This window comes from Vidua chalybeata, chromosome 2 (assembly GCF_026979565.1).
Source record: "Vidua chalybeata isolate OUT-0048 chromosome 2, bVidCha1 merged haplotype, whole genome shotgun sequence".
Lineage (NCBI taxonomy): Eukaryota > Metazoa > Chordata > Aves > Passeriformes > Viduidae > Vidua > Vidua chalybeata.
The window spans coordinates 111146931-111428724 of NC_071531.1; the positions used below are offsets into that span (position 1 = coordinate 111146931).

The 281794-nt window shown below is 45.9% G+C and overlaps 10 protein-coding genes across 19 annotated transcripts in view; 5 read left to right on the forward strand and 5 right to left on the reverse strand.

Annotated features, from left to right (window-relative positions):
- LOC128784121 (cell surface glycoprotein CD200 receptor 1-B-like) overlaps positions 1-439 on the reverse strand; it is a 12044-nt gene extending 11605 nt beyond the window's left edge. Inside the window, exon 1 of the mRNA XM_053935425.1 lies at positions 367-439. The gene's annotated coding sequence lies outside the window, so the exon portion shown is untranslated. The remainder of the gene's footprint in view (positions 1-366) is intronic.
- A 17362-nt stretch (positions 440-17801) lies between these two features.
- On the forward strand, positions 17802-24284 carry PDZK1 (PDZ domain containing 1). The gene is made up of 8 exons (XM_053935185.1): positions 17802-18011; positions 18305-18545; positions 19522-19658; positions 20836-21031; positions 21267-21463; positions 21968-22162; positions 22962-23255; positions 24207-24284. The coding sequence occupies exons 1-8, from the start codon at positions 17802-17804 to the stop codon at positions 24282-24284; spliced, it is 1548 nt and encodes a 515-aa protein (XP_053791160.1).
- Positions 23436-42109, reverse strand: GPR89B (G protein-coupled receptor 89B). Of its 3 annotated transcripts, XM_053935187.1 has the most exons (15): positions 41537-41809; positions 40348-40419; positions 39496-39555; positions 38657-38760; positions 37070-37176; positions 36151-36252; positions 33210-33330; positions 32902-32982; positions 29632-29741; positions 28573-28661; positions 28102-28194; positions 27669-27764; positions 27015-27104; positions 26300-26365; positions 23436-26148 (listed from the first exon to the last, which is right to left on the reverse strand). In XM_053935187.1, exons 3-15 carry the CDS (start codon positions 39520-39522, stop codon positions 25942-25944), a joined length of 1293 nt encoding a protein of 430 aa, XP_053791162.1. In that variant the 5' UTR covers positions 39523-39555; positions 40348-40419; positions 41537-41809; the 3' UTR covers positions 23436-25941. The 3 variants fall into 3 exon arrangements, with proteins under 3 accessions (XP_053791162.1, XP_053791161.1, XP_053791164.1); XM_053935186.1 differs by lacking the exons at positions 40348-40419; positions 41537-41809 and adding an exon at positions 42037-42109; XM_053935189.1 differs by lacking the exon at positions 40348-40419.
- An 8317-nt stretch (positions 42110-50426) lies between these two features.
- On the reverse strand, positions 50427-74228 carry GJA8 (gap junction protein alpha 8). The gene is made up of 4 exons (XM_053934931.1): positions 74163-74228; positions 73592-73685; positions 55971-56151; positions 50427-52144 (listed from the first exon to the last, which is right to left on the reverse strand). The coding sequence occupies exon 4, from the start codon at positions 52132-52134 to the stop codon at positions 50935-50937; it is 1200 nt and encodes a 399-aa protein (XP_053790906.1). The 5' UTR covers positions 52135-52144; positions 55971-56151; positions 73592-73685; positions 74163-74228; the 3' UTR covers positions 50427-50934.
- A 12875-nt stretch (positions 74229-87103) lies between these two features.
- On the reverse strand, positions 87104-189955 carry BCL9 (BCL9 transcription coactivator). 8 transcript variants are annotated; one of them, XR_008428551.1, is made up of 13 exons: positions 161936-161983; positions 146936-147018; positions 143652-143958; positions 141761-142077; positions 140654-140843; positions 140082-140181; positions 137395-139624; positions 135469-135729; positions 117193-117293; positions 100271-100384; positions 97474-97644; positions 93920-94004; positions 87104-87250 (listed from the first exon to the last, which is right to left on the reverse strand). XR_008428551.1 is itself a non-coding variant. In XM_053931906.1 (10 exons), the coding sequence occupies exons 3-10, from the start codon at positions 143702-143704 to the stop codon at positions 114158-114160; spliced, it is 3264 nt and encodes a 1087-aa protein (XP_053787881.1). In that variant the 5' UTR covers positions 143705-143958; positions 146936-147018; positions 161936-161983; the 3' UTR covers positions 113659-114157. The 8 variants fall into 8 exon arrangements, 7 of the variants coding, with proteins under 7 accessions (XP_053787881.1, XP_053787863.1, XP_053787847.1 ...); XM_053931906.1 differs by lacking the exons at positions 87104-87250; positions 93920-94004; positions 97474-97644; positions 100271-100384 and adding an exon at positions 113659-114169; XM_053931888.1 differs by lacking the exons at positions 87104-87250; positions 93920-94004; positions 97474-97644; positions 100271-100384; positions 117193-117293 and adding exons at positions 132645-134402; positions 142883-143054.
- Positions 92152-105337, forward strand: GJA5 (gap junction protein alpha 5). Its single transcript, XM_053931930.1, has 2 exons — positions 92152-92234; positions 102522-105337. The coding sequence occupies exon 2, from the start codon at positions 102571-102573 to the stop codon at positions 103681-103683; it is 1113 nt and encodes a 370-aa protein (XP_053787905.1). The 5' UTR covers positions 92152-92234; positions 102522-102570; the 3' UTR covers positions 103684-105337.
- ACP6 (acid phosphatase 6, lysophosphatidic) lies at positions 118531-126406 on the forward strand. Its single transcript, XM_053931921.1, has 10 exons — positions 118531-118790; positions 120219-120347; positions 120441-120571; positions 121206-121285; positions 121991-122078; positions 123490-123619; positions 124338-124438; positions 125650-125745; positions 125948-126113; positions 126228-126406. The coding sequence occupies exons 1-10, from the start codon at positions 118596-118598 to the stop codon at positions 126366-126368; spliced, it is 1257 nt and encodes a 418-aa protein (XP_053787896.1). The 5' UTR covers positions 118531-118595; the 3' UTR covers positions 126369-126406.
- A 33526-nt stretch (positions 189956-223481) lies between the features above and the next one.
- POGLUT1 (protein O-glucosyltransferase 1) lies at positions 223482-237520 on the forward strand. Its single transcript, XM_053935088.1, has 11 exons — positions 223482-223566; positions 223752-223842; positions 225583-225726; positions 226144-226279; positions 228900-229021; positions 230517-230576; positions 231550-231649; positions 232441-232499; positions 234306-234473; positions 234985-235041; positions 235651-237520. Exons 1-11 carry the CDS (start codon positions 223488-223490, stop codon positions 235805-235807), a joined length of 1173 nt encoding a protein of 390 aa, XP_053791063.1. The 5' UTR covers positions 223482-223487; the 3' UTR covers positions 235808-237520.
- Positions 237521-237620: 100 nt separating this feature from the next.
- TIMMDC1 (translocase of inner mitochondrial membrane domain containing 1) lies at positions 237621-245104 on the forward strand. The gene is made up of 7 exons (XM_053935089.1): positions 237621-238209; positions 238294-238459; positions 239688-239776; positions 241779-241846; positions 242719-242797; positions 243776-243886; positions 244281-245104. Exons 1-7 carry the CDS (start codon positions 237998-238000, stop codon positions 244378-244380), a joined length of 825 nt encoding a protein of 274 aa, XP_053791064.1. The 5' UTR covers positions 237621-237997; the 3' UTR covers positions 244381-245104.
- A 1558-nt stretch (positions 245105-246662) lies between these two features.
- On the reverse strand, positions 246663-269108 carry CD80 (CD80 molecule). Its single transcript, XM_053936390.1, has 6 exons — positions 269021-269108; positions 257309-257632; positions 255652-255933; positions 253462-253587; positions 250619-250742; positions 246663-249188 (listed from the first exon to the last, which is right to left on the reverse strand). Exons 1-5 carry the CDS (start codon positions 269106-269108, stop codon positions 250636-250638), a joined length of 927 nt encoding a protein of 308 aa, XP_053792365.1. The 3' UTR covers positions 246663-249188; positions 250619-250635.
- Between the last annotated feature and the right edge of the window lie 12686 nt (positions 269109-281794).

Genomic DNA, 281794 nt, shown 5'->3' on the forward strand with positions numbered 1-281794 from the left:
AAGGAGGAATAGTTTTCTTTCATTTCCCTTTCTGTGTGTGTTTTTTTTTTTTTTTTAAACAAGTGGAATAAATTGGTTGTATAACAAAATGTACCTAAAATAGAAACCCACATCTATATTGGAAAAAACTACACATCCCACCTCTCAAATACCAAGTAAAGTCATGACACCAGGGTCAGGATGCCATGTATCACTGCCTACACTCTTTTGGTGCAGCGTAATACACCAAAGGGGATGCTTGTCCTTTTTCCTTCCTCACCACATAGGTTTCTTTGCTGTCATAGACTCCCTTTCTCATGAGCTAGTTAGCTCTGTGTCAGTGGTGTAGAAAAACTTTCCCTGGTGGTTTCCAGTAAAACTTCTCACCTCATTTCTTTTCTGGTTACCAGCACTTCTAGCAGATTTTAAGCTCCGTTTGAGGCAGGATGATGCAGGAGAGTGGAGCAGCTGGGAGGAGTCCTACAATATATCCTTATTCAGGTTTTTGCTAAGCAAACTTCCCCCATATTTTGTAGTCCAGTGGTCTGCAGGTGAAAAGGACAGTATAAATTCAGGTAATCTCCCACAGATGCTAATGCTGTCACAGGACTGTGGGTATTGCTGATAAAAGATCTTCATTTTCTCATCTTCCCAGAGTGGCTTAAAGTACAGCCCAGAGGGGAAGCTCCTGAGGACAGGGTGGCAGAGCTTCTCCAGGCTGGGAGAACGTGCACATCATTGTCTCCTGATTCAATGCCCAAAGGCACTGTGTAAAAAGTCGAGGCACAGCACTATGACACAAATCAGAGAATGGGAAGTAAGATGCAAAAAACAAACATATAAAAAAATCAGCTAGCACACAGAATGCAGAAGTGTCAGACAGAGACTCAGGAAGCCTCTAGCTCTCCACCTCAAGGACTTGGCTGAATGCATTCATGCCACAGACCACAGCCTTTTTGTCACCCCTGCCCTCAGGTCTTTATAGGTTATGTACATACATGGGCTACAGCCTTAGCTAAGGGCTCACTTAAAATATATGAAAAAACATGTCTTAATCTGCTAAAAGTGTCTGTGCTGTGGCCATGTCTATGTGTATTGCTATATACATGAATATTTTTTTTAAATCATTATCTAGATGTACAACTTTATGCACACACTTGGAGCTGCTGCAATCACAGCCCTGTGATACAGCAGGAAAAGTTAACTGGCTTTTTTGCAATGTCTCCTCCACTAGAAACTTGAGTTTTGCACATTGCTTCCACATGGTTTGTTGTCAGAGCTAGTTTATGGCTTTTGTAATGAAAGTGTCTCTGGAAAAAAATTATTTTAAAATGCATCCAAAGGGATAAACTGGAGGCAACTTTGAAATATACAGGCTTCCAACAAACCTCTTTGAACAGGATGATCTTCCCCAAAGAAGATAATTCCTCATGTAAATGAAGAAGACCTGTGGACAACAGATGGCATTTTACATGGGGGATACCTGCAGCTGAACAATGAAGGAAACAACCTCACTCAAAGTCCAGGTTCAGCGAGTCCAGCACCTCTACTCCATCAGGGTAATGTACGTGTGCTGCAAAACTCCTCCAAAGTAGTTTTAATGCAGTTAACAAGGGCATAAGGAATATAAGGGGTGAGGAATCCTGGCTGAATGCATGCCTGGACAGTTAGCTTGAAAATCTGTTTTCACTGAAAACAACATTTGATCTGGAAGCTTTGGACTAACAGTCTCTATTTCTTTATAGGCTATAGAAACATGTATTGCACAAAGTACTCAAAGTTGTCTTTTGCTTGTTTACACAGGGCAGTTCTGAGATGGATAAAGAACTGTCATTCTTTCCTGTGAAACAGGGAGATGGCATTGCCCTGGCATGGGACAAGAAACCGGCACTATAGATTTCTGAGCAGGTCCTGAAAGAAAACCCAGCTCTGGCTCTACCGTTGTCAAGGACAAGGAGAGGTCATACTGACTTGTGCAAAAGATTTTTATTTGGGAAAATTTGTGTTTTCTTACTACTGAAGGACACTCACAGAACACCTTCCCCACGCTCCTTGTGCCACACAATGATTTTAAAATGCTCGTTAAGCCTTGGCCTTGATGAGCTGCATCTGGGCTGAGCTTCTCCTGAGCTTATCAGAAACTCTGTTCCTAGGAGCTAGTGCTGTCTAGCAAGCTTTTGGTTTTTAACAAGCAGCTTTGGAATCTTATTTTTCTTGCCCAAATAACAACCTGAGTTTAGGCCTAAGCCGTTGGCCAAGTCCAGGCCCAAGTTTGACAATGTAGACCTCTCTGAACTTCGGGAGGGCCTTCCTTATTCCTTTCTATATTATTTTTCCCTTTTTCCTTGCCTAGCATCAGTGTAGATCATTTGTGGGTGATTTTAGTTTCAGACTGATTGATTTTACATTTCAGCATTACTTTTCTCTGTGCTTTAACCATCTAGTAAGCAATAGAGTGAGCCTTGCCAATGCATTTTCTCACACTTTCACTTTAATATTAAACCTGCTTTTGCCAACTCCTTTGATTCTTTGAGCCACCTGAAATACTCATTTTTGACAAAAAATTAGCATTTTCTTGTTACTCAAGGCTACTCACGTCACAGAATTCCTAGTCTTGTTTATGGGTCTTCCATAACAGAATGTGCCTCTATAACAACTGATGTTCCCAATAGACAGAACGCACAGGTATTTGGAGCTGGGATTTCAGTAGGTGTGCTCATGTCTCCAGTTACCATGGATATACACTGATGCTCCCTCCCTCAATGTAAAACGTCTCTCTGGTGTCTTATTACTCACAGGCCTTCTGCAAGCACCTTGTTTTTATGACCCTTCATCTCAAGGACTCATATTCACAGTTCTTGCTTGCAAAGCACGATATTTGGAAGCAGCTCCTATGCTTATACACAGCATAGAATACTGAATGCCAAGGAGTTAAAAATCCCCCTGAGCTCAAGAGAGCTGCCTCTTCACAATTCCTACTTCATCATCTAGTGCCTTGCAAAAACAAACACAAAAAAATTCTCCTTAGTCTCTCCACAGCTATTCCTCGTAGTTGCCAGGAGGTGGAAACATAGCCCCACCAAGCTAGGGAGAAGCATGGGGTTGATGTGCATTTGTACAGCGTGCTGCCTGCTGAAGAATGGTGCTAAAAATATCTGCAGTCCAAACTGGCTCACAGGAGCCCAAAACATAGCATCATACAATGCTCCCTGAGCCCCTCCAAATCCCCTTCCCCCACCTAGCAGGACATCTCTACTGCTTGCTATGGGTGCCCTTCAGGCAGCTGGTTCTGTCAGATGTGACTTACACGTTTATTTCAACAGGAATCCAAAAATCAGGCTGCCTTGTGATTGAAAGGCTCCCACAGCAGCAGCCATTGCAGCCCTTCAGAATGGATAAACAATCGGATCTCTTGCAAAGTGACAAGGAGATAAATTTTCACTTGGTCTATGTGTCTGCTTTGACACTCAAAAACATTACACACATGTCCAAGTATGAAAAACATGGCAGAGATCAGCAGTGCTCATCAGACAAGCCTCAGTCACCACAGAAACAGCTACAGGTGTAACCACCTTCCCCTTGTCATTTGGTACCACATTTTAAGGCCTGAGAGAGATGTCCTTTCACAAAAGGCAAATGTACAATCAAAAAAGGGGAGAAGGACACAGCAGTGTTAAAAGGCTGCAGACAAAACAAGCTTTCAAAATATCACAGAGTTGGGTAAAACATCACATCTTATTTTGGTTTCTGCTTGTACAAGAGTGAGTTTGGCACTAACTTCATTTCTGCTTCCTGTGCATTCCCCACCTTGAGCTCATCCCACTGAGAGTGCTCTCGGCTTTCTCGGAGCAAGCTGAAGGGCACAGAGGATGGACTAGAAATGAGCCAGAAGATATTTCAGAGGAGAGAACAATACAGGAAATCCTTCTTTGCACAGAGAGTGGTAGAAGAAAGGAAAAAACCTCCCTGCATGGGAAGCAGGTCCCAGAAAGTGCAGCTGGAAAAAAAAAAAAGAATGGAGAAGGGGTGTCAATAAATATATAGACAATTCCAGAAATCCGCCCAAGAGACATGTGATTTTATAAAATCAATCATACCCCTTATTTTCAGGAAAAAAAATATTAAAATATATGTATATATCTTCTTACCTTTGACATAGACAATTATCCAGGATATCATGACCACAGCCCACATCTTTTCCAGCCCAGAATCCACTCTCACAGTTTTGTTCCATTCCAGGTAAACCTCTGTACTCTCTGTGGAATTGGCAATACCACACCTGTTATTACAATGACAAACATGCAAATAAAAGTCTGCAGAACTGTATCTTTCCTTACCTAAAAGCTGGTGTCAAAAAGGTGACTGAAGGCATAATTCTCATTTTATTTTTAGCCAAAATATTTTGGAGAAAACTTTAAGAAGGAGAAAGAAAGGTGAATATAAATCCCTATGTTTTAACAAAGCTGGGGAACAGCTTGGAAGGAGCGTGAGCTGGTTTCTCAGCCCACCACACATCAACCCAAAAATCAACAGAATCAACCCAAAAAGCTCTGGGAGCTCACCACCTTGGCTACTTAGGCCAAATAGATATTTCCTTTTGCTGGGGGTATGGAGCTGAAGTCACTGGTCACAAGTAAAGGACAGCACACCATGTAACCAGTTAAGTCACTTAGGGAAATGATTGCACAGGGGCACTGCCACTGTGTGTTTCAGCCTCCCCAGCCTTTCTGCACAATATTTTTTTTTTCTCTTCTAACCAACGAAGCAGGAAAATTAAAAAGGCACCTCAAAAAGAACAAGTAACTCCCAGCAGCGGCTGCCATACCTCAAGTCCCACTCCCCCTAAGCACCAATCCTCCTCGAGTTCTACTTGCACAAAAAATGAATTCCAGAGGTGATAAGGCCAGGCTGTTTGCACATACAAAGCTCTCAATTTAAGAAAATTCATAGATCTCCATTTTAGATAAAATAACTTTGCTGCCTGTGAATGCAGCTGTGGCTGTGAACCCAGAAGAGATGCTTGGTGAGCTGGGGTAGACCCACATCTAACCCGAGACTAACACACATTTTCCCGCCCTGCTTTTTTCACCCAAATTCTTTCAGCTCTGGTAACGGTGCTCAGAGCAGAAATCCCATGGGAAGCTATTTCCATCAGCTCAGAGAAATGCACAGCCAATCTAAAACAAATCCCTGACATTTTTCACGTGTCAGCCTTGCATTTAACATGCACAGATGAAGAGACAGAGGAGTATGAAACTTATTGCACATGTCACAGTGTGGCAGCAATCAATTCTAGTTTCACACCCTAGGAGGAGAGGATACGTCTTCAGGAACATGGCTTTTATCATGCAGAAATTTCTGCTGAGGCACCACCGTGTCACCTCCCACCTCCCTCTACAAGCAAGTCCCTGGACACACAGAGCTTACCTGTTACACTCACCATATTGAAGTGGCCCACAGCAGTCAGGAAAATACTCTTTATTTTGGCTCTGCACTAATAGCAGACACTGTCTGACTGCTTGACTTCCCATATTTTCAGAAGTTTTCAGTGAGGACGTGACTTTTGCCATGGGTTCTGAGTTTTGTGAGAGGTGCAAGCTTTCCATCTCCTTTCCAAACCCGGTCTCGTTGTCCTTATTGGCTCTTTTTTACCAGTGAGCCTCGATTTGTGATTTGTGATTCTGTTGGTGCCTGATGAGGCAGCTCCAATCCAGGTTCTTTCTTTCTTCCAGGTATTTTGTGGCAGATGCATAAATGATTTCCAGCATGCTGTGATCTGTGGTGGGAGAATGTAGACATCAACTGAGTTGACCTTTGTTCCCGGCCAATCCCCCTCCCTCCCCATTCTTCTCCACTTGTTTTATGCACTGTAAAAGGAGGGGTACCCTGAACCCAGGGTAACAGGCAACACAATAAAAACTGTACTTTTTCCTTGACATGAGAGGACATGAAATCTATTTCACAACATAGATCTGCAGCAAAGGCCTTATGCCAACAGAATGTTCTCTATAAGCTTTGCTGTTTTCATAAAAATGGAAAATGAGGAAAGCATCCTCTCTTCAAAAAATAAGCAAGTGAAAGCATCAGGGGAGAGGGATATTTGGGAGGGCTCTTTGTTCTTATTTCTTCAATTTGAAAGTTTTTTCCTTTTATCAAATGTTGAGCTGTTCCATTGAAAAATAACCTAAAAATACTGATTGGCTCAAAATAGTTCTCTTTTGGGATTGGGTTTCACCTCCCAGCTCTCTGGGCAAAAATGAGCATAGAGAAAACAAAAGACTGAAATACATCATGCCTCAAAAGAAGCTTACTGCAATAGATATTTTTTCTTTCCCATAACTCAGGCAGCACCTCCTGGCCACAACAAGTAACTCCTAAACTGGACTGAAAAAAAGCCAAAAGACAGCAAAATTCCTTTGTCATTATTTCTCCTCCTCAAGAGAGCACCTGTATCAAATTACCTGGTTAGCACAGGTAAGAATCTTACTCCCACCAATATGAATATATAAAACAACATGCTACTGGCATCTCTTTTTCAATGATGACAAAAAAAATCCTTATTGCTGTAATTTAAATAAATTCTTATTCTTTAAACAAATACTGTACTTTAAGCAGGAGAATTCTGATGTGAGTATCTCGAAAAAAATAGACAAATTCAGAAAGAAAAAAAGAGTAATGCTTACCACAACATCCTCCTGTTTCAGACTAGTATTAAGAGGCAGGAGAGCTTCCTTCTTTACTTCAAAATATAGATTTTTTTTTCCCTAGAAAAACAAAGCTGTCTTTTAAAAACATCTTTAAGTGCCAGACCAGCAAGTGGAACTTGGTACACCATTGGAAAGGAGAAAACAAGAGTGGTTTGTTTGGCCTCCATTTTCCAGATGGGTACACGGCTTGAGAGGTTCAGTGATTCAATAAGAAACTAAAAATCAAAAGAAAGTGTTTGTTTGCTTTGGGATCGATTTTTTTTCGCCTTCTCACCTTAGCCATGGAAGGATTTCTGATTGTTCCACATTGCCTGGTCCTTTTAAGCTGTGTGCTTATGTCCTGTGTGCTTGTGAGAGTTAAATGAGTTATTTTGGGTATGCCCTGATCTTGTTGGCAGGGGAGGACAGCAAATGGGATTAAAAATTACAAACATTTATCTGCACTTTTCTATACCGCATAGAAATTCCTGTGTAGGCTATACTTGGAAGAAGTTGAATGTCTGGTTGGTTTCTGTGTTATTTTAACTATTCTATGTATTTTTCACTTATCTTTCAGCTCTCTGTTGGTGTACTAAAAGGGTCCACATCGCACTCTCTGGTCAGCTACCCAGGACCAGGAGATTTTGTTGGCTTTTATTAACTAAGGCCAGCTTGGCTTAGACTTTCATGATGGCCTAATGATTTTCAGATTCTTAAGAGACGTTTCAATTTCAGACTGCAGGAAACAAGCACGAGTTCAGCTGCTCTTTTAACAGCTCCAGATGCACAGAGCCCGGTGGTTGATGGAAGGGGAACAGTGGGAGCTGCCAGCTCACAGCCTCTGCAAGTCATTGAAGCAACCAAAACCCTTACAGCTAAGAAAAAGCAGTTCAGTGTCCCAGACCTGCTTACTGAAAATGTAAACACTCTGGGCAGGCACACATTCGCTTCCAGAGCTGCTTCCAAACTTCCTTAAGGAGACATGAAAGGTTGAGACCTCAGACACAAGCAACAGCCATTCACAGAGCACGCACAACTCTGAGAGCAAAGCAAGGTGTTCTTTTCTCTTCTCCTTCCACTCTCTGATATCTCATGCCAATCCCAAAGCAATTCCTTCTCCTGCAGAGCAAGCAGTGGACTTCGAAGTCCATTCAGCACTGGGTCTCAGTGCAGTGTAATCCCAATTACTCAGCCTCCTCAGAGAAGCCTCTGGATTCACTTCAACAGCAAACAGAACTGGACAAGTCTCTGAGGTCGTTCCCTCAGAAACAGGGTAGTGAACAACCTTTTCATCTGAGAAAAGCCTTGGGAGGCTTGAAGCCAGCACTGTGAGCTGCACACACATCCTCAAGAGCATTGGAGCTGGGTAACACAGGAGGACAATGTGCTTAGGGCTTAAAAGAAGGGGAAAATCTCCTTTAAAAAAGTAAATTTCAATTACATAAATAAATAAATAGCAAAGTTTCAAATAAATAAATAAATAAATAAATAAATAAATAGCAAAGTTTCTCTTGATGAGCAAATCTAAACATGTGCCCATTTGTTTTCAGGCAAGCAAGACCTCCTCAGACTGCCCAGATTTGGTAAATCCATCAGCTTCAATACAACTGTTAACAAATTTCATTGCAGGACTGTAAGGCAATCAGGACTAGGAAAAACATAGATTACAGGATCAGACAGTGTACTCTCCACTGCCCTCCTGTATATTACATATGTCCTGCTTTAGAAACCCATCTCCTCTTGAAAGAGGAGGAAAAAAATATATATGGTTTGAGTTCTTGTCTGTGTTTATATTAAATCAAAATATTAAACAGTGATAAAATTTAGCTATTGAAATCCTGATATTTTTATCCTATTTTGTTTAAAAAAAAACATCATCATGGGAAAAATACATATCCAAACAACTCAGTGATGACAAAAGGCACATTCTTACCCTACTGCTTTACCTCAGTTTCAGACTTAGTTCTCTGGGTTTGCTTTTCTAGAGTACCACTTCATTATTACATATCTTATATATTGGGTTCTAGAAATGACAAATGGGCTGTCAATTTTACTTTCTTATATCAAGTTAGAAAAATAAAATTTAAAAATTGAATAATTAACATCAAAACCCAAGAGTTCTATATTGAATTAAAACAGGATACCAATTAGTGAAAAGATGCACCTCTTTTTTTTAATCAATATAACAAAATTAATTTTGTCAATCAAATAACAAGTATGCAAACCTTGAGAAATCAAGGCTGCACTGTTAGCTAAATGAATTAAATATAGAATTTCACAGAATTACAGTGGAACAGGGTAACACAGTCAAGTGATCAAGCCCTCAAACTAAAACAACGGATTACTGCCACTCACTAAAGGAACCCTAGGAGAGTTTAAGACAATGACAACAGCCTTCATTTTCAATTACCTTACTTAATATAAATGTACTTTGAGTGTGCACTAGGTTCTTTTTTCCTTTCATTACAGGAGGGTTCATCCTCTATCATTCTCTTTTTCAAAAGAACACAGTGAGCTTTAAAAAAAATGTCTAATAGTTAAGTCGTGCAACAGCTTAAAATGCAACCATTATTACAAGAAAATCTGACAGAGTGAGAAGTTGTGGTTTAAGTTTAGGAAATCATTAAAGAATTCTGCTGGGAATCTCTCATGTGCTCAGAAAAATGAAAACCAAGAGATAACAGTGTAACTGCCCCCTGCAAGGCAAAAAAACCCAAAGAAAACCAAACAACAAAAAAAAATAACATAAAATAGCATCATAAAAATAACATAAAACAAAATAAAATAAAATTAAACAAAACAAAATAAAATAAAAATCATAAGAGCAGAATAAATTATTTACTGCTTACCGTCTTGGGATCTTGTCACTGGCTATAAGGACTCAAACCCTGAACTTACTGCCACACAAAGGAGTCTCACTCAGGCTTATGCTGGCTTCCCCAGTGACAAAGATCTTTAAATTCTTCCTCTGCTGGATGACCTGCCAAGGAACCAACTTCAGTTGTGTCTGTGGATAACGGGACCTTTTGTTTTTCCTTCTCTGGTCTTTACTTCTTGAAAGGGCGTGTCCCACTCACTGCAGCTCTCAATCCAGTTCAGCATTTCAAGATCATTTTTTAGGCCCAGTTATAGTCATGTCAGGATGACCAGGGTGATTTTCAAGGCAGGCAGTAAGCTAAGATGTAGGTGGGTATTTTCTAGAACGTTTGTGTCATATTGCAGTTAAATCAGGGGCACAAGTTCTGCTGTAACCAAAACCAGTTTTATGTTTACAATCAAACCAACCTTAGTTTCAGGTATGCATTTTATTGAGATTTATCCTGTCCTTAGTACTTAGGGATGGTTTCCTGGTAGAATCTGTTGCTTATTTGGAGGGAATTTTAAAAGAATAAGCTCATACAAATTCTACTGGCTTTTACACTATATTAAAATAATTTAATTTTATACTATTTTTTTATTTATTAAGCTTGGGTTCAAATAGGGTCTAGATTTATATCCCTCCCAAAGCGTATAATAATGGTTTTCAATAGTTACACAGGAAAAGGGCTGCATTCTGCATTTCTGCACTGCCAAACATAGCAGAAGCCATTTCCTTTTTGTGATAACAGATAACAAGCCTTTCAAAGCCACAAAGTGACAAGAACTAATAAAGACCAGGCATTATCCACCCTCACGTTTCTATTAAAAGTTCTATAAGCATCACAAAAGCCTCATCAGAGCAGAACACAATAGTTCTCCCAACACAAAAGCCAATATACAGCAACCAAGAAGATGGAAACCTACAGGAAGTTTGTATTTCTCTTTGCCTTCAAGGCTACATTCAGATTTTTTCCATTATGTTCACTGATCTCAGATAGAAAGGTAAATGAATGCTAGTCAAACTTAAATCCTTCTTGCTGAAAGAATGAATGCATCCAATGAGAAATTTGAAGTTAGGTCCTAATTAGCTGAGGCTAAAGCACCCAAGCACTCCAAATATCAGTTCAGCCTGATCTTAGGGTAATGAAATTTCAGAATAGAGTCTTTACTGGCAAAGTGAAATTAAACACTGACTACTACAGGTTAATGCAGAAATGAGGGTCATTTCCTTGAAGGATTACAGACTTGAGGGGTGGTGTGGGACAAGATGGGACACAGGCAGCAGGAAGATGAATGGAAGAAGGGAAGAGGAAGAGAAATCGATGCCTTAGGCCTGGATACTTCGTGTCCCACTGAGCTGTATTTCTGGAGGAAGAGGATGTGCTTTCTCTGGTAATTGGATAAGCTCCTTTTCATCGTAATCCTTGAGGAAAATACTGAATTAGACGTAGTGGTTATTATTTATACATTTCAAAAGCTTAAAAGAAAAGGAACACAATCAACTGTCAAATTCAGAAATCCATCTCCAAAGGGCACATGCAACAGAGAGGCAAGTAACTTACACTTCTCATTCATAGGTCAAGAGAAAAGAAAAATTTATAGGGGTACATATTGTAGTAAATAGAAAAATGCATGAGCTGGATGGAAAAGCCAGACTTGTAAATTTATGACATTATTTTTTTATGTCTCAGCATCGTGCATGTCCAAAGAGTACCAAATGATAAAGCAAATGAAAGGCAAAACTGAAGAAATACACATCCAGAAAATGTCCAATGGGATGAGCTGGAATGAAAAGTCTTCTCAAGTTACCAGGGCCTGAGGTAAGAGAAGAATTCCAAAGGCATTTCCATTCAAGCAGCATTAATCACCCCAACATCAGCTCCAGTTACCCAAGCAGTGCTGCAGACAGCCTGACTGATGTGCACGCACGTGAATATACCCACGTGTGTACTGCCATTTACTACAACAAATCCACCAAAAAAGTCCACTCAGCTTGCATAAGTCCTCCTTTTTAAGACCTTTGAATTTTTGCTGCAACAGAAATTTCCAGGTTTTTAACACTGATTTCAGTCTGACACGCAAAGGAGGAACTCATAGTTAACTCAGTAGTAAATTCTGCACACAAAAGCCCAAAATCATGATCAATACAGAACATTCTAGAGAAGAAAGCATTGTTCAGAGTTTATATTCTCCAGTAAAAGGGGCACTAGGGAAGACAATTCAATATTTAAAGCATAAAGAGCAAAGCCTGGGGCAAGAGGACTGCCACTGTAGCTCCTTGCTGGCAGGTCCAGGGGATAGAAAACCTCTCTTTGCTGCAAACACAGGGACAGCAAATTAATTTTTTCCCTCTCCTACTTTTTAGGAAGATATTAAGCCCAAAATGCTCGAAGAAGGGATATTCCCCCCTTCCTCTAGGATCCTGCAAACCAGTAGGATTGCAACATTTTCTTCCCCTCCTTTTTTTTCCTCTGAGTACCTTTACCATGTCAGAAATATGTGGTCACCAGAAGAGAGAGAATTAATTACCACTTGGCTCTGTACAGGATGACTCAGGAGTATTCATTTGGTAGCTCAAATGCACTTTGCTTCATGATTACAGAGGACTTCAAGGAACCAAATATTTCTATTACCAAATCACACGGTGCTTTATACAACAATTGCCAAGCTAAAGTGGAAAAACCATCACTGGCAAAAGAAAGGGCAAAGGGAAAGGGCTGCAGTGATTCTGAAAGGCTTAAATACAGCCACAGATAAAGTATGCTTCCAAATATTTGACCATGAATTTTCATTAACTGTTTTGTTATGAATCCAAGAAAAGGATGGCACTGCAAGGAGAGAAGTGAGCCTGTGGTCAGCAAGTCTAGAGTAAGCAATAGGTGAACAAGCACTATTTAGAAACTCTCATCATATCAATTTTTAAGGGAGGTACATGCTCCCAGGCAAGAAAGTGAGTCACCATAACAAAGAAGGAGCATTTCTACACCAAAATAGCCACATAAACCTTTTGTCAAAAGAACAATGCTGGCAGTGTTACAGATCATTTGAGCACAACTTTATTTTCAGGGCCAAACATATGAAGTATCTTTATTTAATTTTAGGTCTAGACACCCTGTAAAATTGTATTAATAACAAAAAGGCACCTTTTAGTCAATTGAACTTTGTAAATTTACACTCATATTAAAGACATTAAAGATATACTTCACATGTGAATTTGCTAAAGTCAGAGATCCCAGCAAGTACCAAAATTAAGAACAAAAGTGCTTCCCTCCATTCACCCAACACACTGAGGAAACAATGTGAACACTTACAGCTACTAGAAAACGCTTATTTCTGACCATTTTTGCTAATACAAATGAGTTGCATAGAATTTTTTTAACCAAACATCAGGAAAGCTTTGGCAAAAAAGAATTAGAGAAAATATTTTGTAAATGTTATCCCACAGGATAATACCATGACACTAGAAACAAAGGTTCATGTATTACTACAACCAGGATACAGTTGGAAAGAGACATAATTTGGAGAAAGCAGACCCCCTAAGTCTACTCCCTGTGCTAATAGAACCACACCACCTAAGTCACTGTTGCCAACTCCTGCAATATAGGAATATTGTAAATTAAGAGAGGTTTTTTGATTTTGCCACTTTTCACAGTGTTAAAAAGATATCTTCTCTCTCTCTTTTTTTTTTAGTTATGTTCCTCATTTTTGTAGCTGTATGAATATGCTTGAGAAGAAAAGGAGACATTACAAGCTGCCTTTACTCTGATTAATTGTCAAATAATCGTCATTCTACTGATGGGAGGATAGGAAAATTTTTGAATTTCTGAGCTTCACTAACATTTTACATTCGTGTAGCACCTTTTTCTTGGAAAAATCCTCTCGGGACCCAAAATTACCTCACTTGACTATGGCAGTGGCACCACAATTAAAAAATAAATCTTGGATCAGGTGCTGTTTCCTTGTATGCTGACCTGACATGCTTGTAGAGTTCCCATCTTGGCTGATGAGGCACTCTGATGTCCTCCATCATCCAGTATGACTTGTGTGAAAGGTTGCAAGCAAAGGACAGGGCAGGTTTGACTTGTCTGGTTCTTACAACACCGGGGCTCGCTTCAAACCACTTTGTGGGTTTGAAGTTGTACCAAAAGGAGCAACTCCAAGCCACAACAGCTTGCAAATCCACTTAGGGTAAAGTGGATTTGTAAGGCACAGTAAGGCACACAACACCAATGACTGTCGTGTTGCAGCACATTTGGGTTATGATCACTTCTATTACCTGCCCTTGGAATTAGACAGTTGGAGCAGACAGCCAGGGAAAACACAGGTATTACTTCTAATAATCCAATTCCACAGTAAGTCAATAAGAGAAATAAGTAGATTTAAAGCTTTTTAAAATTGAATTCGATTTTTTAACAAGAAGTTCACACGGTCAGTTTAGTAATTACCTTGGTACCTCAAATTTAGAGGCTTCCACCTCTAAACACTAGAAACACCCTCAGGTCAGTCCATGTCCATAAGTATATCCTGCACATGCTCATGGATAAGATATGCCCTTTGACAGGCTGACCCCAACCAACAGCCAAACACCCAGCCTGACTCCCTCTCACTTCTCTCCTGCTGAATGGGGACAAAATAAAAGAGAGGCTAGACTTATGCATGAGATAAGGATAGCTTGATAGGGAAAGGAAAGGAAAGCTGCACATGCAAGAAAAATGGGAATTCATTCCCTGGTTCCCATCAGCAGGCAGATCTCTAGCTATCTTTGTGGGAAGCTACACCTCAACATGCACAACAGCTGCTTGGGAAGACCACCACAACCACAAACAGCTGCCCTTCCTCCTCCTTTTACCAAGCTTTGCATGCTGAATACTACATCAAATGGTGTGGAACATGGAATATCCCTTTAGACAGTTCAGGTCAGCTGTCACCACTCTGTCCCCTCCCTGTAGTCTGGGAGGAATGAAGGGGAGAAAAGCCATGAGAGGAAGCAAACAGTGTTCCTCAGCAGCCAAAAAAGTGGTGTAGCATCAACACTGTCTCAGCCACAGATGCAAAGCACAGCAGCATGAAGGCTGCCAGGGGAGAGTTAACTCCACCCCAGCCAGACACAATCATTCCCTCATTCCATACCATCCCTATCACGTGTGATCTGAGATATCAAAGTATACTCTGTGCCACTCATACATTGCTTCATTTCTATACCCTACTCAAACCTTTTCATTCCATCTGTTTATCTTTCCTGAAATTGCTTCTTACCAACACCTACAACTTCTACTACACACCTAAACCATCCTTACAGTCAGGTTTATACATCCTCTATAACCATTACACCTTGTCCCTTGATAAATATACAGATATTATTCCCCCATTCCACACCCTCCCTCCCCCAAATTTCCATAAGAACAGTCAATTGCTTTGGCCCTGTCTGTCAAGGGGGTCACTCAGGACAGCACCACGTTGGATTGTTAAGCAACAAGACCACTTGGGGTGGGTCAGCACTGCACTCACATGGTTCCTGGTGAGGCTCATTCTCTGTTGGTTCAGATGATTCCTGCTGTATTCCTTCCTATATCATACAACTCAAATAATGGATTCTTTTCTGCCAGGGGTAAATCTCCTTGAGGTAGACAGCAGATTTCCACTTTCTCCTGCACCAAGTGCACCTGGGTCCCTGAGCAAAGACAACCCCACAAATGCACTTTCCTTTTCCCAAGGCAGAGCAACCCACCCTGCCTTTCCCAGCACACCTACAGTGTAGCCAGTTTGCCGTGCCTCACCATATTGATATCACAGACGCCTCCCTCCACCTGCTCCAGGGAGATTTTACCTACATGGGTCGCTTGATTGCAGTGCATGTTTCACATGTGTTAAGGCCTCAACAGTCAGGGCCCACCCCTCAATCACAAACCCTTTTTTTTTCAATGCATCTCTCCCAGTCATGATCCTTATCTTGAATTCTACAAGCTTTTTCATCTTATTTTCTCCCTATGTCCTCATGTAGAGGAAAGTGGCTCAGTGGGCATCTGGCTGCTGGTCAAGGTTAACCTGACACAGCCTTTATTTTTTTTCATCCAACAACGGGCATACAGATTTTAACCAGTAACTTCCTAACCTGCAAGCAAATGCTGCTGGCCCAGGTCAATCCAGCACCACCTAAACCTGCTCCCTTTAAGACATTTCTCAGAGCAGGAAAAGGCTCTAACTCAGAGCAAAGGTCAGCCTTGCCTCAGATGACCTCCCTGAGTGAGTTTTTGAGTACAATATCAGTAGGACAAAATGCAAAGCTAATGAGAAATGCATGTGATTAGCACTTCTGCCCCCAGGGACAAGACAGCCTATCAAGGTACCACACATTCAGTGAAACTTGGTTAAATAAATCATCTTTTAAATCAACCTTTACCCAATCAAAGTCCAGTCTTACTTATACGTACATCTCAGGAGGAACAGCAAAAGAGAACTCCAGTGAAGGCTGCTCTACACTGATATACAGGTAAGAAATTCCTTTATTTCTAATCCCTTTTCCCTTTGAAAACTTCTTTTTGCAAGACAAATAATTTTGCGTGGATCAAAAGGTGTTGTACGCAGTGCATTGTAACCTTCTCTCCACTTCTAAATATGAAGAAATAATTTTTCCCATAGAAGCCCACTGTTTCTCCAGCTCTGTGTAATACTGGGTTTGCATCTTAATTTCTGGAAATATCACAGATTCCCAGTGTTTGTCAAGAAAAGCTGCTTTGAATGGTACTTGCAATTGATACAGTCTGATGTGCTCTAAACCAAATAACAGGGAAGTTCATCCCAATATTAGTTAATGTCAGTGCAATACACAGAGACTCAAAAATGCTCAAAGCACTGGACCATGGACTACAAGTGAACCATGATCTGCAGGCTGCATAGCCTTGCAAGCTGAAATTCCTGTATTCTCCAGCTCCAGAGACATCTGTGCCAAACTTACCCCACACATCCATGCTGCTCTATGTGCTGCCCAAGTAACATCAACAGTGCAGCTTCAGCTCCCACGGCAAAGAGTCTGCACCATGGGTAGCTACAGCAGTGGTTCTGCATTAAGCTGCTCCCACAGAAGGATTTGACTGCCAGCAGATCTAAAGAACTGACTTCTGTCAGTAAAGACAGAAAAAAAATCTTTCCAGTAAAATAATAACCAAGGTTGCTAATTATCTGGATTTTTACAACTGGAGGAATTTGTCTTCATTTGTCTCATTCCCCCATCTTCATGGATCTTTGGCAGGACAACGTCTTGGGAGATGTTCTCTGGTCCCATCTGTTATTTACCTTCCATATGTGGTATTCCTGCATGACAAACTTCACTGAAACCACAGTTTCTTTACATCCCAGAGCAGTTTAGGTAGGAAGGGACTTTCAGAGGTTGCCTGGTACAATGCCCCATAGAAAACAGGGCCAGCTTAGATCAGGTTGCTCAGGGCCCAATCCAGGTATCTCCAAGGTCAGAGATTTCACAGCCTCTCTGGACACTTCTAGTTGTATCTGACTGGCCCCAAGAGGAAAAGCTGTTCTTATGGATGTCTGGTTGGAATTTCCCTTGCTGTGCTGCAGCCTGTGTCTGTTCCCTCTCATCCTCCCACGGTTAATTTCCAAGAAGAGTCTGGCTGTGTTCTCCGCACAATCCAGTTATGCAGTGGGAAGATATCAATAAGATCTTCCCTTTACTTTCTCTTCCCAAGACTGAACAAATCCAGCTCTCTCAGCCTCCTTAAATAAGTGTTTCAGAACCAAAATTCCTTCTGCAAACTAGCTCAAATATGGCAATCACTTGGGGAGATCAAAACTGGGGACATGTGGTCCCCCAAGTGTCAAAGGGAGGGGAACAATCCCTTCACTCCATTCCCTTTTCCCAAAACTTCATTTCCTCTGTAAGACTTAATCCTGGTATTACACCCTTTCCACAATCCTTACCTTTCCACAATCCTTACTATGTTTTCAGGTAGACTTTTCTTATCTCAGTTCTGCACTTTGCTTAACTTCATGTGAGATACAGAGACAAAAAAAAGCAAGGAGGGTCAGAGAAAAGGGTTTGGCTTCTTCTGGCTAGCCTTGTTAACTAAACTCAGCTTTGCACAGCTGGATTTCCAAAAAAACAAAAAACAAAAAAAAACCAAAAACAGACAAACAAAAAAAAAAAAAAAAAATCCCAAGAATTCTGAAGCAAACCCTCTTGACATGCAGTTTGGGGGAATATACCCTAGGTAAGCTTCCTGTTCTTACTCACAGGTGTTTTCTCCATCCTGTCTGGTAGAGATGACTTCTGCTCTGCAGCCCCGAGAGTGCACAGTGACCAAGAAGCCCCAAAAGAAGTACGGCTTCTTCCTGCGGATTGAGCAGGACACCGCAGGGCACATCATCCGGAACGTGGAACGCAGCAGCCCAGCCGAGAGGGCTGGCCTTCAGGATGGAGACAGAGTGCTCAGGGTTAACGGCATCTTCGTGGACAAGGAGGAACATGCACGGGTACAAATCTGTTCAGTCTGGGATCCACACCGTGCCCCAGGCCCACAGCTGCTGGGTGAAGCTTTTTCTTCCAGTTTTTATGTCTAGGAAACCCAGGAGCAGAGTCAACTGCTCTGAGTATCCCCCTGCATCATTCATTATCCACCACGGGCATGGAATGTCTTTGGGATGCTTCCCTAGTGCATGAGCAGGGGGTGAGACAACAAAAGCAGTGGACAGTGCAGCTTTTCCTGGGTAAAGCTTTTAGCTCTATCACTCCAGTACCTTCTTCCTTTTCCCCTTATCCATTACAGGTGGTGGAGATGGTCAGAAACAGCGGGAATTCCGTCGTGCTCCTTGTTCTGGATGACGCATCCTATGAGAAGGCACAAAAGGAGGGAGTGAACTTGGAAGAGCTGGGTCAAAAGGCACCCACAGGACAACAGCAGGAGCAGCAGTGCCCACCATCCACGGCCACTGCAGCTCCACAGCCCCGGCTCTGCTACCTGGTGAAGGAGGAGACAGGCTATGGCTTCTCCCTGAAAAGCACAGAAGGTGAGAGCCTGAAGAGAAGAAACTGGAGATATAACAAATATGTATATATTTGGCTGCAGGGACAGAGGCAACCACAGTTAACACTTGGGGGCTAGTGGGGAGACACCAAATGCTCTTGCTAACAGAAAGAGAGAAGTAGCATGATGAGTTCAGATCCATATCCAATACACTTCTGTACAGCATATGCAGCACAAGGTTTTCTGAGGACCATGCTTCTCATGGCTTGGAAAACAGATGGAAAAAAAAGAGAGAGAAAAATAAGCTATTTTCTGCTTGTTATTTAAGCCCACTTAACAAAACCAAACACTAGATACGCACTCAATGTGCTATGTTAAGTCCTGTTCCATTCCTCAAAATCACCTCAGGAATCAGCACATGTGGTTCTAGACAGCTGTAAGAAATGCTTTCCCTTATTTGTAAGTTAATTCATCTAGAAAGAAAAGGATTTTGAACCTTTTCCATATATGCCTTTTTTCCAAGGCCAGTCAACGGAAGAGGGAGGTCTTCTGGAAAGCACCACCTCTAAAGAGCCCTCTAAAGGGTATTTTGGAATGAAATATAATTGAGAGACCAAACATAGAAGGCTTCCAAACACAGGAAATTATGAAATGTATAAAACAACAGTAAAAGCAGCTTCTCTCTTCAAAATAATGGGGGGAGAGGAGGGTGGGAGGGAGCAGGAATCAAATCCCTTTCAGCTATGTTAATCAGCCCTTTTGCACCCCTGGTAGGGAAATAAAAACCATTTTGAGCTGCAGATAGTGATTGAATATCCCCCTCCACCACTGAAGGGATTTTTCCAGGCCAGAGTAAGAGACAGAGGAGTGTTTGTGTGGAAGGTTTGTGGTGCTCCCACAATCTGTGTGCAAGCAGAGGCCAAGACTCTCTGAGGACATCAGTGCTGAGTTTCCTTAACCACTATATTCAGGCTTATTGCAGTGACTTGCCCTGTGTAATGAGTTTTCATTTATTTTAGGACAGAAGGGGTTGTTCATAGTAGAGCTTTCATCACAAGGAGCAGCTGCAAAGGCTGGTGTCCAAAATAACGATCGCCTGATTGAAATCAATGGAAAAAATGTGGAAAATGACACCCACGAGGAAGTGGTAGAAAAGGTATTGATTTATCTTCTGTTCTGGTCTACTTTTACAGCAACCTACCAGGGTTACTGAGGAGGCCAGGCTGGCTGATTTAAGCACTTCACAGTAAATCTTGGGAGCTGCTGTTCATGCACCACCAGCACAGCAGTGTAGCCCTGTGCGTTGGTTCTGTTATCAAGCAACCTCTTGAACTGCCTCTCAATGAACACTGCCATCAAGACAGGCCAAAGAACTTTAAATAACACAAGTATAATGCTGCCAGGAACCCTATTAAATCAATTCATTTCCTAGAAGTCCTGGAAATGCTGCTAATGGCAGAAGGGCAAGTGATCAAATGGGGTTTCCAGGGCAGGAAGAGGGAAGCCTCTGATGACAGTCAGCATGAAGCAGGGAAGATTTCATGATTTTAGACAGTAATCCCCTTTCTCCTGTGAAGAAGTCTGAAACTCATGAGATTTACTGCGCAAGTAATTTCACTAATTGGCTGCAAAGAACATTGCTAATGAGGCTTCCAGCTTTCCACTGTTGGCACTGCTAAAACGCAGCTGGAGCTGAAGAGGTTTCAGAGAGCCATGAGACTCCAGCATTCCAGCAGCATTCAGTGCACACGGCTAACTATGGAATCGTGCAACACCTGTGTTTCTTTGAGCTACTGCAACACCACCAGCAGAGTGACACTGGTTAAGATGAGCAAAAAGAGCACCCATTAGAGTAGAAAGGACTAAGAGAAAGACTTGGAGAGGTTGGACAGGAAAAAAAAAAACCTCACCTCAGAATCAGTAATACAGGGAGACAGAAGAGGATCATGAGTGACAGAAACTCGAAACTCCTGTCACTGTAATCTAAAACAGTGGTATAGGTAAGTCTGTATTGCAGAGTTCCACACCTAGAATAGCCAAACACCATCTACTCAGGCTCCCTGGATTCTATAGCCCCATGGCCCTCCACAGGTAATTTCCTACAGGTCAGGAACACAGTATGAAGCATGGAAAATTTCCTCATTCATTACATGCCCTTGATTTTGTCATGGTCCAGGTATCTGACAGGAAAAGAAAGATCAATTTATAGTAGCATGGCCTGGACTAACAGCACCCAGACTCCGCTATGTATCAGTGCACCAGTTACCAAATATCCCCAATTCCCATGTGCTGTTGAAGGGGTGACATCTGAGACTGTACATGTGCTGTCACAGGTAAAGAAGTCTGAAAATCATGTTATGTTTCTACTTTCAAATGAAGAAACAGACCGCTATTTCACAAGCCAGAGGATGGCACTGAGCAAAGAGAGCGCCAGCCTAAGGTTGCTTCCCCTCAAACCACGACTTATTGAGATCCAGAAAGGAAAAAGCGGGTATGGATTTTATCTACGGATGGAACAAAATACTGGTGGTAAGATCCAAGTTAACACACAGACCATGACATTTGCTGTGCCATTTCTTCCTATATGATGTTTGCAGCCCTCATTTTCTTTGGCTTCTTGTTGGCCATCTAGGAGAAATCCTCAGGGAAAACAGCTTCAACCTGAAGAGCAATTCTGACCATTTACATTTGCCATGCTTTTTAATGTTTTTAAAACTCACCAAGCTCTGCCTTCACAGCAATCTTTCTCCCCTTCTTATCTCAGACCACGTAATCAAAGATGTTAATTCTGGAAGCCCAGCAGCCATAGCAGGTCTAAAGGACAATGACATCTTAGTGGCTGTCAATGGCGAGCGAGTGGATGGGCTGGATCATGAAAGTGTAGTGGGAAAAATTAAGCAGTCTGAGGAAAGAACCTCCCTGTTGGTGGTGGATAAGGAAACTGACAGCATGTACAAGCTGGTAAGAAAATGCAAACTACTGCTAGGAATTGATAATTTATCACAATGAAACAGCCAATCTGCTCTGAAACTTTTCCAACTCACAGGAAATGTCTAAGAGACACCTGTATTCCAGCAACTCCACTTACACTGGTACAGGAAGTCACTTAACACCCAAATCTTCGCACTCTTCCTGATTTTTATAGACACTATTGGAACAATTCTGATACAGCACAAATACATCACAATTCAAATACATCACAAGAAGGTTAAGGTCTACTGTTAAGACATCAAATTCAGAGCTACATGACTGTGTAACCATTTATGAATAACAATCATAAATGATTGTTCCCTTCTCACATAGATCAACACCAGATTGCCACTCAGAAGAGGGAAGAATTCTTCACTGCAGCTAAAGTCTGACTCATTAACAAAGTTTCAAACAAAATATGTTGAGCATGAGAGCCTGAAACAGATTTGACAACAGAAATTTTTGTTTTAATGTAATTTTTTTCACTGCTTTCAGGCTCAAATTTCCCCTTTCTCATACTACTACAAAGCACAGGATTCAACCCCAGCTAAAATGGAGGAAAGAGTGGAGTTGCACACTGAGCAGAAAGTGAACCACAAGCCAAGGATCTGCAAGATGGTGAAAGGACCTAATGGATTTGGCTTCAATTTAAACATGATCAAGAGCCAACCTGGATTGTTCATCACTGAGGTATTAATGAAGAATGAGGAGCAAGGAGAAGCTCAAGTAGTCTGTTGGGCAGCTTCCTCCCCTCCATCCTGCAAAAAAAATGCAAGAAAAGCCACAAAAGTCTCTTTTCCAAAGTTCTCAGATCAGAGCTAGAATTGTTTAAGTCAGACTAACATTGTTGACCCAAGATAAAAAATGAGCACCAGAAAGCATTCCTCCTTCTGTTAGAAGGACTCTAACTACTCTAGAGAGTAGTCAGCTTTTGCATAATTTTTGCTTTTATTCATAAGTCTGGCCCACTAAAATTATTTTAGATAGATTTGGTTTTTACTGTAGAACAGCTTAATTATACAAGAGGTGCCTTTGCCCTACTTCTACCCACCTTCTCTGAATTCCACAGCTGGTGAAAGCCAAACTCCTCCTGTCCCAAATTACATCTGTAACTTCAGCTTTCTTGAGATAAAGGGTTCCACTCATTACTAAGGGATCTGTGAATTGTACTAAACGTCGAAGTTATTGGACAGAGACCTCCAAATAGTTAGAAAACTCTTTTTCTGTCTTCATGGTTCTACCATGCCACATTCCTATAATGTAAGTAAGTCTATCAAGATCAAGAAACATCTTAAAATCTCAAACTGATGGGCTCCATGTTATGTCTGGACCCACTGCCCATCCCAATTCCTTCCTGCCCCACAAACCTCCCCTTCCCCACGCTTATTTCACCATCCTCTAGGGAAAGCAGTAACACAGCTAACCCCCAGCTGTTCATGCATCTTTCCAAGCTTTATGCCAAGACCCTGCTTTGAACTCCCCTCTGCAGGTACAAAGCCAGGGACCAGCTGGCAGAGCAGGTGTGGAAAACGACGACTTCTTGGTGGAAGTGAACGGAGTGAATGTGACCAACGACTCCTATGACAAAGTGGTGTCGAGGATCCAAAGCACTGGGGACAGACTGACACTGCTGGTGTGCAGCAAAGATGCTTACAGGTACTTCCAAGGCCAAAACATTCCCATCACAGCCTCCATGGCAGATACAGACACTCCTGAGCCTCCTGCTCACACAGAAAATCATCCACCAGAGCCAGAGAGGAACTCACCTGAGCCAAGGGAAAGGGTGAGTAATCCTGCATTAGGCAGATGCTGAGGGATCACCCAGGGGATAGAAAAAACAATTTTTTTTTTCAGGTAGTAAGTTTTCCAGAGCTAGGATTGTTAACTTGAGCCTGAATTTTTGCAAGTTATTAAAAGGAAAGCTGTTAATTATCACAACATCTCTTCTCTTCCCCACACGTAATACAGGTGAGTATCTTTAATGCAGTATTAAATCACACGAAGAACACACATACAAGAGATTTTATGGAACAAGATAATCCAAATACAGTAATCCCAATGATGGGAAACAGGCAATACAATTGTGGAAGTGGAGGGGAAAGTGCTTAAATACACAAAAAACATAAACAACATTTGTGAAAACCACATGAAATATTTCAAAGTGGATCACTGGAGAAGGAATAGCAAGTGATAGGCTATGATGACATTTTCTATGCAATGTGCTGATTTGAAATTATTTTACTCACTTCATGCCACTAGAAAGAATCCAAACCATGACTAAAGTCAGAAAAGCAAGAAGTTGTTACTTCTTGAAACACTTTTAACCCTCTGTGGTCAGCCTTAAATATTAAAATGCTTATTTTCTGATCATGCAAAAGAGACAGACAAGGTAAGACCAATAGTGTTTCTCATTTATTTTTCATTAGCCTTGTCTGCAAGTTTTTTCAAGAATGTCTTAGTCCCCAAGCTGTATTTTGCAGAAGTTAGCACTACTTTTGAGTTCAAATTGAGCAGATATGGGGATTCAACAATAGAAACCCTCTATTGAACAAATTTCTCTCAAAATGTACTTAACCAAAAAACCCTTCAACAACAAAAATGGTATTTGTTGGTTCATTCTGCCATCTCAACAAGTGTGTGATTAGTGCAGATGAAAACAGGAGTCTGCAACAGTGCAGACTATCAAACATGTTTAGAAACTGAAAATAATCACATCTTTGTAACTCCTCTGCAGGCAGACTCATCCTCCTCCTCCCAATCAGCTGCCTCCACAAGAGCTGACAGTGACAACAGTGATGACACAAAGTTGTGAAGAGACAAAACTATACCAAGAACAACAAAAAAGAAACCTGCCAAATCTTTTCTTCAGTTCTTCTTTGCTATTCCACCTCTCAGAACTTGGCTGTTCCAAAGAGTACCAGAACCATAAAGGACTGCAGACTCCAGCTGCAATAAACACTTCAGTGTAACTTGCATCCATTTAGCACCCAGCTCCACTGGCACAATTTCTGCCTTGTGAAATAGGCATTCCATCACTCACTTCTGAAAAGGCTTAAAGAACTGCAACTTTATAATTAAGTGTCCTGCAGCAGAAGCTGGAAATGTTTTATAGATTCGTAAGCATCTCAGGCTGTTATGGATAAGCTCTTAATAAAGAGCAATTGATTTCTGCCCATCTCCCAGGAAAGGCAGCTCTCCCCCTAATCCAAGCCCATCACCTCAATCTCGGTGGCATCTCTGCTTACAGCAGTACAACTGCTCTGAAATGGCATAAACCCAGGTACTCTGTGCATTATGATCCTTTTTCCTGCTAACATTGCAGAAGCTTCCTTCAAACATTAAGCTAACTTTGTAATTCACAACTCAAGATGTTTAATCGCTATTTTGTCTGCTCTGCATACAGCTGTGGATTAGAACAGTGTATATAATTCAGTCTAACCCCAAGTCACCACCATGCTGTCCTGAATGTGACATAAATGGTTCTGTAATACTGCTGCTGTGCACTTTGCTTCCTTGCTGTACACCAAAGACAACACAGAAATAAATTGTTTAGAGTGGTTATTTTCCCCCCTCCAAGCCTTAGTCTCACCAGCTACAATTTATGTTCCAGAACAATTATAAAACAAAGCCTCAGAGAGTGGCCATGGGAACCTAAAAGTTTAAGTCACAAGAATAAAATTCCTAACATACAATGTAAACAAGGCATGGCAGTGGTCTTCAACTCAACACTGAATTCTACCAAAGAGGAACCCAAAACCTCAGTTCCACTTACGCAGAGAGAGAAAAGAAAGTTGACATTCAGTAAGAGAAAGCAAGTCTCCAGTTCCTAAGGATAGCAGTTACTAGTGATACACACTAGCACACACTACATACAGAAATGGAGCTCTCTCCACTCCACTCCTGCTGGACAGCAAATCCCAACCAACTTCTGGCTCAAATCCAGCCAAATCTTTGGGACTGACAAAAAACAACTGTGATACTTGCATATTACATAAGCTTATTTAATTCCACAGACCTAAACATTCAATTCCAGAATTGCTGTCCTCCAAATCCCAATTATAAGTTGCTTTTCAAAAGAAAAATCACATTTCTTGGTGCCTTCTGTGAAGATGATGTTCCAACAGTAGGAAGTGTTCCCTCAGCCAGCCTACCACACAAGCTCTGATGCCCCTGGATAGTGGTGTGTCCAGGATTGCTTTTATTGCTTGGCAATTAACTGTCTCAAGTTTAACACACACACCCCCATCCCTTCCAGCTGTGGCACTGAACAAAACGAGCCACAGAGCTTGATGATGACACGTGTGGAGGTTCAAGGAGCCAGAACACACAGAGCAGTCCTGTCTCTCCAAGTTTTGCAGTTACACTGCCAAACACACAGAGCAGTCCTGTCTCTCCAAGTTCTGCAATCCACAGGAGCTGCAGCAGTGCAGCTGACAGGACAGAGAGCAGTGCATGGCTGCAGTTCTGCCTCAGAGGGCCATATGCTTTTCTGGGGCTTGTTTGTGTGCTAAATAGAGGAAGAGGATACTGGACAGGGCACTGACTAGGAATATCACATCAAACCAACGGTGATAGAAGTTGAACTGGAGCTCTCCCAGGACCTCTGTAATAATGGTGCGGTATTCCGGAGGCATGCTCATGCGGATCAGGAGCACTGATGACACAAAGTACATTCCCTGGAAGTTAAAACAGGGACAGCAGTTACTGCCTCACCTCAGGCTCTGTGGCTAACAGGGCAGCACACAAAGATACTGTTATGTGTTCAAACACACACAAGGTATGCATGCAGAAATGCACGTGGGCGTGCCCAGGGTTCTCCATACTCACCATTATCTGGGCTAACAGCAGAACAATAACATTGGAGGACTTGCTGCTGGAAATGGCATAGAAGAACTAGGGAAAAAAAAAAAACAAAAACATTGGGAATAAGGAGTTAGGTAAGTCTGATGTCCCTTAGGACAGTGTGAAAATAAGATACCATTCAATACCTTTGCATTTCAAAATAAAAACCATACATTCTAGACCATACATCAAAACCATACATTCTAGAGGGCTACCTGTAAGCTACTTTCATAAACCCTAGTCTGCATCAGTCTTCCCCAGCCAGCTGCACCTTGTGTTAAAAATCACAAAACAATACAAAGAAGTTTAAGCATAGGTACCAAAGGCCAGGTCAAGTCAATGAGTCACATATCTGTTGAGTTAATGCCTTTCAGTCCTTACAGCAGCTTAAATTAAATAATGCAAATGCTTTTAATCACCATCTCATCACCCTTACTAAATAAGCCTTGGCTACAGCAGCATTTTGAACCCTTGCTTACATTTACCATCTTATTTAACATCTAGATCCCTTCCTGACAGAGAGTGGGGAAATATCATGCAAAAGGTATTCTTCTTACCTTCCTCTCTCTGCAAGAATTTATATTCAGATATTTAAACATAAATACATATTGAAAGTTTATACAGTACTTGTTCCATCAAAAGGTAAAGATCTGATAATTAATTTCTCTGTGTAAAACCACTTAACAGTCCTGGTTCTTACCTTTGTAAGTGTGATTAACAACCCTCTAATAGAGGTAACAATGATTATTCCAACAAGAATAAAGGAAATGTGCTGAGACCAGAATTTGACCTGTATCAACAAAAAGAACACAGTTAAAACTTTAATGCTAACTTAATTTACACCACATTGTAAAGCTGCCAATTCTTCAGGGTCTTTGTCTCTCCTAATTGTACAGATATCTATTGTATACGAGGTTTATATAACAGACATTTTCACAAATGTATTAGCAACTGTTTACTCCAAACACAAGAGAAGGAGATTTAGTTTATACCAATCACAAAGAACCCCGTTTTCATAGACTGTGTAAATGACAGAACAACTATTTGCATAAAGTATCAAAATTACTCTGGAGCTGAATGTATTAATCTAATCAGATTGCCCAAACTGCTTCTATTTCTCCAAAACAAAAAGAAAAAACAACAAATCACTGCCTCTCTGGCAAGACCACATCCCCATCTCAGCATAAAATCAGTGTGAAAGCAACATGCATGGTGCATTTTCCTTTTCTCCTCAATAAGTCAAAAGCCAAAGCCACATTCTTGGGGTCTATCACTTTCTCTCTAGCAGCAGGATGATTTTATTTAGATAAGATATGAATTGTTGAAATGGCTGCAAGAATTAATAAAGGCTCACATCAAACTGGATTCCCAGATAATTTACAGTGATCTCAATTCCTCTTGTGACTGGATCAGTCTTCCCCACACGGTCAAATACAATATTGATGGTTGCCTGCAAGAGAGATGGATTTACATTCAAGCAAAAAGGCAAAAGCATTTCTCACTCTCACAGGTGAGGCTCATGCATGAACCATATTGTACCACCAAGAAAAGGGCAGGGGGTGGTCAGATTGCTGAAGGCAGCACAAACACATCCATGCAAGAATTACTGGTAATGCTGTATAGAAAAAGCCAATCCAGAGCTTTATTTCAACCAAGGGCCAGTTTCTTTCAGAATTTCTGGACTTTAAAGAAATTACAGCATTACTTAATGAACTGCATGTGTAGCATAATCTATGCAGGGTATATTTGCATACATCCACAAAAAATGAAATAAAACATTTACATACCATGAAGATTTTCCAGACACAGTAGATGGAGAAAAAATAACCCAAAAAGTTAAAGTATTTCCCCTGAAAAGTTTTGGAATACTCTATTCTCTCCTGGAAATACAAAATAAGGGAGAGGGAGTAGAACATAAAAAAATATATAATTTTCAGAATCACCCACAAAACAAAATTGTAATGGAGCACAAACAGTAGCAAACACAGTCCTATCTTTCTACATCTTTTAATTCAAATGTTTCTGAACTCCTAAGTGTTAATTCATAAGCTTGTAAATAGTTACAGGGCCATGGGGCAGATTCAAGGATGGATCTGAACTGTCATCTAGCCCCGAAGTTAAAGGAACAGATCCTCACTCCACTGCATTACAACATCTCACCATTTACCTATTGAACAGGTTTCAATTTCTCATAACACATGTACTTTCAAACTACTCTGACCTCCCAACACCCATCTGGGCAGTTATTTGCTGTGTACCTTTGTTGCATGCAAGTCAGCAGTTTCCAGGAAAAGCTGCCGACTCAATTCTTCCAGGGCATCCACTTCTTGCTGGATAAGGGACAGATCTGGCAAACCAACATAGTCAAGGCTAGAACACATCTCATGAATTCTTAATTAAGAAAACATTCCCTACCTTCAGCTCAAGGGCCATACCTAATGGTTTGGTCTCCTCTTAGATGCAGAGCAGCTTTGTCATTCAGTCTTCATGCTCCTCATTAAAACAGCAACAAAGAAATCTCAAGGATGAACCTGATGCACACTACTCCAGTTTAAGGAGGTAGGCAGGACACAGTATTTAGGCAGTTGTGCAACAAACTCTTTATTTCTTTGCCTGGGAAACACATCACAGAATAGAACCAGAGCTCTCAAAAACTGCTGGTCCACTTTGACTAGTGTCCCTTGCCACTGAAGTGCATCTCACAATATGTCATCTCAGATCATCTTCATAAACAAAACTGCTGAGTAACTGCTGCAAGAGATTAGTGATTACTATGAATAGTCTGTCAAATAGCCAAATTCTGATTTTAGCAGCTAGTGTGAAAGGAGAGGAAGAAGAGTCCTCAGCCTCCAATATGCAAAATGCACACTTCAAGTGGTCTGCCAGAAATCAGTTGCTGGTAAGCAACTCTGTCAGAGAAGTACAGACCCTTGTTATTCCCAAGAGATTCCTTCTACAGGGAACTGGATGATCTTAAGGTCCCTTCTAACCCAAACCATTCTATGAATCTGTGGTAAGTGTGCACATCAAGTGTCCCCTGATCTGCTGTACACCTCACCCATGGTGATGCAACAGAGCATTTATAAAGCAGGACAGAAACATAAAACTTCTGCCTGTGTCACAGTAAAACCGTGTCCAAGTAAAACTGGGAAAAAGGTCAGACAGTGCCACAGAACAAACTTCCCAGGAGACATTAGGCTTGAAATGTGTTGAAACACAAACGCTTTGTGACTGTCCCAACTAACAATCTACCTCTCAAAACAAAGAGAGCTGGATCCACCTCCCAAGACAGGTGCCAGCATGCAGATGAAGGATACTTTCACTGCCAGGAACAGATGTTGTAACACTTTTTATCATTCCCCAGAAGCCAGTGGGTCTGTTATGCACTTCACCTCTCTGGAACATTGTCCTGTGAGCCACTGCTATCCTGAAAGAATAGAAAACACAAGTCCTTAGGAATATAATATTTTTATGAAAAATCAAAACAAGAAAAAAAAATACACCAGTTTCTTAGAAGATGCTGTTAAACTAAATTCACCAAAAAGAGATGACCCTTTTTTCTTCCCCTAAACACCAATTCCGCTACATAAAATTATCCTGATTAGGTCTGGAGTAGAGCCCAGATCGAATCAAGTGAGATTCAATGAGATATTTGCCAAGTCTTCCATTCAGGATCCTGTTTCAACCCTAAAGGGATTTAAACCCCGTTAAAAAGTCAGAATTCAAATGGATTTCTCAATCATATGATTAGTTGCTATCCTTTCCTCAAACACATGACTGTGTTATCTCAAGCTCAGGAATTAGAAGACTTCTCATGCTCCTCCCTCCCCTTGAACACCTCTTCTTTATCTCGGCACATCTGCCTTTTCCATGGAGCTATGAGTTCTGGATGGTGTGCAGAGCACTCTCTGATATGCTGTCACTCACTGCTGGGCTGCATGACAAGCTGCTATGAAGCACAAACACACAAATCCATTCTTGGACTGAACCACTGGATGCCTCAGGCGATCTGAACGTGACTCCTGAAGTGAATTCCAACACCCCAGCAGCTGCTGCGTATCGTCCCTCACACTTCCATGTGAACCACAGCATAATCCCCATGAGCAGTGTTGGCTTCTGGTCTTGTTCCCTCACATTTCTCCCCAATGAAATTTGTGAGCAAGGTATCCATTCCTAAGCTGAAAACTATTCACAGGATTCTCAGGATGATCCATGATTCTGTGGGGTTTGGTCCCTTTCTTGTAGCTGCAGCCAGCATTGCTGCATTTGGCACTGAGCCCTCTTCAAGGATGTTGATAAGCAGTGTAATTAAAAAAAAAATAAAAATCATTCCATCATTCCTTTCACATCAGCAAAATAAACACCCTTGGGGCACCCTACATACAGATAAAAGCACATATGGCCACAGACTACAAGTAACAGAGATCTTAGAATCTTGATAGCTGCCAAATGTAAGAAATGCATTTTTAATCCTTGCTTTCTTCACAGTACACAGATTCACATGGTCCATCCCAAATCATCCACAGCATTGCAGCAAAAATGCACCAATGTCCAGGTGAAACACAAGGTTATAGATACACAAAGGCAAATCTTCTCTTTTTAGATCTCTGTATCCACACAGCAGCAGTTCTGGAGATCTCACAGAAAGGATCCACAGACAAACCCCACACACTCTGTGTGTGTAGTCTGGTAATGATGTTATGTGATATTTGTGTCACATCAGCTGATCTGACTCCAACATGACACAAATGAAGCAATGCCATCAGAATGCTGGCATTTCAAACCTCAGGATTAGTTATGTCACACCTGCAAGAACGAGCATAAAGAATCTGACAGCCTGGGAGGTGAGTTTCCATAAGGCTTTATTTGATGGTGCTCAGGAAGGAGAGAAAAGTGATTCCTGTGCAAAAACCATCAGGGCAAACAACTTTCACCATCTCCTACTGACTAGGAAGCCAGCATGAATAAGGGTTGGCATGAGAAGAAATGTCAGGATCAGCAAAGAAAACAAAAGCGTTATGTTCTATTGCCTTACAACTCTTGTGTTCACTGATAAGTTCTGAACTATGAGTAGTACTGAGAATGTGGCCATCACATCAGTGACAATTTATGCAACTGCAGCATTTACCCAGAGCTGGAAAATACTGCTATTCCCACTTGTTCTGCCAATTACTTAGTTAGCATTTGGACTGATACATATCTAACCTTTTAAATTTGGCTTTACATGAGCAAATAGTCCAATCATGCAAGCCCACTGCTCCCTGTTAAAGCAAAAAAGAGAACAAGAATCTACAGAACTCAAGCTTCCGCTACTTCTTGCACAGTTCTGAGACTACTTAGTTTTGCACATTGTTTTGGGTTTTTGTTGGTTTTTTTTTTAACATATACATGAGTTTCATTATAATTCCCAAATGATTAATACATGGCTCTTCATAATAGTTAGGAATTTGCCATATTCAGATTTCCTGGCCATAGGAAGGCATGAATGTGCTAGTTAGTTACAAGCCTCTGGCATCCTGACTTTTACCCCAACATCACTCTCCCTGGACCAGAGACCTAAAATCACTGCACAAAACAAAAGAGCAGAGTCAGAAACAGCACTACACAGTATCTTTTAACTCCAAAGGCAGTCTTTTAGAGTGCTTCCAGTCAATTAAATCAATTAAACGTGAGTAATTAAATTCTCTCACTACTTACCATCTCACACATGACCACAAATACAGAGTTGTTCACTGCTTCACATTTTCAAAGGGGAAGGAGGTTATGCTTTAACTACACTTCCATCAGCTAATACTCATCAGCAGATACATACATGGTGATAAATTTGGCAAGGGTGAGCTATCTAAAAACTCCTCTGCACATGTTAACAGGCTGCATTGGAACATTAAAGCACCAAAAGTAAAGTCTGGGAGACTGTTGTGTCAGACAGTCAAACCTTTGAAGTGACTCCAGTAACTAGATTTATTCTGCACTACTAGCAAGACATGAAATATGTAATATTGATATGAAATATGCAGACAAAAATCTTTTCAGTGTAAATGAAACTACATTGTTTCTGAAAGTAGTTTTTTTTTAGCTTGGGGGACATGGAATAAGCTAAACCAATGCCAGCAGAGTTCTGATGGCACACTGGTGTACTATAGTATATCCACATTAGCAATGTTTTGCAATTCTGCAAAACTTAACCAACATAAACCTTGCTGTTTGCAAGAATATAGCTGTGTCCACACCAGCTTATTACCCTGCTTCAACTTTGGCCAGGATCCACCATATGTACAAACCACTTTCTGTCCTGAAACCACGAGTAAGAGCCAGCTGTAGTGGCCTAAGGCTCCCTGAGTCAGCAGGAGAGAAAGGTGCCCATCCTACATATTAGTTATGTTGCCAGCAGAAAGTTACAAATAGTCTTGGAAGCCTAATCTGTGCCACTGCAGCCAGAAAGGGCACTACTCAGTGTTGAAAACAGTCATGTATCAGGCCAGAACAAAACACCACACAGCTCAACCCAATTCAGATTTCAAGAACTATCTTATTGCTGATTGCAAATCCTTGAGATAAATAATTTCGTGCTACTGTTGTCCTCTCACCTTTTTTTCTTGCTAACAATCATGTCCATAGTCTGAAGGAGTCGTCGCTCCAGAGCCAAAATATCTGCATCTGTTACATTCCTGCAAAATAAAGACTCCAATTAGGCCTGCTACCCCATTTCAGAGGAGATGTGCACATGCCTATGAGGCAAAGAAAAGCCTGTATAATGTGCAGCAGCAGTGGAAATGGTTCTAGCATGCAGACATGACAACAGCTAGATTCAGAAAAAAAGTAACAAAAAAACTTGAAACAATGCCACAGGAAAAGCAAAAAATAATCTCAAAAAGCTGGACAAGGCTGCAGTTACCTGAGAAAGTAGGACATGTAAGTATATGGACAGTTGACAGCCCCAAATCCTGACAGTAAAGCCATGAGTGTCACCCCAATCACACCAACACGGCTGATGAGCTGTTCTATAGACAGGATTCCTGAGGGAAGGAAAAACATGGCATCAGCAACCTTGCTCTCTTCACTTTGCTCCACACTTGATGCCTCCCTAACATAAAACACAGCTGCTTAATTAATCTGACTGCCTTCCCACTGCAATGACCCCAGGTAACAGGAAGAACAGACAGGGACTAGGAGAAGAAAGGGGTAGAAAGTCTCCCTCAGAAATCACATTACCATGCTTAGAAACAGGGATGGGGAACTCCAGCGATGAAGAAACTTAAGACAGATATATGGATATGCAGAGAGAACTAAATATCAGTATTTTGGTTCCAAACTAATAAAATATGTTTGCCATTTGCTGAGATGGGAACCTAAATCTTCCACCAGGCACTTATAAAGGACTGTCATCCAAAAAAGCACTTTTGCAATTATCAGCAATTATTACCAAACCAGCTGGTCCTGGCAAACTGGCCTAAAAACCTGAACCCCCATCCCATTAGAAGCAACCCCTCCAGATCAGACACAAGCTGTGCTTGTAGGACAGTGGGCTTGGGAAGCTTAAGGTGCTCCTGGCTGTTCAGTGTTCATCTGGTTGACACAAACTCGTTGAGGTGACCACCAACAAGGTCTTCTACCTGAGCACCAAGTGGACTCTAAAACACGTAATTCAACGTGAACATCAAGCCTGTGCTGTAACCATCACCAAGCACTGAAGCTGCATTTTTTCTTACCATAGACCTCAACCTGCCTTCTTAGGACACAGTACCATGTGTATTAAACACCACTCACTTTTTAGGGAGCTGGTTATAGAGCAGCTGCCACACACAGCACATTTAGAGCTTACACGATTGCAAAGCTGAGATGGCTGAGCGCCAAACCACATTTCATGCTTCAGAGAAGTGGAATGAATGATGAAAACAAGGCAAAAAGACTTCACAAAGGGAAACCGAGACACCCAGTCATGTGCAGCTGCACAGAGATTTACAGGAGCTACAGAATGTGCTACAATACACTGGCCTTTTGCCCCACACACTGTCAGACTGCAGCACTTAAAACAGAGATGCCTTCAAAATGACATGACATGCCACTGGTTGGAGCAATGCTTCCCCATGAAACTCACACATAAAGTGAATTAATGTTCCATCAACTCAGACAATGGTAGGAGCTTTATTAGAATATTGGTGTGTCATTAGGCATAACCTTCCTTCCACGACAAGCTCCCAAACTCAGGTTTGTGAAATAAGTTCAAGGGAGCCTTTGCTCAGTGGTGCACTTTTCAGCTGCAGGACACTGCCATCCCCATCCCCACCTGACCACTCCCTGATGAAACCCACAGCAGCCTTGTCTGTACATGCAGGACAGCAGAACCCCAACAATACAGCAGGGAATAAACATGCAGAATCCTTTGCTCTAACCTCATGTCTACACCTGGTAGGATAAGGCATTGTAGAACTCTTAAGTGGAGGTAACACACCCTGTAAAGTACAATTAAAAACAGAAAACACCCTACGAGGCATTCTGGAATCTGCAGGTGTTACATAGCCTCCCAGAACCTTTTAGTGACCTAAAGAGGATTACCCAAACCCCATGGCTAAGTTTCCACTGGATTGTTACATTCTCCCAACTCAAGCACCTTCTGCAGCTCACAATGGATACAAGTTTTTCTTGGCAATGGAACACTGGGCAGAGGGACCTGCGCTATACATCAGCTGCTGGATTTCGGAGGCAAATGACACAATCACAAAACACAGACACACATTTTCTCTTAGGAAACTTTTAGGATCACAGATGAAAGGGTGAGTAGACCCTACAGCAGTTGGTATTCCTCAACTTCTCATGTGAGTACAGAGTCAAGCAGCTTCCCACAGCACAGAAAGACTAAGCTGAGCATTTTGCATGTAGACAGACATATTCACCAATTTCCGTGAAACAGCCTGAATTTCACCTGTTGGGAACAATATCCAAACAATTTTCCAGTGCAGGGGAAACAGAAGGGCAATGTAAGTTACACAGGTAACACCAGTGACAAACAGTCTGGTTCTAACAGCATTACAATCCTTCAGCACAGTCAGGTGCCTCAACGGTTCAGCACAGCCAGGCACACCCCTCACTCTGTTGGACCCAAGCTAGCCCAAGTGCACACAGTATCTTCACACTGAAAATACTCATGACCACAACAGAGACACCCAAGCTAATTCTGTAAACAAACAGCTCTGGCATCCAGCAGGACTCACCAACCCACACTCCAGTCCTGTGCAACTGCACAACCTCTGGGCTCTGGCACAGCAGGAATCTGTACCAAAGCCAGCACAACTGCCAGGCCCCATGCTGGCTACAGTCCGTGCAGCTCTGGAGTTCAGGCACACTGCTGTGTTTTGGACACAACTGGACAGCCACTCATGCTAAACTCATCTGATTTCAGCCACAAGAAAGAAAAACCTGACTGAAAAAAAGTCAGATGAAGGATTGGTTGTTGGTCTGCTTCTCAAATAAACTAGGTTTAGTCTCCACAGTAGAAAGAAGTAAGTAAATAAAAATTGTGATCAGCTTTTCGTGGAGATAAAGTTTCTGTGTCCTCAAAAGTACACCATGTCTAGGATCAGTTAGAACTTAATTCCTTCAGGTTTTCCTGTGGTCTTGAAAGAAAACTAATGAAAACAATCCAGATGTATCCACCCATTTTTGTCAGTCTGATAACCTTCATACTGCAGATTTCAAAGCAGAGCAGACCCTCAGTTGCCAGAACAACTTTCTACAGTCCCAGCTGCAGAGCTGGGATAATAATAGCTCCAAAATAAAAGTGAAATAACAAAGTCTATTTGCAGGAGGGAAGAAATCAGCAAGAAAATGAAACTCACCATGTTTTGGGCTCAGGATTGGAAACGGATCCCCCAACTTCCAGAAGAAATACATGAATGTCAACCAGACAACACATGCAAAAAGTAGTTTCTGTCTGTGCACTAATGGAGAGGAAAAAGGGAGTGTTTAAAATAGGTTCTTCCTTTAGGGCTTTTTATAGCTTGCAACATTTCTACACTGATCTAAATGCTACTTTGAGAACTGGTGGCCAAAGCAGGTGTCACCTGACAGAGCTACAGCTTGCAGTGTGCACCCCTTCACCTCACACAAGGCTCCACTGTCCACATGGGACCACTTCACAGCTTCTTTCTTGTGTGATCTTGAACGTGAATCTTAAATATTTCATCTTCATGGCAAAACTACACATTTAATATTCCCAACCTACATGCCTAAGCTTCACACAAAAGAGTGATGTGTATCACACATCAAGGTGTGATGTGCATCACAGCTCAAGGGTTAAGTGTCCATTAGCCTATGGAAGAGGCCTCATCCAGACAGCAGAAACAAAAAAAGCAAAAGTAATTTACTGAGCTTTTCTGCTTCAGAAGTGATTTACTGAGCTTCTCTGCCTCATTTCTTTTGCCCCCTAGCAGAAAAACAGAGCCCTGCCAAGGGTTGCAGTGTTTGGCTGCAAGCTTAAAATAGCAAAGGAACAAATCCCAGTAATATTACTCTGAAGTGCTCAACTTTGTTGAAACCTGTGAAGAAAAGCAGCATTTGCTGGAGTCACATAAAGCATTCATTTCCTGACTGTTCAATGAATGGTCTATGATGAAGTATGAAAGTCCAAAGAGAAGGTATTTAGCCAGAACAAAGCCAGAGCAAGGAGGGAGGTACGAGGACAGTGACCAAAATTATTTCTCATTTGTATTCCTACTCTCAAATTAGCAGCTCCCCTGCCACAAACCGAGTACTCACATAATCTGATATTGCTCACAACAAAGTAACCAATGTAGAAGGGCACCATGAAGACTAGGATGAGCAAAATGACACAGAGGTTCAGCTTCCAATGAAAATATCGAGAGCTGAAATAAAACCAAAACACTGATTTAGCACAAGACCATAATACAACAAATTTTTCAAAGAAAATTGCATGTCAGTGAAATCTTTTTAACTACATCAAGCAATGAATAATATTGGCTTAGCATATAGAATATTCTGGATTTTTTTTTTATTAGGGTAGAGGAGAGGGAGTTGTTCAGTTTGGGGTTTTATATGGTTTTATTTTTAAATACAGATATCAAGAATGTGTATTTAAAACTGAACAACTATCCAGAAAACCACGCTGGGTTATTTTATCAAGTACTGTATTTTCTATGGTAACTAGTGCCAGTTGCAGCATGATTCATGTGACTGATTGTTCACCCAGTTGAACAGTAAATCAAAACTAAGTAGAAGCAGTAATTAATTTTCTAATGAACAGCTGAGTCAAAAAAAAAAGAGCTAATTCATATTGAAAAGACTAAAAATATTTCATGTTAATAAGTCAGCATGTTTCACTTCAGAGTGAATTATCTCCTCTGAAAGATTTTGCAAAGCAAGGTTTTATAAATACATATATAGATCAACATGATGAATATTCCTCTGACCAAATCAGAGTAGTCAAATGCAGGTGAGATCATCTTGGCTGAACTGACCTTTCACTTTACTTGAACAGAAAACTACATGTCCCCATTCCCACCATTAACTCATATCCTTTTTATCCTCAGGGAAGAAGAAATGACAAGGATCCTTGTCACTTTTTCCTAACTAATTCAGAAGCAAACATTTTAATCTGTACTTAAGTCTAGTCCTTTACTGAAGCTTATAAAAGCATTCTCCTCAGCAATCTTTCTGGCTACCAGCCCCATGTATTAATAACATACAGAACTAACATTACCTTTCATCAGTTCTGTACTTCTTGCCTTTCAACCCCTTTGACTGCTCTCTTATACTTGTAGGATGAGATAGAACTGTAACATGTAGAGGCTAAGTTGGGTTTCTTCTTATTCTATCTTCTCTTTCGTATTGACTTCCAAAGAAGACAGTTTTTAACATCCCCTTTATGTAGAAGTTCTCACCCTGTTGTTAAGGGGGGATTCACCTTTGATTCACAAATCCTGCATTGTTACAGACTATTCACTCCTCTGACCACCAAAGAAAAACCAGAGCTTAAAGATTCTGTAGTCTTTAGCATCTGAAAAGTGCTGTTAGTACGATCTGAAGAGTTACAATACTTCCATAAAAGAAATAATTTATTTCAGCTTCACAAATGGAGAACATCAAAGGCAAAAGCCTTGCCCTAAGGACCTAGACCAATTGTTAATAGCAATTGCATGGGAAGTTGGAAGCTTATGGCTACTAGTCCCATGTTCTGTCAAATAAATAAATGTTGCTGCACAAACATCTTCCTTGAGCTGCTGACAGTTTTCTCCCGTGATTTTCCCAATCCATTAGTTTAGAAGTTAGACTGAAGATGCTGCAGGGCACAAGGCAGGCCAGTCCCCAGCAGGCTCCCAGACTCACCTGCTGTTCAGCACTCCCAAAATCTCAAAGATGATGAGTTCAAACATGGTACAAGAGAAGGCAAAAGTCACAGAGAAGATCACCTGGACCACATACTGTCGCACCTGCAATGCAGAGAACAATCCAGAGACATCAGGCACTTACATTTCTGGAATGGCATCCTGATATCCTCAGATAACAACACAAATCACAAGGCATGATGGCCCACAACTGAGTCTCTTGCTTAAAGGCACCAAGTCCTTTATCTGCTTAAGGAGAAAGCCAAAAGCCTCTTGGAAAACAGAGGGCAAAGTCATACACTAAGAGAGCTCTTTGCTATTAACCTTAGGTTTAAAAATAAAATCTACATCAGAAAAACTGTTGGGGTCTGAATTTGGCTTGCACTTAAACCACCTCTAACCTAGACTACAACCTCATACTCCACTATGGATAAGAAAATGGCATTTTTATCCCATCCAATCCTCACAACCAATTCAGCTGCAATTGACACATCTCACTGGATTTGATTTTGTCTCAACAATTTCACTTTATATAAGCTGAGCTTACCAGGGCAAAAGGCAAAACAGTTCCCTCAGTTTCCTATTACCCCTGCATCTCCTCCATATTTCTTTTTATTTAACAGTAGCCAGTATAGAAACTTTCAGTGGCCACAGAACCCATTTCCTCAGATATCTAGGAGTCTTTCAAACAGAAGCACAAGAGGAAATTAAAAAGAAAGGAACTGCAGACAAGATAAAAGGGATTAAAGAGAGGAACAAGGCTAAATGCAGTTTTAAAAATATTTCTATAATTGGGAGTACTTTTAAAGATACAGAATTGTAATGAAAGTTCCTTCTCACCTCATAATCCTTGAAGAGCTTTCGCATGAAGAAGAGCCACCCAAATCCAAAGAACAGCACCTGCAGAAGAGATGAAGCACTCGACATCTGCATCCTGCAACTTGCCAAACACCAACCCACTGCACTGCTGACTGTAAATTAAACAAATGGAAGGAAAAGAGCTAACCCAAAGTACTCAAGATCCACAAAAGATTAACACTTGCCAAGGTCCCATGGAAAAAATAACATTTTAAATATCTAAGTGTAGCAGACACAAAATGCTATGGCCTTAAGGAAGATCTAGTCAAGACAACAGAGTTTGGTGTTCCAAAATTCTCAGAATTCCTCAGTTCCTGGCCTGCCAGAATCCTTTGCACTCCTGATTCTTGTTTCACTCTTGTAATCTACAGAATTAAAGCCTATGGGTTTTTTTACAGGAAATACAGAAATGGAGGCAAAGCAAACACTTGAATGCCCACCACATCCACAGCTTCTAGGGATGAGTAAATGTTATAAAAACATCTGCTGTTTCTTGTAGACTAGAAGTGCATGTGAATTTTTTGTAGAAGTCTTTACTGGTTAGACACTGACACATTGTGGGTGAAAGATGCTACAGGGATCTCTAAGGTGGGGAAAAGGCAGTGCTGAATGCCTCAAACCACAATCTGGAGCTGCAGGAAGCCACATGGACAAGGCAGGTGAAGCAGAAAAAGCCAATAACACTTTGCATTTCAGTGGTCATGAAAGCACATTACAAAATTTGTTAAAGTTTCTTCACACTCCAGAAGGGATCAACTTAATATCACAGCTATTTTACAGATGACTCAAATGAAGTAAATACAAGGTGAACAAGGTGGCCAAAATTGCAATTACCTGTCTTCAGAGAGTTAAAGGGGACTGTGTTGTGAGGCCTCCTGTGGGTAGTCCCATCTACTCCTCATGAGACTGAAAGGGAGTGTAATGATTTAAAAGAACCCAAGCAAAAAGAGAATTCAGGAAATACTCAGTATTTTTTTACAGAAGTAGCTTTGGCCAAGGCAAAGACAAAATTCAGTATATGTCAGACATCACGGAATAAAGTCAGTTTATCTCCTCAGAGCACATGGAAAAGGCCAGAGCTTTCTGCCCACCCTGCCGTGGAGATGAGAAACATTCAAAGACAAAAACAAAGGAATTATTGTGCATTACTTCCCTGCACATCAGGAGTAACCACAGCAGCAAAGGTAACACGCTAACATGATTTACAGACAAGAAATACCTGGAATGCTGGGCAAGAAGATCAAACACAGCCTGCCTTGAAAGAACAACTGAAATAGGAACAAGGTCAAATGAGGGATTTGTAACAGCTGCCAAATCTTGTTTGAGGAGGACTTCAGACTTTAAAGTGGCTGCTAGCAAAAAGGAAAGATATTCCACAAGCCTCCTATCTGGGGCTCATAAGCTAAATAAGTATGATAAGCAAATGAGAGCTACATAAAATAATTCCACATCTAACTGTAGGAAGGAAGGAAAAGGTAGAGACAAACTCTTCAAAAAGAAGTAAAAGATGAAGAGATAAGTAGGTACAGTAATAACCAAAAACTGAACAAGAAGATTAGACTCCCCTTGTGTTAGGGACTGTACAAAAGCAAAGAAAGACATTTTGGTAGAAGTTCACACTCTGAGACACTGCAGGTGAATGTGACATGTAAACTCAGCAAAATCTCGAGTATTTGACAATTACATGCAGTGACTCAAACATCTAACTTGGTACTGTTAAAGATGAGGAAAGGCTTCAAAGCTGCCATCAGAAATGAAAGAAAAGCTATTAGCTAAGTTAGAGCTCAGAACTCAAAGCAAAAAAAGTGTGAGTTTTTGTTCTGGGTGAACTGTACCAAAGCTGTGCTCTAACCCTAACCCAAACCTTAACCTTCAAGCCACCAAGAGTGAAAAAGCACGCTGTAAGCAAAAATCAGAGCATTATCAAATGGGAGGGCATTGTTCTTCTAAGAAACAGCCAAAGCCTGTCCTGAAAATTGTCAGGAATTAGGGTTGTGCATCGAAGTCTACTTAAGACAACCACCTGCTGCTAAGAGGGGAAAGGTTCCTTTTCTTCAGCTCATCCCTCCTCACTACAGAACAAAACTTTCACACCAGCTCAGAAGATTAAAGATTAAATCAGATCCCTCTATGATCCACTAAAACGCATTTGCATCTGGCCCAAATGTCTAGGGTCAACACTGCCATCAAGGTCCAGCTTGTCTGCAGCCTTGCTGAGAAACATCAGAAATAAACCAAGCACTCGGTAGAGACCAGCACGGTGAACTTCTCTGCCTGTCCCAACTGGAGGAACTTAAATTTAAACTTAAGCGGAGCTCGGTTCTCCTGGGCCCCCCGTGAGGGTCCGCGCGCCCCTCGCGCGGAGCGCTGCGCACGCGCGCCCCCAGGCGCCGCCCTCGCGCTCCTCCCGCCCGGACAGGGCGCAGGGCGAGGGGAAGCCCGGTGACGGCGGCACCTCCCCGCTCCCTCGCCCTTCTCCCGGCCGGAGGCGCCGCGCCGCAGCGGCGGGGAAGGGGTGGGTACCTGCGAGGTGAACATGATGCTGGAGTCGATGAGGAAGCTCATGGCGGCGCCCAACGCTGCCCGCTCCGCCCCGCCCGCCGCGCTTCCGGCTCCGGGGGCGGCGGCGCGCAGGCGCGCGGGCGCGTGCCCCGGGCTCGGCGCCCCGCCCTCCTCGCGGGGAAGCTCCGCCCCCCCCCCCGCGGCGGGCCCGGCCCCGGGGCGGGGAACATGGCGGTGCCGGCGTGAGGGGATGGGGCGGGCACGGCCGCGAACCTGAGCCCTTCGCCTGCCCCTTCGAGCTCTGCTGCCCTCAAAAGCCGCGGGAAGGGCACCCGCTGCTGGCCTGGGGGCGGAAGGAGGTGTGCGAAGGGGAGGGTGAACACCGGCCTCTGGGGTCCCCAGCACGGGAGGGACACGGACCTGTTGGAGCAAGTCCTGAGGAAGCCACCGAGTTAATTGGAGGGATGGAGCACCACTCCTATGACAAAAGGCTGAGAAAATTGGGATTGTTCAGCCTGCAAAAGAGACGGCTTAGGGGTGACCTAATTGCAGCCTTGCAGGGTCTGAAGGGAGCCTGAAAGAAAGATGGAAAGAGGCTTTTTACAAGAGCGTGCAGTGACAGGACAAGGGGGAATGGATTCAAACTGAAAGAGGGCAGGTTTAGATTAAGCATTACAAAGAAATTCTTTACTGAGAGGGTGGTGAGGCACTGGAATAGGTTTCCCAGAGACATGGATGCCCCATCCCTGGAAGCATTTAAGGCCGGGTTGGGTGAAGCTCTGAGCAACCTGGTCTAGTGGGTGATGTCCCTGTCTATGACAGGGGTGTGGAACTGGATGATCTTTAAGGTTCTTAAAGACCCAAACAATTCTGTGATTCTGCCATTTTACTGTGACTCCTCTGCAGGAGTAGGGCAGCAGAGACACCACATCTGTTCCTGGCCCATCTTCCCCCCTAAGGGGAGATTGATCTGGAGTCCTCTCCATCCTCCTTCCAAACTGAGAACTGGGCTGTGGATGCCTTTCAGGACTTGCAATTACAATATATCAAGGAATGGGGCCAGAAGGGAAGCAAAAGTGCAGACAGGGAATTTCCTGATGGCTATCGGAGTGAGATTCAATCCTTCATGTCACAGTCATGTTCCCACTTGACCTTCAGGGCGTCTGAATCTTTCCTCTTAAAAACACACCTTGAGGAAATGGCCTCAAGTGACACCAGGGGACATTTTTTCCCCTAATGTTGAATTTAGATTAGACGTTAGGTGGAAAAAAATCACAGAAAAGATTGTAAATCATTGGAACAGACTGCGCAAGGAAGTGGTGGAGTCACCATCCCTGGAAATGTTTGAAAATCATGGACATGGCCCTTGAGGACATGGTTTGATGGTGGTGCTGGATTGGCAATGGGACTTGATGATCTTGGAGGCCTTTTCTTACCTTAATGATTCTGATTCTGTGATTCTAAGCATTGCCACTCAAAACTGTCTGTATTCAGAATAATAAGAAGAGAAGAACCAAGTTGTGAGTTTAACAAAGCACAAGAGCCCCTGCTGACTGAAAATCAGGCAACTTTATTCATTACAACTCATTTCACTAGGAAAACAAATCTATGTTTGGTTGTGCCGAGTTACCACATTAGTCCCACAGTCTCTGATTGTTTGGCTTTCTGTCTTGCTCTCAGACTTCTTGGTTTGAAATTTGTCTCCTTGTCTGCAGTATTGCAAAGAGAAGGAAACATTCAGTTTTCATGGAGAAATGAACCGAGGGAGCAGGTTATTGTATCTTATCTGACCTTTTATTTTACACCTTCTGGTACCACTACCAGTTAATGCAGAGCTGAGATCAGGCCTTGCTTGTTCTTTCCTTCTGTATCTGCTACTTAAAAACTGTTCTTTCCTAAAGTGATGAGATTCCTGAGTTTGGAGGGATTTGTGGTTGTTTAGTTCTGTGTTGGTAGGTTGTGGGGCAAGGTTAGCTGTTGGTTGCCTTTTAGAGACCAAGGTTAACAGGAAATCCTTTAAAAATAAGTTATACAGAGCCAAATTCTGGTCTTGTTTATGCCTTGGCAACTCAATTTCCACACAAGGGTAAAAAAACAAGGCAGAGTTTGGTCATAGGTCTTGAACTTTCTTCTTTGCATGTGTTTGGAAATAAGCTTGAAACATGCCTCTGCTTAGCTGTAAATTACTGATCCCTGGGCCTTGGGAGAAACACACAGGGAACAAGATAATTCCTACAGGAATAACCCAGCCCTGCACCCACCTCTCAGCCCCAGGACTTCTCCTTCAGGGAAGACAAAAAGCGTGGAAATAAAATAGAAAATTTATTTTGTGCTGTTCCTCCTTAGATAGTCACTGATGTGCACGTGTGGGGAGAAGGGTCCATGACCCTCCACAGGTACAAAGGCAGCTTCTCACTTGTAGTTATTCTTCCATATATTATAGTGAATGAGGCTATTTTGTGTTCAGTTTGTAGAGAGAACCACAATCAAGCCTTTAAGTAACACAGGAAGCTGCAGCATATTGAATTTAATCATGGGGTTTGGCCAAGAGTATATTTAGAAATCACACAGGTTTCCAGAAGGTGCTACGGGGCATATTTATGACAAATAGCCTTAGCTGGCAGCCAGCCACACATTTTCTTTTTTCTCCTATCCAGAGGTTTTCATAAACAAGAATTCTGAAGCTGGAAGCATTCCCACATCATTCTGATTTCTGCATTTCTTTTGAGTTTATTTTTGATGAGTTCAGGTGATGATGTTCACTGATGTTCATGGATTCCTTTAGAGGGTTGTCTATGACTCTTTTGTGAACTAACATGTATGTATTGAAAAACTTACCTGAGCATTTTTTTATCTAGCTTTTCCACCTTAGAAGCCAATAAATGGCTGGTTTGCTTTCACTGTACCAAGCTGGATCTAGCAAGGCGAAGGCCAACACTCTTTGTTTTTTTCAAAATGTTCTGTCAGTAGCTCTGTAATCACCATTTCTATTCAGTGCTGCTTCATCCCAGATCAGCAAGCTTTAAAACACACAGGTTTTTGTTGACAGAATGTTAAAATGCAGTCCTCTGCACTTTCAGATGGATTTAAAGGCACACTTGACGCTGAAGTTAAAATATGGAAATACCTAAGCTGCTATGTTTCCATGATTTTATCTGTTGAAAAACATACTCTCTTTTTTTTTCTTTTTTTTTTTTTTTTTTTTTTTTTTTTTTTATTTATAATGCTTTTTCCAAACCAGTTACACAACACGATTCTGGCCTCAAGCAGCTTTTGTAGCTACCAAACATCATTTCATAGAATCACAGAATCATAGAATAGTTTGGGTTGGAAGGCACCTTGGAGATCATCCAGTTCCAAGCCCCTCCCATGGGCAGAGACACTTTTCCATCAGACCAGGCTGCTCAGAGCTCCATCCAGCCTGGCCTTGAACACTTGCCCAGCTGACTGTGTGTGTGCACCAGCCTCTGCTGGTGCCTGGGGAGGTGCTGTGGCCTTTGGGACAGCCTAGACCAGCTCTACCAGAGCACCCCGAGAGGCAGGAAGCACCCTGCACGTGTCATTCCACCACGCAGTGGCTGCACTGGGCTTTCAACTTGGGATATCCCATGGGATAGATAGTTCAGGCTGGAAGGCATCACCTGGCCCAGCTTCAGCTCAATACAGTCAGCTTAGGATGTTCAATGCTTTCCACAGCCAAGCTTCATCCCCCAAGGATGAAGATCCCACCGTGTCTCTGGACACCTGCTTTAGTGCTGAACCACTCTCCATTTGAACTTTTTTTTTTTCCTTGTCAGAGTTTTTTTAGGCAAAATTTTCCTTTGCTCCTCATTGTGATTGTTGCCTCTGGTCTTTTGCTGTGCACCTCTGTCAAGAGTCTCCATCTTCCCTGGAATTCCTCCCCCTTAGGAACCTGAAGAAAGCTTTTAGGGCTTCCAATGCCCTCAGCCCCATCCTCTCCAGGCTGAACAAACCTCCTGTGTCTCTTTGTACAACAGGCTGCTGAGAGGAAAGCTTGAGTTGTTGACAGATATGTAAGTCTTGCCTCTTCTGCTGAAATAGGGTGGTGCCAAGCTAGTGGCAAGAAAAGGATTGTGTGCCAGGCTATATCTTGGCAAGCCAACACACATTCACTTGCCATGGTTACTGCTCAGCTGTGTGAGCACATTTGGTGTTGGCAAAAAGCCTTTCCTGAGCCATGTTAAAAGGTACAGCACACACAGAGCCCAAGGAGCCCAAGGAATGGCAATGTCAATTATTCCAACACTTTGACAAGTCCCCTGATTTTGGTACATTTATCCAGCCCTGGCTCTCAGGAAATCTGGCACTATATACTGTTTTATCACAGCTGCCTTGGGCTTACAGGAAGGCTTTAGTGTAGTACTCATGGATGTTCCTGTCTTTACTAAACAAAACTAAGCCTAGGCTAGGATTACTTTTGGTTGTCAGCCTGAAAAGCCATTTTCTATACAAAACAGCAAACTGCCACTTTTTCTTTTTCAGCATTGTGTGACACAGCTGCTCTTTAAATGTAAAACTGCACAGTCAGTGAGTTACTGAGCAGCAGGAGAGATAGGACTTCCCCCATCATTAAGTAGATTTGATGCCCACACAGACCTAGAGAGCAGAGATCCCCCAGATCTCTCCTCTTCTGCAGGAGGAGGAATCTGCCCCTCACTGAGTTTCAGCACTGAGAGGTTGTGGGTGTTGGTCTCTGTTGCTCTGAGTGGTTTAAAACAGAAGCCCAGCAATATCCTGTATGATATAACCCTCTCCCACATGCCTTGCAAGCACCTTAAAACTGTCAGAGCTCCACCAACCTGAACCAAGTGTTCCAGGGACTGCCTTATTTAAGCACAAATGCTGCCCCAGAGTGGGTGCTGGGGATGGAGAAGAGGGGTCCACATCACCACACTGTCACCACAGCTTCATACATGGCCTTGGCTAAGGTGGGAGACATGGGTGAGGGAATCAATAAAGTCTTTTTTTCCCATGGCAAATCCATGTTAATGTTGTCAGTGCAGTGTTCACATTTCCAAATTACTGCCCTTCTGGTCGAGGAGTCATATATTACCCAAGTTAGCAGTTCTGCCAAGAAATAACAGGATACCATGCATTTCAGCAGTGCTTTTCATCAGATCATTCCTACTTACTTTACAAACAGAATTAAGGAAGCCTCACAACATCCCTGTGAGGTAGGTGGAAATTCTTACACCCATTTTACAGGTGGAGAAAAAGGCACCGAGAGGTAAAGTGATTATCACAGCAAGTCAGAAGCAGAGCTGGAAATAAATCTAAGATTATCATCCTAGGTCCACTGCTCTAGACACTAGAGAACACCAACCCCCACATGCTATTGTAAGCTAAGAGACTACCTTGCTCTTCTACTTTCACCTCCTTTGGTGATTTTGACACTTGCATCTTATGCTCCTTGCAGAGAGCCATGTGATCAGTTAGGAATTTATTTGTACAGGGAGCCAAGGGGGTAAACACACCTTCAAACTATCCAGGCATGGCTCTAATTGTCCAGTGATTTCCCCCTTCCCAAGGAAATAATATTCCTCATTCATCATATATATCTTTTATGTTTTGCTAAGTTATTTTTTGAGTAGGATTATACACTGAATCCACAGCTCTCTGAGGCAGTTATGCAACTTCACTAGGAATTTCTTGAATAAACTATTAAGTTTATCTCATTGAGAGGGAATAAAGCACATTTATGTGCTATCACATCCAGAAATAGCAATAATCCTTTGCTCATCTGTAGGGCTTTCCATCCAAGGACCTCCCATTCCATAACTAGCACAACATGTCAGGCCTCACATCATCATTGTAAGGTAGGAAATGATTCCCAACTGCACAAGAAGGAAGAATGGCTTGCTGAGAGTCCCACAGAGATTATCTTGCAGAGATGAGGCTGAGTGCCAGAAGACCGGACTGTTCCCTGCCCCCTTTGCCGAGCAGCATTGTCCTGATGCCATGGCCTGTGCTTGATGGCTACAGTTTCACTGCCAGCCAGGCAGAGTACTTGAAAACTGGCTTTTAAAAAATTAAAAAAAAAAAAAAAAAAAATCAAGAAGCAGTTGAGTGGATGCAGGAGGAAAATGCCAGCTTCTTCTTGTGCTGTTGGGACCAGGAGCAAGAAAGGAGCATTCCTGTGGCAGCCGTGAGAGAACTACAGTGTCCGTGGAGTACACTGCACATGGTGCATTTTACTGAGGCTCTCCAGTGGAAAAGGACATAATTAACATGTGGTAATTAAAGACTGCCCTGCCTGACAGCCATGTGATGAACCATGTACTCCTGATGAACAAGCACTCATCTTTAAGTAGTCCTGTAGTCTAATGAATGCATGAATGTCAGAGATCAGGAGTGGAATTGTCAAGTCATTAGAAGTCAACAGGGGTGGATGTGATTCAACCAGTCCAGTACATTTGGTATCTGGAAGGGTCAGATGCTCTGATGCAGATACCTTGTATAAACTGTTACAAGGTTGTGGTTTTTACCTGCAGGAAAGTATGTTTCCAACCCCCTTCAAAAAGTGGGCTGGTTGATGCTTAGAATCCTTCAAACTCTTATCTCTTTCTGTGGAGAAAATAAAACTGATCCCATCTAGTGTTAAGTGTGATGATTGTGTTGTTCATCTAAATCTTAGCCCTTTCTTTAGTTCTAGTATCTTGAACTGGGTACAGTGGACTCTTCCTGCTGAAAAAAAAATTCTCTTCCCTCAGTGATAACAGTTCTCCTGTTTCTGTATTAAGAGAGTGGATAAATGGTAGCCTCCAGGCTCTCTCTCTGCATGTGTTGCTTTGTCATATTCCTTCCCAAAACTGAGGAGGGACCTTCCAGTCTTCCTTCACAAGGAAGGATACCCAATAGCCTTTGTCTAAGGAAAAAAAAAGGTTTTGACCTCAGGCTGCAAACCTTGGGAAAATACACAGGCCCAAGAGGAGCAAAAGGATGAATAGTGTAAAAAAAAAAAAAAAAAAAAAAAACCAAAAAAAAAAAAAAACCAAAAAAAAGAACCCCACAATACATGACACCTCTGTGGCACTGAAAAATCCCAATGCACCCTACAAACTTTCTACATATGTACAGCTTATTGTCACCAGGTAGTGAAGTCCAGCCACCTTCACAGCTATTGGCCAGGCAAGGAATTCCACCAAAGGGGTTGGATCAGGAGCCACAGGACTGACTGTTCTGGGGCTGGGACAGGGCCCAAGCCTACCCAGGGCTCTCACAGACACCCATTTGCCTTTCCTGGGCTTTGAGTCAGACCTGCTACAATGGGAGGCCAAAGGGGGTCTTTTCTAGCTAATGGCGAGATGAGTTTGATGCATTGTGCCAAAGACCTTTTTTTCCCTGACCCGGATTAGAGCCTGCCCTGGGAACAATGGGATGGGCTGCAGCCCAGCAGAAAGAATTTGCTGAGATGGCAGGGTCTGAGGTTTGCAGAGCAGAGCAGAGCGCATACCTGCACTTTTTTGGCATGGGGCTTAGTTTTGGGGGGACATAGCTGTTAACCTGAAGCTTTTAAAAGCATTGCTGCACTGTCCCAGCCAAGAGTTGCTGCTGTAGTCCTAAAATTAGAAATCTATATTAGACATCTAAACATTTGCAAGCACATCATTTTCTGCCTTCTGTAAAAAAATTGTTTCTGAGTCTCTGAGAGTTCTGTACAGACCTGTAGGCACAAAAGGTCTAAATCATCTTTTGAAAGGCATTGTCTTACTTGACCGAGACTTTGGCATTTAATGGAGAAGTAGCCCACTGAATGGCTCCTGTCTGTCAAATTAAAAACAAAGGCTGTCAAAAGACCTTTACCATATCAGTCTTTTCAAACTTGACCAACCAGTTTTGTGTTTAGAAGTTTAAAAAGTCACATAGTTACCCAGACCCCTGGTTTAGGTTCACAGGTGCCTTCAGGACTCTGTACCTGAGATTTGCTGAGTGCCTGGGAGCCTGGAAGCTCCAGGAACTGAACACTTGTCAGGATCATACCGTGAAGGCTTGTATTTGGTTTCATGCTCTGGGGGCTGTAGCTGTCCCCTCCTTTCTCAGAAGATTTTTCCCTCTTGCTTGGCTAAATCTAGTCTCAAATCTTTAAGTCACAAGGCTACAAGTAAAAAATATCACTTGAATTTATTCTTTCCAGTATTCTGAACTAGTCTCAGGGCTGGATGACCCTCTTGGGAACAAATAATGCATCTATGGGCATCTGCTAACTCCTAGTAGAGAGCTACTGTTAACCTTGCCCACTGTCAGTGTCACTTGAAGAGCAGAAATATTTTTGACCAGGGAAAATATATTTGCCTAACTCAGATATGCATTCACAGAGAAATTTGGAACATTTTTGCCTTTATTTTCTGAATAAAGAAGGAAAGTTTGGCTTAGTAGTTTACTGTGTTGATGCTAAGCATAGAATTCACTTTGTGAATTAAATAACTGCAATTCCATGCCAACAGCAAAGGGGAGATCTGCTCAGTGAGCCATAGGAGGAAACAGAAAGAGAAAGACTAGATACAGTTGTTGATCAGCCTTTCCCCTCACTGGCTGAAAGACAGATCCGCCCCACATTCCTAGAGAAATGTGGAACACAAGGCTTTCAGTAAATATGATCACAGTGGTGACATTTGGGTATCACTGCCATATTAGGCTTTAAAATACATCAGTTATCTGCACAGTGTAGATATTACTGTAAGGAGTGAGCTGGTATGTGGGAAATACAGGGACATACGGGGCAAATAAGGCACTGTTACCATGGTAGTACCTTTCCAGTTGAGAATCATAAAAGGAAATAATATTCAAGTGGCCATTTTAGCACTTTGCTTAAAAATATTTTTTGATTCTTTCTCTTTCTCTATCTCTCCTTTCCTCTTCAACCTTTTCCTTTCCATGTGCTCCCCGCATCCTGCACCTTCATACAGTCAAATCATCTGACCTGGCCCGGCTGCTGGCTTTACTTAGCCTGCTCAGGGGTCTCATATCAGCGGCAAGTTCAGCAGGTGCTGAAGGCCCTTCCACTTCATCTCTCACCACCTCCTCTTCTGCTTTCTTCACCCCTGGCTCTTCCTGAGGCCCTGGCTGCTCCTCCTCTCGTTCCTCCTCCTCTGCTCGTACCTTCTCCTCTTCTGGTTCCTTCGCTTGCGCATATGATGGTAACCTCTCATCGAATGCCCTGGAGAGATCTTCCAGTGGCCCCATTCCAATCTTCTCCTCAAACTCATTGTAGGCTGATGGAAGGGGGCTGGGCTCAACCCCTACTTCCGTGAGAGGGAAATAGTGGGACACCGGCTTCTCTTCTTCCAGCAGCTTGTAGCCTTTGGCCTTTGGGATGGAAGGGACTGTGATGGCATGGAGAGGCTTCTCTGGGACCTCTCCAAGCTGCTCCTCTGCCGGTCTCCTCAGAGCCCTCCGGATTCTTTTCAAGATCAAATGACTGATCTCCACCAGGTTGAGGAAGAGGGACACAGAAGCCACCACCAGCATGAACATAATGAAGATGGTCTTCTCCGTGGGCCTGGAGACAAAACAGTCCACAAGATTGGGACAGGGCCACCGCCCGCAGCGGTAAAGGGGGAGAATTCGGAAGCCATACAGGAAGTACTGACCTACTATGAATCCCACCTCAAAGAGGGTTTTGAAAATGATGTGGAAGATGTACGTTCTCAGGAGAGTACCTTCCAGGCGAAACTTCTTGGTTCCATCAGGGTTGTTGCCTTTGTTTTGGTTTGGAGCCAGGGGCAGCTTCTCTTCATCCACCTCAGCTTGCTGGCGCCTCTCAGCTTCCTCCCTCTCTTTCCTCTTCTCCTCCATGCGGACGTGGTGCACAGCATGCCCGAAGTACATTAGTGAAGGGGTGGATACAAAAATGATCTGCAGGACCCAGAGCCGGATGTGGGAGATGGGGAAGGCCTCATCGTAGCAGACGTTCTCACAACCAGGTTGCTGGGTGTTGCACACAAAGTCTGACTGCTCGTCTCCCCACACCAGCTCGGCAGCCGTGCCCAGGATCAGGATGCGGAAAATGAAGAGCACCGTAAGCCAAACTCTCCCGATGACAGTGGATTGCTCGTTCACCTGCTCTAAAATGTTCCCCAAGAAACTCCAGTCACCCATTTCTTATGGTCTAAGGGAAGAAAAAACAAAGAGAAAGACCACAAATTATGCTAAATTTTAAAGATTTCAGGTTTTCCTGCTGATGTCTTTTGTTGCATCGAGAACAGAAAGGCAGGCAGTTGCTTGCTTGCTGATTTGCCTGTTCACAATGATTTATTAGCAGGAGAAGGGCTGGGAAGCCAGAGCAAGCTGCCTGCTAAATTCTTCCTTCCATGGCTCTAAATGGGCAATTACTTTTCAGCCAGGGAGTATATTTATCTCCTTTTGCAGATGAGAGTCTTCTGTGGCACCTTATAGGCTCAGTTCTCTGAGTCTGCTTAGATTTTGTACACGTACAAACACTCACCAGCAATACAGTGGAACAGATTTATCAGCAGGCAACTGCAGTGGTTGGAAGAGAGGATGAAGCTTTTAAGCACACAAATACTTCTGCACCAGAACCCCGCATGGGTTGAACAGATCTCGAATCTGCGCCCATCTTGCACCTAAACAAACCTGAATTCTCTCTAGGTTGCAAATGTCAATTCTGCTTTAGCAATCACTGTTAGGTAAGAACAGCAATTACAACATCATTACTGTGGTAGTAATGCTGTATAAGCTTAACAACTACTATATAGATTAGTTTTGCTATATAGAATATGTTATATGCAATATAATTATTTGGTGCTATTGGGGCTATTCTTTGCATTCCCTTCTGAAGTCGGTTGCCACACTGACAGTGGAAACAACCTGGGGAAAACATCTGGGAAAACAACTCTTACTGAAACCTAAAATGCTATTTGCTGTCTCTAAAATGTCAGTGCCACTATCTCAAGCTAACATAGAGCTGGAAGCCAGCTGCAGGTACACTATTGGAAAGCTAAGGCAGTCAACCATTTTCAAGTAATGCAAGTCAAATATGAGATATGTCATTACTTTTGCATTATAAGAAATTATTCCTGGGTCAGGGCTTCATTCTGCATATCCTGAACTTCCCACTTTATAATTTCAGGCAAGGGAAGATTTATGAATGAGGAAAATAGAGATGAAAGTTGTTTTGTATGGGTTGATTTAACACATCACAGCAGTCTGAAGTCTCTGAGGAATGTGGAATATTACAGTGGCCCAGAAAGACCAACTTGTAGAGCATGACAAGTGAAACAGGGAACATTATTCATAAAATAGCTGTTCACAGGGATCTAGAATTTCATCTCTTAGATACTACCTCCATCTATAGTTCCCTAAATGCAGACACATACACAAGCACTCAGAAAAGGAAGGTACAGTCAACAGCATGAAAATCTGAGTCTCTAAACTTCCCTCCTCCTTCAGATACCACTGGGATATATTTGTAATGCCATATGTTATGACACACCAACGCATACCAGTCTGTTTCAACTACTCTGTGTACGTAGTCACACATAGACAAACACACAAAATATTGAGAATTCTATGTCTCAGGGGAATTTCACAAATTTTCAGTCAAAAAAAAAAAAAAAACCAACAAAAAAAAACCTAAAAAAAAACCCCCACAAACTTATGATGGCATTTGCTAAAGCAAGATGGACTCATATTCCTTGCATTCAAACCTCATAATGGTTTTACCCCGGACACGCATGTTAGAAAATGAAGAACAGAACACAGTTCCTTCAGCTTGCACAAACACCTCGCATACATAAGTGGCAAACATATAATTTAATCACCAAGGAAAATTGCTACTTTCTCAGTCATTAAAATCGTGTAAAGAAGTGTGTTAATGTCAGCGCTTACATTAACAAGTCTAGTGGAAGATTATGCTGTTTACATACATTATCTAAACTGATTTAAACATCCTCTTTCTGCAAATTCACAGAGCAAAGTACACCCGACAGTTACTAATCACGTGCAACTCTGTAAAAATCATGACTACACACAGTACCAGCTTTGTTGTCCCCCAGGCACCTCAGTTACCTCCATCCCTTTCTTTCCCTGTGAGTCACACTGATATCTACGCTACCATTTGAGCATTTCCACTGCAGCAAGCAAGAGCGACGTTCTAGGTGTGATAAACCTCATCACGCAGAAAACTCACTGTACAAGAGAAGGGAAAATGTTTCCTGTCTAACTCCATCACACGTCTTGCTCACAGCTTGCTACATTTGCCTAAGCCCTCCCTGAGATCACTTCCAGCTGGCCACGTTCTTCACAACTCTGCCATGCCCATCCCCTCTGTTTTCTGCAAGTGAAGTGGTTTGAGGTTGCTCAGTCAGTCCAACTGCGAGCAACAATATTGGGTGGATGGATGAGGAGTAGCACAACCAGTTCAAATATCTGGGATTCCACCTGCAAAGCAGTCGGCCCCTCCAGCTTCAAAAAAAGGGGTAAGCGAAGTATTTAGGGAGCCACCTTTCCCCTGAAATTGCCTGTCACGAGGAAAGAGCAGGACTCTGCCTAAGCCCTCTCAGAGTCAACAGATTGATGTTCTGAACTGTCCCGGGCTGGCTGCAGTCCCCCACCCTGCGCTCCCAGACGTCGCAACCTGCGCACGCTACCGGCGAAAGAGGCCGAACAGGTTAAGGATGTTGAGCAAGCAACTTGCCGCTGCGAGAGGCTCCACCGAAGAAATGTGTCCCCCTCCTCTCTTGGCACTCTGCAGGGAAGAGTGAACTTTTGTCTCTCTTCTTCCCTACCCTAAAAGCCCCAATCTTGTCGCACGACTGAGCAGATATGACTGAATTGGCTCTGATGGTGGGTTTTAGTTGCCCTGCAATATTTAAGCTCCGAGCCAGACGGCTTTATGAAGTGAGTGACAGTCAGTGACGTGGGGAACAATAGGGAGAAAAAAATAGAGAGAGAGGCAGAGACACAGAGAGGAGAGTCCACTGAACATGAAAAAGCAGAGGGGGGAGAGGAACAGGCAGCAGGCAGTGAAAACCTAATACATGCATAAATGGGAGTTTGCTCAGTTAAGCAGGGACCAAAGCATCTCTGCAATTCCACTGTGGTTCAGCACAGTGTGTGTCCACACTCGCTGGTTGTTAGGTGGTGTGGTGTGGCAGGTGAAAAGGGAACGCCAACATCTCTGATAGTGGCAGCATTAATTGAATTAATTTGTTACCCTACACCCAGCTCTGACAGACAAGTTGCATTACTGATTTTCAGGCAGATACTGAAGTATTGGGTTTATATTTGGCATTGTCAGATACTTTGGTCTGCTCTTTAACATCTTTTACCTGGAAAAAGCAGCAGAATGGGAAAGCAAGATTAACAGTCAATATTAATCAAAGCTGAGAAACACCAGTTTTACAACCTCACCTCTCAGTGTCTCAGCTCTGCTTAGTTTTTCCCCCAAATGCATCTTGCATGTGCACATGTATCAAGAATGTCTAAACCAAACTGTTTTGTTAAGGAGCATAGTTGAATTCCAGCAGCCCAGCACACAGGAATGTTACCCCAGGCACATTCGCCTACCACCAGCCACCTGCAAAAATGCTGGAGAGGCCAGAGAATAGAGGAACCACAGGGTCAGTAATGCATCCACAAGTACAACTAAATGCCCTGAGAGTTTTAATTAAAAGTCAAAGGCTATAACCTTACTCTGAGGTATGGTTTTTGTAGTCTTTCTGGAGGCATTGCTCAGAATGTGCTCTTGGTGCTCAGCTCTGAAGAAAAAGAGGATTACTGGAAGCAAGATTTGCTAAGCAGTGATACAGATGCCAGGTTCATAAAGTGATGAAGCAGCAACTACCTCTCCTCTCTCTTTATGCAAACTCAGCACTGAATTTAATTTCCCAGAATGGCACTGGGAGACATTCTGTCTCCAGAAATGTTGCCATTCGAATGAGATATTAAAACACGAGGGCTGCAAAATTTTGTACCTTCAGACCAACAGTTCCAGGCCACTCTTCTGTGTTTCTGGGCATTTGTGTCCATGTAAGTTCAGAGCTTCATCTCAGGAGTTGTCTTCCCAAACAGCTTTTAGGATGATTTGCAGAGCCCCAAGGTCCAAAGCACAACTGGATGCAGGGATGATGATTTTCAAAGTGGATTTCAAAAGAGCTAAGGCATAAGTGAGAGACAGAAAAGAGTCATATTTTGCAAGTCTGGAGACACAAAAGAAAAATCACCCTCAATGCAGGTAATTGGACTGAAAGTCATACTCTGAACACCTTAAGAAATCACTCTCCTAAACAGGGAAGCAGTAGCAGAACATTTTTTAGCCCAATGCTACATAAAGCATGGGAACAGTCTTCCTGGAGAGAGGACACCCAGTGGAGAATTCACAAGTTCTAAGAACACGACATGAATAAGAAAAGGCATGGTTGGATAAATGAGAGGAGCAAGGTGAGTAAGGAGGAAGAAACAACACCTTTGTTGATTTGTTTTGTTATATACTATTGAGATAAACTAGTATCAATGTATGAGTGAGTGGTCATCACTGCCACCCTCAACCCCTCTCTGGAAAGCAGTAAGAGAGGGAGGACTAAACAGTGCCACCAGCATCCAGCACTTTTAGAGAGTGTCTGCAGGCTGGTGCATCACAGAGGGCAGGTGGTTCAGATGTTAAACTGCCCATTCCTTTTCAAACCAAAACCATCTTTTTGGAAAGCTCTAGCTGAATGTGCACATCCCTTTCTAGGCTTTTTCTCTCTAATATAATGAGCCAAACCCCAAATCTGGTATGTAACTACATGGCTGTAGTCCATCTCTAAATTACATCCAGCTACTGTCAGAGACCTTTCCCATTAACCTTCTCTCTGCCTTTTGCTAACACTATCCAAATATCAAACATTGCCTGACAAGTTACAGAACAGCTTGCAATATGCAACTGATGCAGAAATTACATTGAAGACTGTGATTATTGGGTCTGTGTTACCTTCATCCAAATGATCAGAGCTGCCTTTCTTTGGTGTCACAGAGTGCAGAGCCTTTAGCATGGGGCACACCCAGTTTTGCAGGACATTTCTGGTTTGTGGAAAATCAGAGTCCCTTCATCTGGAGGCCTTTTATAAAGGCACCACTGAGCTCTGGGTCAGGTTCTCCAGCTCACTAGGGCCTCCTCCTTCTGTAGAAAAAGGGTCTAAATGAAAATGAAGCTGGGCAGTGAGGAATTACTGTTGTACTGGGGCTATGCAAAGAAGTGCAAGAAGGGCATGAAGAGGAGAAGGCAGAGCATGAGAAGAGCAAGAAGGAGACTTGATTCTCTTAGGCACCAGGGTGATGCTGGAAGTCAGGCTACCTTTGTAGCATGAAAGCAGTGGCTGTGAAAGGAAGGAGTAGAGACCATAAAAGCAAAGGTCGAGAAGACTGGACCTCACGTGCAGCATGTGACAGTCACTGAGTCTACAAAAGAACTGCAGCACTGACAGCACCAGACTGAGAAGGGCAAACACTTTCAACCTGTGTACCTTGGTATTTATGTTATCATTAGGCAACCTGTAGATGTGCTGAGTACTTTCATCCCCAAAAAACAGTGCTAAAAATAGTACCAGCTAGTGAAAGTTACCACTGTTAACTCACAGTGGCTTTTCCTTGCTTTTGGGACTTTTCTTGCCTTCAAAGAATCATGGGCATCTCCTGCACTTTTCAAATACTATTTTCTTTTGGAAAGAAGTTTGCTTCATTGCTGACTTCTCAACCTTTATCTGCTTTGAGGCTGGCGACTGAGCTTCTGTCCCTGGCACCACTGAGTCTGTGAAGTCTCCACTGCAACTCAGCCTTTTGCTCAGAGACTACGAGGTCACTTGGGGAATGTGGGATTTTTCATTCCAAACGGATTTCCAACACAGACATGATGTCAGGACAAGGCAGGGCCATGCTATTGAACAGCTCTGTTCATGCATGATAGCAGATTGTGCAATTATATAGAGCACAACCCTGGATAACGATACCCCTCCCTCAAACAAAGTTATCTTCTGGGGATCTGCTTAGCTAGGAAGTGGCACACGCTTCCTGTTCTTCTGCTGAGCACATGAACCTCTCACTCGTGGCTGAGGCTGAACACTGGGCACATTCAGCCTCCCTGCAAGAAGCTGGGACCTTCACCCAGCACTCTCCTCTGCCAGACACTCACCCAGCTCTCTAGTAACATGTGTCCTTGTCCATCCCAGAGCCAAAGTGATCTATCCTCTCATCACCAGGATCATTCTCCCAGATTTTATCATCTCTCTGCCACCTACTGGTCTCAGAAATCATGTAAAGTGTAGCCAGCCCCGCACAAGTCTCCAAGCAGACCCTACCATGTCCCTGCAAGCCTGGCAAATGTCACTGCCTGCATTTTTAGGGCCAGGCTCACAGATTTTTCCAGGACTCTCTCCAGGCACCGGTGGATATGAATTGCTGGGGAATATATCTTGCTAGGCAGCTGCAAGCAGACCATTAAGAAAAGAGAGGGAGGAAGATATAAAGCATCAAGGAGAAAGAAAATTGGGGAAGCATGTAACAGGAGGACAGGAACACAGGAGAGGTGAAGATAGGGCTGAGTTGTGCTGAGCCTCTAGAGAAGGATGAATACTAATGGGAAACATGTTTTTAATTTAAGGGATGGAACCAAACTAGACAATAAAGATAAGCAGGGCAAAAGTGGAATGTCTTTCAATATCTGTTAAATGCAGTTCTTCTCTGAAAATTACTGTTCTAGGAGGACCTGGGGAATTACAGGCCAGTCAGCCTAACTGTGATACCTAGAGAGATACTGGAACCAATTATGAAACAATCAATTTATAAGCAGCTAAAGAACAATAAGCTGATAAGAAACAATCAGCAGGGAATTTTGAAGAACAAATCATGTCAAACCAAGCTAATTTCCTTCTTTGACTAACAGGCCTGGTAGATGAGGAAGAAAGGGTAGATGTAAAATACTTTGATTTCAGTGAACACTTTGAAAATATCTAGATTACAGGCTCCCAGGGCAGCAAGCAGAGTCACCATGCAGAAGGCACACAGGTTGAAGTACCATAATCAAGGGTAATTATCAGGGTTTCACTTTTCCAGCTGGGAGAATTGTGTCCCTGAAGTTCTGCCTCCAAGGCTCTTCAGTATTTCCTTGAGTGTCTTGGACAACAGACTAGAGGACAAAAGGAGGAGGATGACAGCTGGGCTGGGGGTCAGCAGTCCCCAGGAGGCTGAAGTGATTGGAATCTGAGAGGAATGTGAGACACTGGGGAGCTGGGCTGCCTCTGCAGAGGTGACTGCACCAAGATCCAGCTCAGGAAAGGTGGCTGCACAGACACCAGGTGTGCTGCTCCAAACTCAGTTGTGACTAGTCCAGCAGAGAGAGCTGGGGTGGGACCCAATGTGTGTCTGTTAAGTGAGATCCCCACAGAAGAGGGCAAATCTCATTCTGAGGTGCTTTAATGCAGATTTTGTGTATAAGGCAACGGAAGCAATTATTTTGTGCATTTACTTGATACTGCTGAGCTCCCAGCAGGAACAGTGTGTCCACTCCCAGGCACTACATTTTACAGGAGATGCAGACAAGTTGGAGAAAGTCCAAAACAGAACAGCAGAATGATAAGAGAGGTGGAAAAAACCCCATGACTTATAAGGAATGGATAAAATAATTGAGTTTGTTTTCTCTAGGAAAAGAACAATGGGAGGGGAGGCATGATAACAGTCTTCCAGGACATAAACGTTTGTTATAATGGGTGGAGAGACTAAACAGTTGTCCCCTACATTCACCAAAAGTAGAAGAGGAAATAATCAGCTTAATTTGCAATAAAAATGATATAGCTAAACATTAGAAAAACACTTTGCAATGGCAAGAATAGCAAAGCACAGCAGCACACTGCTTGGGGAGGCTGTAGAATCACAGGAGGTTTTTATGAAGAGGTAAACAAACATCTGTTAAGGATGATCTTACCTCATAAGCAGAAAAACAAGCAGGGAGAGGGAGGCTTTCTGAGGTCTTTGGCTCTATGGTTTTGGGTAGGACCAAAGACCTGAAGAAGCCTCAGAGAAATATTTTCAGTTAAAAAAAAAAAACAACAAGAAATAGTATCTTGCCACTATTGTGGGTTTGTGAAAACCCAGCCTGGGGGGACACTCAGACCTGGGAGCAGGCTGGCTGTGCCAGCAAGGAATTCCACTCGAGTTAATGATCTCCTCCGGAGTGGGGTAATTAGCTGGGGCAGTGAGGAGCACAGTGGGGCTGTCCTGCTCAGCCCAGGTGTCCCCACGCCGCCCTGCGAGGACGGCTGTCCCCAGGGCACCTCCAGGGCAGTCCCAAACGCGTCCTTCGCCTCCAGCGACGGCTCTGAACGTGCTGCAGATTTAGAGGGGTTTCCTCACCATAACCCCATTTCAACCAATTTGCCGTGTTTTCTCGCCCAGCCCAGCCCTTCCCAGAGGTGCTGATTTTATCCCAGGGCCACGCACCGTGTCCCGGTGCGGCGGCGGCTCCCGCAGCCCGGGCCGCTAGCGGGCGGTGTCTTCTCATCCATGCGCCGGCACCCAGGGATGCTGTGCGGGACCAACAGCGCCACGGGCACGCTGTGCCTTCTGCGGGCTACACCCCACCTTCCGCTTCGCTCATTTCTTAAACTTCGTCTGCAGATACAAAGCCAAGCACGGCAAACGCAGGTGGTGCTGTAATGACTATTCTGAATACGATTTTTTTACTTTTACAATGGTTAAACGGAGTTAAACCGGCATGAAGATCATTTTGATGTCTCTAATTTTACCTATAGACTCAGTGTAAACTTTGTTGACAAAGCACCTTTTTGACTAGTAAATTCTGTGCTTTCACCTGAACCTGCTTCCCTTTCCCAGCAAATGCTTCACAGGTATACCAGCTGACCTGCATGATTTTCCCTTTAACAATAACATGGTTGATAATAGAAACTTCACTAAAATTATATCAGTAGTAAAAATTCATTAAAGGCACAAAGAACAAGTAAGGCAAAAAAGATTAATTCTCATGTGGGTGCTGTGCTACTGCAGCAGCACCAGGAAGAGAAGAGTACTCCTTTAGACACATTTCATGGATCAGCATAATTTCACTTAAAACCTGATCAGGCTAATTCTAGAAGCACAGACCTTTACAAGAGTGTGTTGGTTAGAAAGTCTAAGTTCTTAGAGCATCTGCAATGGCATTTCTGAAGAGCAGCGCTGGGACAGGGCCTGGAGCTCATAGGTAAATGGTTAAACATGCATTATACACAAAGTGCCTTTCCCTAGGTCCCCATATAACCTCCTCTTACCTGTACCTTTCTCTGCCTCTTGCCTAAAACTTTCCCCCTGGTCACAGAGGTGGAGCACATCATTGAGAAGATATAAAAATACAGGCACGCTGCATACTTAAGTGGTCCATGGACTCAGATTTCTCTCAGCATATATTCGAGGTTATGGCCCTTCCACCAGTGCTGAGATCCTCAGGAGAGGAGCAGAGGAGCTGCTATCAGGAGCTGTGAGGTATCAGGCCAGTCAGGGAACATGTTGCTTACAGCCAATCTGGGCTATGTGAAGTGGATCCAGGGAAAGCAGTGACAAGTACCTGATAATACTTCTGGTAATTAATTGCTCCAGGCCTGCCAGTAAAAGAGGAGCTAATAATATCTCCCAGCCTCTTGAGGGGATCTCCATATGTTTGTTTTATCAAGACTTTTTGTACAATCTCTTAACATTCCCAGGCAGAAGGAGCTAGAAGGGACACAGCTTCTGAAAGATGGGAACAAGTCTGTATGTTTGGAAGCATCCTGTTACCTCACTGTCCATGGGGTTTTTTGCCTTCCAGTTTTTGATGGGGGCTCATTCCCTACTCCTTTCTCTCTTCTTCTGGGCTCTTCTCACACCAGCAAGGCCTGCCTTGCTGAGTGGTAGGCTCAGGGCTCTCAGGAGCGTTGTCACCACCCACTCTCCACCTTTATCTCCCTGCCTTCATTTTCACACCACGGAACCACCCAGTGGAGGTGCACTCTGCACACGGGGTGTGAAGGTGGCCCAGGAGAGCTCACCAGCAGGCCAGGCCAGGGATGGGGATGGCAAAGCAGGCCATTATCTCTCCTTCCCATCCCAAGAGATGTGCATACCTGCTGTGCACTTGGGCTGACCTCAGCTTCCCATTTCCCACAGCAGAGCACGTTCCCAGCCTCTCTGGGGAGGACATCCGTGGGGATGGTTCCTGTTTCCCTGCCCTTTCAGTCTTCCTGAGCCTGATATGATTGTTTCTTTGGGCACAGTGTAAAAGATGCCAGCAAGGAACGGAAGCCTCTCATGCCTCAGCAATTCATTAAGTAAAGGAGGTTATTGAACTTGGAAGCTGTTGAGCCAGTCATTCTCATTTCCTGATCAAGAAGACAACCTGTCCATAGATACATCATTCATTCAGAGGTGTTCAGCATTCACTGAGACAATTTGGCTTCAAACTAATAAACAGCCAGATGGAGGGAGGCAAGGATTATCTATGTACAGACCTGCCAGAAAATATAGGTGGGAGAACCAAAGGGCTTCTCCGGTTTGGAGTGGCCTGGAGAGTTTTTTCTTCATTATTTCCAGCAAGCTTCAATCCCTTGCAGCCCTGTTACTGCTCAGTGAATATGATATTCTCAGGAGGAATATGGTTTAAAGCATGTTGGGATCCTTTTAAAAGAAGCATGAAGACTCTCTGGGGGTCCCCTGTCCTATGTGAAACCTGGCAGAATTTTAAGGAGCTGATTCTATGGCAAACTTCTAAATCTCATCTTGGCACAGCAACTGTAGAATACTCTTCCACATGCCCTGAATTATGAGGCCCCATTGTTGTCTGATTGATAAACACCATCCCAGTGAATGCAGCTGTTACAGGTATCTCCCCAGCAAAACGTAGGCATGCTTTTTAATGGGCTGTGTCTCTCCAGTCCCCAAAGCTCTGAAGCACGGACACAAGCTCTAATATTTCTTCTCTTTGCCCCCCTGCTTTGGCTCAGGGTGCAGCAGGTTTGGTGGGCTTCTACTCCCCCTGAGCAGTGCTGAGTTTATGCAGCTGCAGCCCTGACTGCAGTGCCCTCCTTTACAGGAACACAATATAGAAAGTCAAGTCCATTCCAGTACATCCTCTTTAGCTGCATACAATTGTGGTGTTCCTTTCCAGTTTATATTCATCAAGGCTTTGCCTTCCCAGGGGACTACAGCTGTAAGACATTGGAATAAATGCTGGCATGGCTTGTAAGACAATATTAAAATCAATAGGTATAGCCCTAAGACAGACTGAGTGGGGCAAAAATAAAAGTACTTGCTAGCTTGTTTGTGACTTTGAATCACAATTTCCTAGTTATCAGTATTCAATTTTTGTGAGTTGGTGTTCCAGTAACAGGATTGATGATTTGGATGGATAACCAAGAAATACTGGAATATGGCAGCACTGGTTACTCAAGCACTCACCAAAGAAAAAAAATTAAGTTACTGCTTAGCTTAACACATGACCATGTTGCTGACTCAATAAACAGCCTTGGGGGTTTTTAAATGTTCTTAACATCTTCCTCGTTTGGCAAACTTTAAATCCAAATTGAACAAAATTTATATTTCCCTTATCAGGGTGGCTGAAGTGATGGCAGAAATGAGAGGCTGGTAGCAAGTTCACTGATCCCCAGCTCGCTGCACTCTCATATGAAAGCAGAAGGAGGTCCAAACTGGTAATGCAATGCTTTAAAAAGATATGTTGCTTTAAAAAGTGCTGTTTCCCAGCCCTGAAGAGAATTCTGGGCTAAACAAACACAAAAAGTATTTAAATGCAAAAATATAAATAATCACTAGCAACTGCTTAAAAATCATTTATGAGGCACCAAAAATACACAACTCCCCAATAAAGAAAGAATAGTGCAACTTGAAAAACAGAACCTGATGTAAAATTGAAATGAGGCAGCTTAAAGTAAGTAAAGTATTACACATGTAACAAGCAGTATGAGAGAGCTGAATATAAATTAGAAGATAAGAAATATAAAAAAATATGATGGAGGTGAAAGGGGGGAAAAAAGACTGACAAAGGTCTTTTTTTAAAAAAGTCAATTAAGACCAGAATGAGTCTGACTCATAGTATTGATCTGTTATCAGATGGAAATCTTAGATTACTCAATAACAATGCAGAGAACACAACAGAAATCAATAAATGCTCCTATCCTACTGCTGAGAGGAAAGAAAGTAGTTGATGAAGACCTCGTTACTGACATGTCTATTCTTGCAGTACCTCAGAGGAGTTAAATACCACCTACTAAATCAGGCATTTTAAATCATCAGGACTAGGTACCAGCACTGAAAATTTCTAACTTTCTTTAGTTTTGGGTTTTTTTTTTTCATAAGCTGCATACATAATTCCATGATTATGTTGATCTTCTGTACTTCTTGGTGCAATGGGTAAGTCCTGGAGGAGAAGAAGAAATCCCATAGTCTGGCATTTTTAAAGACTTATGTAGAAGGGCATAAATATTTTATAATTATCTCATAATTACTCACAGGTAACTACAGACCTGTGATAGGATCTTAGACCTGAATTAAATAATGAAGTGGCTAACAAAGAACACAGGGAATAAAAAGAGGGAAATATAACTAGGGGCAACCAACATGGGGTTATAGAAAATTCACCCCTACTGAACTGTGCTCCTATTTTTCTCTGAGGAAATTGCATGTACAGTTGTTAAATATAACAAAGCTGGTACAATATACTTGAGATCCTGGAAGGCAGTTTTTCCCTTCTATCATGTGGCACTATGATTAAAGAACTTGCTTGGCATAAAAATAAGACAGCAGTCATTAAAACAGACTATAAGTGACCTATCAGACTTGTTCCAAAACACAATTGAGAACTAGAAGTGATTGGGGTTTTTTTTTTGTAGTGTGTTTGTACCAAGATCCTGGAGGGTGTCTGGCATCAGGATATTTTTAGTCAATAACCTGGAAGAAAACATCAAACATTTTACAAAAGTCACCAAGTCCTGGAGAGGGGTCAGGCAAAAGGAGACTGCAGATCTAGAGCACACCTGATGGCTCAGAGGGCTGGACAAACACAGACTGGGTTTGCTTTAGCACAGGGAAGGGAAGGGCAGTTCCTGCCCTTCTGCAGGGAGACCAGCTGTAGCTCTGTTGTGGAGAACTTTGTCCCAGGAAGCAGTGACTTCCTGCAGGGCTCTGAGCTGTGGGTAGCTGAGGACTGCATGAACTCCCACTGCACATCTTAGGGTTGACACATAGAGGCAAGGTGGGCACACCTCAGTCCTGCCTGGTTTACCCTCCACTGTTCATGGAAGCCCTCTGCTGTCAAAAGCTCCTGTTATGTGTTCTCCATGAGCCCTAATTCATCAAATTAGAAAAATAATGCTTATTTTCTGGTTCATAAGCCAGCTTATTTCAATGCCTACCTGCCAGATTAAATGAAGAAGGTGTCAAGGTACCCCCCCAGAATTGCCATCTTACCTTGTACTGATCACAGGAGACTGCAGATCTACACATGGGCTGCTGGTATGTCATTTTAAGGGCTCAAATTTGCTCATCTCCAGTCCACCTCCCAAAAATAATTTATGATCTGTGAGGTAGCCCAGAAAGCAGAATCACAAGTGGTGAGGTGCTGCATCATCCTGAGGATTCTTACTCAGCATGAGGGTGCCAGCAACCTCCTGTTTGGTACTGCACCATTTCAACTCCATTGGAGCACAAACACCAGTCCTGGAGGGCTGTTGATGAACCTACAAAGGCTTCTGAACCACCTGGAGACAGACACTTGCATATCCCTGATGCCAAAGACCAGTCAAGGATGAATCTCAGATGTCAAAGGCTGGAGCCACCCCATTTTTCTGCAAACTAGTCCAGTGCTGTTGCATTCTTTGGATGTCAAAGCATGGAAAACATGGGTGTCTTCGAAGCATCAGTCCTGGGAAAAACAAAGTCTGCCAAAGAATTTAAGGAAAGGTTCTTTGTTTAAGGAAAGGATGCCTGAGCTTGTCTGGGTAGAAAGGTCTCATTTGTGGAACAATAGAGCAAAATAAACAATATAGGGTTTCTTCCAGTGCAGGGAAGAGGGCCGGCTGAAGCTGGGACTTCTAGAGGCAGCATTTAATCTACAATGTGTCCTTAGAGAGAAGATAGAGACTGCCATGAGAGAAGATGTAGACTGTCCTTGGAGAGAAGATGTAGACTGCCATGAAAGGAGATCTGTGAAACTGCCAAGAGATCCTGATGATCCAGGCCCAACTCTCCCTTTTAGGCAAGGTATTTAACAGTGACAAAAGTAAAGATGGTTGGAGGCAGATCACTCACCCCTGACCCATGGAAACCACTGCCGTAGGCTGGGCCTGAGCCCTGAAGGACTGCATTTATTTACCCAAGAGGTTTCATTAGCTCTGTTTGCTACAGAGAGGGGAATGGGCTTCTTGGGAAGGACTTCCATCCAGGCAGCAAAGTCCCCATGCAGCAGGGACAGAGTGTTCTCAATGACTCATTAACTCAGCTGTTTAGCACAGCAATAAGCCCTGGATAAGGAAAGAGCCAAGAGCAGCCCTGATTGCCAGAGAGGGGTGGGGTAGAGCAGAGGTCCCTGCTTCAGGTCCTGACAAAACCTCTCACCTTTACTCCTCACAACCAGATCTCCACCTCGGTGGCACCTAGCACAAGCACAGCTAGCTCTGCTACCACTGGAAACAAAACCACAGAATGGGGCCGTGGCATGTTTCTGGCAAGAGCCATCGAAGCCAAAAGCTGCGAGGCCTGGAGAAAGTCTCCCGGGGCCCGTGTGCGAGCACAGCCGTCCTGACCGCGCGCTGGCCTGCAGCGATAACATTGTGTGCCGAGGTTGGCACACAGTCCAGGTGAAGTCACAGGAGGAAAAAGCTTCCCACCCCACACAGCCACATCCACAGATCCTCACACGCCCGCCCAGCCAGCCCTGCTGCCCTGCCTGGCTTTCCTCTGCTGCCCTGGGCTAGGGCTGGCTCGCAAGTGGCCATTGTGTTTCCTAGGAAGTTCTGTCACTGTTACAGCAAGGACCTGGCCATGCTGGCTGTGTGCAAAGGCTCAGAGCCTCTGCTGGCACCTCTTGATGCTGTCCCAGCCTCCACCCACATAGACACCCATTCTTCTCCTGCTCTCAGACCTCATTTCTAATGGCACATTGCACCTCTGATTCTTCCACAGGCACAGACTTGACCTCTGACAAAGTTTTAAGTCTTCAGGGAATAAGGTAAGAAATAAAGCAAATATATTCCCTGGCATCATGGGAATATAGCTTTTCCACCAAAAAAAAAAAATTATGATGTTCATTGAGGTAGCAGAAGGAAAAACTCATTCTAGTTTGGCTAAGAAATACAAGAGAGTAACAAGGTTTAAAGTTTGAAATGGATGACAGAGCCATAGATGATGGTATGTAAAAGGAATGTCTTGATTTGGCTAGAAGATAATTAAAGCACCATTGATAGATGACAATTAGTCATCACTGACCACTTCACTGGGCACTAATGAAGCTTCATTTACTTTGGGATATCAGTGCAACATTATCCAATAAAAAGGTGAAGCAAACACTGGTGAGGGTTTGCACAGGGCAAGGTGAAAAGGAGCAATGCCTGGGCTGAGAGGGGGAATGCCTTTGCCTCTTGCCCTGAGGTCCCAGGTCCCAGTTCTTAACCCCAGAGCTGCCAACAGCTGTGAGCCAACATCTGACTGTAATGCCAGGAAGAAGTGGCACGATGTGGCAAGAAGTGGCATGATGTCATCCAGACCCACATCTTCACAAACTTGCGTCAGAAACCTTGGCAGAAATCGTTCCTATCTCTACAGGGGTCCAGTTTGTGACAAAAATCCAGCCACAAACTTTAAAGCCTCGTGGGAAGGATCCTCCAAAGCCTCACTGAGTTTTTCTAGTGGTTAATTACAGATGATGTTAAAAAATAGTGCTTTTTCTCACATAATCTTTTGGGGTTTTTTTAATCCAGTTTCACATTCCTATTTTTGGGTCTTAATGCCCCTCAGTCTGCTAGACCACAGGAAGTTTCTTCTCCTTGTAGGTATACCTAGACACTGAAAAAGTTACCCTTCAGCTTTCCCTTTTCACTCCACCTCTTCAACCTCTTTTACTGGAAGGCACATTTCCAATTCTTTAACACCCTCAGGCATTGTCCCTGAAACCTCTTTCATCCAGGAATTACCAACAAAAGCACTAAGCAGAGTACATGGGAAGTGACATGTTAGTGCTAAATCACACACACACATACACTCAGCCCTTCCTAGAACCATTCAGTTTGAGGTTATTTACTGAAATCTGCATGAGTTTCCCCAGCTACAGCATCCTCCTGGAATTCTGTAGTCAGCCAGTGAGGTGCACCAGCCCCCACTCCTTCCTGAGACAAACTTGCCAACTGAAAAATGTAGCCTGTATTCCTAATTCTTTGACTTGTGACTTACAGCAGCTATTGTTATGCTTGGCCCCATCTTTCTGAGTCATCCAGATTATTGCAGTAATGTTTTTTTTGTTGTTGTTGGTTTTTTTTTGGTTTTTTTGTTTGTTTGTTTGTGGCTGGGATTTTTCTTTTTTTTTTTTTTTTTTTAGATCACTGATTTTTTAGGTCATTCCTACCGATCAATTGCTGTCTTGCTCAATAGCATTGAGCCACAAATGACCAACTTTCCAACGTTTACTCCTCCTTACAACTACACATCTCCACCCATTTGGAGCACTGATGGGTTTCCCCGTGAAGTCCTAACATCTGCACTGCAAAAAAACAGCAACGACAAAGCTCTCTAGAAGCGCTGTAGCAGCACCACCTATTCCTGGCTCAGCCTACCTCGTGTAATTTGACTCCCAGAGCTTTAAGCGAAGTCAACATTTGATGAGTGTTTCTGTAGAGCCTACCACAAACAGGACCCTAATGAGGAAAGTTTTCCCCTCTCTGTCTGGGACAAAAACAAGCACACTCTCAGCTCCATCCTGTGTCATTAAAAAACAGCCTCAATGCACACTGAAATATAGGATTTCCACAGGACTGGGCACCAGGGAGATGCATGACCTGCAACAGGGGAGGTGGATCAGGAGCTTAGACAGTCACAGTTTTCTTTATAATGCTGTATACCCAAATCTCTTCTCATATAATCTTTTCAGTTGTTAAATACACAAATATGGGATTACATTTCCATGCCTGGTTCCCTCAGAGGCAGTATACAAATTACAAATAAGCAAATATATGGATTCCTTGACTTCCAAGGGATTTTTTGAGATTAACTACTTAACCCCTAATTACACCAACACTAGCTGGCTAATGAATAAGGTGAGGCAACACCCTTGGCTGGTAAGATTCACAATGGAAAAAAAAAGGAATTTCATCCCATGGAGGAAAAAGGGCTCATGGATCTGGCAGTCTTACCATGCAGATTTCCTATCTGGGACAGGGTCACATAGTCTGTACCTACAGGAATATCTGAGTTTCACATTTTACTGTAGGATCACTGTACAAGAAGGTATTAAATCCCATGGTTTTGCTCTGTGTAAACAAAGGGTCCAGGTGAAACAGGTCCTACCTGGACAGGCACTTTTCCTCCACCTGTCATAGCTGATGAGTGTGAGAACAACCTACTTCCTAGGAAATTTTAGTTTAGCTATAAGGGACACTTCTGTTCCTGCATCACCCAAGTGGTTTGCATTTTAGTAACCTTCACTTCAGTCCCCTGTCTAGGACCAGGCAAAACAGAGCAATGCCTTACAAATAATTCCAAAGCACCAACACCCTGCGAACTCTGCACCCCAAGGAATGGCTGTGGCCTGTGGTGACAGACCCATGGAGATCTTTTATGCCAAAAGCCTACATGCTAAAACAGCTTCAGAGACTCAAGCTGCAGCACCAGTGTCTTCAAGCTAGCCAGAGGAGTAAGGATAAACACAGCATCCATAACTACTGCATGTGGCACTTGCCCTGTGATGCACAAAGTAAAATACCAAATGCATTCCCTTGCTCATATCAACCTACACACTACTTTGGGGAATACAGGCTTACTCAGAAATCTGATACAGAGGAGCCAGACCACGCTAGAGCCACAGCACCTCCCCCCAGATGAATTCAGGATCGTTATATAGGTGATAAATTCTACTTTCATTGAGAGAGCAGCAGGGCCTGGGGACACATCATTTGTGTACTTGCCCCCACAGAGGCCCTTAGCCTAGCTAGCTGAAAAAATACAGTGTTTATGGAGTGTATTTCATGGCTGAGCCACTTCTCCATTGTACAAAACAATGCTAATAGTTCTCCCACCTTTGCCTAATTATTTTCATCCTCTTTCCTGCTTTCTTTTTGTTTTGACTCCTTCCCCTTTCTGTCTGTCTGCTTAAGCTTGATGGGACTTTGATTTCCTCTTTGCCCCATGACTCTCTCTTCAATACCATCTTCTTGGATGATCTACACCAGTAGCACTGGGCACTTCTGTCCCCACAAGTGATGAGCTTCATCCTCCCCACAAAAGCATATCTCAGTTGTATTAGACCTGTTCAGAAAAGCAGACAACTCCTGAGTACTGTTAGGGTCCTTATTGTTCCATACAGGAAGAGCCTGTTTATAGCCTGGAGCTTGCAAGGAATTTGAAATGCCTTCTCCTTCCACTTGGAGGGCAAGCAGCTGAAGAGAGCAGGAATCCCGCCTCCCCTCACAAATATCTTGGCATTCCAGATATCAGCCTTACCTTTAGATCCTGCAGCCCAGCAAATATGCTATCACATATCCCAGTGTTTACCCAGCCTATGCAATCTGATAGGCCACCTATACTGAAGGGGGTGATTAACATCTAAGAAGGGATGGGAGGCAACCTTCCACACAGCCATGATATATTTTTGGGAAGGGCAAGGCAAAGTCAAAAGGTCTTCCTAAACCCTTTGATCCTTTAAGCTTCTGGTTACCAAATAACCACCAGTATCCTTTTCATAAAAGCATTTATTCTTAGCTGCATGAATTCCCATCCCCATTTCTGCAACATTAGTGTCTACTCCCAAGCTACATCTTTCCTCCCAGCTACCCCATCATCCCCCAGCAGCTCCAGTAACCCATTCCTGAAATGCTCTCCTTTTCCTGACTGAAAACATACTGTGCATCTTGCTTGCTGCACCCTTCTCTCACCTTCTATAACATCCCAATCACTTGACACAAGCAGCCAGCAGGACACACTTTGAAAACTTCCACTTCTAAGACCTCCACACAAAGAAAGTAAGAGAATCTGCTTAATTCATGGAGTTCTCATAGCTTCTGTCATTCCCCTGACAGTTGTACAGCTGCTACATCTGCTGCTGCTAACTAGACTTGTTTTTAGCAAAGCACAGCAGGAACTAAAGAAACCCAATTCTGGCAACACTATAATACCAGAAACGCTCCCTCACTTTCATTAACTTAATGCTCTGCTTTTTATTTTCTCTATTCCCTTTTTCTTCTCCTCCTCCTCCTCCTCTCTTTTTTTGCTGGCACGGTGAACTTTTTTCACCAGGTCAGCAGCAAACAGGAGCAGCTCAGCTGGTGGCTCACATCCCCTCACTGCTGCACAAAGAGTGGAGGTGGCTGGCATTGGGTGCCTCAGAGGAGCACCAGCAAATACCAGCACCTTTAGGGGATGCCAAATCAGATATCCATGGAAAAATAGTTGCTGAGGGCATGGTTTCATAAGGACATGAATATCTCACACCTACCTGTAGCACTTGTATCCACCTGAAAATGGGACCCACCACCCTGCTGTCTTTCCTGGTGTATGTACAAAATGCAGGGGAGGTGTCATAAAGCACTTGAGGGAAAAAAGTGATAAAATTATAGTAAGTCAGGCTGGTGGTGATGTGGCCCAATAGGCCACTAATTAGGACGTTTCACTAGAATGTAGGAAAAAAGAAGAAAAAAGTCAAGATCAACACTTTCTCCATTTGACCTCAAGTGTCTTGGACAAAAGGCTCTGCCCTTCAGGCTGGAGCACATTCTAGAATGAAATTGACTCAAATCTGAAGTGGAAGCTCCTTAAAATTTCAAAGAAAAACCTGAATGAGATCTAGGCCTGGCAGAGGGATCCCAGTGGAGAGAAGTAAGAGCTATATACCATCCTCAGGCTGTTACAAAATACAGACTTTGAGGGTATTACTGACAGAGACCAGAGACAAAGTGGCATCAGCAGCACTGGGAATCCAAGTGTTGCTCTCAAAGGGCTAACAGTGGGTGCCAGGTGGCACACTGGCATCAAACAGCTTAGTGTTCCCTTGCCCAACTCCTAGCTGGGCAGACAACCAGTATTCATGTCAAGGGGAATTAGTTACTCGCTGTTTTCAAGGTGTCATGGTCTGAATCCTGCCTAGTATGAACAGAGTTCAAAAAAATATATGAAAATTACCAACAGTATTGAAATGCAGTATAATAAATTTTGAAGCCTTGGAAAAGAGGCATAGAGGAGCTTTTCAATCAGACTGTATAGGCAGAAAGTCAGGTTTCAGAGGATGATGAGATTTCATAGGTTCATATGCAAGGCAGGGCTTAGATACAGTAAAAGGTGTGGGGATCTGAGTGTCACTGTCAGGGAGAAGAGCAGAAGTGCTGGGGGTGATGAAGAGTGCTGGTCTTGGGAAAAGGCCCAGGTTTCCCACACAGAGTTCCAGATGTTGGCGGGGGATGATGGAAGACTGGAGAAATGGTGAGGCTCTGAAATAAAGAGATGCTAGCACAAGATGTTGGGCAGAAACAAAAGAAAGCAGAAGAGAACACTTCAAAAGCACAGAAAATATCAAAGTTGATGGGAAAAAAGTAAGAGACTCCTAAAGGTGACTGGGGCAACACTAGATATTCCTGTGAGAAGAGCTTTGGGACAATGATTTTGAAAATAAACTTTGAGGTATCCAAGCAAGTATTGGAGAATAAGAACTTGGCAAAGCTCATGTCAATACAGGGAATATGGAAGGAGTTTGCTCCACTCTGCAAGTTTGCAGGATGTGGAAGTGATTACAGGGATGATTCCAACAGCAGTGCTATATAAGAGATCTTGGGTTAATAACATTCAGTGAATAACATAGTACAGAGTAGAGCTGTAGCCAAAGAAGAAAAAAAATACACCAAGAGCTGCATAAGCCTATTTTCTGAATAAGACATAAAAGAAGAACAGCAAGTCAAATTGAAACCTTTCATTGATTTCACTGCAAGTTTCTGTTGTTAACTGTAATTCCTTTCTCTAAAGAAGTCCCTTGTTTCATCTTTAATCATTTAGAATATTTGGATAAAAAGGTAAAGTCAAAACTTCAACCATGAAAAAAAGTAAAGGATTTTGACCCCATGTTCTGTGGTAAAAACTTTAGAGGTTTTTCTCAGCAAGGAACTCTGGCATCATAGATTTTTCTCTCCAGTTCAGGAAGAAGGACACTAAGTTTAAGACCATTTAAATTTCTTTTTTTAACAAAATAAAATTAAAATAAAGGAAAAAAAAATCTAAGTTTCACACTCAGAAGGAAAATTCTTCTTTTCAGCCAGTCAGGTTTCATTGTTCTCCTGTAGTGGCAAGATACTGTTCACCAGTTTGGCAGCAGTTACAGGTTTCAGAAATTACATACCTGCTCAGTAGATGCTCGGGGTTTTATATTCAGGGGCCCTCAGTTCAAACCCATCAAGAGGACTCTCCCAAGTGTATCACTGCAAGTTGCTCCCCTGTTAAAAAAAAAATTAATTAAAACTACCTTTAAAAATTGCTGTGCGCCCGCAGGTAGGCCTAGAGGTAAGGTAGCAGTAACATGTGGGAAAATAATACCCTTTTTTAGTGATAACTAAAAAAGCACCAGAAGTACTTAGGTGCTTAATATCTCAAGAGAAAGAAATGTTATTACTGGAGAAGAAAGAAAAAGAAGGGAAAAAAAAAAAAAAAAAAAAAAAAAAAAAGACCAAAAAAAACAAACCCTGGGAATTCCTTCCCAACTCTATTGTTTATAGAGAACTAACATTCTGCAATCACTTCACATGGCTTCCCCTTCCAACTCTGCCAGGTATGGGAAAGTCCCAGCGAGCCCAACTTTTGCAAACCCCTATTCTGACCCAAAATTCACTTGCTGCCGTGCCCGTCCCGTGGCGTACACCTTGGAGATCATCCCGCCCTCGCCTTGTCCCAGGTTCGGAGCGTTCCTTTGTTACCTTGCTGTGCCCTGGAGCCCCGGGCTGGTCTCTGGCAGCTCAGGCTCCCATGTTCTGCAAGGTTTTCTGCAGGGCTGCTCAGCAGATCACCCCGGCCGTGGCATTTTATCGGCGCCGCGCGAGGTGAGCACGGACACGATAAGGAAGCGCTAAAAGTCAACGAGGTGCCACTGACAAGGACTGGAGCTGGGCTCACGCTTCCCCACGGCCCACGTGTGTGGTGACACTGAGCAGCCCAGGCTCCTTCTCACCAGCTGCTGCCTTGGAAGGAGGCACCTTTCACCCTCTCCTCTCGCTGCGCAGCCTCCTGTCCATCCATCCATCCACCCCATCTCCACTGGCAGCTGTCACAACTCCAGCCCTGCAGAAAACAAATTTTTTCTTATGAAACACCCGCGGGCTCCTCGGTGAGGGCTTAAGAGATTTTTCGTTGCTCAAACACGCTGATGGACGTGTCTCCTGCTTGCTTCATGCCTGCCCACCATTCCCTTCCAGGGAGGAAAGATTTGCTGCCTGAAGTGACTTCTTTCCCAGGCAAGCACTCCCATATTCCTGGAGCAGAGCCCCCAGCAGCATGCCTGGCATACACACCACAGAAATTAGCCCCTTGCTCAGGCAAGCCCAAAGGCCTGGGAAACCTGCTGTGACTAGCAGCTTGATTAGGACTTAAGTCTTTTTCCACCAGATTTTCAGGGGAAGGTGAACAAGCTCATGAGAAATTTATTTCTGTTGTGCACCCACGGTCCCTGAGCTGAGTCCCACAAAAGAACAGGAGGTTTAACCAGCTCACAGGGCAATATATGCTGTTAGAGCAAAAATATCCCACATCCATCCTTGTCATGGTGACCATTAACTCCACATGGCAAGAGCAGAGACAGCCCAAGTGGCCACAGACTGACTGGAGTGTTTCAAAACAACCTGAAACTCAGAAATCTGGACCCAAACATGTACCAAGGACACCTCCTCTACCTGAGCTACCACAGGTGGGGCCTAGTGGCTCAAGCAATACTAATTTGGAGAGCAACCAACTCACCACAGCACTGCTACCAGGCAGAGGCACACAGCAAACCCCACACCCTCTGCAAAAAGCTAAAGGACTCCCTTGTATTCCCACGGGGCAGGTGGGGTTGGCTCAGCTGCTCCCTTTCCCAGCTGGTGCCAATGAAGCCATTATGAGCAGCCTCAGCACAGACAGCCAGGTTTGAAAAGAAATGTTCAGTTCACCTCCAGGGAGTCCCCACCTGTGCAAGGCTGAACTGCACTGAGCGTTTAACCAGCCCCGCTGTGTGATCCTCTGACACCTGAATTTACATTCATAGACAGAAGAGAGAGTCACTTTTTCTTGGTTTGTCCTTTTTGGAAAACACCTCCTGAGATACTCATGCCTTCTGTTTCCTAGTTTTCATAAAGACACCATGGGCAAAAGAAGTGTCTCCCTACTCCCTGTTTTCCAATACAAAAACACATCTCACCAATGCACCTTGCAGGCAGTAGCAGGACAGGCAGATCCTCCCGCTCGCTCCCGGGACAGCAGGCACGTAGGTTTAGGGGTGAGAGCTTGCTCTTGGGCCAGGCCAGCCCTCCCCATGCCACACCATGCTTGTGTTGGCAGGCTCCACTTCCCGTGCTGTGAAAAACACATCCGAGGCTCCCAGGAGATTGAAACATGCAGGGATATCACGGAAGGGAGATGATTTTTTCCCAGAAGAAACAGATTTCCTATGTGGGAACTCTGTCACACACTTAGAGGTGGATGCTGACCTGTTTATATTTGCACAGGGGGAAGAGGTTGTCACAGTGTCTCTAATGAGTATTGCTGTAGGGATATCTTTGAGCAACACTCAGAGACTACGTGCAGGAAAGGCCCTGCTCAAATATCTTGTAGATGCTGTTTCAGCCTAATTTGAGATAATTTCTCCATTGTCTGTAGTTTCTGTTTCTCTCTCCATTTCTACTCCTCTCTCTGGTTCCTGACAGGCATCCTCAGCTCCTGACTCCTCCGTGCTATCAGCCCTCGAGCGTTTTAGTTGAGAGCCTAGCAAGCTCTTCATGGACTCCATGGAGAGCGGCTGAAGGTCTGCTCCCAGCCCCAGACAGGAGCAGCAAGCTTGCCAGTCTGGCAGGCTTCCCCCCAGCATTTTCACAAGCACTTGCTTACCTTGTTTGAGCTTCAGAGAGTTCAGTTTGGGGTGAAGGGTAGGTCAGCTCTTATCTCACATCTACACGCGCAAATGTAACCCTTACCGGTTCCCCTTGCAGCTCCAACAGTTCCTGCCCGGTGGCACAGCCAGGACCACGCTCTCCCCCTCTGCTGAGGCCTTTCAGTGGGAGGCAAGCAGGGCCAAAGAGCCACAAAGATGTCCTAGGGACCCCCCCAGCCCTGAGGAAGATCCTGAAGGTCTCTGAGCTTTCTCCTCCACAGCCTTTGGTGCAGGTGAAGGAGCAGAGCCACAGTTTCCCCTGCCCCACTCCAGGCTGGCGAGAGAAGCTCTGGGAAGATGCTCAGGTATGACAGGAGCTGGGTGAAACCCCCAAAGAGGATCCTGCAAGATCCTGTGAGATTCAGAGATTTCAAAAAGCCTCGCTGGCCCCCTTCTCCTTCTGGAAAATATTTTTAGTGCATCTGAGGTGGATTCAAGAGCTTGAGCTACTGGATCTTGCAGTTTGTTTTAGCAAATATCACTTCTGTCAATTTTCCAAATGTCTGTTCACACACAGACTGTCTTAGCATCCTGCCAGGGCTCTAAACATTCATCTGTGGAGACATTTTCTGAAAACCTGTGCCTGCATCCCTGTCTTGCCTCCCGACCATTTAAAAACCAAACACATGAGCCCACATGGAAATGTGGGTGTGAAAAGGTGCATTATCTAAAGCCTTGCAGGTGTGTGTGACTCAGGGTGCTCTGCTCGGACCACAGTCACCTTGTCCTGACCACAGCTCATCACACTCAGCTCCAAGTCCAAACTAGCAAATCACATCCATATCCCTCAATGCTGGAGGCTACCACAGGACAAAGGCAGCAAAACTGAGTGGGGGTGGTGTGGGAAGGGAATGGTGGAGCAGGCAGAGACATTCGGTCCTGTGTGTTTTCTTTCCTTAAAGATAAAAATTTACCCCAGTCAAATGAGAAATCAGGAACAATGTAGGAATTTTAAAGAGGCCTGAGCTGCCACCTGACTCAGCGTCTAGGCAGGATATTGATTAGCAAAGCCATTCTTTATTCCTCCGCTATTGTTCGAGACCGGCCTCCCCCATGACAGCAACAGGCGTGGGAACACAGCAGCTTTGGTGTTAAAAAGTGCTTTTATCACTGAGCTGAGGACAGGGGTCTCTGGGAACCAGAGATGATTGTGTCTGATAGTCAAGGGAATGCATTTGAACTGAGAACCTTATTCTGGGATCTCTGAGGTCCTGGGGCACACCAACACCGTGCAGCACATCCCCTGTCCACACTTCTACTGAGCTGTGTTCAGGTTCTGGTGAGTTCCGAGAGCTGCAGGAAGAAAGCACCTCTGCCTGCTAAAAATTCTTGCATTTCTCCTTGAGCTGCAGTAGCTGCTGTGATGGCTGTTCCTACCAGACCTTGTTTTTAAACAAGCCAGGTTGAGTTCTGTAACTCGTGTGGCACAGCACTGAGAACAGGCTCACCACCAATGTCCTTATCCCTCCTGAGCAGGCTTTTTTGCCAGTTTTTTGCAGGGATTTATTTTCAGGATGGGCTCCAGCCTGCACTAGCTACCACAATGATGTCAGTAGGTGAGGGCATCTCCTCCTTGTTCAACAGACCAAACAACTGTGGAGTGTTGCACATCACTGCCACTTCAATTACCCAGCTGCCTGCAGCCAACCAACAAGCCAACACAAGTCCCAGCCAAGTGAACTGACAGACACTTACACAGCTTCCTGGAAGCTCCAGGCAGGAATAAAGAAAATCTTAGGTTTCTTGGTAATTCTCAGTGCATTAGAAAGAAACACAGTTCAGTACTTGAACACTTCTGATTTGGCTGAGTAGAGGCCAAGCAGTGACCAAGAACCAGGTTTTCAGCCAGCCAAAATATTTCTGGCTGTCCATAGAGCCATACAGTTGGGTCCTGATTTTATATTCTTTGTAGGTTTGCTCTTCATTTGCAAAAAAAATCTCATCTGTAACCACTTTATATATACACATGGTGGTCTTTATTTTCTCCTACCCTTAAGATAAAATTAAAAAATGAAAGCCCTTCAGGTGCTGTCTGGACAAACATCAATATACAAATTCATTTCAAAGACACCCCAACTGAAAGAGCACAGTGCAATAGGGAGTGGATCTCCACACACAGCATGTGTTCTCTGCAAACACAAGATATTTATTCCAACATCTAGAAATGCTCTGCAACAGTGTCTGTGTAAGAATGCACAGTTTGGTAATAGTGTGACTGCACCAACTTTTTCTGCTTTCATGCAGAAAAACATTTTCACGCACCAACTTTTTCTGGCTTTCATGCTCCAGTTTCATTCTTTCCATGAATCTTTCACCTTCCCAAAGTTGAAAAGCAGTCAGGAATCAGCCAAGATTCTCCTCCTCCAATCTGTGACAAGTGGACAACCAAGCTAAACTTAGAAGTTTAATAGCTGATGGCTTCCCTTGCACAAAAAGCAGAGTTAGTGCACAAATACTGTTTTTTTCAAAGCTGATGGATGTGTTGTCTCAGGACTGACTGCCTCCAAACCAGCTTGTACTCAGTGCCCAGCACAGAGCAAGCCATGCACAGCTTGGGAATCCTGAGGCCCAGAGCTTGGCTCATGGAGATACCACAGACACAAAAGGCTGGAGCCACTTGGCTCTGCAAAAGCCACCCCTCCTCCAGCACTGACCTGCACATCAGTCCAGAACTACACAAAGTAGCCACTGCATCAGCTCATCAGTTTAGCAAAGGTGTTGATCATGTCCTTATCCACTTATTTGAGCAGCTGGGAGTTGAGGAATCCGTCACCTTATCCACTACCAAAAAGCAGTCCAATAAATGCAGCATGTTGCAATTTAAGGGATTTAATTTCTCCTCTCCCCCTGAGCTCAGTGGCACGGTCATACTTCCATTGTTTACTTTGTGATCGTCCTCCTCTTCCAAACCCAGAGTGCTCTCAGACAGTGAAGGTCCATCTAAAACTCACAAACTAAAGGGACCAAGGCACAGGTTCCAGTCTGATCCCACTGTCATCAGTACTGTTGAACAGTCAGCGTGTTCCCTGACCATTTATTCACAGGCCAGTGATGCTCTCCCAGGATGATTCAGGAGGTTGGCTTGATGAATAACAGCCCCCACAAGACAGCATGGACAGAAACACGCAGCATGGGGTCTGAGGGAGGACAGGAGGCAGAGGAAAGCCAAATGGACATAAGCTGTGCCACATCAGTTGTTCTCAAGATGAGCAGAGCAGTCTCTCATCAATATTAAGACATTTTCTTTTCACCTCCAGCAATAAGCCCCGTGTTTGGGCAATCGTGCTTCTCTTGTCATGGAACTGCTCACAAGAATGCTTCCCACAACCTGTTCTGTGAGGAGTTAAGGTTACCCTGGAGCCTGGAGTACTTAAAGATCATTACACTTCCTCTGCCAGTGCAGCAGCTCATATTCCTGCCAGGGGTTTCTGCTGCTACCGCACTGATTTGTCTCCTGGTCATTTTAGATTATTCCATCACAGGAGTCCAGGCTACAGCCCCACAGGACTTGTGCCATGATGTCTCAGAGCAGGAGAGACGGCTCTTTGAGACAGCCTCAGAAACCCCCTGGCACATGAAAAGAAAGATGTCAATCTATGAGGCACCTCAGCAATTGTTCCCTAAATGGAACAGGAACTCGGAGGCAAGAATAGTCTCTGTGAAACCTGGGGCCAAAGCATCCTCTGCCAAAGGAGTCTCAGCCACAGAACAATGTTGCAGGGAAAGCAAACAAATCCAGAATGTCTGTATCTGTTTTTCAGGACTCCTTCTTACTGAGAAAAGCCAGCCATGAAAAAAAGTTGATACATTCATTTCTAACCAGGAAAACCCAAGCAACCAAAACAAAAAAAGCCACTCTGACAGATATGCACGTAGAAAAGTAAGTAAAATGTGTGTTATATAGGAATAACATAGAAGAGACATAGAAGAGACAACCTCAATGAGTAATCTAACCCCCAAATTAGAAATGTTATTGATGCCATGGGACATAAGTGCCTATGTATAACACTACTTACCAGATACATACATCAGTAGGTAGGTATATTTGCACAAGTTTGGTCATGTTCTTGTTCCTTTTCAGGTCACTACCATATATTTTAAAAGCATCTGTGCTTTGGGATATGTCCCTTTATTATTTTCCTTCTGTGTTACACTGGCAAACTACTTCATTAATTTCCTTCTTTTTACTTATTCATGATCTGCAGCAAAGCTTCCTTCTCAAACCAAGGCCACTTGGCCCCCTTAACAGCCTGATTTGAGGATTTTTTTTTTAATAACACAAATAATTTCTCCTTTTACTACTTTTCTTGAAATGCTGAAGAAATTCTGTACATTGATATGATTGACCTGTATAGAAGCTGCTGCATTGACCTTGACCTGCTGCAGACCATCTGCTCCCAACAATTTACAATCATAGCATAATTCAGGTGGGAAGGGACATCAAGAGATTTGAACTTCTTGTTCTTTAATTTTATCAGCTGAGACCAGCCTTCCTTTTTGACACCAGTTCTTCCAGCAGCCCATCTTTATTTCCAGACAGACAAGGAGTCTAGGCTGGATGGTGGCAAAGCTGAGGAAGGGTATAGCTCAGGGGACAAACTGTTATCAGATAGAGCTGCTTGGAGGCTGCTCTGGGTAAGACAAGAAGCCTCAAACAGGTCCAGAACTCTGAGGGCTTTAAGATGGCTTAAGGTACAGAAGTGATGGGTCTTCTCTGCTGTGTCTCCATTGTCCTTCACTGCACCTGACAACACAGTCCAGAATGAATTTCCCCATGTTATCCACACTGGCCATGTCACCACAGTCACCACAGTTCTGCTCCAACACCTGGAAATGCTGCAGGGCATTTCTGACCATCACCAGCTGGGTTCAGCCACTTGGACAGGACGTAACAGCAGAAGATTAAAGGAAGCAGAAGGCCCAGAAATTTCCATCTTTGGAGAACTCTGACCATTACCAAGGCCAGATAATATTAATGTTGGCATCACACTAAGTTTCTTCATCTCCATAATTTTTTTTTTTTTTTTCATAGCTGAACCATCTCACAGCTTTGTTGTGCTTGGAAACCAAATGTGAGCTCCCATGCAGGCCAGCACAGAGCAGATTGCCTGCACAAAGCAGGCCAGATACCAGTCCACAGATCACCACTGACCTCCGCATGGATTCCTCTAAGGCTGGTCTATTTGCTTACACAGCTGCAGGCTCCTAGTTCACACCACTTTGGTAGCTAAAAGATAATTTTCTGTCATTCCTGCACTGGAGTTTTCACACAGGCCCACTTTTCAGGGTGGAGAATAATTCTTTTTAAGCATATCAAGAAGTTTATCAAAGTAGCTTTTCTAATGCAAGAATGATCAGAGTTCTGAGAGGAGGAGGAGAAATTGAAAGGATTGCTCAGGTGGGAGGAAAAGTTGTGTGACCTGGATTAGAAAAAATTTGACTGGAAGACTGGCTTGGATTTGTCCAGACCTACCAGATAGAAATGGGAGAAAAGCTTCTCAGAAATATTTGGGAGAGAGTTGTAGGGAGTTCTGGAGAAAGCACCTCTTGGGGCCAGCATGGACAGCCACAGGAGCTTCAGGAGAAACATTTAAGTCAGATTTAGATTCCTGGATTGTGGTACTCTGAGAGTTCTCCAGCTCTTAGGAATCTGATGGCATTAAGGCAACAGCCTCTACTCTCAAGGCAGCATTTCTCATGTTTTCCAAACAATTTGGGAACTGAAAAATGGTGCCGATTTCTCAGCTCAGTAATTGTGGTGTTGCCTCAGCATTTTTCTATCAAGATTCTTCAAAGCCCTTTAGATTCTCTCCCCAAATGCAGCCATCCATCCATCCTCCTCCAAGAAATCCCAGACCTTACTGATTATTTCCAATAAAGTTATTGATGTTGGAAATGCTGATACAGGAAGATGAGGCTATTTAGGAACGTTTCACCAGATGCTGGTTGAGCAATACTGCATCATTTCATGCAGCACATCACAAAACCTCTTTCTTCCCTGCTGTGTTAAATTGTTACTTTCCCCTGAGGGAGAAACATGGTTCTTCACAAATCTGGCCTGAGAGGAAAGTGGGGAAAGAGTGTGGGAATAGCAGCCAACATCAAGGATTTCCCTATTCCTTGCTGCTTGTGAGCAGTCTTGCTTTTAACCACTGCCACTCATTTTCTGAAGTGCTCTTTCAGTGGCCACATCCTGTGCTGTCTCTGGTTTGGTGACAGCCCTCCAAAATACGGAGAGCATTGTCAGAAAAATCAGTCTTGGGTTCCTCTTGGGCTGAAAGAACCAATTTACTGCTCTCCTTCAATAGGCATAGGATAATTATAGGAAGTCCCTATGCCACATCACATGGGTATCACATGTAAAAACCATATATCCTACTGATGTGCACTGCTTAGGCATCACTGTTTCTCACACACAGAAAGATGAAACTGAACACCCCCAACCAGGAAAAAAATTACTTATTATTTTGATAGCTGTTTTTTCATATCCCATTTGAACCTGAGGGGTAGTTTTTAAGGAAAATAAATTTCACATTTCTCACCAAGAAGCCAAACAGAACTGCAAGATTCAGAACAAAACCAATTAATTTATAGGCACTTCAGCTTGTTTCAATCAAGTTTAAATATTTCTTCCTTTTCCACCATTTCAAGGAAAGCAATAAACACCAGCAAGCAAACACAATCCTGTCTGACATCACTTACTGGTCAGATTTTTTCCCCAGGTTTCTGCATGAGCTCATACAGGGGTTTTTCCACAGTGCAAGCCCATTTTAACAACATCTGTCAATCACTTATTTACAGAGATAAAAAACATTAACCCACAAATGAAACATTTCTGTACAGGTAGCAACTTTGGGGACAGTTTTCTGTTAGGTGTCCCGTGGTCATACTTCATCTTTGCCTCCACTTTAGCATTAGAAACAAGAAGCTCCAGCATGCAAAGGAACCAGTGAGAATGCAGTGCCTGGATTTATATGGAGCAGGGCATCACCAAGAGAGAATTCAAATTAAATTAAATGGGAAGCTAAGTGGGGAAAGCCCTATGTTAGGCCACTGGCAGGACTTTAGTCCTCAGAGAATTCCTCACTCCTTGTAGCTTTAAACATGAGCTTGTGGCCACCTGGAGAGCCAGCAGGGCTCCCTGTGTGGCTGTGGGGAGAAGGCAGGGCACCACTTCCTTGGCTTTTTTTTGGCTGCAGGTGACTCATGCACACACCTGTTTCCTCTGCAGCCTCTCACCTCTCTGGGTAGGGGGAGGGCTGGCAGACAGACAGGGTTTTACCAGGAAACCCAGGTGTCCAGAAAAACAATCCAGGAGATTCGAATTGTCCAAATCCTTCACCCTTCCAGAAAGCAAAACTGGGTACAAATCTTTTCCAAGATTTCCTCTGATAAATCCTCAGGACACCACGTGCCTGATGCATGCCTGTGAGAGGATTTGCCTGTATGCAGCCACACAGGAGTGCAGCATGAAGGAGCAGGGCTGCCTGCTTGTCTTACAGGGCTCATGGCACACTTGGGAAAGGAAAGCCCCTTAAAAGGCATTTTCCCTGCCCCACAGCACTGCTGGGCTTGTGAGCTCTTGCACATACAGGGATATTTGGTCTTTTAGTATAAATGCACCCTTCTAATCTGCTTGGGCCAGCAGTGTCCTCCTGCCCTCCCCCCCCCTCCCCTCCATTTGCTGTGATTTACTTTACAGAAGGCTTCAGAAACCAGCCAACACACATCACAAAATTGTGGGAAGAATCATGATTCATGAATTTTTTCAATTAATCAAGTTCTTAATTTTACCCAGGAGGTCATGCCTTGAGATCCTTTCAGACCATCACAAAAGAGAACAAGCTGGCTGGGAGCAATAAGCACCATCTGAGAATCCTCCCATAACTCAGGCTGTTTACTTTTCAGTTTCACTCACCATCATCCAAGCACATGTCTCTTTTCCCTCAAATCCTTTCAGCTGTTTCCTCCTCTGAAGCTGACTTCCAGGGAAAGCTCTAGAGAACCTTGTCTTCAGAGCCGATTTATGTCCTGATTTCTCTTCCCTCTGTGCACAAAGTATAGAGCAGGCTGAGGTCCTTTTACCCCACAGCTTGCTTTAGGAAGAGACATGTGCCTGTGATTCTTTCCACCTCTGCAGACTTTTCCTAAAGCCTCAAAATTTAGAGCTGGGATCTTGCAGCAGCACAACTTCAGGATGGGAGAGCGCATCCCAGGACCTCGGTGCCAGCACTGGCACCACATGGCAGCATGTCACAGCCTTCTGGGCTGAGAAGTCCCCCAGCAGCCATGTGTCCATCAGGCTAGGAACTGCTGTCATTCCAGAAGTTTCTGAGAAACCATCATGGGTCCTGGAAGAAAAAAACCAGGAGTTTCCACTCTGCAGCATTTTCCAGTCTATGACATTTGTATACGGAGGGGCCTTACCCACAGAGCTGGCCCCAGGCTGTAACTATATCAAGTCACTCACATGACCAAGACTGTGCAGGATCTCAGCCTCAGGGGCTACCAAGAGTCCAGCAGGCCTGAGAGACTGACAAAAAGACTCTCACAGCTCACATTCAGGATCAAAACACCACTTACTGGAACAAAGCACAGATTAAGTGATACCAGCCCAAATGACACAGACCCCAAATAAGGGCAAATAAAATATTTTTTTCTGCTGCCAGAACATCATCATGGGATTTGCACGTGGCATCTCTTCCTGCAGAGGCTATGGAGAAGTATATCCACTATCTGCTGTCTGCCTTGGAATTCCCCCAGGAAAGCTGGCCTGGCTGGCAGTGTAGGGTGCCTAACTTCCAGACTATTAAATTACACTGCAATCAATGCAACTCAAGAATGTACTTAATTTTAAGTAAACACTCACAGACTGTGATGAAGTAGGATGCTGCATTGCTCAGTGCACTTCTTTGGCTGATTTGTTCACCAAGGCAGTACCTCAGAGGGACAGAAATCACAGAAACCTTCTAAAAGCTGCAAGGATGCCTTAAATAAAGGGAAGACTGTTGCATTTAGATTAAAATTACCAAGTTTTTAAGACCCAGTTTCTTAGGCCCTTACAGAGATAATGTACTCAGTGTGACTCTGTTATAAACACTTAACCTGGATAAATTAAAAGGAACATACAAACCAAGATCTTCTATCACTTGCCAATACAAGATGCATTAATGCCCCAGGCCTCAGAGAAAACTGCAGCTTTGCATTCCTGCTTTTAGTTAAGCTAATGAGGAGAAGAAGGAAGAGAATTTTTGAGGTGGGCTCTTCTTCCTTTCATCTGAAAAGTGGTTACTGAGCTGTGCAAAGCCTGTGTGCATAGCTCTGCGAGCTCAGTACCTCAGCACCTCAGACCCCAGAGACTGCACTGCTGAAAGGAGAGGTGAGTTCTTCCTATATCCTCCCTGGAAGCTGGTTAAACACTCAGTTGGCAGAGGGCTCTCTGAACAAGTGGCTTTGCACTGGGTAGAGTTTGCAAATGCTTCTCAGTTATCTGTTTTATTCTCTTCTTGTTTCGTTGCAAACCACGAAGCTCCTCAGGAAGGCTCCAGCTCACAGATACTCTGTGACTCTCTGATGGTTTGGCTGCCTGTTCTTCTCACCAGCCCCAGTGACTTCATGGTGTGGCTGCTTTGGGGGAGCTGGATGGGGAAGCAGACTGCAGCTGCTTCTGAAGGATATAAATATTTTTTGCAGTCGAGGGGCTCCAGCAGTCCAACAGGGTCAGGGACACCTGGGCTCTATTCCTGGCTCTCCTGCAGACCTGCTGCATTGTTTCTCTCCTTTCAGTGGCTCTAAATGAAGACCTTTTCCTGCCAAATTTGTTTTCTTAGGTGTGAGGCTTCCACTTGAAAATTTGAGCCACAGTAAGGAATTTGGGGTGATGGGACTGGCCTGTGAATGCAAGTCCATTCATTTGATAACAAATCCCACAAAAGACATTGCACTGGTGAACACCACGAGTGGCTCACAGGCCAACCTTACACCATTTACCAGGTAGCCATCTGCTCCCTTCAGATATTATTTTATGGCTTTCCTTTGTTTTCACTGAGGCCCAAACAGGAATGAAATTGTAGGTCCCGTAGCTAGCCTTTTTAAATAAATAGTTCTGCCATCACTCTAATAAGTTTGACAAGTTGGTCACAGGCCCTGGGCAGGAAGCTAATAAACTTCAAGTTGCTTTTCTATTGTTTTCCTAAAACAATTTGACTTCCTTTCTGATAGCCTCAAATTCCTTCAATAAAAATAGAGTAGCTGGGAGCCAGAGGAAGAGCTGAACCTGAGCCAAGCTGTGCTTACAATGCCGCCTGCGTAAGATCACATTTTATCCTGGTCCACGAAGACCCTTTAAAAGAATAGCAGGCAGACAGCTGCCAGTGCATGTCAGGAACAGCTCAGGGGTGAGTCCCCCCCAGCATTGGTCCTCCAGGCTGGAGGGGATCTCCAGCCAGTGAGACAGTGTCAGACCACAGGCTGAGCTCCTGGGAGCTGACGGGGCTTCGCTCAGCCTGCCCGCAGTGTCCTCCCTCAGACACTTCAGGATCTCTTCTGGGAGCCCAACACTGGCACAGAGGTGGGCTCCAGCAAGACCAAAGGGCTGTGCTAAAGCTCACCCACCCTTCAGTCAACTTTACCTGCTCCTCTCTCTACCTGTGCAGGCTCAGCAAAAAAAAAGAGGTAAAGGTCTGTTCTTTCTTTTCTTCTTTTGGAAACTTATCTGTGGATATATGTATACACATATATTTCTGTCAAGCAGCAATTCATCCAGCTGGAAGTTTGCAGAACAAGATGAATGTCTGGTGGCTAGGTAGATGAGGACTCCTTGCTTTAAAATGACTTGCTGGTCCTTTGGACACATCCTTTATGCTCTCCATGGTCTGGTTCCTCCACCTGTAAAACAAGGAGAGTGTTTATAGGAGCTGCAATTTCATTATCATCTGCAAAGCACTTCTCAACTACTCAGAGATGCTGCAGAGTTGAGAAGTGGAGGCAGGAGGGGTGAGAGGGCCATACTTTGTTTCTAGTAACATAAAGCTGACAGCTGAGCATTTACTTTGGGATAGATGGCAATTTCTTCTCAGCGAGATGAAAACCTCTTCCAGTTTTTCTTGCTGAAAACTTTACTGGCAAATGAGTCTGACACAGAGTGATATTTCACAACTGGCTGTTTCTTGTTTCCTCTTTTCTCATTCTGTGCTGGTATGGAACTCTGGGTTGGGAAGATGAAAACAACCATCCATACTGTATAATTTGGGGGTTTTTACTAAATGAGGAACTGTGACTATAAAATGTTCTAATTCAGGAGCCTTTGCTACTCCTCTTCCCTTGGGCCCAGCCTGTCCTTGGGAATTTGCCTCCTGCTGGAGGATGCCTTCAAACTGTCTCCAGAGGTCTAATGTATAACAGAGAATTTCCCTCTCTGGCCTTCCCTTTCAGTCATATCCATGCATGAGGATTTGAGATAAAATGTTTCATCAGGAAGGTACCATCCTTTGGTGCTTTGGAGAAGGTTCTGAGGTGCTTTAGAGAGGTGCCTGTCCAGCATGGCACATTATGAAGAACCAGAATAAGTGCAGTGCTGTGGCCAGGCAGCAGAGATTAACTCAGCCACTGTTGGGTGGTGGTTTTTTTCTGAAATTTCCCAATGCAGTAAACCTGACATCCTCCTCAAGGACAAAAGTCCTTCAGACAATTTCTTTCAGTTTTCACATCTCAAGAGAGCATCCAGCTGCATTTGAAACAGCCTTCCAAGCAAAGCCAGGTGCTCTGGGAACACCTATTTTATGTGAAGAAACTCTTTCATATGTGAGCTCTCATCTATACTACTGCATATCTTCTCCATGCATCGTCTTGGCTTGCTCTTTTTGTTTGTTTAAATCTCAGGCACAGAGTGAATCCCTCCACTAAAAATCCTTGGGATCAATGCTGAAAAACTCATCACACAGACTCTGCTCCAGATTTACCTGGCTTTTGTATGCAAGGGTGCAGATCTGATAAGGCACTAAGCAAGTACAGGAAATAGAATGAAAAAGGGACCTCTTGGCTTATCAGGTTCAATCCCTTTGAATAACGGGCAAGTACAAACCAAATGGCCTTTTCTAAACTTACTAAACTCTGTCCTAAATCTCATTAGGCTCCCACCCTAACTTGTCCTGCTAAAATGCTGTTCCAGCACCTCCTTGCCTGCTCTGTTGCTTAGAAACCTTCTGATTTCCAACCTAAATTCATTCATGGCCAATTTATATCTATTTATTCTTGTGCTACATTGTCCTTTAGCTTATGTAGCTCTGCTCTCTCCTGAGCACTTACTTTCCCAACCCCCAATCCCTAAAAGTATTTATAGGCAGCAAATCTCTCCTCTCTTAACCTTTGTTCTGCCAGAATAAGTAACTAAGCTCCCTTATAGTATTCACCCTGCAGGCACATCACACCGTGGTTTAATTACTTTGTGTAGCTGCACTAGCATGAAATTCAGTGCAAAATAATTACTGCTGAAAAGCTCAAACTGGTAGCACATCTATTTTCAAATCAGCTCAAATATCTCTGTGCAGTCACTGCTGTGACTGATAAATAAGCATGCTGTTGGCTGAGACACCTTCCATCCCTCTGACCACCCCACTGCCTTCCTCTGCACCTGCTCCAGGCTGGATATCTTCCTTGCATGTGGGGAAGCAGCACTGCAGACACTATTTTGGAGAAGTCTCATCCTCTTGGATGACATTACTTCCACTCACTGCAACTGGAAATACTGCTACATCCTCAAAGTTTGCTTGCCTTCTTCACCCCACGTAGCTTCGCTGGTTCCTCCTCCTTTGAACCATGAACTTTCCCCATCAGTCTCCATCTCCTTCTCCTGGGAGATAGAGATTCCTGTTACTCTTCAAACGAGCTCCTAGTGTGTGACTTTGCACTCTCCCACTTAACCTCACCTTGATCACTCCAGTCACAAAGAGCTTTCAGCTCTGGCAGTGCTGGAATCCACCTCTGCCCTCATTGTACCTCCCAGCTTGGATTCACCAGCAGATTTCATTAGTATTCCTACGTTCCGTGCCAAGGTAATTAACAAAAATGTAAAAAAAAAAGATCAGTCCTAAGAGCAATCTTTAAGCAGCCTCACAGATAATTTCCCTTCAACCTATTAAGGAACTGGTGTATCAATTCTGTCAGTCTCTAACTCACTTGAGGATTTATTTAATAATCCCTGTCTTCTTCAGCTGAATCTTCTACATTAATTTGCTTCTTCTGGGACACCATATCATACGGTTTACTGAACTCCAGGTAGATAAGGGCTGCTCTGTTTCTTTTACCTAGAGGGTCAGGAATCCTAATCCAAGAAAGCTCTTAAGTTTTGATCAAAAGATAGTACATGTTGTTTTATTTTCCCTTTCCCTCCCGGTTTTATTTCTGCTTTCCTTCAAAATGAATTGCACAGCATCACAAACTGCTGTGATCTGCAAGCTGTCAGCTGTTCTCCTCATTCCCACTGTCTGGGGCAGCATTCTCTTCCACTTGCTCTCCTCACTCAAGTCAGACAAGTTTTGCATAACAGGTTCTTGGGGAGGGGAGTCAAAATCCTTCTTCCTTGCTAAAGATTGAGCAAACCAGCTATTTTTCTAGCTGACAGGCTGGAGAAGCTGCCAGGACTCCTCTGTTTTCCCTTGAAGAGGGTGCAGTAGAAAAGGGATGACACATTTAGGGGCTGGCTGAAGTATCTACACAACATCTCTACTCCCCTTTCTGTCTTTTGCCTCCCTGTCTGCCTTCTACCATTTCCTTTCCATGCATCAAAATCCAAATAGTTACCACTAGCACCAAAACAGAAAGAGCTCTCAACAGGTACCTCCTGTGCATCATGCATATGCTGGACAGAAACCTTCTCTCCTCCCTTCAGAACTGTATCTGCTGGGTTCAGGATTACCTCTGTATGACACTCAGGAACAACCCTTGGGCAGGAAACACAAAGGAGTGAGCAGGGAGAATCAGACCTGATCACCCTGAGTGTACAGCAAAGTGTCAGCCACGCAGGGAGGTGAGTGCATTTCAGACAGCTCTCTCACAGGACCTGTCTCTCTACAGCATGTGCAAAACACTTGACAAGCCTTATCCCTAGCCTATCCCAAAGCCATCTGTGAGCTGGACCTGTATTATTAACACCTTTTTTTTGGACACTTCTATGATGAATTCCTTGACAATCTCACTGGCATAAAATCAACATGAGTTTACATAATAATGCTTTATGAAATTACTCTACAAAGACAAAAAGATATTCTCCTTCCCATGAATTTCCATTGCAGATACACAACTGCCACACAGGAGAGGGAGAAACAGCTCCAGAAGCATTTCTATTTTCTTAAAACCCACAGAAGGGCTTTAAATAAGGTTAGAAATGAAGCAGCAGGTGACTATACATATCTCCATACCAGAAGGTTACTGAGCTGCTCTGGGAATTTACTGTGCACTCTTTGTCCTGCATCCTGCACTAACCCTCAGTGAGGATACAGCCCTCCTGGAAAGAGTTGCAGTCCTAACTTCAGAGTGACAGTGTCCACACAGGACATGCTTCCAGAGAGCCTCTGCACAGAACTGTCCCTTTGTAGACTGGCCTTCAATCTTGTGACTAAAGGAGATATTAAATTAGCTGGAGAAAAATTATTAGAAGAGTTGGGCAATGTTGTGTTTTAGTCCCTGGACTGCTTTTATTTCATGATCTACACTCACTGATGCATAGAGACCACCAGGCAGTGTTCTGGGTGGGAGATATCTAGCCTGGGAAGGATTGCTGGAGGGATAACCACCAAAGCTTGTGTGCAGCAAGTTGGTTCTCAGGTCAGCAGAGTCTTCTGTGCAAATCTTGCTCTCCTGCCACTGATTCTTTGAGACCTTTATCAAAGCCAGAAGGCATCTCTGATTCTGCCTCCTCACTGGGCCATTCCTGATGTACCAGGAATGGAATTGGAGGCTTAGCTTGACACACACATGAAATACAAGACTTTCAGACACTTGATAAGTCAAAAACATTTTTAAGAGAGGCCCAAATGCTCATGAGTCTGACTGTGTGTGCGGGGAAGTGGTGGTAGGGTGGTGTGACAAAAAACACCTCTCTTGACAGGCAGATTATTTTCTACTTATCAGTAAGGGGGCATGTAAAAAGTCTCTGGGAAGCATTTGGTGCCCTTTAGGACAAGGCTGCAGCCATGCTGGGCCCCTGGTTCAAGCCAGCAGAGCATGTTCTGTGTGATTTGAAGAGGTGGAAGACCCTGCTCCACATGAACTCTACTTTGACAGATTAAGCTTGAACAAGTCAGAAATATGTCCTTTGTTGGTTGAATTGTCTTTTGTCTCGTGTGGAAAAAGTTTTCCAGGGTCTGGCTGGAGTAACTGTGGGGCAAGGCTGTCTCTTTTCATTTGGGGAAAGCTTAGACCATAGAGTGTTATCTGTGGGAAGATGTGCAGAGGAGCAGGAGGAGCAGTGGCTGGAAGGAACTGCGCGAAGCCGGCAGCGAATGCATCCTGTCGGCATGAGGAGGGTGGCACAGGGAGAGGCTGAGAATGGAGAGGGAGGAATGAGATCCATGGTCTTTAAAGGAAAAACAACAAGAAACCAGGTTTGAAAATAGAAAGATTAGTCTGGAGGGGGTGGGAGAGACAAGAAAAGTAGGTGAAGAAAGAAGAGGGGGAAAGGCGGAGAGGCAGTGGGGAAGACAGAAAGTGACACAGAAAGGGGGTGGAGAAAAAGAGAGGAAGAGAGAGAGAGAGAACCATATTAAAGGAATAAAACGAAGCAACTGAGGAGAACAAGGAGTTCAACTTCACTGCAAAAAGGGAAACTGCTAAAGCAAGGAAAGGAGACTGGAGACAAGACACTGGGAATCAGGTAAGCAACCTGCTTACTGGCTGAGGGGGAAATAATAGAACTGCAGGAGTGCTGACGGTAGATCAAGTTATTACACTCAAGGGGAAAACTGCATGAGGGGAAATAGGGATTTGGAGAGGCAGGAAAAGAAGGCTGGCCAAAAAATAACTTAAGAAATTTACTTTTTCTTTCATTTTCTCTTCAAAACATTCCCACTAGTAACATGGTGGGCTTGGGACATTTTAAAAATTAAACTGTTTTGCCACAGGCAGCTACAGAATTAACAAGTAACTTCCCTGCGACGAACATAGATACCAATAGATTCCAATGTGTAGGAAAGCACAAGAGCCCCAAACATCCTCCCTCAGACAGTATAAAGTGCAAATTGCCATTTCTGTCAGATCCCATTTCAACATGCTGTCAAGCTGCTCGGGGGACAGTGGTGAAGGGAACTCTTACCTAGGAGAGGCTCTCGGGGTATAAATGCTTTATCAAGTGTCGGCATTAACCACCTATATTCTGAAGTGCACGGGATGCTTTCAAAATATTGCAGTTTCTTTTCCTTGAGAGTGCTGTGTCCTGGCTGCTGTGTGACATGGAGCCTGGGAATGTAACTCCAGTGTAGAGAAGTGCCTTGCTGGTATCTCACAGTCACACGTTCCTTGCGGCCGCCAGGGAACGAATGCCTTTCTCCTCCATCCCCACACTGCCCGTGGCAGCCTCAGCAAGGAGGCACGCAGACCTGAAGGGACAAATGTCCTCTCCCACACCAGCAGCTGCTGCTTCTTTTTATTTGCCTTCCTAACTTTCTCCCCTCTTTTTGTACTTGGAATAGTTATGCAATTACATTTCCACAATTCAACACTGCTTTTTCAAGGAATAGCCCGCCTCGAGAACATGGTACCCCTGGAATACACCCACCTGGAAAGAGGCAATCTCACTTGAGTGTAAAGGCTGCTAATTGCCACCTCAGATCTGTGGTGGCTCCTTTGATTTCCTGAAGGCTCATTTGGCTGTCCATTTGTCATGTCTAAGGAGCTTTGTGGCATTCTGGTTTTAACAACTCAGGTAAACTGAGGCAGTGCCCCTACCCCTCAAGTACCATAACAACCTTTAGAGGATAAGTGGCTTTTCTGGACAAACCTCACCTAAAAAAGCCCTGTGCTGAATGAGCCTCAAGCATTGAACTCTCCCTCCATGGTAATAAACCTATCAAAATTCCTTGGTGAAGCAGTGTGGATGAAAGTTTTCCCCTACTGCTGCCTATGTGTTCTTCTCTTTAAAGAACTTCATGCATGTAACATGTGTGTGCAAATGTGTGTGCAGCTAGGAGCAGCTGAAACAGTTATTCAGAAGCCTCACAGTATTCAGCATTTGTATCAGGAGCCAAAAAATTCTGCATTTGCTGCTATTTTCAAAATCTACTCTGAGAAGAGCACACATTTCTAACTTTGTTCCCCTTTTCCTTGGGAGCAGAGCAATACTTTAGGAGAATTCCAGAGGCTTCAGGGTTTAAAATACTCATCAGGCTCTGGTCACTTGGGAACTATGTTAAGTATTCCTGTTACTATAAGTATTTGGAGTTGGTTGTTGTTTAGTTTGTTTTTTTTTTTTTTCCCACTCAACAGTATATATTATCACAATATTTTTAGTAGTATATGGGCATTAAAAAATTAAGCTCTGACAGAAAATGCAGAACTTCATACCTTAGCCTGTCTTCTCTTTTTGACCTTCAGGCAGATTTCACACATTTTGCACACATTTGCCCACTTTCTGACTTATCTTGCAGCACTGAAAATAGACAAGGAGGAATTAGTAATTCAGCACTACCCTATGCCATTAGGGAGCACAGTCTGGAGACTGCTCCATACTTTGGGTGCTATTGTATGAGGCACGAGGATAGAAGCTTAAAATTAGAAATAATTCCCACAGGACAACAGAAAGATTTAAATATTTGGTGGTGGGGGGGGATCAAGTTTATTGCTATTGATAAGCAACAGAGAGATCTCTGTGAGCAGTACTCAGCATGCTAGCTCTTCCCTGAAACAAAGAAATATTCATGCCACACAGCATGCAATGAGCAGAGAGATGCACGCTCTTAAGTCTCTCTAGTGTATCTTTGAAGAGGGGTCAGGGGGTTTTAATGTAAGAACCACGGGGTTTACACTTAGACTTCTGCCTTTCTCCATTTTTTATGCCATTATGAACATGCTTTGAGAATGGCTGAGAATTTCCATATGAAACTGCTCGCCCTTAGAAGCAGGAAAGCTGACAGATGCCTTGGTCAGGGCACAGGGTGGCTTGGAAAGTGAAGCAGTCTGGCAAGGGTGATGCCTGCAGAGCTCCAGGGTCTTCTGCTGCACTCAGATGTCTGGTGAAGAAAGGAGGGAATAGTGGGATGGGAGAAAAACTGTCTCCAGTTTGTAATCAGATAAGGCTATCCAAGAGGTCTGGGGTTAATTCTCGCTTCTTAGTCCAATTTCCTCTGTCATGATGAGGCAAATCACTTAAGCCACATTTACCCACAAATGCCCATTTCTTGTCTTTTGGGTATCTGACTTCTACATGTGGTGCAACTGGTGGAAGTGATAAACTCTCCCACTCCAGCACAAACCAGACAGAGCTCTGCTTTGAATACACATTATACACTGCTAAGTACACTGAGAAAAAAAGCACCAACAGATTAACCACATCACCAAAGAGCTTCCAAAATTAATGAACAGTTTTTATCTTGATCTCTCACTGCCTTAGTCCCTCAGCTGCACAGCTGATCTAATACCATCTCCTCACCTCTGGGTGGTAATGAAAATAAGGAGATTTATAACTGTGAAGCGATCAGATACTGTTGTGATGAAAGCCATAGGAAAACCCATGAGGAAACTAATAATTCTGTCTTTAGAGCTGGACTTGAATAATGTACAGTAAATGAGGCACAGGCCACCCACTGAACAATGAGGAGAAAACAAAACATTGAATAGCTGCTGTTCAAGAAAGCCCCCGCCAGGCTGGCACAGAACAAGGCAGGCATCCTGTGCAAAGAATGAGGTGACAATGTGAGGATGTGGTTAAGGACTCTAAGAGGCACAGGCACAAAGAGATTGATTTAAGATTACTGAGAACAGTAACCCCAGCGTTTCCTAACTCCCTACTGCTGGGCTTTGCCAATTTAGTATTAGCTGGTTTCAAAGGGGGGTGTGTTTTTCTGCATATATATATATATATATATATATATATATATATATATATGGTGCATATGCTGAGTACAAAAAATAATCCACTCACATAGCCAGACTGAGGCAAGAATACAGCAATGAGGCTGGAGTGTGAAAAGAATCCTGCAGATTTTTGGAAAGAAAAAAGAAATGAGATTTGACAAGGTAATAATAAGTGGGAAATAGTGGCTGAAAATTTCCCCTTTCTAAGGCTGAAAGAATTAGCAGTTTGGGTGCTGTATAGAGTTAGCTGGTCAAAACTGCCAAAAAACTGAGGTAACGCTCTCTGGAGGTGCTTGACTCTTGGGAAACCACAGGGAACTGATAGGCAGGGAGATACTGGGGTGAGAGGAAGGAAAAAAGGATAAGAAAAGTCTGAATGAGAGCTATCTCCTTCTCCCATTACCTCTCCAGTCTGTTTTATTTCAGCACTATAACGAGTTGCATCTCATGCAGTCTGTGAACGAGCCTAAAATCACATGGGCAGGTTAAATTGCTGCTATACTGTGCCCAGTGTGAGGCCTGCCATCCCTGCACATCTCCTTACACCAGCCTTCCACACAGACTGAGCAGTGCTTGAGATCAGCTTCTCTCAGCAGAGCTCAGGGACAGCTTTTACCACAGCAGCCCCCAAATTTCTCAGCTTGTTTTTGTTTTCCAGAGCTCCCTGTGCCCTCTTTGGCTATCTCCTCACTTCTGTTTTGCCCATTTTAGTCTCATCTGCAATTTCATACAGGTCAGCTTCTCTCTGTAAAGAGAAATACTGGAAAGAGCATCAAGTTTCCAGCATTTACATTAGAGAGAGGATTTATGGTTCTTTTTTTCCGTAGAAAAAGCACAGTGAGCCTTCATTTAGTTTATCCCAAGTCCAGTTTTGTCACATCTGTTGTGGTCTCTGGGGATCCACATTTCTCTAAGGCCAAGAGAGAATCCCAAGAGAATTAGCAGATGCTCCCTGCATTTTAAATGTAAGCCTGGATACCACTATCATGTAACCATTTGATGCCAGCTTTTCAAATATAGTGGGATAAATTCATCCCTCAGCTTGACTCATCTGAGTTCAAGGTCTCTTCTGTTCTTGGTCTCCTGGGACTACATCAGGCAGAGCTTGGCCTTAATATTTGGATATATGAAAGCACAGGGGGAGGAATAGCATTAGATGTTCTGGACAGACAACCAATAAAAATTCAACTGACTGGGAGTCTGCACCTTCCACTATCACTTCAGATGAAAATATTCTACATATTGTTATCATCTGTGCATGTAACACATCCCTGATGTACACACTTGAAGGTGTTGAGTGATTCCCCTCTGTCTGTGTCCCTGTGTGCGCCAGGGTTGTGTGCCTGTGTGTGCAGGAGGTGACGGGTCATTCAACTCCCTTATCTTCTCACCCACTCTCTTTTTCTGAGATTTTCCACATTTGGAGAGCAGGGGAAAGCACACCTCGTCAAGGAATAACAAGCTGTCTGCAACTACAAGTAGGGCCAGTGGTCTGGATACCAGTATGACCCTTCCAGAAATTACAGTGAACTTGGGAGGAGCAGAAAGATAAGAAACATTGGATGTCTGTCTTCTAGGACAAGAGCTGTTAACACAGAGCTGTTCTTCTCCCATGAGATTTCAGCTCTAGAGTCAAAGTCACTCTGATACTGCCTCAACACAGGACTTGAACCAGAATGGAACCTATGCAAACATGTCAATTATTTTTCTTTAAAAGCATAAGTATGAGGCTATTTATTCCAGGTTCATGTGCAGATCAGAGTTACAAATTTGGCTAAAGAACTGGCCTGGTTCAGGCAGAAACTTATCATAAGCATATGCATCACATATGATTGCTCATCTGTTGTATAGCTACAGGAAGGAGCCAGTGCCAGAAAACTCTGAACAAAAAGATATCTGCTGAGGTGGGCTTTAGCATCACAAATCCTCTGTAATCCAAAGCACTGCACCCACTTTGCACAGTGCATTTCTAACTCTATCCATCATTTAATGTTGTAAGCCATGTGTCCCCACAATGCAAAACAAAACCAAATAAAACAAAACACCTCTGGTTCTGCCAGGTGTACCCTCTATAGAAGGGCAGCAGGACAGGATTTTCTTCTAGGTAACCAAGTCAGTGTTGTCTGAGGGCACAGGAGAGAAGGGCTGTGGTCTGTAGAAGCAGATGCGCTGTAGAAGCAGTGTTGTATTGCTGTCATGAGGTTTGAGAGGCAGTGCTGCGTAGAAAAAAGGACACAATCTTGTAAGTCACAACCTCTGAGCTCTGTCCCCAGACTGTCTCTAACACAGTGACCTCAAACAAGCAGTTTGTCCCTTCTGTATCCCAGTGACCACCATCTGCAAGACAGAGGTGACAACATCTGCACTTCATGGGATGCTGAGGCTACTAACAAGGGGCTGGAGATGCTAAAGTAAAGCAGCTTTAACCAACCTCCAGTGCAGAGCTTGAAGCGTCCTTCCCAAGTGTCTACAGCTGTGAGTGCAGAGTTTGGCAGTGTGGGCCCCACTCCTGTCTGAGTTCAGCCTAACAGGTGTCAGCACAGGGCACAGATCTCTGCCCACACACCCACCATGATCTGTTGTGCCACGTGCTGGCCTGGACCTGTATGAGAGAACACAGCTGGAGGGAGGAAAGCCACGAGCAATTCCTAGGCACTGACCATGCCCCAGCCAGCCTGGATGCCCCACTGCAATGTCACTGCTCACATGTCCAGTACCCAGAGGGGACAGCTGCCTCCTCACTCAGTAGCTTGGAGGGGATGCACTTCTTGCATGGCATCCACACACAGCCACGTGTCTGGAATGTGAGCTTCTTAAAACATCTTGGGCCTTCCACTTCGTTGTGAAATCTCATTAATTCCCAGAGATACACAGTTGTACCTGATTAAGCAAATCACAGAGACTGGGCAAAAATGCAATGGCTTTGAATCCAATACTTTCCCCCTCCCTGGGAACTGTGCTTGCCTCACACAAAGGAGCCCTCCTTGGAGAGCCTCTCCACATGCCCCTGGGATCTGCCATGGGGAAGAGGTGAGCCCAGCAAGGGAGAGCAGAAACAGTGTTATAATCAGACTCTCCACTCTATTTTAGAAACATCCCGCAGAGATGGCGACCTCCTGTCACCTTCCTTGTGGGAAAAGCTAGCTTGAAGTGTTGAGCTCAGCTATTTATATCACTGCTGATAGTCTGGAAGAGGGAAAAACTTTCTTCCTAGCGACCCCCAGGGAAATAAACTCATATAAAGTTGATTGCACAAGAACAGTCCTCCTGGCTCTCTGGTGTGGATTTGTTAGCTGTTCATCAGAGCCCTGGCTAGCTCCAACCAGAATGAGCGTGCTGACTGGAGCGAGCAGCACTGATGTGAAATGCTCGCCTGTCCTTCAGAGCACGTGGCATCACCAAAAGGATGGGAAAAACTGCTCAGAGGGCAGCAGACACTTCCCCTCCCGCAGATAAAGGTAGTGCAAAAAAGGAATGGCAGAGAGCAGCCCATGGCTGGCGAGCCAGCCTGGTGTACTAGCAGGTGCCCTCCCCGCTGGGGTATTTTTATCGTGGAATTTGGCAGTCACAAGGCAGCCCGGAGCTGAGCAGACTCCATGCTTGGCCTGTGGGGTGATGCTCAGTTTTCCTCAGCTTCAGTGGCGTTCCAGGTGATGATTGAGGCGGGCTGGCCACGCCGCTGGGTTTGTGCCAAGCTGCACTGCTCTGTGTCACACACGCTTCTCCCGGTGCCAGGGTCCCGTGACGGTGCCCAGCTCCGGTGTGGATCCAGCAGAAAGCTGCCAGGAGAAAGCATGGAAGGGCAGTGGCACAGCCCACAGCTGCTCATGAATATGCATGACCCTGCTGCCAAGACTGTCTTCTACTAGGTGCTGAGATCCTACAAAAATACCCAGAGGTGTTTTTTGCCCGGTCACACCAGAGTGAGATGAGATTTGTCCAATTGAGCCCAAACTAGGAATATAAAAGGCTGCAGATGCTCAGTCACTGAGAGGTCAAAGCATGTGAGGGCAACAGTAGTCTGGGACTGAGGAAAAGGAACTATATGGAAAATTCCCAAGAATAGTAAAGCTATGAGGAGAAAGGCTAGGTCAGGGGCAGCTCTGCATAGCCAGGAAAAGCTGTCAGGAGGTGACAGTCCTTCTTTTCTTGCTGGCAGCAGAGAACTAGCTGCTCTCAAAGACCCTTGGTCTGGCGCTGCAAAAATAGCTCACTAATAAGTATCAAATGTCTAAGCAAAAAAATGGTGCTCTAGGAGGGAAACTCCTTCTCTTGCCAAAATCTGTTCCCCTGTGGCCACCTACGCCCTTGCAGCAGCCACCTCAGCTCTCTATGAGGCTGTAGCAGGATGATCAGGAGGCACCTCCAGGCAGTCCCTTCTTTGAGACAGTCTGTGCAGGGGAGGACAGAAGAAATGTCCCTATTATTTAGCCTAAGACTAATGACTACCAGCCTCAGATCCTTCTGATTTACAACCTCTTGAAATATTCTGTGCATGTGTGAGACAGGTAAATTGCTGTTCTTCTTGCATCCGTTAACATTTTTTATTTCTGGATTCCTCTTGCGCTGATGTTTGCTTTACTTTGTGTCCTGCACATCCTGATTTTTACAATTTGCAAGTGTCTAGGCTTAGTAGCCATCCCTGGGGAAAGCAAGCTGTTGTAAAACCCCAAACAACCTGCACATAGTAGAATGGATGGGAAGAGGGCTCAGTTTGTGATTGTACTTCCCTGTGGCAGTAAGTAAAAACAGCCTGTGCACAGCCAGGGAGAACTGTGTTCATATTTACACCACCAAGGAAGGTAAAAGAAGAAAAGGCATGTGTAAACAACATAAACTCACCTGGAAAAGTGCTGCTTTGTAAGGAGTATTCCACACATGCAGCTGTGCTACAGCACAGTGATGTTGGACACACATAACACTGAGCTGTAGGTAGCTGGTTGCCTTCTCAAAACTCTGGGGGAAAAAAGCAAACACACTGATCTCAGTGCCACACTCTGTAAATATTTCCCATCATTGATTTATCTGCCTGTATTTAATCCCCTGGTGCTCCTGGAATGAAGCCAAATGCAAATTTCTCCAGAATGCAGTAACTGCACCAAAGCCATTTCAGAAGGTAAGGCAGACCCACACATTCACCAGTTTTCACCAGTGGCAGACGAGAGGAGTCAGAAAGACCAGCTGATTTTCTGTGTTACTGCTCCTCCAGCTCTGGGCTGGCAGCAGACCAAAGCTTCTGCATATGCCAAGCAGCCACCAGGATCTCCATCAGCATGATTGCAGCATGCTTGCCAGGGCAGGAAAGAGCCAAACCCCATCCTTTGCTTCCTGTATGTCTCTTCTCCCTGCTCACATGGCTTCTGACAGGTGGTGGGGTAGCAAGTGGCCACTGCCCTGTCTCCTTTCCTGGCCAATCCTCACCTTCCCCAGGGCAGCCCTCAGCAGCACCAGGAATTTGAAGATTCAACTTCTGATCTTTGTCCCATCCATCCTTGCAGCTGGACACAGCACAGGAACAAACGATGGGATGAATTATGGTGTGTGCTGCTACATTAAATTATATCACTCACATAACTAGAGGAGGGGATATTTTTCCCTCAACAAGTGTATCTGTTCTCCAGCTTTTGCTCACAGGAAATCTACACAATATTGCTACAGTAAATTTTCAGCTTTTAACAGTGTCTGCTCTCCACAAATGTTCTTTGCACTATAAAAATAATTGGCTCCTAAAGACAGGACAAGGAACAATAAAGGAGAGTTAACAATTTGGTCCCTGTGGCTTTGGGATTTACCTCGACTAGTGCTTTTAATATTCCATTATGATGATTATTTTTACACTTACTTATTAAAATGCTATTTTCCAAAAGAATGACTGTGGGAGGACATTAGCTCCAAGGTAATAATGCACACTTTATAGCACCCAGCCCTTAACTCTCACCAGGGAGAGCTTTGCAGTGCCCTGGGAAGATAAGTATGGTGAGCTTAACTGGATCAAATGATTGCTCAAGCACTCCCATAGAGCCCCACAACAAATGGACTAAACCCACGGCTCTCTTTTTATCCATCAGGTTAAGTGACGTGGCCAGAACCAGTCAGTCAGAGTCAGGAAAAAAAAAGTGAAGCAGGCTCTCCTTCATTTCCACTTCACAATCTTTCTCCCAGTCTAGCAAACCTTTCCTGTCATCGGACCACCTACCAACAGCACTTCCCAAGAGTTGCTGGTCCTTGGGAGGCACTTCAAGGAGACTTTTGTCTGTTTCATTTGAACTGTGAATTTTTCCTCATGATTTAAGAAAAGCAGAAAGAGCAAGACCCACCATTTAGATTTTGCAGCAGTTCCCTCTCAGAGAGGTATGACAGGGTGGCAGCAGATTAGGTTTCCAGAACTGGCACAGCCCACCAAAGTCTTTACATTCCCCTAAACATTTGCAGCTTGTAAATGAAACACTTGCAGCTGAAAACATTGCAAAACCAAAGCAAAACCTACGGATGGGGAGCAGGTGGGCAACAGAAAGGTTTTCTCTGCGCTTCAGTGGTGGCACTGAGCTCATAAAGGAAACCCAGAGCTGCACACACTTCATATTCCCGGTGTTGGTGCAGGTATTAAACAAAGGCAACATCTGAGTGCCACTGCTCAGGCCAGGCTGTAGATTCCACTCTTATCTCCCAGGGGATCAGCCCACTAAGGATTTCCCAGAGTGCAGTCTACAGACAGATGAATGCTGCTTTAACTATCCAGTCCACAGAGGATGCAATATGCAGATCACAGTGAAAGGACTTTCTGAACCAAAAATAAATCTGGCTCACCCTCAAGGTTTTGGGAACTCATTTAGCAGACTGTAGATGAATTATGTAAAAAAAAATCACGTTTTGTTTCAGTAGCTGAATTTAAAAAGAAAAAGAAATCCCAAACAAAACACAAGGTTTCCAGCGGATGTGAAGCAAAGTTTTCAGCAAATCAGACATCATTCATTTCAGGTCAAACAAAAACATTTCCTCTGACACAAAACAAAAAAATCCATTTCACTCCATCCATTACCAGCTGGGCATTTCCTAACCCTCCTTAGAACCACTCTCTGTTTTTTCCCAACAGAGGCTTGCGCTCAGCTCTCAAGAATTCTCACCCCTCCTGGTGAGCAGAAATGGGGGAGTGGAGTTTCCTGGGAGACTTCCTCGAGAAGGTCCACAAACACTCCACAGTGGTGGGGAAAGTCTGGCTGACCGTGCTCTTCATCTTCCGGATGCTGGTGCTGGGAACAGCCGCGGAGTCCTCCTGGGGGGACGAGCAGTCTGACTTCATGTGCGACACCCAGCAGCCCGGCTGCGAGAACGTCTGCTACGACAAGGCCTTCCCCATCTCCCATGTCCGCTTTTGGGTCCTCCAGATCATCTTTGTCTCCACCCCGTCCCTGGTGTACATGGGCCATGCCATGCACACGGTGCGCATGGAGGAGAAGAGGAAGATGAAGGAGGCAGAAATAGAGGCCCGAGAGAACAAAAACGGTGGTGACACATACTACCAGCAGAAGTGCTCCGTGGCAGAGAAGGAGACCAAGCTGTCTGGCTGGGATGAAGCAGGAGGCCAAATCATACTCAGGGGCAGCCTGCTGAACACCTACGTCTACAGCATTCTGATTCGAACTGCCATGGAAGTGGCCTTCATTGTGGGGCAGTACGTCCTGTACGGGATCTTCCTGGAGACCCTGTACATCTGCCAGCGGGCACCGTGCCCCCACCCTGTCAACTGCTACGTGTCCCGCCCCACGGAGAAGAACGTGTTCATCGTCTTCATGCTGGCTGTGGCAGTGCTCTCCCTCTTCCTCAGCCTGGCCGAGCTGTACCACCTGGGCTGGAAGAAAGCCAAGGAGAGGTGCTCCCGGTCTTACAAAGCCAGCCCTAGCACAGCCCCCGGCAGGCTGGAGTCTGCCCCGCAGGCGGAGAGGGCACAGATGTACACCCCGCCGCCGGATTTTAACCAGTGCTTGTCAAGTCCCAACGGGAAGTTCATCAGCCCCTTCAGCAACAAGGTGGCCTCCCAGCAGAACACCGCCAACTTCGCCACCGAGAGGGTCCACGGCCAGGAGGATGCTGCTGGGGAAGGGCCCTTCATTAAGTCCAGCTACGTGGAGAGTCCAGAGGTGGCCAGTGAATGTGCAGCACCTGCCTTCCCTGAGAACTACTTCAACGAGAAACGCCGGCTCAGCAAGGCCAGCCGTGCCAGCAGCAAGGCAAGGTCGGATGATTTGTCTGTGTGACCCGTCTCCAGCAGGGATGAAGAGAGGGAGCTGTCCCAGCACTCAGTAAAACTTCTACAAAGTGGACTCCAAACGCTCGCCCCTAACCTCCCTGTTTTAATACCCTCTCTCTATCCTGTCCAGACAGCACCTCTCACAGCTCACGGCAGGGGCAGCCACAGGCACTGAAGAGAGACACCAGTCTTGGGATATGAAGCCCTCAGCTGTATTTTCACCATGGGATCCACAGGGATTAGATACTCCCCACCCTTAGCCTGGTAGACAGGGGCCAGCAGACTCTTGCCCAGTGAGCATCCACTGTGATACTGTATTCAACAGACTGATTGGACCTCTGCATCCTCTGTGGTCTCTATTCAACACTTGCAACATCAGCTTGGCAGTTATACTGAGCTGAAGTTTCTCTCACCTGCAGGGAGCAGAAACACACCAGTCGGCTTTCTGAAAGAGAGATTTTCTCATCTGCTTCATTTTGGCTCTTTCTAATCCTCCTTTTCTCTACCCGAGCTCAGATATTTTATACCAGTTTACCTACACAATAAATCCTACTTGAATTTTTTGACACTGTGTATATAACGACTCCTCCCCATAAATAAGGACATCTGTGGTCCCCAGTGCACAGCTGCCTCATGTCTAACAGTGGAATCCCTTCCTCATTCCTAAGTCAGCACAGCAGACTGGCCCCAGGGAAATCACTTAGATGACCAGTTGATGAAGACTGGGGAATTTTCCCAAGATACTTATGTCATCAATCCTAAGCAAGACATCCATTAACAGAAATAGAGACTCTCCTGTGAGAACAGATATCTCACAAGTATAATGTAGAAACAAAGTGGTTTTCCCCTTTTTGAAACTCATCTTTCAAGCAACCTGGATTCTGCTGAAAGGGTGCTGCCAGCTGCCCACTTGAGAGAAAAGCATCCTCTGTTTATCTGCAGAAAAGGTACAGCCTGTGTCTTCTCACCAACCTACCAAAACACTCCAGCATCCTCTGCAAGCAGAAAGAGTCCTGCTCAGGTCCTGCACATCATTCTGTTCTTGCCTGCTCTCTCAAGCTTGCCAGCCAGCACAGGTCAAGCTTTTTGTCCCCACAGCAAGTCTCTGCTCTGCCTCCAGGCTATCCTCTCCACTCCATCCCTAGCACACACAGTGCTAGAAATCACCCATGGACAGGGTCTTTCCACCACTGTAGCTTCTCAGAGCAGCCCCTGGGGCCCGAGGCTGCACTGTGAGTCTGGTGGGTGAAGTCTGCAGGCAGCTCCCACTCCGGATACATTTCCTCAGTGCAGAGCTGACATACCTCTGTTAAAGATCTGCTAAACAGAGCCAAGCCCTGTTGTTTACCCTGCACTGCCCTTTCAGACACAGGCCACAGCTTCCCAACACTGGACTGCACAAGCAAATGGCCTGGGACCAGCTGATGAGGGGACTGAGCCATTCCCTCTCTTAGGGCCACTGAAAGTGAATCCCTGCTCCTGATACACAGCTTTGGTACAGCTCCCTGTACATTTAAATACACATTCACACTCTGATGGGGGAAACCATGTTTTTGTTTGTAAGTTTTTATATATTTGTATTTTTTAATCCTGAAAAGACCTGTGTGTTTTCCTTAACATGAGATTTTAGTCAGTCGTGTCTAGGTTTCTCCTAATAAAGTTCTAACTCCATCTCTCCTTGTGGATGTTTCTTCTCTCACATGGCTGAGAATGAGCTTCTAGCAGGGATCAGGCTCCCTGCCAGCCTCTGCTGCTCAGAGATCATGAAAATTCCCATTGCCCAGAGTGGCAGGAATGAGAGGAGGGTTTAGCCAGGGGGATAAATAATAAACATCGGGAAATGATTGATTGACTAGCTAACAGGAACCCCCCAGCTCCCCTGCCTGCCTCTGCATTACCAAGGAAGGAGGAGCTGGTCAGGGAGCAGAGCTTCCCTCCTCTTGCAAACACTTGCTCCCTGCATCTCCTTGCATATCCCAGCACGCCTCTGTACCCAGAGAGGACACCTGTGATGTGAAGCCAACTCAGCAGGAAGACGGAAGCAAGACCTGTCCCCCATGCATCTGATTGCTTGTCCATGCAGTAAATGAGCCCTGAAGTCTTTTTAAGAGACAAGGCCTTGAGAGAATGCACTGCTAACCATCTCTGCAGTGATCCTTTGGGTACTCAAATCTCTCAAGATGTGTTTGCCCAGCCCAAAGAAATTCCTTTTCTTCCCTCAGTTATGTCCTTCCTTTGAAATTTATCCTTTGCTCTCCCACTTTCCAACTTTCACAGGCTCCCTCCTTCTGGCCTTGGATCTCTCTGTCCACCCAAAGGAAGTGCCCTTCTTCACTTTCTCCACACAATCTCCCATCCTGTGGGACTCTGAAGGCTGGGGAGCTGGATACCAATAAAGTACTGGGTCCCAGCAAGGAGCCTGAGAGGGGACATAAAGAATGAATCCAGAATTCAACGAGGACACTGGGACAAGGACCTTTAACTGCATTAGAAACTACAGGGACCCTTTAAGATTAAGAAGCTGTGGTTTGGGGGTTTTCAGCTCGGGGTGAGGATGCCACCTGAGCAGCAAGAAGGCAGGACTGGTCCTGCAGAGGGTTTTTAACTGGCATGTGTACAGCCCTGAGCATGCCTGTCCCTTAGGGTGCCACCTTGCTGCGAGACAGGCAATGGGGAAGTCAGGAGCACTCCCCCTGGAACGCTTGGCTACGGAGTGACATTAATGTTTAGTAAAGCCACTCAAGCATGAACACAGACCTTGTTTAATAAAGTGTTCGTGGTTTAAAGCAAGCAATAGCCCAATCTTTAAAAACTCTGAGCTACAGTCTCTGCTGGAGGGCAAGGTAGACCTGAAAAAAAGAGGACAAGGATCTCCTCCGTGCTGTCTCAGAACCTCTGTGATCCAACCGCGTTCACAGGTGGGGTTTTGGTGATCTTTGAGACCAGAGGAGTACAACCATCCCAGCTCTCTCTCATCCTAGAGAGTGAATGTATCAACACAGATAATTTCCCTCTGCCACCCATTTCTTAATGCCTCCAGGCTTCTGTCTTCTAGGTATAACAAGTGGGGGATATTTGATGGATGGATGTTTGCACTAGCTGACAGATCATAAACTTGTGATTCTTGGAACCCGCTGTCAAGGCTGGCCAGGCTGTCACACTATGATAGGAGCACATTTACTACAGGCTGACCTGTCCTTTCAGACAGATTTAGTATATATTGCTTTGTACCAGATGGATGGGTAGACAATCTTCTAGTAGCAACTTGAATCATTACATATTAAATTCTACCCTTGGATAGGTACTCAATCTTTAAATGGCAGCATTACAAAGACAATGCTCTGAGAGGGAGAAAAGAGGAAACATGAGAGTTTTTCATTCTATTCTTGCCTCTCTTTTCTCCAATTCTACCTGCTGGGACTGCTCAGACTCTCAGAACTGTGAATTCTCCAGCAACAGCTGGAACCAACATTTGACAGAAATGCCAACCCCAGTTATTTCCTTGGTCAGTACACCTCAAACTATTTCCTCCTCTAGCTGATGTCTGAAGGAGCCAGAAGTCAGTTCTGATCTACAGTCTTGTGCTGATCAGCTGCTGAGCCTGAGATAGGAAGACAGAGAAACGTGTTTCAACAAGCCTTTAAAGCAGAAATACTTAATCCTATAAAAGGAAAACCTATATTTAAAAATACATAGAATGCCAAAACTAATAAAGTATTGAACTGAGACAAGGTCATGCCTCTGAGTTCTTCTCCATGAACAGCACAGTGGGACAGCTGAGCAGGCTAAGAGAAATTTGAGGGAGAAATTGAGGGAGAGGTTTAAAAGTAATGGCTGATCTAGAGGACGTGGATCAAGCAAGTTGTTTCCTCTTTCAGAATATGTGGGCAAGACAATACTCAAGCAAATTTCATGCTGATAAAGTTTCAGACTGTTAGAAGGGAAGAAGATGACAGACTGCACAATCTCCCTTCAAACACTTTTCCATGAGACATCACTGAGGCCAGTGAATTAGGAAGACCCAAACCCCAAAGAACAAAAGCACTGTGTGTTCACAAGAATGAGACCGTGCTTGACTGGACTGCAAATGGCCAAAGTACAAGGAAGGCAGAAATTCAGAACTCCAAAAGTCAGCGTAGCATAGCAGAGAGCCTGACACACAGCAATGGCAGGTACTCCAGAGCAGCTTCCCTGCTGGCATTGCTGCCTCCTGGGAAGCCTGGGACTAACACAGGCCAAGGGGAACTGCTGTTCCCAGGGAGCTCCCTTGGGAGGCTCACAGCAACCACGCAGCATGGCCCCTGAGGGAATCCAGCACCTCCTCCCAGCAGGGGTGACAGGAGGGGATCCTGTACAGGGCTGATGGGAGGTTCTGTACATAATTGTGAATAAAGAACATTTCAGTGATTCGGTTTATTGGGGCACCAGAGGTATGGATAGACTAAAAATGAGGATGGAGAGTGGCAGCTCTATAAGACACACTTCGTAGGGGGAAAAAACTGTGACTTTGAAGTGCAAAATTAATAGCTTTGCTTTTGCCTGAAGTGTTCGTTGCTTATATGGTCTAGATGATTAAAGATCTTTCTGGGGAGCTCGGGAATTGCAATACCATACATATATAACTTTGTCATGAAAATCTGATGACAGAAAAAGAAGGAGGATCAAATGAGCTTGTAAGACTCACTGCAGCCAAATAATGCAGAAATGCTTCATTTTTCCTCCAGTGAACATTGGTTCACATTTTAAAAAATGAATTTGCTGAGGCCACATTCACATACCACCACTGGTTTCCCACAGACCTTTGAGCAATTGAGTTTGACGGGCAACAGAGTTCTCAGAAAGTAAATGTCAGTCAAGGAAACCAAATTTTAAATTCATATGGGCCAATATCCACCCCAGAGGCAGCTCTGTGCTCCTCCAGCCCTCAGGAAGCACAAACAATATTGTGTAACCAATCCAGTGCTGTGTAGCCAATCACAAACCAAACAACACACCTCCACTGGAGACGTTATGCAATAAATACTTACCAAAAGACATTTTAAGGACAGTTAAATGCATTTAGATTAGTAATAGAAGACACCTAAGAGAAGTGTGATGTACTGCCTGGTGGAAATGGTGGTTACAACACCAAGCCAAGAGTTCAAGAAGTGTTTGGACAATGATGTGATTCTTGGGGTGTCCTGTGCAGGGCCAGGAGTTGGATTTGATGAGCCGAATGGGTCCCTTCCAACCCAACATATTCTGTGGTTCTGTGATTCTATGAACACACTGCAGCACCGGCATAAAACCCACTCCCCTGTCCTCTAACATGTCAGGCTTCATAGCCAACCCATTAACACAAACCCACTGGTCTCTGGGGGAATAAATGCAATCATTCCACGTACGTTGGAAGAAAGTATTCCCCCAGAGCAAGTCAGAAAGCAAAATGCAGAAAAGCTGCAATATTTACATATTCCTTTAAAATTATTCCCTGACTGAGGCCTGTAGGACTGCTACATTAAGTCACTCTCCTCCCTCGAGGTGGCTATATTTTATTAGAAGATTAGGCAGTTTTTTCTCTTTTTATTTCTGTATTAGAAACTCTGTTTGGCTGCCACATGACAGGCAAGAAAAACAACCTCTGCAGCGTTTGCAGGAGCAAGACCAAGTCTGCTGCAGACCCCTGCTATTTTTTGAGAGGACATCTCCTCCTCTTGGGGCTGGATCACAGCGGGGAGCTGCTCAGGGATTACTCAGAATCAGGGTTTGTGACTCACTATTCATATGCAAGGGCTCCTCTTTACTATAAAGTTGTTTTAGACAGGAAGGGGTACAGCATATGGGGCCAAGCAAGGGGTCAAAATGAACTGGTAGGGACCCACAAGAGAGTTAAATTTCAAGCTCTAATTGGACATGAACATAATCTTAGGAAGGCATCTCAGTGATGGTCAGCCATATGACAATATAAAGAATGCAAAAGACACATTGGAAGATTTTCCTAGAAACTGGATATGGGTGTGTGGCCGTGACATTTTTATCAACAGCCCCAGCAAAACCCAACACTCTCATATTCAGCTGCAAGCAGGGTTTCACTGGAAATCATGTTAACCACCCGCTCCTACCCTTAAAAGGAATCAGATTAGCAGCAAGAAGCAAGCCTGAGGTCAGAAACTTGCTGCTATTTGTTTGGGGTTTGGAGTAAATGTCGTGCCAGCTCTTCGGCCTGGGAACAAAGTTTGAGGTTGAAAAGTGCTTCTGACAGAACCAGTTTGATGTGTGCCAGGCTACAAGCAAGACTTTTCAGAAACAAGTGTCCTAAATTAGACATTGCAAAATCATGTAGTCCAGTGAAACCATGTTTTCTTTCCCACTTTGCTTTTCTTCCACTTCAGCCCAGACTCAAGAAGCACTTGGGTACACATACATAGCAGAAATTACCACCATCTTTGCTGTGTAATCACAGAAAAATGCACTTTCTTCCAATTCATATTAGTTTTTCACATTCAGTTCAATTCATTTTTTTCAGCCCTTGCAGATCATGAGAAATCTTTTCTCACCTGTTTTTTTCCTCTGAAATGAAGTTTTGGATTATTTTTTCCCTATGTGGCCTTGTATTTTCTTAGGATATAATTATACTTTGCTCTCCCTATCTCTAGCTTCACAAGATTCATCTCTGACATTTCCAGAGAAATGCCAAATTTGAGGACTTTCTGAAAAGTTCATTAAAGTACTCAGTCCTAAATCAACAACAAAGATATTAATTAAATGAAAGAGAACTCAGAATAATCCTCACTGATTCCTGATGGATATCTCTGACCACTCAAGCACACCACAGTGAGGTACCTGAGAGCTCCAGATCATCAAAGGAAAAAACATGAGATACTTTATCCCTTTTCCTGCCCTAGTGCACACCTGGCACACTCCAAAGCACTCCTCCCACACCCCAAATCAGGGCTGCCATCACACCAGGTGCATTTTTAAGCAAGCAGCGAGGCTGCAGAGCACATCCACCTCACAGCACCACACATCCACAGCATCTCAGACACACACACACAGACAGGCCTGGCTGCTCTGTACTTCCATGCAGTGTCACCTCCCATGTCAGCCCTGGCATCTCTGCACCACAGACTGGCCTGCAGTGGGAGTCTGCAGCTTGCTCTGTTTCACTTCCCAAGACAAAGGTGAGAAGGATTTCAATCCTGCTATCTTGCAAAAAGGAACAACATTTCTGACAGCTGACTGCTCTTCTATCAGAAGCACTCGTACAATGAGAAGTAATATTTTAATTAACAATTGGAAAGCACAGTCTAGGGATGAGCTAATTTCTAATTACTGTAATGGGATTTTAAAAGGTGTGCACTGGTACCAATAGAAGTTACTGACCCCATTGGAAATTACTGGGTAAAGTCCTCTCCCCTACACTAAGCAAACAGCCAGAGCAGTCACCCCAGCATTAAAACCTACAAATCTGTGAAAAATTCACTGTGGTTGATACACTGCAGCTCATAATGACTATTTTTTGTCCACACTGCTGCTGTTTGTTTCAAACCATTTAGCAATATTCATTAGCTCCCCACTTCAAATTAGGGTAATTGAGAGTAAGAGAACATGCAATCAAGTTTCTTTCTCAGGGAGACATGCCCCTTTCCCTTCTCTGACTCAGGTGTTGACTCTGTTGCCTTACAGTCAGGCTGTACCAGGAATCTTTCTTCAAAAATGCCAAATGATCATGAAAAATGTTGTGCTGCCTCTTTCTTAAAATCTCACCATCACTGGAAACTTTAAAACATATGTTTCTCCTCCCATTTATTATATTTTTTTACAAGAGAAGGATATTAAACTCTGATACCAGGACTATTGTGCCTCTGACCCTATTTTATGGCTGAAACCACAAACCCTGAAGCCCAAGAAAAATTCATGTGTGTCAACAATCCTTAAAATTAATACTAAAACATAGTCTTATGACAAAAACTATGTCAGCCATACCATTGTCTGGGATACTTCAAATTCTTCCTCTCCAGGAATCTCAGTCACCCGCATTAAATGACTCCCAATTGAGACATGAGAACTGGCAGCAGCATGAATACCCACGGAGCACTGGCTGGTACAGCTGACAGCCAGATGGGATCAGAACAGCAGCAAAAGATAACACTGAGTCTGGACAAGCAGCTCAGGCACCAGCCTGGAAATTTGGAGAGTGCCCTCAGGTTCCTAGTCCAAGAAGTTTTATGTCTGACAGCAGGCCAGTCATCTTTGGCTTTGCCTGCCTGAAATTCCCATCTGAAAAAATATAGTGGCCCCTGCCTCCCACTAAGGAGGTGCTGAGAGCCTACAGGAGTGCCATGGCCTGAGATAGGCAATAAATGTACAGGGGAACCAGAATAAAAAACCTTTGTGTCTTCAGAAAGATCAGTTGCTGGGGAAGACAAATCAAGATAAAAGAGTTTAAACTCTGTGTATTCAGCAACGCTGTGTGTGTAGCCATGCAACATGCACAAAAGCAACCCAACTATTTCCATTTTGTAAGAGCAGTGTTGTCACAAGCATAAGGGTCCGGAGCTGTCAGAAGAGACCTGAAGGAAAGGCTGTATCTGTCACTCAAACAGCTAATACAGTGTGAAAAAACAGCTGAGCTTTGCATATACAAAGCCTTCTGCATGTACTTTTGCTACCTCACAGCCTTCCTGCAGAGCCAGGGAATAAGTGTTATTCCCATCTGCCAAAAGATAATCTCAGTTTGAACGGCCTGCAGAATGCTGCATGAGAAATTACCCTGACTTTGATTTAGCTAAAGTTCCCAGTGCTCCCTCCACGCTCCTCACTGTGCACCAGGACACAGCTTCAAGTTCATTACCTTATTGTTTTGAATTAGTGCCTACTGCCTGCATACAAATGTACTGTTTGCAGCCAACATTCCAACAGCTTTCCAAACCTGGGGATACCCTCAGAAGAGATGCAGTTCACTCCTTCTAGCACTGTTGCATGAGTCAGGTTGCTGTTTGCTGTTGCCTGTTTTGCCATGGATTCTCAGCAGCATCAGGGCACTCTGTTAAATCTCCTCCCAAATCATCTCTTCTGGGTGGGCACCAGGAATCATCAGGCTGTGTGTAGGACTTCACCAGGGAATGGTGCAGATTAACAACTGCAACCTGCTTTGCACTGCATGGATAGGAGACACTTCCAAAATATGGACCATAAAATTAATAAGGGATAACTATGTATTTCTTAAAATTATCAATTGCTGCTTTGTACTGGATTTCTCTTGCTGATTGCACGAAACAGCAAAATGCATGTCCTTTATCTATGAATGTAAAAAAACATGGTATGTCTCATGTCTCTGCTAGTTCTTGGTAAGAGGAGCATTCACCCTGTGATTCTGCAACTGGTGTCACCCCAGATGTGGAGACTGCTCAACCTCTGCCATAATTCAGCTGGTTTTATGCTTCCTCAGAGCTGGTGGTGGGGAGCTAACTGCTGTTGGCTCCCTCACATTTTACACCATCCAGTGCCTGTATCAGTCTGATATGCAAAACAGCTTCTCCATTTGACTATATGAAACACATTAAAGAGACCTGCCACACATTTGCAATTAGGTGCTGAAAAATAAAGTGACAAGACTCAATGTCTGCTTCGAAAAAGCTCTTGTTTAGACCAACAAGTCTGATTTCCACAAACCTGCAGGGGAAAATGTAGGTTTTTAAAAGTTCATTGTTTTCTGTGTTTTCTTATTTTATTTTCTTTTTTCCAGGGCATGAGAGCTGCAGGACCAAGAATAGAAGGATGAGTATTAAAGCTTTCAAAGCAGAGATTTGGCATGGAAATTCTGACAACCATCAATGTGAGCAATGCCGCCAGGCACCATTCACAATCCACAGCATCTTTCAAACCTGTTGGGTTTTTTTAGAAAGGGCTAAAAATAAATGTAGAAATGCAGCAATATATATACACACACACACTCACATTATTGTTCAAAAAAAGAACAGGTGGTCCTGCCAGCAATGTAAACACAGATGACTCTTGCAAACAGCTAACAAACACCCAGCTGAGCAGCTTTTCCTAGCCATGCAAGCAGCACTTTGAGAACTCTCCTTGAGTTCTCCCAGCCAGAATCATCTGGGATCCAGACTCTCTGTCATGACAAGGCCTGGGTACTCCCAAGCGTCTTGATTTCCTCCACCCAATATATTCACACAATTCCACCCTCTTGACCTCCTGTGGATTACTGCCCTTCTGAAAATAATACACATGGAACAGCTGGTGGGGCCAGAAATGTCTTAAATGTAAATAGCACAAGTCCCTGTTTTCTAGCTCCCCACCACTTGATCTGACCCCTATTCTCATGTAATGAAGAGGAGAATTTACTGAAGGGGAAAAAGGATCAGGGCACTATGGACAGCCCAGAAGGATTCAAACAGCAAACATGAGTGGCTGCACGTTGAAACCCATGAAGTCCACTACCTGCAGGGAAAGCAAAGAATAAAACACGAAGCAGTCCCGGAGTCTCAAAATTTATCCTAAAAAGAAAGACAAAAAAAAAAAAGTAAGACAAAAAAAAAAAAAAGATAACATTTCCACCCAGATTTCGGTTATGTCTCCTCTGCCCACCACAGGAAGCAGACTGATGTCACAGGCTGAATCACACACATAAATCCTCCTGCGTGGTCACTTCTGAGTATGAAAGCATGACAAAACAACTTTGCTAGGAGTCCACTGTAAGGCTCAACAGCAGCCCTTTTCTTTGCAGCCCTTGTCTCATGGATGTTTTGAAAAAAAAACCAAATGTAATTTACACTTGCACCATCTCCTATTTAATTTCACGTCATCCCAAAACATTTGGTCTAATAGAAATACCCTTGGTTGAATATATATCCACGAAAAGTAAATGAGGTGAAAAAGCTCAGAAGTGCCAAATGGTTAAGTGCTGCCACAGGGGAGTACATCTGCCATGGCATCAGAGCACCGAGTCCCAGGATGCAGCATCTCGGGCACGGTGACAGATTGGCAGCTCTCCCACCACACCTGGACTGCACAGGCACAGAGTCCACCTGACATGGCTGGGAACAGCTTGTCCAGCTTGCTTCTGGAGGCTCCTACTTCCCTCAGCCTTCCTGTGCAAGGGAAAAGCACTCTTTCAAAGCTGAAGAGAAAACCAGCCTGCTGTTCTCCCAGAGCGGCGCATAATTGAGTCGGCATGATGCCGCAGACTACCAAATGCAGCAGATGGCTGCAGGCATCATCCAGTTTAGGATGACAAAGTTGGAACAAAAGAAAAACAGAAGGCAGGGAATGCATCTTCTGAGCTGGGTTACTGGGCAGGAGCTGAACCTTGGCACAGCCAGCTTCCAGATCTCCCACTGCCACATGGACAATGACCAAATGCCCAAGCCTGGAAATGACAAAGAAAAGTGAGGGGAAGCCACATCTTCCCAGGTAAAAGAGGCAGGAAACTACCAACTGTCTGATGACCTGTTTCTAAAGTACATAAAAGAAAATCTCCAGAAGTCCCCTCAGAATGGCAGCCCTAAATATGACAAGTCTGACTTCCAGGACTCTCCCACATAACCTGCAGGAGTTCAGAAATTAAATTATGACTTCTGTGTATTGACACACATCATTTCACTGCTGGAAGGTAAAGCACTGATGTGAAAGCATGCAGAAAATGAGACAAGATGCGTCAGATCTCTACAGTGTACCATGAATGGTGTCTTGCAGGGAAGGCTTGGTCTGTGGTGGCATTTAGGGGTTTATTTTTTCCAAATCCACCCCAAAGGATCACAGACTTTAGGAGTGGAAACATTCCTTCCATTTCCCCAGGCGCCTTGCTCACAAAGCAGCTGGCTACAAGGTTCACCACAACAGACAGACTGCAGGAGACAAGAGTGATATGGCTCCACAGGAAGCAGCACAGCACACTCAAACAATTTATTTATAAAGTTCAGCCCTTTGTGAATGCAATACAGCTTCCATGTCCAGACTGACTGGTTTATAATAGCCACTGTGGTCAGCAGTCCTTGCAGGACACAGAGACACCACCATTAGCTCCAGAGATAGGAATGGAGAAAGCTCTTTTGGCTGCAGGATGCAGCAGCCTCTGATCCTGAACATGAATCCTGCACAAACTCCTGCCCATGTTGCATTTGAGATTTCAGGACCTGGGATCACTTCAAGGGACCAGAGTGAAAGCACCTTCATTGCACTCAGAAAGCCAGTCATGGGAACATTTTGGGGTGGAAGAAGTTTTTGGAAGGGCAGGAAAACACTTTGTGCTACAGCAGAGCAGCCCATACTCCACCCAGAGGTGGAGCTGCCCCAAAACAAGGCTGGCACACAGAGATATCATTCTTGGCAGGAGCTGCTTCTGGCCCACTTTGGGCAGTCACACCAGGCTGGTTAAGCCACCCTTCTCCAGCAGCCAAGCTCTCAGCCCAGCTGCAGCCTGTGTGGTGAAGAGCTGTGGGAGAACATTTCCAGTTCACTCTCCTTGCTGAGCAAAATGCACTTGGGAAAGGAACCAAAGAAGTCAAGGCAACATGTCTGTTTTCTGACCCCTACCAAGCGGGGGGAAATAAACTCACCTCCCTAAGGGGCAACCAAATGCTATTTGTGCCTCTACCATAGAAACATTTTATGGTATATCTCTGATTTACACCGTAAGGAGAAAAAGATCTGTCATGGAATGATAGAATGGTTTGGGTTGGAAGGGGGACCTTGAAGATCATCCAGTTCCAAAGCCCCCATGGGCAGAGACACCTTCAACTAGACCAGGTTGCTCAGAGCCTGGCCATCCTTTACCTTTGTTCAGGGACAAGGTGTTCACTTAGTCCAAAAAACAATAAACCACACCAACTCATTAGGTTAAATTGTTTCTTTTGTGGGCATTTTTTAAGCATTATTTAATTTTTATCCACGCTGTGGAACAAAAAAATCTAACCATGCTAGTTGGCCTCACACCTTATCGATGTATCAGCCACACAATGACTGCATGACTTGGTCAAACTACAAAGCTCACTATGACTCAGTTTCCTCTTGAAAAAAAAAGGAAGATGTAAACACAAACTTATAAAACCAGAGTGTTCTGAGGTGTGATACATTTTTGCAGCACTGTAAAAGGCAAATGATAGCAATCATAACATTTCGCAAAGATAGCAATCATTGCAATTTTGGTTAAATTCCAACCAGGAGGAAATTTGCGCTCTGCTTTCAGAGTGGAAAGTTTCCTGAAACTTGCCTGTTCATTAGAGCTCACTGCTTTTCTTCAGTGAAAAAAAATTCACCCCTGGTGGCCATTGGATTAGCCTTCTGCTCCTCGTCTGGTCACAAAAAGCAACAGAAGGGTAAAAATAACAGGTCCTTTGAAAATGTTTCTGTAAAGATGGTGCATCTTAGAATAAATTTCTACACAGTTGGACAAAGGAAAAAAAAAAAAAACAGGGCAACACCATTTGCTAAAAAATTGACAGCCGCCTGCTATTTTGGAGATCTCTCCTCTAATTGCACGCACCTGCTGTGGCGTGGTGTACTCTAAAATATATCTCACCAGTAATGCTGCTTGGCAGCAGCCAGGGCCACCCAGGAGGGACCCTGCAGTCCCAGTCTTCACAACTTCACAGGAACCGGGGTTTTCTTCCAGGCTAATATCTGAGTGGAAATACAAATAAATTCAGTGCAAGCCTCTCTCCCTGCTCACTTCTATCACATCACCTCTATCTCTCTTCCACCCTCCCTCCCTCCCCCTCTTAACTACTTTTTCCTGTTCCCTCTCCCCTCAGCATTCTTGACCCCTCACTCTCTTGCAACAGAAGATTTAGGCTTGATTCCTTCATTTGTTATTTTCTTGGCTTCTGAAATATCTTTTCCCCTTCTCTCTCTGCTTTTGTTGTGCCTCTGTGTTTCACGTACTCTTAAGCTCAGAAAACTGAGGTAACCCTTTCAGAACTGCAGGGCTTTGAGAAGAACGAGGAGGTGACCAAAATCCCGCTTCTGCACGTCCTGGTGTCTGCGCCAGCCTCGCACCACCTGCAGCGGCTCCTCCCTCTGGCCTTTGTGCAGCTCACCATCCTCTTCCTCCTCTTTCTCCTTCACCCTTGCCCTGCTCCCTGAACTCCTCTGGGGACTATGACTCCAACGCCTCCCCGGGCAGCCCATCCCAGTGTTTAATCACCCTTTCTGTGAAGAAATTGCTCTAAATGCCCAACGTGAACCTCCCTGGCACAGCCTGAGGCCGTGTCCTCTCATCCTGTCCCTCGTTCCCTGGGAGCAGAGGCCAAACGCCACCTGCCCACACCCTCCCTTCAGGTGGTTGTAGAGAGCGGTGAGGTCCCCGCTGAGGCTCCTTCTCTCCGGACTGAGCACCCCCAGCTCCCTCAGCGGCTTCCCACAACACTCGTGCTCCAGACCCTTCCCTTGACTCGCTCCAGCCCCTCAAGGCCTTTTCCGAAGCGAGAGGCCCAGAGCTGGACACAGCACTGGAGGTGTGGCCGAGTACAGAGGGACAATCGCTGCCCTGCTCCTGCTGGCCACGCTATTCCCGCTCCAGGCCGGGATGCCATTGGCCTCCTTGGCCACCTGGGCACACCTGGCTCAGTTCAACCGCTGTGACCAGAGCCCCAGATCCTTTCCCAGTGGACTCTTCCCCAAGGCTGGAACGCTACACGGGGTTATTGTGCACGCTGGCGCCCGGCGGGTCCCCCAGAGAAGATAACGAGACGAAGCCGGCGAGCGGAGACACGTGAATGCCGGCAGCCTGCGCTGACGGCCGCGTCCCCATCGGGGCGGGGGCGCGGCCGGTCCCGCCCAGCGCCGCATGGTTCCCCTGCGCGGCGCCCGCCGGGAGCCGCAGTCCGCGCCTGGTCCCCGTCTGCACCCGGTTCCAGGCGGGGCTCAGCCGGGGACTGCGCTTCCCACTGCTCCCCGCGGTGCGGCCGGGCCGGCGGGGCCGCCATGGGCTGGGGGGTTCGGCTGTGGGTGCTGGGCGGCCTGGCCGCCTGGACGCAGCGGCGGCGGGCGGCGGCGGCGGCCGCCGGGCGGGACGGCGGCGAGGGCGGGCGGCGCCGGGATCTGGAGCTGAGGCTGGTGCAGGTCGTGTTCCGGCACGGGGCGCGCACCCCGCTGCGGCCGATCCCGGGGGCAGAGCCGGTGAGCTCGGGACGGGACGGGACGGGCCAGGGGTGGTGCGAGAGGTGCCCCGACCCCGAGCCGGCGGCGCGCCCGCTGCTGAGCTCCTGCCTTGCCCGCGGCAGCCCGGTGGCTTGGCGTTTATTCCCCTTCCCGAGGCGATACCGAGAGTAATTTCCGAGGGGAAGGCATGGGAATCTGGGAGCTTGCACCCCATGCCGCGCTACAGGCTTGGGTAAGAGCGGCTGGAAAGCTGCCCAGTGGAAAAAGGCCTGGGGGTGCTGCTTGACAGCGACTGAACTGAGCCCGGTGTGCCCGGGTGGCCAGGGAGGCCAATGGCATCCTGGCCTGCAGCAGCAATAGTGTGGCCAGCAGGAGCAGGACAGTGGTCATCCCTGTCCAGTTCTGGGTCCCTCAATTGAGGAAGGACATTGAGGCACTGGAGTGAGTCCAGAGAAAGGCCTCGGACCTGAGGAAGGGTCTGGAGCACAAGTGTTAGGAGAAGCCACCGAGGGAGCTGGGGGTGTTTGGTCTGGAAAAGAGGAAGCTTAGGGGTGACCTTGTCACTCTCTACAACTACTTGAAAAGTGGTTGTAGCCAGTTATGGGTCAGGCTTTTCTCCCAGGGTGAGAGATAAGTAGCAGGATGAGAGGAGAGTCTGTAATCTGTACTCCAGGAGGTTCAGGTTGGACATTAGGAGGAATTTCTTCACAGAGGGGGATTAGACATTGGAATGGGCTGCACAGGGAGGTGTTGGAGTCACCGTCCCTGGAGGTGTTTAAGGAAAGACTGGATGTGGCACTGTGGCCTGGTTGACACCGTAGTGTTCAGTCACAGGTTGGACTTGATGATCTCAGAGGTCTTTTCCAACCTAATTAATTCTGTGATTCTTTAAAGTGGAACAGCAATAGCACATTAGTGGGACAGATGACAGCAGAGGGAACAATTGCTGCAACTGCAGGGAGCCCTCGGGGGCAGGATACAGGGATGGGCAGCCTGAGGCTTTAGTCCAAGGCCAAGTTCTGCACCTCACAACAGGTGCTCAGCAAAGGTGTGGCTCCTGCCTCAGTGTTACCACAAGGGATCTGCCTCCCCCAGCTTCCACCGAGGTGGCCTGGGCAGCCAGCAGGGGTTAGCTCAGCTAGTTTCCTACAGCAGCTTTTCTCTGTGTAACAAAGAGCAGCAATTGTGATTTCCTACAGATTCTTCTCCTGTAAGGGGAGTAAAGCAAGTACTGCATCTCCTGCACATCAGATCTGCAAATCCAGAGAGTAGCACTGCTCTCATTTCTCTATGACCTGTTTAAAGAGAGCCCTTTGTTTCTGCATTGTGTTGTTGGCAAGGCAGCACACTAACACTCCAACTTTAGTTTAATGCTCTTAAAAGTCCTTGGTTTAATGCCCTTGAAAGTTTTCCACTGAAGCTGTTTGTTTGTTTGTTTTCAAACAGGTGGAATGGCACCCCACTCTTTTAGATGTACCTGCTAAGACTAAGTTTGATTATGTGGTGACAGACCTTAATGGAGGACCTCAACCCCTCTCACTCTTGGATGAGGAATACCAAAAGACTGTTTTTAAGGTGAGGGTGTATTTCTTGGTGGGTTCCTCTTTCCTCTGTGGACTTTTTTATTTCCATGGTCCACTGGAGACCTCTCCTTTTCTTTGCTCTTAGGGTGGTGTGGTTGCAGGACAGCTGACAAAAGTGGGGATGCAGCAGACATTCACCCTGGGGGAACGGCTGAGGAGAAACTATGTGGAAGAAGTCAAGTTTCTTTCACCAACATTTAAGCCTTCTGAGGTCTTGTGAGTCTCTCAGTTCCTTCCTGGACCTTCCTTTCTTCCTGCCTCTTAACAAGTAGCCTTGTGCTAGGGAAGCTGTGGCTAGCATATCCTTCTCCACCCCACAGCAAACTCTCTGGTCCCGCTGGGCCTTCATCTTTGCTCAGCCTGCAGAGCCTGCCACTAGAACTCACTCATGACACAAAGCATCCAATTGCCCAGCAGTCCTGAGAGTGATGCCAGGGATTCATCTCACCTATGCTGAGCCACTGGCAGTGCTGTTATGCACTTTTGTGGTGAGCGAAGAGAAACAGGCATTTCTGGAGCACGCTTAAATTCACCATAAACAGCTGAGATGAAGCAACCCCTACTACTTACATCAGTAATGCTGAGAGCATCTGGCTTAGGATGAGATAAAAAAAACACACCAAAGAAGTGCCAGTTTGTTATCTCCACTATCTCTGACATGCAGTTAAAGGGCAGTTCAGATTATAGGTGTCTACCTAAGATATCTATAGTGACAAAAGATGAGTCCCATCACAGATTTCCAAAGCCATGGTGGAAGCAGAATCCTCAGTTCCAGCAAGACCTCCCCAGCTGCAGCCACGTTGACATGAAGGAGAAAGTGCTGCCTCACAAACTGCTTTCTCTCTTTCAGCATCCGTTCCACTAATATTTTCCGGAATCTGGAGTCCACACGCTGCGTGCTAGCTGGGCTGTACCAACAGCAGAAAGAAGGTTGTGGAGACTTCTGAATAGTGCCTTTCCTTGCTTAGTCTTCCCTAGATGCACACACCTTCTGCATCTCTCTGGCTCCCAGTTGTTACTTCTTCCTTGGTTCTTTGCACTTGGCTCCCTTCCCCAGTTCTCCTGGTCCTGTAGATTCTTTACCAGCTTGTCACTTGTTCCCTCTCTTTGCGTATCTTTCTGCTGCTCTTTCAGACCTGCTGAGGAGGTTAGTGTTAACCCTCTTGAAAATCAAGAAGGCAAAAAGTTCACACATCAGAAAAAGGTTTCTCAGGGAAACCCAAGTATCTTGGATACAAGTTCAGTATCTGGAGTAACTTTTACCTGTATCCTGCAGTTGGTAACTACTTGTTCTAAAAATATGCTCTGCATTTTAAAGATCTCACATCTGCTCCTTCCACATTCAGTTGAAGTGACTTGCCAGAGCTCCTTACACTTCATGACACAGAGACTAAGTTTTGGCGCTAAGAAAAATGAACACACAACTGGGAAGCTTTACAAGGTGCACAGCAGGCATCCTTGTGGAAATAAATGCACAGAAACAAGTACAGTGGCTTGTGTTGCAGGTGATAGCTCGGGGGAAATTGCTAGTTTATAACACTGGACTTGAGCACAAAGACTGTGGGAGTGATTATAAAGCAGTCTAAAGAAACACAGATGCACTATGATCACAGAAACTTCCTTCTTGTTCCACAGGACCCGTTGTCATTGTCACTGATGAAGCAAGCTCTGAAATGCTCTACCCTAATTACCAGAACTGCCCACGCCTGAAATACTTGACCAGGTAATTGCCAGCAATATCTCCCCGTATGATTTCACTGCTGTTTTGTTTCAGCAGTAGTAATTTACAACAGCATATTTTCTTCCCATTTCCCAATTTCTTTCCCTACCACTTACTGTTCTTTGGGAATGGTTAGCTATTTGTATAAAATACTTGGTAAGCGGAATTATACACCAGGCAGTGGCAGCAGAAGAAAATAACACAGAGACTTTACCTTGAAAGACCAGTTTAATTTAGTCTGTGTCTAGCAAACACTCATTACTAGCTAATATACAGCTAGTCTGTAGCATTGCTGCAGGGCAGAATTAATGTCATCTACATCCCTTAACAAGCCTTTCAAGTGTGAACATATTGGGCCTCCTTTTTATATTCAGCTTCTGGTTTGGGGTTATTTCAACAGTCCTGTCACATTCATACCTTGAAGAAACTGAAATATACTCAGCCTTGACACATTTAATGAAAACTAATGAAGTGAAATAAGGAAGATCCTACATAGAACCCTCATGTTTGTGGAGTCAAGTACTCTGAAATGCCTATGCCAGGTTTGGGCACAGGGCAGAAAATAAAAAAGACAGGCAGATATATTACAGTTTGGCTAGATTGTACATTAGCATATTTTTGCCCAAAATTCAAGAGCTGTCAGAATTCACTTGCAAGAGCTCACTGTGCAATGCTTGACTCTGCAGGCAAAGGATTGGTCTACACAGTGGTGAGGTGACAGTCCCTAGAAGCAGCATATTCAGCCTCCTTGAGTAACATCACCTGTCCAAAAAAGGAGTAAACTGCAGGGTCTGCTGCTCCCTGCCCCCCTCTGCCCACCAACTGCACCTTTTGTGACCATATCGAGGTAGACTTTTTGAGATGCATAAGCACTGCCTCAGTTTGCAGACTGCCTGGGGAGTACAATGGCCAGCATGGATATTCTCAGCTAAATTTTTAAAAATAAAATTTAAAGCAGCACAAAGATGCAAATGGCTTCTAACAAAGCAAAAGCTGGAGTTAGGCTACAAGCGAGTATCTAGGTGTTTCCCATACCATACAGCAATCAGTTCAAAGCTGCTCCTTTCATGAGGCAGTCAAAGGCTACTCCGTGAAGACACAGACCTGTACTGTTCCAGTATGACCAGATCTGTTAGCTGATACATGGCACTTCTGGGGTGTTCACATCTCATCTTAATTTTTCCTCCTGCCTTTGTGAGAGCAGAGAGCCAGCTCTGATCCTTGAAATCTGGATACAGCATCTGTCCTTTCTGAACCTCAGAATCCCAACATCAGGAATCCCTCAGTATGCTGCAGTGCTTCTCTTCCACCCCTCACTGATGTGGGACAACTCCACTGGGCTGGGTGATGAGAAAAACAAAAGATAGAAAGCCTGGTGTGTGAAAAATTTTTGGTTTTCTTAATTCCTTTACAGGGATAGGTCAGAGAATGCTATGCATCAGCCAGGTATCTCTGATGACTTGAAAAAAATTAAGAAGAGGATGGGCATTGATGATGAGTCTGTGGATTTTTTTGTCCTCCTCGATAACATTTTTGCTGAGCAGGTGAGCTGAGCTGTTCATTGCACTGTCACAGAAAGAAACATCCCCTTACCATGCACATGGAGGAAATCACAGTGCCAACACCCACAGATACTAATGTGCACTCCAGTACCTTTCTATGCAACCCAAAATGCTTATAGAAATAGCATGGCCTTTTGAAAAAGCACCTTGTGGGGTCAGCCTTGCTGTAGGATGGATGAAGACTTGTCTCCAGTATTTTTGTTCTTACCTTGAAATCCAGTATTTCTTTCAAGTGTAATGTAGGGCTAGTAGAGGCATTGGGCCTTGCTTACCCATTATAAAGTGCTTTCACTTTTTTGGCACTCAGCACCCAACAGTCATCTTAATCCCAGTTCCAGCACACTACCTATGAGCCAGACTTCTTCTGCTACTGGAAGGAAGTTGGCACATTTCTACCCCTCCTTAATACCTCTTTTTTGCTGGAGCTAATGATAACTGGTCTGTCAGCTGAATGGCTCAATGTGTTACACTCCCTATGGAATTGGATCCTAAAGAGCAAACATTCATCCTTTTAGTACACAGAGTAAGTCTGTGTGTTTAAAACCATCCTAAAAAAACTCACATGAGTATCGTAGTACAACACTGTAGTACAAATGGTGTGACATGAGCAGCTGTTTTCTGTGGGCAGTCATCCATGTGTCTTCAGGCTGGATTCAGAAAGGGTCAAACCCTACCACTCTGCTGCATCTCCTCCTTCCAGGTGCACAATATGCCAAGCTGCCCTGTGCTGAAGAGCTTCCAGCAGACGGTGGAGCGCCGATGTGTTGACTCCATGCTTTTCCTTCTGGATGACAGTTCCAGGTGATTGCCTGTGTCCATGCCTCTGGCCTCAGCGCTGTCTTACCCAGAGTGGATATGCTAAACCAGCTTACTTCAGCAGACAGAAATGCTTTCCCATCTGCTGCATTCCCTCACCAGAGCCCACTCATGAGGTTTGTGCCTCAGCCATCTCAGTGTAAAGTTCAGCGCCTTGAGTCCTAGGAAAAAGGAGTGCACAGTGAGGAGACCAGGATGCCAATGAGGTAGGCAGTGAAGGCCTCAGCTGCCACAGGGGTTTAAGTGAACCAGTGGCAAAAGAAAAGAGGAGGTGGTTCCAGCCCATGCCCTTAGGCTGCCCTTGCAGTTGCACAAGTACAGTCCAAATTCCAGCCTGGGAAGCTTATCCCAGGGATGGCACCTGCACAGCTCGGCTGAGAAGCGCTGGCGCTAGCGGAAAAAGCGATGCCAGGTCCTGCACACATGTAACTACTTGCAAAGAGAATCTGCTGCTACGTGCAGCTAATTACCTCCTCCACAGTTGTTTGTAAAGGCTGGCTGAGTTGCTAGCCTAGCAGTCATTTTCCTTTCAGATTCATTTGCAGCTGCCACATTCACTAGCTCTTCTCAGGTGGTAGTATAGGACTGTCTTTTCTTTACGATCTATTAGAGATCTCAGGTAACGAAAGACTGATTTACCCCAGTCCCACAACACCCGGGAGAGTTGGTCACACTCATCTTCCATTTCCACTGATGTATTCATTAGGTAGAGGGAGTTTCTTCCCACCAGATATTGTATAAAGATCATCTCTCTGTTTAATAAGAGGATAAAAGCTACTTTTTAAATATAACAACCACTTTCTTGAATCCTGCCCCTCTTCACCAAAGACCCCAAGCACTTCAGCTGCTGTTTTCAGCAGTCATCTTCCCTAGCTGAAACCCACACACTCAAAAACCATACCAGGGAAACCAAATAGCCTAGAGAACAATCAGAGAGTTTCTAGATCGCTATTTTACTTGGCCACACCTCATGAGACTGCTTGTTAACACCTCTCTCCTCCCATTCTGCAGTCACGTTAGAGTGGTGACTGCACCCCAGCTGAACTAAAAACTGGCCATATTAATTGCACTTAATAGTTCTTAGCTACACTCAGTGCAGGTTATCAAATCATAAGAGAAAAGCAGGTTCTCAAGTTTTCATGTACAATTGTGTGAAAGTTTTAAAACCAGTAAATTTATTTCTGCTTCTTTTCTAGAGAAATTCTTCAGATGAATATTGGCCTTCTGTTCAATACCTTAGAGAAGAACATTAAAGCAGCAGTAAATCCTTCAAATCCAGCTGAAAAGGCCAGGTACAGCACAGAACTCCTCCTCTAATCATTATAAATTCTAACTTGATGGCACTGTGAAAAACTGGTTCAGAAAGACATTGAATGTGTGGGATAAAAAGGAGTGCTCACCTGCTGGAAAAAGCTTGAGTGCTACTGCCTATCCATGGAGGAACACAGCTGACATTCAGGTCTGTTTTCTTCTTTTTCCTTCTATTTTTTTCAGAAAGCTGTTCCTCTATGCTGCTCATGACTCCACTCTTATTCCTCTCCTGCTGGCACTGGGCACCTTTGATCACAAGTGGCCACCTTATGCTGCTGATGTGACCCTGGAACTGTACCAGCACCAGCACTCCAAGGAGTGGTTTGTGCGCGTGGCTTACCGTGGAGAGGTGAGATCCCGTGGGAAGTCCCTCCTACAAATCTTGGGCTTGTGGTTCCACCATGCAGCAAAAAAGGGCTTTGACAGTGCAAAATATCTGTGATTCTGTCTCTTTGCCTTGCAGGAGCAAGTGGTGAAAGGCTGTAAAGCAGGTCTCTGCCCACTTGAAGAATTTCTGGAAGCTCTTTCACAGTACTCAGTCACTCCAGAGGAGTACAATAACCTATGCTGCAAAGTGGACAGGAATTGGAAAACTAACTCATAATTAAGGTGTCATAAATTAAAATTAGTTTATTGTCACAATCTTCAACTATTTTTCTTTATGTCCTTGCTAGCTTTCTCTATTCCAAATGTATTTTAGATGAGGGGACATTTTCCTACCAGACACAGGGTGGCACAGTGTCACTTTACACTGTTAGCAGCAAGCTGAAAGAAACCACGTGACAGAATGGCTCGAGTTTACTTCTGAGATGACCACACAAAAGCAGAGAGGCTGAAAACAGCAAGGGCGAGAACAGACCATTTAAAATTGCCCATCTGTATCAGGAATATGTGACAAAACATACTTCTTCCTCATATGGTGGGACTGTGGGATGAAGGCCAGCTTGTGCTAACAGACTTGAAAGCTTTGACATAATATTGATTTTTTTGTTTGATATCTGCAGAAGCCATTGTGCCTTTCCCTTTCTTTTGGCATGTTGGAGGGTAGCTCTCTGCAGACATTGCATAGCATTTAGCTACCCCATCTTCCTGAGGGCATTTTCATGCACAGAAAACATCTCCAAAGGGACAGAAAGCCTCCAAACCTCTTCCCTGCATTCCTCTAATCATGGAAATTCTGTCATGAACACGCAGAACAACCAAAATGGGCCAAGTACAAGAACACACAATCTTGGTGAGCTCTGCTTAATGTGCTTTAAAGCTGTTATTGACTTCAGCTTTGGGCAGCAGTGATCTATTTTGTCCTTCCTGAAAGAGGAATACAGCACTAGCCAACAGCAGTACTTCTGGCTGAGATGACAGCTTTTCCCATAAGACAGTACTAGGAATCACAATGTTGGCAGAGTCACAGAACTGTAGAATGGTTTGGGTTGGAAGGGACATTAAAGATCATACAGTTCCAACCCGCTGCCATGGGCAGGGATGCCATCCACTTGAGCAGCTCAAAGCTTCATCCTACCTGGCCTTAAACACTTCCAGGGATGGGGCATCCACAGCTTCTCTGAGCAATCTGTGCCAGTGCCTCACCACTCTCGCAGTAAAGAATTTAACCTAAATCTCTCCTCTTCAGTTTAAAACTGTTCTCCCTTGTCCTATCACTGTCTGCCCATGTAAAAAGTCACTCTTCCTCCTTCTTATAAGCCCCCCATTAGGCACTGGAAGGCTGCTCTAAAGTCCTTCTGGAGCCTTCTCTTTCCCAGGCTTTGCAGCCCCAACTCCATCAGCCTGTTTTCATAACTGGAAAACTTTGTCCTTTGATAATCTTTGTGGCCTCCTCTGAACTGATTTGTACAGGTCCACGTCCTTCTTGTGTTGGGTGCCCCAGAGCTGGATGCAGCACTGCAGTGGGGTCTCACCAGAGCAGAGCAGGGGGGCAGAATCCCCTCCTTGACCTGCTGCCCACAGGGCTTTGGATTCAGCCCAGAACATGGTTGGCTTTTTGGGCTGTGAGCACATGGTACTGGCTCATGTCCAGCTTTTCATCCACCACAGCTCCCAAGTGCTTCTCCAAAGGGCTGCTCTCAATGAGTTCTCCTAGACTAGATCTCATGTCTGGGATTGCCCTGACGCAGATGCAGCACATTTACTGGGACTTGTTGAACCTCACTAGGTTCTCACAGACTCACTTCTCAAGTTTGTCCAGGCCCTTCTCTTGTGTCAACAGCACCACTTGACTTTGTGTCCTCTGCATACTTGCTGAGGGTGCACTCGATCTCACTGACTATTTCATTGAAAAAGATCTCCTCTTTTCAATAAGTAAATAAAACTTGGTCCCTACTTCCTTTGGGATAGGCAGAGGTTAAAATAGGGGGACCATTTATTAAAATGACCCTGCAATTTAGGTTCTGTGTTACCTCTTCTTGCTTAGTGAAAAAATAATTTAATGTGATGGAGGCACTACAGCACCTTTTCCCTAAGAAGAATGGGCTGGATTTACCCCTACTCTCTTTCATTAGCCTGTCCCCACCACAATTACATGTTGACACCATGCACAGTGAACAGAATAATTTAACTACTAAATACATTGCTGGAGGTCTCACTGAACTACTATTAGAAGCTGTCAAAAAAGCAAACAAAACATTGTGATTTTCCATCAAGTTTTTGTACAGCCTGAAACCATAATGCCACCACATAAAAATCAATGCCTACCCCTCCTTAAGAACAGTGTGTTCTGCTCTAATCAAGCTCTCTCTTATACACAGTTTCAAGTATTTGGGGAACAGTGATGAAAATATTAGGTCTACGATTACAAGTTATTTGTGAGGCATGGACTGCTTGGAAAAAGGCATCAGGAACTTTGGCCATACAAAAGGGGAATTCACATACCTACTCTTTAATATTAACTAGGAGCATCCCCAACAAAACTGACCTGCAGCCAGGTAAAAAATTGCAACACAGCCATAAGCCAGAACACTCAGCGGCACAAGTTGTTCAAGGGCAGGTAAGATTTCTAAAGGGCACTGCTTTTACACAGTTAAGATCCTCCTGTCACTCTAGGCAGGGTAACACAAATTTCAGTAATAGCAGAAGACATGAGAAAAGCAGGCCAGCTTCTTGGCAGTGGCTTGGAGGAAGACACCACTGGGAACATTGTCTCTGCAGTGCCCTCTCTGCCCTGTTCTAGCCTTACCCTTCCCCTCAGTGTCAAAGTGGTTGGGCCATGCAATGGTCCATCCCACTGAGCACTTCCATGGTAGCTGTGGGCCACAGGATGAAGGAGGAGTTATTTCTGACCACAACTACTGTAAATGATCATTTCACAAGAGGATGGGTTGGACAGTGGAAGAGTTTAAATATTAAAAGACAAGGTAAGTGGGAGCTACTGTATTGCAAACACAGCATGGAAGAGCTGAGGCATTCCTGCGAATGTGGAATAAAAATTCTCAGAAATGCAACAATTTCCCAGTATCCGAAACCAAACAGCATCGCTTTTTTTCCTGCGTCATTAACTATTTTTAGGTTAAGAATTACTACCCACTGACAAAGTGAAGTACATTTTAGTAAATACAAGCCTATATCAAACATGGATCACTTTTCCTCGAGAAGTGTCACATCAGGGGGCAGGTTGCAACCAGCAGCCTGGTGAGGCTGCACAAGGAAAGCATTCACCATCATGAGTACAGAATGACACCATGAATAAAATGTAGCCTGTCCTACCACCTGAGTGAAAACCAGCATAGCAGAGAGCATACAAAGCACCTCAAAATTAAGCCCTGCATATACCATATTTGTAATAGTCCCAACACTCTGGGGGAACAAAAAAATGGGGTGTTTCAACTTACCCTCAGAAAGATTTGGGCACCCACATCTACTCTGATCCAGGACACACGTATTGTACCAGAAGCACTGCCAGCATTCAAATCCCAACCAAGACTGATGCAGATCAGATCTCCACACACTGGTCTGTCTTCCAAAATGTGTCCCATTAGACACCTCAAGGATGTCAGGACTAAACTCCTAAGGCTGGCTCCTTGCCATCATCTTCTTTGGCAGATTAGCTAGCCCATGATACAGGTACAAATCTCGCGTTTATTTGGACGGTGCTTAAAACTGCCAGCGTACTTCACAGATGACCTGAGTGCAAGTCTACTAATTTAAAACAAACAGATTTCAAATATTTTAAACTTTTGATTTAGCAGGCACATTACTTCGCATTTCAGAAGTTCACCATCTGCTGGGTTTACCTTTTAAGTCTCTCCACACTCCGGCTGCGCAGCCATCTGGGATGAGATAATTTGAACAGCAGACTGTTTCCTCCCATGTTACTAGAGAGGAAGAGCAGCCAAGCATGTATGAATAAAGTCTATTTCATTCTTTCAAACAAAGGTGGAGGAGGATGATTTGAAAGCTTAAAAAAAAAAAAAGGGTGCGGAGGGTGGGGGGAAGAAAACTAAAAATGGCAACCCACTTTCCATCTTCAACTGTACCATGACTACCAAAGCTGAGTCACAGTTACTATTGATAAGCAGGAGGGAACAGAGCCTGACTTACAGATCCTCAGGTGAATCTGCAAGGCTGACAGCTAGAAAGCTTTTCCATTTGCAATGCAAAAAGGGAAGAAGTAGAAACAGAGCAAAACAAAGAAGTTCATCTATGCATATCTACAGAGTAATTTTCACAACTGGAGCCAGCTAAGACCGCAACTCTTGTCCATCTGCTGGTGCAAAATGCACCTATGTAGACTCAGGAGAATCTACATCTTCTGCACTTTCTGTAGGAAAAATCTCATTAAGATACCAAATGCCAGCATCATAAATTAGATAGACACAGAAGGAACTTTAATTACATAGCATATTTAAAATGTATCCTCTCACTGTTCAGTGGCTTTGAAACAGTGAATTTCCTATGCTAATTTTCCTAGAATAAGTCAGAGCCACCTCAAATCCTTTGCTATTCAAAATCTTAAGAGGCATAGGAGGCCCCACGACAGTTTAAAAAAATCCCAAAACCTCCAGCTCATTTCTATGTCGATCAAGAACTTTGCTTTGTTCAACATGCTAAAAACAGTCAGGAGTGATGGCAGAAGTGGTAACACTTAAAAAGGTTTCATTGTAACAATTCCCATGCAAGGTCCTCAAAAGGGAGCTGTGCAACCACTTAAAGAAGAGGTAATTCCGCTCTACAGAAATAACACTTACTGTGTCATTGTCATCTCTTTCCAAAATCTTGACAAGCCTGTGCTTCACGCTGCCTGTCTTGTCAGAGGGAAGCACCACAACAGACATCCTACACTTTGTCAAAAGAGTAATTCTCACCCAAAATCATCGTAAATTTGCATGACAGCACAAAGGTGAATTTGGAAGCAGACAACAGAAGGCTCTGGGGCTTGCGTGCCTCCAACAGTGCATGGCTTCACTCATTTTATAACACCAGCAACAAAAGTTTAGTAAATCAGCCACCAAGAGGAATTCTTTTTCCACCTGTTAAGGATCAGTTAACTCTAAAATATTCTCACACACAAGCATGTTAAAAATACTCATTCTCCACACGCATTTTCACACTGATGGCCAGCCCTCTGAAGAAACTACTCATAGAAATCATTTTAAGTAGCAGTAAGTGGAAGGAAGAACAGATTAGCCACTTCATATACAGTGCTGGGGGACCAGAGAACAGCCAGCCACAGAGCCCACATCCTGGCCTACAGATCCATATCTGGCTCATGCTGGTATTCTCCAGGAGCAGGGCTCAACTCCCAAACCATGTTTTGTCATCCAGCCTTTCACTCCTCAGAAGCAGGACCATAAAACCTCCTTGCTGAAATCCTCTCAAAAGGCAAGTTTGAAAAGACAGGGGATTAGGAAGCAATCGATGAGAACTGTGGCAAAGCAACAATTTACTCAGCAGGGCTGTCTTGATAAAAATCTGCTCACTGACAATTTCTGTCTCACCTTTGTTATTAAAGTGCATCCGTTCCCCACCATCTCAGGCTCTCAGTGCTGGCAGTCAGAGCCAGCAATGACCCAATCCAGAGTGCCCAGAGAGGGACACAATTCCAGTGCCTCTACAGACTGACACTGCTGCTCAGGGGGAGCTCAAACCCACGTACCTTGCAGTGCTGCAAACACTCTCCAGGAGGAAGTGACAGAGACAAGTTTCATCTGTTCCTTGACCCTCAACAAATTGAGGAAGTCTCTAAGTATAGTTCCTGGGGTGTTCTGAAATAAGACCTCACTCCAAGGGAAAACAAGCTCAGTTCAGGATTAAGTTAACAGAATTGCCTCAAAAGGAGCACACAGCTGCCTATTGACCAGACTTTTAGGAGCTGTCAAAGTTTAGCGCACCTGGTCTCTAGGCTGGCTGTGATCACAAGGAAAAGCAAACAGTCATCTGGCCAGCTGTTTGATCTACACAGAAACAACTGGACTGGATAAAGGAGACAGTTAATTTTTGTAAGAAACAATATATTTTATTTTTCTGACACCACAGCCCTGGCGAGTGGTTTTGTACCAAATTTAATGGAGGTTACACAGAACGTTTTACGCTGGGGAGGAAAAAAAAATAACCACAAAAAAAAATCCTGGATAACTTTTAGTGTCTGTTCCACTCCCACATTAATAAAATCACTTGGGGTTTCTAAGAAAAGGAGAATAGGAAACAGTGAGAGAGACTACTGTAGGATGTAACAGTGTCCAAGTCCAGCCCCTTCCTAAAAGTGGGAAGAGTCCCCACGTGAGGAGAGGCTCTCCTAGATTTACTCCCCAAAATAACACAATGTATTGCAGCTGCCATAGGAGGAGACAGAAGGGGACGGAGAGAGAGAGAAGCCTATTTAATAAAGAGTGGGAGGGAGAGACAGAAGGTGCTGGACAGCACGCCATAATTTGAAAAATATGTCCTTAACTTATTATTTATTTCTTTTAAAAGATTCCCCTCACTGAACTTAAGTTCCTTTTTGTGCTTTTCATTAATACTCTGCTCTGAGGTCGTAGTTTGGTTTTTCTATACATTGGAGTTGAAGGAAAATAGTCCGAAGTTCTGAAGATGGATTCTCCACCTAAAGTAAACAGCCTAGAATCCCATTCTCCTCTCACCCCAAAGACTAAAGTCTCTGCTAAAATCCCTTTTACAATATAGTACAGTACACAAAAAACCCCAAAAATAACCGAGAGTCCTGGGAGAAGCCAGTCCGAAGGACGTAAACATACAGAGAATGGTGCAACTTGTGACAAATGGCAATTCTCAAAATACAGCTACAGATTCTCAAAGCAGGTGCCGTCACGGGATACCCAAGTCCACAAAAATAATTTTTAAAAAATAAATCTTAAAAAAAAAACAACCTGTTAAAATGAATTTTTTTTTTTTTCAGGTAATTCCATACATTCGAGATTTCCCAAAGCATCCTCTGGTCTCTTTTCACCTATTGCATGGCCAAACTGTACTCCTGAAGCTCCCAAAAAAGCCCTCAGGACTTGGAATCTCATCTTGACAAGGATCAGAACATCCAGTCTTATGGTAGCAGCTTAAAACATCATGTTCCCTGGGTTTCCAGGGCCTTGGCTAAATCCTCCCATGCCAACATCAGCAGCCATACCTCGGGGCCTCATCTGGGGGGGAATCATGATGTTTTGTTGGGGTCCCATCATGCCCTGCATTGACATCATCATCCCAGGTGACCCCACAGGGCCCGGGTGGCTGTACAGCCCGGCGGGGGCTCGGTCCTTGCCCGGGATCATGCCCACGGCGGCCACGGGGTTGCTCATGAGCGCGGGCTGGCCGGGCATGGCGGGCTGTGCTGGTGACATCATGCGGTGGTGCGGCCCCATCATGCCCTGCTGCAGGAAGGCCGGCGGCCTCATCGGGTTGTGACCGGGCATGGACGGAGCCGTGCCGAGAGGGATATCCGGAGTTCCCACCGGCCCGGGGCCCCCCATGCCGGGCAATGTTAGTCCCATCCTCGGAGTCTGCTCTCCTATCATCCCCTGCATGTGGGAGAAGCCAGGCCCGGGACCCTGCGGCTGCTTGCGGCCTGGCACCTCCCCACGAGGGAAATACTGTAGTGTCTGGCTGGGCTTCTCCGATGGGATAATCCTGGACAGGTCAAACTCAGGTATTCCCGTGGCTCCAGGATGGATCACCTCCTGCAGCTCTGGATCAGTGAAAACCGAAGGCATGTTGTTTCCAAGAACAGTGAAGGAGTCTGGACCTCCAGGGCCTCCAGTCTTGCAAAGTGCTGGATCTGTCGAACTTTGGGGCAGGTTGCTAGGACGCCCCAGAGGTCCTTCTCCGTGGAAGCCCATTCCCGCTGGGAAGTTGCCTTGTCCACCGCTGGGCCCGTTGTGTGGGAATGGCACCTGCTGTGGAGGGGACTGTACGGGAGGGAACCCCTGCGGGAAGCCCAGGCGTCCTTGAGGTACCATTGGAGACTCCTGGGAACCATGCCCCATCATTGGGTTGTGTGACATCAGGCCGGGTCCCACGGGGACCCCGTGAGGAGGTATATTGGGTCCCATAGCATTTGGAGAGGGCATCTGGTTGTTATGGGAAAGAGGCTGGGTCATTCCCATTGGGCTAAGGGTTGGCATGGGACCCACTGGGTTTGGACCTGAAATTCGAGGATTCTGAGAATTAATGCCCATTCCTAGGGAAGAAACAAGGGATCACATTTAGACAACAACCAGTAACAATCAATAAAGCTGTCAGAGAGCTTTCTGCAAGGTTACCAAGTTCACACACACACACAAAAAAACAGTGCTAGTAAAAAAAACATCAGCAGTGGCTTTGAAAAGTGTTAACCAGGAATTTGATGCCACTCGAACAGCCACTGACCAAAGCTTGTCACTGCCCTATCACGCGGTGACTAAAGCCTGCTCCATAAGTAGGATTTCAATCCAAACCATACTTTTACTACCTCCCTGGCAGTCTGGATGACACAGGCAGTAGCAAACATGTCTATGACAGATTATCAGCATATGGGCACTTGTCCACTGGGAAGCGACCAGAACTCCTTTCAAACCTCAGCAGCGATAAATCAGGTAACCCTCATAAGACTAAGAAGCAGTGATCAATGAGGTTAATGAGTTACCATCATGAACTTATTCAATTAGCCAGCTTTCCCCAGATATATTCAGCCATTACTGTGTGAAACACACTGCAAAGCTACAGGTAAACACATCAAGAATTCATTACCAATTGCCATTCTCTTGAAACATCTGCTCATTCCCTTTTTCAACTATTAATTCAAGAGGGTGGAGGTGCTACAGCCTACTTTTGTATTTTTGATGATTCAGTGTCAAAAAAAAAACCTCAAACCCCTCCAAAAACAGTGAAGCTTCTGTGGCACTGCCTTGAGACAGGAGAGGTAAAGTTTCCTCTAGATAACACATTGTAGGTCCAGCCCTTAATCCCATGAGCAGCCTTCATTCACACAAACAATTCCAGTCTGCCTGAGGGGCAATCTCTCCCATATACAACTGTTTTCCATGTTAGACACCTTCTGAAGAACACACACTTTCTGGACAGAAAATAAAACAGTTGCAAGGAGAATTTCCATCGCTACATTTCAGAGAATGGCAACTTCTTCCTCAAAAAAAAAACCCCATGGCTACATATTCCTCAAGTTTTTTCCCATCTCACTGTCTTCATTTCATGAGACTTCCATAAAATCACCCTGATAACTTGTGCCTATGTTCCTTTGATTTTCTTACCTGGTACGCTGTTCATAGGTGGCAAGTTTGGGGAGCGTGCTGGAGGGGAGTCGTCATCTGAGCTGGCCACAGTTTTGATGGCATCATGATAGAGTGGCGTAGAGCTGGGCATGGCAAATTTGGACATCCTGGACATCATGATGGAGAGGGGATTCTGGGAGAGGGTTGGCTCTGGAGGCATTGTGTAAGGACTGCTAGAGGGAAGATTTCCAGGGAGAGTCGCAGGAGCAGACTGGCTGACTGTGGAAGGAGGTGGACCGCCTTAGGAAAAAAAAAAGAAAAGAGAAAGAATTTAATTTTTTCTCCTTCTTACTGTTTCCCTTACATCAAACTCTTTTCCCCTAGAAATCTCAAAAACTATAAATGTTTTCTATTGCAAGACTTTACATGACTAATGCAGTCAATGACTATGAAAGGTAACCAGAAAAATAAGCCTATTGGTCAAGATGCTTAATATCTGTTATCCTACTGCATAACACTTGTAACTAGAACCATCTTGAGCCTCCACAAATCCACATGAAGAATTACCAGTTTAGTCTGAAAATCTTACTATTCAATGTCCATACACTGAAGACAGACTTAGGTACCAGAGCTAGCCATAAAAATTAAAATCTAAAATCAAAAAAGACACAGGCAGCACAAGGAAAGCTGTAGCAGATATGCTGAGACATGCAAGCACATTTCTGACCAGCTTCATCAGGAGCTACAAGTAAAACTCCCTGTTTACATTGTATTTCTTGTTTCATATAGATATCAGCTGCTTATTCCAGGCAAAGAAACATTCTCTGCACCTATTAGCTTAATGTCATCCTTTGCTCTCACAAAATTAGAAGTAACTTAACTGCGCTTCCAATCTTCTTTTTGATGAATTTTATGCCACCCAGACCAATGTACAGATGCTAAACTGAAGCTGTACTCTCACTGAAAATTCATTGCACGTTCCTCAGCCCCTCCCAACCAAAAGAGGAAATGAGAATAGGGAATATAAAAAATAGTGCAATGCCAAAAGATCCATGCTTTGGAAGAGCTGCATGTCAAAGCATTCATTAAGCACTAAGTAAGGCAGAGACTGAAGCACTTGGGTGCCCTCCCGAGCCGCCGACCCCACAGGCACATCCCGGTTCTGGTCCCCGCTGTTACCCGCGGCAGCACTAGAGGGCAACGTGGGCAAAGGGCTCCACTTTCCCAGCCAGGAGAATTTCCCGGGCGGGAAGGCTGCCCAGAGCTGTGGAAGCCTGGACTGAAGGGCGGGAGAGCTTTGAGAAGGTGAGAGCAGAAATGAGCCAGCAGCGGGACCCCGAGGTCCCAGGCACAGCACGGCTCAGCACACAACCAAATGTTATGTACAGTGGTGGTTAGATCAAAATGCTTGAAGCCTGAACAACTGAATCACAACTTCCTGTCTGCAATGTAAACCTAGAAAGGACCAACCATTCCTGACCCATGCCTAGATACACAGCTGGTCAACTGCTCAGCATGACTTTGTAGGAGCCTTTTATACCAAAGTGCTTTAATAACGTCAATGGGATCTTCTCCATTAAGCTACAATGACTATAAAAGCTACAATGAGCTATGGAAGAACAGCACAAGACCCTTCCAAGGAGAGATTTCTCCCATCAATCCTCCACACCTTTTCATACCTCCTAACCCCATCCTTTTGCTTTTACATCCTCAGTGTGATCAGCCCTCAGCTCAAAACGTGAGAGGCAGAGTGCAAACCCACAAATACAACAGGAGGAGGAGAAGCCATCACCCTCCACTTGCACGGCCACCCACCAGACCCTTGGCACAGCCTCCCTCAAATAGCGAAAGGGCCATCCAGCTCTTGTCCTGCTGCAGGAACCTGCCTCCCTCCCTTTGCTGCACATCTTGGATGACCCGACACGAACCAAAGCACCAAATCTGGCTAGCGGAGGCAGCACTCACCCGACTCCACGTTCCCCAGCATGGCTGGAGAAGACATGGTTAGAGACGCCTTGTGGTTTGGGGGAATCCCAGGGCTCTGCAAAGGAGGCTTTGGAGATGAAGTCCATCCAGGAGAAGGTGCGGGGAGAGACGGAGACTTGAGGTGGACAGGAGAAGCAGCAGCAGACCCCAAGACAGGGGGGGATTTAATGGAGGCAGCAGCAGCTGCGGCAGTGGGGCCCGCGAGCATTCCTGCCAGCTGGGAGGGCGTCTGAGGGGACTTGAGGTTCCCCGAGGGAGACCCCATCATGGGAGACTGGACCTGGCGCATCGTGGGGGACTTCAGGGGGTTGATTCCTGGCGAATGCACCTGACCGGCTGCAGAGATATCCAAGGGCTTGCGGCCGAGGCTGCGCTGCGCAGGGGGAGCAGTGTTGAGGCTATTCGGGTTACTGGTGGGATTGAGAGGTAGTGGTGGCATGTGGCTGAGCCGGTTGTTAGTCCTTTGGTCGGGCCCGATCTGTTCTCTGAGATTCCGGAGACCGACTCCTGGGCCCTGAGACATGGGAAGGAAAGGCCTGGGACCCATGCCATACTCCTGCTGCGGGTGCTCCCCGAACGGCAGCGGCACCATTTTCTGCTGAGAGGAGAGCATCTCCGAGACACCAGGGCGCAGCTTCATCATCTCTTCCGGCCCGACTCCTGCCTCCCTCAGCTTCTGAGGGACCAGGGGTGGGTTGGAGCCCATGCTGACATTCATGCTCATGTCCCCCTTCATGCTGCCGGGGCCCATCCCAAACTCCAGCTCCCTGCTAGAAGCCATTTGTGGGGGTATTCCTTTTGGGAAGTCCCCCCTAGAGGGGCTCATCGGTCCTTCTACCGGCATGCGAGGGAAGATGGGGTTGTTCCCAGGCTCCATGTGTCTCTGGGAGGGCATCATTCTGTTGATCTCCATGCCAGGCCTGATGCCTTCCATGTTCAGACCAGGAGGAAGGCCCATCTGTTTCTCAGCCAGCTGCTGCTGATAGAGCTCTTCAGGCAGGCCCTGCGGATTTGGGAACCGCTCCCCTCGGCCAGGGCCACTGAAGACACCCTGACCAGGAGGGAAGTTTCGCCCATCTGGGATTTTTGGCACATCATCTGGCCAACTAACTCCTGAAAGCCCAGGCCGTGAGGCGGGATTCGGGACATTGGGGCCTTCCATGTCAGGGTTCATCATTCCTGCAAAACCAGGCAGGCGCATCTGGCTCCCGGGCACGTTGGGATGAGGGGCCATGCCCCTGGGGGGCAAAGAGTGTGACATGTTCATGCCTTCAGGGAAGGGCTCTGGACCCCCAGGTCCCCAGCCTTCACCAGGGGTCATCTGGTAGGGAGGGGGAGGACCTCGGACCACCCCACGAGGACCATGCTGGTGGACCATCATGTCCTGCAGGGAACACTGCTGCACAACCACCTGCTCTTGCTTCCTTCTCTTCTCCTCGTAAAACTCCTGCTGCAGCTTGAGCCAGGCCACCTGCTCAGGAGTCATATGGTCCAGGTGGTCTGGACCTATGGCTCCTGACTGGGAGTTCATTGGTGGTGGCCCCATTTCATCTGGGGAAAAAGGCATGTCCCTGTGTCCTTGAGGGCCAAACGGAGCCCCTCCATCTGTCCGAGACCCCGACCCTTTGCCTAAACTTTGGGATTGAGCCATCATAGCCTGTATCGGCCCTTCAGGTTTCTTTTGGGGACCATCCAGCACCCCAGCATTTGGGGGTGGCCCTCCACTTTGTCCTCCTGCAAACTCCTTCTCATCAGGGAAGAGCATGCGCTGGATGTCTCTCAGGGTCTGCAACGAGCGCTCTCGGTGCTCCAGCTGCTCCTGTGACAGTCCATCAGGATTCTCACCCAAACTGGATGGGTCCCCACCAGACCCCTGCTGGGGAGGACCTTTGGGATCCGCAGCAGAGCTATTGCTACCTTGGGAAACTGGGCTAACTGCTCGATTATTGGGGGTTGAACTCTGCCCGAATCCTTCTGTCTGCAACGGGGTAGAGTTGGCAGGGCTGCCCACAGACATCACTTTGCTTTCCACACTGGGACTGTCCTGATCTATGGGACATGGGGGGCCAGTGGGTTTGGATACTGGTGCTGACACGGGTGGAGTCGGCTGCATTTTGGCGTTCTGGGGAGGGTTCTGGTCCTGGGCAGCAGGGGGCTGGGGCTGTGGCAGGGGCTTGGGTTCAGTCCGAAGTGCAGTGATCTGAGGATTCTGCAAGAGAAAGCCACACTCAGTCACTTGCTCTTCTTACAGCCACGTCACATAAGCAGCAGTGCAAACAAAATACCCAATCTCAATCCCACCAGCCCAAAATTGGCAGGGAAGGGTAGCCTTCATGCAGCAATTACACAGTGGCCTCTTGGCAATGCAGAAACCTACTTTGCTCAAGGCATTACTGCAGGGACCCCTTTTGTCTGTGCTAGCTCTATATGACCTTGGAAGCTCTATATGACCTTGGCCATATGAGGTTGGAAATACACTACCCAAACACTGCAAGACTCTAGCTCTTCTTTGGATAACCCAAGACATTTATTTGCAGACGGTCTGAATGACAACTGTCTGTCTTACTAAAACTTATTTCAGAGTGTAAATAATCATCCATCTCTCTGAACCACACAGAGGCACATTTACCATTTCCCCTTCTCACCCCCATGCAAGTATTCCCTACCAAGGGTACAGTGTTTCGTTCCGCCTTGCTGTTTGAGATGTTCTGGATATGAAAGGACACGATGGTTTCCACCTGTCCCTTCAGCACAGCTTCTGCAGCCCTGCAAAGACAGACAGGCAGATGCACATATCCAGTTGAAGCCAAGAATCAATTTTTCTTAACTGGCCTCCTTTCTATCTTTCAGCTGGCAAAAGGGAGAAAAACTCAGCCACACATATTTCATTCTAGATGAGTAGCAAAAGAAAAATGCTTATGTCTACAAACTCATCAGCATTCAGGGTTCATGTCTCAGTTTAAGCCATCCTGGCTGCTATTCACTGCATGGATTGCAAAACAATATCCAACAGTATTTGCCAAAAAAAAAAAAAAATACCCATACCTCAGAGAAGTAAAAAATCATTCCCCAGAGCAAAGAAGTTAGGGACATGGTCCACTCCAACCTCTTCAGCATCCCCAAAACAAGCAATGACTTTTTGCTACTTGATGCAGAAAGTGCCTTTGATAATCTCTTAAAAGATGAGCACAAATGTAATTCCTGCTCCCAGAAGACATTCAAGCAGCTACCTACTTACTTGTTGGCCATCTCAGTAGAAAAGACGTAAACCACTTTGGATGGAGTCTTCTGCCCACTTGCTGGTTCCAAAGTGGCAGTCAGACCATGGGAAGGTGTGGAAGACCTTGGGGCTGAAGCATTTGAAGGAGTCATGGAGTGTGGTGTGTGCTGAGACTCCTGGGACTTCACATGATCAGCAGAATTGCAGTCTGGAAAGGGACAAAGGGGTAAAGAAGGGAATCACTATCTTGGGATCTCTTTGGAAATCAATTCTGGAAACTGATCAGAGCTTTTTTTCCTCTGAAATTTCCTGCATCTTCCTCAAGCACCACTAAAGGCAATTCTATTACACCACACATCTTTCCTCTAAAGCCTTGGTGTCCTTCAAGTAACACTGGGAGAAAGCTCCTCTTGTGTCCATTTCCAATGAAAGTGGCAGTTCCCACAAATGATCTCTTTGAATTCTCTAATGACCACATAAAAAAGCATGAAAACAACACTTTTATGTAGGAACAAAGATAAATATGTCTGCCTCAAGAAAACACTCCTGCAAAACTTTACTTTTTCTTCTGCTCAGCCACCTTAACTAGGTGACCTCGCAAATGGACAACAAAGATGGACAACTGAACACGTGGTCTGGTTTTGCATTGCCTCACAGAGGCAATGTTGGAGCAAGGAATAGAACACAGAAATCCCAACTAACTCTCTGGGTTGTGTTACCAGTCAGGGTGCTACGGGGGTTATGTATCTGTGTTGACAAAACAGACCTGAATATTGTTAAAACCCCAGTTACAACAGAACAGTTCCTGAAAGGCCAAAGGCCAGAAGGAGACCAACAGGTTGCATTTGTACTTTTAAATCCTCTGGGGGAGTTTAAGAGTTACAAAGGAACTTTCCCACCAGAGTCAGGTCTGAGCTCTAACCAAGCGTGAACAAGACATTTACCAATGCCAGCTATGACAACCTCTCCTCTTCGCCTGCTTTCAAGACCTTTAGACTTCATTGGCTGGAACTTGCAGAACCTCAGACAAACAAATGTTTCACTAATACTTGCAGAGCAATTCTCCATCTCACAGAGGATTCAGACTGATTGTCTGCACTTGCACATGAACCCTAGCAAACATACCTTTGATTTCCGGGTCATCATTAGGAGTCCCAGCTTCCCTCTGTTCAAAAGAGTCTGCCGAAATGCTCCTCTCTCTCTTCCCCTTCCCCTTGGCACCATTTCCAGCCCCATTCTTCAGCCCCATACTCCCACCCGGGCCCGGGAGCACTTTGGGGGTGTGACCTCCACTTTTGGGGTCACAGGGAGAGGGCTGGGATTGGCTGGTGGAGCCCCCTTGTTTGCCTTGGTTGGAAAATTTGGAATCCAGCTGAGGGTTGCCAGACGGGGACATCACTGTAGGGGGACGGACCATCACCTCCTGCTTTGATTTGGGGCTACTGGGGAGAGAGAAAAAAAAAAGAAAGAAAAAGGAAAAAGTGACAAATCACACCATTGATTCATTCAGCCCTGTAGGAACAGATTAGAGTGAAGTAGAAACAACCACTGTCACCTTTACAAGCTAAGACAATTGCTGACAAATAAAAAATGCCTGCAAGCTTAGAGTCATGCAGGTGCTTTTTTGAACATGCCCTGAAAGGGTTATTATCCAAGATGGGATCTCATTGCTCAAGAAGGCACCAGGGCAAACCACAGACCTGCCAGATCCCAGAAACTACTGTCACATGAGGAGCCACCTCTGGCGCCTCTGTCAATAAAGACAACGGTTTCTATGTGCACAGAGAAGCACCTCACACCAAGACTAGCTCAGAGTAAACAAACGAGGCACAGTAAAGTTCCCCTCACCATTCTCCTGGATCCCAACTATGCTGCAGCTCTGATCAGAGCAGACCCCCCCACACCCCCTCCCTTGCACCTCCCTATCCAGTTCTACAGGGAGCACAAGGAAAACCCAGCATTACTGCAGCATTCGTCATCCATTGGGGCGAGCTGCCAGAGAAACACAAACCTCTGACCGTGAAAACAATTAAACCAGCTACAACCTGCCCCTGAATAAGGAAAGAGAAGGATACCATCTCCAAGAACACTCCTGCAAAATGGGGCAGATAACTCCTCCTCAATTTGCCAAAGGAGACTCAGAGTCTTTCATTCCTCTTCTATCCAGCAAATTGCATCCTGAAAGTATTTTGCTCCTCTGGGTTCTATGGATATTAGGCACCCCTTCCCTCCTCACCCTCCACTTACTCCATTGCTATCAGATCTTCTGCATTGTGTTTTGCCATCCTCACTATCACTTCCAACAGGCAGTGCTTGCTAGCATCCTCACTGTGGGACTCACACAAGCTGTTTCTTCCTTTGGACAGACATCGGACTCAGAAGCATTCCCTCTGAAATACTGTTAAGCTCCAGATGACCTCTAGGAGTAAATAATCAAACTCAAGTATGCTGTCAATCAGAACCATCCTAAGTCCCTGGACACTGTTTTGCTTTCATGTTTTTCCCCTTCCAAATTAGTGGAGAAGAAATGCTGACCTGCTGCACCGGCAGGTGACTGACACAGAGGATCTCAGTACTCAGCTGATCAGTTCTCCAGGCTGTTCAAGCCAATAATATGGAGAAAGCATTTTGTGTGAAAGTACAGACAGAGAGACCTTCTGCTGCCCAACTACCCCTTGGGAAATAGATAATTAGAAGAGGAGGAAGGGGAAAAAAACAAGAGAGAAACAGCAGGTTTACTCTCCTATAGCCAATCCAGGCACCTGGTAGAAGGGAGGAGAGCACAAGGAACAGAGAATCCACACCTCATGGGTCTACAGCTTTCAGTTCATCCTGAGCCTTGCAAACATGGAGACCACCAGCACTGTGCAGCTACTGTTCAGCCTCAGCAGGTCCAATGGGAGCACAGAGGGACCAGGAAGCAACATTGCCACCATCCTTGAGCTAATCCAGCAGCAGAGCAGGGATGGCAATGTGCACCAACCCACAGCAGCTGACTGCAGGCTCTTCTCCTTACCTCTGTGTGTTGCCTGACGGGGAGTTCCTCACTTTGGGGTTACTGGAATGCATTGACAGAAATCCTGAGCTCACAGTCTCACACACACGCAGATGGGTTCTCGTCGAGTTCCTCTGGGGAGCGTGCCGCCAGAGGCAGCGTCGAAGCACTTTCTGCCACCCGCTTCTCTCAGTGCTGGCTGCCTGCTTGCCTTTTTTCTCTTTGCTCCTCGCTGCTTTTGCACTGGGCACTTCCCTCCTGCAGCTGCAGCATTCTCTAGATGCGTGCCTCCTGCTGCCCAGGGGAAGTCTCGCATCTCCAGGGCACACTGCAAACCACCCCACAAGGAGAGAACAGAAAACCAATGAGGAACTTCCCAAGCAGATCTGTCTGGTGTGGAGCAATGCATGGCAATTCTTCCCCCATTCCCAAGAAGACAGAGAAGAGCTTTCAGACAGACGTGAATTTCAGACCTCAGATAGCCCTGGCTGGCCATTCAGTTTACAGGCAGTGAGGCCATCTTCCCTTTGTCCAAAGCAAATCATTCTGGAGTCAACAAAACAGGGAAGCACCTTGTGTCTGAACACTTAGATTCTGCATCCGTGCTCAACTTAAAGACACCTCACAGCAGTCAGTAGGAAGACAAAAGTACAAATCCCCAACATGACTTATCTATCCAAAATTCCCCTGTGGATGGCAGTAATCTGATATTTCTTAAGAACACAAATTCTGTTTAAATCTTTTGTCTCTTTGGCCCAATATACCTAGATCAATGATGTGTGCTAAGGGTTACACAAAGGGAGAAAAATAAAACAAAATGCCTTCCTGACCACTTGTAAGTTACTGCGCTGTGTGATTACTCTGAAAACATGAGGGATTAGTTACTCATCATATCTATTAGAAAGGTCAAAAAAAAGCACTGGAGTAGTACTCATCTAAATTTGCTCAGCAACACACTACACATTATTGAGGCTTTAAAAAAAGGCACAAGAAAAGCAGCTGCTTTTTCAGCTTCTTTCTAAGAAACAATATGCATGACGCAGGCAATAAGGCACATAAAGCTGTTTCTGGAGGTGGAAGCTATTGAACATTACTGTTTATGTGCTTTGGGCTAAATTACTTTGGAACAAATTTCTGTCTTGTTTATGTTTCAACAAAATCTCTCCTGTTCATCTCACCTACTCAGATGCAAATCCACTTAATTTAGAATCTAACCAAGATTTATTGTTAATGTATTAAGCATTGCTAGCTAAATATTATTCAAATGTAAATATTCCCGATATTCCTTTTCGGCACCAAAGAAGTAGTTTCTTCCTATATATACCAAATTAAACAAAATAAATATTACTAGGATGGAAGTGTCTTGAATTTTATGAAGAAATTACTGCTCAAACTGCATAACTGCCATTTCAAAACAAAAAATTGGCTTATGTGCTGATGACACCAGAGGATTAAAAGACATGGGCACTTTATGACCACCTCTGGCCAAGTAGTTATCAGCAACTTGTAGTACTGAGCACCATGGTTTTTCAGTTCCCCAAATCTGTACAGGTGTGAGGTTGTGCTGTTACACATTTTAGTGACTTTGCACTGCTCTACTTTAATATGACAGTGATCCACACTGCAGTAGTCATGTGAAATTCTGCATCACCTACAAAAATTGTTCTCTACCACACATCTCCTTCCTAAGCCAGAGAAGTCATCCTACTGCCTGTTCTCACCTCCACTGTGCTGCACAAACCTATTAATGTGGGGAATGTTTCTGCAGCAAATGTCTCATTTTGAAGGCCTCTTATCAGGCATAGTCAGATGAACTCTAGTCTGAGCCACACACTCCAGAGGACCCACATGCCTCTCTGGGGCTATTAGTTGGTTATCCCACTGATTTTGGGAACAATGTTGGAGTTACCCTATCCCTATTGTTCCTACTATCATGTTGCAATTACAGCTGGTTCTACACAGATACATTAAAGAGGAGAGAGAACCTCTTCACACATATCTAAATTGCATCATCTTTGCATGCAAATTTGGCTCCTATGTCTCTTTTGTTAAATAAAACTGTAACATTATCAACAGCACCCAACTCTGCTTTCCAAGAGATTGACACATCTGTAAAAGTCAGTGGAACTCTGTGAAACTTCTGCACCCTCACTTAAGGTGAAGATGTGACTGAAAATACAGTGACTTCCAGCTTAAAAAAAATGAGAACAGGAGTAATAGCATAAAAGTGAGCAGAGCTTAATGCTTACAGCAGGATGCAGATGCCTGCATGATGAACTTAAGTATTCTGGTTGTTTAATCCTCTACTTTTCCATTTGGATATTTATACATTATGTTACCTTTTATTACAAGATGAAAATTGTCTCAAGGCTCCCAGTCTTGCACAGTGCAAAGAAAAAACATGAATAATCACAATCACCCTGGCTACACGGTATTCCTGACATCACCAAACTTTCAAGTACTTCACCCAGGGGTGGGAGGAGAATGCTGCAATTTTTTAACCTTACTTTTTTTATTATTCTATACACATATATTCCATATATTAAAAGTGATGCGCTGTGCAAGGGAACTGTGTTTTCCAATCTCAGTTTAAATTTATTCTTACTAGAGAGAGCTATAAAGGATACATCAATATATTCATTGGAGGAACAACAGCAACTCAACTTCCTCAGCTTCTTATTTCTGCACACAGGGAATGTACCATCTTCTATAACGTGAAATGGCATGTCTCATGATTTTTCTCCATGCACTTCTAACACATATATGCCTGAGAATCTAGGGTTCAATAATGGAAAAGCTCTAGAGAAATGTATTTTTGCAGCTGGAGTCTGCCTGCCATAGCAAAGCCTGTATCATTGCTTTAAAATTAGAGGTAGGGTCAGTGACAGTGAATGGTCAAACCACTTTTCAAGACACTTTGGAAAGCTACATCCAAGGCTGTATTTTCAGGATGGCTTTAAGGTATGGCAGGCAAAGGTTGCAGAGAAATGGGATGGTTCAGCTGGCTACTCATTCTCACCACATCAGGGAAATATCTGAATGGGAACTAATCCAAGGGGAACAATAGAAATTTCTATTCAGCTGGATTTTCCCCTTGACCTGGTTGATCATGTAACCACATCACTATCATTACAAGCTCAGAAGAGGAGGTGAGAACAGGTGAAAATGTAGCCCCATCCCACTTGCTTGCAGCCTACAATTTACATGGCTTTAAATTAATTCAAACTTTAACTGCAAAGACAAAACATATGGATCTGCATTTGTGGAGATATTATAGATCCTTGTTTTTCCAACAAGTAGCTTACCAAGACCCCTGGTGTCACGACACTGCAGTACTCATCATGGAGGCCATGAGTTGCAAACCACTTGTCTCACAAAAAACAGTCACCTGGAAAAAAGAGAGAAAAATTTCATCAACAAGAGCTCACAGCCAAGCTGTGCACCCCTTCCATGCATTCAACCACAGAAGCAGAGGAATCAAAAGTTGCTCTGAACCACCAAGGGGAAGCCTCTGCTCAGCCTGGAAAGATTTATCAGCACCCAAGAAGCCACCATCAGACTGGAAGACACTGAAGATTCAGGCTGCCCATGAGGGGAAATAGAGCAGACCTGCTTTAACACTCCCAAGTTTAGCCAGCTGGATTCCCATGAGCTCATCTGTGCTTATAGAAGCTGGCACAAAGCTTGGACATGTCACCTTCCCTTCTCTGCACCCATCTCTCTTCAAAGGCTCACCTTCCCCTCACAATGTGCCCAGCAACTCCTGCCAAACCCTTCTGCTTCATATATGCAACCTCCTCCACAGCCAGACAATGTATAAACAGAAACATCAAGTATCAGGTAAAGCCAGGCAATCACATCTAAGGGAAAACCAGGTAGGTTTTAGAAGGAAGAAGCACTATCTACTGCTCTGGCAGCTCCTACTTCACTTCAGTGCATACCCTACAGGGGGAAGGAAATCCAAAGCAAGTTTAAGTGCCTGAAATTTCAGCAATACAAGGAAACACAGGCTCTGAAGACTGGCTTACTGGTAAATTTGAGGTTAGCAAAAAAAAACAGCAGCGACCTGCCAGCTTCTCCCTCACCCACTGTGAAAACTGTAGAGGCTGCAAGACAGTATGAATCCAGATAACATTCACACTGTCAGGGCCAGTGTGGTCTCAGAGCACTCTCAGCTATTTACACAGCATGGACAGCCTTGCAGTTGAAAGTACAATTGCATATTGAAATCACTACCAATTTTTTCTGTGTAATCCCAATGCATTCTGCTGACCAGATCTCCTAACAGAAACACAGGAGCTGGAGGCTCAACTAGTTATGCGTTGTGAAAGCCTGTAAATATTCTCTTCCCTCCAACATTCTCCAACTATTATCTACTGCAGCTTCACCTTAATAATGTAGCAATGTGCTGCCATGTAATCCACTTCACAAAACCAAACTACAAAGCTAGTCCCAAACAATGCAGCTACATTCTCCACCCAGTCCAGCCAAATCAAACAATGAAATCATCAACGTGATAGACCATCCTTATCTAGCCAAGTCACACCTGCAGACAGAAGCTGAAACAAACACCTATCGCAACAAGCTGCTTCATCCAGTAAAACTCACCACAGCAGCACTATCATCCCTGAATCCAATTACCCAGTTGTATCTCCTCTCCTCTTTCCCCCACCCCACCCCATGAAACAATACTGGCTAAGCCATGCCAGTGCCAATACTGACACACCTCTACCAGAGCAGGGACAGAAATCACCTTTTCCCTTGAAGAGGAAAGCGTGTGAACACCAGCACACATCAGGATGGAAAGAATCTATCACAAACACTGCTCAGAGCTCTATTCCTTGAAACATTCAGTCCCAGCCTGGCAGGGAAGGACAGCCTTGCAGACCATAGCTGAGGACTGCAAGAGGGGCTATCCATCTTTTAGGCTACCCAGTTACTGCACTGCAATTCCATTCCCTAGTGTCCCATCTCTGCTCCTCACCTGCACGGTCTTAGCCCTGTCAGCACAAGGCAGTTTGCTTCACAGTGAATTTAAGAGCAAAAGGCTGAGAGCATGCACACAAAGCAGCTACCACAGAGTAACTAACAAGATGCAAATGCACATCTCACTTTACTTTTCAGTTAAATATTTTGGCCACCCCTCTACTTCTACAAACCAGCCACCATATTACAGTACTGCAAATAGAAGGTTTAAAAAAAATCAAAATGGCTAATTCCTACTTTATGGCCTTAAGCTGAAGAAGCTTGATAGTGAAAAGTGGTCAAATACTTGGAGGTATGCAGCATTATGGCTATTCCAGCAGGAACAGCTGAATCAGTTATCACTGATTCACTTCAGTCTTTTCTCCCTCTTTGAGGAGGAGAATGTGGAGAGATGAAATAAAGGCATACCAAGTAGATAAAAGTATCAGACTTGTGGCCTGACTGTGACATGAAGCATTAAAGGCAAGAAACCTTTCTCTGCATACAAGAAAGAGCACACTGCTATTTTCCCCTTGGCCTTTCTGAGACTGTCAGTCTGAGCTGGACTGAGGGTGGTGAGAACTCAAAATCAGCACGGAAAAAGAAAAAAGGCTGGAGACCTGCTGCTGCAGAAAACAAATGATAACTTTGAATGCAAGCTGAGCCTGCACCCTGAATTGTATCTGTGACAGTGGAGTGGGTAAGGAAGGAGAGAGAGTGGAATAAGAGATTGCTCAGGGAAGAACAGAAGCTTTAGAAGGAACCAAGAATAACAGCAGCAGGAGGTATATGAGCAACTGCTGATCCTGACAGCCACCAGGAAACAAACTTCTGCAAGTGCATCCACCAGTGGACTCCCTGTGTGACCTGAGAGGTGGGGCAAGGCAATGAATCAGCCAACGCGCTCCTTCAGCACAATTTTACTGGGAAGGGCACCTCCAATTTCTCCGACCCTCATTCAACCACATGAGAGGGAGAATAGCTGCACTGGCAAAAGGTGACTCCACTACACCCAAGAGCTGCCACTGGTTTTCATCACGTGCTGCACTTAGCAGTTTTGTTGAGCATTTGCGTATTTTCCACACTTGCAGCTGAGCTGCACATTACTTTTTAATAAGCTGCTGTTTAATAAAGTACTTGATTACACACCTCATTGATAAGGAGAGTGACTGGCAAACAAGGAGGACACAGGAAGTGTTATTCAAAGCTTTTATTGAACTGTCCAACTTCCTTAAGATCATGTAAAAGCAAATAGATAAAATCACATGAATATTCTACACCCCATACATCTCCCTATGACACTTGAGGATATAGGGACACAAGACACTTCAATCACTCGAAGCAGTCCTAATTTTTAGACAGGGCTCCCTACCCTAATAAATACAGCTTTAAATCTGTCTCTGCCTCCTAGCAAAAACTGTCCTCCTCATCCTTTCCCAGGAATGGATAAAGCACATGCCTGTCACACTACTAGGCTTGACCCCCATCATCATTCAAATAGGTCTGTCAAAAATGCAAGCTTACCTTCTGCACACCAGCTCTGTACTGGACCCAGGAAAGCAACTTAACCAGAATAAGCCTATCCAACTCAACCCCTTCCAGCACTTGTGATACAGTCAATGAAAATATCTAATATTTTCAGTTAGCTGAAAACTAACTCCAGATAAGATATGAATAACATTCAGGAGACAACTTTCCTGTTTCACCCCACAAGGTGTCCATGTGCTCACTGGCACAAAGGAGGCAGCACTGACTGGTGGCAAAGGCATGGATAGACATATGCTTATTGAAATACATTTGTGCCTATCTTCTGCCAGGTCCCTCTGCCCTTTTTCTTAAACAAGGGCAGAAAATATCTCAGGTACCTTCAGATAGGTAACTTGGATACCTAAGGGTAGGTAGAGATAAGTTGTTCATCTAAGGTGATTAGATAGCAACTCACAGCCAAGTAATCAGTTTCTAGATGGTCCTAACTCATCCTGAAACAGTATGGACTTTCCTATGTTTATGTCATAACATAAAAAATGATACACAAAGTTCTCACAGTCTCCCAGAGAATTCCATCTTACCACATCAGAGAAATCACTGCTATTCCAAAGTCTGCACAGCATTATCTCTCTGCTCATAGTTTTATACCAGAAATTACTCTCAATAAACAGAAAAATCAAGAACTTGTAGCAAAATAAGTTTAGGTGACATGAATGTAAGGGCTACACAATCTCTATCAGGCAGTATTGCAACCTCCACAGGGAAAATACCTTCTCCTGCACATGTAGTGTGTAAGCATCTCTGTTGAACTCTAAATGAGTAGATTATTGCCCACAACTACCTCCAGCCCTGAAGCACAGAGAAAGGGTCTGAGCAAAGACAGGCTCACCTAAAATTAGCACCTTGAAGACCAACAGACACAGACAGGGAAAGGGCATGCAAGGTTCTATGCCTTTACATGGAGAGAAGTTTCCTTGAGTTGCTTCATTTAATGTAAGAAATTAGCACCACAGGATAAGCCTCCCAGAAACACTAAGAATATTTAATGAGGCCCATGCAAATGCAGTACAGTGTGGTCACACAATGCAGCTCTGCTGAGCCCACCTGTGCCTGCCCATCCACACCTCTCAAATAAGACAGTACAGACACCTTTCCTCCCATACTTCCCCCCACACCCTATAACCACACACACGTGGACCTTTCCCAAAGAACGCATCTCTCCTGAAGTCCATTTAAAACAACAAAGGCCACAGAAAATCCAACCTTTTGCTCTACATCCTTAAAATGTGCAATGAAAACAATCACTGACAAACACAATACAAACTCAAAGGCTCCGAGAATTAAGTGTTTTATGAGTTTCTCATGTCACTATCCCCTTTTCTGAGAAAGTGGTATCTCTAGCAACTATTCTCTTCCTTCTGACAAGTACATGGATAACCAACAGTAGCCATGATATAAAGGCTGTATAAGTAATCACTCTTTTTAGGTACTTTAAAAATCATTCTAAAACAGTCTTTTGCAACAGACATGTTGCCCGCTATTCTCACAAGCATAACTTTCAAGAGTTGTGAATAACACTAACACTTCTTGTCAAACAGACAACTATATGTCCGTTAAACTTGATTTTTTATGTCTTTAATAACACTTCAGTGCATTATTAATCCCGTGGGGATGCATGGCTGTCGTAGACAGCTTCTGACTCTGTACAACTCCTTCCCCAAAGCAGTGGAGGAGACAGACACTTACGGACACCAGTGATCAAATTCAAGGTGTACACAGACAAACACTGAGAGCTTTTCGATTTCCCATCTGCTATTATGGAAAAAACACTTGAACTACTTGGTTCACTTGGGACTGGAACAAGCTCTTGGCAGATTCTGACACAGTTCCAGAAATCAGTCTGGGGAAAAAGCCAAAAGAAAAATTCTTTAAAAAACCCCTCAAAGCCTAAGCTACAGCTATCTGCTTCTGTACAGGAACATTATGAACACTTCCCCTCAGTATTCCTGCCATTTCAGCCTCACCAGCAGCAGTGGCACTGGCAGGTGCGGGTCAATCGGGGTGTCGGGGACGCCGTCGCGCACCCTGTCACGACATCGCGCTGACCTCAGCTCAGCCCTGGCACACTCCAGCACAGCTGCCAACATCACTTCAGCTCCACCTCTGTTAGCAGTGCTGGGAGCAGTCTATGTACTTTACAAGTGGAGTTTGGAGCTCCCTACGTGGAGCGTCGCTTACCTGAGCAGCAGCCGGGCTGCCATGGAGTCCCAGCTATTGTAAACATCGATAAAGATCAAAAGCTCGAGCAATAAGGGATTTATCAAAAAACATTTTAACAGTATTTCCCTAATATATGACAGGCTTCTGCATATTATCACATTAGCAGTTAATAGCCTTAGCATCAGTCAGCATTGCATGCAGGAGTCCAGTAGGTAATGAGAGTTCTCTATGGTCTGCTTTCATAGCTTTGGCTTCTGTCAAAACTACATCTACTTTTCAGGAGTTAGGAGAAGCCACAGGCAATCTCCTTCCCCTTACTTCTCTGGGTTTATTTTTTCAAAAATTTAAATAGGGACATCAGCATGAACAACCGCAGGTAAAAGACACCTGTGTCAAGCCTGCCAGCAGGCCATTCTCTACAAACTAATCTGTTGAAAGGGGCTGGGGGGAAATATGCTGAAATACTGGATAGGGAGACAGGATGAAGGAGACAGCAGTTTGTTCTTCTACAAGTATTAACACCACACTGCTTAAACAAAAGGCTTAGAAAAAACAAGTCACTAATCAGTTCAGCACAGAAAAAAACCCAAGTGCTTTTTCCTTCCCTTTCGGCATCCCTTCAACAGGCTTCCAGAATGAAAGATAAGAAGCAATCCTCAGGCGTAACTCCTTGGGCTGCAATCTTGTCAGTTTTCATAAGCTAAGTGGGGCTGGGATGGGTCAGTACAGGACAGAGCTCCTCTGAGAAAAACCCAGTGCTACAGCAAGCAGTAATTCCCCACCCTGCTGCAAGGGGACATGACACAGGACACCAGTCAGAATTGCTGGGGGCAAGCCATACACCTTCCTTCTTGTTAACCTTCACCTTTACAGCTCTCTGGTCTCTCTCCTCCCAGATGAGCCCTTTTCCAAGGCTCCCCTGAGCATCACTACCTTCCAGCAGTGCCTGCCAGACCAGTTTTCATTCAGGACTGTCACCACCAGCCATCCCTCTGCTCTGCTCCTTTACAGGAGCCCTCCTGCTGTTCTCAGGCACCTGGGGAGCTCAACACCACAAATCCAGCATTCCCACGGGAGCAGAGCTGAAGAGTTACTACATCCCCTGCAGCTTACTGCTGAGTAAAATGTGTGCCAGGGTGTGCTTGTCCCTGGTGCACTGAATCTCTCACTCCTTTGCTTTTAGACCCACATTAGGCATGTGAGAGGCAGCACGACCCTCAGTGACACAGTGCAGTGGTTCCATACTGGCTTCCCAGTTATTAAATGCAGGATCTTCCACACAGCAATGACTCTTCTAAGGAGTAAGGCACTTCAAAGAACTCCAGCAAGCAAAAACTGCATGTACATGGTACTCTACGATGCTACATGATTATATCAAAGCTGCTGGGATGAAAAACTGACATTTGATAAATAACATGAGGTCACCTCAAAGATCTCAGAACGCTGCATGTAAAAATGTTATTTTGACAAGAAATTAAGCAATTGTATAATCAGGTCTATTATCAAATCTACTGCTTTGACACGATCTTATAAAAGTACGAGGAGCATGCAATTCCAATTGCTGCAGGATCCTCCCTCACTCAACACAAGATGTAGGCATTTAATATTCCTCTAGTTAGCCACGCATGTACAGCACAGCCTAACGCACTTCAAAGTATTTACTGTGCTGTATAAACACAGCGCTATTTTCAAAGCCTCATAACTGTCAAATCAAAGCTGGCTTTCACTAAAGCATTCAGAAGCATTTCTGCTGGATGGTGGCTATTTGCCTGACAGTTTCAACCTTCTATCCTCCAACTACAAGAAGGTTAAATATTTTTTGTATATATGCATATATATATAAAATTATTATTTTCAAGAGGCAGAAGAAATCGTTTTCTTGCTAACAAGCTGTCAAATCATTTTGACCTGAAGTTTTTTTACTTCTTTTCTCATACGCACATATAAAATGTGGCAGAAAACTTCCATTCCACCACCAGAAGTCCTGAAAAGAGTTTCTCCATACATAGAACTATCAACTGTCCATTGTACCAGCTGTTCCTGTTGAGGCTGTGGCTGCTCACCTCAACAGGCTACAACTTGGTTTTATATTACACTGCAAATACATTTCTAATCAATCCTCAAACAAATCCAGATTGGTACATAGATAAAACATTGCCATTTCACAGGCAGTGGAACAGTGATAAAAGACACCTGAAGAAGTCAGTTTAGCAAAATGCAGAAAGCAGAGCTCTGAGCAACCTGAAAACAGTCTGCACTGCTTGATCTAACCCAGTGTTTTTATCAGTGAACCACTAAACCAAATTTTTGTTCAGGTCTTCACAACTCTGTACACACTGCAAAGGTGGCAAAGATAGCTTGACACAACATACACAGGCAGACTCACAGACTTAAAGCAATTTGTAGAGCGTAAGTAACATGGTCGAGTAGATAAATCACAGGCACGTTAAGAGCCAAGCTCTGCTCCCAAGTTTGCCACCAAATCCAAGCAACCCTGGCTTTAAAAGAGCCCATGGGCCCCAGCCACCCCGCTGATAAGGTAAAACAGATATCTGCACCCTTTGTTCAGAAGGCAGAGAGGACAACCACAGGCACACGGAGACCATCCACTGACAAGGTGGGTGGGTCAGTGATTTAAAGCTCTCTTGCTCTGCTACTATGCAGGCAGAGCCTCACCAGAAAGCCGAGGAGGAAAAACACAGAGACACTGCTTTCTTAAGAGGCCAAACAGCCATGAAAACAAGACACCCAGCTCAGAGTAATTGCCAGTGCTAGGAGCTGAACAGGCAGCTGTGTGGCTATCTGTGCCTGAACAACAACTGCTCTGAACTCAATGCAGAAAACAGCAAGCTCTCCCTCGATTCCACATGCAGCTAAATTATTGTGTATATCATCCACTCTTTATGCCATTGACTGTACCACTAAGGAGCACGTAAAACCAGCATTTTTTTCAAGACTACAGCACCCAATTTTCAGTGAAATCTCAGAGGACATTGCTCCATCTTTCTTTGTTGAAAGAAATCATGTCAATGGTAAAAGGCACTTTTTCCTTCCTTCAAAAGGATTTCATCGCTTCTGCCTAGGCTTTAAAAAACAAACAGGCCAAACACCTTACAGGTGCACTGTTCATCTCCCTTCCCTATTCCACAAGCACCTTCTTGGAGGCCAAACAAGGAAAATCCCACTTCTGCTTCTAAGTCTGTCTGAAAAAAAAGGGAAAAAAAAGGGATCTCTCTAAAGAGATAACATTCATTCTTCAGCTACAGTTAACTGCAATTTCATAACAGTATTTAAAATAAATTCAATTAGTGTTGTCAAAGTAGATCAAAATCAGAGTGCTCAGATTCAACTCTGCAAAAGAGTAAGTAAGAACAACCCATAAAAGTAGGAATAAAGAAAATGCAAAAAGTTGTGAAGTGGCAGTTCACTTCACGATAGCCAGAATTTAGTAACTCAGACCAGATTTCAGGATGGTTCACCAGGATCCAACCAGATATGGCACATCTCATACCCCGGTTCTCAATTAAGTTTCCAGAGAGGAGTGTGAGAAGCCTGCAGCAAATCCAGGCACAACAGGCTATTCCATCCCTCCCTTTCCCAATATAGAAGCACAACTGCTAGAGCAAAGTAAAAAAGAAGGTTTAGACCACAGGCTTAATACCTCTTCCAAAATTTCTACTGCCACTGATTACGAATATTCTTCATATTCTTAAAGACATCTGATGCTTTTTAACTCTTGTTGAAATCTTGCTCCTCAGCAAGATTCTCACAGCATGAGTTTCACTGCTTAATTGCAACCATACTAAATAGTCTATCGTCAATTTACAGTACATGTTCCGTATCATCAGAAAGTCTTGAGGCAGCAGAAACTCTTCCATAGCAAAGCCACCACACTCTTCTGTTGGCCCTGCTTAAAGCTTCTTAAAGAGGGCTTCTCTTTTGACACCTTGCATATACGTTCAGAGATGATTTTTGGCAAAAAGAACAAGGTAAGCTGGAGGAACTGTTCTCAGGCAAGGGAAGCTGCAACAAACAGGTGTAAAAAACATTTAGCAAGTTTAGCAGACTCTTAGGGATATAGTTAGCTCAACATTCCTTTTGGCAGCGATACCAGCTTAGAGAACTGCTGGTACCAATATTTACTCCCACCCCTGCACCACACTGTCTGATATGCCCGTGGCCAAACAGCAAACCAGTTTGGCAAACTGATGCAGGCTAAGTATCATCATTTCTTTGCCAGGCTACTTCTAATCCAGATCAGCTCCCTGATCCGTTCCAGCATCCAGCTGCTCCAAAACAGCAGCACCAGCACACACAGCGGGGTGGTGCAGAGTCAAAACAGATGAGCACCAAGAACTCCTCAAAAACCAACTCTAGCACTGAAGGAAGTGCTCACAGGAATAGGAAGAGAGGGCAGCTCGGCCCACAGGTAAGGGTGCAGTCACAAAGCACACCCCTGCTTCTTCAAAAATATAAATCAAAAGTTAAGAATGGAACGGTTCACTTGGATTCAGCACATTAAATGTCACCTATTGTTGCCAACCAGCGTTTATGAGCCTGCATGGTCTTAAAGGCAACCCTTCAGAAATTTCCCAACAGATTGATTTTTTTTTTTTTTTGTTCAAGTTCTTCAAGATTATCTGGACTTCCTAATTATGAATAAAGTTCCTGTTCTTCTGGACTTGTATAGTCCCTACTCCAAAGAGGTCAAGCTCCAAAACAATTAAACTTTTAAAGCAGTAAAAAAAAAAAAAAAAAAGAAAAGAAAACACCCAACCTAACAGACAAGTAAGGGTTCGTAGGGGAAAGCTCTTTTAAATTCAATACAATAGGCAGAGCACTGCTTGAACAAAAATTCAGCAATGAAATCTCATTCCATTCAGAAATTGCTCTGAAGAACTGAGTTAACACCTTTATTTTGCCAGCAGGAAGACTAGAGGGACTCCAGCAGAGCTTGTAAGCAGGAAATCCAAGCCCACAGCAAAACTTGCTGGGTTAAAGGACTTCATATCTATGTAAACAGACCACAGACCTTAGGGAGGCACAGAGATTTCTGTGAAGTCCAAGGCCACACAAACGAGTTAGAAGGATTTTATGAAGGCTGCCTGCATTGCTATGAAGAAATTCTGACAAACTTCTACAAAACAGAAGAGAAAAAGCCCTGCAAGGTAGCACAGCTCACATTTAAGACAGGAATTAATTTGAATACTCATTTGACTGTAATTGCTTCACAGGATAAAGTTGTTGTTGCTGTTTGGGGTTGGGGTTTTTTCCTATTGAATTTATGAAAGACCAGCAAAATTCTTAAGCCATAGGCAGTTTGTAAGGCAAGAGATTGACACAGCATGTCAAGAATTCAGAGGAAGAAACAGCATCTAGGAAGAAACATGTAGAAATAGGTATGGGAAGTCAATGTGCTGCAGTGTAGCAAGCCTTTGAATAGCTGGGAAATATGGATCAAAGGTACTCCATTCTTATCCACATCAAACATATAAACTGCTCAGAAAAGCTCTAGTATATGAATATTTTAGCCCTGTGGCTTACAGTCGCCTCAGTTTCTATATTTGGATATTTGGTGACAAACGCAGTTTGGCTGTGGACTAACCCTAACTGAAAACAATCCAAGCACATGAACTGTAAAGATGAAATGTAAGATGGGGGGGGGAAGGAGGGGGAAAGCACAGGGAAGAAAGAGTCCACACCCTTTGTATTCATAATATCCAGAAGAGATCTACAAAGTTTCTGGTTGTAGGACCAGGAACCTATTTATTTTCTTCCACATTAAAATTCAGGTCCTGCCTAGCTTAGAAGATTGTGTTGACCAATAAACAAATTAACTCATCACAAGAGAGAAAAGCAAAATACCTCCCCAAAACAAACAAGGAAAAAAAAAAAAACCTAGCATACAAAAAGATGGTCGCAACACTACTATCATAGTCCAGCTACTCCCCCACACCAGAGCAAATCACAATTTCTCCCAGAACATCTTTAGACATCTAGGAGATAAATAATCTGTATTGGGAAAACTACACTGGCAAGTCATAAACAGAACTTTTACCAAACACTGCAAAAACCAAGTGCACAGGCACAAAATACATCTCCAAAAGAATTTATCACGTTAACCTGACCAAAGATGAGCAGCTGAATGGGAGGGGGACTTACACAAAAACTTGTTTAGGGTGGGGTTTTTTTTTGCTTGGTTTTGTTCACACTTATTTAACGTCAATGATTGATTAACATTTTGGATAAAGGAGGTCTTTGTTAGTGATTCAGCATCTCCACCCCTTCAATTAAGGTGTTAAGAGTTCACACAAGTGCAGTGAGATCCAAGATCCCCAGACCCCTCTCCACAATAAAACCCCGACCCAAAAAAAACAGATTAAAAAACAAAACAAAACAAAAACGCAATTGCCCCACTGAGAAAATTCCAAAATCCCAAAACTAACATCGTTGCTAACTCCAAGTCAAAAAAAGAAAGATGCCTTTCTTTTGTTGTTTGAGGAGAGGCCAGCAAGGGAGACAGGGAAAGAATATGAGCCCTTGAGCCATTTTTATGCACTGAGTAAGAAAAAAAGGACACATTCATTAAAATAATCTCTTTGGAGATCACTGTTAAAAGAAAAAAAAAAAAATCCACACTGTGTAACAGAGCCATCATGCCAACTTGTCCAAAATGGCTATAAAACCTCAGGAAAACAACCCCTGCAGTTCAGGCAAGAAAGCAGATCCCTGTGCCATGGGATGCAGGCGTGTGCACTCCTGCAAGCAAAGCTCCTCTGCCGCGGGATGGACACAAAACGACTCTGTGTGTGTGCCCCGATCAACTTCCCGGTTCCACACCTGTAACACCCCACCTCAGCCAGAAACTGGCCATGACAGACCTCATACAAAGCAGGAGAGAGGAAAACAAAAAGAAGTGGGAATACAGCTGTTTAAGTATGTTAATTCTTTCATTTGATTCCAGATAATGCCTTGCCTAGCTTTCCAACGGTTGTTATTGTAGTATCTCGAGCAATCACTGATCAAATACTCCAACAAAACAGGAAAAAAAATTCTGCATCGCTTTTTTTCCTCGAGCTTTTAAAGCTTGATACATGTAAGGATCCTTCAGAGCATCCAATGTCTGTGTGGGCTTTTCACAGAGAAACCAAGGACAAAATACTTTCAAGGAAAATAAAAATGTCACTGGAACCCCTAAAAACAGAGAGAGCTGTCTCCCCCGCTTCCTCCAACTGTGTTTTGACAGAAAAGCAACCAATCACCAACAAGGAGGCTTATGGAGACAAACTTGACTTGGCACAACCCTTTCTTCTCTGCCCAGACCAAGGAGAAGGTGTTACGTTACCAGGTAAGGGCTACAAGACTTGATGTCACTCTCCCAAAAATGAGGTTCATGGTTATTTCCAGACCAGCTTCAGAGTCCATGTCAGGTCTGACATCTGAAGAATAAAAGCATCTTTCCTTTCACCTTGGTGGGCTTTGAATCACTCCACAAGCAGCTCCCATCTGACACTTACTTCATTCTTTCTTTGCTACATGATAATTTTCTGATTTCTCATGTAGTTTACTATTAAAGCACTAATCATGTAATCATCCCACCTTAATATTTTACACCCAAATAGCAACCCACAATTGACTGTCACATCAGATTCTTCCCATCTGTCTCCTCATGCCTTGCCTACCCTCCCTGAGCAAAATCCACCTTTCACAGCCCAAACACTCCATCTTCAGAGGCCTTTTTAGAACCCATCACCTACACTGAGAACAGGGACAGGCGGCTGGACAACACAGAAATACAGGGTTCTCTCTCATCCTAGAAGTGGAGCCTTGCTGCCTGCATGCATCTACCTGTCCCACTACTTCCCTAAGCATTTGGGGTCTCCACTATTCTTTTTTTTTTCCTTATTATCTAACCCTTTACCTCATGAAACTTCAGATTTAGCCTCTCATCCCCCTTTGCAGCCAGCCAGAGCACAGACTCCCTCTCATGTATACACACGCAGAGCCTCTCCTCTACCTAGTAGGAATCCTTCCAAATAAACACATTTCCCCTGCCTTGTCAGATACTGCTCTTCCCCTCAATCCCCATGTACAAGATCCCCTCCCACACTTAGTATCCCACCTACTAGTTTGATACTACAGGCTTAGCTTCCCTGGATTCCTGCTCCCCTGATCTATCTACATTGCTTCCCAGCTCTGGAGCCCTAAAATTTCCCTCATGACCATGTGCACCACCTCCATCCTGCTGAAAGCACCTCCTATCTCATATTCTGGCTCCCAGTGCTTCCCAAATCCCACTCCCATATCTCTTTCTTACAATGACTCAAGTCCCAACTCCTCACATGCTTCCCTTCATGTACCACTCTCCCCAGCCAACCTCATACTCATTTCTTCACCCAGCTCTCCACATTTTTTCCTGTAGTCTCCCACAGTTCAGTACTTCCTGCACCACAGCCTCCCATCCCTTCCTCACAGCACGTCCCAGGTGATCTAATATCCCACACACCATCTCCCACCCTCTCACTGCACGTCTCACCGTGTACCCCACTCCCTGCATCCCTGCTGTGGATCCCTGCGCCCCAGCCCCTCACTTCAGCTCAACCAGAGCGTTCACACACACAGCCCCCGCCCCACTTTTACAGCAGCTTCTTTCTCCCAGGACAGTCCCCACTCCCAATCCAACAGCCCCTCCCATCCTGTGTCCCAGCCCCTCACTGAGATTGGAATCTCACCACCACCTCCCTAGTCCACCCAACACTGTCCTCTCCCACAGCACGGCCCGAAGGCACTTCCACCCGCCTCAGGGCAGCACAGATCACCCCAGTGCTGCACCCCACAGCGCCGGTGCCCCAGCACAGCCCCGAGCACCCCACACTCGCCTCCACACGGCAGAGAGCCCCAGCGCATCCCCCGCACCACCGAGCATCCCACACATCCCTCCACCAAGCACAGCTCTTGGAGCATCCCATGCACCACACTGCGGCCCAGGACAGCCCACACATGCCTCCTCCCAGCACATCCCCTATGGCATCCCATACATTCCTCCATACATCACAGCCCCCGGGGCATCCCCTGCACCACGGCGCGAGTCACAGCATTCCATGTGCCGCTCCATACAGCACAGCCCCCAGGGCTCCCAGTGCACCCCACACATCCCAAGGAGCACAGCTCCCACAGTATTCCCTATGCCCCACACCTCCTTCCATGGAGCACAGCTCCTGGAGCACCCCCTGCTCCCAACACGTCCCTCCACGGAGCACGGATCCTCCAGGCATCCCCTGCTCCCCACGGAGCACAGCTTCCAGAATATCCCCATGCCCCACACACCTCCCTCCACGGAGCACAGCTCCCGGAGCATCCCCTGCTCCCCACACATTCCGTGGAGCACCCGCCGCTCCCCACGCATCCCTCCGCGGAGCACATCCCCTGCTCCCCGCACATCCCTCAGGGAAGCGCAGTTCCCAGAGCATCCCCTGCTCCCCACACACCCCTCCACGGAACACAGCCCCCCGCCAGGCACCCCGTGCAACCCCTGGGCTCCCCTCGCCGCCTCCTCTGGGACACCCCCACCTCCCGAACTTGGGGGGCGGGCGGTGCGGGGTGCCGGCGCCCGGTGCCCGCCCCGCACTCACCGCGCTCAGCCCGGGGCCGGCGGGGGCGGCGCGGCGCCTCCGTCCCCCTCCCGCACACACACACAGGCTCCATTGTCCGCCGGCGCCTCCCCCCCCCCCCCCCCCGCTCCCCGCGCACATGGTACCGCCCAGCGCAGCCCCTCGCGCCCGCTCCCCCCGCCCGCTCCCCCGCCCCCCCCCCCCCGCCTTTTCCCCACACCGGCTCTTCCCCCCCCCCCCCCCCCCCCCCCCCGCGCCCCCCTCCCGCCGCGTCCCGCAGCCCGCGGAGAGGGGAATGGTACCGCCCGTCGTGCGCGCCCCGCCCCGGCAATGGTACCGTCCGCTACTCACTCGGCCGGCGGCGGGACCGCCTCTCGCTCCCCGCGCCGCGCAGTGGTCTCGCCCGGCCCCCCCGCCCCGCCTCTCCCCGGCCGGAGGGAGGGGACTGCGGCCCTTCCCCCTTCGCCGCACGGTGGTACCAGCCGGGCTCTTAAAGAGACAGGCTCCCCTCGCCCTCGCGGCCCCGCCCCTTCATTAACATAGCCCTGCCCCCGCCCCGCGGCGGCCACGCCCCCTTCTCCCCTTTTAAAGAGACCGCGCGCCCTGGGCTCTTCTTAAAGGGGCCGCCTCCCCTCCGCCATCCCCCCCCTCCACCCCAAACTCCCCCTCCGCCGAATCGGGCGCCGAGAGTAGCCCTCAGTCCCCCGGTTCCCCGGGCGGCGGGAAGGGCTCTCCCCGCGCTCCCGGGTGCCCGCCAGGTACCGCAGGGGAGGCGCCCCCGGTGGGGCCGGGGAGGGGCCCTGGCGCTCCCCCCTGAGGCGGCGCGCGCGGGGGGCCCGCCCCCCCCCCCCCCCCCCCCCCCCAACGGCGGCACCCCCTTAACGGAAACGGCGCGCGGGGCCCCTGAGGGGCAGCGCGCGCGGCGCCCCGGAGGGATGCGGGATACGGGATGCGGGATAGGGGATGGCGCCGCCCGGCCCCAGTCTGCTGCCCTGCCCGCCCTCCTCGGCACCGGCCTGCCCAGGCCCACCCCGGTGCCGTGGTACCCCCGCCTCAGCCTCCCCCCCCCCCCCCGCGAGGGGGAGTCCACGCGCCCTGGGGACCCCAGGCGGCCACCGGGAATCGCCGCCAGCCCGATGGCACGGCCGGGGGAGCCGCTGGACCATCGTGGAGCGGCCCGGGCCGCTGGCACATGTCCCTTCCGCACGTTTCTGAAGAATGCGGGATGAGAGCGGAGGGGAGTTTGCGGAGGAGAAGAGCGTCCCTCCTCCCCGGGGGCTGGGCACCCCGACTGCCCACCCGCCGAGTGACCTGGGGGCTTTATTCTGATGAGAGAAAGCGCCGGGATAAGCAGAAGCCTGGAACTGAACAGGGAGGGACCAGGCAGTAATGGCAAACAGACACAACCTATCAACTCCTAAAAATGCTCAAGGGCCCCATCCTGGACAAATGCTCCGTGTTTGGGGGATTAGACATCAATGTAGTTTGGTTTCAAACTGGCAGTGAAGAGTTTTGAAAATTTTTAGCAATCCCCCGCCCTTTTCAGTCTGAGACTTACTCTGTGAAAAGACGGCTTTCAAAATCCACTAATCCTTCACCTTCCACAAAATGTTCTTAAAATGGGCGATCTCGTGGCCGTAAGGAAGAGGTTTCCAAGCCACCGGTGGCACACCGATGCAGCCGAACAGAGAAAGTCAGCGGATCAGTTTTGCTTATCCGCGCTGCCTGAATAACCTGTTTAGCCAATACAACATCAGGGAACAGAAATGCAGTGTCCTCCCTCCCCTTTTATCCTCAAACGACCCATTCTTTGTCCAACTCCCACTTTTAAGTAACTCAAGTCTTTGGAAGAAGACCCTTTTAGCGCAACATTCACGCTGGGCGTTGCTCTTGGCAGATAAAACCACCTCCTCTCTTTGCTCAGCCCTCAATCCCTTTTTCTCTTTTTGTCCCTCTCTTCTCCTTCCCTTGTCCTTGGTCACTCGCAAACACTGCTGGAGAACTCTTCACAGCTTCCTGAGCATTGCAACAGTATCTAATTATCACCTCTTACCCCAAATAGATACTCTTCCTTCAGGGAGATACTTCTTAACAGTGGGGTTTCAGTCCCTTCTGGTTTGCAGACCCGAGATCCGAAGCACTTCCCGCTGGACAGACTTTCAGCCCACTGACACCTTTTCTAGACAAGTCCCTGGGGCTACAAGTTCCCAGGATCCACGACCCGACCCGAAGGTGGAAATTGATCTCTGACAAGTCCTTCCACCCAATGTCGCCAGCCCCACCTGCATCTTTCCAGTGATGGCGGCCAGCACCTTCTACAGCTGAAGTGTCCGTGAAACTGGAACCACCACCTTTGCTGCCATCGGTTCCACATGCTCCTTTAAGTGATGTTTAAACTTCGCCCATTTATACATTGATACGTGTCTCTTTTAATGCAACATCCGCAATTCCTCCTGTCCTTCACGCATCCCACCATGCCGGCCAGGCAGCCCAGCATGGTGCAAGGAAGAGAATGTACCTCACAGTGCTTCCGACAGAAGACCCAGTCCCACTCTCACCGACACCAGGAACCCATCGTGCTTTGCTTAAAAGGAAGTTGTTTGCCCTGGGCAGCAGAGGCTGGGATTTTTCTAAGGAGCCTAAGGAAGCCAGGCACCCAACTTCCGTTTTCCAAATGTACCTTTGAAAATCCTACCCTGTGCCTCAAATCCCGACACATGCAACAGCGGTGATAAAATACAAGGAGTTAGCGAACTGCCTTTTTTGTTCTCCCTCCTCCGACCCAGTACTTCGCTGTCTGGTCCCTTTAGGAGTTAGACCGGGTAAAACGAGCGCAAAATGCTACTAGTTTGCAGATGCTGTGGTTCCTCCGACTCCCCTCCCATCCCCCCGACCCCATCCCCCCACATTTCAAACAGTTATAAATGACTGTGCAACTCTGCAGGCAGCGGTCTCAAATAACCACACCAAGCCTCTCCCCTTCAACGGCTTTAAGTCTCTTCCTTCCTCTCTTTGGGGCTCCAGAGAGCAGCGATCAAGGTGATTTGCTTCACTCGCAAGAGTTAAGTTGCAGCTTCACCCACCACCTTTGGGAATCTGCCACAGCAGTGAATTCCCAAGGCTGTCCTTGAAGGGTTTTACCATGGGAACTGACAACAACAGTCTCCAAAACGATCCTAACTGGTTGTAAGTCGGGATTTCAGGTAGCAGAGCCCCAGATGTGGTGGGACTGTCCCCACCAGCCTCGAGAACAGCCCCCTGTATTGGGGCCTTGCCCTCCTTGGCCAAGCTCATAAAAGCTGCCCCAGAGAAACCAGCTGTCCCGACTCTTTAGAGCACTCCGGCAAATCCAAGAACATCTTGGAAGCATTACAGCTCTCACCACACTGTGTACGCTTTCCTCACAACTCCCTGTCTGCAGCGAGGGCAGGAGATCAGCCCGTCTATTCAAAAGCAGGGCCCTCTTCCATTAGAGCAAACCAAGCCTAAGGAAAGCTGCCACAGGAGCTCTGGTTCTTCAGAGCAGACAGACCAGACAAGATAGCCCAGCCAGCAAAATACATTTGCATGACACTTTCTGCACATGGTTCAGAGCATGGCACACCCCGATCGCGGCTTTTATTCTCTTCAAGGGCCTGGCCCTGCAAACACTTAATTTTACATGTGTAAGTAGAGTCCCACTGAAGCACAATGGAGCTACTCATGCAAATAACATTGAGAGCGTGTAGGGCTGTGGCTCTGTTTCACTGTTCCATCTGCAGCAGACCCAGTTTTAGAGGATCCTGCCATGCTCTCTCAGTTATTGCCGCTCACTTGTGCCAGTTAAACTATTTATGTAGCTACATGCATAGGTGAGCTGTTTAAATGACCCAACGTTTTTTTAAAAGCCCTACTAACAAGAACAAAACCTTAACACCAGACAAGCCCTGATGTAGATTTCATCCCCACAAGCAGCTGAACTGGCACAACTGGAGGAGGTGGAAACATCTGAGAAACAGGAACTTTTGAAGATGGGACTGAGGGAAGGTGAAACGGAGACATGGATCCTCAGCATGTCAAGGCTGGAGACATTACCCTTTTCTGAAGTCACACCCTGCTCCTCACCATCAACTCTCCAAAGTGGAGCCTTCTCCAGCCACACACACAGTCATTCCACGTGAAACACTTTCACCTCAAATACAACAGTAGGTTGGGCCTTTTCAATCAATACTGTTTAAAAAACCTTGCCTCAAGGAAAGCTGTCAGCAGTAGGAAGAATATGCCAACAGTCCCTACACCCAGAATCACGGACGGGCACTTCTCCTTGCAGGTAAAGGATGTCAACACCATGCACCATGTAGCCAGTACATTGCTGCTCCTGCAGTCACAGGATCCCTTGCTATTAGCTTCGACATGGCACATTTGGGCCATGCAACGTGTTCCCTACAATTTATTTTTTTTTTAGTTTATGGGCTATTCTATCTCTAGCAACTCTGTGCTGAAATTGCATCACATATTTCCCGTCTACCGAGGCAAGATTTCCCTCTTTCAGTGCGATTATAACCTTCCAGCAGGGAAGCTCCACTAACTCCTTAAGAGCTTTGCTCTCTACACTGCTTCCCGACCCGCATTCGTGTACACCTGCACAAAGTGGGTGTAAAACACCATCACTGTTGGAAATTAGAACACACACCATTAGGTGGATGTTTTGCTTTGTTTGTTTGCTTTAGGTTTGGCGGGTTTTTGCCCTCTTTTGTGCTCCCGTGTAAATGATCAGAGGAGCTGTGGGACAAGAGAGATCAGTCTCTATGAAACCATTTTCTTACAAGCTTTCAGGTTTACACTGCTGCATGCTCTAATGAGCCTTCTCGAAAGGAAACAACCCATTTCTGTAAGGAATCCAGGTGATTATGGTTTGCATACCGCCGTGATCTCTCTGCATGGGCACAGGGGAGTTGCCTTCATGAATCTTGCTGCAAGATGAAGTCTAAAGCTGGACAGTGTGAAAGAAATGGGAAAGGACCACAGGGAGGGGTACTTTAACATCTATTGTTAACTTGGAAAAAAAAAAAAAAAACTTATTTCAAAAAATCTTTTATTTATTGTAAATCATTCCTAAAAGATTAGGAAATCAGGCCTGGGGGAGGGGGAGAGATTGTTGTGGCTTTCTTTCTGTTCAGTTTCTTTTAGTATTAGACATTAACCCGAGTCTCCAGTTTTGCTGAGCCTCCATCCTGCAAACCATCAGAGAATATTTTTAACATATTTTGTGTGGACAGTCCCTCTGCATCCCATCGTGGGTGGGACTTCACAGCCTCCCAGAGGAGGGAAATGCCTCTCTACCTATACCAATGTCAATATCCACATACAGTCACACACATCCCCCCAAAACACACACATATGCAAACCCCACCTCTGTCCCCAGTGCTGGTGAAAAAAACTACCTGTAAGTCACCTACAGCAATGACTACTATCCAGCTGGCTGCGCAGGGCATGGAGCTGAGCTGGGAACGAGACTGGCTGATGGATTTGACCAGCACTGGCTGCACATCACCCCAAGGCAACAGTGTGCAGATGAAGGCAAATTCACCTGGGCAAGAAAGGCCCTGCTCTCGCTTTCCTGTCTGCACTGAAAAGAGAGAAACAGTTGATGTGGTGTTTTCCTGTTCACGCAAACACCCAAACAATCTGAGCCTTAATCAGGTTTAGGCTGGAACATGGGACTGTGCCTGTGGTTAAAATATCCTTCTGGACATCCACAGAGACTTCTAGTTGATCTGCCCCACTTGAAGACATTATCTCCCATCAAAAACTCTGATGTGATGAACAAATCCCGTGTATTAAAAGATTCCAGTTGCAGGACGCTCTTGCCCTATTTAGAAAGTCTTTTCTCAAGTCAATAAGCAGGTATGAGGCAAATATCATGCAGCCATAGAGATAAATGCTCATCTCTATCTCCTATGATTAAAAAAACACAGGTAGAAGAAAACGAGGGAGAGAACAGATACAGATTCAGAAGGGAAATCAGGTAAACAGAATCTGGGGGAGCATATGCTCATGCAACACATGGAAAAATATGAATTCATACCAAACAAAGGTGGGAAATTTTGGCACAGAGAAGACTTCAGAACCAATGATTGCACAGGAATACTGCTTCCACCACATGGTCCCCATGCTTTACAGGGAACTGCTAACACACACTGAGTGCTGTGGTGCTGCCAGGAGAATTTGCCTTTGGAATTGCCTGACCCTTGAGCCTTTTAAGATTCTCAGCCATGACTTTACACTCCCTTTGTATGTGTATGGCCATCTTTGACATCAATGAGAACAGACATGGCAGCAGCTCACAAAATTGCCAAACTCACCTCCTGCTTCCTTTCAGCCACCTGCTGAGCCTGGTACAAGCCACCAAGCCCCCTTACACAGCCACGTTCTCTGTGCTGCCTGCCCACAGCTCTGGGGCATGCATGTGCACCTCCATGGTGTAAAACCGAGCAAACAAAATTTCATTCCCAAAGCAACATTTCTGAGAAAGCCAGGACCAGATGAAGAAAGCACCTCTCATTAGAAGCATCCTCCTCACAGGATAAATAGGAGGCTAAGTCTGCCCTCAGACAGACAGAAGAAGTCATCTGTCGCCAACACATACAACAGCTCTCCTGACATAACGGGCTTTTTGTGCCTTCCAGCACTGCTCCTCCAGCATCCAGCTGCTCAGGGTACCCGCCTGCTGCACAACAGGCCAGCAACATGGACAGATTCCACTCAGGCTGCCCTTACAGGCAGCACAGAGTTGTTTGAGGGTAAAATTTTGCTTATGTCTCTCCTTCAAGGCTACAAAAAATATAAACAACTTCAGCGTGAATTCCCCTCTAGACTGTGCAAAAGAAACCAAGCCCCCACTGTACTGCAGACTGGCCCATTAAAGCGAATGGTTAAATTCTTGCTATGAAAAAGTAGGCGTTGTTGTCTGTTTTGCAAGGCAGAAATCAATATTCCCGCCTCCTCTCCTTCTGCTATTTCACCTTGAGATACTCATGCTCAGTTAGATGAGATCTGAGTCTTACTCACTGTTACTGCAACTTTTTTCTCTCCAGCATTTCACAGGGTCACGGGTGTTCTTGGAGTCCTAACCTGCCTGTAATTTACCACTCAGCTCCCTAAACTGATCACCACTGGTGACTAAAGTAGTGACTGATTTTCCTTCCAAATCACACTGCTGCAGCCATTTCTAACTATTTATCTACACCCTCTATCTCCATCATTTTCCTCCCTGTGTCCTCCAATAACAACCCTCTTTCTGCCACAGCCTCTCTCTTCTCCGGACCCCTATAATTCACTCCCTGGTGCTGGCGTCTCCTGTACTGTGGCCATCTTGTAGAAATTATGTTTTACTGTGAAATGCCCTTTCTGCTCCCACTCTCCCTCTAATCTAACTGTGGGGGGTAGCTTGGTTAAGTTTATACATTTGGGGAGTGGGGGGTTGGGCAAGGGGGGAAGGACCTGGGTGACTGATGCTCAGCCCAGGCAAGCCTGCAGCAATGTTGGCTGGGGAGAGACAGGCAGGGGAAGATAAGCCAGTACCATACCTCAACAGCTGCTCCTTCAACCAGGTTTCCCTGCGGCAGTTCAGATCCAGGGCCTGGACCGATTCCCACAGATCAGGTAGCAATAATGCCAGGCTGACTGGGCTGTTCTGATGAGTCCTCTTGGATGCAGCTCTGCCTACAATCATGCCTGCCTCTGTCACCTAAGGATTAGACAACTGCAATATGGTCTGTTTGGCACCATGCTTTAAATCCATTCATAAACTGAAGGCAGTGCAGAATTCAGCGCTCAGTTAGATAAGCCATGTCTCTCACCCACGATCATTCTCACATTTGTGCTCCATTTTAATGCCATCTGACCGCTGGCTCCCAGACAGATTTTAACATGTTCCTGTTGACCTCTAATGCCTTGAAACACAGAACCCTTCCCAGCAGACATATCACCTCTTATATTTCCCAGAAGCTGAAAAGACTCCAGGTACTCTAACACAAGTACCTAGGAGAGTAGAGTTGAGGGTTGTTCAGTCTTTAGTTTGCCATTGTTTGCTTGTGACAGTCTGATGAAATTGCTTGAGTTATAATGAAGACAGTTTTCATTATCTGTCATTTAAAAATGTCAAGGGAGCTTAGACTGAATGGATAGGTGCAACCTGTTGTTTCAAATAGCTTTTGATGAAAGAAATACATTTCAAAAGTACCAGCCACAGATTTTCAGGTGTTGTACCAAAATTACATAAAACAGAGAGATGCCTCCAAAGAAAACACAAAGATTTCCCCCCTTGTTCTTTAGATTAGACATTGGCTTATCATCAGTATGGTGCTGACTTTCTCCTGCAGTAATCATCAGCTTTCAGATCTGCAAGGTCTTAGATGATAGAGGACAACACCAGCAAACCCAAGACTCTTCATTATTAGAGGGCACTTGAGAGTTTTGGCTTAGCTATATAAATGCTTTGTTTTTTTCTTTTCCATTTTTACTTATGCACTTTTATGGTGCAAACTGTGGACCACTTTAGCAACAGATGTCATGACTGGACATACTCCTCCCCAAACATTTTGCTAGTCCCTCTCCATTAGTGGTGCTGGCCTCTCACAGCTGAACTGCAATAACAGACTGCGTGAATGTTCCTCATCCATCTGAGCGCAAAATCTGCCAGCTTATTTTAAATCATACCGGGCTATTCCCCAGCAGGAATACATCTGCTGACAATACCTGCCTCGCAGGTCCTGAGAGATGCCTAGGACAGCATACTTCTTTCCACCTATACCCTTTTATTTCAGAGCATCCATTTAACATATGAGCTGGTACTGTACAAGGGACCAGCCTTGGTAACGGAGCCTTGATGGGACACTCCCTGTGCCTTGACTTGCTTACAACATGGGCTGTTCCTACACACAACCTGCATCTTTTGCCTGCCCTCTCTGTCAAACCAAGACAAAATTAATGCCAGCAGTCCATCCAGCATGCAAGAAATGCAGGTAATACTGTGTGCACTGTCCTTAGAAATCATGTGTATTTTTGGTAATTGGTTTTATTTGAGCATCCAGCATCAAAGAGTGTAGCAAGAATCTCCTGTAAATATTTAAATGCTGAAACCCAGATACCTTCCACTTTAGAATCCGATCACAGATTGCTGCTGCTCTGTCCAGTGACACAACTTCAGCCTGCCTGGATCCCATGCAAGTCAGCTGGCTTCCTCTTCCAAGTCCTTATTTGCCCCATATGCAGAGATTGAAGTCTCCCCGGGGTATTCCTGCTCTTGGTGGTGTATATGATGTTCACAACTATGATGATAATGAGGAAGGAGAGAAGAACTGAGCCTTAGGATGGTGGCTTCTGAAAGTCACAGATGTGAGGAAGAAATAAGGGTTGTTCTGAGACCTGATCACTCCAACGTCTTGTTTCCATTAGGACAATGTTTCCCAGGCATTTACTTGAGTCATCCTTACAAAGCATCTCCCAAGGAAAAGGGTTTATGTTCCTGGCAACATGTTCCCAAAAAACATGTCCCCAGCTCCCTGCTGCCATAAGCAAGCACAACTCCAATGATTTCAATAAAGCTGCACTTTCTGTGGCCCTAAGGCTATAACACTACAGTAAACAAAGCCAAATTCCATAAGCCAGATGCTTTAAGGTCTGAATCCAAGTCTTCAGCATCTTACAGATACGATCCACCAAAAGATGGATCTCACTGAGATGTTTCAGCCACCAGCAGAACATGGATCCCGAGGCCTTATCCTGGGGCACAGAAATGGCTGGTGGACATCATCCCACTCCTCGAAAGGGCAGTGGTACCTTGCTCCTCTAGGATCTGTGCTGGGCCAGCACTCTCAGCCTTCCTGCTGAGTCCTCTGCCCTCTCCAAACAGAAATCCCTGTTCCCCACTCTAGTGGCCACAAGGATGAGTTTGAGAAATGAAATGCTGACACCAAAAACAAATGATCTTACAGTATCAGCTGCTTACCACTCCGGTCTCTTCATCTCCCCATCGTACAGCTTGTTTTCCCTTTACATCTAAAACATCCAAACACTGCTCAGTCCAAGGAAGGGCCAGCTCAAGGCTCTTGCTAGATTAGGTGTGGGATCCACTGGCACACAGTGAAAGCAGACCCATGGCTCAGTTAGATGACAATGCACATCCTGGAGTAATAAGGATGTGATGCGGGATAGTGGCGCAGGACTGAGTGAACACAGCAAATGAATGGTCTTTCCAGCTTCAGAAGTGGTCCCTGAAGAGCAGCACTAGGGGACTCTGGCTTGACAGTATAGTCTGGGGAATGTACTGCACACAGCTCCAGTGAGTAATGCTGAAAATCCATAGGCAAAGGAAATGTTTTAAAACAGAGGAGGAAAATCTACTTGAAATCAATACCGTGAAGGTCTCTAAAAGGAAACACTCCGCAAAAAAGGGCACATTTGCCACATATAAATCTTTAATGATATCTTGTAGTTTTAACAAAGCATTAAAAAACCCAAACAAACAAACAAAAAAAAAAACCAAAAAAAAAAACCAAAAAAACCCAGTTGCTGTAACACACCTGAGAGAGCAACCAACCTCACATGGCAAAATATGATTTTCACACCTGGTAAATGAAATAACTCTGCTGCATCCCAAGGCCAGAGTTAGGGTCTAAGGTGAGCTATTAATGGAAGGTTAGAGACCACAAAACAGCTCTTCAGGGACCACCTTTCAGATGCTCTTTTCATGTACAGCAGTGCACAGTAATCAGAAGGCAGTGGCAGCACACACTGAAGTCACTGTCACTGACAGTGGCTCTAACTGTGCAGTCACCACTTGATAGCTCGGATTAAGATTGCCGGCTCATGTGCCCATGCTCCTCTGACTCAGGAGAAGGCTCATGCTCTTGTAAGAGCAATCCTGTATTCTTTCATCTCCCTCCTGGCATGCCTTCTGCAGCACACCAGGGTTAAAACCACTCACCCTCTTCTCTCAGATGAAGAGTGAAGCTGCAGAGCTGAGACAACAAACTTTGCAACCGCATACAGCTAAAGCCTCTGCACTCTGCTCTGTTAAAAGAAAAGCAAGCTCAGAAAAATCAAGGAAAATCCTGATCACAGGCAATGCTGGTAGGAACCCAATGACATTCCGAATCTGTCCTGTATCAGCATGCTAGACTGCTGGATCCAGGCAGAATGGAGACACAATTTGCCAATCATTCAGGAACATGAGACAAGTGAGGCCTGTGGGGAGCCAACAAGCCCCAGAGGTACATACAGATATTTACAACAAAAAATCCAAGTGGAATCAGCAAGAGGAAGAAGCACAGAGAAAAACACTACATGATCTAGCACCAACCAAGACACATGGCCTAACAAGATGCTTTAGAATATCTGGCTCCATAAATTAGACTGTGATTCCCAGATCTTTAGCTCCCAGCTCCTGCTGATTTCTGAGTATAAAGGGGATGTTTGTCACTCCCAAGATCAGACGCCAGCTCGATTGCCTTTCAAGAAGTACACAGATGAGCATGTTCCTAGGGAAGAATAAGCTACAGCTAAGCCTTCAAACGAGCACAAGGAGAACCTCCTGCCCACAGACAGGAAAGTGGTAACCTCCTTCACTTCCTTTGTGGCTTTAACCTAAACCACAACTCCTCCCTTTGGGTTAGAAGTCTCTTCCACTCATTCAGATGTTTGTCAGCTTGTCTCTCTAATACCCAGCATTCGTCACTGCCACATAGGGAAAAAAAAAAAAAAAAAAAAAACATCTCTCTTCTTTTTTTCTCTCTCCCACACCCCTTTTGCAGTTTCTTCCCTAAACAAGAATGGCTTCAATGCATGGGAAAGCAAGTCTAAACTACAGCTCTTCAGGCACAGGCACAGAAATTAGCAATTGCAACATGAGGGGGCAGGGAGAAAGGAGACGTTGGCATACAGGCTACACCAACATTTGGGAATGCTGGCAGTGAGGAAACATTGCTGCCAGCAGGAAGACTGATGCCAAAATAACTCACAGGGCTTTTCCATGAGTGCAAGCACTCCTTCCCAGCCCAGGGTGCAACATCCCTCCTGCTTCCCAGGAGAGCTTCAGAGCATGGAAGGGCAGAGAGGGATGAGCACAGGGAAGAGCTGTGGTGCCACTCGGGAGGCCCTCTCTTTGTCCATGCATGGGGAGGTGAGAAGAACAGGCCCCATGACCCCCAGTGTGGGGCAGGGAAAGGCGGCAGCTCCCCCTCGGAGATCCCATCACCTGCTGAATGGAGGTTTAACGATGTGACAAACAGTGGCTCCCACCCAAAACACTCCCGGGTCCAGAGGCTTAACCTTATGATACCCAGGTGATACCGGGGGCTTTTAGAGACAGTTGAGCCTTGTGAAAGATTGGAGCAGTTTTTGGAGCAGGCATTTTTTTGCTACGTGCCTTTACCAGGTAGTTAGAGAGATATTCAGTGGGAAACCTCTCCCACAGCTCCCATTGCAACACACAACCGGGCAGGCACACACGGTGCTGGGTGATGCAGTCACTCCCTTGCCACCTGCCACTCCCAGGACAGTTCAGGGCTATGTAGTGTGAAAAGACAAGCTTTTTATTCCTTCCAGATTTTCAGAAATTTCAAATAACTGTTCTACAGCTGATCAGGTTAAAAAAAAAAAAAAACCCGAAAAAGTAGTTTTCAAAATTTCTACCTAGAAACTGACTAAATGAATTAAATGCAAACCTTCATTTTACCTTATTGAAATGTTTCATTTTGACAGCTTTAAATTTTTTCTTCATTTTTTTTTTCCAAGATGAAACACAAAACTGGAGTCACCTTTTCCTGAAAATAGCAACAATTCTGGCAAATCAGCAATTTTCTAAGAAAAAATATCTCTGGAGAAAAATCCTAGCAAAACCTAGTTCTGTTATTTCCTCCCAACATCATACAAGAATATGCCTCCATGGTGTAATTCTCCCTTAAGTTTCATAGCAACTCTGATTCAGACATATTGCACACACAGATATTAGAATATGCCTTTGACATCACCAGCACAATGCAAAACAGTGTATATACAATATGGCCAAGCAATGCTGCTATGGAAACCCTTGCTTTGAATTCCCGTGTATGGGGTGTTTAAATTCTTATCCCTAATATTGCTTTAACAGAATTCTGTGTACTTTATTCACTCAAGTCATCTCCTTCCTTCTGGGAGGACTCTCCCTCCTGGAAAAGAAAGATTTTTTTTGTGGGTGAAGCAGAAGGTGATGAGACCTGGTGCTGCCACATACACCAGCTCCATGAGCTGCAGCAAGAGAAGTAACTGATCTGTGCCTCAGTTTCTGCAGCTGCAAAATGGAAATAAGATGATGTGTTACTTCGGATGTGACTCGAATGTGCTTAGAAATCCTTTGTGACAGCCAGAGGATACATGCATTCCTATTTGTTACTTTCTGTAGGCGAGGAGTTACTGTCCTCCACAGACCTATGCTGATGATCTCTCTATGTTGGAGAACCAAATCAGGAAGTACAGTCGCCCACTCATGTAGCGAACAGATAAGTAATAAAGCAGCACACTTGCCAACTCCTAAGGAGGTGGTTTCTTAAAAAGACATAGGAAGCTTTCGTGTTTTGATGCTGACTAATTTCAGAAAGTTGCCATTATCACTCTCTTCATTTTAAACTTCTTTAAAAACATGTTTACCTGATATTCTGAAGGGTCTTCTGCTAGGGAAGATCAGACCAGCCAGTCTGAAGGTAACACTGCTGGAAGAGGACTCTTGTCTGTCCATCTCCTCCAGCTGCCAGGTGCTCCTGGTGGCCCTAGCGGTACCTCCCAGGTCTCACCTCAACAAGGAGAGGCCACTGCAGCCAGCAGTGGTCATCTGAAACTATGCCAGCTGCATCCTGGGACCTACAGCACCACTTCCCACAAAATCTGAGCAGAATGTGCAACCTAATAACCATCACCCAGCAGTAAACTCACCCCTGCAATCCAGTGATCGCAAATGCAGATTAACTCACTTGCATTTGTCTGATGGTGTAATTGCCAGACTGCACATTCAAATGAGTATTTGTTTAACTGTGTGATACACAGATAGAGCTGATACACTTGAGGCCAAATTTACCCCTGTTGTAATTTCCCTAACTCCAGTAGCAATTACTCAAAGGACTAATTTGGCCCACAGTGTTTCCTAGTACATGTGATTCATCATTTCTTTCCTATAACAAAGAATAATACACTGTTTCAATCAGTGGTGATGTCCTGGCCTCCTTGAGGCTGCCGGACTCCCTGCTTAATCAGACATAAAACAAATCACTTGCAGAGGCAGAGGCGTACAAGCATGCTTTAATTACAATATTGTAACACCAATTAGAGATCTATCTAATCGAGGACTCAGTACTTCCTACTCGAGTATTACTCCCATGTTGGGATAATTACTGCTAATTAAGCTTGGAACTAATTAGGCCAAATGATCTCATTTATACCAACATAGATGACTTCTAGGAGTTCATACACACAAAAAAAAAAGTCCAAGGGTAATTTTATCATTCCTGGACCCATCAGCACTTCACTTTCAAAATGGACTGTCCTTTCCCAATGGATAATCTCCACTAGAACTGGAGTACCCAGATCTCAGATGATCACACATTCTCCCAAAGTGAAGAAACACTCTCTGAAGGCATTTCAGTTGGTTGGCCCAAGTCACCTTCTATTCCAAATGACACAGTAGATTAACAGAATCGTGTCCCATCATGGCCTGGTTAATTCCAAACCTCCAGGCCACTCTCACACAGTTATTGTTACAGTTCTCAGTGCACTTAGCACTACCCACACCCCCAGGATAGCTGCACACAATAAGGAGGTTTGCTGTAGGGTGCAGTGCAGTGTTAAAACAATAACAATATTTTTAAAGAAAAATAAAACCCAAAAGAACTCTTCAACACGCCAAAGGTCACAGGTGCTCATTGAACTATTTGCATCAATCCTGCTTAAAATTAGATAAAATACCACTCAGTAATGGTAGCTCAGCTGTGCAGTATGTGATGGCTGAGGGCAGGGGCTGACTGGCTAATGGAGTTACTGTTTGTGCTACAGGAATTCCCATGTTCACAGTGCGATTGTATCTAACAAAGTAGGCTTCATACTGCAGTCAGAAAAATAAAGGACAGCCCATGGAGCTGTGTTTATGTTACAGTTTCTCCTCCTCCCCTCCAGCCCCAAAATTCTGCACCAGCTAAGCACCGAGATTCTCAGGTTGAAGTGTCACCAAGGCAACTTCCATTTAGACCTGCTCTTGGCTCATGGAAACAAGTCACAAGCAGTCAGGAGGGTGTTCCCCACCCAATGGTTGAACGTGGTGAGGTAAAACAAACCTTAAAAATAAAACCTTTACATTTTGTCTGGGTATTTTGGTAACTATGAGTTAGCTTCTCACCCAAAGACAGTTTGCACCAACAGCACGATTTCCTCCTCCAGTATTGGCTGATTTCAGATTCATGGCTGAGGGAAAGAAGAATGCCACCTATCCGAACACAGTCCCACCTCCCTAAGTGACCGGACATCTTGCAAATGAAAAGAAGGACCAGTATCCAAAAACTAGCTGGGGGCACCCATCTGTCTGCACTATGAACTCACAAACCTATATAGTCTCCTGTCCCTGGGTACCTCAACACCTCTGCTTTGCCTGTTGCGTCTGCAGAGGCTGCAAACCAGCAGGTCTGTGCTAACAGACACGACAGGTAACTCAGGAAGGGTTCAGCTACAGTCACTGCACATCCATTCTTCCAGCTCCTGCCTCAAAATCAAGCCTTACAGGACCCACTTCAAGGTGCAGCATTGCTTCCTCCTTACTTCTGGCTTTTCGCACCAACTGCCTTTATTACTCCTAAAGCTTCATCCTAAACACATAATTTTCTCACGCTTTCTTGTACCTCAGGCTGGAATCCTGAAGCTGCTGAACCCAGGAATTCACCATTGTCTCCAGGTCTTCTTCCAGCCTGCCCCTTTATCCTCACAGCAATCATTGTTCCCTGGTGAGTCACAGACACCCCCCCCCTTTCTCCCCTCCAAATGCCTCCTGAACAATCTTCTCTTTTCCAAAGCCTGTCAAAACTGAGCCCAGCAGGATTCCCTACACCAACCTGACCTGGTTACAATACCTCCTGGAACTGATCCTCCAGCTGTCTGTGAAATTTCTGTAGAAGTGCCACTTCTTTATGCAGTACCATTAGCACAAGTCTAATAAATAATGCACAGGAATAACACAATCCCCAATAAACAATGTACTGCTTCTTCTCCTATTTTCTGAAGTGAGCAACATGGATCCTAAATCTGATCTCCCCCTCCAGTTGTTACCCAATCCTCATCTTAGCTACCAAACTCTCTCCTCCCTCCCCTAGCAAGCCTGTCATTCCTTTCTTCCCAGCTGCCAGAGGCTTCGCTGCTACCTCCTCCAGCCCAAATACACTGGCACACATGAATGCAAGCGTCCACACAAATGCACAACACAAATGCAAACATCCGGGCACGTCTCAGGTTGCATGTTGAAAATGCACATTTCCATACACTGCAGTAGTGTATGGAAACACGTGCACAGCCCACTGAATATCATATTTATTTGGGTATCCACTGGAACCCCTGAAGGAAGAGGTGAGTTGGAGGAGATCTTCTAATGAAAACAAAATCACTGAACCCAAAGTCTGGGCAAGACAGTGGCAGATATATGATCAGGGCAGTCTTCAGCAGAAGCACACATTGGGCCCAGGGGGCCTCTGAATGGCTTCTTTAACGTTAAAAGGGAGGAATTCAGGAGCTTTAGATCAGAAGTACATCCCAAACAGGCATTAGGCTCTAATAAATAAGGTGCTTTACACTGACTGAATGCCAGAAACCTCCCTACATCCTCCCCACCGTCTGCATACAGGCATCTCTACAGTTGCTGGTGGTTTAGATGGCAGAAACCAAGCAAACAATCTTCCCATGTTGCAGAGAAGGGAAGGGAAGCAACATCCTGCTGAAGGAACATCAAGCCACAGCCACGACAGAAAGCACCATGAATTTGGTGCTTGGTGTCTGTTTGTAGGCACAAAAAGCCTGTTTTCCAGCTCTAATTTGGGATTGCAGTAAATCCTTCAGGACACAGACTGTCTCTTTCCAGGGTCTGGACAGCACACTGCACAATGGGACTCCAGCCCCATATCAGCACTTCAGCATGCAGTGTACAAATATTTACTGTCACCAGCGGCCTGCAGAGAGAGGCTGTCTCAGATGGACCTCCCCAGGGGCATCTGCAGAGATGATGGAAGTCTGAGTCAGTGACCTAAGACCCAGACCTGGGGAGCTCACTGCAAGTAACGGTTCAGCATGTCCTCCTTCTAGACAGGTTCCCTTTTTTTCAAACACTCGCTGATTTGGAGGTTGTAGCACTTTTTTTTTCTGAGCAAATCCCATAATCTTATCCAGTGTCTGCATACATGCAGAGTTGGTAGCCAGCCCTGCATAGCCCGAAATGGTCAACCCTATATTTGAAAACAAGAGGCAAAATGCACAAAGAAACACACACAGGCAAGAAATAAACAAATTCTCATTCTCCCAGCACACTAACCATGGGAAAACATGCAAGGTCCCAGCAGCAAGATGGCAGGAGTGTGGGGATGTTGGCCCTGTCCCCTTACATCCTGAATATTTGGACTGGTTCCAGCTCCTTTTACAAAAGGAAAGCAAAGGGGCTGCTGCTTACTGCAGGCAGCTACCAGGTTCATAACCTCAGCCCTCCCAGGAGCTCAGGTTCTTGTTGAATAAGGCAGGGACACATACCTAAGTCTGAGGTTTAGAAACAAGATGTATTTATTTGTTATTATTTTCAGTTATCTGAGTGCGGTAAAGGTCAGAACACTTATCTTCTGGGGTTGGTTCCTGCTCCCACTCATGTGGTTCAAAACCAATTGAATGATTTTCTGCATACTTCTCAGGCAGAAAAAAAAAAATCCAGGGGGAATGAAACCTGATACAGGGCATTTTCTAAAGAGGATCTGTGGGAAACAAGGATCCACCGCAATGGGAGGAAGGGCTTGTGGGCATTCCTGGTACCTCCTCCCCAGTCTCCGTTACACACAATGAAACATGAATAAAGATGACTGAGGAGGCCACAGCTTTTTACCTACATTTTAGCCTCAGCTGATATCAAGGACTGGAGAGCACAGTATCACCTACGTGATACTCCCAGAGCTGCATTTTGGGTGACAAGATTCAAGGACATAGCTGCATATCCTGTGCCCTGTGCACCGGCTGCTCCGTAATCTCCAAGATTAATTTATGCAAAACATGGGAAGATGTGCTTTTTCCTTTTGCAGTGAATGACTTCATTAACCTTTCAGGAGCTTGCCAATAGTGAAGTAGAAGCAACGGGAAAATCACACTTCTGGGAAAAGGGGACTTCTGCCATGTAGCTAAGAGCACATACCTGGGAGAGGCCAAAGACCAGCAAATGATGGACTCTGGTTTAGGAATCTGCCTTCCTGCTCTGCTCTCCCTCACACCCTCCAGTCTCTGCCCTGCTCTTGCAATGGTCCTCCTCCCCTGGCTTCTGACAGCTCAGGGCATGACCACAGAGACAAGGAAGCCAGATGGGAAGGCAAATGAGGTTGAGGGTTTTAGACACAGTCTGGAGAGAGACCTAGCCCAGAGGCAGAGAAGAAGGGAAAAAGCAGGTAAAACAGGTGAAGCAGGTATGGAGAGGGAGAAAAACGGCTGTGGGAAAAATGGGAAAAGGAAAAGGTGCACAGCACCTCACATGAAGCACGAGGGAGATCATCCAGCACGTTAAGGAAGGGTCGGAGTGTTGCTGAGACAGAGGGGAGAAATCAGGAACTGTCTGGTCAGGGAAACTGAGGCTCATGACTTTAATGAGCCTGGGACTGAGTGACACCTGGTAGGGGGAAATGTGCTACCCAGGAGTAGAGCTAAACTCCACTGGAGGCTAAAACGTCACCATGCCCTGTCCTGTAGGACACTGGATGAACTTCAGCACGTGGCCATCTCCTTGACCTCTTTGTGCCTTGCTGTCAGGAGCACCTCACGAGTCCTGGTTTGGCTGTCTCTCCCACCAGCCACCTCTCTCCCTGCCCTGAGAAAGGGACTTCTCCATGCCATATGTCCTCTATGTGGGAAGAAAACAGAGTCCATGAGGGGATATAAAGAGCCCACCACTTTCTAATTGCTGCCGCTGGACTTGATCCTTGCAGCCAAAATGCTGTCCCTGAAGAGAGGTGGTTAAATACACCCCCACCACCCTGGCTGACTTGGAGGAAACTCCATCCCACATCAGATAGTGGGATAGCCTCCTCATGGGATCAGGTGGCTCTCTCAGGTAGATGGGAGAGGGGTTCTCCCTAACGCAGTGACCCTGTTGTTCCTGTCCTGTTACAAGAGCAGGACACTAAGCAGGGGTCTCCCAGGAACACAGCACAGCTGTCTTGACCTGCTGGGCACTGGCTTGTGGGCTCAATGCAACTCTCCATCAAGATGCACAGGGCCCTGAACTCAGCTGGAAGTGACACATGGGACAGTCATCCTCTCAACAACCAGAGACATCAACAGGCAGCCAGGCACAACACAACCCATGTTTTCAGGACAGAGTGTCTAGAGCCAGGGAGAAGTCAGGGGAATGGGAATAGGACAGCGGGACCAGCAAAAGTCACAAGGTCATGCCCAAGGAGGTAAGGTGACGTAAGGAGACAACATTTGAGACTACAGACTTCATCAAGCTTCCAGGCAGAAACAAAGTGCTCGGACATTAAAGTGACAACCATGCTGCAGCTCAGAACGAGACTCGAGGCAGCTCCATCCAGAGCCAGGAGCACACACATGGAGGGAATCTCACCTTGCTCCCTCAGAGGGCAACCCCCACCCTGCCTGGCCGGCCAGGGCTGCAACAGGGGGCTGTCCAGCTGATCCCACACCCTGTCCTTCTCCCCCAGGCCTGGCCAGCCAGCCCTGCCCGCAGCTCCCAGGCACCCAGGCCGCAGGGACACGCAGCCAGCAGCAACAAAAAGGGGTCCACGGTGGAGACACACATCAGGGAGGAATTTGGAGGATAAACTAGAGGGAAGCGATAGGAGTGTGCGGCGCATGAATAGTGGGGGAGGGTAGGAGATACAGGGTGAGAGAAGAAAATGACATGAACAGAAGGAAGAGAGCTGCAAATAGAAGGGGATATGGAAACAGCAGAGAGAGACAGATTGCAAGAGCAGTGGAAGTAGAGGAGACCTAAAGGGACAGAATATAATAATAACAACTCTTAAAATGAGAGGAAAAGGGGAGAGAGGAGAGGAGAGAGGAAAAAAGGTAGAAAGGAGAAGGGAGAGGGGTGAGGGGAGAGGGGAGGGATTTATGATTTCCTGGAGAGGGAAGACAAATGCCCTGCATGTTTTTCTCCTTAGTTTTCAAAGGTTTTGTGGAAGCAGAGTGAAGACTTGTCATCCTCATTTGAAGAAGGGAAGAACTACGGCACAGAGACAGAGGGGCAGTGAATGAGTGAGGTGGTAGAAAGAAGCTTGGCTCCCTACTTTAAGTAAGCCTTCCATCAAAGACACAGGTGAAGAACAGTCTAGACTTTCTTCTCCTGAGCACACCACAGAGAATCCACTACTCAAAGATGGCAGGAAGAGAGCCTGCTAGAAAAGTAAGAGATAACCCAAAGTAATGAGAGAAAAAGAGGGGTACCTGCTTTTTTTTTTTTTTTGCCAGCACCACCAACGTCTCTGAAGATCTGTGTTTAGATGTATTCAGGGTAAATTAACCTAGAACACACCAAAATGAGCACTGTCTGAGTGCTTACGTGGGGAGCTGCCCACAGGGAGATGTTGCAGTGTGGGTTCAGGTACTTGCCAACCCTCCCAGCCCACAGCCAGCTGCAAGGAAAATGGAAGGAGGGTGCACGGGAAGCTGCATGGCATGGGCTCTGCTCCTGCAACACTGACTGATGTCCTTTGTTTGCAGGGATTTTTTTTTAGGTGTCTAAAATTTATCCAGTTTATTTTGTACCACTTTTGTGTTTCAGCTGCCACTATGGAAAACAGGCTTTTTTTGCCTACAAACAGACACCAAGCACACGTACACCCGAGCCAAACAGAGTTTGTAAGAGCCTTGAATAAACCAAATACCTGGTGCCTGCTTGAACTCCCACATGCACTTGGGCAAACAGAGCTTCCCAGTTACTCCCAGCACACAGGAACCCAAAGGATCCAGCATTTTCCTAATCTCAGACAATACTACTTTATGGCTTGCTAGCACAAGAATTGTCTAGGATTCCCTCATCAATGAGTGACAAAGGTCTCTCTGCTATAAATTGATGTTAATGGCAGGCTGTGTACTTTGTTTGTTTATTGCCAAGGAGGAATGTTTGCCGTGGCTGTCAAGTTTATAAAAATATTTCCATGGCTTCAGACAGCTTGGCATTTTTACATGCAGCTGAGAGAGTGGGTGAATGTACAGATGAAAAATTGAAGAAACATTATTGAGGTTGGAAAAATAATATCTCCTAGCACCACCAAGGTGGCTTAGAAAGGCCAGGAAGGTCAGCGATATTTATGAATAAAATGCATTTTTTTCCCCACCAGGGGTTTCTGAAGAGCTGGCAATAATTAAGCATTACAACACCTTTCTGAAGTAGATAACCCAGTTGAGGCCATCTGAGGTTAAAGGACTTGCCCACGATCACACAAAGCAAATCAGCAGCAGAGAAGAGAATTAAACCCAACAGGCTTAGATTCCATGACCCAAGTCCTACACACCTGGCTGACATCCAGATGGAAGGACAGGAGCTGTACCAGCTGTGCACCTGACTGTCAAGCACAGGTCTTCCCAGGCAGTCTAGCAATTGGGCAAAGAGCTGAGCGACAGGCACCCACCCCAACTTCAGACAGTAATTGTGAAAACAAGTGACAGAAGGCTGGGAAGCAGTGCCTAGTTACCAACCACGGTGCCAAGTGGATTAAATATACATCGATAGATTCAATTACAAAGAGCAGCATGCAAAATGGAAGTGATTGCAGTCAACGACCCAGGATGGCAAGAAATAACCTCAAAATAAAATCACGGGTTTCAGTAAGGAGAAATCCATGCTTCCAGAACTCGTGGAGAAAGTTCAGCTGTCAGTCCCCAGGGGTACTGTCCCAGGCCACCCCAGGCTGGGAGCTTCAGTGACACCCAAGCCCCGAGGGCTAGTGAGAAGCCTGCAGGACTCAAGTTTAGTGGGCTGAGAGAGATCCATATCACCTAATGCTGAGCAGCCCTTTGTTATCACTGTCACCAGAGAAGCTGGAGAGTGAAGTGCAGAGAAAGTGAGCTGTTCTACTGTGTCGTCCCCCCCAGCTGCCTGCATCTCGCTGGGGCAGGGCTGAGACACATCACTGAGTGAGGAGGAGGAGATCTGCTTCACACTTTGGGGGTCCTGGGCTGGAATATCCAAGGATATGGATGCTTCCCAGCGTGGATATTCAGCTTTGCATCCATCTGTGCCCTAATGCACATTCTGTTTTGGGGGGCCCTGAAAGTACTGGATTTGGAAGAAGGTAAGGTCAGATCCTGACAGCACTCAGCAGTTCAATACTCCTCATCTGTAGGAGGAACAAGAGCTCACTCTTCTCTCCTTCACCTGTGCATTTCCCCAGGATTTCAAAGCGTTATGGAATTTTCATTGCAACCCCCCAGCCACCTCCATCCTGGACTTATCACGACACATGCACTGCCATGATCACTAGTAAAGGTTTAATTTCCTTCTTCTTGGAGCAAAAATAGAAAGGATAATCATTCAGCACTCCATACACACAGCTGTCACCTGAAACAAGCAGGTGAACACAGTTAAATGCAAAGGCAAGTACAATCTCAGACCATTTTTTGGTACCTGGAGAACTAGACCAGCAGTGTTTTGCATGCAAGATTACAGGTCTGTGTGTAGTTGCATTTTCACATTCCATTACTGCAATTGCACACAGCCAGTTACGTGCCTCAGCAGCAGCTTACAAAAGCAATTGCTGCTAAACATACAAAATCCAGCCCCCAGATGCACACGCGCAAGACTAAAAAACTGGTCCTTATTTTTCTGCCACAGAAAAGACGTGTATTTGCTGGCTGTGCCTGCTCCCTGTGCAAACAGCACACCAGCATATTTCCTTGCATTTGTATGTTGAGCCACATATTCATTCAAGCTTTGCAATAACCTAAAATGTATACAGTATTTTGCAATTAGAAGCATCCCAAAAATGCAAAAAAGGCCCCAGTTTTTGCATAAAAAATTCTTCTCCCAGCAAGCAACTGTAACCACCTCTCCAGCCAGAATGTACTGTCTGTTTAAGGCTCCAGAGAACACAGTGCTTACCCTTTAAGACAGTAAGAGATGAATACTTTTTTTCATTTGAACTATAGGGAGTTTTACCTAGATAGACTGCAATTTCCTGAGCTCGAATCTGGCAAAGTGCCCAGGGCTAAGACCACTCCCCCTTCTTCTTTTGGCAAAAATTACCATGGCGTCTTTCTTTAATAGTCAGAAGTAGTTTTTAGGGTTTTGTTTTCACAAAAGATGCTGAGAAAAACCCAGTTGCAAGCAAGCAGGCAAGCCCAGGTACTGCAGAACTTCTAAGAACTAGACTGATGTTCAACATCTGAAGAGTACTATCCCCAAATACTCTGCCGAGGGATGGCTCAGTTCTGAGTCACAGGGAAGTGGACTGAATCACAAATAGCCATTCCTGCTAACTGCTCTCACCCCCACCACCCATCCCAAGTTTACAATCCCAGCAGTGACCAGGTTGAGGTTAGCTTGGGAAAGCTGATGAGATCACAGTCTGGGGAGATAAAGCCTCAGACAGCCTCAAGATTTTGTTAACCAACTCCTTGTTTTGCGTGGAGACACGGACAGCAGTTGTTACACCAGGTTTGCCATATGTTTATAATATTGTTGTTATGGGAATACATGTCCAGTCCATGTCACTGGCAAGTTGTGCTGTTTTCTGCTGGAAGGACAAAACAGAATTCACCGTCCAACAGAGTGCGCGCGTACTTCGAGCAGAAGTCACCGTCGCGTGAGTCACGCTCGGTGCAAAACCACACGCTCTGTCCGTGGGCTGGTGTGCGAGCCCGCCACAGTGTCTGCACAGGCACACACAGCCCTTTGGGGTGCTGGGCAAGCATCACCCCATCTCACAGATTGCAGCAGGAAGCTCCATGCCAGCTTTAAGGCAATTTGCCTAAGGCTGCCCATTAGATCAGTGCCAGGACCTCAAGTTCTGTGAGACCTCCACGTCCGACACGGGACAAGTGAAGGATAAAGCAGGGTCAGGGTCAGCAGTTAGGGTCACAACTCTGCATCACGTAGAAAAAATATTTGTTTCCCAATATTTGTGTCCCAAAATGGTGTTTAGGGCAGTGAGTTGGCTTATGGGACACAGGAGTTACATGTTTGTGTGTGAGAGACTGCACTCAAAACTACGGTGCCTGGGCTCCCTGCACCCTTAGGCATAGGGCAGGGAGCACCAGTGGTGCTCCCATCCACAGTGGCTCAAGTGGCTCTGCCATGCAGAATCAGCACTGAATAACTAATTGCTGAGAAGAAATCTCTTGTCTGACAGCCCCCAACAAAATTCAGGCTGAAGGACTGAAACACAATTGTTTACTGCCAGCCCCACCAACTCCAGAGCTGCCACTGAAGACCTCTGAAGCAAGCGCAGCTGACTGGAACAGCACACCACCAGCTCAAAGGAAAACCGATTTACCCATTTAGTCTCCTTCCAGACATCAGCAAACAGCATAAGAAATGGCCAACTCCCCTCCCCGCCTCCACCCCCCCCCAGCCCTGACACGTTGCCATTTTCTGTCCCCGTCTCCATGCAGCTTGTCACATCCCATGCCGCAGTTGAGGAACGCCGCGCAGGGTTTAATTGTGCACACGTTCTCCGGGGAAGGGCGGCATGGGATGTCCACAAAGGAGCGGAGGCAGGAGGCCAAGGCTGGTTATTGGCCTCGAGTCGTACTTGCTGATTGGCGCGTCAAGGATTTTAAAGTGCATAGCTGATCAGATCAGCAGCTTGTCCTAGAAGGAGAAAAGTGACATAAAATATGCACAAGCCTTCCTTCTGTCCTGACAGCAGGTTGAGTTTTCAGATGATGTGGAAACAGCAGCCTGCTCTCCTCCCCCCAACATGGTCTCCTCTCCTGCCTTTGCTGCAGCGCTGCCGTCTTGTTCCCGACTCCAGAGACTCTGCTCCCTCCCCAGCCTTCATGCCGAGGCTCAGACTCTGGCCAAGGGGCTCCATGCCACTGTTTTTATGCCCACTCAGCCCTTGGCCTTTCTTCTCAGCATGCCAAGCAGGGGCTCATTAGCGTTCCCTGTTGTTAAGCTTTTGCAGTTCAAGCCTGTCCAGCGCCAAGCTGGAACAGAAAGGCCATCAAATCCCCATCCAGGAGGGTGCAAAACTTCCCTGTGCCGCCAGCCCACCTGGAATTCAAACAGGTGATCCTGGAGAGGAAAGGTGGAGCGTGCACGCGTGCGATCTGCATGTGTGGGAGCAGCGTGTGAGCTCTGCCTGCAACGAGCTGCTGCTGCTTCAGCTTCTTCTCAAAGAGAGTGACTTGGGGTACATGTGACCTGAGATCTGTCCTCTGCATGTGCATGTGTGTAACATTTCATTTGTGCATGCGAGACGCCTGTGGTATGTCCCTGCACCATCATGGGAATGCTGCCATGAATGGAAAAGCCAAAACACGTCACACACTGGTTTTTAAGTCTCAGCCACCTCATGTGCAGTTGGTGCTATCGCAAAGTCGGCTGTCATATACTACTGCAAACAGGCTGAGGGAATAAGCTATCCTGTAAACTGAGGAAAACACGAGAGCTGGGCCATGTCCGTGCAGGAACCACGCTCACAACATGTGCACATTGCCCCTCAAGAGGAAGGATGTGCAACACAAGCAGGTGTGTTTGCACAAACTTGTTGTTTCCATGTGTGTGGAGGTGCAGGGTGCGTGGAAACATCGATAAAGCAATAAAGGCTTATTTCATCCCCACACTTCACAAGGGACAGATGACTTTCTCCTTGCTACTGTCAGATTCCAGCAAAATAAACAGAAATTTACAAAGATATTTCAACAAAAGGCCTCTCTACCAGAGAAGCCACCTATGGAAAAGGCAAGCCACATGCTCTCTTCTCATTCTCTCAAATGTAATTCTTGCTCAAGTCACAATCACTCCAGCTACAAAAATCTCTTCCCTTCACCAAATGCCCCAAACTCTGCCAAGTTAGAAAACTCAGCCTCTGTGTTCTTCCACACTGGAAAGTCCTGCTACATCACACTTAGCTTAGCTGCGCTTTAGCCTTGCCTGTGCCCTGATTCAGTTCAAAATTTCCCCTCTTTTTAAAGCCCTCCAAGGAGACGGTCCAAGGTCTTCCTTAGACATCCCTCCTCCCCTCTGTCTACAACCCCTCTCTATGGATTTTCCACCCAGCTTCAGAACCATAGGTGCTGGAGCCGCCTCCTTCTTCTCCCCAGGTCCAGCTGCCTAGAACAGGCATTTTTCCTCCCTACCTCATTGCCTGACAAGTCTCCTTTCAAACATGATCTGATACTTCTCCCCCTCCTGTGACGGATAAACCTCAGAGTCTCTCTCCCTGCTTCTCACATACCTCCATCACTGGACTGACTGTAAGGCATGTGGGATAAAGGTATCGTGGAAAACGCTACAGCAAATCACAGGGTTTTGCTTTGATTCTTTTCCTGCTTATTTATTTATTTTTTGAAGGGAGGTAACAAGTCAGAGAGAAGCTGGCTGAGATTTCTGCCGTACATTTTTTTTGCAGCAGCAAGATCCTCCATCTTCCTTGCTGGATTGAATAGGGTCTCAGGACAATTTAGACTCCCTCCCCCATCTCCCATTCCTGTTCATATTCTTCAACACATGATGCTCTCCTCCCAGCGTTGACTGGGAAAGCACATATCCTCACTCTCTCCCCCTCTTCCAGCTCCTGCCTCGCATAGGTTGTGCCAGGACATTAGGATGACGGACATTTGTGCAGCTCAGAATCTTGTCGGTTATTTTTTAACAAAACAACTAGAATCAATGAAACCTGAACGATGGTACACGACAAACTTAAAAGACCTTGTGAGGATGCACCTAGCATTTCAGGAGGCTTCCTGTGTCTCATGCCACAATGAAAAAAATATCCCTCCAAATTTAACCAAAGCCGGTACAGACACTGTGATAAGCCCGGGTGTGAGTGAGGAGCAGGGATTCTCCCCCCTTTGCTGTTTTTTGTTTTTTTTTTTTTTTTTGGCTCTTGCACATTATCACCTCACCAACAGTAGGATAACAGCTACAAAACCTCCGGCAAGAGAGCAAGCAAGCAGGCTTCACGTTGCTGCTCTCACGCCGAGCTCGATATTTACTTGCTGATAAACGGCAACTGTAAATACATCTCATCTAATTTCCCGACATCCAGGAGGGAAAAAAAAACATCTCCCATCCCCGCGGCGATCTGCCTGGCTCCGGAGGCAGCGGGATGGAGGGCTGACAAAAGACCCCGCTTTCCACCCTCCCCCGCGGGGCTTCTCCCCGGCGCGGGGCAGCGGGGCCGGCGGCCGCCCCGGGCTCTCCCCCCGGCCCTTCCTCGGCTCGCCGCCCCCATAAAAGCTGCCGGAACAGAAGCCAACAGGTGGAAGGCGCTTTTTGTCCCTTCCGCGCCCGGTCCCGGGATCCCCCCCGGCCGGCGCGGTCCCACCCCACGCTCCGCCGGCGGGGGCAAACCGAGACGCCGGGGGGGGGGGGGGGGGAAACTGAGGCACGGCGCCGCCGCAAAACTTTCCTCCGCCGAGCCGGGGGGCGCCGGGCAGCGGCCGGGGGCTGACTGCGGCACACGCGGCCGCCCCGCGCCGCCGGGGGAGCGGCGGCGGGCGGGGAGCGGCCCCGGGGGCGGCGGCGCCGGCTCGGAACCCCCGCCCGCGGCCGGCGCTTACCTGTCTCAGGCGGCCAGGGCGCGGGGCGGCATGGCGGGGGCGGCGGGGAGCGGGCGCTGCGCCGGGCGGGCGCTACGGCAGCATCGGGGCAACTCACGGGGAAGCCGTGCCGGGCCTTTTGTCTGCGCGGGGCGGCGGGGCGGCGGGGCCGCCTCCCCCCGCGGGCGCCGCGGCGCTTGGTACGGCCCAGGCATTCATGCCAAGCGGCTTTCACACATGGAGGCTTGTCTCCAGCGGCTGCTGACAAGCCACAAACAAGGCGGCCCCCTCCCTCCTCCTCCTCCTCCTCCTCCTCCCGCCTCCCTCCTCCTCCTCCGCCGGCCTCCTCCATGCGAACTCCAACTCCGGTGACAGGCGCGGGGCAGGGAGAAGGGCGCCCGCCGCCTCCCCGCGAACATGTCAGGAGCCCGCTTTTCCCCCTGGCCGGGAGGGATCGGGGCGTTCCAGGCTCCCTCCGGCAGCAAAGGCAGCGCTAAACCCGCCGAGTAAAGAGCACAGGTCCGCCGCGTCCCACCCTCGGCAGCGCCGCCACGAACCATGGCTCCCAGCGCTCCGGCTCCTCGAGGATCTGCCGAGGAGCCGGCCAGGAATTCGCCCCGCTTTCCCCTTGCCAAGGTCGTGCGAATAACCGGGCACGCCAAACGGCGGAGACCCAGCGCCAAGGGCCGCGGGGTCAATTTCATCCCGCAGCAGCGCGCTGGTGGGAGGCAAGGGGAAAAGGCGTGGAAGAAATCACAAAAAACCAAGCCCTCGTGGACTCCCAAAAAATTTTGCAGCTGCCCATTACTGTAAACAGAGGGAAAGCCCATTTTTTCAGGGAGAAAGTCTAGGTGCCACAAGGCACGGCCGGCTCTTGAACCCAAGACGCCCAAAAAAGGCCTGGCCCAATGGCGGGGCCATGTTGGGTCCAGGCTTGCAGAGATTTGAGCGAAGTTTTTTCAGTGACTTCAGCCGAGAGAGTTCCCCGGCCATGCAGGTTTGCACGGCTTCCGTCCAGCAAAAGGCAACCCAAAACATAGCCCCTGTGAATCATTAAACTCTGCTGCCCTGCGTACGGGTTCAGCAGGGTTCAGTCAGCCCAGAAAGCAAACCACATGACCGACTGTCATAAGTTTCGTAACAAAACCACAAAACTCAATCTCAAAAAACACATCCCTGTCCAGGGATAACAAAAGATTTTTTTTTTTTTCTCCGAGTCTCACCAGTAAAGGTCTGGTGGAGCCCAGGAGAGTGTTGCACAAGAATCAGCTGGTTTCATTTAATAAAAGTAATTATAATAATCATAATAATCACCAGTTGGATAGCTTTTGTTGTCCAATGATCTCAAAGACATTTTACTAACCCAGACAAGTATTTTTATCTAAATTTAACAAGTGGTAAAACATTTGGGCAGATGAAGTGACCTACTCAAGGTCTTCTTCTGAACCTGTAACAGAAGGGAGAATTTTTGAACTCAAGTGCTCAACAGAAAAGACACTTCCCAAAAACAGATTCCCCCCCTACAATTCCCCCAAAACTCAAAAAAGTTTCATTCAAGTCGCAGTTTTGCTGAAAGAAATTTTAACCAGGTCTAATTTGTAGCTTGGATACTAGGGCAGATGCAAATGAGGTTTCTTCCCAGGAAAGAGAAATAGAGGTCAAGTGGTGAAGGAAGACTACAACCAAGGTTGACTGAGGAGAAAGGAGAAGGGGAAGAGCAAAGCCAGAAGAGAAGGCTGGAAAATCAGAGACACACCTACAAATTTCCCAGCTGGAAGAGCAGGACAGCTCCAAGAGATCTGGGCGAAAGGTTCGAAGGCTATGTGAAGAGTATAAAAAGGAAAACCAAATCAACCACTCGCAGTCGGGCACTTGAGAGTTGGTGGGGTGCACTCACACCAAAGCCTTGGCCAAGGTATCGGTGAAACAGGCCAAGGTGTCAGCCCCAAACAGGCTGCTCAAGCACTCTCGCCTTGGCAGGTGCTGGGAGCTGGCACTGCAGGTCCTCCAGAGAGGACGACTGCCACACTCAGCCTGTTGGGAGCACAGCCAGAGTATGGACAGAGTAGTCATCATGTCCAGCTTCATCTCCCAGTCTCCACAGCAGGACACAGCCTGTGCTCGCTGGTGCACAGGCTTCTGCAGAGCCTGACATTCATCTCCAAGTTTTGGAGTCTTTAAAGGGGAAAAAAGCCTCCCTGTATTGTGACAGGTTGAAGCCTGATTGTTTCAAGAATCCACATTCTGCTAATGGGGTGAAACAACTTAAGCTAAGTTTGCCTTCTCTGGGAATGGTTTCACCCAGTGGATAGCCTTTCTCCACTGCTCCAAATCTCACTCTTTTGAGTAGCTTTTCAACCTTGATGAAGATGACTTGGTCTTCCTTTCCAGTCCCTGGACTTCCTAATGCCTAATCAGCTCTGGGTAAGGCCATATCTTCAGCTCTCTAGCTGAGAGCTGCTGCTCTTGGCAGGGTGGATTTTCCCTCTTCCTTCATTTCCATAACGTTTCCCTTCTGTTTACTTTCCCATTGCTCTCCTCATGGCCGCAATTCAGGACAGCATGTAAGCACATGTTTAATCTCATTGATCTCGTGGCACTCCAGGTACGAAGGAAAACGTGGGTCCCTTTGCCCAGCTCCTGGATGAATTTTTGGTTAAAGAGACATGAGATAAAAAGTCAGAAGGTGGACTGAAGCATGGGCTTCTCCCTCCTCTCTGCTGAAAGTTCAAACAGCCGGGCTGCTGATTCCTGCGGGTGCTTCCTCTCCCGGGTGTGTGTGTGCCCAGGGAAGCCACAACGCTTTTAGGAAAATCATAATGCCTGTGGCAGAAGAGGTGAGCATGCCCTCTCCAAAACAGCCAGCACCTTGGGAGCTGGAGCACATCCATGGGACATGCAGACAGGAAAGCCCTGCAGGAGAGAAGGAAGAGCAGGCTGGGTCTTCCATATATACTCCGTGGGGAGGATACTTTGGACACTGCACCTAAAAAAGAAGGGTCAGCCTCTCTGGGGGCTCACTGAGAGCCCATCCTGGAGTTATGGTCCCCTAACAAAGAGGAATTTCATGTCTGGCCTTTTCCTACTGCTGCTGTTGTGCTTAGCCTTGTCAGGTGGGAGCCTTTCCCAGGTAGGTGCGGAGCAGAGCCATGGGGCTTCATTGTCAAATCTGGTGGGTGTGAGGGGTCTGGGCATCCCCAGCACATGGCATGAGCTAAACAAGGCTTTACAGGATCACATTTTGCACTGAGGTGTCTAAACTCCACTTGGGTCCTGCTTTAGGAGACTGGGAGCTTCCCTTTATTTGGCTGATCTCTCAAGTAAGAATTGTGATGTCCCTTTCTTGCATATCTGTAAGTTCAAATCATGTTGGAAGATTTGGGGAGCAGCAGGAAAAAGAACCCTTTTTCACTGTGTGCATGTACAATGTCTTAATTAACAGGACCCCGACCCCAGCTCTGTATGGGTGACTGCTGTAAAACAAGCAGCATGGCATAGGAGAGTCTGACCCACACACACAGGGAATATACCAAGGTTTCCTTGCCTGCTGCACTGAAGGATGTGTAAAAAACCCCAATGTTTGTCCTGTTTTCCAAGCAGGAATACATACACCTGCACCATATAGATGTTCTGTGAGTACAGGGTAGAGCAGACACCTTCAGAGCACGCTGGGCAAACTGTACATATGCAGATCATCTGCACAGCACATGCACAGCAGGTCTGACAATTTTTGGATTCATTAGGCATAGTGTGTGAATGCTGTACAGTTCACCTCCCCAGTGTGCAGTCAACCTATCCTGAATTTCTGGATGTTCAGCAGTCCAACTATCTGAAAGGCCTGATGGGCATGTGGAAATTCTGGATGAGCATATGCAGTATTGAGATTTCATCCCAAGCAAATTCCCAGGTGGAGAAAGACGAGATGTCCAAGGAAATAGGCACATGGGGAAACTCAAAATGCTGAAAAAGAAGGGGTGGTTCACCTGTACCTGTGCAGCAAACATCCATATCTCTTCTGATCTATGCTGCTCTGCCTTGCCCAGCACTTTTCTTCTCATTGAGTTCCCAGGCTGTTCCAAAAGCTGCAGTTTTGTGTCTGCTCTGCTACCCTGAACTTGCACGGCTTTCTGTGGTTGCCTGTGCACACACATCCTGTCTCATAATGTGCAGATTGCTCGTTTTTGCTGCCTGTCCCTCCGTCCCTTGGAGTAAATGTCCTGAAGTGACATTTTGCAGCGCTCCGGAGAGTCTTTTGCTCAGCCCCATCAGTATTTCCTCTTGTCAATACAGACCATCTAATATCACTGCTAGAGATGTTTCATTCCTGGTCAGACCTCAGACAAAATATTCTCAAGAAAATCTCAGGAATCCCATTATTGCCAATTTTCAAGCCATCTGTTACTTTTCTTGAAGTCCCTGGTTTTCAATTCATGGGCTTGTTCAAGATCAGCCTTCACTAAAAAAAAGGAAAAGTAACTTTTGTAGCTCGTGAAAGGCTCTGACACTGGAATAGCAGAAAAGGGCCCTGAAGTGATCATGTGTGTGTGTTTCCAAGCCAGATTTCTGAGCCGATGCCCTGATTTTCAGGTCCTGGCTCTCAGCGTCGCTCTCGGGGGGTGACACTGCGCGGCTGGGCCGGGTTTAGCCCGTTCTGCTGGCGGCAGAGGATGCGCCCAGGAGTGTGGCGAGAGGAGGACAAGGGTGGCTGCAGCAGAGGGATCCCGAAGCGTCCTGAGCCGGAGGGGGCCGTTCCCTGGCAGTGCATTGTTTGCCGGTGGTGTCACGCCGTGAGGTGGTGCCGGCTGTGGTTGTAACCAGCAGGCGGAGCTGGGCTGGATAAACAAGCGAGAGCTATTCATAGCCATGAGGAGGGCAGAGCGCTCCTCTCCTAGCAACACAGCCAGGAGAAGAGCAGAGGAGCTCTGCCCAACTGGTGGAGAAATGTGTGTGCGAAACGTCGGTGTTCTTCCCTTCCCGAGCAGTTGCCGCTCCATCGCTGTGCGGGGCCTGGAGCCCGCTCACCTGCCGCTCTCCCTCGCTCCAAAACCTCGGTTTGGTCTCGTGCAGGTGGTGGCCAGCTCTGTTGCCTGGGGTTTCATCACTGAAAATGTCCTTGCCCGGTTTAAAACGACCAGGAGATGAGGGTGAAAAGGTGGGGTGCAAACCTCGCCCTTGCGCTGCCGCAGATGGGAGCTCCTGGGAAGGGCTTGAGCAGGGACACCTCTGCCCTGCTGCCTGTCCCAGGGTGGGTGCTGGACCCTCCTTGATCCAGGACACCCATAAATACCCACAAGCAGCTGGAGGGCTGCTGCACTGTGCCATTTCACTGTTCACTTCTTACCATAAGGCCAGTTACATCAAAACCTGCAGGTAGGGTCTGATTTATTTTCTTGGACGTGTGAAGTGAGGCTGGTGAGGCGCTGAAACAAATTGTTCAAAGCAGCTGTGGATATCTCATGCCTGGAAGTGTTCAAGGCCAGGTTGGATGGGGCTTTGAGCAATCTGGTCTAGTGGAAAGGAGGCTTTGGAACCATGGAAAGAGGGCTTGGAAATGGATGATCTTTAAGGTCTCTTCCAAGCCAAACGATTCTGTGAAATCTTAGGGCATAGCTCTGGAAGCTTTGGGTGCAAGTATGTGATAAAGCCATGGCAGGGGAATTATACCAGGTAAGTGTGCAGAGACAGCTTGCAAAGGAAGCTAGCACACCCAGCCGTTTGAAAAATTAGGCATGTAGTAGCAAGGTACTGACAAGTGTTCCACACACCTGTAACACTGCCAGTAAATCAAGCAAAGGCATTTGTCAGCTTGTCATTAGGAGAGTAATGAGGTAAGTACAACAGAATTTAGGGCAAGCAATGAGGCCAGCATCCCTCTGCAGTAGATTTGGCCAGAGACAAAGAAGAGTCAAAGTTTAAAAGCAAACAAGACTCTAAGCAGAGGGAGCTCAGTCCTTAATGAAGACCCTCCCTTGCTCTGACCTCTGCATGGTGCAGTCTGAATTGGATTTTTGGGAAGGACCAAGGCTGCCTTCATCCTGTTCCTGCCATGTAACCAGAGAGGCAGATACCTCAGGACCCCACACTTCTGATTTCACTAGTCCATACTCATAGCAAATGCCCTCAAATCAGCATACAGGTATTTTACTCTCTGGCAGACCATGATGAGCAGATTGCTGACATACGCAAGAGTTTTCCAGCAAGGTTGCAATGTGTGAATTTAATAAATTGTTGGGAACAAAAAAGGAGGGGAAAACATCAGAAGCTCAATTTCAGTGTCTATCTGAAAGCTGCATACTAGGCTTCCAGATCTCTCACAAAACATGCCACCACTTGAACTCCAGGAGTAATTAAGTTTTATGGAGTTTGGCGAGAAGAGAAGGCCTCAACTCATAGTTTACCATTTGGTTACAAACTACTTGCTAAATAGCAGGGGAATTATCAAATCCAGGAATACTGGGTTCTGCTCCTAGCTATAGGAACTAGAGGTTAAAACAGTAAAGGGGTCGATCCAGTCGTGTAAATTGGCCCATCCAGATGAAAGGCAGAGTAGCTGAAGGAGTAAGAGAAATGTATTCTAGTCTCAATTGTTGCCATACTGTGCAGCTCTTTTCTTTATTTTTGCATTGCAGGACGGTTAGGGCTTGCAGAGGGTCACAGAATGAAGCCTTGGCCAGCAAGTAAAGTTTAGAAATGCCCTGTAATGTAGGTGAAATAGCAGTAGGGGAAAGCCAGGGATGTAAGGTGTGCTTCCTCAGGGCAGCCTCCCTGAGTCTGCAGGAAATTCAGCCCGGGACTCTCACTTAATGATCTCACTGATTCAGCTGAAAAAGCAAAAGCCCTGTACAGCTAAGTGTACGTGATAGAAACAATGATAAGGCAAGAGAGAGTGAAGAAAAAAGAACAATTGATTTAATGCCTTCTTCATTTGTATTTAAATAAATAAAGATGCCAATAGAAGGGCTCTAGGCACCTTACCACACAATTAACACAACCAAAGAGAAACCAAACTATGCACCACTCCCAAGCAGCATGAAATAATTATCCAGAATGTGCTCTGCCACCTCCCAGAGGAGAAAAAGGACTCGCCCCAGCCCTCACAGCCTCTCTCTCCAAAGGGTGGCATTTGCAATGTGCTTGCCTTGCAGGCATCTGCTGGGAAAGGGGGACAGCACGCCCTTGAGAGCCGCTGGTGCCCTGCCAGGGACACCCCTGCACCTCTGCCTGCCCATGGCCTCAGGAGACACGGAGTGCTCCTAGTGACGAGCACATTGGAAAGGGATACAGCGTACTGCTCTTCTTCCTTGGCAGAAAATATGTTGGCTCACCCGAGCCCCCGTTGACACTGAAGAATATTGCTGGCCCTGGCACAACGAGCTGGAAAACTTCTGTGTCCTAATGAAAAAAAGAAAGGGAAAAAACCCCGTAATTTCACCGGCAGTTGTTTCACTAGCAGGACTGTTACAAGCTCCAAGCCATAATGTTGTTAGTGTTTCTCCCACCACCAGGCAGTTTGAATTGATTCTGTTTCCCATTAGCATCTCTTGCCCAATGCTGCAGCTGCACACACACACACCCACCCGCCCCTCTCGCCGCCGGTGGAGCCAGGGCTGGAGCTGAGAGTGCTCCGGCTGCCAGCCCTCAGCTCAGGGGCACAGCCTTCCCCTGCCTGCACGCAGCCCGGACACAGCGCCCCAGCCCGGCTCTGCCAGGCAGGGGCGTGCCAGGGCTGTCGGGTGAGGTGCTGGGTTCCTGTGCTGTGCCGGGTTCCTGTGCTGTGCCGGGTTCCTGTGCTGTGCCAGCTGCTCGTCCTGCACAGCTGCAGCTTTTCGCTTGGGTTCAGGTGGATGGAGCTCGATTACACCTGGTGAGCACAGAGACAGACTGCTTCTGCAGCAGTCACGCTCAAAGGCTAAGCCAGTCACTCTCAGTGCCCCAAAGTCACCTGTGAATGAATGCTTTGTGCTGCAGGAGGGTCCCTCATGTCCCCTCTGGCTGGTGCCAGTGATCCCCAGCCCCACATTTCACACAGAAGCTCCCAAGAAGCTACAGTGCTGCAGGGCAAGCTCAAGGGCACACATCAAGCCAGCAAAACAGATCAGGGACTGGGATGAGGCAGGGGAATGGTGTGTACATATGTGTGTTGGTCCATAGAAACCTAGAGCAGGCAGATAGGACCCAGAGTCAGAGGGCAGAGAGCCTGGGTGCCACAAGTGGGGACAGTGTGGGGATTGAAACTTCACAGAATCATAGAATCAAAGAACCATAGAAAATGCTGGATTGGAAGGGACCTATCAGGACCATCAATTCCAGTTCCTGGCCCTGGGCAGGACACCCCAGGAGTGACACCACGTGCCTGAGAGCAGTGTCCGAACACTTCTTGAACTCTGTCAGGCCTGGTGCTGTGACCGCTTCCCTGGGGAGCCTGTTCAGTGCCCAACCACCCTCTGGGCAAAAAACATTTTCCTGACATCCCACCTCAACCTCCCCTGATTCATCTTCATGCCATTCCCTTGGGTCCTGTCACTGGTCACAGAGAAAGAGCTCAGTGCCTGCCCCTCTGCTTCCCCTCATGAGGGTGTTGAAGACCACAGTGAGGTCTCCTCTCAGTCTCCTCCAGACTGAACAAACCGAGTGACCTCAGCCATTTGTCAGAAGGCTTCCCCTCCAGTCCCTTCACCATCCTCGTGGCCTCCTTTGGACACTCTCCAACAGCTTCATGTCTTTTTTATATTGTGGCATCCAAAGCTGTCCCCAGGACTGGAGGTGAGGCCACCCCAGCCCCGAGCAGAGCGGGACAATCCCCTCCCTTGCCCGGCTGGCCATGCTGGGCCTGGTGCCCCCAGGACAGGGATGTCCCTCCTGGCTGCCAGGGCACTGCTGACTCAGATCCAATTTACCATCAACCAGGACCCCCAGGGCCCTTTCCATGGCACTGCTCTCCAGCCTCTCATTCCCCAGGCTATGCACACAACAAGGGCTGTCCTGTCCCAGGTGCATAGCCCTTGCCCTTGTAAATCTTCATACAGTTGGTGATCACCCATCTCTAATTTCTCAAGGTCTCTCTGCAGGCCCTGTATACACTTGAGGGAGTCAACAGCTCCTCCCAGTTAAGTGTTGTCAGTGAATTTATTCAGTATTCCTGCCAGTCCTGTGTCCAAGTTGTTAATGACAATATTGAAGATCACTGGTCCCAGGATGGAACCAGCCTGATGTCCCCCCCATTCGCTATAACTTGTCCCCAGCCCGTGAGCCAGTTGCTCATCCACTGTGTAATACAGTTATCCATCTGAGTGCCAGACACTTTGTCCAGAAGGAGACTGTGAGAAGCATTATCAAAAGCTATGCTGAAGTCCAAAAAGGTTATATCTACTGTTTTTCCTGCTAATTGGTGTTTGTTCACTTTTTCCCGACCAAGTATCAGGCAAATTAACAACTGCAGCTGCTGGAAAAAAAACCTCTGCTGCAGTAAAGGCTCTCTGCTGTTGTGCTTCTGAACTACCTTCTCCAGACTGAGCATGAGCTGTAGCCAGACCATCTGGGTAACTGCAGAGGTGCTGTGGGGCAAGCTCAGACTGACATAATGCACAGTTCTGAGCACTGGACAAAAGAAAGAGCTTGTCTGAGTGGGCATGGGAAGGACCAGTGTGTGGCTGGTTCTCCAGACCTCTGGCAGATGTGGTGTGCAGAGGAGTGCAGCCTCCAGGTCATATGCCAGCCACGTACAGGAGACAGACATCACCTCCAGCCTTGGAGGTAGCCTGGCAGGACTTGAAAGCACAAGTCTTGAACCACAGATAGTGGTTTTGCCAGGTTAATCCTTACATCTTCTCATCTCTGGCTCTGGCTCTGCCTCACAGTTGACATCTGACCATCTGCTCTGACAGAACCCTAAATTCTTGCAGGATGAAGTTACAAAGAGGAGACTTTCAACACTCCAATAACTTTCATTTGTCTTTGGGTTCTCTACAGGTTCACAGTCACCAGCTACAGCAATAACCAGAGTGATCCTTATGAAGCAAGGCGGGGTTGCCAAAAGCAGGGTCGGATCTGAAGGTACTTGGGAATCACAGTTGGATACATCTCTACAGTGATGGGGGTGACACCTGGCAGCAAGGCTGCCCTCATGAAAGCACCTCACGCATCTGGCAGGTCAGCTACTGCCCTGCAGAGCCAGTCTGCATGGTCCCACAGTGTTTGCCACCTTGGTAACACTGACACCTATGCAGTACAGAGCACGGGGTTCTGCTGCTGCTAAATCTGTACCAGAGCGTGCAGGCATAGCAGAGCTCATGGGACATGAGCTGGCTTGGGTCCAGTACTAGTCCTGCTTCCTCGGTTCAGCAGTGTGCCTTCTGCAACAAGCCTTGCCCTTATTATTTGTGCGTGGCTCCAAAAAGGTGCCATGACTTGATGGGATCAAGGCCAGAGCTTTGAAGTCTGCAGGGCTCCCTGGTGCTGCATGGGCACAGTGACTCGGGTCTTCACTGGCAGGACATCCTTGCACCACCTTTCGCTGTGTGAAGATGTTTTCAGTATCCAGGGGGAGCAAAAGGAGGAGTGGGTGACATCAGGAGATCTGCCTCTGGCTGGGAAATCCGGAGAGTTCATCCCAAGGTGCTCTCAGGTGTGCTTTGTCACCTGCCCCAGTGCCAGGTATGCCTCAGTACTCACACCCCCATAACCCCAGCCCAGCAGCCATCATCACCCTCCTCTCAGTGGGCACTGCTTGGCTCGGAGCCTTCTCCTTGAGTTTCCATCAACTGCCAGAAAAGCTCCCTCTCTCTTGTCCCTGGTGGCCAGAGCTCACATTTGGCAAGCAGAGCCCAGCAATCCTGCGGGAAGGCACAACAAAGGCACGCTTAAATAGAGGAGCTGAATATATCTCCTTCCTCGTCCAGCAATTATTCTGCTTCCTTTCCTCATTCCAGGTCCCCAGCCTGAGTGCCTCTGCCTCGGCGCACGCTGGATGCGCTCCCAGCAGCGCTCAGCCCCGAGTGTCAGCTGGGAGCGCACGCAGCCACAACATCAGGCGTGATCCCTGATCCCAAACAGCACCAGCTGTCACCACCTCAGCCCACTGGGACTTCTAGTGTGCACATTCTGCCAGCCCCAAACCTCAGAAACCCACCCGGTAATGCTGTGCATTGCTCAGCAAGCCCCAGCCCAAACCACCATGCCAACAAGGAGAGGCCGTGGTCACTGTGCTGCTGCTTGGGGACAGGCTGCTGGCAGAAGGAGGGGTGACCCTCCTGTGGCTCAGGGAAGCTCCTGGCAGTCTCTCAGCAGGCCCCTGGGCAGAGGACTCATCCCATCCACAGGTGCAGAGATGGCCAGCAGAGCTCCCAAGAGATTTCCAGTGACATGCACGGAGGGACGAGTGGCCAGGGCAGGCAGTGTGCACTCTGTGGGACGATGCACAGAGGGAAACATCTCCTATCAAACATCTAGCCTGAAATAGTCTGAGTGACCTCATCTGGCTCCCAGTGTACTCCAAGCACGTGGGTTGATGCTAAAACTATGCTGCTTAGCGTAGGAAAACCTGGTTCACTTCCAGTGTGTTTCTGGAATATTCTAGGAATATTGCCACTGTCTCCAGGTGGGACTGGGTTTGGGCCTGAGGGAAGGAGAAGAGATAGAGGAGCAATCAACCTGTGCTTCTCAAAGCCATGCAGCCATCCTCCTGGAGGCAGGGGTAGTAAAGGGAGGACATCCAGACGGGAACAAACTGACATCTGGAGCTTTCTGCCTCCATAACTCTCTGTCTCTCCAGTACTTATTGTTTCCACAACAGGAGTGATTAGTGCCCCCACCAAGGTCAAGGCCTCCCTGTACGAAGCACCAGACAGGCTCAATGAGAAACAGCTCCTGCCCTGATCAGCTGAACTGCAGAAGAGACCAAGGGCATGGGAAAGGGGGACAGAGGTGGGAAATGACTTGCTAACCATGGCACGGGCCAGGAGAAGAGCTGGGATCACAGACATGGGTCTCTCCAGCTCCCTTCTGTCCCTCTCCCCCAGCCCAGTGCCCTCGGCACAGAAACCACACAGACACTCCTCCACAGCTCCGTGGGGCTGCAGAGTTAATGAGTTAGGTCTGTGAATTAGTTAATTTCCAGGAGCGGTTCTTTCATGACAAACACCACACAGCAGGCATTTTACATCTACAGCTACAAGAGCAGCCTCTAAGCCCACAACCCTTTGTCAAGAGTAAAAATAGAAAACAGTCACAGTAGATGGAAAGAGACAGGAATAAGGCAAGGGCAGGGAAAGATGGAAGCACTACAAGTTCTGCAGAAGAATGGAGGTTTTGAAAATGCCCAATTATCTCCAGAATCTGCCTGCAGCACACTTGTTTCAGCAAGATGGTAAAGAGGGTGGCTCAGGGCTACACAAAGCCATCTCTAACAGTTACTGGGATTCAAACACCTTGGACCCATTACTCAATAATTAGGGAGCCCATCCTAGCCCAGAGGTCACATCTTGCCACATTGGCTGAAGCTGAACGAGGCCCTTGTGGGATCATCCCACTGGGATCAGGGGGACCAGCAGCCTGGTGGCCTTAGCAGTGCTCAGGGCCCCAGAGGTGAGGAGCAGACAAGGCAGAGGGAGGCAGCTTCGAGCAGGGGCAGTGCAGAGGGACAACAGCTGCAGCCCCCAGAGCCCCGTGGAGGAGTGATGAGGAGCACCGGGGCAAATATATCCTTGGGGAAGGATTCCTTTTAGGGAAAGAGAGGTGACAGGGGGGGAACTCAGAAAAGAGGGCAGCTCCACCCATAAGCACAGCTGTGCTGGGCCAGCTCAAAGCTCTGGCAGCCCTCTAACCTGTCTCCAAGTGCCACAGGAGGAGGTGCTGGAGGACAAGAGCAGCCTTCCCAGGGACAATCCTCCTATCCTGGGCTGAGCTGGCCAGCACAGGGGTGGCAGTGGGTGCACAGCCTGTCCACGCAGAGCACCAAGTGGGCACGAGCAGGGCTGTGGAAGGCAGTGCTGCTGCAGGTTCAACAGGCACAGGGGAACTGCGACTTTGGTGAGCAGTGTTTCCATGGAGGGGAGCTGGGGAGGGGTGGCGAAGTCACGGGCAAGTGCCAGGCAGTGGAAAAGAGGGAGACAGTGAAGATACTTTAGAAAATAATGGAGGGGATTGATGAGGAATGGAGCAAGAGGGGATGGTTAGGTCTCCAGAAGATAACACAGTAGGGAAGGAAGAGGCTTTGGTGACAGGTGGTGGTGGAAGAACAAAGCAGAATAAAAGAGAGGCGGTGTAAGGAAGAGAGCGTGAACACAGTCAGGCTGAAATGAGAGACTGAAATAATGGTGGGGAGAGCACCCCTCAGACATCCTTCAGAAAGGAGGTGACAAAGTGAAAAAGGAAAAACAAAACCCATAAAATGCAAAGGGAAGAAGTGGGTATTTTATCACTGAGCATGAGGTGATGCTGGTGTGCAGGAACCCAGTGATTGAAAAGCACAGGCAGAATGGCAAATTCCTCTACATGTGCTTGCACACCACAGTCACAGATAACCTGGGGATGCAAGGACTGCCTGTTAAATTGGGCTGATGCCCAGAAGAATGGCCCACCACCTTTCCTACTGTGTTTCTGGGCTGGGCCTAGAGCTCAGGCAGCAATCCACCCCAGGCAAGAAATCCTGTGTCAGTGTCCCCCTGCTTCCACAGCTTGCTGGGGAGGAACCTACTGATCCGTGTCTGGGGATGCCAGCCTTGGAAGCCCAGGAATCCTGCCTGCAGGGAGCCAGGGTGCTGAAACCATCGGGCTGCTTGGAACAATAAGGAGGTTCATCTCCTCACCTTGGGTGCTCTGCCTTTTCCTACACTGAAGGCTTAAAATAGCCACAGGGAGACAACACCAACACTCTCAGGGACTGCCCGGGCTCCCCAGGATAAACGTGAGGCTGGTCTCAGCACACAGAGAGGAATCCAAACACTGTCTGTGGCCGTGGTCCCTGCTTCAATGCTCTAACAAGAAGCATTTTATGTATTAAAATAAGATTTTCCCTGTAGCTTCCCTTTTAACACTGCTGGCTGCTCAGCCTGGAAAACATGACTCAGGAAGAGGCTGTGGGCATCTCCCTGAACATCAGAGAACAGGAATCACATCCCTTGTCACACAGACACCACCCAGGAAGGCCAGCCTGCCGCTGCTCTGGAGGAGGGCTTGGGCAGAGCAGGGTTTGTGTGCTCTGCCACATGCAGCCGTTCCCTTCCTTGAGAGGATCAAACGCATCATTTACAGCTGTGGTTATCAAAGCCAATCTTTTGGTCTCATTGGTCAAACTGGGGAAATCTCCCAAGTGCTTGTACTGCTAAAATAAGATCTTGTTCAGTGGAGATTATGCAGAACCATCCTCTTTCCAGGCACATTTTGTTAGCAAGGGATTAACTAGGAATGTTGACATTTAAGTTGTTGTCACTGCATATTTGAGGCTGAGTGTACATTAATTACAGGGCAGCACAGCTCCCAGCCTCAAAGCTCCTTTTTTAACAGAAGAAGGAACCAAGGCTGTGCTTCCCAGTGTGTGAGAGGGGTCGGAACTATGAGGTGCTCCAGGAAGGATTGATTTCAAGGGGGAAGATCAGGGCACAAGGGGAGACAGTCTGGTGCTACAGAGGCAGCCTCAGCTAACAGAATGGGGCAGTGTGCACTGATGGCAGAGACTGTCATTTCAGGCATCATCTTTTCATATTTAAGGAATTGGGCAATTACTAGAGGCTCTTTGATTAGTTCTTTGATAAATATGGCAGAACCATATTTATCTCCAAAAGGAAAAGGGGGAAAAAAAAAAAAAAAAAAAGAGAAAGGATAATGTCACTTCAGCGACTTGGTTTGTCCTCTTGGTGCTTGGATGGCAGGTAATCTCCAGGGCCATGCTCCCCTTTATCCAGCCTGGGCATCTCAGATGACTCTGAACTAAACCGGCTCAAAATATCAGTACAGCCATCCATCACATCTCATTCACGCTGGATTTCAAATCTCATTATGATCCAAAAAGTCACAGGCAGAGATCCACAGTTTTGTTATTGTCCTAGTATTTCCAGCACGAATGCATCCAAAATACCACAAGAGCAATGGTGCCTCGGCACACGGACATATGGCAGGAACAGAAAAAGCTGCTCCGGTGCAATTGTTCAGCTCCATTTCATGGAGAGAGCTGCACAGGGGGAGGGCTGAGTGCCGGGGAGAGGAACAGAGAAACACGCCAGGCTACACAGAGCTGACAGAGGCAGCAGGACGGGAGGGAGAGCAGGGCAGCGAGAGACGCATGCAACTCGAGGGGAGAGACAGCAACAACGGCACGCACCCCCGAGGGAAACGAGGGGGGGAAAAAAAGGGGAGTGGGTGTAATTGGAATGAAAATAAAGAGGAAAAGGCGGAAAAAGGTGGGAGGGAGGGAAGGGAGGGAAGGGAAGGAAGGAAAGGAAGGGAAGGAAGGGACGCGCGCTCGGGCGGCGCGGGAGCCCCGGCCCGCCATCGCCCCCTGCGGGCCGGGCGCGGAACTGCGGGCGGGGCTCCCCCTGCAGGGCGGCACCGCCGAGCCCCCCCAGCCCGGGGTCCCTCCGAACTCTCCTCCATCCCGGGGGTCCCTCCGGACCCTCCCCCAACCCGGAGGTCCCTCCACCACCCCGGGGGTCCCTCCGAACCCTCCCCCACCCCGGGGGTCCCTCCCCCACCCCGGGGGTCCCTCCGAACCCTCCCCCACTCCGGGGGTCCCTCCACCACCCCGGGGGTCCCTCCGAGCCCTCTCCTCCCGGAGGTGTCTCCGAGCCCGCCGCCCCTCCCTGCCGGGGACCGCTGCTCAGTGCCTTCTCCGAGCCTGGCGGCCCCGCTCCTGCAGCCTTTCCTTCCTCCCTCCCTCCCGCCGCTTGTCAGAACGCTGTAGCTGCTAGTTGCTGCCCCAGTCTGCGAGGGAGCCCTGTCTCCTCCATAAGAGGAGCTCTCTGGATAGATGGGACCCTCCTCAAGTGGCAGTGAGATGGAGAAACAGCTTTTGACGAGAAACTCGGGGAGAGCTGATATGTGCCCTGCACCACCGCCAGGCAGTGAGGAAGATGCTGCCGGAGAAAGACAGGCACAAGCTTGCAGCCCACAGCAGTGGCAGACCTCAGCCTGCCCCGTACCTTTGCTCTTAGCACATGTAATCCAAGCACAACCCATGGGATCCTCCCGTGGGATAAGGGTCGCAGAACCCTGGCAAAGGGACTGGGGCACTGTGCTGCGAAAGGCCACCAGAACCGAACAGCTTGTGGAGAGGGACATCCTCACTTCTGAGGATAACACGGGGTGGCCATGGAGGCGTCTTGAATCTTTAACCAAGTAGTACAAGCTTCGGGCCTTTTTTCCCTTCCCTCCGTGTGTAAGGGACTGCCACATTCCTCCTCGTCCTCCGGCAGCCTGGGCCGGGCGCTGGGAGCCCTTGGCCGAGCGCCGGGCGCAGCAGCAGCGGCGGCAGCGGGGAGTGTTTAAGTGCCCCCCGGGGCCCTCCCGCCTGGGCGCAAAGTGGAGAAGCAGCTGCCTGTTTACAGTGGGAGGGTGCAAATTGGCCTTCGGGGAGAGCCGCACCGCGCATTTCCCTGCAGCTCGGCTTGGGCGGGAGAGGGGGGAGACCTCCAGCTGAGGAAAACAACCAGGAAGGCGAGTATCTGCCATTTCCTAGGGGGAAAGGATTCAGAGGAGAACTGTCTGAGTCTATTAACTGATGCTGGTTCCTGTGGAGAGATGGTGGCACACCGGTTTACTTCAAATAGTCTGTTTCCGTCTCTAATACCTCCTTCAAGCATTCAGACCCAGACACACAAAACTCCCTTCCTGCTACCTTCTGCGGCGTGTCTCTCACAGAGGATTTTATTTTCCTAACGGGAGACACGGAGCAGGGGTTTGCAGTAAATGAAAAGAACCGTGTCCATTTGCATGGTTGCATAATCACGTTATACAGGGATCTTTCAGACTCTGGAGAGCAGAGAGAGAGAGAGAGAGAGGGAGAAAGAGAGAGAGAAAGAGAAAAATGGGACGTCATGAACGGGAGCTAAAAGCCAGATCTCTCGATGAGATCAAGGAATAGATGTGAAGTCAGTCAGATGGAGAAATGTCTGGATAGCTCTTCCAAACAGTGAGTCGCAGGCTTAGCTCTGAACGTAAACAAAGCTAGATGTTTCTGGGGGTTGGGCTAGGTTTTGTATAAACTCAGTTTCCTCTTCCATCATTGAAACCGGATGAGAAGAGCAGCCTGTAGCCAGGATCCTTTGCCTCTCTGCTGAGGGCTTACACACGGCTCAATTCCCAGGGTGCTCAGGCCAGGACCTTTCACCAACATCATATTCACTGCAGAGTGAAAGAAAAATCGCTCACTTCATGCTGCCGAATGAGAAGCTCTATTTCCAGAATACACGTTTGCCTCTTAGTAAATGGTAATTTCCCAGCACTGGCAATATTCCCTTTTGGATCCCCTGGTGACCGTTGATTAGTCCAAGGCTCAGGCCAGGGTCACCAGAACCTCAGCCCCCTAAGAGAGAAAGCTTCACTTGAAATACAAATGCTATTAAATCAAAAGGACAAATTTTCACAGAAATAAAATATTTTCTGAAACAAAGGAAAGTAAAACTGGACAAGCGTAGCCTTTCCTTTATAAGGATAGGAAATTAATTTTGAAACCTAGCATCACTCATTTACTATCCTGTTACCCTAAAATTCCCACCTCCTGTTCCTTACTCCATTATTTGTTCTGATGCCAGTAGTGGGAGGGTAAGAACATCTCCATAAATATTTCATGGTCCACTTTGTAACTCAAGTACTTCTGTGAAATTTTAAAAATCTAGGACATTTAGCCATCCAAACCATTTGAAATGTTTAACCATCTGAAGGATTTCTCAGCTGCTTCCTGGAGTGCGAAGTCAAACATCGCCTATCCTGTGGAAAAGGGAGAGTGGGAGGACATGTTTTTTACATGTTGTACCTCTTCACCTCCTTTGCACAGTCTGATTTCTTGTGCATGGAGTAGTTAACGGATACGGTATTTAAAGGAGATGTATCCTCAGCCAGAGAGGACAAGGAAGCAACAGGTGCCCAATCTAAATTAACTGTCTCACCCTTAGGAGCAAAGCTGTCATCACCAGTCCCGAACTTGTTACGAGGAATAAAAGGCTAACCTGAGAGGCACAAGAGAGCCTTCCCTCCCCGAGCAACCTGCAGCATATGGCAGCAGGAACCTGCAGGATTTCCAGTGGCACGGAGCAGGACTGCCAGGGGCTGCCTTCCCTTTGGTGCCTGGACCTTTTTGCATCATTTGGGAAGTGTGAGGAGGCAACGGGCGAAATGCAAACCTAGCCCACTGTGCTCACATTAAATTTCTCAACATGCGGTGTTTCGTGCGAGTGGGATAACTGTCAGACATTGCCTCTAGAGGACACATCCCTCAGTGGGCTTGGACTGCTCAGAAAATCCTGGATTCCTCCCCCAAGCCAGGCAGCTCCTGGTTGTCTGTCTGTGCACTGCTGTGCCACATTCTGCCTGCTGCAACTGTACCGTGAAAATTGGGGCATTTATCTGTACCTCTGTGCTCCACATAGACAGTTTAGCTAAGGACATCTCCTTTCACATCCTCGCTGCAACTGTGAGCTCCCAAGAGAAGCACCTAAACCTCCCAGGGACCATGAGCAGTCCCAAGAGTGGGACTGGAAAGGAAGCTGAGAGGAACACAGTGCCACAGCAGGGATACCTGAGATACCTGCAAATGAGCTTGGGGAGTCTCTGGAAGAAGACTAGGAGCTCTGGGAGCTGACTAAAACGTACATGCAGATGCTGGTTGCAGCTGCAAACTACTTGACATAAACCACTAGACACTGGCAGTGGAAAGTATGGGTCTTACAAATTCTGCAGAAAATAACATATTGCAAACTTGTTGCTTGAGATGTGAGGGGCCAAGGTATCTGCAAGATAAAAGATGAGCAGGACATTTGCATCAAATTTCCTGCTAGTTTTCTGTCCGGAATGTCAAGAGGAGGAACGAGAGAGTATTTTTTAATTATGAGAATGTTCATTTTTGGCCTGGACTGTGCCACATGCACCTTACATGCTACAACAGGGATCAGGTACTAAGTAGAGGAAAGCTTCAAGCAGGACCCTGTAAGATGAGCAAGGAGTTAGCCTGAAGTTGGGAAGGGGCAGAACTGGGGAGAGAAGGTGATTTACTTTGTCTCTGCTTGCTCAGAGGCTTCTACTTCGTTTGTGGCTGGGCATGTCTTCTGGATGGCACCCATGAAACAGGTACAGAAGGGCAACAAGAAACAGGCTCAATCCAACTAAAGCAGGATCCCTGTGGAGAAAAGCTGTCTGAGCAGGAGAGCTCCAGCAGCAGCGGCAGAAGTGTGGAGCTGCCAGGAATTGTTGGTGGCTAAGCCTGGCATTAGAGAGCACATACCAAGGAGCTCACCTGTCAGGGTCTGCTGGCAAGACCCCAACAGTGTGAAAGTCCTTTTTTCCCTAGCCTGGCAGCCAAAGAAAAGGTCTGGAATGCATGAAGCCGAGTTTTCAAGGTTGTTTATTTTTTCTTATCTATAATAGTTTCTCTCTGACCTGCCGAGGTCCAGCTAGTACAGAAGCCATGGCAGTCTGCCCTGAGCCCCGGGCGTCTCCCACATTATATACTCAAAACTATGTGTACCATGTTTATAGTTCCCATACCAATACCTAAAATCTGTGTTGGACAGTGTGTCTCTATCCTAGACCAATAGAAAAGTGTCATTATCACACCGAGACATGGAGGACAAGAAGGAGGAAAAGGCTAGGTCACACCCAAATTCCTCCATCTTGTACCCCGAATTACATTCTAAAAAACCCCAAAATTCTACTTTTTCACCCTGTGTCAATTCCCCTAATACACTACTCAAACCCTTTTGGCTTGTAATTCCTCATGTAAGGTTGGCAGCCTCTCCCATGGGCTAAAATCGAAGCCACAGGTGTTTTTGACTTCTTGCCAAGGTCCCTGAGTCCCCTGCCAGGGTCTCGAGGCATCCGGGGCAGCCAAAGGGATGCTCTGGACTCTGACACTCACCAAGCCACACAGCCAGGCAAATCCTTCCCCACTGCAAACTCACTGTGCTGTTCAAGATATGCAAGTGCTGTAAACACCAGGAGACAGCTACCAAACAATCACAAGCCATGAGAGCCAGCAGGACCACTCTGTGCCAGGGTGAGTCCCAGTGAATCAGAGCTGCATGATGCCAGTGGAGGGAATGGTTCCCATGTTTCGAAAACCTTCATAGGTGCAGCTGGAACAGAGGGAGGCAAGCAGCAAATGCCTATGGAACAAAGGCAATAACACTTGGGTAGACTGAGGCAGCTCTAAAACGGAGCATTTTCCTCATCAGGGTCACTGCAAGGATACCCAAAACTGCTAGGAAGAGTAACACCTGAAGGGAGACATAGTATGGAAACCCTCAGAAAATGAGTATCGTTGTCAAGCTTTGATTTCCCATTCATGCAAAAATTTTTTTTTTAATCTACTGGCAAAAAACAATCAGTGTGGAGACAGTGAGAATACCCTGTGGAAAAAAACAAAGCAGTTTTCTAAGGGAGTTTACAAATAATTGCTCAGATCTCATTCAAATTGCCATTGAATCAGAAGAAATAAATGGAGCTACTCAGATTTGGTAAGGAAGCGATGCTATTGTTTTAATGTGATTTTAATTTAATGATGTTGGAAGATGATGACAAATTGGCTCCCTCTGGTTTGGATTTTTCCAGACTGGCACAGGACAGATGCAACAAATGAAGAACGCCAGTAGGACTATAAATGGAATAGAACTGTAGTTCCTACACTCAGCTATGCCTGTATCTCACATACCACAACAACAACAACAACAAAAAAGGGGGAGGGAGCTATGGAGTTAGGGCTTGTGTTAGTAAATTTAGGGTAAGATACATCTCAGAGCACTGCAAACCCTCAGGGCTTAGCATTAACTTGAAAAAGGTTACCAAATCTCTGGAAATGCAGTGCTGAGGGCACCCAAAAAAAGGTGATTTTTGTCATGCAGTGCCACTGCTGACCAAGAGCATGATTATAGTTAGGTCATTTTGACATTGGAAACCAAGGACACTGCCCTCTCCTGCCAGCCACCATGGTAATTCCCAGTGGCAGTGGGAATCCATCTCTGCATTTTCAGATATCTGCTTCTTTGGTTTAACCTTGAGCCTGACTTGCAAAATTTCTATTCACAGCACATCAAACAGTTACTTCCATCCATCCACAACAGTTTTCTATGAAGTTTACATTTCCATCTTCATCAACGCATTTTCCAAAGATGTGCATTTCATACGAGGTGAGTTCTGCCTTGTCAAAGATCTCATGCTCACTGATTCCAGCCTGTCTCAATATATACTCACATGTGTATTTATTTCACTTAACCTTAAAGCAAAGCAGCTCAGCTTTGTTGTGTAGACGGTCCTTATATTTTCTTGGTTTTGAGAATTTGTATACAGATAAACAACATTCAGGATCTGACATTTCACTTTGATTGCAAGTTGCTGTAATTAAGAACCAAAGCTTTATGAATTTTAATCATCAGCTGTAAGTGGTACATTATCTCTAGTTCACAATGAAAGCAATCAAGTGGACAAGATATTTTTAGAGACATTACTGTGGTAATATTACATTAAGTAGTGGTTAGTACACTATTTTCACACCCAGTGATTTCACACATTAATGCGGCTATAGATCAGCGTTAATGACAAGAGAAAGTTATTTTTCAAGTAGCATGAGAAGGGTGGTTAAAAGAGCTGCTGGGGATTTACACTCCAGCAGCAGGAGGGGCACCTCAGCGGGGCTGCAGCTGAAGATGCTCCAGCAGCAGGGGCTGCTTCCATTTCTGCTGGAGACCGAGGCAGGAGCTCCTGAATGGATACAGGTTAATGGCAGGGGCAGCATTTCCTCCCTGCTCCTCGGGAGGAAAGAAAGGACAGGAGGGGAGAGCAAGGTAAAGTACACTGGTGCTGGCACAGAGCTGGTGAGAGGAATAACACACCACATCTTGCCCAAGGCTGCAAGACAACATTTCCCCCCTTTCAAAGAGGGCACAGTAAAGAACAAATCAGAAACACCCTACAGCTTAAAGGTAAAAACAAAAAAAAAACCCAACAGGGAGTCTGGCACATTTTAAAGTTTCAGTGTATGCTACTCCACGTGGATACAATGTTGTCTAGATAAACCTGTAAATACAGACATCTCTTCTTTCAAGGCAGGAGAGACTAATGCACAATGCACAGGGCCCCAAAAGGAGCACATTTAAGTATTATAGTCCTGCTGAAGGATGCCAGTTCATCCAAAAATTATTTGCCTGAAACTAAAACTAATTAGAAACACTGTTCTGGGAAGGAGAAATTCTTCCTTCTTCCTGGAGTCTCAGATCTGGGATAATAGAAGCTCCAGCAGCCTCACCCCAGACCTGCAGGCCATTTTATTTTACTGGAGAGGTCCTATGGGGATGGCAGGGCTGGGATTTGGAGAGCTCAGCAGCCAGCTGTGCCTGGGAGAGAGAACGCCACAGAGAGCTGGCTGTGTCACAGTGGCAGACAGCTGTTGTTCCCTGCATCTTGGATCCTGTTTGGAATGCCCTCAGAGAAAGCCAGTTCTGCTCCACAGAAGGTGGCACTCAGGGCCTGATGCCTCTGCAGCCAGAACATGCTGATACCAACATCATTTGCAGCTCCAGTCCAAACTGCCTGGTTACAGAGCCAGCTGTTGACAGCAGGAACTTTCTGTGGCATCCAGATGCAGTGATGCAATGGCCTCTTCTGCTGCACTCCCTCACACGGCACCAGTTACACTCCAGTAACGGGCCAGCCCTCAAATCCAGTCCAGAATTTTTGTGTCAGTGTAGAAAGGTTGGACCACTGCTGCTCTGGAATATAGAGAAGCAGTATGGAAATACCAATCAGATTTTAGGTACCATTAAAATGGCCTTTTCACAATGTTTGCCTTCTTCTATTATAGGATAACTCAAGCAGCTCTGTCACAAAACAACCTGAAGTAGGAGCACTAGGTTCTGTACCCCACAGTAGGAGAGGAATATCATATTTAAGCAATAAATAATGCCCTCTGACCTACTTGTGCACTGAAGAATGATTTCTTTCTCAGGATCCTATAGAATCCTTTAGAAAGCAGCATTAACTGCATATCAGGGCCTATTGGACAGAATATCCACAGAAGTGTCACTGCAGTGCACAACAAGACTGTACTTCCTGGGGAAAAAGAATGTTGAAATAAAATACAAGACAGAACAGGAAATATTCTACCTGAGAAGCTGAGAAAAATACACACTGTTAATGCACCTTACATAAAGTCCTGCATGCTGTTTGCTTTCTGCCCAGCTTTCCAGGCTCTGCTGGGTTGTCTCCATGTGGAGAAGACATCAGTGCAGCAGCAAAGCTTTTCTTGATACACAATCTCTGTCTTCTGTTCCAGTCCCATTTCGCTACACCCCGTAGAAATGCACAAAGAATGTGGTTTCCCTGTACAGAAACTGGGAGTCTGCCTCCAGAGCAAGCTCTTGTTCCTCACTAGGCAATGCTCTGAGATCTTCCCATGGACCTTCCAGGTGGCAGCTCCACAGCTCCCCATGACATATTATTCAAACAGGTCATTTGAACTAATGGTACCTTGTGTCAGGGCTGTGGCTTCATTAGTGTCCTCTCCCACTATGGGAAAGAAAATGAAATTGCTTCTTCATTAGTTCAGATGGGGGATGATTTACATATCCATCTATGCCTGTAATTAAAAACAATGATAGGAAAACACTAACTATGATAATAGAGGATGAAGTGTCTAATGGAGTGAGAGGTTTCTTGATCATGGATCCAGACCTGTACACAAAGAAAGGTGTGCATTACATTACACAGGGCTTTCTTCACTGTCCCCTTTTGCCTTTCCAGACTCAGTTATGTGTAAAATGCAAATTTGGCATCAGCTGGCACATGCAGAGGTGTCTCGGTAAGTCTGAGAGACACAAAGAACAGACACCTTTCTCTCATTCCCTTACATCAAAATGTGATTTCCCTTCTTTGGACTTCTGTGCAAACTGGGGCTGAAGTCAGTGCCCTGTTCCTGATGATGCTACACAAGGATGCTCAAGAGGATTATGTAAGAGTGTCACCAAGACACACAAAATCATTGAGGTGGGAAGGGACCTCTGAAAATTGGTTCAATCCTGATCAAAGATGTTTCAATTAGAGCAGCTTGCTTAGGCCTATAGCCAGTCAGATCTTTAGTATTTTTATGTGAAGAGACTTGGTAACCTCTCTGGACAACCTGTTCCAGTATTCAACACATCATCACAGTTAAAAAAAAAAAATAAAAAGAAAAAAAGAAGTGTTTTTCAGATAAAACTTCTTGTGTTTCACCTTGTGCCTGTTGCCTGTTGTCCTTTCACTATATACCATGGAGGAGAGTCTGTCTCTTGTCTTCTTTCCATCAGGCATTTATGCCCATGGATAAGATCACACCCATCTCCAGTCTGGACAGTCCCAGCTCTCTCAGCCTTTCCCCACCTAAGAAGTGCTCCAAGCCTGTTACTATTTTCCTGATCCTCTGCTGGAACAGTTCCAGTTCCAGTATTTTCCAGTAGTATTGGCATTTTGCTTTGTAGAACTTCATGGGACTCCCACTGGCCCATTTCTCCAAGCTGTTTAGGTGCCTTTGAACTGCAGCAGAACCATTTGGGATAATCTACCTTCTACATAGTGTCTTCCTGATACCAAACAGCTGGAGGTTGGCTTAAATCTGGAAGGTACAAGACATCACTATCTTGAAAAATTCAAGCCTTCCCGTTGGCCATTTGAATGTCTAAGCACCCTTAGAAGTATGTCTGAAAAGGATTTAAGTATGTGCAGATCACAGTGCCACCAGTATGAGATCACTGTGCAACCCAAAAGTCAGAAGCACCAAACCATGAGAGCTTTTTGCAAAGTAATAAAACCTTAAAGGAATTTCCAAGCGTTCTATAGAGGTCATGCCCGTTCCAAAAGGCTTGAATCCACAGTTTTGTGGGTTGTTGTTTTTTTTTTTGTTTGTTTGTTTTTCCCTTCTCTTCAACAGTCTGCTGAGACTATTTCTGTAACACTCCAGCTTTAAGGCCAGGAGGTGTTTTGTCCTGCTAGGTGTCTAGAAGGGTACCATAAATACTTAAAGAATTTCCTTGGGCAGATCATCTCCCTTTAAATGTTTATGGACTTCATGGCTACAGCACAGATTCTCTACAGTCTGTGAATAAATTCTGCTGTTAGGCATTCTGTGCTTGCCCAGCCTTTGGAGACTTTTCTTAGTAAAATATTTGAAACTTGGAATGTTTCACAATACGCGAAAATTATTGTTCTTGACTGTCAGTTGGAGAAGAGGGACATTTCATATCCAGGGAAGTTACTGCTCCTTCTCCATCAAACAGGAAACATGCATCAAGCAAGATTTTTGTAGAGGATTCTCTCAGAACTTGTATTGTTCAATATTTTCATTAATGACAAAAATGAAGAAACAGAGGCTGAGCTTATTAAACTTTTAGATGTCACCTTGTTGGGAGAGGCTGCAAATATGCTGGAAAACATACTTAGTATTCAAAACATCTTTGATTATCTGAGAAAGTCTGGGGAGAAAAAAAGGATGGAACTCAAAAAAGACATGTAAAATGCTACAGTTGCTTAGGAAAAATCAGCTATTCAAATGTGGTAGACAGGGGCAGGAATGGCTACATGGGAGTTACGGTGTCAGCATTGGAAGGCAGGACTTGAACTCACAAAGAAAGCAAGCCCAAAATGAGCCCAAAACTGCTACAAGTCGGAGCAGGATCCATCACTGCATGTCTTTAAGAAAAGGGCAAATGTTGGTCAAGAATGGCAGACAGAAGTACCCATGCTGTCGTGTAGAGGAATGGACTAGAAGACATCCCAACACACCCTTCAGTCCTATTTTCTGACTTTTCAGTGATATTATATTTGATAAGAAGAAAAGTTTCACTGCTTGTTTCAGACTGGTGGGTCTCTGAACCTGCACCCCTTTTAAAACGGACTTAGTTCTCTGATGATAGGAAGTGACAAAAAAACCAACTTCTGCTTTTGGAAGTCTCTTCCAGAAGCTCTGCTCTCTGATCAGCAAAAGCCTTTCTCCAATTTTCTACCTCAAGGGATTCAAAAGCAGTTTTTCTCTTGACCTTACAGCCAACGTCATTTGAAGAGTGTAGGGGGATGCAGAGTGCAGTGGAAAGCTAAGTGTGAAAGAGAACTTCAGCTCTGCTAACTCTTCAAGTCAATGAAACTGCCACCGGGATTAAGTTAGCCTACATACTTTCTTCATGGCAAATTGTTCTCAGAAACCAGGTTGGTCTCTTTCCTCAACTAATATAGACATGACTGCTGAATAATCCAACAGGTTTATAGTCCAAAAACTGTGCCAGACCTGAAAAGAAACTACTATAAGCAAGACTTTGTGATTTTTTTAAACCACATTTTTTTAAATCCCAGAGTTGTGGTTTGAATTTGCTTCTCCCTGATTTAAATACAAGCTTTAGCTGAACAAGATAGAACATTCAAAATGTCCAGCTAAGAGGGCTATCACTGTGAGGGTAAAGCCTAATTTTGGGAAGACATGATCTAGTAATGCTTTGGAGACCCTCTATCCTATTAAATATGGAATAAGAAATTGTCCATATTACTGCCACTTGAGACACAGCTCTTATAAAGTTTGAGGAAACTAAACTAATCACCATTAGAAAACAAGGGTCAGTAAGTGATAATTAAGTAGCTTGGGGATCTATTAAAAAACTTTAGAAATCAATGTTTACACTGTGTAGTTACAAATTAGCTGCAATGGGCATTGTTAAGGAACCATTTTTATACAACAAACACTGAATGTGTGCACATTAGAAGAGTTCTCCCATGATTAGAAATCACAGCACAACTCATTTTATCCCATCCCTAAATTAGAAACTTAATGCCTCAGTTTATTAGCAGAAGGAAATTCTATTACATTCAAGCAATGCTAGGACAGAGAAAAGCACGAATTTTGTGTAGCTCTGCAAAAAAAGTTGTAACAAAGATGCTCACAATTACAGTTCCATGCTTCAATAATTTAACAACTTCAGTGACTTTATGTCTGTGGAGTCACAAACATCTAGGAATTCTCCAGTGATGATGGTCTTCAGGAAGCAAAGCAGCTGCAGCAATGGCAGTGGCAGTGACAAGCACTGGGACTTTAGGAAGAAACAAAGCCCTCTCAATGCTCAGCACCTTGTACCTGAACACGTCTGTTGCTGGCCGAAATAGCATGGAAGAACTCCCATGTTCCATGTTGTCCAGGAATGTCTCCTAACCAGGAACCCCAAGGAGCTGTGCATGGATCACTGTCTGAGCTCTGATCGGTGCTGTTCACACAAGCCTCTGCACAATGGCACCTCCTCCAAGAGCTTCTGAAAGGTACAGCTCCCCAAAGCTTCCCTAGGGACACAGGTTCAACTGCACCCAGATAACAGACACCACAAGTACATGCAAGGTGTCTGCTCCCTAAGAGATGTCTTGTTGCCACAGATGTCCTCTGTTCTAACCCATGTCCTCTGGAGAACCCATCCCATGGTTAGCAAAAAGCCCATTAAAATGCTGCTTACTTTTCTAGACTACAGCCACTCTAAGCCAACACCACCGACATGGAAGGCAGCAATTTACACCTTCACAATGGCCTGTGGAATTTGGGAAACATGAATCTATTCCTCCATAGCATGCACTGCCTACAACAACCCCCTTAAGTGATCACGAAGTCTCCACAGAGCACACCCCATCTTCAGTTGCTGAGTCTCTCTGTTACTGTGCATCTGTATCACTTGTGAAACACTGCCAATCCCAGGCTACAAAATCACACCACGTTTTTGTTCCACTTTTCCCATTTGCTTATCTCAACAAACCCACCCTCACTGCGATATCAGTTTCTGCTAGCACAGATGTGACAATCCACTGCAACTGAGTAGTGCCAGGAGTGCAACAGATTGACGCTGCCCCCTTCCTGGCAGAGTTTCGGCATCGCTTTCCACTGCTGTGGTAAGTTTAGGCACTGGGGATTAGCTGGGATACACATAAGGTTGCACTGACCTGCAGTCCATTGACAGACTTGTTGTTATGAATATGAAATCCACTGTTAAGAGATACCAGTGACCTGCTCCCTTACAAAGCTGTAGTGTCTTCCCTCAGAGACTACCCTGCAATATGAAAATGGCTGCTCAGGATTCCCACATCAAGCTGATGCCAGCCTGCTTCCCTAACTTCCTTCCAGAGGGTGAGTGTTTTCCACCAGCATGCACTCCTCCATTTCACATTGCTTGTATTTCTGACTATTGAGGGAGGCAGAGATGTCTCACGCTGCCTTCAGGCTCTAAATGGCTTTCTGTGTCTTTATTTTCCTGCAACACTTCAAGGATCAGTTTTCTTCATGCCTCAGAGAAGTGGCATCTAAATCGTTTTAAACTGAAACAGGGACAGAATAAGCTGTGCAAATCATTTTCTAGTAGAACCTTAATTACATCCTGCAGTGTCTCGTCCTCAGCAAACCACCAGCAATAAAATTCTGCATTTCATTTTAAAACCGACAAGGCTGGGTTTTTCTATTTTGTTTTCCCCAATTGACATATCCATAATCTAGCCTGGGACTTTGTTCCACAGAATTTTTGTCAAAGGCTCTAGAGAGTGTGCCTGCAACTACTAAATCTTTCTCAGGTTCGCATTCAATTTGCAAGTTATACAACTGTAGCTAAAGAAAGAGACGTTCTGTTTGCAGGAAGGTGTTTGCCAGATCCCCAATGGCAATGGCAAAAAGTGATTTATGATCAGTTTTAGTTAACATGGCCTCTCAAACAGATTTTTAAAAGTCTTTACAGCCATGGCCTAATGCCAATGCTTTTTCTATAGGAATGTGCTCAATTTCAGCTTGCGGTGATGTCCTGTGACTCAAATGCAAAAGCAAATGGGTACAAATATTGAATACATCCTCTTGATGAAACAAAGGGCTTTTTGCTTTCAAAATATCCCCCCCATGCTCCACCACTACAAATTTGCCGTTTCCAGTTTTTGGTTTGTGCAGGGGTGCTGGTGACTTTAGTACCTCAGTTCACAAGATGCTCACAATTACAGTTCCATGCTTTGATAATTTAACAAATCCAGTGACTTAGTGTCTTATGGGGTCACAAACATCTAGGAATTCTCCAGTGATGGTGGCCTTCAGGAAAAATAGTAGTTGCAGCAATGACAGTGGTAGTGACAAGTGCTGTGTCTTTAGGAGGAACCACAACTCAGTTCATCCTTCTGTTCAGGAGTCCTAGGTATTCTTAACTCCTCCAAGAAAGATGGATTTATCTGTACTGTTTTTAAGGGCTACAAATAAAAAGCCTTAGATATATTCCTGGCCCAATGTTTATAAGTGTATTTACATACTCAATTCACACTAAATAGGTGTCCTTCTTCCTTTTTGGGGCTGCCAATATGAAAAAAAATTTTATGACACTGTCATCACTGTCATGAGCACAGGAATCCTCTGACACATACAAATCCCTCAAGGGATGAAACCAGTGCAGTTCTTGCATCTTCTCCCAAGCACCAGATGTAGTTGGTTTGTGTTGCTCACACAGCATGCACAACTACTTAAACTTTGACCTTGAGCTTGAGCTACACATGCCTTTCCCACTGTTCCTTGGAAGCTCCATTGTTTCCTTTGCCTTGACAAATCCTCAGGCTGGGTTGAGGGCTGGGTTACTGACTTCCTTCACTGGCACACTCTCATGGGATTTCGTCAAAACCGAACTCTGGCGTCTCCAGCATTGTTTTGCCCAGTCCAAACCTGAGGTTCTGCAGACCCTGCAGAGTCTTAGTCTGAGCCTTCATTCATGATCCCAACCCTTACTGGGTGTCCTGTTCTGGCACTACACTTCTCTGCAGTGCTCCAGTTGCTGTAACGCTTTTATAATTCCCCTCCTTTGCATAAAATAATTGAATATTCAATACAAAACATCCCCAAGCCATGTACTGCAGCTGTGGCCAGCCCTGAATCCTGACAGCCACAGTCCAACACCTCCACAGGGCTGCATGTTATAAGACACAGCTCAGAGCCAGGGGGAAAGAAGCTCCACAAGGATCTCACCAACAGGAAACAATCTTGACTCTCCAGAAGCTGTGTGGCTTCTTATGAGAAAGACTGGACCCATCCCCAGAAGCCTTGGTAATGTCAATCACAGGTTTTGAAGCTCAGCAGCCTGTACATTTTCCTTCTACCCTCTGCTGAGATGGCCATTCTCCACAGGAAATATTCCCCATTATTTGAGGAATTCAGGAAGCCTAGGACTTCCATTTGGCACAAAAGGATGAATTAAAGGAGAACAGCCCCCACCGCCACTCCTGCTCAAGCAGATAGCAGCAAAGAAAAGCCAGACCACAGCTCTGAGAGAACATGTAGGAAGTATGTTTTCTTCAACTCAATCTTAAAAGCAGCTTGGAGAACCAAAGTCTTTCCCGAGCACCCTTCTTCTAACCTATGTTGAATATGTAAAGCAAGGACACCAGATTTACAGCCAAGATTTTCCACTCCGGGCACATGGAACAGGATGAAAGTAAATTTGTGGGTGTTTATGCTTGATTTGGCAGAGAAAAAAAAAATGAGGGAGGGGCTGTGTTTGAGGGAGGGTATCAAAGATCAGAGCCAGATGCTCCTGCACGGAGCTCTGGATTTACAGGAAATTAAGAAGGTAGAGAAGGTGAGGCAAAGGCTGTGTTTGAAGTGAGAGTCAAGGGGTTCTGAGGCTTACAACCATCCAAGGTGCTTGGGGGGAACTACAGCACATGCCAAAACCACACCACAGTGGCCTGGGGTGCTTTCATTATACAAAGCCTGTGAGAGCAGAGGCTGTAAATGTAGCTTCAAAAGAAGCTTCATCTTAAAGTCTTAGCTCTCAGGGCCTATTAAACATTTATGCTGACTACCACTCCTACTATTTGCTTCAGAGAAAGTACCCGAAATAACCTTTGCTACAGAGTGAACTACTACAGCTCTACTGGCTGAGTAGGAGACTTAGCAGTGAGCTGTGAGAAACAAACAGAAATGGTGTTGGAAGAGTGCGCTGATGTCTCTATTCAGTCAGCCAGGAAAGAAGCAGGAAAATCTGGTCTGGAACTTGAGAGGGAAAGACAGAAAACTTTGCTAGAACTAATGGGTGGATTAGTAATGTAGAAAAGACTGAGTGAGACCAGTGGAGGCAAATATAGACATTTAAAAGTATTGACAATTTTTTTGGTTTTACCTTACACTTTTGGGGGGAGTCCTTACACTTTTGGGGGAGTCTTCAGACCAGCCTCTAGTTGGATCTGTGGCCACTGCAGTTCTAAGAAGGACTGTAGAGGAAAAGAAAGAAAGCAGACCCCTATGAAGAAATCAAAAGGAAGACAGAGGATCTTGAGGAGAAGATGAAAAGAAGGGATTAATTTTCCTGATTTGCTTAAAAAATGTTTGGCCGTGCAACAAGGATTTAGGATGAGACAGCCAGAAGTACTCAAGGCTTTCACTCTAGGAAGTTGTTACTATTAATAGCATATAATACACAAAAATTCACTTATTCCCTCACAGGGACAACCCCAGTAGAGGGCTGTGCTGGCACTGGCACCTTCCAAGCAGGTGTTCAGAAAGTCCCTCAAAGTGACTTTTTTCAATGGGTGCACACAGGATCCCGCAGACTTTGCCTGTAGGAGCTGCTGCCCTCCGGTCACACAGCCAGGGGTTGATCCCAGTATTCACCTGGGGCCTTGCACAGAGTGAGCAGACTTGGTGCCTGGATTTTATCAGCTCTTGCAAATTCAGTAGAACTACTTGTCTCTGGAATTTAGCAGTCCTTGGGAAACCTTCACGCTCCTTGTCAGCACATGCTTTTCCTCTTTGGTCTGTTTTCTGGTAATCATTTCTCCACCCAAATCTACAAATACATACAGGACCAATTCAGTTTCACACAAAAGAGGCCTTTATGACTAGTGGAGTTGGAGGCTGTTGTGGCTAATCAGAGTTCACTCTATAGAAACTTAGTGTAAATGTGGCTCCTTCCTATTAATGAGCAACCACAGCTCTTCTTCCTGAAGTCCGAAGCCACCAAGCTAGGAAAAATGAATGTTTAGTGTTCACATTTGAGTATACAGACCCTATGAAGATGGGACAGACCTTCCCACATTCAGCCTTGGGAAGAACCATTGATTGACTGGTCTGGATTCATCTTTGGATGGTATCTGCTTATTGGCAGCCCCTCTGACCTACGCTGATTTGGGTGGCTTATCAGCATGGGTATTGCATCTAGCACCCAATTGATAAACCTGTCTCTTGAAGGATGGCCAAACATGACCGAGCTGACCCAAACTCAACTGCCAGACACTGAGAGGAGGGTAGCGTTGAATACTGCATTCTTACAAACCATTTTGCACAGTGAAATGTTGTTATGTTATGTTGATGGTGCTCAACCACCGATTCTCAGTCCTCTTCTTTCATAGAGCCATGGAATATCTTGAGTTGGAAGGGATCTTTAAAGATCATCTCATCCTTGAAGGACACCAACCTATTGGAATGAGTCCAAAGGAGGGCCACCAAGAGAACTATGGGGATGGAGGAGCTCTCCTACAAGGAAAGGCTGAGAGAATTGGGCTTGTCCAGCCTGGAAAAAAGACAGCTTAGGGGTGACCTAATTGCAGCCCTCCAGTACCTGAAGATGGAGAGGGACTTTTTACAATAACACGTAGTGACAGGACAAGGAGGAATGGATTAAAACCAAAAGAGCATGGATTTAGATTAGATGTTAGGTAAAAACTTCTTTATTGTGAGGATGGTGAGCCACTGGAACAGGTTGCCTAAAGTTGTGGATGCCCCATCCCTGGAAGTGTTCAAGGCCAGGTTGGATGGAGCTCTGAGCAGCCTGGTCTAGTGAAAAACATCCCTTCCCATGGCAGGAACTAAATAATGTTTAAAGTCCCTTTCAACCCAAACCATTTGATGATTCCATGCCTCCTTGCAGTCCACAGCCCTGAAGTTGGAAAGAAATTTATACAAATCAGTCTGAACCTTTATATAGTAACGATGAGATTCGTGACTTTAGATGTTCAAATTGAATCAGGCCTTGGCAACAGCGAGTGGTCGGGCCACGAGAAAGAGCCTCTTACAGGCTGGACCGACTGCTTGATGAATCCAGGCGTTTTGGGAGAAGTTCTCCCCCAAAGCATGTTAAACAGTGTCAGATTCATTTGGGGGAAGTTCTCCCCCAAAAACGCCCCGAAGGCAGCGAGGGCCGGCAGGCGGGCACCCAGACCGGTGCGAGTCTGGCGGGACTCCTGAGGGCGGAGCTAGGAGGATACTTGGAAGGGCTATCCCAGCTGCGCACTCAGAGCTCCTCTGGGCGGCGGGCTGCCTGTGCAGCACGGCCCCATCCATCGCGACCGGCCGCCACTCCGACACCGCGACACGGCAGTGCCCGCCCGGCCGCCCCCTCAGCGCTCGGGCGGGAACTCCAGCTCCCGTGGCCGCGCGGGGCGGGCGCGCCGCCATCTTGGGCCGGGCGGCGGGGCGGCCATGGCCGCGGGGCGGGCGGCGCTGGCGCTGTGGGCCGTGGCGGCCGCGCTGTGCCGCCTGCAGCCCGCCCTGGCGGCAGGTGAGCGGCGGGACGGCGGGCCGGCAGCGCGGGACGGGGCCGGCGGGCCGGGCGGGCGGCTCCCCCAGCGCCCCGGGCTGGAAGGCGCGCCCGACCCGCTGCCCGTTCCCCGCCTCACCACCCCGCCGCTTGTTCTGCCGGCGGATGGATCGAACCCTTTGGCTTTTCCTCCCTGTGTGTTTTAGATGCCAAGTGGAAAACGATAACTGGCCAAATTAAGAAAGCTGTGGAAGCCTATGAGCCGTGTGTAAAGGAAAATTGCAGCTGCCACCAAAGGTGAGAGACTGGTTTCCTTTCGACTGCGCAGGTGTCCGGACATAGCAGGGAATACTTTCGGCAGCCCTGGTGGATTGGGATAAGCCAGGGAATATTTTGGCCCAAAGGTGTCGCATCTGCAGCTGTGGGACCGCCGCTGGCCACACACCTTGTTACCCTCTGCGACTGAGCCAACACGGTGTGTTGGCATTTCATATAGACCACCCAATAAACCATACACATAGCTGGTGACACTTCTCTTAACGACCCACTTCTGCCCTCTCACTCAGTAGGGCTGGGGGGGTTTGATACCTTTAATCAGCATTTTTGTTTAAAGGAGGAAAATTTAATTTAGGATCCTTCTGCCTTTAGGATTAGGATTTCAGATGAAGAAACACAGATGCCCAACTTCAAGCCTCCTATTTAAAAGTATCGGATGTGCTCACTCATTTTGGGGTTTGAGTGCTGTATTGGCTTTTAAAATCAGATGAGTCATATTGAGCTACTGTTTGTACACTCTGTTTGGAGTTTTTGATATTCATTCCTCTTGAAATATTGATGAGGGAAGGTCTCTTCTAGCTGAGCTTTCCAGTCTTTCCTAAATTCCAATCCAGATACAGCCTAAAGACATATCCTAATCTTTAAACATACACCCCACCAGCTCCTGCCCATCTTTGGGCCAAACACCTCCCCAAGTGGTTACAACCTCCAAAAATCTGCTGCAGAACATGACAGGAAGTAGTAGCATGAAGTGAGGCTGTGAATATGCCATGGCACTGCAACTCTCTTCTCAAGCTCATCCTGTTTGCATCCCTACCACACTGCCCATGCTGTTGTGGTCAGACTATCTGCACAATGGCAATTCCTACATAGTTTTACTGCTCTCTGTCCAATTAGGAAATAGCAGAATTCTGCAAGTTGGAGGGGACCTCTTGAGATCATCAAGTCCAACCCCTCTGCTCAAGTAGGGTTGCCAGGACTGTGACCAGTCAGGTTTGGAATATCTCAACATTAATATGCCAAAGAAACTCTACAGCCTCTCTATGCAACCTGTACCAGTGTTTGACCACTCACGCAGTGGGATCGCCCTGGCAGTGTTTTCTTAAACTGAAACATTGATGCAGTGTCTACCTAAAAGCAAAGAATGTTTCCTTGGCTGTTACAATCTGACACTGTTTAACATGCTCCAAGCAGTTAGATCACAGGACTTTTAGACTAATTTTATATAAGTTGCATCCTCCTTCTGTGTTTTCTTATATTCATTAGGTTTGTGCTTCCATACTGTATTCCTGGAGCTCGCTGGTGGTGTGCAGAAGTCACAGGACATGTGCTGCATAGGCCTGTCCTCCTGGGCCAGCTTTCACTCACCCAGTGTTCCTGGGTGATGGTATTTCATGCAACTAGACTGTTACCTACATTTTTAATATCTACATGACATTGTGTGAGGAATTTAGTCTTGGTGTGCCCCATCATTTTTAGAGAGCCAGAGCACAAGGGTGAAGTGAGCTGGAGGGTTTTACCCAAAACATTCCAGGGTATATCAGGTACTTTTGTGAGACAGTGTCTAGAGGTGTCCTGTGCTGGGCTTTGTGTTCAGGCAAACAGCACATAGGTAAAAGTGTGAGTCTCTGGGGAACTTCCAAGTGACTTAAATTCTCACACCAGAGCTCCTAGAGCTAGAAGCCTGTTCTGCACACTGCAGTATTTAATGCACAGTATCCTCCCTGTGGTACATAATAATGGCTGATGGTTTTGTTTCAGTGTCTGGAAGCAGGACCTGGCTCCTTTTCGAGGTGGCATTTCCAGGGAGACCATGTCAGACGTGGTGAGCCGGAAGCTCGGGACCCACTACCAAATAATTAAAAACAAACTGTATCGTGAGCAGGACTGCATGTTCCCTGCAAGGTAAGAGCTGTGCAGAGGATTTGCTCTCCCTAGCTGGGACAGAAGAGTACTTCCAGCACTGCCAAGTTGGCAGTTATTGAGTACAATGATATTTCAGAGCAGGAGCCCAGAAAATAAACTATTAGGCTTATATGCATCAATAGGAAAGTGTCACTGTTGCACTACAGTGCACAAAGGGTTGGTTGGTTGTGGAATCCCAGAGAAATTCAGATCAGGGCAGATTTAATAGGATGTGTTGCCTCACTGGTGTCACTGCTGCTGTGGGACTTGGAGGCTGCTGTAGGCAGTTCCCAGTTTGCACCATGGTATGGCTTAGGCTCGCCATCTCTTCTGCCTTCCTGTGCAGAGGAAAGCCTGCAAGAGACTGCAGGAATCTGCCTCCTTATAGCTCTTTTGCCATGTGTCATTTCTCCACAGATGCAGTGGAGTTGAGCACTTCATTCTGGGGATCATCCACCGCCTCCCTGACATGGAAATGGTGATCAATGTGCGAGACTACCCCCAGGTTCCCAAGTGGATGAAACCCATTATCCCAGTCTTCTCCTTCAGCAAGGTACACACAGCTTTAAAAGATGAGCATTTCCAAGATGTGCATGGCCTTCTTTATCTTGGGAACATATTTTTGAGGATGGTTCTCTGCAGATTTTCTGTGTGTTGAAATTGCTTGCTCTTTCTTGCCCTTTGTTTCCTTTCGCTTCCAGTTTTCTGACAGACAGACCTGCAGATCAATTTGATAGATCAGCTTTCCCCCTCATTAGCTCCTCTTCCAGGTCAAAAAGTGTACCTCTGCTGAAGTGGAATGATACACACCTCGGTGGGATATGTGCCAGTATTCCTCCCATTTGCTACAATACCTCTGTTAAAAGTGTAGCCATAGTTTATCAACAATATTAAGGATTTTTGGTCATCTCAGTGGTCATACAGTAATCTCATTTAATGTGAATATTTTAGTCCTTTTTATGTGGTGCCACAGACGGGTGTTTTTATAATCTTGTCACCTTCTGTGGACCCTTTTCTCCTGGATTCCCTTTTCCACCTGCAAATGTGCACACATACGCAGAGGTGCACACATGCATGGAGACAACCGCTCTTTGCTTCTCTGTTCCCAGACTCAAGAGCCCTCCTGCATGTTTTCCATCCTCTCCCACTGTTAAACCTCACTGTAGCATAGTGCCTCATCCTTTTCAACAAAATGTTCTTACACCTCAAGCTTTGGCTAATCTTGCTTTGCCTTAGTGTATCCCTGTATGCTCAAATTCTGCACTTTCATGACAAATCCTATTCTTGGCTAAAGTCCAGCAGACAGTAAGATGCAAGGAGAAGCAATGAACACTTTGGTCTTGCTAGTTCAAACCCAGCTTTGTTTCTGCTAACTTGCATAAACAAGGTTTAGGTTACTCTGAACCTAAATCTTCAGCTCATGCAATCTGAACCATAGTATGATCCATAACTATTTCCTATTCCCCAGCAATCCTAAAATTATCTCTAGATTTTCAGCATAGGCAGTAACCATGTTCGCTGCTGGATGCAGCAGTAAAGCCAAACTGTCTTGCCCCTTGACCATTGAACAGCCTTAACTCTAGCCAGCAGAACCCAAGTTTTTGCAAAGCAGGTTGCAGTTTAATCTTTGCAGCTGTTTTCCTCATTCTGCCCCTGAGTGCCCTGCAAGAAACTCAGTTCTGCACTCACTGTTGTCCAGTCTATGAACTGTAACCTCATCCCTATCTTAACTGAAACCCGGTGACCCAGGCACAGCTCACATTTCAGCAGCCAGTGTTAGGAAGACTTCAGGGTGCTGATCCCATGTGTTTTCTAAAGCTGAAAGTATAAGAGATTGAAGTATTGTCCTGTTCTGCATCTCAGAAAGTTGATCATGGCGCTGTCATGGTCTCTAAGGAGTGCCTGGTTGTAGCAGGACTAGGAAGGTGGAGAAGCACACACTCATTCAAGCTGGAAGGGACCACACAAGGTCACCCAGTCTAGCACCTTTGCTCAGAGTAGGAACAGCTCTGGGCTGCATCCTGCTCAGATCTGAGCATCCCCGGGGACAGGGCATTCACAGAGTTTGACCTGTTGTCAGAATGAAAACACATTTCCCACTATCTAACTGGAATTTCTCCTCTTGTAATCAAAGCCTGCTGCCACTCATTCTGGCTCTGCACTACAGAAAAGAGTGTGCCTCCTCCCGAACTCTCCCATTAGGCAGTAGGAGATGTCATTTACATTCCCCCAAGCCTCTTCTTCCTGTGCACAGACAAACCCATTCCTCAGCCCCTGTTCATAAGTCATGTGCACTACCTTCCTAACTACCTCATTGGCCTTGGACTCTCCAGTATCTCCAGGTGACAGATAGCTAGATGGATAATTATGTAGGAAGTTTACTACTAGGGCAAGGAAGTTGCCTATAGTCTGGTTTCATGGAAGGGTTTAGTCTTAAGTGCTGGTCTTCCCTCTGATAATATATGGGGACTTAAGCAACCAAACAGGAGTGAGGAACTGGAATTCTTACGTGACCTGGATATTTGTTACAGTGCATTGTTAAGTGATCTCTGGGAAGTCTGGAATGAACTGAAGTGTTGGAAACCTTAATGTCAAAGTGTCTCTAAGTGCCTCTATCTCTGAGGAGGTAATAATACCTCCTGACTTATCATCAGAAGAAAACATTTGTAGCTACACATAGGCACAAACCTTTAGAAAGGTGAGTTGAGCTCAGGTCTTCTGCTATTTACTAATCAACTGCATCATGGATCTCTTTTGCTGTTTTCTACATAAAAGTCCTGTATCATCACACAGCAAGACAAAGCCTTTTAAAAATCATTGAAGCATTTCAGCATCAAGCTGTCTTCATATGAACCCTGCCCAGGGAGGTTGTGGAGTCTCCCACTCTGGAGACCCAGAATCCACCTGGATGTGTTTCTGTGTAACCTGCTCTGGGTGACCTTGCCATGGCAGGGAGGTTGGACTGGATGATCTCCAGAGGTCCCTTCCAACCTTAATAATTCTGTGACTCTGTAAGCCCAGCAAATGGTATCTCCAAAGCTCTTTTGGCCTCTTTTGGACACATAATGGAGAAAGCCAACAGAGCTCCTAGCAGGAACATTTACTGGTGGGCTCAGTCAGTAAACCAAAGTAGATATTACTCTCATTCTTGCATTACTCTCCTTTTTCTCAAGACATCTGAATACAATGATATCATGTATCCTGCCTGGACATTTTGGGAAGGAGGACCAGCTGTTTGGCCAATTTACCCAACAGGTTTAGGGCGCTGGGACCTCATGAGAGAGGACCTCAGAAGGTATGTTTTGGAAATGGTTTTGTATGGGGGGAGGTGTCATGGAAGAAAAAAACCCATCTTGCACTGGGCCACTGTTGATGTCTAAGACCATAAGTCTATTGGCCTGTGATCTGTCCTGCTGTCTCACATTAACTACCTACAGCCTAATTGCTGTATGGGAATTCTCCATGGAAACCTTGCATGATGTCACTGGAAGTTATAATTAGCTCCTCTGTTTGCAACCCTTTAGTAAGGAATGCAGAGGACAAACTATGCACATCCTTCATGCTGTCAGGGCCAGATTACTATCAGGTTAGGGGAGAGCAGGTTTGTCAATAAAGTAGCAGTTATCTTTTGCCTGCAGAAATTTCCCGACATACAGAAATATTTTTCTTTCTTTTCAACTACCTCTCTAGGAACTGTGTTTTTTCCACTGCAGGGATGATCCAGGATGTTTGTATAAGCTACTGGAAGGCTAAAGGAAAGCCTTCTTTAGATCTGCTTTTACTTGGGTATCATTGTGCAATAGAAAAACCTGGAATCATTCCTAGAAATCAAGAGTCACTACTGGGCTAAACAGAAGACATATCTGGCTGGGAGTCTTCCTTTTGGCAGGATCTTTTGATTTATTAGCAGAGTAAGGGGCTGCTTCCAATGGAGAGTGACAAACCAAGTGTGCAACAGTGAGTGAACACAGAAACAAAATAGCAAAAACCACTTCTATGTATTTGACATCCAAATGCAAGGTTGAATCACTCTTCAAAATCTGAAGATCCACGTGATTATTCATAGCTAAAGCTTAACGTGTTGTAGTGTAATGGAGATGCAAAGCTCATCCTTGTGTTTTCACTGTAAGGAGAAGCAAAGCTTGACCTGCACAGGTAGATCAGCTTGGGGGTCAGGACCTGCATGTTCCACCAGGTACAGAAGAAAAATATGGCAGAGTTCCCCTGAGAAGTAGTGAGGCAGGTGACTGCACTGGCAGAAAAAAACCCTGGCTGAACAGCTATTTTGAAGGACTTGATTTGGTTTAAAATGAAAGTGATTAATAAAAACAATGAACCGTTGTATTTTAAGTGCAAAACACTAGGTGTGGTTTTTGTTTCTCGATTGGTAGTTTTTGTTTTGTAGTGGGAAATGACTGATTAGAAACTCTGTAGTCATTTTTTCACTATCCATATTCAGTGAACTACAGCAAAATAAAACCACAGCACAAGAAGTGGATTAGGTAAATTTTTAATACCCTTCAAGGTTTGGTAGGGAGCTGTGTATAATACATTGTTTTGTCTGAAAGGTGTTCTGGAAAGTAGCCTATATTATGTTGCCTTAAACACAATATTTACAGGAAAACCTGTTTCATTGGACCTGGCTGAGAGTTCTTTTATGCTATAATGGAGAAAGTGATTTCCATCAAAAATGAAGAATAGAAAAAGACATCATGCTGTGAAAGCTGATGAGAGTGTTGTTTCATGGTTATATTAAATCATTTATTGCCATGTATAAAAAATATTTTCAGATCTGCAGAAAAATGGCCATGGAAGAAAAAAATCTCTAAGGGATATTTCCGAGGATCCAGGTGAGCTTTTTTTTCCTGCAACAGAAGATTTTACCAACAGGGGCTGTGACAGCTCTCTGTATGTAGAAATTTCCATGTCTCCTAGACCTAAACCCTAATTAAGTGTACCAAAAGTAAGGAAAGTGAGACATGTTGTACAACATTGCACTATTAGTTATTCTCCACAAGAGCTGCCATTTGCAACTAGTTTATTATAATCACCTAATATGGGAAACAGAAGTCGTGACGGATTTGCCACATTATTTCTTAATGACTAAAACTGTCACCTCAGGAGCCCGCTTGTTTTGTTCTCTGAAGGGAACTGCAGGTGCTTGATACAAATTTAAAGATTTAATATTGCTGTTCATACATCCTGCCAATGTGAATGCTTTATTTGCTGTGCAAGTGCTCCACACTGAATGAAAAGTATTCTGGCCTTAAGTTACCTGAGTGGTGGGAGATAAGAGAAGTTTTTTTTTGGCCTCTCTCCAGTGACAGTTTAAAACAATGCTAAACCCCACACTTTGTTTCTTCCCCTTCCCCAGTAGGGAAGGATTTGGTGGCTTACCAGGTAGGCTCAGCAGGTGATGAGAAATGTCTCTCAGGGATGTCATCACCTTGTTTATCAGCAGTGTTTTAAAGTCCTGTCAGAGGGATCACTGCTGAAGATACTGAGCATCTCTTAACTCTCTCTGACTAAGGTGGGAGTCAGAGCATTTAGCACCCTTCAGGATAAAGAAAGCAGGATTTGTCCTGGGAATTGTTTAAATAATACTGTTAAATATGTAGTCAGTCAAATAATTTTGGTACCCGTAACTTATTCTCTTCTGTTAATATAGCCTTGGACAGAAATACACTGTGGTACACACTTCATAATGTTCTGGGGGCACACAGGGAGGTCAGCTTCAGAAAGAAGCAGTGCCTCAAGTCCTGTAGTCTGTTAGCTGTGTTGAGTCATGGGGATTGGCAATTAGTGACAGCATTTCTTTTTCAGAACAAGCCCTGAGAGAGATCCCCTCATCCTGCTGTCCCGAGAAAACCCGGAACTTGTTGACGCTGAGTACACTAAAAACCAGGCTTGGAAATCTGAAAAGGTGTGTGGGTGTTTGTCTGTCTTCTGAGTGTGAAGGCCAGAAAAGGTGGCATTGCAAGATGGCTTTGATGGGAGACAAACATCTTGTTGGAGAGTTGTGGGTGATCCTTCAGAGTGGGAGAGGTTTGTAGTTCCCTTGATGGCTGCACCTCTCTGACAGATGAAAGGAAGGAGTCTCTAGAGCCTGGCAGGCCAAACACTTTTCTTCCTTCCACGCTTGTTGTTCAAGGAAAGGAGAACACATAAGAAAATGAATCTCTGCCAATCTCCTCCTCTCCCACAACAACAAAATTGGCCAACCCTTCCCCTTCTGTCTCTGAGCTGCCTCTCTGGCATTGTCAGTCTTCTAGACTTTTTCTGTTTTCTCCATTTCTTGATCCCATTGTGGATAACTTTCTGATAACTGTTGCTGATAACTTTTTAGTTTCTTACTTAGTCTACAGTCCAGCTCTCTCCAGACAGTCTTGGCTAATCCAGTTACACTTGGCTTCACACAGTCCATTGTCCCAAGCTGTTTTCCACTCTGTAGCTGCCAACAAAACATTATCATTTAATGTGTTTGTGCTGGCATTCACTTACAGGCAGTGTGTAATTTACTGAGCTTTTTTTCATGTTTGAAGGGCTGGGAATTCTTTATAATCCTTCTAACAGCCCACCAGAGAAGGTTTTCTCAGAAGTGGGAATGGAAGGTTTTGACACATCACCTTTGTTTCTAACTGAGAAGGAAAACAAGTTAAATCATCATTTGAAGCTTACTGTTTTGTTTTGGTTTTAAATTCTCTTTATTTTAAGGATACCTTAGGAAAGCCTCCTGCAAAGGAAATTCCACTGGTTGATCACTGCAAATACAAGTAAGAGTTTTGATTAGTAAAGCTGTTCAAGGGCTGTGGGTTAGTCTTTCCTTGCATGGTGTAGGGTCTCCTTTTATTTTAAGGTCTAATTCAACAACCAGCTTCACGGAGATATGAAAGCTTGTGAGCAAATATAAGACAGCTGAAAATTTGGGAGCTTAGCATGACAAGTGCTGCCACTGGGTGTATGTAGTAAAAGAGAGAACCTAAAATCTGATTGAGCAGACCTAGTATTAATTCATACTTTTTATGTTGTTTAGGAGAATGTGGTTATGATTTACAAAGGTTTTTATTCTTTAACTACTTAATGAGTTTTTTTTTTGGTGTAACACTCTCACAGGTTTCTATGTACAATATAAGCTCTTAGTGTGTATGCACTTGTGTGTAATATGTTTTTTCTTTTTCTTCTGCTAGTTGTCATTCTGCCAGCCAGAATCTGCTGATATAAGAGCTCAGTCATTTGGCTGAATCTGTGTTTTTGTGCAAATGTGATTGACTTGTCTCATTTTGTATTTCACTAGACTGTAGCACAGATTTCTCCCTTCTGTTACACATACACTGCCCAACTCTGATGCTCCCCAGCCCATCATATGGTGTAGGCTGAGACCTTCTCACACACTTTTGTTGTAGCTCAGGGTGGTAGGGTCAACACGAACTTTTGTCTGCTCCTTTCAGTGTAGGTGTTACAGTAGGCTGGCTTGGCTGAGGTCATGGATGGTGGGAGCTGTGTCTGGAATTGGGCAAAGGCATTTGCTTGCTTCCAGACCATCATTCTTGTTGCATCTCTACATGTATTTGTTGAGTTCCTAACACAGTGAAGCTCCTCGTCCCTGCCTTGAGATCCTAGGTAGTACAAAGGATGCAAAGTAATCTCAGATTTACTCCTTGTTATTTACTGCTGTGCTAAGTTTAGCTGTAATTCCCATCTTGCCCTAAATATATATAATATATAAGCTCCACCCAAAATAGCTTAATTAAAGGAAGAACTCTCTTCCCCCAGCTCAAAATGTTTAACTTCAAAGATCAGTTATATGTTCTGGGGAGGTTTACCCGTAGGAAAAACAGCTTTCCATATAATTGGAGAAATGTGGGTTTGATAAAGAAAACAAGTAAGCAAACAAACATCCCTATGAGATACAGTTTGCTAAGAAAAATAGCCGCTTGCCACAGTCAAGCCCACTTTTCTAACTTGGCAGAAAATACTGAAAACAAAATTGTGGATTCTTTGTTATCTGCGAAGTCCATCTGTTGTGTGCTGGCCCATTTAACCTCCTGTGGTTGCATTCCCAAGTTAATATGAAACAATTACATCCAGATTAAAGCAGAATCACAGAGGAAAAAATAACCTGAGATAGATGTGGCAAAGCAAAATGATGAACAGAAAAAGCTTCACTGCAAGGCAAGAGAGAATTGGAAAAGATTTCCTTGTGGTTGACAAAGCCTCTGGGTGACCCCATAGGGTCACAGAATCCATATTGTGATCTTCCATGCTTTGCTGGCAATTGTCCACAAGGCCTCATTGGTTTGTCACAGGCAGGTGCCTTTATCAGAGGTAAAGCCTCACACCTTGAATTTCCCACTGAGTTTTGACAACAGAAACTCACCCAGCACACCCTTAACTTCAGCTCACCTTTCCTGTGAGCAGCTTCAAAAAAAAAATATATAAATGCCTTTCCTCTGTTTTAGTGACTGGTGTGCTGCTCAGCTGCTGCCTGTCAGGGAAGGTTCATTGCTGCTTGGAGGCCAGCACACCTTAGTGCATTTCCTCACACAAGATGTGTCACCTCTTTGCTCCTCCTTTTAAAGGTACCTGTTTAATTTCCGGGGAGTGGCGGCCAGTTTCCGCTTGAAGCACCTTTTCCTGTGCGGCTCACTTGTCTTTCATGTCGGAGAGGAGTGGTTGGAGTTCTTCTACCCGCAGCTGAAGCCTTGGGTCCACTACATCCCGGTGCGGTCAGACCTCTCTGATGTCAGGTGTGGGGCCTGAGGCCACTCCATGGAGCATTCCATACCACAGGAAAGCCTTTGGGAAGGTGGGATGGTTTGTGTTAGGCCATGAAGTGCCTCCACTCTGAGGCATCAGGCAAAGATTCTTGGGGGTCATGGTCTTTTCTCTTCATCACTACTCTCAGAGAATCCTTTGCTGATATTACTTGGGGAGTACAGTTTCACTGGAGTAAGTCTTTCACTCTCACTGAAATCAGCAGGCACTAGACACTTAAATTTGCAAGTGGGCAGCAGAGATAAGGGGGACGAAGAACTTATCAGTGGGCCAAAAATGTGTTAGCTCCCAGATTTCAGGATGTTGTCCAGAACTGATGTGAAACAATCAAGAAGAGAAGTTGCTTCTGTGCTCTGAGGTGAGCAACATCTTCACTCACTTGTAGACTCTTAACCTCACTCTCCCCAACAATTTAGCTAAGGGGTGATGTTCTCCACTGAGCCAGTTGTTTCATAGCTTTTTTTGTGCATGTCTTCATTTTAGGGAGCTCTTGCAGTTTGTAAAGGAAAACGATGCCGTAGCACAAGAAATTTCAGAGAGGTAAGCAGTATGTCCTTCCTGGCTATTAGGCAGTCTTCTTTCAAAACGTTGTCTTACACAGCTTTTGAAGGGGTTGCCCATCAAAGACAACCCAGTATTAGCAGGGTGCAGTATAACTGATCTTCTGCAAGAACAGCAGGAGGGCTGGAACAGTGATAGCAGAGGGAAGCAGAGAGCAGGATGCTGTGCTTAGCTCTTTGGTTCACATGTGACCCATGTCAGGAACCCCATGGAAAGCTGGCACAGGTTGGGAGCTTTTGTCTCAATATGAGACAAGCTGGCTCCTGGGAGCTGTGTCTGCACTGTAAACATTATCTGGCTGCTCTGAAGCAGCATGCATCAGTGCTGCTCTAGCTGCATGTGATAAGTGAAATCTGATATTTATTGTCCCAGATAGCAAATACCATCCTGAGGATAGCAAAAGCACTGCAGCCATCAGAGCTGTGAGCATGAATGAAAATTGTAAAATTAAAACAGACGGTACAGAGCAGTGTGTGTTGTTTCTCATTTGAAACAAGGAAGTGTGAAAGTTGATACACATCCAAACCAAAACTAATGACTCTTGTAGGAACTAGAAAACAGTCCTGACTGTGACTTGTGTGTCTCTAGGGGACGTCAGTTCATCACTGAACACTTGGAGATGGAGGACATCTCTTGCTACTGGGAGCATCTGCTGTCTGAATATTCCCAAATTTTGACTTACAAAGTGAAAAGGAGGAAGAGCTACAGCGAGATCACTTCTGCACAGCTGAAAACAGAACTGTAGAGACTTCTCTGTTTTTCTCTTTGGTCACTATGGAAATCTGAAGATCAGTATTAACTTATTTCTTGCTCTCTCAGACTTACCTTTCACAGAAGAACTACAGAGAACAGCAGTAGGCTGACTTGGACATTGCTTCCAGGCACTGGGACCTGGTTATATTGTCACCACAAGAATGCTGAGCAGCATATTGGATTAAGGCTATTTAATGGGGTTGTCAGTCATGCCTAGAGGAGGGATGTTAGCATTTAGTACTTAGTTACTACCTGTCTCAAAATGATCCTAAATCCCATTCAGTCGATGAGAAGCCTTACCGGACTTTTTACCAGAGGTCATGGCAAAGGACACAGACTGTGAGCTGCACTCAGCTAGTAAATACTTGCCCCTTTGTTTGGCAATGTTTTCTCAGCTGGGTGATAGCACTTGGGATATTAGGTGTTCTCTGACAGAAGCAGGTACTGGGATTTGGGGGTATATACCTTTCTGGATAGCTTAGAGTTTATCTTTATGTCAGGTTTTAGAGGTTGATGGTAAGGTTTTGACATGCCCTTGGAGGATAACTGATCCTTGCAGAGTTACCCTACCTACCTCAGAGGGGATCAGCATATGGTGGTGATGGGGCCATCATCAGTGATGTACCTGGCAACTGAGACAGAGATTCATCCTCCAGCAGATGAGCTGGGTGCCTGCACAACAGAGCCCCTGTTAAGGATCTCTCACCAGCTGCCTGGCCAGACATGCTGGGATGTCATCCTTAGGAACCCAGAGAAAGTATTCACAGAGGTAGATTCAGCACTTCCTTTTTCCAAAAGTGCACAGTCTGCTCTGATCTCCTTCTGTAATCTTTCTAGGATTATTGTGAGGGTTTTTTTGTTTGGTTTTTTTTTTTTGTTTTGTTTTTTTGGTTTTTTTTTTTTTTTTTTTTTTGAGACTAGTAATACATCTGCTCACTTCAGTTGTTGCTTTTCTTCCCCACAGCTGTGCCACTTCTTTTTTCATCTCCTTCAGCCTGGTTGAGGGAATGTCTTCAGTCACACAGTAGCAGCTACTGCTCACATTACCCATTTTGAGTTCGTCACAGGCTGCTTGTGCTCACTGTCTTTATGCCCACCACAGCCTCTTGGCTAAGAAGGACTGCAATTCCTGAAATGCTCTGTGCCCCCTAAGGTGAGAGTCTGGGAGGCAGCAGCATCTTCTCTGGCACCCAGACAGGAAGAGTGTGGGGTGGCAGGAGGGACACAGGAGCCTCCCAGGGGAGCCTCCTTGTTGGTAAAGCAGCCTCAAGGCTGAGAGGGAAGCACATTATAATGGAAGAGGATGATAGCAACAGCTCTCAGGCCCTCTGCAGTCAGTGTGTATCAGGGAAGAAGGAAACTGCATGGAACAGTAACATTTAAGTGCATGTGTGCCCTCACAGAGGCCTTGCAGCCCTGGTACAGGGACACAGCAGCTGGCCCTATTGATCAAGTGCTGGTTGCTGGGGCAGTGTGTTGGTTTTGGGACCAGTGCTGGGGTTATCCCATCCAGCAAAGGAAACAGAATGGGGCATTAAAAGAACCCGGTTTCCCCAGGAAAACTGTGCCAGAGTGGAAAGGGTTTTCTGGTTTTCTATTTTTAGCCAACGGAGAGATAGCACTCCAAGAAACTGAACAGCTCTGTATGATATTTTAAAACTATTTGTAATGAAGGGCTTTTTGGAATAAAACAAAAAATAATGAAGTTTTGCTGGATGTATGTTTCTTCATCAGAAGAGTAATAAGAGGTCTGCAGAGCCCCAGCTTTTCCACCCGTAGATCTTGCAATGAGACTTGATTGTTGCAGCTTAGGTGGCCCTTGGCCAAAGTGATGGTTCTTCAGGAGTGGTGGAGGAATCCCGGGAATTCAAGTCCCATGGGTTAAAATATGCACAGGCTCGGTGGGAAGGGCCAGGCACCTCCCCTGGCCGGGAGCTTTCACTGCTTTGGTGAAAGGAGGAATTCACAACAGAGAAAGTTGTTTTAGGGAAGGCAACGAGCCCCATGAGCACCATCTCGCCGCGCAGGATTTGCCTCTTACCGGCTTCAAAGCCCGGGGGCTGCTCCCATTCTATCCTATGCAAACCGGGCATCACAGCCCGCAAAACTCAGCTCCTCTCTCGCGGGGGGAACAAACCCGGCCCTGCACAAACGGGCAAATATTTGGAGTCATTACTCGGTAATGAACGCAGAGCCGAGCCGTTCCGAACCGGGCCGAGCGGTTCCGAGCCGCTCCGCGCCGTGCCCCGCCGGGGCGCAGGGGGCGCTGTCGCGGCCGTGCGGTGCCGCCGGCTCGGCCATGGCGGAGCTCCCCGGTGCTCCGGCGGGCTTCGGCCGCCCCGCGCCGCTGCCGCAGACGGGCTGGGAGCGGCTCAGCGAGCTCTGGCGGCGAGAGTGAGCGCCGGGACGGGGTGGGATGGGCCGGGTGGGTCCGGGTCTTGTGCCGACCCCGCGCCCATCGCTGCCCTTGCCTTGCAGCGAGCAGCAGCAGTTGCCGGAGGAGACGGTGAACATCGCCAAGTCGGCGTTCACGGCGGGCGTGGTGGGCTGGCTGTACGGGGGGCTGCCCGCCTTCGTCAGCGCCCGCAAGGCCTTCGTGGAGAGCAGCCACGGCGAGATGTTCCAGAGCCGCGCCGAAGCCGTGGTACGGGCCCCGGGGGCTGCGCTGGGCACCCGCGAGGCCTCGGCCTTGGGGAGGCGCCGGGCGTGGAAGTTGCCCTGGGAGGCGCGGATTGGGAGGAGGAGGCCGGCTGGCCTCGTGTTGGTGGGACTCGTGTGTTTGCCCCGTTCTGGGACAAAAAGTGTGCTGGGAGTGTGTCAGTGCGTGCAGGGCAGCTGCTGCGGGAATTAGCGGCTCCCCGTTACCCAGACTGCGCGCGGTGAGCTTCAGAAAAGTGTCCTTCGTTACAGGGAAGGTTGGTAACAAAAGTTTAGCGTTCTGTTAAGCGGCTGATTAATACGTCTCGAAAAAGGCTTTCTGCTTTTAAGTTTTAGTGTGCTGACAGGAGACTTCACAGTATCAAACTGGCATTGTACTCTTGTCTTATTAATGCGAGTCGTTTTTAGACCATTTAAAATTCTTTTAGAACAACAGCACAACAAAGAACATTTGTGACATTTTATAGATGTATTTGAACTTCTAGGTGTTTGTTATTCAATTAAAGTGTTGGTTACGTGGATTATGAGGAAGAAAACGTATTTAAAAATCTGCCTGATGTAAATTTTGTATTACTTACCATTAGATTTGGCCTCTGATGTGATGACCTGCAAATTACCACTGCCTGGCTTCACTCTGGTGACTGTGGTGTATCTGAACCCAGGCTAAGCACCTACACCACAAACACTGGAAGAGAAAATTTATTTACTTTCATGGTATTAACTGCAACATTTTTAATTTTTGTGAAGCCTCTGTTTACCACTTATTTCAAAAAACCTCTTCTTTTCAAACTTTTAAGTCCCAGTGTTAAACTGCAGAGCTCGATGGTATCTTAACATTTAATGTAGATGGTTATTATTTACTTACTATTATTTATTGATGGTTATGATTTATTAATACTTATGAACTCATAATAATGAAATAGTTTCTAGTTTTCCTCCCTTCTCCTCTGCTCCTGTCCTGTCCTCGAAGAGCCCTCCCAGTCCACCCAGATGTGTTTCAGCAGCAGGGTTAGAAAGACCAGTTGACATTCCGAACTGGAACTGATTCTTGGTTTTCCCATTGGTGGCTGGGAGCAGCTTTTCCTCCAAAGGTGTCTGGCTTGATCAGAGTTGGGGTACCAGTCGCAAGGGACATCAGTGCCCTGACCTGGCCTGCTGGGTGCTGGCAGGAGGAGGGGGCTGTGAGCTGTGACACGTCCTCTCTGTCCCCTCAGCAATCCGCACACCGCGCTGGTCTCCGGAGCTTCATCCGCTACGGCTGGCGCTGGAGCTGGAGGGTCGCGGCTTTCGCCACGATGTTCAAGTGAGTGTTCCCTGCTGGCAGGGGCAGCAGAGCTGCCCTGTGCTGGTGCTTGTCCTTGCCAGCAGTGCCCACAGCTGTGGCCATTGATTGAGGCTCCTGGTGTTGCCTTGACCCGAGTCTGGTTGATCAGGCAGGAGCATGAAGAAGGTTTAACCTTTTAGAATTGCCCCAGGATTCTCATCTTCTAATGAATCAACACAAACCCTAAATGTGGAAAAGCCCTGTTTGTACATCTGTTACTGAGTTGAATATTGTTCTTTCTTGACAGCTGCTTTCTGCTTTTCCTTCATCTCTTTTTGTGCTTTTTTTCTGAGAGAGTGTTAAAGTGTGTTGGCAGTTTTTGGAAGTGCTTTCTAACCCACACTGATTTTTGTCCTTTCTGCTATGTCTCATTACTCGTGGTTTGTATAAGCTGGTGGTACTCACAATTGTCACTACTCCTACTTTGTATACACTGGTGTAACTCACAATTCTTTGTTCTTGTACTCAGACACTTGCAGGGGATTGTCTTGTACTTGAGCAGTTGCTGAATATCAGATCTACCACTTCTATGTACCTGTTTAGGCCTTCAGATTTTTCCTACACACACAAAACCAATGCAGAGAGTGTTCTGCTTCCCTGATTTTCTTTCTTGGGTGTTTCAGTGCATTTCTGGCAATAGAATGTCAAACTATGCATGATCTTCTGAGCAAAGCCCTTTTAAACTAGAAATATCTCCTTCCCTGTTGTTCAAACTAGTAAATTTATAAATTTAAACCTGCATTGACTCTCTTCTGTTTAATTTCTCCTTCTGCTTTTAAGATCCCATAATATTGACTGGCATTATTTTATATTTCTGTCTCCCTAATTTTTTTGTTCCTTTCTGAATTTCTTCCTCACTGTCTCTTGGTGTCTGTGTACTAAACCTTTTAGTTTAATATCTGTTTTTAGGCTTAGTTAGCATGCTGTTTGCTTTCTCTCCTGGAGCTTTTGATTTCTTTGGGTTTTCTGGATTTCTTTGGATTTGACATGTAACCTCGTCGTCTTCCACCAGGTGTCTCCCCTGCAGTCAGATCAGCCCCTTTTTCACCAGCCCTTTGGAAAAGGTTCTGAACGAAGCTATTTGGTGCTCAACATCTTTTCTGTAAAGCCCAAGTTGAAAGTTCTGTCCTGCAGTTGTGAAAACTCTAGGTTTCACAAATAAAACCCAAATTGTTTGGGTTTATCTGTGTTGGGAAGGAGAGGAGGATCGCTGTTGGCTTGTCAGTGTCACGCAGGAGGCTGGGGAGTGTGGCTGCTGAACTGAGAACAGAGTGTTTTGGGGCTTAGCTGATGTTTAGGAGGAGTTGGTTTACCTACTCCAGAGGGAAATCTGATGCCACAAGAGTAGGTGACCCTGCTGATGTCAGGAGTGTGACTTAGGCTGTTGTACTGGGGACTGTTCACAAGGCAGGATCTTACTGACACATGGATCAGCTTCTGGGCTAAATGTCCTACATCAGGACTGGCTGACTGATGGGACCTTTTCATTGCTCAAATTCTTTTCTCCTTGACTGTATTACTTGTTCCTAGGCACTAGAACAGGTAGTTCAGAGAAGCTGTGGCTGCCCCATCCCTGGAGGGATGAATGGAGCTCTGAGCAACCTCGTCCAGTGGAAACGTGCCCCTGCCTGCAGTGAGGGCTTGGAACTCCATGATCTTTAACATCACTTCCAACCTAAACCATTCTGATTTTTTAATTCTATATGATAGGAAAGAAAAATCTTTGATTAAAAAAAAAGAAAGAGTATCTCAGATCCAGTTCAGGAACTCTGTTATTCCCTGGCCTGTGTCTGTGCAGCTGCCCCCAGTAAAGTCACAGAAGTCATGGCTGGAGTGTGTTTGCTCTGAACAGATGGGCAACCAGGCAGTTAGAGGCAACCTGAGGGCTGGCTTAATAAAATCCAGCTTTATTTCAGGCTGTGTTTTGCTACCTCTTTTTTTTCCATGTGCAACTGCCGACTTCTGTGCCTTGCCTTTGCAGCGTGGTGAGCACGGGCCTGTCTGCGTACCGCGATAAAACCACCATCAGTAATTTTGCTGCAGCAGGAGGTAAGAGTGCTGTAACCTTGTGTGCTTCTCTTTGTTAGCAAGGGTTGTAGCAGAAAAGCATAAGCAAGTATCCACATCTCTTGGGATTGAGCAGCTTCTTTGCTCTTGGGTTTTGCTTCGTGTTCCACTGACTTTGCTGCCTTGTTTGCCTGCTGCGTGCCTTTGTTTGTAACAGAGATTTGTAACAGAGATGCACTGCTGAAACCATTGGGGAGTTTTGTGGTTATCAGTTCATCTTCAAGATATTTGCTGGAGTATTTTGGGAGAAAAATGCTTCTGTGGGGTAAAGGCAACACTTGGTGCATAACCTGTTTGCATAAGCACCTATTTAACAGGGAAAGCATTTTTTATTTCCACTCTTGGTAACAAGTCAGCACACTGTTTATAGGCTGCCCTTTTCATGCTAAGTTTTGCATGCCCACTTTTGGCAACAGGGCTTTGGGTAAGTGATCTGCTTGTTCAGTTTTACAGGCTTTATTGCCCTTACAGTTGGATACACTTTTTACTGATCCTTTCTGCCTTACATGGCAGCTACTATTATTAGCTGTTGTTGAACTGAAAAAAGGGTGAGGGAGATCATGCTCCAGCCTAGGGAGAGCTTGATTTTACTTTCATAGATACATCTATGATACAGGAAAAACTTTGGCAGTTTTTCTGAAGCAGACAGGACTTGGTGCAGTGTTTCAGTTCAGAGACCATGGTGACTGTGTGGTGAAGGTCTGTCCCACTGGCCATGGCACTTGGTTTCTGCTCTGTTAAAAGCAGATGTCAGCTCATGAAGAAGAGAAATGCAACAAAGCAACTTCCTATGTTGGTGTGAGATGTCTGTGGCAGGGCTGTTTCTAGTTTCAATGGGTTTGTTCTTTTTTTAGCCTTCACAGGAGCCCTGTTCAGAATGCACTTGGGCCTGCAGGGCCTGGTGGGTGGCATCGTGTTTGGAACGGCGTTCGGGTGAGTTGTGACTGCTGCACACACCGAGCCTGGAATCACAGGTGGGGCTACAGGAGCTTCCCTTCCTCTCTTGCCCTGAGGGATTTTCTGTATCCCTCATGATGATCACTTTTCTTCCAACCTTTAAACTGTTTTTCTTTTCTTCTTTGTTTCTTGTTTTGTGTTTTGCTGCTCCCTCAGTAGTGAGAGCTCAGTGCTTTCAGGAGACCATCTTATTTGCTGCTGTTTGCTTATTAGAGGGAACAACATAGGCTCCACCAAAGCTAAAATGGGAAGTAGCAGCCATTAGGAAACACTGAGGGAGTAGATGCATGGCTGGGCTGTAAGGTGACATGTGTCTAGTGTGTGTCTTGCAGTCATGATTCTCCTGAAGTCCCCTGGGGCATGGAGGATCCCAAGGTTCTGTCTCAGAGGCTCTGTGCTTCTAGACAATGACCTCTAACTCAGAAGAAATCTGACTCTTCAAGCAGGACTGGGATTTCTTCTCAAAGTTCTGACCTGTAAATATCCTCACAAGTGAATCTGAGGATCCTACCTGAAAAAGAGAATGAGCTTTATTAGTGCTGCTTGGCACCATCAGGATGGTGTCAACTGTGAGCATGCCTGGAAGCAGCCTAGGGAGCTTTACCATGAAAACACAAGTACTTCCAGAACTGGATGGAAGCTGAGCAGGGGTGTCACTGTCTGAGATATGGTTTAGGTGTTCTATGGGGTCTTCATTGGGCACCATAAATCCTTCCACTCCTTTGTCCTGTGTGTGCCTGTCAATGAGTAAATTCAAAATATGTTATCACTGGGGCTCCAGTGAGTCACAGCTGAAGAGAGGCTGTGTTGGTGGGTGACAGTAGAACAGGAGTACCTTAGTCTGTGGTGTCATGTGAGTTTTGGGCCCCTGCATGCTCCTTCTACAGATTCCAGTAAGTTATTGCTGTTGTGTGTCCCCTGGGTGACTGGTGACTTCTCTGCTTCCTCCTTCAGGGTTCCTGCAGGAGGCCTCCTAATGGCCATGTATGGCTTGGCTGGTGAGACCTTGCAGGAGAAGAGGAGTCGTGAGCGCCGGGAGCTGTACGAGCAGAAGCTGGCAGAGTGGTGAGGAACAGCTCTGTCCCTTCCAGTCGTGGACTAGGAGGGTGTCTGGGCCTGTGGGTTCAAACATTTAGAGAAACCATGACACACCAGGTTTTCTAAACTTCAGTTCTTCTCTTGGTTGTTGGTGTTGTTCACATACCAGTCTTAGAAATGCTGATTTAGTCTTCCCAGTCTTTCCTTCATTGCTGCTTTCTTTCCATCCCTATTAAAGAGAGGAAAGAAGGAAGATAGCTGGAGGCTTGTGGGAAAAAAGGCCATGACACTGGTCATGTGAATTACTGAAACTTACTCAATAGTTCTAGAAGAAATTTTCAAGAGCTTGGATTCTGCAGTCATGTCTCTGTCAGGAGAATACAGGCATAAAATTGCTTTGTACTCTCTCTTCTCTCCTTAGGCAATCCAGGCTCAGTATGACTGAAATCTTAGGCCAAACAGAAAGCAATGCCCAGGGAAGACCAGAGATGGAGAGAGCAAGAGAACTGAAGAGCTACTGAGTCTTCCCCAAGATCTCTGTTGTAAGAAGCTACGTAGCATTTTGATCCTGCTTGTAAAAGCCTTCAGTTGAGGGTTCATGCAAGTTGTCTGTGAATGCACTGAAAACCTGTTTTGCTGAAAACATTGTTCAGGGGTGGATATCACTGCACAAAGAGCTTGGAAGGGCCAAACCTGTTCTGAGAAGGTGGAAATACAGACTTTAATGACCAGGAAGTGTCACGTAGCTTTGGGAGGAAGTGAGGGTTCCAGAGCCTCATCTAGAGCCCGTTTCACTGCTGAAAATGTCCAAACCACCAGTGATGTAGAAATACTCAAGGTAAAGGAGCCTATGAATGGTTTGTGTGCTAAAGGTGCCCTGAATCCAAAAGTTAATTATGCCCTGGTGAAAGCTGCTCTTCAGACAGTGCCTGAAGAACTTGCTGATGGTGGTTTCTTGCTTGGCTCCTACAGTACTTGGGGTATTTTGCCGTCAGTGTGGAAGAAGGGTGGAGGAGCTGGGAGTTACAGGGAAATACTCTGAAAAAGGCATGTTTTGGGTTCTTCAATAGAGGCCTGAGGGTGCCACAGAAAACATGACTTCTTTCTGGTGGTGATGGGGAAGCCTTGGTGCTGGGGACAGTTTTAACAATAAGAAGGCCTCTAATTTCATTTGCAAGTTGGAAATCGGGATGACGTTTGGGGGAAATGTAGTTCAAGACACTCAATAAAGCCATCCAGCAGTGGTGACTGTGTCCATAAGCTCTTTATGCCAGTACAGCTGGTACTTCATGTTCCTACAGTGTTGGTACTAGAGAAGCATCCTTGAGTGGTATTCCTTGAGAAGAGCTCGAAGATCCCACCAGACATTCCTGTACTACCCAGGCAGTAACAAAGGCAAGAGCCACGAGAGTGCCAGCTCTATTATTTTGTTCCAGAGATGAACTGTTCAGTCAGAGCTGTTACCTGTGGGTGGTGCTGGAGTTACTGTAAAATGGTCTGTACTCACAAGGATGAGGTGGTCCATCACTGTTCCCCCAAAGCAGGAGGTCAGAATTCCTGTTCCCTTTCTTTGTTCTCCTACTAAAAGGAATTACATCCAGGCAGGATTTTTGGGTGTTCTTCTCATAAGAAAAGAATCTGTTCTGGTTGAAAGCTTTTCCAGATAATTAGTGTTGATTGAAATATGAACAGTCGATCCCACAGAGTGTATTCCACCCACCCAAAGCAGATTTTTGGCACAGTTTGCTTTCAAGAAGGTGTTGTGTTTTCTGACTCCTGAAGTGAGCATTTAATTTTCTAAACACTCCAGTATAGCTCATTTTTTTCCATTGAAGAAACGTGTATTTCAGGGTTGTCATCAACCAGCTCTGATTTTCCTTTTCTATGTATAAGTGAAGGATCTGCATAAGCAGAGGTATGGATATATATTTCTCTCTTCCTGTTTTAAGCTGTATGTGTTGGTGACAGCAATGGTGCTGTCCTTTGCCCCCCCCCAAAAAAAAGAAAAGAGGCCTTTTTCTAAGTCACATTTTTGCCATCGTGCATACACAGCAATGTCTTATCTTCATCTTTTTTATCTTCTTTCTTCTTGCTATTACATCCCCCCACCCAATATCCCACACTCTTATCTGTACAGCAGCTCTGATGACATTTAGCTGTGTCATTGCTCTCTCTATTCCTGTTTGGTGGTATTTGATGTGATGCCTAAAGAATACTAATTTTCCTGTGCCTGACCATTGATGCAGGGATGTTCTTCCATGAGAGGGAAGGCTGAGCCAAGGTGTAGCAGTTGTGTGGATTTTCTCTCTGTGCAAGGGAGGGCTGCTACCTGTTCTTAAGGTGAAGCAGAGACTTCCAGCTACACTCAAGATTAGCAGCCATTTGTTTCTCAGTTTTCTGCTGAATTTAGTTCCCTGCACTTCCTTATTTCTTAGACTCCCGAATGGGGAGTGAAGAATTGGTTCAGAGTTTGTTTCTTACATACCTGTAAAGGATTCTTCACATCCTCACTCTCTCCACCCCCAGCAAAAGCACAGCATTATTGACCCTCCACTTTCAGAGTAGGTAACACAAGTAGCAGGGGTACAGTGAGAACACCTTAGGCTGGGTTTTGCTTTTGCAGCGAACCTCCTGTTTGGAGGGAGAAGGATGATCTGTGGCTACACTGCTCAGCTAAGCCCTGGCAAACTGAGAGATGTGAGGGGTGTGGAAGTCACAAGTTGTTACCTGAGTGTCATTTTGTCATTGCTGTCAGCACACTGGACAGAGCTGTAGCTTGATGCCAGCTGTACCTGGTACAGCTTTGTCAACACCTGCATCACCTACCTGGATGCTGTGAAATGGTGGCTAACATGAATAACAGAGGTTTTACCCAGTGCATAGACAGACATCTTTTATTACTAAGGAAAGGAAACAGAATTTACAATTTATTTTTTTATACAATTAAAGGAGGAACCCCAGGAAGCAACATTATATACAAAACACCCATGGTAAACAGAGCAGCTCACTTGCTACAATGACACAGATATGATGCTCACAGATACAAGAAGGTCTCACAGAAACCATTTGTGTGCAATTCACTGAATACAGCACAAGGCAATAGAAGACATAATCCAGAGTATTAGTGCTTAATGAAAAATGAACCAAATAACCTGATGCTAGAAATATTTATCAGTGAAATTTTTGGATTCCTTTAGAAGGAGTTACTGGAGGTGTTACTGGAGTCTGCGGTGATGTGGAAAGGTTTGGCACAGAGCAAAAGAAAAACCCTTCTCTGGGAGGCTGTGCAGTCACTGGTCAGGAGCAGAAGAAGAGAGCATGGGATAGTGAGAGGGAAAACATGCTGGTACAACTGGCAGAGCTGTGGTGTGGCTGGCAAGGTGCAGCTGCAGTGTGCTTATAGGGAAGAACACTGTTGGAAATCAGCAAAGCTGGAAGTGAATGCCAAGAGAGGGTGGTCAGCCTGCAAGGAGCTGGTGGTTTGTGCTGGAGCAAGCATAGGCTGAAAGAACAGGAAACCTGAAAAGTGTGAGACCCATCACTCATGCACCAAGTCCTGCAATAGGGTCAGGCTGCCTTTTGAAAACACCCTGACTTCTGTCACTTGTGTTCTGTTTGCAACCAGAACACACAAGTGCAATTGTTTCCTTAACCTCCAGCTTACCTCCTTTTCTCTGTCAAAAACTCTGTAAGACTGTTCTGAAGTTCCCATTACACTTGGTACAATGGGAAGGCAGTAAAAAGATGATGGCACAGTGTGACTCTGCAGGAGTAGGAAGGGAGCATTGTCTTATTTTTTACTTAATCCCAGAGCTCAGTATCCTATAAACCACTTTTAATCCTCCTATTTTCTCCAGCAGTTTCTCAATATGTACCAACTGGAAAAAAAGTGAAATGGATGGACTATGTCTTTGCTGTGTCCTAGGAAGATAAGCGGCTCAAGTAACAACACATTCCACGAAGAGGATGGCACTGTGCTTTCAGACTTTGGTGTGCCCTGATAACGTGGATAGAACAGTGAGGGAATGGGTACAGCTTGCAGAGCAAAAGGGAAAAACATTCCAGTCAAACTCAGGGCAGAGTTGCTTAGGAAGCTTATTGGGGGTTGGGGCATTTTCCTCCTTTCCCCTCAAAATGAGAAGCCATTTTTTCCTACACAGTAGGCAAGAATGTCACCTGGATCAGATGAGTCCTGTTCAATGTTATCATCCGGTAGGGAAATTCCTTCTGGTCCTGGCTGGGTAGAGAGAACACTGGCAGAAAGCGGCAATGTTCAGTGCAAAGTAAATATCCTCATACTGCTGTGAGAAACTCCCAAAAATCTGCAGAGCTTTCCCCAACAAGCATCCCATGGCAGATGTACACACAGAAGCAGACCCATGTTTATGAAGCAAGGCCCCGAGTTACATTTGATTACAGCAGATACACACGAGATCACCGCTGGCTGTCACACAAGTTCCAGTGGGGCTTTACAGGTGTGGCTGGGAAGGAATTGGCCATGTGTGTGCACAGGTGGTGTGCCCTCACACAGCAACTGAATGGAGGAGCTGTACCTCGGTGCTTGGGTTGGCAGGGCTCTCCTTTCAGCAGAGAAAGGTTATGAGAACTTGTGCCACTGCAGTAGGTAAGCAATATTAATTAGCTCTTAGGAGTGCTGTCAGTGTGTATCATTCCCTAAAAAGTCTCATAGCACTGCAAATAAGCATGAGGCACTTAGACTCACTTTCAAGGTGTCTTTTTTTCATGAAAAATGTGTCCACTATTTCCTCTTCAGGGGAGAAGGGATGTGTATCTGTAATGGTCGAGTCCACATCCAAAGTCTTCCAGCAGGAAGGACAGGTATTTGTGTGAGGCTGAATATAAAAGAAGTTTTGGCTGCTCCCACTCATGACATGGAGGCACAAACTGACAAGACTGCATGCCAGGATTTGGGGTGTCCCAAAGGGCAGCTCCGTGTTACTGAAGGTGGGCATGGGCTCCCTGCCAGGGCTCTGCGGGCCCCTGATTCTCACAGAGGCAGCATCAAAGCCAGAGGTTGCTGAAGCCTTGACCTGGTGTGCCACTGATGACATCCTTCAGCCCCGCTGCAGGAACACGGAGGGTGCTCTCCGCTGGAATCCCAGCGACCTCCTTGCAACGAGGCCACGGCACAGCTTCCATGGCGTGGGCGGGGGTTTGCATTCGTCCACAGGAGGTCGCGTTTCAGCCGCGGTGAGCAGAGTTTTCTGCTGCTGCCACCCCCTTGCAGAGAGCCAAAGGGTCCATGCAGCAAGCATCGCTGTGCAACAAACAGTGGAGTCTGCAGTGCGGGATGCACAGCTTGAAGAACCTGAGGGACCCGAGGAAAAGACTTCACTGATTTTTTGTTTTTCACGCCTTAAATGTACTCCAGTAATGCTGCGGAGCCGCCAAACGGGTATCACCTGCGAGAGCCCTCCACAAGAGGGCTCCTGGTCCCTAAACTCGGAGCTGTTCTGAGCGGGCAGGGCAGCGAGCCTGGCCCAGCGCTCCCTGCAAAAACCTTGGGAACAGAGTGAGGATGACTAATGAACGTGCTTCCCTATTTAAGCAGCAGCAGGACATGGCTCAGTGCATCACGAGATGGCAGGCAGCCACTAAGGAAGCACAGCTTCCATCCCAGTCCACAGACTGCAGCTGTCCCAGGTTGGGACGGGTTGGGAAGCACCAGCCACCTACAGGAAAATCCTGACAAACTTCTATAACAAAAGAGAATGGGTTTATTCTGTAGGTGAACTCCTGCCACTCCCATCACAGAACTCCCCAAAATTCATGCTAACCAAGGCTCTAGTATCTGTTCCAGACAGGGCCTTCCCCAGAGGAAAACATGAGTGGGTGGTCAGGTTTGGAAATGAGACAAGTGGCCTGAATGAGAGTTTCCCCTCCTTTCCATCTCCAAGCTATTAAACTTTTAGATTCTGCAGTGCACATTTTGACAAAGTCGTGACTTCCAGGACCCCACAGCTGTTGCTCTAGGGCATTACCCTGGCAATTCTGCAGGCATTAACCTGGCAATTCTGCATGCTGTGGTGAGAGCAGGAAATGCAGTCACCTGGATAATGATGTGAATAAGAACAGTTAACTGCTAATCTTTACTTAAGTGTCTTTTTGGAGGACACAGCCCTGAAAACTGCTGAGCTTTCAAACCAAAGCATATATAATCTTTTGTAATCATAAAACCTTGGCAAGCCAGACTTCCCTAGCCCATCTTTTGTAACACCCCATTATCAAAAGTAACTCCTTTTAAAATAGGAGCGCTTTCTGGGCAAGTTTGAGGAAGGAAACTTTTCCTTCTCTCTTCCTCAAGCTGCTGAAGGGAATGGACATATCTCAGAAGTGGACTGGCGTGTCTGATCATGCTGGAAAAGCTGGAGTTGTTATTTTGTTCCCCTTCCCTTATCACCATGTGGTCAATCCTCAATTTCTATCATCAGTGATGTTCCCATGTTGAGGCATCAGATCAGTCTCACAGGGAATCAGCCAGAACCTCTAGGGGTGAAGCCACACGTGGCAGCTGAGGTAGGGATGAGGAAACTCAGAAATGAGCCCAACAGGACAGGCACTAAAAAACAACCCAGTGTTTAGTTGGGAGGCCCGTAACATGAGCACAGGGGCAATGGCAGGGGATGTCACTGCAGATCCTGACAGCTGGATGACACGTGGTGTTTTGAGCTAACATTGCACAAGCATGTAATGGTTTTTGAGAAACTGTTCTGCCAAGAGAAGAGTGAAGAAAACTACCTGCAAATGCTATCTGGTCATACAGATGATGTTTCAGCTGTCACTTTAGAGCTCATGGGTGCCTTTGTATATTCTTTCACAGCCTCTTCCACTGAATCCTGGCGCTTACAACAGTGAGAACAAACTGGAAAAGAAGATCCCTTGTTAGTATATGAATATGGTCATAGTCTGATCTGAGAGAAAGCTCTGTTAGAAATAAATGTTATCTACATAGTGTCATATGGATAAAGCTGCTCTCATTAGCACCGGGCTAGAACCTCAGCATGGCACAAGAACAGGTTGCTACATGCTGAGATAAGGTCAGAGGGGAAATAATGATGGAAGTTACATGTCACTAATTGCACTTTACCTACTGAGTGAAAGAATGCCTGTGTTAAAACCAACAAACTTAGTGCTTTAAGAGGATCTCATATTAACCAGATCCCCTTAATATCTCACCATCTATGACTGAATTTTAGTAGTTCAAGTTGAATCTTGTAACACAAGATTAGCACAAATTATGCAACATGAATCCTAAACTGTTCTTTAATCTTGGTGACCTCTAATCTTGGTGCTTTGTGTTTTCATTCTTAAATTACTGCAAAACAGGCTGTGAGCTCATCAGAGTAGGTGGTTGTGAACCTCAACATAGCACCTGATTGTTTTGGCCACCACAACAATCACATATCTGAGAACTCTTCCGTTTTCTTTTGCTCTGCCTTTCTATTCTTCCCTCCCACACTTCAGCTCTTTGAAGCATGGCTTTTCGAGCTCAGAAACCACTCTTAGCAACTCCTGACTCAGCTTTCCATAGCCCAGAACAACAGAGGTACTCTCAGACCTATTCTGAGCTCCCACGAGAGCTCTTGAGAGGTGACCTGCAGCAGCACCCACAGGAAGCGTCTTAGGGCAGATACTTCCCTTCCCAGACAGGTGGCCATGCACAGCAGCACTGAAATGGGACAACTACACAAACTGGAAAGCTAGATGGAAGCTCTGGCTTCAGCTCCTTACACTTCTTACAGTTTCTTGTACAGTTTCTTCCATGCCTGGTCTGGAAATTGGCTGAACCAAATAGCACCACCTGACTCAGCAAATCTACTCCCTGTGCATATTATGGAAGTGGGACTAAAAGGGAAATTCCAGTTAATTTGGCCATGTGCCACGCTGTTTGCAGGTGATTGCATTCTACCACATGGGAATGCTTTTTACATCTGCTTTAAAAGCAACTCAGTTCCTATATAAAAGGCTATTTCAGAGTGCTCCAGGATCTTGCTAATTTAATGGTAAGGAACCTTTTAATTTCCAGTCTATATTTGTTGAGAGCCAAACCTTCCGATTCCAGTTCATTTTCTCTTATAATTAGAAGTTCATTATACATGCAGCTAACAGCACAGGCTGTGATCAACTGTGATTTTCTTGGTTTCAGCCTGCTTGTTGCTTTCCTGTTGACACAGCCCCAGGGAACAGCAGGGGAGAAGAACTGGCACTGGTGTCATAAGAGCACAGAGGTGGAAAATAAGGAGGTGCACAGGTGTGACCCAGAGTCACTGCCTTCCAGAAGCTTCCTTTCTTTGTGATAAAACACTAAAAGGAAATTAGCCCAGCTTGACTCAATGGTCACGGTAGTTTTTGAAGGGATGTGGTTGATGAGGAGGGGAAAAGAAAAATAGTAATGAGACCTTCCACACATCTGACTTGGGAGTGAATTTGTCTAAAATTGAAGTAGAGATATCAGAAGACATAAGCAAGGCAAACTTACAGGTGGCTGTAAGTGGGCTGAGTCCTTTCTGCCCAGAAAATGACCTTTTCCAACAGGGAGTACCACGGCCAGTTGGTGTAAGTGGCCTGAGCATAGAGCCCTCAGTGTGAGATTCTTGTCCCCAAATGTGGCTTCCCCAGTGACCTGACAGACCTCAGCTGGGTGTTTTTTATGCTCATGTGTTGCAAGGCCTGCTGTCATTTTCCAGGACTGCTCTGCAAAGCTGCTCACAGGGTGTGGATGAGGCACCTACTGCTGTTGACTTTCAATCCTACCTGCCTTCATAAATCTATTAAATGCCTGCCCACATCTTCAGGGACTTTCTGGCAAGGTCAGCTTAGACATGATTAGGAGCAGCAGCTGACAGATAGGATTTTTCTGAAGATAAAAAAGTAAATTACTCAGCTGTCCACTAACCTTGAGATATTTGAGGTCCCCTTTGCCATTGAAAAACTCTTAGAGACTTCTCTGGAGTTACTGAAGACTTCATAAGATGGGGCCAGACACTTTACCTGTGCCATTTTTGGCCATACAAAGAATACAAATCTAACTCTCCTGGTTGGTGTTCTCATAAAAGTAGGACGTTGCTCTGCTGAAGTCTTTCCTGTGGCCCTAACACTAGGTATTTTTGTTACTTTGGCTCAGTGACTTTCTGAGGGATTAAGTAGGGTGTGGAGCGAGATCCAATTTTGAAGCGCTCAGTGCTCAGCTTGTATCTATCATGATCACCAAGATTCTTGGCATCTTAAAGAATCTTAAAGCATCTTAATACATAAAAATGAACCTTTGTGAACCTCTTCATTACCCCTGATTTTGGAAATATTTTGATCTGCTGTCAAAACTCTCTGTCACCTCTTCACTCTCAAACCTGAACTCAAATGTTGCCTGCACACAAAATGTAGGAAAATCATGAGCTAGACTTAGATTTTGTGACAGTGGATGCTAAAAGGAAAAAAAAAAAAAAAAAAAAAAGAAAATGAGAAAAATGAGAAGGTGATACAGAAATACCTAGTGTGACAGTAAAGTTTCTATAAATGTGTATCCTACATAGAGACTCCATCAGCACTAAGAGACACCTTCTTGAAAAAGAAGCTGCACTTACCATGCCTTGGGAGGTATCTTGCTGCGAGGGTGATAGCCAGAATGAAGGTGATAACGATGATAATTGAAGCAGTAATGACATTATAAGGTGGAGGTACAGGAGGAACAACGCAGTTGTTTGTTTTTTCTGAGACAGAAGAAATAAAACATAAATAAACGACCCAACAGGATATTGGCATTTTCATGTAAAAGCAGGTATGTGAATTTCAGGGGTTCTGGCCAAATTCTAACTCAGCTATTCAGCCGAAAATGGACTTACTCAACAAACAAGCAAACAAAGCTGAAATTTCACCTAAATTTCTTCCATTCACCCACATTTGCTATGGGCTGAAATTTTTAACACATTCACAGAATGTAAAAAAGCTGAGTCTTCAGAACAAGACTGAGACAAGAAATATTTAAAAACACATGAGCTGTTTCAGGGAAAATAGCTAGGCTTGGTGGAAAAGTCTGAGTTCACAGCTAGAAAATTTCTGCTCTCAAAGGTACTCTGCAGTTTTCCTTACTGTTTTCATCAGATTTATGCCTAATTTTTTTGCCTTTGGATTCACAGGTGAAGGAGGATGATGAATTTAACAGTCTAGAATAGATTTTTTTCTGCATGGCAGGAACAGTGTTGTGGCAGAGTTCAGTTTCAGCGTGTCTGGAGCCTTTGGCTTTTCACCATTGGAGATGGTGGAAAATCCCATTCTACCACGGGATTTTAGAGTAGATACTGAGCCATTCTTGTATAGGACAGACCTTGCTGCATGTCCATAGGTCTGCAGACCTATGTGCACAGACCTTCAGTTCTTCCACCATCTGCATCTGGCACAGGTAAGCATCATTCCCCTCCTAAGGCATTAATTAGCCTGATCTGCTGTTCAGTCCTCCCTTCAGGAAGGGATGCAAACCTCCAACTCTGCAGGGGTTGCCTTCTACATTTACCAGAGGCTCTGTTCTGTCTGTATCTCAGTGTTCATGAAATGATTGTTTGGAGGACCATTTACACCGTACCAAAATGGGAGTGGTTCCACATCCTCTTAGTCAGAAAGTGGGGGGTTTGTGACTGCTGTGGCTGTGTCACTGTTGACTGCACTCTCCTCTGATTACTGCTTTTTTTTTTTTTTTTTGGGTTTTTTTGGTTTTTTTTTTTTTTGGTTTTTTTTTTTGGTTGCTCTCTGTTTCTATGTATTGAGCTATTCATAACCTTATTCTCCCCTCATTAGGGACATTACGCTCTATATCCAGCAGTAGCCAATATGCATAAAGCACTAGTTCCTGGCATTTGTTCTGAAGCTGAATGGCACCTCTCCCCACAAACCCCTTTGATTTTAGTAAGATAGATGAATAAGCTACCTTGATGAATAAGGTACAATTCCCTAGGAAAAATACCGCCTCTCTATTTTCCCCTGAAGGTGCCCTTATCTCCACAGTAAAAACATCAGGCCCAGAGACATTTCAGAATACTTTTTCGGTAACAACATGAAAAAAAAATCCTTTTGGTTTTACAAATTTTCTTGCAAATCCCCTTCTACTGCAAAACATCTGGAATGTAGTGTGCTGCCTTCCCTCATGCTGTTTCCACTTGTGCCTCAAGCTTTTCAAAGCACAGACTTATCTATTATGCCATCACTTCTAAGCCATGCTCAGTGATGGAATTCTTTTTGTATGAGTTAACCCTGTGTTACATTTGAAAGCAGAATTTTGTCTAGACCCCAGCTGACAGTTTCTTTCACTGAAGCAGGGACAAACATGCTTGTTAAATGAGGAAATTCTTTTAAAGTGCAGCCTGCGGCTTTTAGAGCACACACGTTTCTCTGGTCCCTCCGTTCAAATACCAGGTCTGTGTCACACAGCGGGCAGCAAGACCATGCTGGTATGGAGTGGCATGGGATGGTGGCAGCCACAGCCTGTGGGAGCCACCAAACGTGACACTACCAGATCCCAACAGGATCCAGTTCAGCTCTCAGTCCAGCTGTAGCAGAGCAGCAGGAAGACAGAGCTGCTTCTGCTTGTTAGTCACTTGTAACTCTCCCTTTCCTACCCCGGCTATCTTCCAGCCTCTAAAATATTTTGGTGTGTAGTTCACAAGCAGGATCATTGAGTGATCCTTGCATGAACACTTGCACAAAATCTGCTGCATTCTCAGACAGGCAACTCAGCAGATTCAACAAAATGGTTTTGTTACAAAAACATTAATAAAACATACTCAGAGGCAAGCTGGTGGACTTGGCAAAGCCACTGTATTCAACGGAGCAAGTGATGTTGACGTCTTTGGTCACGTTGAGCACCAGTTTTCCAGTGACATTGTATGGGCTGAAGCTGGACTCGGACACCCAGCTGGCATTCCACTCCACGGACATGTTGTTGAGGGCTCCAGAGATTTTGGGCTTGGGGAAACCTCCGTGAGAAGAACACGTTATCACCATCTCAGTCGACTCGCAAGAATCGGCGGACACCTCTGCCGTTATGTTGGGCTTGCTGAAGTCAGCTGAAGCAAGAGAGGTTTGGTTACCATTCTGTCAGGCCACGGCGAGGTTTGCAGCCCCCAAAACCCACGGTCAAAGCAAAGACTCCCCCCCAGGGCATTCACCACGGGGAAGTTTTTTCTGCCTATGGGCTAGGATACCAAGCAACCAGTCACTAGCGAAAGAAACTTGCTCAACACTGTGTGGCTGAGCAGTGGCAAGCAAGGAGAGACAGTTTTCCATCCAGGCCTGCTCTCTGTTGAGCAATACCACACTGCCACCCAGCCTGGAAAATCCCTTCAGACATCCCAGCCTGATTCCAGCATTTCCCTTTCCTGATCCCCACAATAACTTGATCCCACTTCACCAAAGGGAGCAGAAGTCTACCATAATTATTTCAGCTGGCCTGTAAAGATAGCAAGGGGATTTCTGGCCAGAAAGAAACTGGAGTATTTGCGGACAGGAAAAGAGATCCGTAGTTTTATGGGTTTTATGCAGTTAACTCCTCGACCCTCGTGGTTAAAAAAGGGTGCTGGCAGTACACTTCCCTTTTTTCATGCCAGTTCCCAGAAAGATCACTAAATTTGTCTCTTTGCACATATGCCCTCAGACCAGCAGGAAATGGTCAAACCTCAGGAGCTTGTCTTTTTTTTGTTGGTAAATCTCCTTCTAGATGAGGAATGCTCCTTCACTGACTTGTCTGGAAGATTCATGTAACTCTCTGCTGTTAAAGGTATTCAAATACATGTATATATTTATATATGTCACCAGTATCTCTGTCTTTGGTTGAGATCAACTGCCACAAAAACACCGGTGGAAATGGAAAATGTCAGTGGAACTTTTTGTGGCCTCTAAGAAAAGATTCAGATTCGTTTTGAACAAAGGAAGTCGGTTTCTTTAATGTAAAAAGCCTCAAAGCTCCATGATGAATTCAGCCTTTGGCTGTGGAGCTGCAGTGCAGCTAGTTCCACAGAGATTTGGATGCAGGGCTGGGATGCTGCCATGGCCACCCTATTTCTCTTTCAGCTTGGTCTTGCTAAGGACAAGACTAAGAGCTTGGTCTTGCTTTGCCCCAAAAACAGCAGGGGCTCCCTCAGGTAGGAGGAAGTCACCAGTGGTACCTGGGGAGGGCCCCAGGAGGGATCCTTTCACAAGAGGAAGACATCAAGGGGAGGAGGTTGGGTTGGTGTTGGAAAAAAAATTTCTGTACCTGGGGTAGCTTTAGAAAGGTAAGCAGGGAGGCTGCTGGAATGGAAGCAGTTAACACACCTTCCAGCACTCTTTCAGGCTTCCTGATGCAAGTCTATCTGCTACAGTATGCATAAGGCTGGAAGAGCATCCTTCACCCCCAGAAGCTGGCACTGGAGAGCCTCAGGTGTCAGGAGGCAACCCACCTACCTGTCACAAAGAGGATGACAGACTCTCTACACACGAGAACAGAGTTGCGCTGAACTACACACTGGTAAGAGCCATTGTCCAGGATTTCCATGGGGGAGATCCACAGGGTGAGGTTCCAGGGGTCCATCTTTGTCCGGTTCTGGTACCGCTCGTGCTGGAAGATCATAATCTCCTCTGGGTAGGCCAGCACCACGTCCGTAATGTTCTTCTGCCAGTAGACCCGGTAATTGTGTAGGCTTTCTGAGCTGGGAATTTCATGACAACAAGGCAGGCTGGCCTTTTCCCCCACTTTGCTTTTGACTACTTTCTTCTCCAGTGCTTGGCCTGCAGGTGAGGGGCAAACAAAAGTCAGTGAGTCAGTGGTACAGCCTTGTGCCAGGACCTGTTGCCTAAAGCTCACCCCTTTTGGCTCTGACTGCTCACACCCCTCATCACCCACCGAGCTGTTTTACAGCTTCAGCTCTGCACTGAGGGGAGCCATCCTTGGGCATTGCCTTGTACATCATGCTCCACTCCTACTCAGGATCATGACCCAGCGGGCACACAAAGATTGCTGCACGGATTGCTGAAGGCAAAGGCAGGAGAGTTGCTTGCCTGAACAGAAATTTTGCCAGCCCCTTTAAAAACAGGGATAGAAACACACATGCACAAACTGCTGTCTCCTCTGCTCTCCCTTTTCAGAGCCTGGTGTTTGGAAAATCTGCATCACTCTCCACTGGGTTCTCTGCATGCCTAACAGGGCCACAGTGGACTATTTGTTCAGGGGGACTGGGGGATTTTTGGTAGTTGTTTTTTGTAAAAGAAAAAACCCCAAAACTTTCAAGATCCCAGAAACTAGAATCAACCCTACAATGATACACAAAGGTTGCAGCCACACTGTTATGAGTCTTCCAGCATTAGCAATTGAACAATTTTGCCTAGTCTAGCTAGAAAGAATTTATCTTTGTGAAAGCTCATGGGATGACTTGGAACCAGCAAAGATGTTCCGCAACTCCTGGCCAGTGACTGTGCTGGTGCCATACCTGAAGTACAGCCATGTGCTGACAACAGTAAGTTGAGACCCTTGCAGGGTGAAATTAGGTACAACTCTGTGAGCAGTAATTCCCCTACTAAGCACTCCGCTCTCATGATCCGCCTTGCTTTCCCACTCCTTCCTCTTTCCAGTCGGTAAAGATTCACAGGCCTGACATCTGAGGGGGCAGCCCAGCAAGGAGTTCCTGCTGCTGCTGAAAGGTGACCCAGCAACACACAGCCCTGTGCTGCACCACGGGGCAGATGGCTGGGCTTTCACCTGAGTTAGTGCAAGCCTGGGGATGATGTGCACCCGCCTTAGTCCAGAAGATCAGGTTATTCTCTGTCCTGCTGCCTTTGCACTCATCTCCAGTGGTGGAAGTGGGATATCAGTCTGTTACACTCCACTGACTGAGAGCAGAAAAACAAGGAAATAGCTGTCTTCAGGACAGAAAATATTCAGATTCCCTCTTCTTTCCCTGCAGAACACACCTCAGTAAACATACCTGAGAGAGGAAGCTGGAAAGTCCTGACAGGCGGTGTGTCACTGATGGGGACAGCGCAGCATCGCCCGTCAGTGTAGGGGAGGGCCCGCGTGCAAAGCCTCTGCCTGAAGTGTGAGCTGAGCAATGCACAAAGCTGAGCCTCAGAACTGCCACCACCCCAGCAGAGTCAGGCTGATGCTGGCTCACTCTTGATAGTCCCAGGCTAACTGCAGCCACGCTGTCCAGAGGCAGGGTGCAGCTCTCAGGCTGGACCGGGATGCTGCACATTCACATTCAGCCGGTGTCCAAGGCAGCCACAAGCTGCTTCCCTGCCAGCCCTCATTTGCTTAGCAGTGACTCACAGACCCTGGGGTGACTCACAGACCCTGGGGCCACTGTCACAGCAAGACCCCTGTGGCACAGCCCGGTGACTTGCTCACAATCCTACAGCTGCCAGTGCTGGAGGGAGACAAGCAGATGTTCAGCCAGTGCCCCACCATAGCTGGATCTTGGGGCTGCTTGCTGCAGTAAAGCCCAGACACAAAGCCTGGGGCAGAACATTTAACAGACATGTAGATGTGGCACTTAGGGACATGGTTTGTTGGTGGAATTGGCGGGGCTAAGTTAAAGGTTGGGCTTGAAGATCTTAAAGGTCTTTTCCAACCTAAATGATTCTGTGATTCTGTGAAATAAATTTCACTCCCCTCCCCTGCCCCACTTGTATACTTGACATTAAATCTGTAGGAAACACACAAAAAAAAATACTGTGGAGGTCCTGGCAACACTACAGAATATTTTAGTATTAGTTAATTAACAACTTCTTATTTAACTGGTTTCCCTCTACTCAGCCACTCCACTGTTCTTCCAAAGGGAAGGTTTCAGTATTTTCCCCCCACTTCCTGTACTTTCCCTTCTAACGCATTGCAGATCCTGAGCAACCAAGCTGGGGCAGGCCAGGAGCTGCTCAGCAAACTGACCTCTGTCAGCCATCAACTGGTAGCAAAATGAGAGAAAAACAAATTCTTCCACACAGGAGAAAATCTCCTTTGTCTTGCCAACCTTTGCAGCCTGAAATTCAGGATTTCTTGACATCAGCATTTAAATTGCTACTACTAGACCTACCCTGCAGGAAGAGTTCTTGCCCTTTCAGGAATGCCCTTTCAGCAATGCCCTTTCAGGAATGCACATATATTTTTGGCATTCACAACATCCTCTGGCAATGACTTGTGCAGTTTGATTACATGCTGTGTGAGAAAGAATTTCCTTCTGTTCACCTTAAAAGCAGCCCACTTCAAGCTGTGATTGTTGAAGTTGCTTCTCCTGCACCTCTGTGTGTGTTTGTGTGTACGTGTGTTTTTATCTTTGACCATATCTTCGCTTGTTCTCACAGTGCAGCTCTTACTATTATTGGAGAGACTCGAAAGAGCAGCCAGTCAAACATCCACTCAAACTTTGGGATTGATAAAGATCATTTTCTATTTCCTTTTGCAGCAATAGGGGAAGAGTAGGTGTACAGTAAATGTCAGGGTGACATCACATCATGAGTTGCATGAGGTTCTCCCTACCTTGCCCCTCAGAGTCTCCTTTGCAACCAAAAGGAGAACAAAAACTTTCTCGGGAGTACATGTGCAGGGGCTGGAAACTCCTGCTGATGTCATGACTACCCTTAAAAGGCTCTGCACCCTTGAAACTGCAACCTGAATGCTGCTAGCCTGAAGGAACCAAAGTCCATGAAGAGTCATTCAGCCTTACAAAAGTCCCCTTTCACTTTAGAGGTGAGCTGCAAAGCAAAAATGAAAATCCAGCTTTGTGCCGTTTCTGTGCTGAATGCTCTCTGCAGCCAGGTTGTGGGAAAGGTATTCACCATGGAAATAATTTTTAATGACTTTTCTAGAAAAAGATCCCTCTTCTTCCCACCCCTCTGAAGTCCAACCACTCTCTTGCTGTGCACACATATCACTCCATCACTGGAAGCCGATGGCATGTGGCAATGCTGACCTGATGGAAGGGCTGACTTTCTCTTCCTTGGGCAGAAAAGCCTGCTTCATTCAAAGTATGCCTGTGCTGCAGATGCCCCATACAGCAGGGCTAACTGGAACAGAAAGGAGTATAGAGGAGAATTGTTCCTTCTTGTCCTGCTCCGAGAGTCAGGAGAGCTTTTGAGCCTGTTTCCTTATTTCCTGCACTCTTTGCCCAAGCTTTGACTCAGAAACTCCCCAGCCACAGAGAGCTTTGTTATCCTGACCACTCATGCAGTCAGACAGCATGTGAGAGCAGATTTCCTCTGGCACAGAAGTCTTGCAGAGACATTTGACAGTAAAAGGCAGCTAAAGACCTAGCAATGTCCTGGAGAAGCAGCCTCAAACTGTTGGAAACCTCCAGATAAGTCCTGATGAACAGAAGTTCCAAAGCCATTCTCTTTCCCCCGCATTCCCCATTTCTCTGCCCTTCTGCACCTTGCTTTGCTTTTTTTCCTTCTGGTTCCCTATTTATTTTTGCAACAGCAGCTGGTATCTCTACTTGTAAATTAATGGCATCACTGACTTTGCCTAGGACCATGCACCTGGGATTCCCACTCTGCAGGTAATTCTGCAACTCAGACCCCTCATTTTCTGTGAATAGCACATTCAACCCAAACTTGCATGATTTATCTTTGAGGGCAATGCAGTATTTTACAGGGATTTCCAAGCAAAACAAACAACGAGTCAAAAAATCAAGACATTTTGAGAAGCTGAATCTTTACAAGACTAGACACCCCTTGATCTTGTCTTTATCCCAGGTGATTTTACCAATGAGGAATGAGATTCTCTCCAGGCTTTCCATGGAGCCAAAAGCCAGCAAATGTCCTGTGCTACACGTGAAATGCTTTGTTTAAATCAGTAACTCCTGTGAACACACTGATGACAGAAAGACCCTGCTAGATGCCCAGATAACCTCTGTGTGGAGACACTGTTTCAGGAGTGCATAAAAACAGTGCCTTCCTCTGTGTTTCATTGAAAAGACCCTGTGCACTAAGAAAGACGGATGAAAAAGAGAAGGCCCTGCTGCCTGTCCTCTTTAAGGAGTCTGTGACTGCAGATTAACCAGGCACGAGTGCCTGACAAGCCTCTGAGGCTCCTTCTTCACAGACTCCACTCCAGCAAGTTCAGGCATGCAAAGAGAGGACAAGGAGTGACCCTTTAACCTTGCACAACCCCAAGCCCAACCTCTCATCACAAACCACAAAGCAGCTGCTCTGGGCTGCTTTGGTGAAGCAAAGCAGCTGCAAATCCAGATGCTTTGCTCAGGTCAAGCTCCCTTACTCATCCCAAACGTGGTTAGAGAGGGGAGCAGAAAAGAAGGCGTCCCAAATAGAACCAGCAATGGACTTCGTTTACAGTGATTCCCCTCAGTTCCCTGTGCCCGCTCACGCTACTCAAGTGTGCCTGCAGCAGAAAAGTGACAGGATGAGTCTTGTTACTTGCATGACGATGGCATGGCAGCTCTGAGGTAGGGAAATGGTCTGAACAGATTTTTCTAAAAGTTGATCTTCGCTCGCTTCTGTGCTGTAACCTCGGGGTACTCCACACATGGTTTTATGCACTTCCCCTCTTTATGCTGCCACATTCCTTCTAAACAAAAGAGTAACCCTGGATTGCCCAGCTCTACACTGTTGATTTGGCAATTATTATAACATTCCCAGGGTGTTTTGGTGCGCAACTCCATCAACAGCCTTCATTCCATTGAAACGCTGTTTTATTTTGTGTGTGTTTGCACATCTTCACCTTTAGTGAAGAAATCTTTGGAGCCATGAAGTGGCTGTGAAAACCAGAGGGTGATCGGCAATTAGCATCTGAGAAGACAAAAGGGAATCTGAAATACTTTGGCAGAGGGGCTCGCTGCAGCGCTGGGGCTGCTCCAGCCAGCTGACAGCTCTTGCTGCAGCTCAGGTTTCGGTACTTGTGGAGATAAAAATCTCCTGCTTTCTGAGTCAGCCTGGGACAAACCCGCTGCCCGGGTATGTCCAGTCTGCTGTGTTTGTTACCTGAGTAAAATCGCGACTCTGCGCAAATCACCGGCAATTTTCTCATCTTGGCACCAGGCAGGAGGTCCGATCCAAGCAAGGAGCCGGATATGGAGCCAGAGTTACTTGGAGATGGGGACTAGATCATGTCTGAGATCTTTCCCCCCGCTGCAGAGTGCACCACAGGGCGCTGCTCAGGGAGGAGAGGATGGACAGCTCACTTTGTCCCCTGCGAACCAGCAGGGACACACGGCCGTGGGGACAGAAGGACGTCTTTGACTCGGAGAAAGGAGCAAGAGACTTTCTGAACCTTCTCCCTTTCTCCATTCCCAGCCCGTGTGACCCTGCTAGAATAAAAAAAGGGCTGGGAGGGCCCCTAAATCTGGATGTCCTCAGAAAATTTGCATATTTTACTTCCTTTAGAGATCAAATTCCTACATCTTGCTCAGCACTCTTTTGATTTCCCAGTTTGGGAGCAGAAACTCGATGTGGCATTTCTGTAAGAGGGGCTGGTGGGGGAGATTTGCCACAAAGACAGACAAAAATAAATTTGTTAATTTTTTCCCCTGCAGTCTCTGTCTCTTGCTGACAGGATCACTTTGTACTTCCTCTATATTTATCTCCCAGCTGAAGATGTTCTCAGATAATTTTCCTAATTCCTGCAGTACCACTGCCATGCATGCTATGTCCTCACAGCAGTTTCTGGAATTGAGGTCCTCCCCACTGCTTAAGGCTGTAGTTTTCTTCAGTGCTTACTAAATCTCTGTCTCACATGCTCCCTAAGCAGCCAGCCCTCTCTTGAAACTGATAGAAGGTGAAAGTAGCCAGTAACTAGGAAAATCAAGTATCATACCTCTCACACAAGCCACTTCAAAGTCGAAAAATTACAAATTCTAATTTTTTTTTTCCCCCGCCGAAGTACTTGCCCACAGCCATAGCAACACTAACCAGTGCAGCTAACAACGCTGCAGGCCTGCCAGCCATTACCTTGTTAGAAAAACTGGTCTGAGCTCAGGCTCTGACTCACGGATGCTCTGCAGACAAGCCCCGGCAGTCACCCCGCAGCGGGAGGAGAGATTACACAGCCCTGGATAAGAGCACGGCATGGAGAACGGTCATTAACCGGAGAGCCCTCGGGAAAGCAGAGCAGAGCAGCCCAGAGGGCTCTGTAAGCTCCAGAAGCTGCAGAGGGAGCGGAAGGAGAGGCTGGGGCAGGTGCTGCTGGAGGAAGGGAGGGGCAGGGAAAGGCTCTCTCGGCTTTTAGGTGTCCGTCCGACAGCGAGCTCTGCTGTCTCTGAAGCACTTCCACAGGGATCAAATCCCTGTCTGCAGGACATTTAGAATCTCACCTGCTAAGGCGAGAGCAGCGGTGTGCGGAGAGACTGCCTTCCATCGTCTTTTCTAACTTTTTATGTGGTAGATAGGAACTGGAGCTCGCCAAAAGGTGGATGTCCTTTTAGCTCAGGGTAGGTAGAAATGCCACCATTAGCCATCAGTCAGCACTTTCTTTTCAGTCAGGGAGTCCCCTGGGACCAATGGCATTTTAAAAGCATAACAGTGAAAAAGCAGAAGCAAAGCCTGTGGCATTTCCGAGTTGGGAAAGATTTACATATTCTCAAATGAGCTCCTGAGACTCCCAATGGTGATGCCCCTCCAAAGGGGACAGAACAGCTACAATTAAGCATAAAATTTCATCTATTTTAAACCAAAACTGACCTCCTTCTGCCAAGTGAACAGACTTCATTGCATCCAGCACACCTGCCTTGACACCTTATGGAAGACACCACATCCACACGTGCACAGCATTTATACTGGGAAACACATACTTAAAAGGAAGGAGAAGCCTTCAGCCTGGAGAAGAGAAGGTTCCAGGGAGACCTTAGAGCAGCCTTCCTAGAGAGTGCTTAAAAGGAGCCTTAAAGAAGGCTGGAGAGGGACTTTTCACAAGGGCATGTAGCAATAGGACAAGGGAGAATGGCCTCAAGGTGAAGGAGGGAAGGTTTACATCATATATTAGGAAGAAAGGATTTATTGTGGTGGGGGTGAGGTGCTGGCTCAGGTTGCTCAGGGAAGTTGTGGACGTCCCAGCCCTGAAGGTGTTCAAGGCCAGTTTGGGTAAGATTCTGAGCCACCTGGTCTAGTGGAAGTGCCCATGGCAGGGAGGTTAAAACAAATTAAGCTTTAAGATCCTTTCCAACACAAACTCTGTAATTCTGTGAGAATTTCTCTGAATATGGAAATTCTCCCCCAGACTAGCATGACCTTAGGATGCAGCCAGACAAAAAACTCATAATGATCTCATGCCTTCCCCACGCAAGCAGAGGGGATCTGGTTCCCCTTTCCCTTCCAATCCCACATGTTCCCCCTTGCAGGGCTCTCCAGAGTCTGGTTCAATATACCAGTCTTAGAAAAAAGAAAAAAGGAAACTTTCTGCTAAGCTGGAAGGTGAAGTAGGTAATCCAGGGATCAGACGTGCGCAAAGAGGAGGAGGATCACGCAGCCAGAGAGGAGCAGGATTGCATCTCTTGGTGGCAATGACCTGTTTGTACCCCTCAGCTGTGACTCCTGTCTGCATCCAGGGTGCACAGCTCTGACTCTGGTGTTAAAGCAAACCGGCTCTGGAAAAAACTAACTCACCACAAGAGAGGCAGCGGGATAGCATCAGTCATTTAGATGAGATTAATTACCCCCATTAAACCACACTTGGAACTCAGAATCAAGGCAGTGATGAGCAGGAAAGGTGTGAGGGTAAGGGTGGCATCTTCTGCTGGTAATCTACCACAATTAATAAAAGTGTCCACTCCAAACTTTGCACGTTTAAATGCAGGAATGTCCAACGGCAAAAAGGATACAAATGTCTCAGTGATCCAAGAAATGCAAAAAAGCTGTTGCAGTCAGAGCAACATGAGGTCACTGGTGCTAACTGGGTTCATTCCGATCTAACTGGAAAAAGGAAATTATGTGGGTGAAAGGAACATTTTGACCCATAGCCTTACAAACTTGTCATTTACTCTAACTTAACTTCTAACTCTATTTTATGTAAAAATGTAGCTTGTCTAAGTTTAATCTTCTGATTTTTTTTTTCCTAAAGAATTCTTTAATTTAAGAAGCACTCAGCAGAAGAATAAAACAGTCTCTATAAGCAGAAAGCAGTCGGCTTTAGCTGGGTTTCTGTTTCTCCAGACAAGCTCTTACAGCAGGTTTCACTCTGGATAGACTGACAAACAGAAAAAGGAGTTCCTTAGATCCGCTGCCCTGGGTTTTGAAAGACTTTTTTCCCACACGTCTGGAACGGGAGACAGAAACTCATCCGAAAAAAGAAATTAAAACAACAGTTGAAGGCATGAAAAGGAATAAGTCAGAAACTCAATTTGCATCCACTGATCAAGTGGGCAAATCCGGTATGTAAAGAAAAATTTCTGCCATCTCCACCGTGAAATCTGCCCCAGCACAACCCATACCAGAGCTGGCACGGAAATCAGACACCAAGCACCTAAAGCCCATTGATAGACACTTCAATATTTAGGGGTGGCCACAAAACAGGGAATTTTTCTCAGCACTCATTGTCCCTTTCTGAAACCCAGCTCCACTCCGAGCTCTTTACTGGGAGTAACACAAGGGAAGGGGATTCCCGGAATGAGTTAGTCGTGAGCCACTGCTCGCTGACAGAAGCGGATATTCCCCCTCCCTTCCCAACTCTCCAGTAACTTCGAAAAGCTGTAGGGAATTTTCTTCAAAACTTCTCAAAAAATTTCACCCCTGGGAAGAAACCAAGAGCTAAGTGGTCCCCGGCTGGAAGAAAAGACTCCAGGGAAGTTTAAAAATACTCCATGGACATAAAGTTGGGCTTGCTGGGTCCCTGAAGTCAGGGCCTATGCTTTGTTTGCACACAGGGCAGGGAAAGGTCATACTGAGGGACTTCAAGATATATTTTTCTAGGATAACAAACTGGGACTGAGAATATCCTACAATTTGTTGGTAGGTGTGAAGGTGCAATGGCAGGACAAAACCAAGCCCATGGGGATACCAGCAGTGCATTCAGATCATAAGAAGAAAAAATTGTGCTGTTAACCAAGGCTGTTCTGCCACTTCGTGCTGAGACAAGGGGGTGTTGTTCATGAACATCAGTGTCTCCAGCAGCAGATGACATCCCAGAAGCAGCTCTAAATTACACTGGCATTTCAGGTGAACGTCAGAGTAGCAAAATTCAATTCAAAGGAAAATAAATGGATCTACGTAGCTTGCACATACATGAAATTCCTATGAAAAACAACCTTCAAATCGACCTTCAACCTTTCCTGTGAAAGACAACCTTCAAATCCCTTTTAATTAAGCCCCCCAATAATGCCTTCCACTGCTACGACATGAAAATTCAGCCTGGCATCCCCTCTGCTGCTATTTCATCCACATGGGCTTTACAGAGGGCACCTGTTTCCATCCTAGGATGCTACCTGACCTTTTGTAGTGCTACATCAGGGAGGTGTGCCAGCATCAGGACACCTGGGCCAAACCAAGGACACGGGCTCTGGGAGCCAGCCCTGACTGTGCCTTGATGTGGTCATGAGCAGTGCCATGCGGGGTCAGTCCTGTAAACGTGGTGACTCACTTGGTATTGCATGGAAAGTCACTGCCAGGGTCATGGCAGACACCCAGGGCTCCACTATTTTGCCACAACAAGGTCAGAACTTGGTCCTTGTGGTCCCTGTGGGCAACCTTGGGAAGGCATCGTCCACAAGCACCAGTAAAGCTTTTAAAACCCAGTCCTCTGTGGGTACTGCACCAGTATTTTCCAGGAGCACTGATGTAGGAATGCTGATCTTCGGAGAGAAAGGGTTCAGAGTGTGTGTGAGTGCATACAGAGAGAAAAAGAAGTGCAACAGCTGTCCTGCTGTTATCAGTCTGCCAAGCACGTGCTCCTGAGGCACCAGGACTTCCACTGACTTGTTGCTTGAGAAGCATCTAAAAATTGTGCCCCAAAAGTAAAACTAGAGGAACATTTAGTTTTCTTATCAAACTCCTATTTCTAGTAGTGGATATTAGCATGCATCAAACTATATATCCAACTATACATCCTTTAGCCAAGGAACCAGAATTGTTTTCAGAGAAATTACATGACTGGCAAATTACCATATTATCGTAATTACATTATTAACATATCACAAGCTCTTAAAGATCTGAGACAGAAACAGTTCTGCTCATGATAGATTGTCTGCCTGATGCAAATACAAGCAAAATGTATTTGTGCTTGGCAGATGCTTTGCGAGCACAGAGGCAGGGGAAGGAGTGAGGGGAAGACAGAAGAGCAGAGATCCCAGAGTGACATTTGAGGTCATTGCTTTCTTTACAGGTGAGCTCTGCAATTCACTCCCAGCTAAATTCTCCAAGTTTTATCTTAAAATTCTGAGACTGAAACTCAAAATGAAACCTGGCATCAAATACTTCCCAGTTTCACAATAACAGCATGAAAAGCTCCTAATTTTGCATTGCTTGATTTTTAAGGAACGCCTCAGTTCAGCCCAGGTTTGCTCTAGAATACTGTTAGCTGCAATGAAACACTAAAATGCCAATAAGCACAGCTTATTTTGCATCCACAACGAACTCCAGCTCAGAAGTGAATTTTGTGTGGTTTCCAAATTAACATTTCACACATCTGAAAAGACTCATCCCAAGCCTGTTGAGATGAGGCGAAATCTGTGTGAGCTTTGTGGCAAGTCCTCAGAAAAGGACAGGGGACAGCCCAGGCAGGACTTCAGTGGGGATTTGTGGTGTTGGAGAAAGAACTCTGCTCTGTGCTGAGCTGCCCAGGAGGTGCAGAGCGCTCTGAGCTGCCACCTTTGCCAGTCTTTTCCACCACACACCCACTTTTAACCACCCAGAAAGCTGCAGAAACCACGCCGCCACTGAAACCAAAGCCCAAGGGGCTGTGCCATGTGCTCCTCACAGACATCAGCTGACCAAAAACACCCTCGTTTCTCTCACCCTGGCTGGGATGGGACACCACCGTGCCTCTCTGGGAGCCAGCAGCCTGGTGCAATGGGAAGCTGAGAGCTGAGGGCTCCTCAGTGAAGTGCCAGCTACCCCAAACGCAGGGCTCGGCCCTGGCAGAAGGCACCAGGAGTGTCCTGAGGGCCACCATCCCCTGTTGGCCATCGGCGTGGGTGCTGCTGCTGGTTCCCAGCCCCTTCCCACGCTCCCATCCTGGCTCCTGCTTACCTATCCCAAGGCAGAGCAGCACGAAGAGCCCGAGCCCCAGGCACGTCCTCAACGCCAGCGCCGGTGGGGAGGCGGGCAGGCACATCATCTTCCTGCAGCTCCTGGGCTGGGAGGAGAGGGGAATAAGGTTATGGGAACGGAGCCTGAGCACCCTCCGCTGTGTCCCTCTCCTTCCTGCCTGCTGCCGTCGCCAAGAGCCCCGCGCACAAGCCCAGCGTGCCCCGCTCGCCTGCGCTGGTACCTGGCGTTTCCCTGGCGGAGCAGCCCCGAGGGCAGCCCTGAGGCAGGGCGGGTGCAGGGGGCTCAGTGCCAGGCCATGGGGGCCCGGCCGCTGTCACAGGCTGCGGAAACGCTCCCTGGCAGGCTGCAAGGGGAAGTCGTGGCGCCGGGAGGCTGCTCAGCTTCATAAGTCACCTCACACCGCCCACGGCTTCCTCGCGGGGCGTGTGCCAGGATGCGGCGCCCGCCGTCACCGCCACGGGCACGGGGCTGCCTTCATCCCTCGGGGATGCTCTCGGTGCTCCTCCAGCCAGGAGGCTGTCAGGAAGAAGGACCCTGCCTGTGAATGTCAGTGTCGGGCAGTGCTGGGGGCTTTGGAGGTTAAAATGCAGCTAAGTGGGACCCTGATGCTGCTTTGGGAATAGCTGTATAAAATTATGTTTGAAATTAAACACAATGCCTGTGCCACCATATCAGGCTCAGCAGGATGTAATCCATCAGGAAATGGATTTTCCAGAGAAAATTTAAGAAGGAGTGCTTAGGCTGCACGTGATGGATGTCATGGCTGAGCACCTGGAGAGGCAGTAGGATGTGACAGCAGGGCCAAACGTGGATGGTCGTGGTGTCACCCGAGAGCATCCACCAGCCCTGTGGAAGTGGAGGGAGCACTTGCCTCCCCAGCATCGTGTCCTGCCTTCCCCAGAAGGCACCCACTGCTCACCCAAGGCCCCAAGGGGAGAGGCATGGACAATCCCTGTAGACAATCCCTGCTTTGAAGCCTGGAAGGGCAGAGCCATCACCAACCGAAGCCAGTCCAGAGCAAATCCTGGGCAGAAAAACAAACCACTTAGTAAATAAGAGCCAGAGGGAGTAAATGCATGCTAAGTGATGTAGATTTGTACAGTTACTGCACACCCTCCTGCAAAATAAAATAAGCCCTGGTATAGTGTAAGCAGTTACACTGTAAGGGGTTTTATTTAGCTGTAATAATCACAAGAGGGTTGCACACCAATGAAAACCGGGTATTCTTCAAGGAGAAAAAAAGGGCAAATACAAATCAAGAGTAAAATAATTTATTTAAATGCAGACTTCTGGTTTGCTGGTTTAAATTTTTTTGATTTAAATGAAATGCATCCTTTTTATCAGAAATTATTTGCCACTACATTGCTCCAGGTTTTTTTTTCAGTACAGGTTCCTTGAATTAGATAGATTAGATGGACTGGGTTGAATTACAAATCAGAATTTTATTTTGACATAATTAAAACAGTGGTACTCCCTAGAGAAATCAAATACAGGTTATAACATTTCTTTAGAGAGAAAATCATTGTATATGAAATGTCTGAGAGGAATCTCTTGTTGAGTCAGACTGGCACTTTCTCCACTGCAGTGTTTTGAGTGCCTGTGTTTTGCGTTTTGGGCTGTGATCTAAATCCTGTACATTTGTACTCCATCCATGCATTTTCCACCAGCACGCTTTGCAAATGCAGATGACAGTAGCACCATGTGTTTACGTAGAAGTGTTTCCATGGTGCTCAGAGAAGAAGAAAGTATCATTAATACAGCCAGCCATACACAGCTTCCCTAAGTCACAGCCCCAGCTCCCAGGCAGGGACTGCCTCTCTGTGACTCAGATGGAATAAACTTTCTCTGCTAGTCTAATCACAAATCCTTATCATTACAGAGTTACTGGCAACCCTGCTGTATGGTTCATCACCTCACTTTCATTTTAAATTCAAGCCTTTTTTTAATACAGATTTCAGCCATTAGCATATTACAACTAGAAGGAAACTCCAGCCTGTTACATTTGCGTCTGCATTTCTTCCTTAGGACTTAACCCTGCTTTTGGATGAGCGGTCCCAGGGAAAGCAACTGAGCTCATCAGCTGCAGGACTGTAGTAAGGAAGTACCACAACCCCTTATTACACACAGAAGAACCTGGACCAGTGAAGGCTGCCTAAATTTTAGATAGACAGCTGAACTCAAGGGTGTTATTCTTACTCAGGGCTCCTTCTCTTTTCCTAGGTATTACAGTTCTTGGTACCTTCTCCTCCGGAGATCTCCCTGATTGCAAGGAGACTGAAGTAACAGAGAGAGAGGAGCAGCCAAGTGCTTTGCTCTGCTTTGATCAGAGGCAGAAGTCGTAATTTTTCCATCACTTAAGCATGTATCATATCCTTGATTCATGGAATCCATCAGTTCAAGGGAAGAGGTGTTATGCATCTTTAGGATGTTAACAAAGTTGGAGGACTCATACATACTGAAGTGACAGTAGAGAAGACACTGCTTTTTTGAGCACTGCAGAAAATAATATAAGCCCATCAATTCACAGCAAAATCCCCATAGAAATAAGGTTTCTTGTGCACCTGATTAGGCCTTCAGCATTTCACCTCTATATGCTCCAGAAATAGCTTTAAATAGGCAGAAGTATTGCAAAAGAGAAGCTAAGATTTAATATGAAAGGATAGTTAAATTCTGCTAAAAATATTTACTGCAGAAAATGGGAAGATGTGAAAGCATCACACAACTACATTGTTCCATTGCTTTCACAGGAAACCATTAGGAAAAAGCAGAAAAGACAAGTGAAATTTTGCAGCATATGTGCTGCGTAGGGGAAATTAATTTCAGTAATCAGCACTTGTGGTAGAAATCCTTTGCACTCAAAGGGAAGTCTTTTCAAATACATTGCTGCTAGTGTTCTCCTGTAGACCCACTGACATCACCAACTTTTTCCACCTCTGCAGAAATGCACTTCCAGTGCAGTCGAACATCATTACTTTGAACATCTATTGATTGTCAAGAACATGCAAAAAAACCCCAACCTCCCTCTCTTTCTCAATCGACATCTCAGAGAACTCTCAGAAAGGTCAGAACTGGAAAAACACTAAACCAAAACACAGCACCTACTCTCCACCGAGGATTCATAACCACATTCCCTCCTACAGGACTGGAATACCCTTCACTGTTTCCAAGGTGAACAGCCTTTCCAATCTGTGTTAATCTGAACTAAAAGCACATCTGCCTGCTTTTAATACCGGAATGTCCAGGTTGAATGGGAACTACCTAAGATATATTTCCAAAGATGTACATCACCAAAAGATGACTGTGCAAATGCCCTAAAAACATCTTTGTCAGAGAAATGATCCCATTGCAAAGCATTTTTTTCCATAAATTTATATTTTTTCATAAAATCATAGAATTAGGCTGGAAAAGACCTTTAAGATCAATTAGTCCAACTGTCAACCCACCACTGCTTGGTTTAGTCCACCACTAAACCATGTCTACATGTCTTTTAAATACCTCCAGGGATGGAGACTCATACCCTGGGCAGGCTGTTCCAGGGCTGGATAACCCTTTTGGTGAAGAATTTTTTTCTGATAATCAATCTAAACCTCCCTTGGCACCACTTGAGGCCATTCCTCTTATTCTGTCAGCATTTGATGGTTCCAATACCAGCACATGGACTACAGGGTATGTGGAGAATGAATTGAATTCAGCTGGTAATACTCATCTGTTTCTCAGTGGAATTATATGACAACATTTTGTTTCTTTCCCTGTAAGAGAAGGGCAGAAAGCAACCTTACCAAACTGGTCCCAGCATCCTGAGAATTTAGGCCTTTCACACAAAGACTGATGGTCTCCCACGCAATATCAATAACAAAAGAAAATAACTGTCAACTAAGAAGAAAATCCAACGGTTTCAGGTTACAGAAAATCCCTTTCATCTTACAAAGGAAAATAACAATAACAAAATTCCTACAGCTTCAGAGACTTCTTGTTCTTGTTTTCCCCCTAGCTGTCCCCAACCTTCAGACTCTAAAACTGGCAAGATTTGAAGAAGGAAAGTCTTGGTCTTGGCACATATTGGAGCACAAGTATCATCTTGTTTACAGATTAAAATAAAAAGGGAAGGGAAGGGAAGGGAAGGGAAGGGAAGGGAAGGGAAGGGAAGGGAAGGGAAGGGAAGGGAAGGGAAGGGAAGGGAAGGGAAGGGAAGGGAAGGGAAGGGAAGGGAAGGGAAGGGAAGGGAAGGGAAGGGAAGGGAAGGGAAGGGAAGGGAAGGGAAGGGAAGGGAAGGGAAGGGAAGGGAAGGGAAGGGAAGGGAAGGGAAGGAAGGGAAGGAAGGGAGGGAGGGAGGAAGGGAGGGAGGGAGGGAGGGAGGAAGGGAGGAAGGGAGGAAGGGAGGGAGGAAGGGAGGAAGGAAGGGAGGGAGGAAGGAAGGGAGGAAGGGAAGGGAAGGAAGGAAGGAAGGGAAGGAAGGAAGGAAGGAAGGAAGGAAGGAAGGAAGGAAGGAAGGAAGGAAGGAAGGAAGGAAGGAAGGAAGGAAGGAAGGAAGGAAGGAAGGAAGGAAGGAAGGAAGGAAGGAAGGAAGGAAGGAAGGAAGGAAGGAAGGAAGGAAGGAAGGAAGGAAGGAAGGAAGGAAGGAAGGAAGGAAGGAAGGAAGGAAGGAAGGAAGGAAGGAAGGAAGGAAGGAAGGAAGGAAGGAAGGAAGGAAGGAAGGAAGGAAGGAAGGAAGGAAGGAAGGAAGGAAGGAAGGAAGGAAGGAAGGAAGGAAGGAAGGAAGGAAGGAAGGAAGGAAGGAAGGAAGGAAGGAAGGAAGGAAGGAAGGAAGGAAGGAAGGAAGGAAGGAAGGAAGGAAGGAAGGAAGGAAGGAAGGAAGGAAGGAAGGAAGGAAGGAAGGAAGGAAGGAAGGAAGGAAGGAAGGAAATGAACAGCTAGTGTGCTCTGGTGACATGGTACATTTGAAAGCACAGGTAGCATGTCTTGTCTGGTGTGCCATGGTAAATCAGAAGTGACCAATAAAGTTTAAAAAAATCTTCTGAATTTTTTAGAAGATGTTTCTGTTTCAGAAACAGATAGGGAGAAAATGAATGTGGGAAATTAATTCCAGCAATGCAAATGCAAAATGCACCAACATTGTTTGACAAGTTTAACTTTGACCCGATTTCTGCATGGGTGGATATTTGATTTTTACTGCACAAAGCACCGGGGCTTCTTGACAAAATTCCTTAGTAATCTGGGATTAACCTTCCTCAAATACCTCACAGCAAACTATTGAAAGGAACCCACTGGATTGCTGTCCTTTGCTGTAGTGAGACATCCTTGCTTGTGCAACCACCGTGCTCACACAGTCCATGCAGGAAAGAGTGACAGGTCTGTGCATGCAGGCTGGCACTCACAGCTGCCTTCATCCACTCCTTTCCTCCAGGGCAGCTCCTGCAAGCTCTTCCCTTAGAGCAGAGATGCTCTTGAAGGAGGATGCAATCTCCTGTGGTTTCCACCCCTGGGAGTGATGACAGAGCTGCAAACACACTGGTTTCCCTCACAAAAGCAGGATGGGCTGCCTGCAATGGTTGTGCCAGGGAGTCGCAGTCCTTGGCAGCACCAGGCTGGGAAGAAGACACAGGCTGATTTTTGTTAGTTCTAATATTCCCACCAAATATTTCAGCACACGGGCAGCTCAAACATTGTCTGGCTGTGCTGTGACTTAAATTACTCTTTGTGCTGGGTGCATTGCAGGCTTTGCTGGCTCATAAGGGGCTGTGAGGCTGTGAGCCTTCATCCTGTTTTCACAAGCCATTTTCCTGACTACCATCTTCTAGTTTTTTTTTTTTTGGTGCTATGACACGGAAAAATGTAAACGCAACGAGGAGCAAGCATTGCACAGGGTGCACATTCAGAGCACACTCCCTGCCCTGTTCCCCCAGCTCGGAGGGCTGCTGGAGCCCTGCCTCTCCCTGCAGGCAGGGCACCTGCGCTCCCTGCTCCGGGCGCCAGCAGCGCCAGGGTGCAGCTGAGGACAGCCGGATCCCTGGAAAGCCTGCCTGCCTAATCAGGCGTTTTGCTATTTGGCACAAGTGACTGCATCAAGAGGAAGGTGATTTTTCAGGCTGTTTCCTATCCAGGACTGTATTTCCCTGTGTTACCCTTGCATTCACTGGGGGAAAAAAAGTGTAAGGTTCTGAGTTGGCTTCAGAGTGGGTCACACAGAGGCAAAACCTGAGGACCTTGGTCCTAGAGGTTTTGCAGAGATCCACGGAAATTCACACTGTCCTAATCATGAAACCACAGTGGCAACGAGAAACTGACACAGTGAAAACATAAGCAAGTAAATATTTAAGCCTGTGTTCCAAGATGATGACATGTGGATATGAAAATGCACCTGCAAAAGGAATGAATCAAGGTGTTGATTCATGTTGATTCAACCCGTGTTGGAGAAGCAGCACTTTGGATCTGCCTTCTCTGTGAGGTCTGCTGGGCAATTGTCCTGCCAGCTTAGGAATCTGTCAATGTGATTAAGGACTGGCAAACTGTGTGTTTTGCTCATCAGAACGTTGTTTCTGATTTTAGCAATCCACAGTTGATTCCCATGATGCTTGGTTTCTAAGATGCAGGCTTACAAAAATCCCATGAATTACTTCCATACGGTTGATCAGAGGCAGGGACAAATCTCACCCCTGAACATTTATCCCTCACTGTCCCCTTGGAATTTGGTTCAACATGCTAACCCTGCAAAGAAAAAAATTAAACAAACTTGCTTTTCTTGGCCATCTTTGTGAGTTGCATTGATTTACTAGAACCAGCATCAGCAGCAGGACGTGGTGGACTGAGAAAGAGAGAAGGGACTGTTGACAAAAAATGGGCATTAAATCAGCTCCAAATGTTATATATATTTTCACCCAAAACATTTTGTTCAAACCTCTCCTGCCTTTAAGAGTGAAGCAAAGTAAATCACCCCTGGTGCCCACAGGAGCATGTAATCAAGGAATTAATTAGAACCAATGAGCATGCTGCTATCTTGCAGCCCAGCTTCCTACCTACAATTTGCCCATATGGACAAGCACTATATTTGTAAGTGTGAATGCCATTCTGACACAGATTTAGATATAAAAATGCAACACTGTTTTCAATGGAAATCATGCCCAAAAAGCAGAATTATACGCTCTGGTAAAAGCAGAGCTGAAAGCACTACCTGTAATCAGCACTGCTAGGCTTTGTTGTTTTCTGCTTTGGCTCTGGTTAGGCTTCATTTAAAAAATTTAACCTGCTGGGATGACTTTTTTTTTTTTTTTTACATCAGATCTGGTTTAGACAGATCTATTAAAAAACCCACCAAAAAAAAAGAAGAAAAGAAACATGTATTTCTACCACTAATAGTAAGAAAATAAAGGGTTTTTTTTTTCCTTTTGCTGAGGCTGTGATTGTGATATCCTTATTGGGCTCTGGCTTGTTTCTGTCTTGGAAGAAGAAATTCAATGGTCAGAAGAGCATTGTCAGGACCCCTGCTTTTTCCAACCCTTTGAAAAATTATGCCCATATGTGTGTTAGGAAACATTAGCTGGTTTCATTTTGCATGTGCTCAGGAGAGGGATCAGTATAGAAAACCTCCAAAACCTCCATATGCAGCAAGGTTGTGCTGGCAACCCACAGACTGGCCAGTCTTCATGTTGGAGCAGTTTTCTTGCCAAACACAACATTTCTTGGCAGATTTGCTTTCTTAGAGACAGCAGCATATCTGCCCTTGCTGATGCATCAGCAGACATAGCTCACTGTAGTGTCCACAGATCAGACAGCAACACGGGAAGCGCAAATTCAGGGCTTTCAGGAAGCAAAGCTCAGAAGGACTCAATTCCAGAAACCTGCCAGCTTGACATTTGGAGGTGGGAGGGGGAGTTCAGGAGAAAACAAACAAAGGCAAAAGCCCCTAAAACCTAAAACAAGAACCAAACCTGAAAACATTCAGAACCTCAAACCTAAATGTGGTGTCCAGCTTTGGTTTGTTTCTTTTCCATTTGAACATAAAGAGAGTAATTTCTGTAAGTGTGAGCTGTGGGGTTTCCCCTTTTAAGTGGGTATCACAATATTTTAATGGAAATCCTCAGGCTGCAGGGACATGGGTGCCTTTGGCTTGGATCTGCCTTTCTTCAGAGGCCACATCCACTATCTGTGAGGCTCAGGTGAGGCTGTCTGGACAATACAGCTCCTCCATCAATGTATCTTATCTTCCACTTAGGGCAAAGACTGAGGGGAGGCCTGAGATCTAAATGTGCCCACGAAAATCTGCCAGGAGAGACAAAGCAATGCCACAGCACAGGTGCTGCGTTTGGCTTCTTCACCAGATGTTCTCGCCTTCCTCTTTTTCTTGGCTACACTATGGTGAGAACTCATCCTCAGTCAAACCCCACTTACTCTGATTTTTCAAATGGCAGAGGACAAGCTGGGAGCAAAACATCTTATAGCTACTGTCTGCATATGAAAGCTTGCACTTTGTGCTGCTGCTTTTTACCATATTTTCCCTATTCCCGTCCTCAATGCCATCAGTTCTTCTCTTCCTGTAGCCTGAGAAATCTTTGCAGTGACTTAGCCCTTCAAATCTGACCAAATCTGATTACAGCTTGTTTTCCTGTTGGCTAAACAGGATCACCCCTTTGAGGAGCATCATTAATAACCCCTTTCTACCCAGCTCGCTTCCCTTGAGGCACAACCTCCTGACATTCTTTCTTTAGGTAAATCCTTACAATGCTCACATTAATCCCCTGGTTCTCCAGCTTAATGGTTTTGCCTGTAGCACTGTAAGTGCTGCCTTACTGAAGTCCACCGTCTACATAGTCAATTATCTTATCAAAATAAACCTACTAAGATAGCCAGGCCTGAGATAGCCTTGGTAAACTCACTTTGCACTTGGTCTCATTTCCCATTTACTGAGGTCAGGCTAGTTGGTTGCTTGGGGATCCCGGCTTACACAGCTCTCCAGCCTTAGTTTCTTAATGATAGCAATGACCTTTGCTACTGGCAGAAAGTCTCACCACTGGACTGTGTTTTCAGATGCCAGTTCCTGAATGGGGCAATTATGTTGCCCCTCATTTCCCCTTACCACCACCCACACCCTTTTCAGTAAGGAGCGCAAGCAGCTCTTCCGGTTTGCTTCCTCCTGGCCACAGCCCAAGGCTCTGAGGGGTTCCTCATACCCAGCCTTGTTTATGGCTGGACACGGTAATGTCAGTCCCAGCGTGGCCTCGCAGGTTTCACTATCACAGCCCAAACAACTCAAGCCACGCATGAGCAGGTTACATCAAAGCGCCTGGCATGTCAGGGATGCTCAGTGGAAGAAAATGAGAAGGCTCTGGGGACTGAGGGCAGGAGAAGCAACATTTCACTTTCCTAGCACTGGTCCCAGTGCAAGCAGGTGACTGAACAGCATGAACAGCATGCACCAAGATCTCACACTCCTCTGCCTCTTACAGCTCCCCAGCTACTCCAGCGCGGCGGCGGCGCGGACAGACCGGAGACCAACACATTTCCCACACCCAGCAAGTGTCTGTGCTGACACAAAGCCGGAGCCCTGGGCTCATGCTCTTGTCACATCCATGTCAAACAAGGAGCTGTCCTGTGCTCCTGCTGCTGTGGGGCTGGGGTTGAGCACAGGGATGGGGTCTCTGATACAGGATGAAAGCTCAAGTGTGAATTTCTCCTCTGCTCCAAGCAGAAGTGACTGCTTGGAGGCAGTGCAGAGCCACTGTCATGGGAGGGGTATGGGTCACAGCAATTCTAAACCTATGAGAAGAACAGCATCCTTATTCCCATGCTTCTCTCTGTCTCTTGGAGTTATTTGCTTAACTTTCAACAACATGGGGTCTGACACTACATCAAATATGCTTAGTTTTTTCCCCTCCAAACCAGATTCTTTTACACTGTCTTGCAGCTTTGTGCAGCCACATACCTGGTAGATCAGTGGCCATGTCCTCCTAGACCTCAAGTGCTGTTTTAAGAGCAAGAGTTTTCACAGTCAGCAGCTTCCTTTGCCTAGTGATTGCTGTCAGGAACTTGCCTGTCCTTTCTGCTGGACCAGGCTCATCCTGGGAACACACCAGGGGACTGACACAGCATCAGTGTCTTTGGTGACCCCTCTAAAGCCTGCATTGCCCTGCGAGTTTGGGTACATGCACAGGGTGAGGGTTAAGCTGGAAGAGCGGATGCCACTGTCAATGTCCTTGCTCCTCCTTCCAGGAGGACTTTTCCATGCATTAAAATGATGTCACCACTGAATTGCATCACACAAAGCACGTAAACAGAGAATGGAAACATAGGCAGATATTTTTAAGCCTTGTCAGACCAATGGATAAAATAGAACATTCAGTGATGTTGCTCACATGTTCCTCTTTCATCACAAACCAGCACTTCCCAATTCTCTGAAATTCAATTCATGAAGAATCAAATGCAGAAGTAACTTTTCAAATGTCGAGCTCTTTGGTGTTCCTAAGCCCTTTCTCATTAATTCTCATGCCCTTTTGTTCTTCTGGTACATGTGCAAAAGCAGGAGTCATGCCCAAGAACAGCACTATTACAGAGGGAGCTGGTGAAAAAATAGCCACAAGAGAGAAACAAGAAAGAAGGCCCTGGTCACAACCCAGCATCAAAGAAATCCCTGTGGTGGAATATAACCACCCAGTCAAGTAACTCAAAGCCACCACAGGGCTTTTCCTAACCTATCATACCTACAATTTCGCCTGCTCTCAAGTTTAAGTCATTCAAGCTGAGGAAAGTCATCCTTCATCCTGCCAGGTCCTGGTACTATAAGCTCTCCCCAGTAAGCTAATAGGAATTTCTGACTATCATTCCCATCCACCTGCTTTCCTAAATTTCAGCTACTGCCTCCAACTCTCTCTCCCTCAAGCTTAGCTCTTGTGCCTGTACACAACCCATGACTTCCTCAGACACCTTGAACACACTTGCAACTTGCTGGCAGAAGAAAGAGAAGCCCTTACTTATCAACCTTGCTCATTTCTCATCCTTATTTTTACACTACTTCTGTCCTTGCAAAACCAGGAGCCTCAGCAGAGCTTTGTCTGGGATTGGAGGGTTTTCTGTCCCAGAAGACTGAGCTCCTTCTCCTGCAGCTGTTCTTCACTTTCCTCACACCTGGCACATCTTTTCTACACTGTGGGCTGCAGTCATGTTCCCCAGACTGTCTCTTTTCCCACAGAAAGGAGAAACCTGCTCTCAAAGCAGAAAGCACATCTAACACTTCAAACATGACTGATTGCACAATGCAGGGGGAGCATCACTGTTTCAAAACCTACAGCATGATGAAACCTTCTCCCCTCCCATCACTAAGCACCACATTCCATTAGGGTTCATTTTCATTGGCAAGTGCCAAGGACCTCCAAGTTTAGCCTGCTGGTGCTGTAGGGTGAGTTGAGAGTGGTTGAAAGGCAGGATTGATGGGCCCCTCTGCTTGCAGGCATGACACACTTCTGATGGGCTCCCCCTCCACTCTGATACTCTCTGAAAGGATAGGGACTCAAGGCCAGCAGCTCCTGCAAAGAAAGCACCTGAAGGGACAACAACATGGATCTCAGACACTGCCACCATGCAAGCGGGGAACACAGTGCCAGCACACAATCCAAAATGAAAATGTCACTTGATCCACAGCAAGGAGCAACCAGCCTGTCAGCCCTGGAGCTTCAGATCCACCACTGGAGGCAGATATCAGCTCCAGGAGAGCTCCCTGGGATTGCTTCACTGATGTTCCCAGGCTCAAAAGCAGGATTTGGAGTGTACTAGGGGAGGTCCCTTTACCAACATGTCAGTTGTGAACCTGATGAAGGGCAATAAAGAGGAGTTTGCAGTTCCAGTTATAGATATGGACAAGGGAAAGGTGATCACAGTTCAGGAGATGTTCTCTGTGTGTCCCTGACCTTCCATGTTGCCCCAAGCTGGCATTACAGTGCCTCTCTCTGTGGTAAGGCAATTACCCTGCTTATCTTCTGCAGAATTATAGTTATTTGAAACAGTTAGACTCTGTTGCATTTTTTTTTACGTTTTTGCTTTAAAATCTGTGTTAAAGACAACTTCTGAAAGCATCATGAGGAGAGCAGTAGGTGCCACAAAGAGAAGAACACACTGATTTTCCCTTTTGCCCTGGAGAGTGAGTCAGGCCCGCTCTTGGACAGTTTGTAGAAGACAAACCTGCAAAGAACGAGGCTGATATTTCTGCAACAACTCTGTTTTCTTCAGTAAGAGACCAAAGTGCAGTATTCCCTGTAAGCCAGGTGCCCAGAGGCACCTTTGGTCCTGCAAGAGCATCCTGCAAGGGTGAGTGCTTCCCTCGCACAGGCAGGCACTGCTGCCCCACCAGGACTCTGCCCAGCCTCACCACAGAGATCCACACCTCACGTGGCACTTGCTGCCCCTGCTTGGAATGCCCCTGATGCAGAGCACTGTTATTTACTGGCCAGTGACAGACACATACTTGGGGACTGAGAACTGGGGTAAGCCCAGAAATATTCCCCACTCAAAAACAAAAAGGAGAAAAAAACAAACAAACAAACAAAAAACCCCCCCAAAAAAAAGCCCGCCTGCTGTTGTTACAGAGAAAAAGGTGCTATTAAAAGAATGAGAGACTGGTAAGAGTTTGGCACTGGTCCAAAATGAAGATATTTTTAGGGCCCAAAAAGATTCTGTGGAAAGTTGGCGGGGGGCGGGGGGGGAAGAGAAGATGGATAGGGAAGATGAAAAATGAGAATTCCAGATGTGCCTTTGCAGTCCCATTTTGGG

Excerpts from the sequence above, each read along its gene's own strand:
- GPR89B (XM_053935186.1), bottom strand. The coding sequence starts at position 42,078 with ATGAGCTTCCTCATCGACTCCAGCATCATGTTCACCTCGCAG. Across the intron at positions 36,253-37,069 it reads TGTGAGCAATATCAGATTAT|TGCACAGACAGAAACTACTT; the intron begins GTGAGTACTCGG and ends CCTCTCCATTAG. Across the intron at positions 26,149-26,299 it reads TGCTGTTAGCCCAGATAATG|GGAATGTACTTTGTGTCATC; the intron begins GTGAGTATGGAG and ends TTTAACTTCCAG.
- ACP6 (XM_053931921.1), top strand. The coding sequence starts at position 118,596 with ATGGGCTGGGGGGTTCGGCTGTGGGTGCTGGGCGGCCTGGCCGCCTGG. Across the intron at positions 125,746-125,947 it reads AATCCAGCTGAAAAGGCCAG|AAAGCTGTTCCTCTATGCTG; the intron begins GTACAGCACAGA and ends TATTTTTTTCAG. Across the intron at positions 126,114-126,227 it reads GCGTGGCTTACCGTGGAGAG|GAGCAAGTGGTGAAAGGCTG; the intron begins GTGAGATCCCGT and ends TTTGCCTTGCAG.
- PDZK1 (XM_053935185.1), top strand. The coding sequence starts at position 17,802 with ATGACTTCTGCTCTGCAGCCCCGAGAGTGCACAGTGACCAAGAAGCCC. Across the intron at positions 18,546-19,521 it reads CTCCCTGAAAAGCACAGAAG|GACAGAAGGGGTTGTTCATA; the intron begins GTGAGAGCCTGA and ends CATTTATTTTAG. Across the intron at positions 22,163-22,961 it reads CTGGATTGTTCATCACTGAG|GTACAAAGCCAGGGACCAGC; the intron begins GTATTAATGAAG and ends TCCCCTCTGCAG.
- CD80 (XM_053936390.1), bottom strand. The coding sequence starts at position 269,108 with ATGATGTGCCTGCCCGCCTCCCCACCGGCGCTGGCGTTGAGGACGTGC. Across the intron at positions 255,934-257,308 it reads TGTCATCCTCTTTGTGACAG|CTGACTTCAGCAAGCCCAAC; the intron begins GTAGGTGGGTTG and ends CTCTTGCTTCAG. Across the intron at positions 253,588-255,651 it reads GTCCACCAGCTTGCCTCTGA|AAAAAACAAACAACTGCGTT; the intron begins GTATGTTTTATT and ends CTTCTGTCTCAG.
- GJA5 (XM_053931930.1), top strand. The coding sequence starts at position 102,571 with ATGGGGGAGTGGAGTTTCCTGGGAGACTTCCTCGAGAAGGTCCACAAA.
- TIMMDC1 (XM_053935089.1), top strand. The coding sequence starts at position 237,998 with ATGAACGCAGAGCCGAGCCGTTCCGAACCGGGCCGAGCGGTTCCGAGC. Across the intron at positions 238,460-239,687 it reads AGAGCCGCGCCGAAGCCGTG|CAATCCGCACACCGCGCTGG; the intron begins GTACGGGCCCCG and ends CTGTCCCCTCAG. Across the intron at positions 239,777-241,778 it reads GCTTTCGCCACGATGTTCAA|CGTGGTGAGCACGGGCCTGT; the intron begins GTGAGTGTTCCC and ends TTGCCTTTGCAG.
- POGLUT1 (XM_053935088.1), top strand. The coding sequence starts at position 223,488 with ATGGCCGCGGGGCGGGCGGCGCTGGCGCTGTGGGCCGTGGCGGCCGCG. Across the intron at positions 226,280-228,899 it reads CAGTCTTCTCCTTCAGCAAG|ACATCTGAATACAATGATAT; the intron begins GTACACACAGCT and ends CTTTTTCTCAAG. Across the intron at positions 232,500-234,305 it reads GTTGATCACTGCAAATACAA|GTACCTGTTTAATTTCCGGG; the intron begins GTAAGAGTTTTG and ends CTCCTTTTAAAG.
- GJA8 (XM_053934931.1), bottom strand. The coding sequence starts at position 52,134 with ATGGGTGACTGGAGTTTCTTGGGGAACATTTTAGAGCAGGTGAACGAG.
- BCL9 (XM_053931872.1), bottom strand. The coding sequence starts at position 143,704 with ATGCATTCCAGTAACCCCAAAGTGAGGAACTCCCCGTCAGGCAACACA. Across the intron at positions 140,844-141,760 it reads TGATGACCCGGAAATCAAAG|ACTGCAATTCTGCTGATCAT; the intron begins GTATGTTTGCTA and ends GTCCCTTTCCAG. Across the intron at positions 135,730-137,394 it reads GCTGGGGAACGTGGAGTCGG|GCGGTCCACCTCCTTCCACA; the intron begins GTGAGTGCTGCC and ends TTTTTTCCTAAG.